Source organism: Molossus molossus, unplaced genomic scaffold, assembly GCF_014108415.1.
Source record: "Molossus molossus isolate mMolMol1 unplaced genomic scaffold, mMolMol1.p scaffold_m16_p_15, whole genome shotgun sequence".
NCBI classification, from domain to species: Eukaryota; Metazoa; Chordata; class Mammalia; order Chiroptera; family Molossidae; genus Molossus; species Molossus molossus.
The window spans coordinates 44,352,947-44,616,846 of NW_023425350.1; the positions used below are offsets into that span (position 1 = coordinate 44,352,947).

General features: G+C 39.7%; 3 protein-coding genes and 2 pseudogenes across 20 annotated transcripts; 1 reads left to right on the top strand and 4 right to left on the bottom strand.

Moving 5' to 3' along the window:
• Positions 1–47,565: 47,565 nt before the first annotated feature.
• Positions 47,566–72,567, bottom strand: FAM161A (FAM161 centrosomal protein A). Of its 4 annotated transcripts, none has more exons than XM_036263248.1 (7): positions 72,348–72,567; positions 63,978–64,213; positions 60,763–61,929; positions 60,242–60,409; positions 57,844–57,943; positions 48,435–48,589; positions 47,566–47,971 (listed from the first exon to the last, which is right to left on the bottom strand). In XM_036263248.1, exons 1-7 carry the CDS (start codon positions 72,549–72,551, stop codon positions 47,833–47,835), a joined length of 2,169 nt encoding a protein of 722 aa, XP_036119141.1. In that variant the 5' UTR covers positions 72,552–72,567; the 3' UTR covers positions 47,566–47,832. The 4 variants fall into 4 exon arrangements, with proteins under 4 accessions (XP_036119141.1, XP_036119143.1, XP_036119142.1 ...); XM_036263250.1 differs by lacking the exon at positions 72,348–72,567 and adding an exon at positions 70,246–70,277; XM_036263249.1 differs by lacking the exon at positions 60,242–60,409.
• Positions 65,813–66,306, bottom strand: LOC118630974 (annotated as a pseudogene).
• Positions 72,568–81,479: 8,912 nt separating the features above from the next.
• Positions 81,480–100,505, bottom strand: CCT4 (chaperonin containing TCP1 subunit 4). The gene is made up of 14 exons (XM_036263263.1): positions 100,252–100,505; positions 94,381–94,433; positions 92,619–92,708; positions 90,885–90,993; positions 89,099–89,241; positions 87,882–88,003; positions 87,405–87,537; positions 86,517–86,656; positions 84,940–85,036; positions 84,747–84,857; positions 84,523–84,653; positions 84,151–84,385; positions 81,976–82,089; positions 81,480–81,752 (listed from the first exon to the last, which is right to left on the bottom strand). Exons 1-14 carry the CDS (start codon positions 100,376–100,378, stop codon positions 81,738–81,740), a joined length of 1,620 nt encoding a protein of 539 aa, XP_036119156.1. The 5' UTR covers positions 100,379–100,505; the 3' UTR covers positions 81,480–81,737.
• Positions 100,506–109,917: 9,412 nt separating this feature from the next.
• On the top strand, positions 109,918–222,878 carry COMMD1 (copper metabolism domain containing 1). 15 transcript variants are annotated; one of them, XM_036263428.1, is made up of 6 exons: positions 110,046–110,102; positions 116,014–116,248; positions 130,826–130,923; positions 132,192–132,251; positions 145,694–145,975; positions 217,115–217,331. In XM_036263428.1, the coding sequence occupies exons 5-6, from the start codon at positions 145,712–145,714 to the stop codon at positions 217,220–217,222; spliced, it is 372 nt and encodes a 123-aa protein (XP_036119321.1). In that variant the 5' UTR covers positions 110,046–110,102; positions 116,014–116,248; positions 130,826–130,923; positions 132,192–132,251; positions 145,694–145,711; the 3' UTR covers positions 217,223–217,331. The 15 variants fall into 15 exon arrangements, 11 of the variants coding, with proteins under 11 accessions (XP_036119315.1, XP_036119314.1, XP_036119316.1 ...); XR_004959728.1 differs by lacking the exons at positions 116,014–116,248; positions 130,826–130,923; positions 132,192–132,251 and adding exons at positions 217,836–217,996; positions 218,424–218,480 and having other exon boundaries at positions 109,918–110,102; positions 217,115–217,247; XR_004959727.1 differs by lacking the exons at positions 116,014–116,248; positions 130,826–130,923; positions 132,192–132,251 and adding exons at positions 217,840–217,996; positions 218,424–218,480 and having other exon boundaries at positions 109,918–110,102; positions 217,115–217,247.
• LOC118631077 lies at positions 133,030–134,194 on the bottom strand (annotated as a pseudogene).
• Positions 222,879–263,900: the final 41,022 nt, after the last annotated feature.

Here is a 263,900-nt window from a genome sequence, read left to right on the forward strand (position 1 = left end):
TTTATGATGATTAATTTATATCTTTGCTGTAAAAGTCCAGAGTGGAGAAGAGTAACCAAGTTTTGGAAGAGTAAAACCTCCAGGGGAGGCCTGGAAACCCGGCAAGGCTTCCAGATCACATGGTGAATGATGTTCAAAGGAAAAAATTAAGAGTATGTTCATCTATGACACTTCAGACTTAAGTCCCTGTTTTTCTTAAATACAAATTGCATAATTAAACAATGGAAACTCTAGTAGATTATATTAACCCACTGACTACTACTTACTACAATTTAAAACATTAATTTCTGAATATCAAATTAATAGTAAATTTGTAGATTTACTGTTTTATTCTTGGAATATTATTTTAAATGAAATAAAAAAATTTTATTTCAAAAAGAAAATGCAAAAAGAGTTTGAATAAAATTACACATATTTTAAGAAAGCGATCGAGTTTAACATTGTAAGTAATTGGATGTTTATTTAGGTACATTAGAAAATATAGATAAAAAGAAAGGGAAACTATTAAACGCACTATCCAGGGTTAACTGCTGTTAATATTTTAGTGTTATTTTTCTTTTTCATATCGTATATCTTACAAATACAGAATCATTAAACAGTATATTCAATAGATACCAACCTGTGACTTTATCTAGGGGTTAGGACTATGAAAGACTTATCCTTTGTTAGATATTTCTTATCATTTGGATTATTACTATCTATGTAAGAAAGGCCCAAACCTGTAGCTAAATTTACGACAGTTTCTGGGAAGCAAAATCTCAAAGGATTGAGGAAGTGAGAGAGAGAAACATCAGTGAGAAACATCAACATAGATCAGCCCCACCGAGGCAATCCAGGCATGTGCCCCGACTGGCATCAAACCAGTGACCTCTTGGTGCATGGGTCGATGCTCAATGACTTAGCCATACTGGCAAAACACAATTTTTTTCAATCCCCTTTCTGCTGTTTGCTTTTACAACACTGGCAGCCAGTGTTAGTTGGTCTAAACTTGAACATATTAATAATTACATCACTTATAAATGACATAAGTACACTAACAAAAAGAAATTTTAAAATGGACACACATATGAAAAAACACCATGAACCAACATGCGCTGTATATGATGAGTAACTCATTTCACGTATCTAAAGATTAAATGTTAAAAGAATGGAAGAAGAGCCTGGCCAGTGTGGACCCATGGACCCAGAGGTTGCCAGTTTGATTCCCAGTCAGGGTACATACCTGGGTTTCAGGCTCAATCAATCCCCATTGGGGGTGTGTGGGAGACAGTCAATTGATGTTTCTCTCTCATCGATGTTTCTGTCTCCCTCTTTCTAAAAATCAATAAAAACATATTAAAAAAAAAAGAAAAAAAAGAATGGAAGAAGATATACTTTGAAAACTCTAACCAAAAGAAAACTGGAATAGCTATATCTATATAACACAAGATGGACTTCAGAATAAAGAAAATGACCTGGAATTAAAGGAAGCATTTTATAACAATAAAGGAGTCTGTTCATTAAGGGGACATAAAATTATAATTATTTATACACTTAACCAAGCAAATCTGTCAGAAATGAAAGAAGAAATCCACAAATCCACAGTTGTAGTTGGAAACATCATTACTTCCTCTCTTGGTAATAAAGTAGTGAACAGAAAGTCAACAAGGACATAGAAGATAATGATACGGTAGATTTTAACTGTATCAGCTAGATTTAATTGACATTTATAAAACACCCTACCCCCAAAACAGAATACATGTTCTTTTCAAGTACACAGCAAAGATTTAGTAAGATAGACTATATCCTGGGTTATAAGCCTTAACAAATTTTAAAGAATGAAAAGTAATACAAAGTATGTCCTTTGACCATAATTGAATTACATTGGAAATCAGTAGCTGAAAGATAATAAGAAAATCTCAAAGTACTTGGAAATTAAATAGTGTACTTTTATTTTTTTACATATGTTTTTATTGATTTTTTTAGAGCGAGAGGACGGGAGAAAGATAGAAACATCCATATAAGAGAGAAACATCAATCGGCTACCTCCTGTATGCCCTCTACTGGGGATTGAGCCCGAAACCCAGACATATGCCCTGACCTGGAATCGAAGTGGGACCTCTCAGTCCATGGGACGATGCTCAATCCACTGAGCCACACTAGCTGGGCTAAATAGTGTATTTAAAAAAAAAAAATTTTTTTTTTCTTTATTGATTTGAGAGAGGAAAGGAAAAGGAGAGAGAGAAACATCGATTAGCTGCCTACTGCATGCTCCGCACTGGGAATTGGGGCTACAACTGGGCATGTGCCTTGACCAGGAATCAAACTGGTGACCTCTTGGTGCATGAATCAACACTCAACCACTGAGCCACACTGGCCGGGCTAAACAGTATACTTTTTTTTAATCTTCTCCCAAGGACATTTTTCCATTTATCTTCAAATAGAGTGGGAGAGAGAGAAACATCGTCATGAGAGAGACCTACCAACTGGTTGTCTCCCACGTGACCCCAACCAGGGCCAGGGATGAACTGCATCTGAGGTACGTGCCCTTGACTGGAATGGAACCTGAGACTCTGGTCTGTGGGCCGACACCAACACTCTAACCACTGACTCAAACTGGCCAGGGCTAAACAGTGTACTTATAATAATCCAAGGGTCAAAGAGAAAATCTCAAAGGAATTAGAAAATACTTTGAAGTGAAAAAGGCAAAAACAGTATATCAACATTTGTGAGATGCAGATAAAGCAGCACCTAGAGGAAATTTTACATAATTAAAATGCATATATTAGAAACAGAGGAGGGTTTGAAATCAATTACCTCTCTTTTCATCTTAAGGAAACTAGAAAAAGAAGAGCAAAAATAAACCCAAATCAAGCAGAAGGAAGGAAATTATAAAGATACTAGCATACAAATCAAATAGAAAACAAAACTATAGAAAATAATCCAAAAGTTGCTTCTTCGAAACAATAAAATTGATAAAACTTTAGCAAGACCGACAAAAAAACAAAACAAAAAACAAAGCAATAAAGATGACACATATTACCAATATCAACACTGAAAGAGGAGATATCACTATAGACCTTATAGACATTAAAAGGAAAATAGAATAATATGGACAACTCTCCACACATATACTTAACAAGTTAGATGAAATGGCCCAATTCCTTGAAAACCAAAAATTACCAAAACTCACTCAAGATAAAAATAGAGAGGGAACAAGCCTAATTCACTTTATAAGGCCAACGTTCTCATGATACTAAAACCAAAGACATTACAAGTAAACTACAGATCAGTGTTCCTCAGGAACACAGGAAAACCTTTAACAAAATTTTTGAAAATTGAATCCAGTATAAAAAAAATAACACATCCTGACCAAGTGGAATTTTATGCAAGCCTGGTTCAATATTAGAAAATTTATGTAATCTACCAGCTTAACTCTTTAAAGAAAAAAACCCACATGACTATATTATCGATTCAGGAAAAGAATTAGAAAAGTATTGAGTCATGATAAAAACACAGTCCTGGCTGGGTGGCTCAGTTGGTTGGACCATACACCAAAAATGTGGTTTCCATTCCCTGTCAGGGTATATACCTTGGTTTCGAATTCAATCTCTGGTTGGGGCACATACAGGAGGCAACAAATTGATCTCTCTCTCTCTCTCTCTCTCCCACACACACTAAAAATCAATAAAACATATCCTTGGGTGAGGACAGCAAATCAAATCACAAAACTCTCAGCAAACTAAGGGTAGATGGGACTTTCCTCAATATGATAAAGGCATCTAAAAAAACCCACAGCCAACATCATACTTAATGATGAAGCACTGAATGCTTCCCCCTAAAATCAAGAACAAGGCAAAGCTATCTCACTACTCCAACTCAACATCATACTGGAAGTCCAAGACAGTGGAAGCAAGAAAAAGAAAAAGTATACAGATTGGAAAGGAAGAAATAAAACCTTCCCTTTTGCAGATGATGTGATTGTCTACAAAGAAAACTCCAAGGAATCTAAAAACAAAAAACAAAAAAAAACCCTAAACTAATAAGTGAGTTTGGTAAGGTTGCAGGATACAAGGTCAGCATCCCCAAATCAGTTGTATTTCTGTATAGTACTAATAAGTTGAAAAGCAAAAGTTAAAAAATAGTATAATAGCTCCAAAAATGAAATACTTAAGTATAAACTTATCAAAACATAATCTCTGCTCTAAAGTGGCAACTATTTTAATTTCTCTGAGTTCCCCTATATAAATAGTTTTAGGGCCATTGAATATTTATGTTTTTATTTATATTGCATTTACATTTTTCATATACATCTTCTTTGTATTGATAGAGTCATATTTATTTTTTAAAGACTCCCCAATATTCTATCATATTTATATACAGTGGAACCTCAGTTCTCAAACTTAATTAGTTCCCAAAGGCTGTTCAAGAAATGATTTGTTTGAAAACAGAATAACTTTTTCCCATTAAAAATAATGGAAATTAAATTAATCTGTTCCAGACCCACAAATAATTCCCTGTTTTAACCTTTCTTATTTTAGTACATGTCTAATGTATAGTTTAATCTATAAATAAACACTTTTTAAATTTATGGAACCACCCACTACTAGCCTTAAATCACTGTCAGCACTCATTCCAGGGGTGGCTTTCAGGTCAGCATGCAGCATCATCACTTTTTCACATGTCACTGTCTCCCAAGCACAGTCACCGGCTGCTTTTCGTTTATCCAAATCAACAACAGTTTTCCCACTTTTTTAGTTGCCTGTGATCATTTTTCTTTCACACTCTTAGCAACATTAGCACTCTTTTTTTTTTTTAAATCCTCACCTGAGGATATTTTTCCATTTATCTTCAGACAGAGTGGAAGGGAGAGAGAGAGAGTGAAACATCCATGTGAGACACATGGTGCCCTTGACTGGAACCAAACCTTCGACTCTTTGAGCAATACTTGTGTTAGTTGCTTAGAATGCATTGTTCTTAGTATTTTGTTAAAAGCACACTTACTATTTCTTCCTTTCTGTCTATTTTGAACACTGTATTGTTCACTCTTCTTCAGTTTGCATTGATCATGAGTAATATAACCCTGGCCATGAAGTATTCCAGAATCCTATTGGCAGAAGTCCACATAGGAGGCATGGCAGCTGGAGGAAAATTCACCCAATAGGCATAGCCTCCAAAAAAGGCTAGCAGTCCAAATAGAAAATTCCAAGAGAATCAGCAAATATGATTCCCATCTGAGGGACAGGGTTAGTGTAAAAGAAGGGATTTTGAGACAGACAGTTTATAGGTTTAGGATCAGGGCAAAAACAATGATAAAGAGGTTCATTTTGGTGACATAGGCCAAACCTCCGGACTGCAGGCCGACGCTCTAACTGCTGAGCCAAACCGGCCAGGGCAATTTTGGTGACATAGGAAGCAGCTAGTCACTGAAAAACAATGAGAAAAAAGCAAATCTGCAGGGAAAGTATTGGCAAGATTTACAAAGCTAGGGTTCAAGGTCAGACTCCAGTCCCAGCAGGGAGCTGAATTTGAAAACCAATAATCAGTACTGAAGTTTAGTCAGATAGACTGGCCACACCTTGAAGGAAAACTGCAGACTCGTTTAATAATATGCCCAGGGCTAATTGCCAGGATGTAAAGGACTCTTCTCAATTCCTCTCACTTGTGCAGAGACAGCAGCTCACCTCAAGGATCAACTCAGGGGCTTGAGAAGGTTTCAGTCATAAAATATGCCATGAACAAGGAAATGCCTCCATAATATGAATGTTATTTACAGTCAAACTGTAATGTAAAATTATGTTTTTGAGATTTCTTGTTGAAAATCAATACTGTCAGAACAGTCAGGATTCAGGAAACAGATGGTACCATCAAACTGGGTAATTGAGGATAGTTTAATAAATAAGTCATTTATAAAGGCAAGGTTTAGAAAAAACAAGGAGGGATGTTGTAGTACCCCATGGCTAGTAATAGCAGGGAACTATTTCCACCAGTAAGCTATAAAGGGGAAGGAATGGTGGCTGAACCCTTGAGGGAGACCCATGTTATGAGGGCCACCTGGCAGGAGTGGTAATTTTAGCACAGAACAGCCAACCTATGGCTATGTGGCAGCCAGGGAGCCAGGGAAATAAACATCCCTTCCTCACTCCCTTGTCAATTTCCTACTGTACCAGCCCCCCTCCACATTCTCTGAACACAACTGGAAGTCAGAGTGCAAAGTGATATAGTTCATATAGGTCAGCCTCTGAGGGCACAGAGTAAGCTAGAGAATGAATCTGAAGGGAAAAATAAATTATCTATGGTGTATAGTTTCTCATTAAATCTTATCGAAGCCTCACTTTCCAGGACTGACTGTTTTGGCATTTTCATCCTTTTTTGCCTCTGTCATCACATCTTAGATTGTAGACTTACCTTTCTTTTGGGCATATGGCCCTCTGTCCACTAAACTCATACCCACTGTGGAAGAGTCAACGTTTGATAACATCTGAGCCACTGATCTGTCACTTGCTTCAATCAAAGCCACAGCTGCCTCAGAAAAGGAAATTTGGTTGGGGGGGGGGGGCAAAACCTGTAACTGCAGTTTCTCCTACTTCCTTAAGCATGGTTGCTGGTAATTTAGGTGAAGGTATAGGCAGTCCTATAAAGGCCTGTGAGGAAACAATCCTAGTTCTAGGAGGCAACCTTTCCCCAACTGGAGAAAGTAAGCATGTAGTAAACCTATCTGAGGGGATGATTATCACTCAGCCTTATTCTGCCCAACTTGGTAGGGGCTTCATTCAAATTTCCAGTGGAACATAACTATCAGAATAATTAAAACTGGTCAAATGGAAGGGATACTCCTCATTGGCAGCTTTCTGCTGCTTAAAAAAAAATAAAGTTTTTTGATTGATTTCAGAGAGAGGAAGGGAGAGAGAGAAACATTGATTTATTCCACTTATTTATGCATTCATTGGTTGTTTCTTGCATGTGCCCTAATCAGGGATTGAACCTAAAACCTTGACATATCGGGACGACACTTTAGCCAACTGAGCTACCCGGCCAGGGCTCTGCTACTTTTACGACATTTACCTTCTTGCTTTTTCAGTTTTGCCTCTGGCGGAGTAAGAGATGTGGTCCTTTTTTGCAAGATAAATTTTGGTGTAGAGAGTTGGTCTGTAAAGAACAAGCTAAATGTGTTACTAATACATTTAAACTGCCTTCCACCAATGCATTCTTTCATTAACATTAAAACCCAGTGGTTGTTATGATTGTGGAACAAGTAATATAAGTGTGATTTAACTTTTTTATAGCCTATGTGTACATTTTCAATGAACAGGATGTAGAGCTTTTGTAATTATTTTTCTTTTTTCTATATTATTTTTTGTTCTGTTATATTTATTGAAATGTAAACATAAAGGTCAACAATTGATGTTGAATAAGACTAAGAAAATTCTGAGATGTATCTAATACCTCTTGAACATGTTGAGTTGTTGGAATAGATTTTTAAGAATTTTGAAGTATAAAGATGAATTTATATTTCAAAGACAGACTAGAAAGAGATAATATCCGTATTTCTAGTGATTTTAAGTTCCTGGGTGGGTTTTCACAGTGCTTAGGAAAAGAATACATTTCTTAAATCATAAAGATTTACAGTACTAGTTAGTGAGTGAAAATATTTTCATCTTTTAGTTTCTGTACATGTATTTTAAATAAACTGTCCCTACTTGATTAGTCATATTTGGAATCAAAAGTGTTTGACAGCTCATTGCTAGACAATAAATTTAGATCTAGCAGGCTTGAAAAATGGTATTCGTGAGAGATGTGGTGGGTTTTAAAATATGTCCCAAAATTTTGGAAGTTTTTTTCTTTAAGAGGTGGAGACTAATTCTGCTCCTTTGAGTATAGTCTGGATGTAGTGACTCACTTCTAGCAAATAGAATTAGCAGAAGTGATGGTGTACCACTTCTAACTAATAAAAGGTATTGGGACTTACTTCTTCCTTGCTTTCTCAAGTCACTTGCTCTGGGAGAACCCAGCTGCCAAATTTAGACTAGAATGATACATTCAGAAGAAATTATTTATCTGTAGACCAAAAAACAGCAACACCACCCTTTTCATGCTGAGCATTTAACTTCTTTCCCTTTTCTGCACTAGCAAAGGAGCAAATGGGCATTTGATTTGCCGATGTTAATGTGAAGTATTTTAAAACTTCTTTTTATATTTTCTCCACATATTAATAAAAATATTTAAACCTAATAGCAGTTATTATAATTTTTAAAGCATTAAATATTATGTCTTTACTTAGGTGATTTTAAATTATAGTTTCCCTGCACACTCAAATATTTAGCACAAATAGCTCCATGGAGATGACAAAATGCAGTTCAAACACAAGTCAATTCCTTTCTTCTCCAGTGTGTGTGATCTGTTTCCATGGAAATTTCATGTTGACCAGGGACTGTAAAAATACTATATGCAAACATATCTCAGAAGCAAACCTTTTTGGAGAATAATCACAATTTAATTTGAGTCACTCCATTAAAATTGTTCAAATAATAGAAAAGAAAACTGTATTCTTCTTTGGCAGAGACCATTCTGCAATTTCCCTTAGCTCAATATATTAGCCTAATAGAGTTAGAGATTATAGGGACTTTAATTTGCCTTTTGATGAGCGTAAAATTAAATCTTAACAATTTAGGTGAATTTATTCATTCAAAAAAGATTAAGAACTTAGTATGTATGAGCAAGGTATTGTTGGAGTGCTGAAAGGAATACAAAGGTGTACACCAACACAATAATGGTATAAAAGTCGACAATGGCTCTGGGAGTGCAGAGAAGCGAAGGGATGTTTTTGGTTGGGAAGATCAAGGAAATTTTCTTGGATGAAATGGCAGTTGTACTGGGTCTGAAATCATGAGAAAGTGAGGAGGGAGTCTTCCTGGTGAGGGAAATCATCTGAGCAAAGGCATAGAGGTGGGAAAGCAGAGGGTGTGTTTGGGGAATAGTGAGAAGTCTTAGCTGGATGAGATGTAAGGGAAACCAGAGGGAGAGAAAATGAAAAGGTAAGCTGTAGCTAGGTTTTGTAAAGCCTTGAATGCCATACTAATTTTTTTTTTTTAATCATCACCTGAGGATATTTTTCTGTTTATCTTCAGATAGAGTGGGAGGGAGGGAGAGAGAGAGAGAGAGAAATATCTATGTGAGAGGGACACATCAATTGGTTGCTTCCCACACGACCCCAACCAGAGCCGGGGACGAACTGCAACCGAGGTACATGTCCTTGACTGGAATCAAACTCCAGACTCTTTGGTTCACAGGCTGATGCTCTAACAGCTGAGCCAAACTGTCCAGGGCTACCTGCTAATTTAAATGTTATGCATAACAGCAGCAGTGTTCAGTTAGGTGATAATTCTCTGGAATGTCGACAATTGAATATTGGGTGATGAGAAAGCAAGGGAAGGGAATAACTTGAAAGAAGTAAGAAAGCAGTAAAGTAGCCTGAAGAACTAGCAGACTTGAAGAATGGTATATTTGAGAGACATGGTGGGTTTAAAATATGTGCACAAAATTTTGAAGTTCTTTTCTTTAAGAGGTGGAGACTAATTCTGCTCCTTTGAGTGTAGGCTGGATTTAGTGACTCACTTCTACAACACAGAGTAAGCAGAAGTGATGGTGTACCACTTCTAAGACTAGCTAATAAAAGGCATTGGGCTTCCTTCTTTCTTGCTCTGAGGGAACTCAACTGCCACACTGTGAAGAAACTCAAACTTGGAAGTGGATTCTTCAGCCCCAGGTTGAGTTCTGAATGACATCTTGATTGCATTGTCATGGGAGACTTTGAGTCAGAACGACCATCAACTAAGCTGATCTTATGTTCTAAAGACACTGTGAGACAAATGTTTGTTTTAATCGGCTAAATTTTGAGGTAATTTGTTATGCAGTAATAGCTAATGCAGGAGGTGTGGGATAGGATAGTTGCAAACATGTTTAGGAGTTGAGAAGGAGCCAATGGAGACTGAGAGAGTGTAGATCCCACAGGAGAAGGGAAATCATGGTTAGGTCAAATTCTGGAGGACGTTTGTAGAGGAGGGGATAGTCAGAAAAGGGTAGAAAAGTTATTTTTGGAAAGAAAGAGTGAGGATTAGAAAATAATTTCATATTGGAAGGGTAAAAGGTGAAATCAAGCCTGATGCCCTTGATTACTGCAGCAAAGGTCACGTCACCAGCTGAGATGGAGTCTCTGGGATCGGGAGCTCCAGGAGAGTAAGTAAAATTGGAAGAATTGTGAGATAAGGTTAAGCAAAGAACATAATTCTCTCCAGCTATGCTTAGCACCCTGGGGAATAAGCTGAGAAAGCAGACAGTGGAGTTTACTAAGGATTGGGGATTGATAAGGCAGATATGAGAGATCAAGTGGGCAAAGGATTCTGAGGTGCTGGTGTAATTACAGTGGCTGGGTATGAAGTCTAGACTGGGTACAAGGGCACATGAAACATTAATGGAGTTAATGAACTGAGAATATGAAAGGGCAGGTCTTCTATGGCAATGATCATCTGTACCACACATTTCACATTTTATTGTAAACTACCTTCTATTATCATGTAACGTTTTAGGGAGTATGCCTGGGTACCCTGGTCAGATCACAAACTCAGGGTAGTGACCATGGTTTACACATTTTGTACTCCCTTAGCAACTAGAACATTGCTTCATAGGGACTCATATATTTGTTGAATCAATGGATAAAATCATTCTAGCATTCTTTGTGTTTTCTACTGAGTTTTTTCTTCCTTCACAATAAACATCTGATTGAGGCTAAAGATGTGCTCCTTTTAGATAGTTGAGTGTGTTCCATCATTGTCCCTAAAGAGTCAAGATTTCTGGATGCTTTTTAGATCCATTATATAATTATGAAAAGAAGGACAATACCTTATTGGCTAAAAATAATAAGCCTAATTATGCCTATGTGAAACAACCTTGAAATAAACCTTGGATGATTTCTCTTCAATCTGACAAAAATCAGAATATAAGTTAAAAGGTTTGGAGGAAAAAAATAGCCTAGAATGCTTCTGGAAAATCAGGGGGAACAGAGGTCTCCATTTAGAAGAATCTCGCTGAAGCTTACATCTGGAGTGAGAGCTCTGAGAAGAGCGTCTGGTTTTCCAAGATTACCAGTACAAACGGCTCCTTAGCCTAAGTGGACATTTATGTATTCTTTACCTGGTGCACTCTCCTTTCATTGTTTTCCTGGGAGCAGCAGGCCTTGTTCAAGTCTGACAAAATTGTTAATAAAAAATTGAAAATAGGCTTTTCAACCGCTAAAGAGAGTCACTGATTGCAATAATATATAGGTGGTTCTTCACATTTTTACCACCTGCCATTCTATGTCCTTTACAGTCACACCCCAACCCACATTTCCCTCAGTTCAGGTTTTTATGTATCAGTTAATAATATTATGAAATATTATGTGGTGATACATCCAAGAGTTTCAGTTCAGTTTTGACAGTCACTGCCTTTGTTGATGAGTTTGTTTCTATAATTATTTGAATATTTTATTGCATTTTGCCTTTCTCATTAAAATGAAGGAAAACAAACATGAAAGTGCTGATCCCAGTGATAACAAGTTTAAGTTTCATACACTTAGTGCAATTAAGACAAAGATGAAAATCACTTAACCATCTAAAAGGAACAGACTTTGCCCTGGCTTGTGTAGCTCAGTAGTTACAGCATCAGCCCACACACCGAAGAGTTGTGGGTTCAGTTTTTGGTCAGCAAGGTGCATGTGGAGGCAACCAATTGATGTGTCTCTCTCACATGGATGTTTTTTTCTCTGTCTCTGTTTCTCTCTCTCTCCCTTTCTACCCTTCCCTCTCTTCCGCTCTCTCAAAAAAAAAAAAAAAAAAAAAAAATTCAATGGAAAAAAATATCCTCGGGTGAGGATTAACAAAAATAAATAAATAAAAGGAAGAGAGTTTAGCCATAATCAGATGCTCATTGTAAAGAAAAAGAAACCAATGAAAGAACACATTTAAAGTGCTAGTACTAAATTACTGAAAGTTGTGTCTGAAATTGAGGTGTAATTAGGGATTTTATAATAATTCTTAAGTCTTATATCATGTTAGTTGTGCTTTCAGCTAGTCAAATATATTTGAAAACATGTTATGTTAGAAAAAGAGAAACGGCCTATATTGTATTGTGCTCCAGGAGGCCAGATAGAGGTGCCACAGGGGCCAGTGGCCAGAGCTGCAGGCCTCCCACGCTTATATCAGTTTCCACCAAAATGAAGTTCCTTTTCTGCTTTACATTCTGGATTCTGAAAAGGATTCTTTGAGAGTTCCCATATAACAGAAGTTTGAAAATCACTGCCTTACCCTGATACAGTGTTTATACAAGAGTATGTAGTGGTTCGGCCTTTTGAAGGGACTATTTGGCAATATCTGTTAAAATCTAAATATTTGTACTGTTTGACTCAGCAGTTTTACCTCTAGCAATTGATCTTATACAAATAATCATTCAAAGGCACAAATATTTACAGGATATTTATTGCAGCATGGTTGATAATAGCAGAAGAGTGAAAACAATGCAAACACCTATAAACATAGAATTGGTTAGCATAATGATATTCATGTGTTGGGATACTTAAAAGAATGAGATGGAAAGATATTAAAGTATAATGTTAAGTGGGAAAAAACAAGTTATAAAACAGTGTGATTCCATTTGTAGGTCAATAAATAAAAGAAAACCATTGCCTTTGATGTATGCAAATAGATAACTGTTACTTCTTTAAATTATTACTAAAATTCATAGGTTTAATTGTTTTAGTTTATATATTGAATGGCATGATCTTTTTTATTTACATTGATTATCTTTATTCAACTTTGGGTTTTATCATAATTGCTTTATCTGAGCATCAAATTTCTTGTTCTGAAAAAGTAATCAGTTAAACTTATAGTAGTGATGGGTTTTAGAAAGTTAAAAAAAATAACTTATAAAGATTTTATGTAATTTTACATGTTAAGAAGATAATCAGTCTGGCTGACATGGCTCATTGAATTGAGCATCATCCCATGGACTGAGAGGTCCTGGTTTGATTCCTGGTCAGGGCATTTACCCAGTAGGGGGCATGCAGGAGGCAGCCAATAGATGTTTCTCTCCCACATTGATGTTTCTATCTCTCTCTCTCTCTTCTTCTCTCTAAAAAAATAAATAAAAACTTTTTAAGCCCTGGCCAGTTTGGCTCATCAGTTAGAGCGTCGGCCTGTGGTCCAGAGAGACCGGGGTTTGGTTCCTGCTAAGGGCACGTACCTCTGTTTCAGTTTGTCCCCAGCCCTGGTTGGGTCGTGCAGGAGGCAGCCACTCAATGTGTCCCTTTCACATCGATGTTTCTCTCTCTCTCTCTCCCTCCCACTCTATCTGAACAAAAAAATGGAAAAATGTCCTTGAGTGAGGATAAAAAATAAACAAACTTTTTATTTTTACTGTTTTTTTTAATCTTTATTGTTGTATGTATTACAGATGTTCCTCATTTTTCCCCCATTGACCCCCTCCTCCCCTGTCCCGCCCCCCTCCCACCTTTTCCCATACTATTGTCTGTGTCCATTGGTTATGCATATAAGTTCTTTGGTTTATTTCTTTCTACCCCCCAACCCCTTTCCCTTTGAGGTTTGTCAGTCTAGCAATGAATTTGTACTTCTTAATCTCTTCACCTTTTTCACCCATTCCTCCAACCTCCCTCCCATCTGGCAACCAACAAAATGTATCTATGAGAATGTTTTTGTTCTGCCTGTTCATTTTGTTTGTAGATTCCATTGTCGATATATATTCATTGCCATTTTGTTTGTTCATATATTTTATCTTTTTCTTCAAAAAGACCCTTCATCATTTCATATAATAACGGTTTGGTGGTGATGAACTCCTTTAACTTTTTCTTGTCTGGGAAAGTCTTTATATGGCCATCAATTCTAAATGACAGCTTTGCAGGATAGAGTAATCTTGGTTGTAGGTTCTTGCTTTTCATCACTCTGAATATTTCTTGCCACTCCCTTCTGGCCTGCAAAGTTTCTTTTGAGAAATCAGCTGACAGCCTTATGGGAACTCCCCTGTAGGTAACTAGCTGGCTTTCTCTTGCTGCTTTTAAGATTCTCTCTTTGTCTTGAACCTTTTGCATTTTGATGATGATGTGTCTTGGTGTGGGTTTCTTGGGGTTCATCTTGTTTAGGACTCTCTGTGCTTCCTGGACTTGTATGTCTGTTTCCTTCACCAAGTTAGGAAAGTTTTCTGCCATTATTGTTTCAAACAGGTTTTCAATTTCTTGTTCTCGCTCTTCTCCTTCTGGTACCCCCAAGAGGCGAATATTGGCACGCTTGAAGTTGTCCCAGAGGCTCCTTACACTATCCTCATTTTTTTGGATTCCTTTTTCTTTTTGCTGTTCTGATTGGGCGTTTTTTGCTTCCTTATATTCCAAATCGATGGTTTGCTTCTTGGATTTGCGTACTCTATAATTGAATCTTTGTAAATTATTCTTTATTTCAGTTAAAGCCTCCTTCGTTTCTAACTGTGCATCCATCATTCTGACTGGTCCTTTTTTATGCTCTTGAGGCCCTCACTAAGTTCATTGAGCATCCTTATAAGTAGTATTTTGAACTCAGCATCTGTTAGGTTGCTTATCTCTATTTCGCTTAGTTCTTTTCTTGGGGTGTCTTGTTCTTTCATTTGGGACCTGTTTCTTTGTCTCCTCATTTTGGCTGCCTCCCTGTGTTTGTTTCTGTGTATTACTTAAGGAGAGGTATGAGGCTAGTTGAGACCAGATGCTGCTTATTTGAAAGAATTTAGGAAAAACCTGAAGCAGGATCCAAGCCAGGCCAATCCTATGGTGAAGCAACTGGGAACAGCTTGGGTGGGCCTGAAAGTTGGGTGGGGCGGGGTTACCAGTGTGAGCCAGGTTGCTGGAGTCCCAGATATGGCTTCTGTCTGCCGCCCCAGGGAAGGGCTCACCAAAGGAACAAAGGCCTCTGATAGCACGTTTGTCCCGGAGAAAGCCCCCTCTCCAGCCCTCGCTCCAGTGCCAAACAGCTCAGTTCTTCCCTGTGTGTCTCTGGCACCCCTCGAGCTGCCTCCCCTCCAAGCTTAGAGGGAGAGAGTCCGATAAGTCCGTGCGCGGGCCCTTTAAGGAGCTGCCTGGGGTTCCAGCAGCTTCAGCTTCCCTGAGCCTCAGTTCCTGTTCGTTTTTCCAGCCAGAAGTTATGGGGACTTCTCGTCCTGGCACTGGAACCCTAAGCGGGGCACCTGGTGTGGGACGGGGACCCCTCAGTCCTCAGGAAGGACCTTCCCAGCCGAGGTGTCCTCCTGATTTTTATCCACCACACGTGGGTGTGGGACCAGCCCATCTCACTGCTGCCCCTCGCGCCTCCGCCCCTCCGCCCCTCCGCCCCTCCGCCCCTCCGCCCCTCCGCCCCTCCGCCCCTCCGCCCCTCCGCCCCTCCGCCCCTCCGCCCCTCCGCCCCTCCGCCCCTCCTACCAGTCTGGATGTGGCTGCTGCTTTAATCCCGTAGTTGTAGAACTTCCATCCAGCTCGATTTCAGGCAGTTTTGAATGATGGTTGTTCTGTAGTTTAGTTGTAACTTTGATGTGGTTGTGGGAGGACGCGATACCGCGTTTACCTACACCACCATCTTGACCGGAAGTCCAAAAAAACTTTTTAAAAATAAGAAGATAATCAGCAGTAACTTAGGCTTATGAAATTTAGTCACATGGTGTGACAAAAAAGTTTGGTCCCTCAAACCCTCACAACCACAATAACTTTATCACATTCAAGAGAATAATCATTTCTGCATGTTAGTGCAATAGGGATTTTCATGATTTAATTTTAGAGATCTGTTCTCTTTATTTTTCAGTCATTAGTTGAGTAGGCCAAAGATAAAAGATTTTGTTTATAACCAACATGTCACAAGGAGTTGTGAAATCATGACGGTTAGTGCTGTATGATTGCTAAGGATTTTTACACTTTTATTTTGAAGCATGGAAGATTAAAAGTGGATGTCACAATAGAGGACTCCTTTCCTCCAGTTGATCTCAGCCTCAGTACCTCCAATAAATCCACAGAAAAGGAGGTGTTCAGCAAACTGAGTGTTTCTATAGACATGTGAGGCAGAAAATATGAGGGTAAATTTACAAATCAATTACACCATTAGTACCACAGATAAGAACAGAGAAATGAAAATTATATATTTCTTAAGTCTCATACCAAATCCTAACAGTGTATTTTAAGCACTTTAAAGACATTCCACTAGAATGCATCATGGTTTTACTTCCCTCCTTCTAATTAGAAAAATTCCTGTCTCACACTAAGTATTATTGATTTCGAGAGATTACAATGGTGAGACCATGGAAAGCACAAGGAATACTCGTCATCTGGGAAGCAACTTAAAGCAATGATGTGCAAGAGAGCTCAGGAAAATTTACAATGTCATAGATGAAGGAACAGGCTTTACTCGCAAACTTATAAGCCAAGAGTCTGCAAGAGAAGGCACAGGGGACACAGTGGGGCCAGGGTGCTCTGTTGGACATGTCATAAGTGAACATTCCAGCAAAGGGACATCCTCTCCCCTTTTACTTTCTCTTTTTCAAAACCAACGTGGTGAACATTCTTGTCAGTGGGGTCCATACAGACTATTTGGTATCAGGCTGGCTGGGTTTAGATGTCAACTGTCAGGAGTTACCTAAGAGAAGCAGATTCCTGTATGTGGACTCCTTGGGTGTCCATGGGAAGTTGCAGCCCCATCTGCCGAGAGGCAGAAAGCCACCAGTGCCATGGGAAGCCAAATTTAGAAGAAATCGGGGGGGCTGTTGGTCACAGCTGGTTCATTGTTTAGGCAACCCTGAGTAATCTGCTGGGGTCATTTACAGACAATCCTGTCTGCTTTATCACTGGCACTGGTCAGTAGCATCATCTTTTTTTATTTTTATTTTTATTTTTTTAATCTTCACCCAAGGACATTTTTTTTTCCATTTTTTTGTTCAGATAGAGTGGGAAGGAGAGAGAGAAACATCGACGTAAAAGGGACACATAGAGTGGCTGCCACCTGCATGACCAATCAGGGCCGGGGACAAACTGCAACCGAAGTACGTGCCCTGAGCGGGAACCGAACCCGGGTCTCTCTGGACCACAGGCTGACGCTCTAACCGCTGAGCCAAATCGGCCAGGGCGCATCATCTTTTTTATATAAAAATTTTATATACAATTTAGGGCTCTGTTTTTATTGAACTTTTTTAAATGCCTGCTTCTGCCATAATTTTTTTTGCAATTTTTAGACCTTTTGTAGGCCTTCCATTTCATGTAATTTCAACAAAATTTAAATATTTTAAAAGTTGGCATTTTGTTAAGAATTTTAAATATTCAGTGCCCTTCTTTCTAGCTTTGGCTAGAATAGTTCTTTTTGGAGTTACTCATTGCCACCTGCTGGAGAAGAACAGAAGTTCAATTGAACACTTATTTCATTCAGTTAACAGACCTGTTACCACTTCTCCTCAGCCATGGAAATCATATCATCTCCTCAAAGGAGGTGTTCCTTATTGCCCCAGGTGAAGGCAGAGGAATGTGTGTGTTGGGGACTCGGGGATAAGAAGGTTCTCTGACCTTTCCATTTCTGAGTTGTGTCCTGAGACCTGCATCAGTCTCTTCACCCCAGGGGATGCGAAGTGTGGGAGTGGGCAACATGGTGAGCTGGGATAACAGGTTGGTACACCTACTGGTTCTGAGCTGGGATAACAGCAGGTGAATTCATCTACTGGTCCTGAGAGCCAAGAGAAGTGCCTGTGGTGATAATACTGGCTGCTTCAATATTTACCCTTAATGGGAGCAGAGCAGTTTGAATATGTGTCTATACTCTGTGGACATGTTAGGTTTACTTATGTAGGCTAATGTTAAAGAACCCGGGGAATAAAAATTACAGAAAGTTATTTTCAAGCCTGTTCTTGTAGATATAATGTTAGGTTTATAAGCAAGAGATTGGAAAACTCATTCACTATAGACCACTAAAATATTTCATGGCTCCATGAAAATATTTAAATTGTTTGTTTTAATGTTACTTGGAGAAGTTATTTTTCAAATCTGTCAACTTCCTCACTGAGGTCCACTGTCCCCTGGACCTCTCTCACCCCATCATCCTGACAGTTTCTGCCTCCAGTCTTGCCAGCCTCCAATTCATTCTCTCACTGCAACTAAAATGATCATTATAAACTGCAGATCTGAGCATACCATTGACCTTTTAAAAAATATTTTAATGGTTTTTGAAGTCCAGACTTTTCAATAAGCTTAGGGGCCACTCACGGGCAGGCTGTGCCTCTTCTTCTCTTTTTAAATCTAGTTTCATTTAATTTTTTTAAAGAGAGAAGAAGGGAGAGGGAGAGAGAGAAACATCGATGTGAGAGTGAAACATGGATTGGCTGCCTCTTACATCCCCCCCACCCCGACCAGGGATCAAGCCTGCAATCCAGGCACATGCCCTGATGAGGAATTAAAGTGGCAACACTTTGATGCATGGGACGATGCCCAACCAACTAAGCCACACCGGCCAGGGCACATGCCTCTTCTTTTAAACCTTCCCTGTTACTCTCTGTTCTTGCCATGTTAAACTACTCCATTTCCAAAGCACTATTCTTTCTCTCACTTCTGGGACTTTACACACACATACACATACACACACACACACACACACACACACAGCAGTCTCTTTGTTTGAGCAACTAATTGACTATTACCATTGTTTAGGCTTCAGCTTCCTTTCACAAGGGATGCCTGTAGTTCTGAAGGCTGGTGGGTCTCTGCTCTACCTTCTGCCCCCTGCCAGCTCCAGCTATCGATGAGAAACCATCACACTATCTGTGAGAAACCATGTCCTTGTCACATTGCCTTTACATTGCAGGCTTCCTGAGGGCAGAGACTGGGCCTTGTTTACTTTTGTATCTCCTAGTGCCTAGTACTGTGCCTAGAGTATAATAGATGTTCAATAAATGTTGCATGAGTAAATAAAATAACATATTTGAAGCATTTTTAATTTTCAAGAAAAAATATGTATGCTGTCAATTGTATAGACTAAATCAGAATAAAAGTCTCTCCTTGGCCGGGTAGCTCAGTTGATTAGAATGTCGTCTAGATACACCAAGGTTGTGGGTTTGTTCCCCAGTCAGGGCATATACAAGAATCAACTAATGAATGCATAAATAAGTGGAACAACAAATTTCTCTCTCTTCCTCTCTCTCAAATCAATGAAACATTTTTTTAAAAGACTAAAAGTCTCTTTCTTTAAAACTAGGATTTTTTATAAAAGAGAAATTCACAATTTACTCTCACAATTTTATTTTTAAAAGTAATAATAATAGAAGGAATAAAATGTTCCCTTGAATCCATTATAAGTAAAATAAGATTCATGAGAATCATTCAAATTTTTCTTAGTTCTAAGACCTGACTTTCTCAATAGAATATATTACTCTAATTATGAGATTTTTTTTTACAAGAGTAAAATACTATTATTAAAAGTAGGTGTGACTTTACACATGGATTAAATTTGACCATATTCAAATAAATCCCACTAAATAAATGAGATTATTCTTTTTCACGAAAGAAGCCGTGAGAATACTTTATTTGAATAAAGTCATAGGATACTTTTTTTAAGAGGGCAAAAAGAAGGGCAAGTTTAAATTACGGGCTTCTAAGCCAAATTTCAAAGAGGCTTACTAGTGTTAAAATGACCTTACTGTTAACAATGCCTTCTGTCCCTTTATTGTAGGGGTTCCCAAGCACACCAAAGGCTGCGGGGCTTCAGCTCTAGCTGTCGAAGCTGAACACCACTCTGCTCCTTGGCATTTGGCAAAGACCTTGAGGTCACAGCCTAGTTCTGTGATGGGGAGATAATGACTCCAAGTGATGAACGGTAAGGATTTTATATTCTGTCTGAAAATCATGATGGGATCTCTTGGTAAAAGATTAAAATGATTTGTTCTCACGTATTACTTCACCTCCTTACACTGATTATTGACTTAATTTTGTGGGAGTTTATTGATGGAGGACAATCAAACACACTTATGAATGAATCACAAATATTATTACACAGATTCCTTGGAAAATATAATTCTATTATCATATATGAAAATAAAGTCATTGTCTTGCTTAGTTTTCCAGAAATAAACATATATTCCAAAGAGGGGAAAGGACAAAATCAGAAGAAAAAATGAAAAGATAACTCCTGATATTCCCCTGGTAGGAACTTTCCTCCAACTACAAGAACATTAGTGTAGTAGCCGAATGATTGTCCCCAAAGGTATCAGGTCTAATCCCTGGAACCTATAAATATTTCCTTATTTGGAAAAGGGGTCTTTGCAGATGTGATTTTTTTTATTTTTTTATCCTTACCCGAGGACATTTTTGCATTTATCTTCAGATAGAGCAGGAGGGAGAGAGGGAGGAAGAGAGAGAGAGAATCATCAATGTGAGAGACACATGGAGTAGTTGCCACCCACAAGACCCCAACCGGGGCAGGGACAAACTACAACTGAGATATGTGCCCCTAGTGGGAACTGAACCCGGGACTCTCTGGTCCGCAGGTCGATGCTCTAACTGCTGGGCCAAACCGGCCAGGGCTGATTTTTTCAGATTTCTTTTCAGAAAGAGATTATCATGGATTACCCAGTGGGCCCTAAATGCCATCACATACATCCTTATAAGAGAGAGGCAGAGATTTGACAGACATAGAGGAGAAAGTGAGGTGAAGACAGAGGCAGCGACTGACAGAATGTCGCCACAAGCAAGGAGTGCTAGCAGCCACCAGAAGTGGAAGAGGCAGGGAATGGATTCTCCCCTAGATCCTGCAAAGGGAGAAGTCCCTGCTGGCACCTTGAATTTGGCCCAGTGATACTGATTTTGTGCTTTTGTCTTCCAGAACTGCGAAATAATAAATTTTTGTTTTAAACCATCCAGTTTGTACCCTGGCCGGTTTGGCTCAGCGGTTAGAGCATCGGCCTGCGGTCCGGAGAGACCCGGGTTCAGTTCCCGCTAAGGGCATGTACCTCGGTTGCAGTTTGTCCCCTGCCCTGGTTGGGTTGTGCGGGTGGCAGCCACTCGATGTGTCCCTTTCATGTCGATGTTTCTCTCTCTCTCTCCCTCTCTCTCCCTCCCACTCTTTCTGAACAAAAAATGGAAGAATGTCCTCGGCTGAGGATAAAATAATGATAATAATAATAATAATAAATTAAGAAACAAAACAACAAACAAAAACTTGTATAATTTGCATTTTCTTCACACTCTTTGTGAATTGTATTAAACTGTATCAAAATATATAATATGTATACCTCAAATTTAACTTTCAACCAGAATAAAAATGCTGATATATTCTTTGGGTAAAATCTGTTAATCCTTAAAATTTTCTGTAAAATGAATTGTTTATTATAGCATGTTTCCTTAAAACAAAAGCACTACATTTGATTTCAGGACAGCTAGGCTTGAGTGCCAATTCTTCCAGCTATTAGTTGGTGACTGTGGGAGACATAGTACTGATACACTCTCACCTTCCTTCCTCCCAGTAGCACACCAGTCTTGCTCAGGCATCTACCTTGTCCCGTACGGCCCCAATACTTTAGGAGCAGCCCACTCCATCCTCAGTGCCATGAGTAATCCCCTCTCCTTTCCCAATGGTTGATTAGGAATGGGTATTAGTCAGTATACTTAGGATTTCCATTCTTAGTGACCCAAAACATTCTAACTAATAATTCTAAGTATTTTTTATTTATAATGGCTCAAAATATATCAAGAATTATTCTTTTGAAGGAGCCAGTACTTCTTAAGTAAGTGCATGTTGGAGTTCTCTTTAAAAACTCACATTATTTTTTTAGTCCCAGTTTAAGAATCTGGTATTACAGTGAGCAGGCTTCAGATGTGACAGTGACCAGAGTTGTCCTCAATTATTCTATCACTGTCATTGTGAAATGTTCATTTTACATACCTGGGGAATGAGAAAATTAACCATGCCTTAATATCTGATAAAGACTAACAGTCTTGAAGATTCAATACTAATTCTCAGATAGTATTTATAAGTAAATCTAGGAAAAAATTTTATGAGTAATTGATATTGAAAAGTTTAAATCATATGTATGTATTTTTCACATGAAAGCTATTTGCCTACCACGTTTTTTGAAAGAATCAAATCTCAACCCTAAATAGGCACAGCAGTCTTGAGAAAGAAGAACCAAGTTGGAGGAATCATGCTACCTGATATCAAACTATACTACAAGACCATACATAGTAATCAAAACAGCCTGATACTGGCATAAAAACAGATATATAGATCAATGGAACAGAATAGAGAGTCCAGAAAAAAACCCACACTTTTATGGTCAATTAAAATTTCACAAAGGAGGCAAGAACATACAATGAGGTAAAGATAGTCTATTCAATAATGGTGTTGGGAAAATTGGACAGATACATGCAAAAAATGAAAATGGACCACCAATTTACACCATACACAAGAATAAACTTAAAGTGGATTAAATACTTAAATGTAAGACCCAAAACCATAAAAACCATAGGAGAAAACATAGGCAGTAAAATCTCAGACATTTCTTGTAATAATATTTTTTCTGATGTATCTCCTCGGGCAAGGGAAACAAACAAAAAAATAAACAAATGGGACTACTTCAAACAAAAACGTTTTTGCACAGCAAAGAAAACCATCAACAAAATGAAAAGACAACACACTGAATAGGAGAACATATTCACCAATGATACATCTGATAAGGGGTTAATATCCAAAATTTATATCCAAAATTTATACAACTGAGCATCAAAAGAACAAGCAATCCAATTAAAAAATGGGCAAAGATCAAAAAATTAAAAATTGAATTGTCATTTGACCCACTGATCCCACTTCTAGGAATATACCCTATGAAGCCTGAAACACCAATTAGAAAGAATATATGTACCCCTGTGTTCATAGCAGCACTATTTACAATAGCTAAGATCTGGAAACAGCCCAAGTGTCCATCAGTAGACGAATGGATAAAAAAGCAGTGGTACATATACACAATGGAGTACTATGCACCTGTAAGAAAGAGAAAGAAAGATCTCTTATGCTTTGAGAAGACATGGAGGGACCTGGAGAGTATTATCCTAAGTGAAACAAGCCAAGCAGAGAAAGACAAATATCACATGATCTCACTTATTTGTGGAATATATTGAACATAACAGTCTGAGAAACAGGGTAGACCTAGAGACATGGAAGTAGGGTACAGACTGACAATCCTCAGAAGAGGGGGAGAGGGAGAGAAGAGATAAACCACAGAACTTATATGCACGTACGCATAACCAATGCACATGAAAAACAAAGCTGGGGTGGGGGGGGGATGGGGAGAAGGGTGTCAATGGGGAAAAAAGGAGAAACATCTGTAACAAAAATAAATTAATAAATATAATGTATGTAGGGGAAAAAAAATGGGCAAAGGACCTGAATAGATACTTCTTCAAAGAGGATATACAGATGGCCAATAGACATACGAAAAGATGCTCAACATCACTAATCATCAGAAAAATGCAAATTAAAACTACAATGAGATATCACCTCACACCTGTCAGAATTGCTATTATCAATAAATCAACAAATAGCAAGTGATAGCTAGGATGTGGAGAAAAGGGAAACTTCATGCACTGTTGGTGGGAATTCAGATTTGTGCAGCCACTGTGGAAAGCAGTATGGAAGTTATCTCAAAAAATTAAAAATGGAACTTGATTTTGACTCAGCAATTCCACTTCTGGGAATATATCTGAAGAAACTTGAAACACTGATTAGAAAGAATATATGTACCCCTATGTTCATTGGTTATTAACAATAGCCGAGATTTGGAAGCAGCCCAAGTGCCCATCAGTAGATGAATGGATAAAAAAGCTATGGTACCTTTACACATTAGAATTCTACTTGGCTGCAAAAAGAAGGAAATTTTACCATTTGCAACAGTGTGGATGGACCTAGAGAGTATTATGATAAGTGAAATAAGCCAGTCAGAGGAAGACAAGTACCATATGATTTCACTTATATGTGGAATCTAATGAATAAAATAAACTATCAAGACTCGAAGATATAGAGAACAGACTGACAGCTGTTAGAGGGTTGGGGGACTGGATGAAAAAGGTGGGAAGATTAAGAAAAAAATACCTCATAGGCACAGACAACAGTTGTATAGTGATTACCAGAGGGAAAGGGGGATGGGGAGGTAGGAGAGGGTCAAAGGGGATAAATGGTGATGAAAGAAAACTTGACTTTGAGTGGTGAACACCAATACAATATGCAGATGATGTATTATAGAACTGTACACCTGAAATCTATATAATTTTATTAACCAATGTCACTCCAATAAATTTAATAACAACTAAAACAAACAAAAAAAACAAAGCTCACATTTGTCAGATGAAATTGCTGCCTAAATTATCTAAGATGATTTTCACATTCTTTTGTGAAAATCAAATTATGTAAGGTTGGCCCTAGCCAGTTTGGCTCAGCGGTTAGAGTGTAGGCCTGCGGTCCTGAGAGACCCGGGTTCGGTTCCCGCTTAGGGCATGTACCTCGGTTGCAGTTTGTCCCCGGCCCTGGTCGGTTGTGCGGGTGGCAGCCGCTCGATGTGTCCCTTCATGTCGATGTTTCTCTCTCTCTCTCTTCCTCTCTCTCCCTCTCACTCTACCTGAACAAAAAATGGAAAAATGTCCTCGGGTGAGGATAAAAAAAAAAAAAAAAATTATGTAAGGTTGTAGAATTAATTTAGAAACGACAATGGCGAGTTCTTTCTTCCAGGAGAGCTTGCTAATTCAAGTTGAAGCATTAACCATTCTCCTGAAAGCACTCAAGTTAATGAGGTAATGAAAGCCCAGAGAACAAAAATGAAGCAAAGCAAGTTAGTTCTTGAAATGAAACTCTTAGCACCCCAACTTGAGAAAAATAAAGAAGCAGGAAGGAAATTAGAATAAGAAAAAAATGACAGCCTATGAGGTATTTATGAAAGTATTTTTGTTTAGCTTTTTTAACTAGATGCATTATATAGTTTATACTATGGTTTTCAAATAGTAAAATATGTGTCTGTTTTCTCACTGCTTGAAAACGTAACAGGGAAACCGAACTCCCCTTGCCCGTAGCTGACATGTACAGGATTGGAAACCCAGATGCCAGCGTGGCCAGTCCCAGAGAGGGCTGTCCAAGGTGAGGGACGCATGGCCACAAAAGGTTCAGCTGCCTTGGGACTCTACAGGTGAAGTGCAGGTCCAGCACAGCCAGGACATTCCAGATATATAGAAAAACACTGTCTTGGTTTGAGTTCCCCCAAAAGCAGACTCTGAGACTAGGATTTGGGTGCAAGTGTTTATTTGGGAGTGATTCCAGGGAGCCTGATGAAGAAGTGGAGCAGTGATGTGGCTGCTGCCATTTGGCAGTCACTGAAAAGGAGGCGAGGGAACATTGCCTTATCTTTTCAAAATAAGCATTTTGAGGTTTCAGTTTATTAAAGTAAACTTATTTATTTATTTTAATCCTCATCAGAGAACATCTTTCCATTTTTTGTTCAGATAGAGTGGGGGAGAGAGAGAGAGAGAGAGAGAGAGAGAGAGAGAGAGAGAGAGAAACATCAATGTGAAAGGAACACATCGAGTGGTTGCCACCCGCACAACCCAACCAGGGCCGGGGACAAACTGCAACCAAGGTACGCGCCCTTAGCGGGAACCGAACCCGGGCCTCTCTGGACCCAGGCTGACACTCTAACCGCTGAGCCAGGGCTAAAGTAAGCTTATTTACAGCTTTTTAGTAATTGTTTACAGACAATGGACGATTTTTTAAAAGTATGCTCTGCACCTGGATTTAAAGTAGGCTTTGTTTCTTTCTTTTAGGCATAGACATGATAATATTATTATATGTGGAATGCATGACAAGAATCAGTTCAGGAAAACTTGGAGTGGGGAAGGTAAATCATTACTCCGGGGGAAGGAAAGGGACAAAACTATTCAAATGAGGTGCAAATAGCACAGCACAGCAGGACAGAATGGAGGAGGGTGACGGTAATACCTGATCTCGAGCTAATTGTAAACAAGCAATGTAATGTTGACTTCCTTTTAAATAGGAATTTTAAAATAGCTTGATCTTCTAGTTCTTTTGTAAGGTCTACGGTAACTCCTGTATCCTGTCACTAAATTGTGTTAAAGTCGTGAAAAGCTTCCCAGGGCTACAGAGATTAGTTAAACTTGTTACTGTGATGAATCTACAGGCTGTTGCCTTTCCATGGGTTCCTTCTCAACTCTATGTTTAGAGCCCTGTCCCAAAGGTAGATGTTTTACTTACCTCTGCCTTTGAGTGATAATTCTTTTTTATTTATTTTTTCTTTATTGACTTTAGAGAGAGAGAGAAACATCGATGAGAGAGAACATGGATTGGCCACCTCCTGCATGCCCCCAACTGGGGATCAGGCCCACAACCTGGGCATGTGCCCTGACTGGGAATCGAACCCGCGACTTCTCGGTGCATAGGTCAACGGTCAACCCCTGAGCCACACCAGCTGGGCTGAGTGATAATTCTTATAAGTAAATGATAAAATATGAAGATGGATATAAAATGATGACACATATGAAGCGATGACCCCAATCACATTGCAGAGTGCATATGGAATGCTCTTCCCTGTCTGTGTTTATCACTCTTCCTAGAAACACTCTTTGACACCACTGTCACTTCAGGACCTCCCTGGCTGCTCCTTCTCAGTGTCCTCTGCGGGCCCCTCTACCTGTCACTGACCTCAACACCAGAGTGGCCCAGGACTCAGTCTTCTGACCTTTTCTTTCTATATACACATTCTCTATATGTACATAAATATTATATAGATATCAAAGACTTCCAACTTGAGAATATTTAGCCCAGACCTCTGTTCTGAAGTCCAGACTTATATATTCAACTGCTAATTCAAAATCTCTCCTTGGATTTCTCCAATAAGCATCTCAAACTCTGCATATCCAAACCAGAGCTTTGATTCTCACCCACCCAATTTTAGTTTGGATTCCTCCAAGACTGGAGTCTGAGACAAGGACCCAGAGTAGAAGTTAACTTGGGGAGTGGGGAAAATAGGTGAATTGTTTACAAAGATGGCTTAAACTTTCTTTCCTTCCTATACACTTTCCCCTCTGCAAAGTAACTTTGATGTCCCTCCCCATCAAGAAGTGGGATTCATCTTTTCACCCTTTTCATCTGGTCTGGCATCATGACTTGCTTTAGTCAAAAGAATGCAGCAGAAGTGGCACTGTGAGACTTCGGACCCAGGCCTCATGATGCTCTGTGGCCGCCCTGAGACTGCCACGCGAGGAGTCCCCATCCTGCCTCGTGGGAGAATGAGGGCAGGAGGAGCAGATGAGCCATCCCATCTGAAGCCTCTTAAACCAACCAGCTGACTGCTAGCTTCTACCATCTATCAGCAGAGGTCATCTTAAACCACCCAGACCCAGTCAAGCTGCCAGACTATTATAGCCACTAAGTGACCGCAGGCAAGGCCAGCAGAAGAATCCAGGCCAAATTGCTGACCCACAGAGTCAAGAGCAAAAATAACAGTTGTATTAAGCCACTAAATTTTGGGGCAGTTTGTTATGCAACAAAAGCTAACTTATATAGGAGGTTATCCCAGGAAGTACAAGAGAAGAAATAGGGGAAGTAAAAAAGAGAAAGGAAAAAAATTAATAAAGGATGGTTTAAGGAGCAGGTTAATAGTGTGGGCAATTGATGCTTAATCCTGCTGGATACCATCTAAGGCATCTTGTAGAAGGCATCTCAGAATTGTTCTACCCAGGAAGAGAGCAGCTGGTTATTTATCCAATCATTCCCTCCTCATTCCTCACTGTCGTGGAGAAATCCCCAAGACAGAAATAGAGGGATGAGGGCAGATCTGCCACCAAGCTGCAAGTAAACTCAGGAGCAGACCAAGGGGCAGCGGGACAGGGTATCAATAGCCTCTGCTAACTCCCCACACCCTTATCTTCCCAAATCTTGCTCAATTCAGTAAGTGGCAACTCCATCTTCCTGTTGCTCAATCTAGAAACTTCATCCTTGGACTCATCAAATTATTTCACACTCCACACTAAAGTCCTTTTAATGTTACTTTAAAAATACATCCAGAATCTGGATATTTATCATTTTCTCCTCCACTGCAACTCTGGTCCAAGCCACCATCATCTCTCACTTGAATTATTGCAACCACCCCCTCACTGGCCTCCTATGTAACAGCCAGAGTAACCATTTAAAACACAAGTCCCTCTTCAGTTCTCAACCCTCCCAGGGGCCCTCATTACATTTAAAATAAAATACGAAGTCTTTACTATGGCCTAGAAGGCTCCATGGGACCTGGACCCTGCTATTTGTCTGCCTTACATCTTACAGCTCTCCTCGTCTCTTACAGCTCTGGCCTCAGTGGTTTTCCTGTCGTTCTTCGAAACCCCAGGCTCACTCCCACCTCAGGGCCACTGCGTTTGCCATTCCTCTACCTGGGATGCCTTTCCCAGATATTCACATACCTACAGTCCTAACTTTCTTTACTCCTTTGCTCAAGTGTACCCTGTCAGGTAGACAAATTCTTCCCAGTCACTCCTTACCCCTTTATCTTGCTCTGTTTTTATTAATCCACTAACATAATTTTTATACTGCTAATCTCTCCCCACTCAAATGTAGTTCCACTAGGGTAGGGACTCTTATTTTGCCTATGTATTCTCAGTACCTAGATTAAGTTCTTGTTTACTGAATGAATTAGTATGTATTGTGGAGCATTCTGATTATTTTGTATGAATTATTTATATGCTAGCTCTCTGGTTGCAATAAAAGAATCAAAAGCCTCCAGTAAAAACATTCCATACTTGAAAGAAAAATATTTAAATTGTAAAGTTGGTAGTGAATACTCCTGTGTAATGCTCATATGTAGATCAAAGTAACAATATTAGGAAAAAAGTAATTCTTAGAGACATACCATTGAGATGTTTACTGAAACATATTGTGCTTGATAATTATAGATCTATTCATTAATCATTCACTAAAGAATACAGGTTGGGCCCTGGCCGGTTTGGCTAAGCGGTTAGAGCGCCCGCCTGCGGTCCTGAGAGACCCGGGTTCGGTTCCCGCTAAGGGCACGTACCTCGGTTGCAGTTTGTCCCCAGCCCTGGTCGGTTGTGCGGGTGGCAGCCACTCGATGTGTCCCTTTCGCATCGATGTTTCTCTCTCTCTCTCTGTTCCTCTCTCTCCCTCCCACTCTACCTGAACAGAAAATGGAAAAATGTCCTCGGGGGAGGATTAAAAAAAAAAGAATACAGGTTGGGCCCTGGCCGGTTTGGCTCAGTGGTTGGAGCAACGGCCTGCGGTCCAGAGAGACCTGGGTTCGGTTCCCACTAAAGGCGCGTACCTCAGTTGCAGTTTGTCCCCAGCCCTGGCTGGTTGTGCAGGTGGCGGCCACTCGATGTGTCCCTTTCACATCAATGTTTCTCTCTCTCGCTCTCTGTTCCTCTCTCTCCCGCCCACTCTACCTGAACTAAAAATGGAAAAATGTCCTTGGGTAAGGATAAAAAAAAAAAGAATACAAGTTTGCCCTGGTTGGTTTGGCTCAGTGGTTAAAGTGTTGTCCTGCAGACTGAAGGCACAAGGGTTTGATTCACCATCAAGGGCTCAAACCTGGGTTGCAGGTTTGATCCTTGGCCTGGGTCAGGGTCGTACACAAGACAACCAATCAATGTGTCTCTCTCACATCAATGTTTCCCTCTCTTTCCCACTCTATCTAAAAACTAATGGAAAAATATCCTCAGGTGAGGGGAAGGAAGGAAGGAAGCTTCGAAGGAAGGAAGGAAGGAAGCTTCGAAGGAAGGAAGCTTCGAAGGAAGGAAGGAAGGAAGGAAGGAAGGAAGGAAGGAAGGAAGGAAGGAAGGAAGGAAGGAAGGAAGGAATTCCTTCCTACATTCTTGGCTCTGGGCCAGCCCTGGGGATACAAAGTTGAAAGAAAAGTCCTGCCTTCAACAATACAACATCACAATTAGAGGTTCTGAGTTGGCTATGTGTATGATGCTTGACAGTCAGGGCTGCCAACTATCAAGGTAAGGTCAAAGGTGCCGGAAAGATCCTGGAGAGAGTGACAGGAGGGAAGATGCACAGACCCCTGGACTCAAGCAGGGGGAGAAAGGGGCACTCCAGCTACAGGGACAAGGGGTACAAAGTTTGTGCAGGCCGTGCAGTAGCTCAGGACAGCTGGAGTGTCATCTGCCAGTGAGAAAAATGTGTTGAGAAATGGCTACTGAATTAAAACTGTTGTTTTTTTTAATCCTCACTCGAAGACATTTTTGCATTTATCTTCAGATAGAGTAGGAGGGAGAAAGGAGGGAAGAAAGAGAGACAAACATCAATGTGAGAGAAACACATCGAGTGGCTGCCACCCACACGACCCCAACTGGGGCCGGGGATCACACCTGCAACCAAGGTAGGTGCCCTTGACCGGGAATCAAACCCGAGACTCTTTTGTCCTCTGGCCAACATTCTAACCGCTGAGCCAAACTGGCCTGGGTGAAACTGTTGGCTTAAAGTCTAAACAATTTTCTCTGAGTTCCTAGGTTCCTGATAACTTGCACTTTGAACTCTTTTGCCCCTGATCATCAGTTGCGTTAGATCTTTTGACTGCTTTCTGCTCATCCCTGAACTACAGAATGCCTTAATTAAAGGTGGAATTTACTTTCATTTTCTGGTTTTCCTCTCTCTTTCCTCCTTGATTATTATCTCTTTCACTCATCTTTGTAAGACTTGGATCCTCCTAGTTAGTTGTGATGTCAGTTCTAAATACATAGTTAGCCCTGGCCAGTTTGGCTCAGCAGTTGGAGTGTCGGCCTGTGGACCAGAATCCTGGGTTTGGTTCCTGCTAGAGGCACGTACCAAAAAAAACCAAAAACCATCCTCTATTTTAAGGAATACTCTTTTGGGGTGATTGAAACGCTTGCTGTATATGAATCGAAATGTAGCAGCATAACACTGTAATACAGTTATATTTGGATAACGGTTGTCACAATTATTTTCTGTACCTCTGCTTCTCTTCCCTTTCTCCATATCTCATTAGAATCAAGAAGCTTAAAAGAACATTTGGCCATCTCTAACTCATATGTCACTAACATGCCCTTCCCTCTTCTATTTGAAGCTTGTCCATTGGCCACTCTGAGGAGTATCAGCTCCCTGTTTGTCCAATCTGGTCACCATCTGTGGATGTACAGCTATTCCTTGATGTCCAAGCATCCACAAGGAAGTAGCTGTGTCCCATCAGATGAGCCTGGGGCAGGGAGGAGCAATCCTACATAGGCCTGATGTCCCCACGCCTTCAATACAGTCAAGATTTTCCTTTCTTTTAGGGATACAAGTGGGATTGTTCTCTGGTAAGTCACACCAGGCTCTGGAAGGACCTTTCTTAGAGAGATTCCATACAGTTACAAAGTTATGTGGGAAAACATCTAAAAACCATGCCAGCATGCTGCTTCACAATGCACCTGGAGAGCAGAAAGGAACCTGCCTGTTGGATCAGCCTCAGGGTGGGGACGGGTTATGACTCCTGTCCTGATGGCCAATTTTTCTGCCTAAGGAGAGCACACACAAGGGGTCAGAGGCTCTCCTCTCTGAAGCCAAGTGTTCACCTTCTGAAAGGTGTGTATGTGCGAGGTAAGGAGCTACACCTACTCAGATATTTGAAGATGAAAAGATCTTACTGCAGAGGATGGGAATATCTGAGCATTATTAATATATTTTGTGTAGAGAAGGTATAGCAACTAAATAATCCTTTGACTGGTCTCTAGGTCTTATGCTGTCCTGAAATTCCACCATACTATTTGTTTAAAAAGGGAGGGGGGGTTGAATTAGGCTTAACTCAGGAATTCTGGCAAATGTATATAGCTTACCTCCTCACTGGAAACACACACACACACACACACACACACACACACACACACACCCCTCCTGAAAAGATTTTAAAAGTTCTTTTCTGAGCAAAGAAGAGCAGGCCCCAGGCCCCGCTCTCTTGGCTACACAAAGGCAAGGATGTCAAGTCTGATTCTCCTTCGGTTCTTCTCTCCCTTATTTCCCAAAATCCCCTCTTTAACCAATCCCTATTTTCTGTCCCCTTTCCTCTCTACACCCTCCTTTATCCAGGGCAAACCAACCCTCCAAACCAAAATAATGGAACTCCTAACCTCTTCTTTCTTGCATCTTGCGAATTTTGCATCCTTGGGCTTCTGCTGAAAAATCAGTGTCTTCTCCTAAACCCTAACCCCATTTCTGATTGCTCCAGAGATGAACGGCCAACTCAGGCCTTGCTTGCTTCTCCTGCCCCGAACTCTTGAGCTCTGGATCATAGGATGCCAGTGAGACTTCCATCCCACGCTGGCTTTCTCCCAGAGCATAAGATCAAACACACCTCCACACCTAAGGATGCAATTCTTTCGAAGACCTACATCGGACCTACACAAAAAAGTATGATTCTTATTAAGACATAGTCTCACCTCATTATCTTATATTCACCCTCCCCACTGCCTAGGTCACATTGTAAACACTCTGATCTTGACTGACAGCAAAGTCATCCCTTCATTTCTTGCTCAAATCTCCAAGTACCACCTGTACACCAAGGTGGGCTGGACACAGTGGTGGATGGGGAGTTCTGGTTTACCCTGGCCTCCACCCTGTCCCACTGTAAACTCAGTGTATCAGCACATATCAGTTTGGTGATGTGTGTACTCAAGTGACTTAGAACAAGTGGCTCTTCATTCTCTTCCCTGAGTGCCCTGGTGACCACATTCTTACAATCACTCTTCACTCTAGCCATACTGAAGGCCCGAGCAAGAGAGGATGTGGGGGCCTAGACCAGTCATTTCCAAAGTTGGACACAATCACAGGTAGGAAGGGTGCAAGGTGCCCCATCTGGTGTGAAAAGAAACTACTACTAGAAAATGTCTACTAACTTTGTTTAAAAAAGAAATAAAGCTTTACTAAAATGTAATATGTGGATTGCCACTAGATGCTCACTGGTCCGGTCCTCAGACAGTCAAGTGCCACCCTGGGACTGTGCCTTTCACTTTTGTTCACATGGACCTTGTAGCCATGTATCTTGGGTTGTGTGTGCTCTGTTAGGTAGTTTCACAGCTTTCTAAAACCAATCCTCACAAGATGGACAGGTGGCTTTAAAAGAAAATCCTGCAAAGAAACATCTGACTGAGGATATAGCCTTAACATAAGCACAGGAAAACAAGAAAATACCAGAGTGCTTCTCCTGCACCTGGTACGACCTCTTAATCAAACACATAAAAAAAGAAAAACTGTGGGAGTGGGAAGGAGGGGGTCAATGGGGATAAAAGGGGTACATTTGTAATACTTTCAACAATTTTAAAAAAAGCAAAACCATGGTGTTCTGATTAGTCTTACTTGGAATAAGCCAAAAAATTTTAAAATTATCAAGAAGACTATTAAAACAAGAATTTATGCAAATAGGAAAAAATGGCGGCGGAGTGAACGGAGCTACACAGACCGTCTCCCAGAACCAAACTGGAATTACAACTATAACACAGACAAATCGACGGGAAAAACCAACAGAAAAGCAGCTTGCGAGGACCATACAACGCGGGACACTGACTCCATCCCGGTAGGCTTGCGAAGGCGCGAGACGGGGCTGGGAGCCCACGGTCGGCAGCTCGGCAGCGGCCTTAGATATAAGCGGCGCCCGCGGGTTACACTCCCAGGCGGCCCCACAGCGCAGCCGGGACAGAGGCTGAAACAGCCACAGCCACTCACCTTGGGCTCCGGCGGAGGGAGGGCGGACTGGACTGGAGCTGTGTCGGGACACTCGGGGTTTGGAGGTGCTCAGAGCTTTGGCTGAGTGCAGCCACCCAGGACGGTGGTCACATTGCTCCTTCCCAGGGCTCTGAGAGAGGCAGCAGCCCCTCCCTCGGAGATCCAACCCCACCCTGTGGGCCATTGAAGTGCTAATTGAGGCTCACTAACAACCAGCATCTGCCCCACCCTCGTGAAAGCCCCTTGGCTGAGCACCAGAGGGAGTTTTTCAATCAACTGACAACCCAAAACTCATCAATTAACCTAGACTGCTAGCCTCCAGGCAAAAAGCTAGAGGATAACAGTACGTTTCCTGGGCTGGCAACTTTAACCAGGAAAGTAAGACTTGACAGTGGTGTTCAACGCGGGTCCTCCCTCGCTCATCTAAACACAGGAGAGGGAGCCACAAACAGCAGAACACCAACACCCACAGGGAGAACTTGACAGGCTCCAAAGCCCACAGTGATAGCTAAAATGGTGAAACACAGAAACAGAAGCCAAATGAAAGAGCAAGACACCTCCACCGAAGATGAGATCAATGTGGAGCAATTAGGCATGTTAACAGAGCTAGAATTCAGAGCCATGATCTTGAGGAAGCTGAACAGCATGAGTAAGGACATAGAGACACTGAAAATAAGCCAAATGGAAATTAAAAACCAACAAGAAGTGATAAAAAATGACATATCCGAAATGAAAAACACATTGGAAGGTTTAAAAAGCAGAGTAGGGGAAGCTGAGGACCGGATCAGTGAATTAGAAGACAGGGTAGAAAAAATCAACCAATCAGAAAAACAAAAGGAAAAAACTATTAAAAAACAGGAAGACAGCTTAAGAGAACTATGGGACAACTGGAAACGTAATAATATTCGCATTATAGGAGTCCCCGAAGAAGAAGAAAAGGAGCAAGGGATAGAGAATATATTCAAAAAAATAGTGACAGAAAACTTCCCTAATTTGGTGAAAGAAGAAGGCATTCAAGTTCAAGAAGCACAGAGAGTCCCAAGTAAGAGGAACCCAAACAGGCCCACACCAAGACACATAGTAATTAAAATGCCACAAATTAAAGACAAAGAGAGAATCCTAAAAGCAGCAAGAGATAAGCAGCAGGTTACCTACAAAGGGAACCCCATAAGGCTCTCAGCTGACTTCTCACAAGAAACACTACAGGCCAGAAGAGAATGGCATGAAGTAATCAAGGTCATGAAAAACAAGAATCTGAATCCAAGACTACTCTACCCAGCAAGGCTATCATTCAAAATAGAAGATCAAATAAAGAGCTTCCCAGACAAAAAAAAGCTAAGGGAATACATTAGCACCAAACCAGCACTGCAAGAAATGTTAAAAGGACTGCTGTAATTAGCAGTAGAAATGGGAAGAAAAATAGAACCACACTAAACAAAAATGGCAATAAATAAGTACATATCAATAATCACCTTAAACGTAAATGGATTGAATGCTCCCATAAAGAGACACAGAGTAGCTGATTGGATAAGAAAGCATGACTCATCTATATGTTGTTTACAAGAGACCCACCTCTCAACAAAAGACTCACATAGGTTGAAAGTGAAGGGATGGAAAAAAATTTTCCAAGCAAATGGAAAGCAAAAAAAAGCTGGGGTAGCAATTCTCATATCTGATAAAATAGATTTCAAAATGAAGACCATAACTAGAGACAAAGACGGCCACTACATAATATTGAAAGGATCTATCCAACAGGAAGATATAACCTTGATAAACATATATGCACCCAATATAGGAGCACCAAAATATATTAAAAATCTTCTGGAGGACTTCCAAGGAGAAATCGACAACAATACAATCATAGCAGGGGACTTCAACACCCCGTTGACAGCACTGGATAGATCCTCTAGGCAAAAAATTAGCAAGGAAACAGAGACTCTCAATGAAGCACTAGACCAAATGGATTTAATAGATATCTACAGAGAATTACACCCCAAAACTACAGAATACACATTCTTCTCAAGTGCACATGGGACATTCTCAAAGATAGACCACATGATAGGACACAAACTAAATCTCTACAAGTTCAAGAAGATTGAAATCATATCAAGCATCTTCTCAGATCACAATGGCATGAAACTAGAAATCAATTGCAACAAGAACATGCAAAGACATTTCAACACATGGAGGCTAAATAGCATGTTATTAAACAATGAATGGGTCACCGAGGAGATCAAGGAAGAAATTAAAAACTTCCTGGAAACCAATGAAAATGAACACACAACAACACAAAATCTATGGGATGCAGCGAAAGCAGTTCTGAGAGGGAAGTTCATAGCACTACAGGCCTACCTCAAAAAACAAGAAAAATTTCTAATTGACTGTCTAACCTCACAACTTAAAGAATTAGAAAGCAAACAAAAAGAAAACCCCAGAGCAAGTAGAAGGAAGGAAATAGTAAAGATCAGAGCAGAAATAAATGACATAGAGACCAAAAAAACAATTCAAAGGATCAATGAAACAAAGAGCTGGTTTTTTCGAAAAGATAAACAAGATAGATGGACCCTTAGCTAGACTCACCAAGAAACAAAGAGAGAGAACCCAAATACACAAAATCAGAAATGAAAGAGGAGAAGTAACAACCAACACCACGGAAATACAAAAGATCGTTAACAACTACTATGAACAACTATATGGCAACAAATTCGACAATCTCAGCGAAATGGACAAATTTCTAGAAACACACAGTCTCCCTAAACTATTCCCGGAAGAGATAGAAAACTTGAACAGACCAATAACAACTAAGGAAATTGAAGAGGTAATCAAGACTCTCCCAGCAAACAAAAGCCCAGGCCCAGATGGTTTCACGGGGGAGTTTTACCGAACATTCAAAAAAGAACTAACACCCATTCTCCTCAAACTATTTCAAAAAATTCAAGAAGAAGGAAGACTTCCAAACACGTTCTATGAGGCCAGCATAATTCTAATTCCAAAACCAGAAAAAGACACTACGAAGAAAGAAAACTACAGGCCAATATCCCTGATGAACATAGACGCCAAAATCCTGAACAAAATACTAGCAAATCGGATCCAGAAATACATCAAAAAAATTATTCACCATGACCAAGTGGGATTCATTCCAGGGATGCAAGGCTGGTACAATATTCGCAAATCAATAAACGTGATACACCACATAAACAAAATGAAGAATAAAAACCACATGATCATATCAATAGATGCTGAAAAAGCATTCGACAAAATCCAGCATCCATTTCTGATAAAAACGCTCAGCAATGTAGGAATAGAGGGATCATATCTCAACATAATAAAGGCCATATATGAAAGACCTACAGCCAACATCATACTCAATGGACAGAAACTAAAAACATTCCCATTAAGAACAGGAACAAGACAGGGATGTCCACTTTCGCCACTCTTATTTAACATTGTACTGGAAGTCTTAGCCACAGCAATCAGACATGAAGAAAAAATAAAAGGGATCCAAATTGGAAAGGAGGAAGTGAAACTGTCATTATTTGCAGATGACATGATATTGTACATAGAAAACCCTAAAGACTCCATCAAAAATCTATTAGACTTAATAAATGAATTTGGCAAAGTAGCAGGATACAAAATTAACGTCAAGAAATCGACGGCATTCTTGTACATCAATGATGAACTCACAGAAAGAGAAACTGAAAAAACAATCCCATTTACCATCGCTCCAAAAAAATTACGATACCTAGGAATAAACTTAACCAAAGAAGTAAAGGACCTATTTGCAGAAAACTACAGGTCATTGAAAAAAGAAATAGAGGAAGATATAAAAAAGTGGAAGCACATACCCTGTTCATGGATTGGAAGAATTAACATAATTAAAATGTCCATACTACCCAAAGCAATCTATAGATTCAATGCAATCCCTATCAAAATACCAACAACATATTTCATAGAACTAGAACAAATACTTCAAAAGTTCATATGGAACCAAAAAAGACCCCGAATAGCCACAGCAATCTTGAAAAAGAAGAACAAAGTTGGAGGGATCACAATACCAGATATCAGGTTATACTACAAAGTGACTGTAACCAAAACAGCCTGGTACTGGCACAAGAACAGGCATATAGACCAGTGGAACAGAACTGAAAACCCAGAAATGGACCCAAGGCAATACGCTCAATTAATATTTGACAAAGGTGGCAAGAGCATACAGTGGAGTAAAGACAGCCTCTTTAATAAATGGTGTTGGGAAAATTGGACAGCTACATGCAAAAAAATGAAACTAGACCATCAACTTACACCATACACAAAAATAAACTCAAAATGGATAAAAGACTTAAATGTGACCCGTGAATCCATAAAAATTCTAGAAGAAAATGTAGGCAACAAAATTTCGGACATCATACGGAGCAGAATTTTCACTGATACATCACCTAAGGCAACAGAAATAAAGGAGAAAATGAACACATGGGACTACATCAAACTAAAAAGCTTCTGCACAGCAAAAGAAACAATCATCAAAATGGAAAGGCAACCCACTGTATGGGAGAACATCATTGCCAATGATGTATCAGATAAGGGGTTAATTTCCAATATATACAGAGTGCTCATACAACTCCACAAAAGGAAGACAAAGAACCCAATTAAAAAATGGGCAGAGGAGTTGAATAGACACCTCTCCAAACAGGACATACAAATGGCCAAGAGACATATGAAGAAATGCTCAACATCACTAATCATCAGAGAGATGCAAATTAAAACAACAATGAGGTATCACCTCACACCTGTCAGAATGGCCGCCATCAACAAATCATCAAACAACAAGTGTTGGCGAGGGTGTGGAGAAAAGGGGACTCTAATACACTGCTGGTGGGAATGCAGACTGGTGCAGCCGCTATGGAAAACAATATGGTGCTACCTCAAAAAATTAAAAATTGAACTTCCATTTGACCCAGTGATCCCACTGCTGGGAATATACCCTAAGAAGCCTGAAACACCAATCAGGAAGAATATATGTACCCCCATGTTCATAGCAGCACTATTTATAATAGCTAAGATCTGGAAACAGCCCAAGTGTCCACCAGTAGACGAATGGATCAAAAAGCTGTGGTACATATACACAATGGAATACTATGCAGCGGTAAGAAAGAAAGATCTCGCCCTGGCTGGTTTGGCTCAGCGGTTAGAGCGTCGGCCTGCGGTCCGGAGAGACCCGGGTTCGGTTCCCGCTAAGGGCACGTACTTCGGTTGCAGTTTGTCCCCGGCCCTGGTTGGTCGTGCGGGTGGTAGCCACTCGATGTGTCCCTTCATGTCGATGTTTCTCTCTCTCTCTCTCCCTCCCACTCTATCTGTACAAAAAATGGAAAAATATCCTCGGGTGAGGATTAAAAATAAATAAATAAATAAAAAAAATAAAGAGAGGAGGATTTTTTTAAAAAAAAAAAAAAAAAAGAAAGAAAGATCTCTTATCCTTTGAGACGACATGGAGGGACCTGGAAAGTATTATCCTAAGTGAAAGAAGCCAAGCAGAAAAAGACAAATACCACATGATCTCACTTATATACGGAATATAATGAACATAACAGTCTGAGGAATACAGTAGACCCAGACACATGGAAGTAGGGCACAGACTGACATCCCTCAGAAGAGGGGATGGGGGGGGGGGTGGGAAGAGATTAACCACAGAACTCATATGCATGTATGCATGACCAATGGACATGGACAACTAAGCCGGGGACAGGGTGGAGGGGGGGTGGGGAGGGGGGTGCCAATGGGGTAAAAAGGTAAAATATCTGTAACAAAAAAATAAAAAAATAAAAATAATAATAAAAAAAAAAAAAAAAATTTATGTCCAGCCCTGGCTGCTCTGGCTCAGCAGTTAGAGCGTTGGCCTGTGAACAAGAGAGTCTCGGGTTTGGTTCCCGCTAAGGGCACGTACATCCATCAGTTGCAGTTTGTCCCCGGCCCAGGTTGGGGTCATGTGGGTGGCAACCACTCGATGTGTCTCTCTCACATCAATGTTTCTCTCTCTCTTCCTCCCTCTCTCCCTCCCGCTCTATCTGAAGAAAAATGCAAAAATGTCCTCAGACGAGGATAAAAAATAAAAATAATAAAGAATTTATGTCCATTATTATAATTAATAACAAGCCTCACCATATGTGAATATTGTATACTGAGCACTGAGCCTCTAGAGGTTTCTTTCTCAGCCCGACAGACACTCAAGCCCAGCATTGGAGACACTCAATTTAGTTTTGTAATGTACATAGTATGTCAGCATAGTGGCACACACATATAATAAACACTATATAAAATATAAACATATAACATTAAAATATTTATGAAATATAATATTAAAATAAACACAATAAAAACATTGGAGGTGAATGCTCAGATTTCTTTTTCTCATAGGATACACACTCATAAAATGTTGCATTCCACTGATGTAGATAAGTGGTGATAGTGATTTGGACAGAAATGGGGTGGAAATGCAAAGAAGAGCTCTGATCTTAGAAAAACTGTGGAGAGATTTCCAATAGGACTTGCTTGGATATAGGAGTAAGAGAGAAGCAGGAACCAGGGATGAAAACTTCCAGGATTCCAGCTTGAGCCACTGGGAGGATGGCAGAGCTGCCTAACAGGAAACCAAGAAAACCAGGATTAATTTTGGACATATTGCACTGGCTATGCGTTTGAGTTATTGAACGTAAAGCTCAAAGGAGGGGGGTCTGAGATTGAGATATGGAGTTGAGATTTTTCTTTATTGATTTAAGAGAGAGAGGAAGGGAGAGGGGGAGAGAGATAGAAATAGCAATAAGAGAGAACATCGATTGGCCACCTCCTGCATGCCCCCAGTGGGGATTTAGCCCATAACCTAGGCATGTGTCCTGTGGGAATCGAACCAGCAACCTCTTGGTGCATGGGTCAATGCTCAACCACTGAACCACACCAGCTGGGCTGGATTTGAGATTTTTCAAGTGTAGATGCTATTGTGAAAGGATGGCAACCTATGACCACAAAAGGGGATCAGAGATGGAGCCCTGAGGAGCCCTTAGGAAAAAAAATGGAATAAAAGCTATTGGCAAAGAAAGCAAAATGCCAGGAAAAGAGAAAATATTATAAAAAGAGGAATGCCCTAACCATCTGGGCCCTCCTGAAACTCTACCAAAATAGCAATAAAGGAACAAAACAAATATAAAGCCATAAGAACAAAGAAAGCAAGAGCAGAAACAAGAGTGGATGAATTTATGACCGGTCAGTGTGGCTCAGTGGACTGTGCGTTGTCCCATGGACTGAGAGGTCCAGGTTCGATTCCCCTTCAGGGCACATGCCCAGGTTCCTGGCTTGATCCCCAAGTAGGGGGTGTGCAGGAGGCAGCCAATGGATGTTTCTCATATTGATCTCTCTCCTTTCCTCTCTCTCTCTAAAAAAAAAAAGAAGAAGAAGAACAGGCATATAGATCAATGAAACAGAACAGAGGGCCCAGAAATCAATCCATGCCTCTATGGTCAATTAATATTTGACAAGGGAGGCAAAAGCATACAATGGAGCAAAGACAGTCTATTCAATAAATGGTGCTGGGAAAATTGGACATGTACATGCAAAAAAAAATGAAACTAGACTACCAACTTATACCATACATGAGAATAAATTAAAAATGGATAAAAAACTAAAGTGTAAGTTGCAAAACCATAAAAATCCTAGAAGATGACATAGGCAAAATCTCAGACATCTTTCGTAGCAATATATATATATATTTTTAACATGGCTCTGTAAATGCTTTTTTTTTTATTTTTAAAAATTGTCAATGCTTCTTTTATTTATTTATTAAATTTTTAAAATTAATTTATTTTTGTTACAGATGTTTCTTCTTTTTCCCCCAGTGTAGCAATATTTTTGCCAATATTTCTCCCTGGGCAAGGGAAACAAAAGAAAAAAATAAACAAATGGGACTGCAGCAAGCTAAAAAGCTTCTGCACAGCAAAAGAAACCATCAACCAAATGAAAAGGGAACACACTATATGGGAGAACATATTCCCCAATGATACATCTGATAAGAAATTAATCTCCAAAATATATAAAGAACTTATACAACTCAACACCAAAAGACAAACAGTCCTATTAAAAATGAGTAAAGGGCCCTGGCCAGTTTGGCTTGGCAGTTAGAGCGTCAGCCTGTGGTCCAGAAAGACCTGGGTTCAGTTCCTGCTAAGGGCACGTACCTCGGTTGCAATTTGTCCCTGGCCCTGGTTGGGTCGTGCGGAAGACAGCCACTCGATGTGTCCCTTTCACATCAATATTTCTCTTTCTCTCCCTCCCATTCTATCTGAACAAAAAAATGTAAAAATGTCCTCGGGTGAGGATAAAAATAAAGAAAGAAAGAAAATTTTTTTTTTTTTTTTTTTTTTTTGTTCAGATGGAGCGGGAGGGAGAGAGAGGAACAGAGAGAGAGAGAAACATCGATGTGAAGGAACACATCGAGTGGCTGCCACCCGCACGACCAACCAGGGCCGGGGACAAACTGCAACCGAGGTACGTGCCCTTAGCGGAAACCGAACCCGGGTCTCTCGGGACCGCAGGCCGACGCTCTAACCGCTGAGCCAAACCGGCCAGGGCAAGAAAGAAAATTTTTAAAAAATGGGCAAAGGATCTGAATAGACACTCTCCAAAGAGGACATACAGATGGCCAATAGACATGAAAAAACACTCTGGGCTGGCCCATGTGGCTCAGTGGTTGAACATCAGCCCATGCACCAAGAGGTCACTGATTCGATTCCCAGTCAGGGCACATGCTCAGGTGGTAGGCCAAATCCCCAGTGGGAGGCATGCAGGAGGTGGCCAATCAATGTTCTCTCATCGATGTTTCTATCTCTCTCTCCCTCTACCTTTCTCTTTCTCTAAAATCAATATAGGAAAAAAATTTTTTTAAAGACGAAACACTACGTCACTAATCATCAGAGAGATGCAAATTAAAAGCACAATGAGATATCACCTCACACCTGCCAAAATAGCTACCATCAATAAATCAACAAACTGAATGTTGTCCCATGCACTGAAAGGTTGCTGGTTCAATTCCCTATCAGGGCACATGCACAGGTTGTGGGCTTGATCCCCAGTGAGGGATATGCAGGAGGCAGCTGATCAATATTTCTCTCTCACACCAATGTTTCTCTCTCTCTCCCCCTCTCCCTTCCTCTCTCTCTATACCCTTCTCCCTTCCTCTCTCTCTAAAAATTCAAAAATCTTTTTTAAAAAATCAACAAAAAACAAGTGCTAGCGAGGATATGGAGAAAAGGGAACCCTCGCACACTCTTGGGAGGGAATGTAGACTGGTGCAGCCACTGTGGAAAACAGTATGGAGTTTCCTCAAAAAATAAAAAATGGAACTGCCTTTTTTTGTTTTTTTTTGTTAATCCTCACCTGAGGATATTTTCCCATTACTTTTTAGATAGAGTGGAAAGGAGGGAGAGGGAGAGAAACAAAGAGAGAGAAACATCAATGTGTGAGAGACACATCGATTAGTTGCCTCCTGCACAACCCCGGCTGGGGCCGGGGATCAAACCTGCAACCCAGGTATGTGCCCTTGACTGGGAATCATACCCTCGACCATTCAGGCCATGGGCCTAACTCTAACTGCTGAGCCTAACTGGCCCAGGCTGGAACTGCCTTTGACCTAGTGATCCCAGTTCTGGGGATATATCCTAAGAATCCCAAAATACCAATCAAAAATAATGTATGCTCCTCTATGTTCACATCAGCATTATTTACAATAGCCAAGATCTAGAAATTTGGAAACAGCTCAAGTCAGTAGGTGACTAAATAAAAAGCTGTGGTACATTTACAGTTCACAGTGGAATATTACATGGCTGTAAAAGGGAAAGAACTCTTACCTTTTGTGACAGCATGGATGGGCCTGCAAATTATTATGCTGTGAAATAAGCCAGTCAGAAAAAGACCAATACCGTATGATCTCACTTATATATGGAATCTAATGAATAAAATAAACTGATGAACAAACTAGAACCAGAATCATAGATACATGGTACAGACTGACAGATGTCAGAGGGGAGGTGGGGCAGGACTGGATGAAAGAAGGTGAAGAGATTAGCCAAAGAACATATATGCATACTCCATGGACACAGACAATAACGTAGTTATGGCCAGAGAGGGGAGAGGGCAGAGTCTGGGTGGAAGGGAGCAAGGGAGGGAAAAATGGGGGACATCTGTAATAATGTCAACAATAAAAATAAAGGGAAAAAAAGGTATATCACATACTGACTTGACTTACATATATAGAATGGGACAAAAGTAGGTTTATAATTGCTTGGATGGAAAATCATATAATAATACAAGAGTAAACTCTGTGTTTCACATACTCACAACTATAAACCTACTTTTGCCCAACCCTATATTGTAAAATGATTATAATAACTTTAGTTAACACCCATCATCTCATCAAAAAATGTTTTTCCCTTGTGATAAGAACTTTAGGATCTACTCTCTTTTATCAACTTTCAAATATACCATACAGCTGTGTTAATTATAGTCATCATGTTGTATATTACATCCCTAGTACTTGTTTATCTTATAGCTGGAAGTTTGTACATTTTGACCACCTTCATTCAATTCCTCCATTCCCCATTTCCCCCCTTTTAGTAACAAATAAGACCTTGTGGTCTTTGGCAAGTTCTAAAATGAGTGGAGAGACATTGGCATAGGAATTGTAGCAATGATCATCAATGGTGGATAACAGTACAAAAGATCATTAGACATCATGGACTTCCTAATGGAAGTGCACACTATGACTTATGGAGTATTCTTGCCAAAAACATCATATTTGAATCTGATCAAGCCTAGATCTAACTACTAATTTATAGGAAACACAGAGAACAAAGAAATACATTAAATGACAAAATTCAGAGTGGGATACTCTACAGGACAAAGACTGGTCCCTTCAACAACAATATTGCAAGGAAAAAAGATGTGTTAAAAAGACTTAAGAGACTTATTAACCACATGAAATGTTTGGATCCTGATTCAAATAAACTGTATACAATTTGTTGTTGTTTTTAGTATCAAGAAAAAATATATTGCTCTGGCCAGTTTTGCTCAGCAGTTAGAGCATCAGCCCACAGGGTCTTAGGTTTGATTCTGGCCAAGGGCATGTACCTAGGTTGCAGGAGGTTTTTTTGTTTGTTTTTTTTATCCTTACCCGAGGACATTTTTGCATTTATCTTCAGATAGAGCAGGAGGGACAGAGGGAGGAAGAGAGAGAGAGAGAAACATCAATGAGAGAGAGACACACCAACTGGTCGCCACCCACAGAACCCCAACCAGTGCTGGGGACGAACTGCAAGAGAGGTATGTGCCCTTAGCAGGAACTGAACCCAGGCCTCTCTGGTCTGCGGGCCAACACTCTAATCGTTGAGCCAAACCTGGCCAGGGCTGGGTTGCAGGTTTGATCCTCAGCCCGGGTTGGGCTCATGCGGGAGTCAACCAATTGATGTGTCTCTCTCATATTGATGTTTCTCTCTCTCTCTTTCTCCCTCCCTCCCTCTCTTCCATTCTATCTAAAAATCAATAGAAAAATATCCTCAAGTGAGGATTAACAAAAAAATACACACATACACACACACATATGTATGTATTTTTTTCTTTTCTTGCAATCAAGGTACTATAAATCCATGACTAGAAAGCAGCTTCCAACAAGGCTCAAGCTTCATTTATATTTTTCTCTAATATACATGTTGAAAGGGGGGAAAACAAAACTAAGTCTTCCACTGCTTACTCCCAGACTCTGTCCCAGAGGCAAATTCCATTACCATTTTTTTTACATTACCATCTTTTCAGAGTTGGATATAAGCATGCATATTATTCCTTGACTTTTGACAGTTATATAGCAGATTTTATTATTTTTCTTCTCAATTTTTATCTCCTATTGTGTAATGTCACACACTAAAGAAACCTTTCAGTTGTCAATTTGATGGCTTTCTAAAAAAAAATGTTGATTTTGCATAGAATGATTTGAAACTGCCAGTATTTGGCTCTGTGTTTACAAGATCACTGTCTTCAAAAAGTGGATAACACATTTTTTTCCTAACAAAATAATATGTAAATCACTTTGTATCTCATTTAAATAAAAGTGTATAAAGTTTCTTCAGGAATATCTGTCCCCTGACACTGTCATTTGAATAGCTTAGTTTGCAAAGAGCTTTCCCACACATCTAATCCTTCCTAGAGCCACCCAAGATAGGTACTATTCCCATTTTTAAAGAAAAGAAAACTGAAGATTGCTCCTGAAACCATGTCCTACACTCTCCCCATATAACTGAGAAGGGACAGAATAAAGAGCAAATCCTTAAAAGCAAATGTGGATTGTGTTTCACAGATTCTCAATAAATTGGAAAGGAAATGTTTTTAATCCCATGTGTACTCATTTTGAAGTAAGTATAAGTATGATTAAAAAACATACTCATCTACTTATTCATCTAAACCTTTATTAGGTACCTACCATATGCACGCACAATCTTGTGCAAAATATTAAAGGAATACAAAGATAAATTTTTAAATGGTGCCAAGTTTCAAGGAGTTTACAATCTAATGATAGTGACAAAAAATTCAACACAAACAATAGGAAAGGAATTACAAGTAAACATTTGGCATTGATTGGGAAAAATCATCTTGTTTCTTCATTTAAAACATAAACTTCCAGTTGGAAAACACTGCTATTATATATACACACACACACACACACATACATACATACATACCTTTATTAGTTCATCCTCTTTAAAGGAAATTGTTTTTATAAAAGAAAATGTCTCACCCTATCACATCTTTATGAATCGTTTGAATTCTTACAACAAAAAATTTGCTTAAAGAGGAAAAATTATAGATTCATAAAATCAAATGAACATCATGCACAGAAAGACAAAGTGTGTCTGCAATAATATGTAAAAAGTTGAGCACCACTGGGTCTAGTATTAAAGAGGTAAGTTTGAATTATTATGGAGACTTGCCTTGGACAAGTAATTATGCACAATTTCATCACATTTAAAACACAGTTGATATTTAAGACTATAACTTAGATGCTGTAATTATTTCTATTTGTCACAATACACAAGGTTACAAAATGAGTATAAAAACTTCTAATAATTTATATATCAAAAATAATTTGGAATAATACTAGAAATAAAAAGTGATGATACTGTGGATAATAGTAAACTTTCAGGGCAGAAATGAATATACATTTGTAAGCATCTGTTCTTTTCTATATCTTATTACTTTTTAAAAATGGTTCAGATAAGAAACTTAACTATTAAAACAAGTTTGAGGATTCATTTTTTGAGATGTATTGCAGAGAAAAAGAATGGGCAAATAGTATAATTTAAAAACATTTATTGATTCATGCTTTCCAGAAAAAACTTTTCAAACAAATCACCAAAGACCACTACTTCTCTTTGCTCTCAATTCTAAGCCATTTTTTCCTACCAAAAATAATGATGTAATTGTATATTTTTACAACTAATCAGTTTGTGACAGCTCTGATTCTCAACCGCTTTTAAAAAAATACAAGCCCTGGCCAGTTTGGATCAGTGGTAAAAGCGTCAGCCCGAGGACCAGAGAGGCCTGGGTTCGGTTCCCGCTAAGGGTATGTACCTCGGTTGCAGTTCGTCCCTAGCCCTGGTTGGGGTCATGCAGGTGGCAACCACTTGATGCGTCTCTCTCATATCAATGTTTCTCTCTCTCTTCCCTCTCTGCCTCCTTTCTGAAGATAAATGCAAAAATGTCCTCGGGTGAGGATTAAAAAAAAAAAATACAAGTAAGAGCAAAGTTACAAACAGACCAGGTGTAGCAATTTAAAAAACTGAATAGGCAAAGCCTTACTCTGACCAAATGATTATCAGCTGGATTCGGCCTTTTTGGCTACAGATGACTTTGCTCAAGAGCCCTGCACATATCAGAGGGGTTCCCATCTATGTTCCTAACACAACAAGCAAGGTTGCTAACAGCACAGGCACAGAGAGGGGGCCCTGCTGATTCTGTTTTAGTCTTCAACAGATTTCTCTTCTGCACTCTCTTCATCAGCTTCATTTTTTTCTTTGAAAGAATCCTGGCTGTTGGTTTCAGTAAAATAATTTTCTTCCCCATTCTCTCTTTCTTCTACATTTTCTTCTTCATTAAAGCTGGAGAAAAAAATTTATCAATCTTTCAAAGGAAAAATGATTTGGTTTAAAGGTAAATAAACCCTTTGCAATGTATGTCATCATGAAGTTAGTCTTCCTCAAGTATATGAGCTCCAATTTATCAAGAAAACTCTATGAAATTGCCAACTGGGAAAGTAAATATTCCTCTGAGAACTAATTAATTTCAAAACTTGGTTGACTCTTTAAACTTCATTTGAAAGCATGTTATGTTCATTATTTGTGTCAGTCAGAAACTTAAATTATTCTGCTTAAAAGCAAGATATTTCATCAATGTGTATTATTTTTAATGTATCAAAAATATTAAAATATCAATATGTTTTACAACAGTTCACATTTCATTAGGCAAAAGACCTTTTAAAAATATTATAGAATAGAATTTTTGCTTTCTTGCAGGTAAGAATTTTTTCAGAGATACACCATTCAGACATCTTATATATGTTACCTTTCTTTATCTTCAGTGAAACTTTTCATCGCTTGGTTGCTGAAGGACTCAAATATTTTTCCATTTTGGCCTTTCTTTGAAACAAACTCATCAGATAGTCCTAGTGCTTTTAGGGTGTTAGAATAATGCTTTTCTGCTGCCATTCTTGCATTTTTCTATAGGAAAGACAAACCCTTTTAGATGAGAACAAAAGACTTTAACTTTCCATTTAAAATGCATGGGTTAAAAGCTCCAGTGAAAATTAAATTGGTTGAAAATATGCATCCCCTCTGACCAGCAATTCCATTCCTATGTATATACCCAGAGAAACTCTTACAAGTGTAAAAATGTTCAGAATAGTACTATTTGTAACAACTCAAAACTGGAAACAACCAAATAGCTATCAATAGTAGGATGGATAAATAAACTGTAGCCTATTCATACAATAGAGTAAAATAAAGCAATGAAAATGAATTAACTCAAGCTATACACCACATGATGGATCTCACAAGCATAATAATGAGCAAAAGAAGCAAAACACAAAAGGGTATATATATATGTATATGATTCATTTACAAAAAGCCCCCAAATAGGCAAAACAAAACCATATTTCATAGGGACAAATCATAAGTGGTAAAACTGCAAAGAACAACAAGGAAATGCCTATCTCAAAAGTGAGAATGGTGGTTACCTCTAGGGGAGTGGGGAAGGATTTGGACCCAGGAGAGGCACACAGGGTCTAGGGTGCTGGCAATGCTCTATTTGCTAACCTGGGTAATGACCACATGAATTTTGATCTACAATTATTCTTTACACTGTACCTGTTTTATACACTTTTATGACTGCTTAAGGATATCTGGAAAAATCAGTAAGAAAATAAGTTCGTGTGACAGTTGTCAGAAGGTTCTTTTATGTGCCTACTGTAATTTCTGCTTTTTGTGAACCATATCTCTACTCCATCACAGATCACACAATCATCAGTGTTATCTCTATTCTGTGGATGAAGCAATAGATACAGCAAAAAGAACATGAATTTAGAACTGGGTTCAGATCTCCAGAACATTACTTCTTGGCTTTGGGGCCTGTGGGAGTTATGATGACCCTCTCATACAGAAGAAGCAAGTCAAAAGTTGTCACAGTTCCTGAAACTCAGGCTTTACAGAGCCAGATGACTGGGGTTCATAGTGCCTTGGCTTTAGTACACCTTTAGCTCCTATGAGTGGATATGAACTAGTTTAGGGCCAAGAATTGCCATCTGGATCTCCAACTAAAGCAAAGTGTCTAGGAATGACCCAGCTCCAGTGGTCCCCAGTCTCACCCCCAAATTTAACAAATAAGAAAACCAAGATGCTCCCATCACTCCCACTGAGGTTAATTGGTTTGCTTAAGGTCACAAGAATGGTAAGTGGTAAAATCAAGTCTCTTGATCCTTTCCTGGGTCTTTTCCACTCCACCATGCTTTTGTCTAAATGGTAGGGGTCATCCTGGAGTTTGAAGGTAGCTTAAAGCCTGACTTTAGCAATGCAGTTGTCAGATATTTGCCCAATCCTGGAACCCCAGCTAATGAGGGATCATGGAGTCTAATGTTCCATGGGGGAAATCAAAATAGCAGAGACTGATTACAATGGATTAAAACTATCAGCAGTGCGTTTTCTGACATTCTGGAAAACTGAGGCACTAGAACTGCTGCTAACATACAATCACTGTGAATAACAATACTTTTTAGAGCAGAAAGTAAATAAGCATCCAGAGGCTATGAATACCAACAGACAAGCCTTTGGGGAACTGAAAGGCATGGCAAAGATGAAAACTATGCACCAAAGACTGTAAAGCAGAACAACGAAACCCCCAACCTAACTCTGAATGCACTAAGAACAGTATATTCTGATTTAAGCAAATTAAATAGAAAAAAGATTAAAATACTAATCAAAGTTAGTGATAGTAAACCCTTACCTGAATTTGGTTTAAAACTTAATTTAACATCTATTCAGTTAACAAACTGTGTGATTTCCAAGAAACAGGACAACATGGTTTGTTCTGTACTGGATCATAGGCCTACTGTTAGAGGATAACTCAACAGGAGCAAGACCACAATTAACACTTATGAATGGGTAATGCAAAAAGTTGTGAGTGAATTTATTACATAACAGCTGTTAATTAACACCAACAATCACAGCAAAATAGATGGCAAGAAAAACATACTAATTTCTGTTAACAAAATCAAAGCAATGGTGAGTCACTGCCAGTCATTCTGTATATATAATTACCTTTTAATATTTTATATCGAGGTGAATAGTGTGTAATTGTTCTTAATTGAAACATTTCCCCCTTGCATTTCACTATACAAAAGAATTATAAAGACTGAGATAAAAGGAACAGTTAAAATAACTCTCATTATTAATTTTACTATCAAACACTATTTTAAAAAAAAAGGATTTGTTTCTTCAGGAAACCAAAATAGCAAGTGATAAAAGTTTATCTATCAGACTCTAGATTGAAGGAAAAAAATACTTATTTTTTATAACTATAAGTGTATAGTAATTCATTTATTTAATAATTACTAAATATTTATTTTGTGACCTTGTGGAGGTAGGGGGTAGACAGGAAAAGTATTTTGGGCAAAGGGAACAGCATATTTGAGGGCCAAAAGTGGTAGAAACATCAGCTATGAAACTAACCTGTGTTTTCAACATTTAAAATGTCTTTATGGGTTTAATTTCATACACACCACTTGTTTTCTCTGGTACTTAGAAACAGTGGGAATTCACAGCATGGCAAAATTGCTTGTTAATGCTCAGAATCATCACTAATTTGTCAGGGTAGTGCTCTCAGCCTGGGCTAATCCCAGAAAGAAAATGACAGGTCATTATCCAGCTAATTTGATCAGAACAATTCAGTTTTGGTTCAACAAATATTTATTAACATCTCCTCTGTGCTAGATGTTGTCGTAGGTGCTAGGTGCTGGGAATATAAAGATTTGACCACCACCTTTAAAAGTAACTAGCTGGCCCTGGCCTGTTTGGCTCAGCGGTTAGAGCGTTGGCCTGCGGTCCAGAGAGGCCCAGGTTTAGTTCCCACTAAGGGCATGTACCTCGGTTGCAGTTTGTCCCCAGCCCTGGTTGGTTGTGCGGGTGGCAACCACTCGATGTGTCCCTTTCACGTCGATGTTTCTCTCTCTCTCTTCCTCTCTCTCCCTCCCACTCTATCTGAACAAAAAATGGAAAAATGTCCTCGGGTGAGGATAAAAAAAAAAAAGTAACTAGCTGGCCGGGCCAGTGTGGTTGCTCAGTGGATTGAGCGTTGACCCATGGACTGAGAGGTCCCACTTTGATTCCCAGTCAGGGTGCATGCCTGGGTTGCAGGCACGATCCCCAGTAGAGGGCATGCAGGAGCCAATTGATGTTTCTCTCTCACATCGATATTTCTATCTCTCTCTCCCTTCCTCTCTCTCTAAAAAAAAGTCTAGAAAAACATAAAATAAAGGTAGTTGAAAGGGAAGAGAGATCATTAAGATAATTTCCATACAACCTGGTGGGTGCAAAGAGAGAGGTATGCAAAGGGTAATAAAAGAACACAGAGGAGCTCTGGTCAGTATGGCTCAAAGGGTGGAGTGTCGGCCTGTGGACCAAAGAGTTGTGGGTTCAATTTTGGTCAAGGGCACATACCTCGGTTGCAGTTCGTCCCCGGCCCTGGTTGGGTCATGTGGGAGGCAACCAATCGATGTGTCTCTCACACATTGATGTTTCTGTCTCTGTCTCTCTCTCCCCTTCCCACGCTATCTGAGGATAAATGGAAAAATATCCTTGGGTGAAGATTTAAAAAAAAGAAGAACACATAGGAAAGGGCACCCAATCCAACCAGGGGAAACAATGGAAGTGATTTTATACTAAGACTTGAAAGAGTAGGAGAAGACAGGAAGAGGCTCTAAGGGTGTTCAGAAATAGCATGAATAAAGAAACTAGTAGTCTAGTATGACCTGAGAGTAAAGAGTATATAAGGTGCGACTTCGGAGAAGCAGAGTGGTAGATGAACTAAAGAGGTCAACGGGTCAGATCACAGAGGATTCTGTACACCATATTAAGACTTCTGGGGTTATTTTCTGGGGAAAGCAGGACAGCTTGGTGTTAAGTGTTTGGAAGCAGACTGATTTGGGTTCCAATCCTAGTTCCATTATTTACTAACTATAAATCTTATGAATTACTTACCTTCTTTGAACTTCAGTCTCGTCCTCTGCAATATAGGAATATCAACCTTGTAGCATTTTTTGGAAAAGTCAATGACAAGACCTCTTGATACCATTCATTGAAAATGAGAACGAATGGTTCTGTTGAGTGCATGGTTGCCACTGTTATCAAGGGTTATTACCCAGGGTTAACATTTTCTCAAGGGAAAGGGAATAGCAAAATAAAGATATAACGGGTGGCTTTGCAAAGAACAGGACAGAAAAACAGTCAAACCATTATATTAACTCGGATAGGAAACAAGAGAGGTTTTACCTAGCATTTCACTATCAGGAGTAGAGAAAGTAAGGTCCAAAAATTATTTAGAAAGAAAATTTGTCGGTTCTCTCAGGGACAACTGAATGGGGAGAAAAAGTGGTTTCCAGTCATCTAAATAGTGGCCCAACCAAAACAGGAAATCAAAGAGGAGAATCTAGTTTGAGGCAACATGAATGTAAGATGCCAGTGGGAAATCTGGGTTGATATCCACCAGACAAGAGGATATAAAAACCTGCAGTTGGGAGCTGCAGATAACATCTTTGAGCCCAAGTAAATCACTTTATACTGAGTAATGGAAAACAGCTTCTGATTTCCCCTCCCCTAAAGTTAAAATTGAGATGTTAAAAGAAACCCATCCTTTAAAATAACAAGCACTAGCCTGACTGGTGTGGCTCTGTGGTTGAGCGTCATCTCATGCACCAAGAGATCACCGATTTTATTCCTGGTCAGAGCACAAGCCCAGATTTTGGGCTCGATCCCTAGCTGGGGGCATCAAAAGATAGCTGATCATTGTTTCTCCCTCCTCGATGTTTCTACTTCTTTCCCTCTCCCTTCCTCTCTCTAAAATTAATAAAAACACACACATATATACACACACACATATATATGACAAGCACTATATAAAATTATATCCAAATCTGTAAGTAAAGGGTTCTCATACTTTGGGAGATTATGATATGTAGATTAACCCATAATACATGTCCCTAGTCCTCAATGAGTCATTGACAAGGACAATCCTGTAATGACCTCTGTCCCAGGCACATACTGGCAGAAAGCTCCAAATATAACAGCCTGAAATTCACAATACAGCACTTGTAACTTCCAGCGATTCTGTCTATTGTTAAGCTATGTCACCAATAGGAACCTCTCCCTCATGGGTACTAAGAAGATTATCTGAAATTGACAAAGTTCTCAGTTAAGGAAAACTGAGTATAAATTTAGTTTTTCCAATAAAAAGGACAGAAATCCTTTTAGTAATTGTAGCTAAGACTGAAAATTATAGACTCACTTAAAAAAAACTGATCAGTCTTCCGGTCAAGATGGCGGTGTAGGTAAACGTGGTATTGCGTCCTCCCACAACCAGATCAAAGTTACAACTAAACTACAGAACGATCATCATTCAAAACCACCTGAAATCAAGCTGAATGGAAGTCCTACAACTACGGAATTAAAGCAGCAGCTACATCCAGACTGGTAGGAGGGGCGGAGGCAGACAGGCTGGTCCCACACCCACGTGTGGCGGATAAAAATCAGGAGGACACCTTGGCTGGGAAGGTCCTTCCTGAGGACTGAGGGGTCCCTGTCTCACACCAGGTGCCCCGCTCAGGGTTCCAGTGCCAGGAAGAGAAGTCCCCATAACTTCTGGCTGGAAAAACCAGCAGGAACTGAGGCTCAGGGAAGCTGAGGCGGCTGGAGCCCCAGGCAGCTCCTTAAAGGGCCCGCGCACGGACTTATCGGACTCACTCCTCTAAGCTTGGAGGGGAGGCAGCTCAAGGGGCACCAGAGACATACAGGGAAGAACTGAGCTGTTTGGCACTGGAGCGAGGGGCCTTTCTCTGGGACAAACGTGCTGTCAGAGGCCTTTGTTCCTTTGGTGAGCCCTTCCCTGGAGCGCCAGACAGCCGCCATATCTGGGACTCCAGCAACCTGGCTCACACTGGTAGCCCCGCCCTGCTGACTCCCTGAGGCCCCGCCCCACCCAACTTTCAGGCCCACCCAAGCTGTTGCCACTTGCTTAACCATAGGATTGGCCTGTCTTGGATCCTGCTTCAGGTTTTTCGTAAATTCATTCGAACAAGCAGCATCTGGTCTCAGCTAGCCCCATACTGCTCGTTAAGTAATACACAGAAACACACAGGGAGGCAGCCAAAATGAGGAGACAAAGAAACAGGTCCCAAATGAAAGAACAGAACAAAACCCCAAGAAAAGAACTAAGCGAAATGGAGATAAGCAACTTAACAGATGCTGAGTTCAAAATACTGCTTTTAAGGATGCTCAATGAACTTAGTGAGAACCTCAGTGAACTTAGTGAGGGCCTCAAGAGCATCAAAAAGGACCAGTCAAAAATAATGGATGCACAGTCAGAAATGAAGGAGGCATTAACTGAAATAAAAAGTAATTTACACAGATTCAATAGTAGAGTACGTAAATCCAAGAAGCGAACCATCGATTTGGAATATAAAGAAGCAAAAAACGCCTAGTCAGAACAGCAAAAAGAAAAAAAAATCCAAAAAAATGAGGATAGTGTAAGGAGCCTCTGGGACAACTTCAAGCGTGCCAACATTCGCATCTTGGGAGTGCCAGAAGGAGAAGAGGGAGAACAAGAAATTGAAAACCTGTTTGAAACAATAATGGCATAAAACTTTCCTAACTTGGTGAAGGAAACAGGCATACAAGTCCAGGAAGCACAGAGAGTCCCAAACACAATGAACCCCAAGAGGCCCACACCAAGACACATTATCATCAAAATGCAAAAGGTTCAAGACAAAGAGAGAATCTTAAAAGCAGCAAGAGAAAGGCAGCTAGTTACCTACAAGGGAGTTCCCATAAGGCTGTCAGCTGATTTCTCAAAAGAAACTTTGCAGGCCAGAAGGGAGTGGCAAGAAATATTCAGAGTGATGAAAAGCAAGAACCTACAACCAAGATTACTCTATCCTGCAAAGCTGTCATTTAGAATTGATGGACATATAAAGAGTTTCCCAGACAAGAAAAAGTTAAAGGAGTTCATCACCACCAAACCGTTATTATATGAAATGGTGAAGGGTCTTTTTGAAGAAAAAGATAAAATATATGAACAAACAAAATGGCAATGAATACATATCTATCAACAATGGAATCTATAAAAAAAAAATGAACAGGTAGAACAGAAACATTCTCATAGATACAGAGAACATTTTGTTGGTTGCCAGATGGGAGGGGGTTGGGGGAATGGGTGAAAAAGGTGAAGGGATTAAGAAGTACAAATTCATTGCTGGACTGACAAACTTCAAAGGGAAAGGGGTTGGGGGGGTGGGGTGGGAAGAAATAAACCAAAGAACTTATATGCATAACCAATGAACACAGACAATAGTGTGGGAAAAGGCGGGAGGGGGGCGGAAGTGGGGAGGAGGGGGTCAATGGGGGAAAAATGAGGAACATCTGTAATACATTCTACATTCAACAATAAAAATTTAAAAAAAACCTGATCAACAAAATGAGAAGGCAACCTACTGAATAGGAAAAAATATTTGCAAATCATATACCTGATAAGGGATTAATATCCAAAATATATAAAGTACTCATACAAGTCAATAGCAAAAAAAAAAAAAAAAACCCAAATAATCTAATTTAAAAGTTTCAAAGGGCTGAATAGGCATTTTTCCAAAGAAGATATTCAAATGGCCAACAGTTACATGAAAAGGTTTTCAACATGAGTAATTATAGGTAAATGCAAGTCATTAGGTGATATTTCACAATGAGATATCTCACACTGGTTAAAATGGCTATGAAAAAGACAAGAGATAAATGCTGATGAGGATGTGGAGAAAAGGGAACCCTTGTGCACTGTCAGTAGGAATGTAAGTAAGTACAATCACTATGGTAAATAGTATAGAGGTTCCTCAAAAAATTAAATATGATCCAGCAATCTGACTTCTGGATATATATCTAAAGAAAACAAAATCGCCATCTGAAAGAGACATACCCCACATTCATTGCAGCATTATTTACAATAGCCAAAAAAGGAAACAACTAAGAGGCCATTGAAAGATGAATGGATAAAGAAAATATGGTATATATACACAGTGGAATACTAGTCATCCGTAAAAAGAGGGAAATCCTGCCATTTGCAACAAAATGGGTGGACTTTGAAGACATTATACTAAGTGAAATAAGTCAGACAGAAAGACAAATACTGTATGATCTCACTTATATGTGGAATCTAAAATTTTTAAAAAACTCATAAAAAAAAGAGATCAGATTTGTGGTTACCAGCAGGAACTGGATGAAGGTGGTCAAAAGGTACAAATTTCGCCCTGGCCAGTTTTCTCAGTGGTTAGAGCATCAGCCCGAAGACCAAAGAGTCCAGGGTTCGGTTCCTGCTAAAGGCATGTGCCTCAGTTGCAGTTTGTCCCCGGCCCTGGCTGGGGTCGTGTGGATGGTGACCACTCGATGTGTCTCTCTCACATCGATGTTTTTCTCTCTTCCTCCCTCTCTCCCTCCTGCTCTATCTGAAGATAAATGCAAAAAAGTCCTCTGGTGAGGATTAAAAAAAAAAAAGGTACAAATTTCCAGTAATAAGATAAATAAGTACTAGGGATGTAATATACAACATGATAACTATATATGGAGTATTTGAAAAGCTGCTGAGAGAGTAAATCCTAAAAGTTCTTACAAGAAAAAAATTGGGGGGGGGGGTAAGTATATGAGGTGATGGATATTAATTAAACTTACTGTGGTAATCTTTTGCAATTTATGTGTGTCAAGTCATTATGCCATATACCTTAAACTTACCCAGTGCTGTATGTTAGTTATATCTCAATTAAAAACAAAAACAAAAACAAAACCACTAGCAGAAATAAATCTGATTCAATTAGCCATTTTGTTTCATTTTTTAATTCTTCAAAGATCTTTAAATCATATCATGAAGCCTTAACTTAATATTTAGTCAAGCTGGTACTGAAAAAAGATCAACCATTAAAAACAGGTTGTGAAACTATTATTTTGAAAATGATTAGATTAGCAGCATGTTCTTTATCAAGCTACGTGCCTCATCAACAAGATTCAATGCTCTGATTTTGGCAAAATTACTTACTTGACTGATTTGATGAAGCTGTCACAGAAACTGTCTAATACATTATACAGCACATAAGAAAAACGGACTATAAATTAAGAGCCAAAGATGTTTAAAAAACAACAACTGACAATAGCTCTTAAATTCCAACAAACACAACCTGAGCAACTCTTTCAAATAGTAGTGGCCTGTATTTTAATTTTTCTTCTCTTTCTTCTAGTTCTTGTCGGTATTCTCTCATCCTTTCCTTTTCACTCTTTCTAAAATCAAATAAAAGGAGTGGAATTTTAAAAAGAAATAAGAACTTGCATATATAACAGTTAGCTTAGATGACAAATCAGAAATTAAATTATGAGCACAATTTACAATTTACCACAATTCCTTTTCTAGACTGGTAAATTATTATGGAGTGCAGAATAAAAATTCCAGATTCTGAGAGCACATATTTTATATCCTGGGAGAAGTCTTTGTACTTTGAAGGTTTTAAGACCTTCAAGACTTAATGTATTAAGGGGCTTCAAAGTGGTCAGAAAAGATGAATGCCCTCTTATCTCATATATAAGTGTATAAAACCAAAATAAATTGGTCCAAAATAGGTATCTTCTCTTTAAGGAATTTCTTCCAAAAACAAGACCTTGCTCTTCTTTAGTCCCTTAAATGAGATCTGCTATAGTTTGGTGTCAAAGTTAATTAAATGGGAATAGGTCAGGAGAGAAATGGGGATTATGGGACTATAAAATATAGAGGAATAGGAAGCAAAATACATAAATTCACATAAAGTATACTTATTATTTGGTCGAGATCCTATAATGAATCAAACTGTGCTATTTTCTCTGTGTAAAACACACTAACTCTACCAAGATAATAAGATTTCATGGATTAGAGAAAATAATAATACTATAAAATTGGTATTATAAAAAATCCAGTTTACTTTCTAAGGATGAATAACATATTTCTAAGGAACTTCTTGATCAAGTTCATCATATTAAGCTCTTTCTATGAATGAATTACATTGATAGACTTTATAAGGAATATATATATATAACATACATTATAAAGGAATATAATTATATATTAAAATAAATACTTATAATGAAAAGAAAATATAGATTTTGGGGAGTATTTATAGATCAGATTAAAAATTAATAAATCATATTACTTACCCAGCTTTGGGGGAATTATTTTTCTACTTAAACATGAACATTTTTATGTTTATTTACAACATAAAAATGTTCCTCTGGAACACTGGTTTTCAAACTTTGCAGAATTCCAGTGTTCTGTGAATATTTTTATTTATTTATATTAAAACTGTGACAAAATGCAACACATACCACTAAACATTAATACGTGTTAATTGACACCTCACATAATTGATGTTAACTAACATCAATGTGTTAATTTGTGTTATCAGATTTCATGCAAACCTTAGAACAAAGCTCTTTTACATATCTGTTTATTGAAGAATATTCTGAGATTACATGGCAAGCTGTTAAAAAAGCTTTATCTAGGCCAACCAGTATGGCTCAGTGGTTGAATGTTGACCCATGCACCAAAAGGTCACCGGTTCAATTCCCGGTCAGGGCACATGCCCAGATTGTGGGCCAAACCCCAGTGGGGGGGTGTGCAGGTGGCGGCCAATCGATGTTCTCTCTCATGGATGTTTCTATCTCTCTCTCCCTCTCCCTCTCTCTAAAAATAAAATAAAAAGTAAACAAAAACAAAAACAGCTTTATCTAGCCCTGGTCAGTCTGGTTCAGCAGTTAGAGCGTCGGCCCACGGACCAGAGAGACCTGGGTCTGATTCCCGCTTAGGGTACATACCTCAGTTGCAGTTTGTCTGCGGCCCCGGTTGGGGTTGTGTGGGTGGCAGCCAGTCTATGTGTCTCTCTCACATCAATGTTTCTCTCTTTTCCTGCTTCTCTCCCTCCAGCTCTATCTGAAGATGAATGCAAAAATTTCTTCAGGTAAGGATTTAAAAAAATAAAAAAGCTTTATCTATGCGACTCAAAATTTTTCTCAATATTGTACTGTGCAATAAAAGTAATATAAAGAAAAAGATTAAATGTCGATATAAGATTATATTAGCTGTGGCCACAACATGTTCATCAACATGGCTTCATGGTCCTCACCATCAGGTGAGTATACATGTTGGTTCTCACCATGAGGTGAGTGAGTGAATGTGAGTGTGTGAGTTTGTGTGTGTGTATGTGTGTGTGTTGAGTATAAGTAACTGATAATAACTTGAATCCAGAAACTAAAATACTAATACTCTTTTTTTTTTTTTTCGAAAGGAGAGGGAAAGAGAGATAGAAACATTGATGAGAGAGAACATTGATTGGCCGTCTCCTATATGCCCCACACTGGGGATTTGGCCCACATCCTGGGCATGTGCCCTGACCAGAAATTGAACCAGCAACCTCGACGCTCAACCACTGAGCCACACTGCCTGGGCTCTAATACTCTTCTTAAAATCTGTTCATATATTAGTTATCTATTAATTTTTTTTTTTGTAAAGTTTGAAAACCAATGGTCTGGAGGTTCAGGATTCTTTCATGATACCTGAGAGATTTTATTCTGGATTTAGACACTTGAACTAAACTTTGATGTGAGTCATAAGCCTTAGTCCGGGTTATCAGGAGTTTCTGCAATTCTTTCATTCTTTGCTTCTGCTTAGTTAGGATCCGATTTCTCTCTTCTTCCAACATTTTCTTTTCCTCAAATGATCTCCTGAGGGCAACAAACTAAGGCTTAATTCACTTTAAGCCAATGAGAATGTTGCTTAGCAAAGATTTAACACAGAATAATTCATAGGTTGAAAAAAGGCAAACTTTTGAGAAGGATCTGACTTGTGAAACTGGAAATCAATAGGCTGACTATAACCTTTTCTATTCCCAAGGATTCATAAAATGGAAAATACATTTCTTAGCACACCATCTTGCAAAATATTCTATATTATAGAGTAAAATATATTACCAGGTATAATAATTTCTTCATATTTTCAAATTCACCAACACAAAGTCGTGCGGCATATACTATTTTAGCAACAGTAAGTCAGTCACTGCTGTATCCTAGTTATTTACCTGGTGGCTTGTTCTCTTCCTCTGGAAGATACTGTGGGTATTGGAGGGTTGTAGTTACAAGGCACATGCTTTGCATTTGGACTTCTTACTGGTGACTTGCGCCTTAGAGACTGATGAGGCCAATGCGTTTCTTTTAAATTTTCTTCATCTGATTCATTATTTGCCAAATTTTTCTCTTTTTTAGTGGACGCATGTGAGGCTGCATGAAGATCAGATGGTTTGTAGACTGTTAGGAGTTTTGGACATTTCTGTTCTGAGAGGTGTTTCTGATATTTCTCAGGAAGTTCTTCAAAATCAGCAGTCTGGCTCCTAGAGTTGCTTTTATCCTTCAACTTTTCAGCCTGTACAGGACCCTTGGGTTTCCTCGCAGCAAAACTTCTGTGAGCTGGTCGATAAGGTGCAGGAGATGCATTTGATAAAAGTTCTTGGGCTCTCAGCTGTGTCTTACTGTTTCTGTAGAGTTCTTCTTTTAACTTGTCATTGGTAGCTGAACCATAAGTAGATCGAGGTATAGGTCTGGCTTTAAATCGATTTGTTTTCTTTTTAGATTTAAAAAAGTCTCTTAGCTGCTTATCCTGTATTGCTCGCTTTTGTTCCTCCCTTGCAATAAACTTAAATGGCTTTTGTGAGGCCAAAAGAGCTTCTTTGTTTTTCTCCTTCACAGTTCTCCTCCGTTCTTCATTTTTCTTGACTATATCATGATAACGGGGGAGAAAGACAAACGCGGGAACTGGGTTGGCTCGGAATTTTTTCTTACACTCTGAATCTTCTTCTTGTTTTTTGCGCAGTTTGTGGACCATTTCAATATCTGATTTATATTTCATGTTCTTTTCTTTTTTCTTCTGTTCTCTAATTGTCATTTGAAAAGGCTCAGGTACTGTTATCTTTGACACCCATTGTTTTGGTTTCTTCTTTGTTTTTTCAACTGATAGGAAGGTAACATCTTCATGCTGAATGTAATCTTTAACAGAAAAGTTGGTCCACATGTTGTTGATGAGCTCCTTAGCATAGGTCATCATCCTGTTTTTCTTGGGCAACTCTCTTTCTAAGTTGGGCAACTCATCTTCAGAGGAAGACACAATCAAGGGGGAAGAATAAACTAAGTCAGGTTCTGAAACCGATGTGACTAACGAAATAGTGTGATAGGAGTTCTTTTCTGATACAGACCTAAGTGAGAAGAATAATTAGGTTATACTTTCAGTTGTATGTGATCAAATATAAAAATTAACAATTATATATTTTCTTAGATCAAGGAGTAATCAGGTAGAGGATAGGTGCTGGATATGGCTGGTAAAAATTATCACTTTTATTTAGAATAGAGCTGGAAAATGCCTATAAATTATCTAATCTGACTCCCTCATTTTATGAGGAATATGAATGATCTAAGCTCCTGTGTCTAACCTCTGAATTGAATTCTCCACGTTTTCCATAGTCACCATCTTAAAAATATACATCTGATCATGTCACTCTCCTTCTTGAAACTTTTCTATGATTTGTCATTGTTATGAAATCAAGTATAGATTACAAAGCCCTTTAATATTAGCCCCTGCCTATCTTTCCAGTTTCATTGCTTGCCTCTCCTTATCCCCATCACCATTCTAAGTCACATCCAATCACATGAAGTTCCTCACCTGCCTTTGCACACGTGGTTTGTGGTTTTGGCTGCCTAGAAGGCCACTCCTTGCTTTCTGCATCTGCTACAGCTACACGGCCACCCCGCCTTAAGGCTGAACTCAGATATGACACTTCAGTAGAAAATTCCTGCCTGTGTCCCTCCACTGACAACCAGATATGATCAACTGCTTTTTCCTCTGTCTCCATAACACTGTTATATTGCGAGTTTTGGTTCTCAGCTAGTCTTTGAGATTCTTGAGGGCATCTCGATCGATCGATCAATCAATTGATCGATTTATCAATCTATCTATCTATCTCGAGGGAGGGAGGGAGAGAAAGAGAAGGGGTTGGATAGAAACATCAATGTGAGAGAGAGACATCAATCGGTTGTCTTCTGAACACGCCCCAACTGGGGCCAGGGATCGAACCTGCAATGCAGGTATGTGCTCTTGACTGGTAATCAAACTTACCGGCACCCTAACCACTGAGCAACACTGGCCAGGGCAAGGGCATCTTGATTTTTTTTTTTACATTTAAAAATGGTAAATTTTATGTTATGTATAGGGCATCTTGATTTTGACTCCCTAGTGTCCAGGCAAGGTCTGGCACCCCAGGAGATGCCCAATCAGTGCTGACCAACTGGATGAGTTAAGGGACTTGCCTCAAGTTTCAAAACAAGTGAGTTTATCACAGAAATAGGTCTTGAAATCAAAGATTATTTTGAAAACTTTAATCAGATTTATGTCTTAGTCCTAAACTCTTTGTAGTATATCTTTAATGAGCTCATGTTAATCCACATGTTATAAAGGGCTTTTAAAATTTTAATATTCATCATTTAAAAATGGCCCAGATTAATAGGGTAGACTCAGAAACATGGAAGTAGGGTACAGACTGACAACCCTCAGAAGAGGGGATAGAGGGGGGAGGGAAGAGATAAGCCACAGAACTTATATGCATGTATGCATAACCAATGGACATGGACAACAATGCCAGGGACGGGGCAGGGGGGATGGGGAGGAGGGTGTCAATGGGGTAAAAAAGGAGAAACATCTGTAACAAAAATAAAATTAAAAAAAAATAATAAAATTTTTTTAAATTAAAAAAAATAAAAATGGCCCAGACTAAATATTCTGATACATGTCTACAATTGTATGAATAATAGGTCAGAAAGAAAAGATAAACTGGCCACCAAAAGACCCTAAAAGCAAGAAGCCATCTAGTAGGTTGATGAGCCATTAAACATTTTGAATAAAGTTCCACCTCTGTATATAATTAGAAGTACAAAGGGACATTTGAGGGAAAATATTCTGAAATAGTTTCGTTTTGCACTTTTTTATAAAGATTTCTTAAAATTGACTTTTTGAGAAAGAGGAAGGGAGAGAGGGCAATAAACATCTATATGAGAGCGCAACATTGATCGGCTGCTTCCTGCACATCGCCTACCTGGGATTGAGCCCCAAACCCGGGCATGTGCCCTGACCAGTAATCCCTTCAGTACAGGGGACGATGCCCAACCAAGTCACACCAGCCAGGGCTTGTTCTGCACTTTTAAGTATACATTTTAATTTACAGTCCACAAATAACATTACGTACAAACTTACATGGAAGAGACACTAGAAGCTTCTTCCTTGGTGATCACTGGCTGAACTTTCTTTAAATTTAATTTATTCTGGTACATTTTCTCTAACTTTGCCATAGTTTCCATGTGGGCAGCCTTCAGTTCTTCTAGTTTCCTGAAATATTCTTCATTAGAGTGGTAAATATCAGAAATGTCCACAGAGTCCTCATAGCTTGCATATGTTTGTCCATCCGCCCCGGAAATGATGTTAACATTAGTCTGATAGGAGAAAAAAACCTGTTATATGGTGTTTGGAATTGTAAGATAAACTTGACACTGATTTCTAATGCTGCTTCTTACTTGTGGGCTACATACACATACTAATGGATTATAAGTTACTTGTGAGCTATGTACATTTTCCCCTCAACACTTTATTAAGAATAAGAGAGACCAAGTTGCCAGAAAATAAATGCTATTTAATCCTTTTTATAAGGAATGGTTAGATTCCTGGATCATGTATTAACCCATACACTATAATAGAATAGAACCAAACTATCATTTATAAAGAGCCTCCTTTGAAGTTGTAAGTCATAACTGAGAAGAAGAACAAAGTCCCTCTTTTTTGCAAACCAAGCAACCACAGCCCACACCCTCCCGGAGCTGGGCTGCTACAGTGTGGGCCACAAGGTGTGCCGGTGGAGAGAAGACAGGGGAATGAGTGAAGGAGGGCAGGAGAATGGAGGGAGCAGAGTTCTCACTGGCTCATCAAGAATCCAGGAAGAAACCCTCCTGGATGTATAGGGAAGACCTCATAGGAAGTAGGAGGGTACGGAAGGGAGGGGGTGGGAGGTACTTTCAGAATAGCTGCTCTTAGGGGCAATAAGAGCAATAGCTCTCTTGGGTAACAGGGACTTTGGGAGTAAAAGAGAACAAGAGTAGTATAGTATAATATATTTTTTAAAATATTTTTTCTTTATTGATTTGAGAGAGAGAGAGGAAGGGGAGAGAGAGAGAAACATTGCTGAGAGAGAAGACTGACTGGCTGCCTCCTGCATGACCCCCACTGGGGATCGGGCCCACAACCTGGGTATGTGCCCTGGCCGGGAATCGAACCAGCAACCTCTTGGTGCATGGGTCGATGCTCAACCAGTGAGCCACACCGGCCCGACATAGTAGAGTATTGTAACTGCAGAGTGTATTTATTCTATTTATAGGTCATGCCTGGAAGAGCCTGACTGATCTTTCCCCTAACTCCTTTCATATACCTCTCACTGTTCTTTTAATTGAAGCAACTATAGAGGTAAAACCCCACTTTCTCCATATATATAGAAATTTAATATTTTCTCAGTTGAGAAATAGTTGGTTATTTATGATACCATGCATAAAAGGCTACTGATATGGTTTTTTGTTTTTTTTTTATCCTCACCCGAGGACATTTTCCACTTTTTGTTCAGGTAGAGTGGGAGGGAGAGAGAGGAACAGAGAGAGAGAGAGAAACATCGACGCGAAAGGAACACATCGAGTGGCTGCCACCCACACAACCGACCAGCGCTGGGGACAAACTGCAACCGAGGTATGCGCCCTTAGCGGGAACCGAACCCGGGTCTCTCAGGACCGCAGGCCGACGCTCTAACCGCTGAGCCAAACCGGCCAGGGCTGGTTTGTTTTTTTTTGACAATTGTTTAGTTACTTCATAGTCATAAACTTAACTCTGCAATCCAGCTAGACTTGGAAGGAGTAAAGAAAATATGGAACTCAATGAACTGCAGCAAGCACATGAATATTATAGAACATCCCAAGCAGATGGGGGGAAAGGGGTGGCTCTCCTGAGCTACAGAAGGAATGGTCTAGTAGTTAAGATAAAAAAAGAAGTCAGATTTATGAGAGTTGTCCACAGTCAGCAATGGTGACCTTTTTGCTGGTCTTGCCATTCCTGGACCCAAAGCTCTCCATGGTTGTCACAACATCCATGCCGTCTTTCACCTGGCTGAAGACCACGTGCTTGCCATCCAACCACTCAGTCTTGGCAGTGCAGATGAAAAACTGGGAACCATTTGTGTTGGGTCCAGCATTTGCCATGGACAAGATGCCAGGACCTGTGTGCTTCAGGATGAAATTATCATCAAATTTCTCCCCATAGATGGACTTGCCGCCTGTGCCATTATGGCGTGTGAAGTCACCACCCTGGCACATAAATCTGGAATAATTCTGTGGAAGGAGGAACCTTTATAACCAAATCCTTTCTCCCCAGTGCTCAGAACATGGAAGTTTTCTGACGTCTTTGGAACTTTGTCCACAAACAGCTGGAAGGCAACGTGGCCCAAGGGATCGCCATCGACGGCGATGTCGAAGTACACGATGGGGTTCTCCATGCCTAGGCTCGAGTGGTCCCAGTACGACAGTGTCTGCAAGGCCTGACCATGGTCTTAAATTTAGCCTACTGCTTGAAATATACTCAAAATGAAAAAAGTATATTTGCCTTAGAAAATTATAGACCTAATCTGATAAGACACTAGGAAATAAATCTGAGTAGCTTCTCCCAATGGGAAAATGCAGAACAATCACTTGTATATAAAAGTTATAGATATGGTGTTTTTAAGAATGGGCTAAAACCAGTGTACAGGAGGCCAGTATTGTACTATGTGGGCTAACTTAGAGAAAACAAATAAAGGAAAACACATTATCTTCAGTAGAACTGGTGTGCAGAAATTTATTACCAACAAATCTATGACTCAGAGAACTGCTTTATTGTCATACAACTCAATGAAGAGAATTTTCTGATATCTTCTACTGCTTCTCTATGTGCTCCTTATCATTATCTTAGCTGTGGAAATTAGTACTTTGTTAACTTCCTCATTCATTAAATACTTAGGGACACCCAGCATTCAGCTAGCTGCTTAAAGATACAAATCAGATAAGAACTCCACTTTTGAGAAGCTTCCCACTAGTTTAGGGGAGGACATGTACATAAATAATGGGCAGCAGACTCTAAGACAGAACTCCTGACTCCTGTCCACGAGCTGCTCCCAGCTGAGTAGGGAGACAAAGAGTGACTGTATATCACAGTATCAGTTACCATGAGAGCTCAGAGAAGGAATGCCTAATTCTGACCAGGGGAAAAAGAAGAGGCAGAATTTACAATGGTGAGCCAGATGAAGACATAATGTTAGATGAGGACAAAATATGTCTACTGGGAAAGCAGTGAAAAACAAAGAATGGATTTCTTTGGAAGGCACTGAGCCTCAGAAGGCACAGTGCAAGAACATTCATCATATGATGATGCAACTGGCAGATACTCTGTTCTTGATAAAGAAGCTGAGGCTCGGAGGATTTAAGTTACCTGCATACAGTCACATAGCTGGTAAGTAGTAGAGCTGGGATTCAACCCAAATTCCAAGTGTTAGGCTCCAAAGAAACATCACACTCCTCCCAAGGGCAGGAGGGGATTTTTAGCCACAAAAGGAAGAAACAGGCATGGTGTGCTCAGAGCGAGGTAAATATCTGAGGGCTGGTGAACAGGATATGGAGCACAGTGGAGGATGGGAAACAAGGTGAAAAGGTAAGTCAAGAGATTCAACCAGGCAACAGGAGCTTTGAAGGACGTGAACAGAGGTGCATCATGATCAGTAATGCTCAGAAGGATTATTTTGGTAGCAAAGAGAGTGAAACAAAAGACGAAAAGTTAGCAGCAGTTAATGAGCTATTCCAAAGGTCCAAGTTAGAGATATTAAGGGCAGAATTAAGGAAGGAGCACCAAGGCAGCCGCCTTGGTAGATTTAGGAGGCTGAATCATCAACCCAATAATGGCCTGTATTGTGGGCAACATGTTGAAGATTTGTGTTTGGAGTGCTGCCTGCCTGGGTAGATGCTGCTGCTGCCATTCATCAATATAGGGAATGCGGGGAGGAGAGTGCTTTAGGAGAAGGTAACAAATCTCTCTCTTAGACACACTGAGTTTAAGAGATAGAAGGGCAGCTGAATGTCCAGCAAACAGGTGGGTAAATATATCTGTAGACCTGGTAAGGAGGTTGGGCTGGAGATGAAGATATGAGAGCCACCAGTGCACACAGAAGTGGCAGGTGCATGTGGATGAGGGTGCTTGGGGAGAGTGTGGGCAATAAGACAAAAGCCTGAGGATGAATAAGTTGGCAACACCAATGTTTACATAAACAGTGAGAGGAGAACTAATATGAAGTAGAAAGTGGTCATGAGAAATAAAAATTCCAAGTGATAATGGTATTCAAATGAAGGGAGCTTTTGTTTGGTTTGAAATTGTAAGATAACGAAGGTTTCCTGGGGTGATATTTAAGGTGAGTCAAAGAGGGAAGAATCTGGACGATCAGAGAGAGAGCATGGGAGAAAGAGGGAGAAGGTACTGCAGACAAAGAAAATGTTATTAACAAAAGTGGCAGGGGCATGGTGGAGAGCAAAGTGCATACAGCTGCAGGATAAGAGAGTAGAATGTATAAACCAATTTGGGAAGAAAGCCCAGAAAGGAGGCTCTATTAAGGAAAGGGCTTATTAAACAAACAAACAACAACAAAACAAAACAAAAAACTAACTAAAACAGGGAGGATATTCCAAAGAACCATTTTTAGACAAAAGCATCCATATACTCTCCATTCATTCTTTTAGAACATCCCTTAAAAGCAGGCCTTATAACAATCATTTTCCATTCCAAAACCTGGGAATGAGCAAAAGTTATTTGGTCCTAGAAAAACTGAAAAAGATATTGAAGGATAAGTAGCTTCTGAAGAGATGTGGCTGGTCTGATAATTTATACTTATGCAATGACTTTGAACAGTATAAGTCCCATTTCTGTTTAATACTCTTAACACTAGTCTGAACTTTTCAGATAAATTGATCCCTCAGTGTTTTTTACCTAAAACAGATGAATGATAAATAAGCAAATTCTCACTCTAACTTCATCTTTGTTTTTACACAGAAGAAAATATTTTAGTAGATCAAATAACCTAGACCAAGGACATTATTTTCCAAGAGCCTAAAACAGCACCCTTTCCCTTTAAATGTTGAGCTTTTTGTGGAATGTTGCACATACAGCCACTAGATGAGAGGATAATCTTCTCTAAATTGGCTTGACCCATTTAGATGATAACTCCTTCCAGCACATGTGTTTCATTAGTAACCAGCACTCATAACTATTTGTGGTAATAGTCTATCTAGTATCATCTGCAATTCTGGAATTTTTACTAATTTTTTTTTTTTTTTTGTACTGAAGGGATTTGTAAGGGTGTACTAACATGGGTAAATCCTCCAACAAATAATAAGAGTAAAAAGCAAGTTTCAGAACAATATCTATATATAAAATGCTACCATATATTAAAATATTATGTACATAGGAGACAGGAAAAAGCCCAGAAAAATATATATCAGTTTCAAAACAGTGGCTACCACTGGGGAGGGACGAGGGACCCAGACTTTCTTTTGGGAGATAAAGGGCCTAAGCGTTATTTGTAACATTTGAAACTTTGAAAGGAGAATGTGTTCCTGTATTACTTCCATAATTAACATGCAACTTAAAAAGAAAAGAAAAAGAATGCTTTGTGAATATTAATACTAAATTAAAAACTAAACGATCTCTAATGACTACTTGATCTGTGTGGCACCTGCCTCTCACACTCCCCTAGCAATGCTGCTTACCTTTCCCTTGCTCTTCTACCTGCTCCCAACCCACTCCTCCATAACTCTTTTATTTCTTTAAGAAACCAGAAACCATCAGAGAAAAAGTTTCCTCATCCTCACATCTATACAACCACCCGTTTTTGTGCCACTTTTCTCTTTTCCTCCTGCTTTAAAGACGAAATGTCCCTTCTCTCAGCAGCATTTGACACTTTCCCTCATCATTAAAACCAATAAATAGGGGGCTTCCACACTCTTGTGATAATCCTACCACTATAGCTGGTCCTTAATCTCTTTTGTCTCCTTTTTCCCTACCTGACTGTTAGATTAGGTTTTTAAAAGTTCTATGCAAGGTCCCTTCTTTCTCCGCACTCTCCCTAAGTGACTTTATCCATTCCCATTGTTTCAAAAATGCTGAAATCTCCCAGGTAGACATCTCTAGCCCAGCCCCCCCGGAACTACAGATTCATAGGCTCAAGTGCTTCCTACATATTTCCACTTGGTAATTTCATGGCCATCTCAAAGTTACCGTGTTCAAAACTGAAACCTTGGAGAGGGGCATCCATAAGAGTGTCAACAACAAAAAATCAAAACAAACAAAAATCTGATTACCACCCAGCCTCTACACCCGTTCCTCCCCAAGTTGTCCCCAGTTCAGTAAATGGCACTACCTTCCATGCAGCTGGTCAAACCAGAAACCTGGGAATGAGCATTCTTGATTTCTTCCTCTTCCTTGGCCTTCACATTCATTCTTTAATAGTAATTCCTGTCCAGTCTAGAGAAATCTGTCTACTTCTTGCCATCTCCCCTAGACTCTAGGTCCAGCCACCACCTATGGCTCCTGAATTAATGCAACAGCCTCCTAACCAGTCCCTTACTTCTGCTTTGTCAAACCTGCCAGTCAGTCTCCACAAAGCCATCAGGAAAGGACTGACAGAGACCTACTGTGACAGTTGGTTCTCTAATCAGCCTTGTGTGGTGGGTTTGGTATCTGAGTTTACTATATATTTACAGATGACAAAGTTCAACCAAATTAACCTTTAAGAATCAAGGTGGAAACCCAAGCCAGCTTGGTTCCTGCACTCTTTTCCTTTCCGTGCCTTTTCCCTATCCCAGTGTCCTCTGGCGATCAGGCAGGAAGTGGCAGCTTATCAGGTTTGCTTTTGGATCCTTCAAGTGTGGTAGTCTCAGAACAGTGTCAAATTCATAAGATTAGCTCCCCGCCCCCTTTTTATTCTTAGTAGGCTCCTGTCCCTTTGAAACTAGCTCACTAGATAAATTAATCTCTCCTAAGGTAATAAATTTTCAACACAAATTAACAGTTGAACAAGGCATTCTGGAAGTACACTGCAACCACAAAAATGACTGAGTCGTCTACCACAGCAAGACAAAGAAGAATTTAATCTTTGGGCAGGTTGTTCAAATGACAGTCCTGCTGGCAGTAGTTATTATAATTACTAATTTATACAAACTGTTCTTATAACATAACATCCAAGTGAGACTAGAAAGAAAATTATTACAGTTTTTACAGACAAGGGGACAATATCATCTAGCAAATGGCAGAGAATCAGTCATAATCCAGGACTCCAAATCCTTTTCCTCCATTCAAATCTTCCTCCATCACTTAGTCTCCTTTGTTGGCTACTAAAACTTGTGTTGAGGGGAAGCTTTATCATGAGTGAAACTGGTCCTACGACTCGCACCCTGGTTCGTGTTCAGTGTCTGAGTCTGCCTTAGTCTGGATAATTCCAAGTAGTTTATGTCCGTTGGTGAAATGCTGACCATAAAAGGTATTGCTACAGATTTTGTCATTAACAATTTGAGTGTAGATTAAAGAGATTAGAATTCCAAAATATTCAGTGATTTCTATTAGCCCTAGACCATAATGGTTTTTCTTTTTGTATCTGAGAGGCTTGGAAAAATGGTATTAAGAAACTTTAGCCCTGGCCTGTTTGGCTCAGCAGTTGGAGCTTGGGTCTGTGGACCAGAGAATCCTGGGTTCAGTTCCCGCTAGGGGCACGTACCAAAAAAAAAAAAAAAGAAAAAGAAAGAAACTTTAACTGGGCATAAGGAGGTTTATATATGCAAATTCAAGGTTTCTGTTTTTTAAGGGAATAGCGCAGATGACAGACTCAGCCCTCTAACTGGTAGGCAGGTGTTCACGACACACATGGCACTGAAAAGTGATCAGTGAAAAGATTCTCACACCACCCTGAAGAGCCCTTTAGAAAATAATGGATCCTCAGTAATTTGCTTCTCTAGTTCTTAACTATATGTCTGATCTATCCACTGAACTCTTGATGGTTTTAAACATCACATCTGTTAAGATGCACTAATAACCAAGACCTTAAGGTGACAACAAAACACACCTCTGACAGCACAGTTGATTTCCCTTTAATTTTACCCGTTATCCTCTGTGGGGTAGGTAGATCAGTCTTCCGCGAGTTAAAAAGAAAAGGGAATATCTACTTCTGACAGATGATGGAGCATAAAGAGTAAGGTTCTGTACTTTGCACTCTAGTCTAGAGAATATTTACAACAATCTCTTGGGTGAACATTAAAAGCCTTTTCAACGCCTAGGTTTTGAATGTTGTCCAAGGGGGCAAAAAGAAGGTGGTGGGCCAGGAGTATCGGATAGGGAGAATCTGGACAGGGCGCCGCGTTTGCCAGCCCGCCGCTCAGCCCAGCGGGGACGCCGACCAGCCCTCAGCCTGCACCCAGCCAGAGCCCAGCCCCAGCCCCAGCCCCAGCCCACGTCCCGCCCCTACATTACCTGCGCCGGCGACCGCCGCACCGCCTTCAGCTCCTCTTCCTCTTCCTCCTCCTCTTCCTCCTCCTCCAAGGCCGCCGCCGCCGCAGCCAGTTCGTCTAAGGGGTCCTGGCGTTCGTACAGGGCGCCCCGCGCCCGGGTGTTGGGATTTGCCGGGGTGTGGAGACTGGAGGCCGCCAGCTTCGCCGCTCGGTGCGAGGCGGCCATCACCGCGCCGCCGAGGCCTGAGCGCCCGCGCTGGCCCGGGGCCGGGAAGCTGGTGCGGCCTCAAGCTACTCAGCGTCTCCCTGCTTGGGGCGGGCGGTTACTAGGGGCTCGGTAACTAGGGACGCTACAGGGGCTGCGAGGGGACAAAAGTCACTCATCCTCGCACGCTGCGGAAAACCCAAGGCGGGTGCTTCCTGTACAGTGGGCATCAGTACTGAGTTTCTGCTGGTTAAGAGGGTTGGCGGGCGGAACAAGGCACCGCTTCTCCGGTTTCGCGCCTCACCACCTAATCTCGGACTTTTCACCTTATACTTATGAAACAACTCGTTTTGTGGGAAAAAGAAAACAGCGCATTCATTGAAATGATGTCAGAAGGAGACGACGGTGGCAGAGAAAAGCAGGTAATGTTATTGTGTGGCGATCTGAGAACAGTGACAAGGTTTGCATCAGGCTACCTAACATGGCTCCAACCCATCCCCGCCCACGGAGCCAGAGAAGGGAAAGGAGTGCGGTACATTCTCCTTTAATTGATTTGACAGCTAGTAGAAATCGACCAATCCGAAGGAGGCTGCTAAGTGCGCGTTTTTCTGGATCTGACCAATAAAAGCCCAGAGTTGGGTGGGGCCTGGCCCACCCAGTGAGTGATAGTTCAGGTGTATGCCCCTGGCGTTTGTTTGCTGCTTGGGTTCACCAGCTTTGCAGTGGTAGGTTGGAAGGCACAGCGCCCAACAGTAACCACAGCCATACCCCACCGCCACCTTACCCCATCAACACTTACCATCTGAGAGTTGGGCGCTTCAAATAGCACCTTCATTCTCCACTACGTGACTGTTAGGAGAGACCTAGACTGGAAATAACAGGTGTGGTGAAGTCTCAGCCACCTGCTACCTAAACCCCTACTTCCTGAGGCTTAAGCTGCCGCAACTTTCTTTATCCTTCAGCCTCCTCTGACTCCCTGCCCTACAACCACCATCACCATAAAGTTAAGGTATGCAGCGTGGGCCGTCTAGAACCCATTTCTGAGGTCTGAGCCCTTCTTACCAAGCCTTTCTTGTTCGCAGGTCTCATTGTGAGCATCTGCAAAATCCTCTACTCCTGTCTATCTCCTTCAAGCTGCTCTTGGTTTGAACCTTACAAATATTGGCTGGATTTTGAGCAGAAGCCAGAGTTGGTAGCCCACTGTATGTTATCTACTGCTACCCTAAAACAGCAAACATTATCACTTCACATAGTTTCAGAGGGTCAGAAATTTGGGAGAGCTTAGCTGAATGGTTCAGGCTCAGGATCTCTCACATGGTTGAGTCAAGCTGTTGGTTAGGGCTGCAGTCTTCTCAAGGCTCAACTGACAGTGGGGAATCTGCTTCCAAGCTCTGGTATGTGGATGCTGACAGCCCTCAGTTCTTTCCTAACTAATGGCCAAAGGCCCCTCCATAGAGCTTCTCATGCCTGTTAGAGCAAATGATTCAGGAGGGAGGGAAAGCCAGAGTGTCCAAGACAGAAACCACAATGTTTTATAATCTAATCTTGGAAGTCACATATTGTCACTTGTGCTCTGCACTAGAGACAATATGTTATCACCATATTGTAGACGGACTACACAAGAGCTGTGAATACAAGATAGGAATTATTAGGTGCTACCTGGGAGACTGGCCACCACACCCACTGTGATCATTTCTATTCTCCATTGTACTCTTGCTTCTAGCTAGCAAGAAAGGAAATACAGGATGTGAGGGCGATCTGGCTGTGACATCTGTCACCCCATTGATCGCCAGGGTTGATTAGGCTGATCTGGCTGGCTAGGCGGGTGTCCCCCTCCTCCCTCAACCGATCCATGTTCGTCCCTCCCGAAGAGGACGACCTTCCCCCCAGAGGAGAGGACTGGTCTTCGGTCAAGGGTATACGAGTAGCTGCGCTCCCCTGCTAGAACCTCCAAACAAGCTCTCAAGAAAGGAAATACAAATAAATGAAGGTATAAGAATTGCATGTCTTTAAGTTTGGTGTCCATTTCTTCAGCAATGTGTAATCAAATATTAATCTAATCCAGAGTACTTTTCTAAAAGAAAAAAAAAATTTCATTTCTAGACATTTAATTTGGGTTTCTTTTATCTTCCATTTCTCTTCTGATGTTCATATTTTCTTTTACACCCTTGAGCATATATGGAAAATTTATAAAAGCTGCTTTTAGTCTCTGATAATGCCATAATTTGTCTTTTTTTTGTTTGTTTCTCTTGATTTTTCTCCATTATGAGTCAGTTTCCAGCTTTTTTGCTTGATCAATGATTTTTTTTCAATTTGTTTCTACTGTAAAATATGAATAAAATTTACTACCGTAATCATTTTTAAACATACAGTTCAGTGGTATTAAATACATTCGCATGTTCATGCAACCATCACCACTATCCATCTTCAGCACTTTTCCTTTTGTCAGACGAGATGGGGCGCGTTCAGGGTGGTATGGCCGTAGACTCCTTTTGTAACACTGAAACTCCATACCCATTAAACAATAACTCTCCATTTTCCCCTCCTCCCAGGCCTTGCAACCACCATTCTACTACTGTCACTCTGATTTTGACTAAGTACATATAAGTACATATAAGTACATATAAGTGGAATCATACAGTATTTGTCTTTTATGTGACTGACTTATTTCACTCAGTATAATGTCCTTAAGGTTCATCCATATTGTAGAATGTCACAAATTCCTTCCTTTTTAAGGCTGGATAATATTCAATTATACACACACACACACACACACACATTTTGCTTATCCATTCATCCATCAGTGGACACTTTGGTTGCTTCCATACTTTAGCTATTGTGACTAATGCTACGAGTATGGGTGTACAATATCTGAGACCCTGCTTTAAATTCTGTTGGGTACATACCCAGAAGTGCAATTATTGGGTCATTTGGTAATTCTATTTGTTATTTGTTAATTTTCTAATGAACTACCATACTGTTTTCAACAACAGCTGTACCATTTTACATTCCTAACAGTACACAAGGGTTCCAATTTCTTTACATTCTGGCCAACGCTTTTTTTTACAGTAACCATCCTCATGGGTGTGATGTGGTGCCTCATTTGTATTTCCCTAGTGTTTAGTGATGTCAAGCATCTTTTCATGTATTTACCAGCCACTTGTAGCTCTTCTTTGGAGAAGTCTATTCAAATGTTTTGCCCACTTTTGAATTGGCTGGTTTTTCTTTATTGTTGAGTTTTAGGTGTTCTTTTTTAATCCCTTATCAGACATGGGATTTGAATATCCCTTTCTCGGATATTCTGTTGAGTGCTTATTGATCAGAGCACAAAACTTAAAATTTTCATGAAGTCCAATTTGTCTTTAGTGACATATCCAAGAAATCACTGCTAAACCCAATGTTATGAAGGTTTCATTCTGTTTTCTACGAGTTTTGTTTTAGGTCTTATATTGAGGTTTTTGATCCACTTTATTTTTCACGTAGTGTTAGCCAGGGGCCCCACCTTATTCTTCTGCATGTGGGCATCCAATTTTCCCAGCATCATTTATTGAAGACTGACCTTTCCCCATTGAATGGTCTTGGTTCAGTTGTCAACCAAGTGAACTATATGTGTGAGGGTTTATTTCTGGGCTCTCTATTCTACTGCATTGATCTAAATGTCTGTCTTTATCCCACTGCTAGTTTTGATTACTGTTGCTTTGCAGTAAGTTTTGAGATCAGGAAGTGTGAATCCTTGTTTTGTTTTTTGAAGATATTTTTGGGTATTCAGGTTCCCTTGAGATTCCATGAACGTTAGGATGGGTTTTTCTTTAAAAATTTATTTTTAGAGAGAGAAAGAGGTAGAAACATCGATGAAAGAAAACATTGGTTGGCTGCCTCCTGCATGCCCCCAATGGGAATCAAACCAGCGACCTCTTGGTGCATGGGTTGACACTAAACCACTGAGCCACACCAGCCGAGGGCGTTTTTCTATTTGTGTAAAAAATGTCATTGGGATTTTGATAGGGATTGCACTGAATCTGCACATTACTTTGGATAGTATTGATTTTTTTTTAGTATAATGAATTCTTATTATATTAACCCATTGCAGTTTAAAAAATTATTAATTCATGCATGATTCTGTTTTACTTGACTTCTGAATATTTCAGACCTTGAGGAACTTCCTTTTGTTTCATCTCTCTGTAACAATGGAATATGCTTTGTTTCCTCTTCATCTGCTGTTTCCTTCTCTGGCAAAGCTCATTTGAGCTTCTAATAACTGAACCCTTTTCTAAAACACACGACCAGAGCTGTTGGCTGGGAGAAAACACCTTTCTTCCACTTTTTCTTTGCTTTTAATCTCACTTTATCTTTAATTCACCCATTTTTTTAAAAATTTGATTTTTTTAGGGAGGAAGAGATAGAAACATTGATGACAAACATCCACTGGCCGCCCCCTGCATCACTCCCACTGGGGATTTGGCCCACAACCTGGGCATGTGTCCTGACCGGGAATCGAAATGGCGACCCCTTGGTGCATGGGTCGATGCTCGACCACTGGGCCACACCAGCCGGACTCACTCTTTTTTCTGGCACATTCCTTTAGATTTTGTTAGTGTCTCCCATAGTGAACCTGTGTCATGAATCAATGCCAGTTGTGGTAAAAGTACCCATTATTCAAAAAATCACTCAGTACATTCAGCAAGTGTATTTTAAGCATCTACTAAGTACCAGACATCATTCTTTGCCCTGGGTCATTAGTGGAGCAGAGGCAAATAATCTTTGCTTTCAATACACAGCATGTGTTCCACTGGAAGGAAACAAGAAACAACATTGCTAAATGTAGGTGTAACAAATGAAGTGCCATGAAGAAAAATAAAAGCACAGAGGTATATAAGAAGTGCCTAGGGATTGGGGTAGGATTGTTGTAGTTTAAAATAGGGTAGTTAGGAAAGGCCTGGCTGAGAAGGGGACATCGGAGCCGGAGCTTTAAGGGGAGGGGTAAAGGATAAGCTGAACTCCTATCTGGGGAAGTGTTTCAGGTAGAGGGCACATTAAGAGCAAAAGCCTTGCAACAGGAATGTGCTGGAATACGAGGAGGCAAGTGTAAGAGGGGTGGAGAGTGCAAGAGGAGTACAGTCAAACCTCAGTTCTCAAACTTCTTCCAACTCGAATAACCCATGACCAAGTTGTTCACAGAAGAAATGTCTCAGTTCTCCACCTGACCACCTTTTAGGCTGATACATCAGCCTGACAAAAAGCGTCTCAGGCCAAAGGAAAGAATGCACCAGTATGAGTCAGTTTACAACTAAACCTTGCCTTGTTAACATCTCAGGAAATTGTGCTGTGAATATTTTTGTGGGTTTTCCTTCTTCTATTGCTGGCAAAATGGACCTTTAGCACAATTCTAAAACATAAAGATGCCATCAAGAGTGCTAACGTTGCCCTGGCCGGTTTGGCTCAGCGGTTAGAGCGTCCACCTGCGGTCCGGCAGAGTGCTAACATTGCTAAAGGTGTGAAAGAAACAATGATCACAGGTGATTGAGAGGTAGAAAATGGTTGATTGGATCAATGAAAAGCAGTTAGCCAGTGACAGCATTTTCGAGACAATGTGTGAAAAAGCGAAGATGCTACATGCTGACCTGAAAGACACCTCTGGAACAAATACTGAAAGTGATTTGTTTAAAGCTAGTAGGGGTTGGTTTGACAAATATAAACATGTTTGTTCATAGATTAAACAGACATTAGACACGTACCATATATCAGAAAGGTTAAAACAAGAAATCATTTGGGGATCTGGAACAAATTAAATTTACATTATTTCTGCCCTGGCCAGTTTGGCTCAGTGGTTAGAGCATCGGCCCATGGACCGAAGGGTCACAGGTTTGATTCCCGGTCAAGAGCATGTACCTGGGTTGCAGGTTTAATTCCCAGTCTGGGTCAGGGTTGTGCAGGAGGCAGCCAATCAATGTGTGTCTCTCATATTGATGTTTTTTTTTCTCCCTCCCTTCCACTCTAAAAACCAATGGAAAAATATCCTCAGGTAAGGATTAAAACCCTCCCCCCAAATTACATTATTTCTAATGGGTAAAAATGATTCGGTTTTTGGAATCACTTCTCAAACAGCACTCCGGAATGAATTAAGTTCGAGAACCGAGGTTCCACTGTTATTAGCTGAGGCAGAGATGAGAAGATAGGACAGATCTAAGGCAAGTGGACTGATGAGAGCTTGGCTTTTACTCTCAGTGAAATGAGCTCTATGACATAGTATTGATATATATTTTTCTTTATTGATTTTTAGAGAGAGAGGGAGAAAGAGAAACATCAATGAGAGAAAACATTGGTCACCTCCTGCATGCCCCCAACTAGGGATTGGGCCCACAACCTGGGCTTGTGCCCTGACTAGGAATTGAACCAGCGGCCTCTTGGTGCATGGGTTGACGCTAAACCACTGAGCTAATTTTTTTCAGCAATATTTTGTGATTTTCATTGTGTTAAGTATTCCACCTCCCGAAGTATTTTACTTTTCTTGATGCAGGTACAAGAACAAATTTTGTAATTTCCTTTTCAGATTGTATAGAAATGCAATTGATTTTTATGTGTTGACCTTGCATCCTGTTACATTGCTGAATTCACTGACATTTTTATCTGTGACATGTTTAGGGCTTTCTACATATAAAACACACAGAACCTTGTGCTGAATAACTGGTAGAATTTCCAAATTAATAATTTGGAGTAGAAAAGTATTTTGCTTAAAAGATTTTAGGACATACCTCATTCAATAATTTCACAGCAAGAAAAAGCTTATTTTACAGTGAGCTCCTAATTTAAAAGGGAAGAAACTGAATTACTAAATTTTAGACAATCCAGAAATAAGTATCTAAACATATTATGACCTACCATTTACCAAATTAGTTATTTTAGTTAACTACTGTAGTTGTCAGATATAAAAGAACCTTCAGACTGGTTGGCTGAAATCTCCACAAATGCGATGGAGTCCTACTTGCTTTTATAACACTCCTTGTGAAAAACAAGATTGATGAAGTAATACCAGATTGTGTAGGCTCAATTTATGGTCTACATCAAAGGTCTGGCCTTTATCCAAAGTCAATAGAAGCTACGAGCTTTCATAAAGGGGACTGCCTGACAAATTTTTAAGAAAACTACCAGCTACAGTGTGTACAGAAATAATGGAAGGAGGCTAAAGTGAGGGCAGAGATTACTTTGATTTTACACTGTTCAGGGTGAGAGATGATGCTTGATTAGGGTAGAATCAATTAAAATGTTTAAAGCCACTGAAACAAGACATATTAGTTAAGAATCCCTTTTGTGCCAGGCTGGCGTGGCTCAGTGGTTGAGTGTCAATCTATACACAAAGAGGTCACTGGTTCAATTCCCTGTAAGGGAACATGCTGGGGTTGTGCACTCGATTCCCTGTTGGTGGTGTGCAGGAGGCAGCTATTGGTGTTCATGCCTCTCTCTCTCTCATTGATGTTTCTATCTCTCCCTCTCCCTCCTCTCTCTCTAAAAAAATCAAGCCCTGGCTGGTTTGGCTCAGCGGTTAAAGCATTGGCCTGCGGTCCGGAGAGACTTGGGTTCAGTTCCTGCTAAGGGCATGGTTGGTTTGTCCCTGGCCCTGGTTGGTCATATGGGTGGCAGCCATTTGATGTGTCCCTTTCACGTCAATGTTTCTCTCTCTTTCCCTCTCTCTCCCTCCCACTCTATCTGAACAAAAAAATGGAAAAATGTCCTCACGTGAGAATAAAATAATAAAAATAAAAAATATCAATAAAAGGCATTTAAAAAAAAGCTTTTAAAAGAATTCCCTCTGTATAAAGATGTGGTACATATATGATATGGAATACTACTCAGCCATAAGAAAAGATAAAATACTGCTCTTTGCAACATGGATGGACCTTGAGAATATGCTAACTGAAATAAGCCAGAAAAAGCTAAAATGGGGGACATAAAACAAACTCAGACACAACAGTATGGTTGTTACTAGGAGGAGGTGGGGGAAGTGTAAAGGTGAAAGAGGGCCAAACATATGAGGAGAGATAATTCATTTTGGGTGGTGGGCACACAATGCAATATATAGATCATGTTTCACAGAAATGTATACTTGAAATCTGTATGAGCTTATTAACCAATGTCACCCCAATAAATTTAATCTTTTTTTTGAGACAGAGGGAGAGATAGAAACATCGATCCGCTGCCTCCTGCACACCCCTTACTGGGGGATCAAGCCTCAACTAGGAATCAAACCGGGACCTCTCAGTCCATGGGACAATGCTCAAGCTCCATCCACTGAGCCACTCCAGCCAGGGCCATTAAATTTAATTTAAAAATAAATAATAATAATAATAAAAAAGAATCCCTTTTATATAAATAGGATTTATTACTTATGTGTACTTTTATTTGTATAAGGAATCTCAATGAACACAAGAATGCTTATTCTTGGAAAGGGAGCCTTTCATTTTTCAATTTGTATCTTTCTATACTGTTAACTTATCAAACAGCATACATATTACCTTGACATTTTCATGTAAATGGGGACTTATCAGAGTGATTAGCATATCATATTGGGCATTTTTTTCCCTTCTCAATACTTGTTTTCTAAAATAAAAAAACAACACTTGAAGTACTCAGGATTAAGATCCTAAGGGAGCCAATAGGTAAATGTGAATCCATTTCCCCACCCCTTTCTTATATAGGTTTTCCTTTTTATTTTTAACCCTCACCCGAGGATATTCTATTTATCTTCAGACAAGAGTGTGAAGGAGAAAGAGGGAAAAGGAAGAGAAAGAAACATTGACGTGAGAGAGGCACATCAATTGGTTGCCTCCCACAAGACCCTGACCGGGGATGAACTACAACCAAGGTACGCAGCTTCAACTGGAATCGAAACCAGGACTCTGATCCGTGGGCCGATGCTCTACTACTGAGCCAAACCGGCCAGGGCTTATGTAGGTTTTTCAAGAGTGTCTGAAATAACAGAATATTGGGGAAGAGGGCTGCGGCGCAATAAATTAATCTGCCTTTTGAAACCAAGTATTTAATACTTCCATTAAACGGTGTCGATACAGTTTCAAGTAAATGCAAACTGGAAGACCAGGCTCAGGAATTCATAGAGGAAATAATATTCCAAACAACAAGAAACACCAGTGATCTTCCTTCCACTCCAGCCACACTATTAGTGGGAATGATAGTCAGCCAGTGTTATCCAGATTACCGAGTGTTTACCTGACAAGAGAAAAACTTGAGTTTCAAAACCTATAATAATAGAATTTTAAAGATGAAAGACATTTAAGGCAATTATCCAATCTACCCCTATTGTTACAAGTGAAAAAAGACTGCAAGAGCATAAATTGTTGTCACCTTAATGACTAGTAAACTATTATTTACCCTCCCTCCGGCCCCCAAAATGTCTTCATTTTATAGGAGAAATCAGTCTATACACACTTACCACATCATCAATTTTCAGGATACTCCGGACAGTTTCAGTTGCTAGAGTCAGTGCACTAACTGAAACCAGGAGAGGCTGGACAACCAGTTCCTCCAAAATATTGGAAATACCACCCTGCAAATTAACACAAATTGCTTTTAGTGTTTGTAATTACACACACCATCAACTATACTGTTATCAGTATGACTCAAGGCCTTTTCAAATGTAGTTTTACCTTACTCTAGTCAAGAATAAGATATGCTCACCCTGGCCAGTTTGGCTCAGCAGTTAGAGCGTTGACCTGTGGTCTGGAGAGACCCGGGTTCGATTCCCACTAAGGGCATGTATCTCAGTTGCAGTTTGTCCCCGGCCCTGGTTGGGTCGTGTGGGTGGCAGCCACTCAACGTGTCCCTTTCATGTCGATGTTTCTCTCTCCCTCCCTCCCACTCTATCTGAACAAAAAATGGAAAAATGTCCTTGGGTGAGGATAAAAATAAAAAGAATAAGATATTCTCTACTAAGTAAGCTCTTCTCTACATTATAGATTGGATTTCAACTAAAATTTGGAAAAAATAAATTAGTCTGGACTTTCCCAATCCTACTTCAAAACTCCTTTGTATCCTGCTCTGCCTTTACATCTCTCTCAAATCTCACTTTTAAATCCTTTTTTTTTTGTTTTTGGGTACATGCCCCTAGTGGGAACCAAACCTGAGACTCTCTGGTCCACAGGCCAATGCTGCAACCACTGAGCCAAACTGGCCAGGTCATCACTTTTAAATTTTTATTGCCACTAGTCCCATTCTCCTAAGGATTACTGCTGATAGCACTAACAAACAACCCCATCTCCTGTGTTCCCACCTTAAAACACTGCTTTCATCATCTGAGTAAATGGTGTCCTGGCCAGTGTGGCTCAGAGGTTAGAGCACTGGCCTGAGCACTAAGGGTCATGGGTTCAATTCCTGGTCAAGGGTATGCACCTGGGTTGCAAGTTTGATCCCCAGCCCTAGTTGGGGCACATGCGGGAGGCAACCTATTGATGTTTCTCTCTCACATTGATGTTTCTTTCTCTCTTCCCACTCTCTCCCACTCCCTTCCCTTTCACTCTCTAAAATCAATGGAAAAAAAAAAAAATCCTCAGATGAGGATTAACTAAAACAAACACTTCAATGGCTTCCAACTACTGAAATAGAAAAACCCATACCTGCTCTAATTTTCAAGGGCCTCCTCATTTTAGCTTTAATCTGATCTCTCCAACCTTCAAGTCCACTATATCACCAACATGTATAACCTCTGCTCTAGAAAAAATTTGGAACCTCTTGGTCTCTCTCCCCTATAAACCATTTGCTCTCCCATTTGAAATTTCCTCATACCCTACCAATGAAAGCTGCATCTTCATAATGTGCCTTCCTTTGGAGTTTTGTTATATTAAAAAATATCACCTTGGGTTGTCATTTTTTCCCCATTAAGTATTATTTGTCTCCTCAATAAAAAGGAACAAAATTAAAATATTAATAAAATAGCCTGGCCAATGTGGTTCAGTGGATTGAGCATCGTCCCATGGACTGAGAGGTCCCAGTTAGATTCCTGGTCAGGGCACATGCTTGGATTGCGAGTTCGATACCCAATAGGAGGCATGCAGGAGGCAGCCGATCAATGTTTTTCTCTCTCTCCCTTTCTCTCTTAAAAAGAAAAAAAATCGATATAAATACATTAAAAAAAAATTTTAAATTCATTAATACAAAAGGGGAAATTATTACCGTTCTATGTGTTTACCCTAGTGACTACATTAGGCTGGTGGTCACAACAGCAGCAATGGTTAATATTTATAGTGTTTACTTTATGCCAGGCATCTTTGTAAGAGCTTTCTTGTTAGTAATACATTTAGTCCTCACAACTGGCCTGCAAGGGACCTATTAATTGTCCCTGTTCTTATAATTGAGAAAACTGAAGCACAGACTATGTAATTTCCCAAAAATCAGTTAATAAATTGGCAGAGCTAATGAACAAATACTTTTCACTTAAGGCCCCATTCTTCTTCATTCTCACTCAATGACATACATTAATTACACTGCAGACTTCATACTTAAATCCAATTTTACTTTTAATTACAAAGCTTTTCATTCAATAGACCATTATAAAATTTAAAAAATGTTTATATTAATCAACACTATCTGCAATAATTAAAGATTAAGTTACCTTTCGGACATTAATGCCCGTAGTTTTTTCTCCTTGGGCATGCCTGTTTCTTAGTTCTGTTACTGTAGAAATGGGGTTCAGGCCAGCATTTTCAGCTAATGTAGATGGAATGACTTCCATAGCATCTGCAAAAGCACGAACGCAGTAGGATTCCATACCACTCATCGTTCGTGAATATTCAGTTAACCGTAGTGCCAACTCTATTTCTGGAGCACCACCTCCTGCAATAAGAGCTCTGAAATAACAAAAATATTTTTTTAGCTTATTTTATCCAAGAGAAAATAATTTTAAATAATTTATCATTTATATTTTTAAAATAGTCAAAATACATAAGTTTTAATGTTCTAAACGTTACTTAACAATTTATATTACCTCTTCTTCACTAAACAGCGAATGACACATAGGGCATCATGAATGGAGCGCTCAGCTTCTTCAATAACCAATTTGTTAGATCCACGAACAACAATTGTAACTGTTTTTCCAGGGCTTGTACAGCCTGTAATCTTTAGTAAACAAATTCCAAGTTAGGTATTTGGAATAAGGAGTAAAATAAACAAAAAGCCCAGGCAAATAAAGCTTAATTATAATACTGTTACCTTGAGCAGTTTGCCAGAACCATTTAAATTGACCTCCTCAGCTAACTCAGCCGATCCCAGCATGTCAGCAGTGAACTGGTCAATATGAGCAACTGGTTTGGTTCCAATCGTCTGGGAAAAATAGTCAAGTCCGCAAATTAAAGCATTTGATTATTGGACATTTTCACACATACAGATGTTAAGAATATTTTACCTTACAAATGAATTCAATATCTTCTCTTTCAATATCCTTAACCACCATAATCTTCATTTTGTTCAGGAAATGTAATGCAAGATCACTTAGAGCATCTCTAAAATAAAAAGTCAGTCATTATTTTAATGCCAGGTTAAAAAATTTGCATTCACTCACTTTTTAAGGTTTTCAGTATTTTACTGTTGTTTAAACAACCAATGACTCTAATGTGTAGAGATGATTTCCAATGGATAATATTAAAACATACCCAATGACACTATTTGTAAAACGACTAAGTAAGTATATCTCTGATAATTAAAACTTAGATATTTCTTGATTTAGAATGAAATATGGTTAATTCAAGACCACAAATTGACACTTTACCACAAATGATCTGGAATGATGATCCTGATAACCCTGTGATTCCAGAGGGGGTAATATTACTATTCCTGTGTTACAGATAAGGTAACTGAACACAAGAGCAATTTACTAAAGATTATTAGCTATTAAGTCCAGCGTAGCTCAGATGGTTCGTGCATCGTCCCCATACACCAAGGTTGCGGTTTGATCCCAGGATAGGGCATATACAAGAAGCAACTGATGAATGCATAAATAAGTGGAACAATAATAAATCAGTGTTTTCTCTCTCTCTCTCTAAAATCAATAAATAAATACTTTTAAAAAATAGGAATCTTCCAATCTCAAGATTTTAATCACATTAAAAAAAAAAGATTATTAGCCTGGCTGGTATAGCTCAGTGGTTGAGCATCAATCCATGCACCATGAGGTCACTGGTTCGATTCCTGGTCAGGGCATATGCCCAGATTGTGGGCCAAGTCTCTAGTGGGGGGCATGGAGTAGGCAGCCAATTGATGTTCTCTCTCATCACCATTTCATTCTCTCTCTTCCTTCCTCTCTCTCACTCTAAAAAAAAAAATAAAGAAAAAATAAAAATAATAAAAAGATTACTAGCTATTATATGACTTGGGATGAGAACCAAGTATTCCAACTCTTCATCAAAGTTCTATAGAAAATGAGTAACCACAGTATTTTCCAGTGTAACATATTACTAGAGAACATGAGAATGTGTCTACATATTGGAATAAAACACTGAAAAACAAAGCATTCCATTTACTTAACATTTAGGATCTTGGTGTAGAAAGATTATATATCCCACATGTAAATGATCACAATGGGAAGAGAACCCATTTTTCAGGATTCATCAGAATATTCCGAAATGCAGATTCATTAGCTGTCTAGTGGTTTATCCACTTTAAACGGTTCTTTAAAAGTTGCTAGAGGAGCCCTGGCTGGTTTGGCTCAGCAGTTACAGACCAAAGAGTCTTGGGTTTGATTCCCGGTCAAAGGCACATACCTCGGTTGCAGGTTCAATCCCCAGCTCAAGTTGGGGTCGTGTGGGAGGCAACCGATTGATTTATCTCTCTTACATCGATGTTTCTCTCTCTCCCCCTCCCACTCTATCTAAAAATCAACGGAAAAATATCTTTGATGAGGGTTAAACTAAATAAATAAAAGTTGCTAGAGGAGATCCAAAATCAATTATTATTATGAAGTAAACAAAACAGATAGATGCACACCTTAGAATAGACTTCTGTATGAGAAGAACATTACATCCTGTTTTTTTAATTTGCTTCACTAAATTTAGAATATAGGCTCTCTCCTCTCGCAGCACTCGGTCCATCTGGACGTAGTCAGAAACTACTATCTGATTATCCATCTGTTTAGAAAAGAAACATATTAATAATTTGTATATACGAGTTTTAAAGTGAAAAAGACTTCTAATGAAAATATTATAGTATAAATTCAACCAAAATCACACCAAATATTGTTTATAAATATGCATAAAGAAGGTCAGGAAAGATGAATATACAACAGCCTTAACACAGGTTTTTTATGTTGACCTACACACCTTGTCATGTGTTTCCATGCATATGTGCAAGTACATTTTGATAATGAAAAAATGTAAAATGACTGTTATTTCCTGAATATGCCAATTCTCTTTATACAAATACATTACTGAAGTAATTTCACTTGTGTCCTTGTTACTCTATGGCCTGTTATTTTTTCAGAGTATGGATATTAAATTGGCCTAAAGTTTAATTTATGCAAATGTAGGAAAAAGATCTGCCTGCTACTGTGAAGGTTTCTGTTCTAGAAAGCAAGAAAGGACCTAGAGATTCTACTTACACTATAACTTTTACTTCACACATATCCTTATTGTTATGTCTTCACCTATACAGTAAATCAATGCTCAATTCCAGTGAATAACTAACTGAGGCTCTAGATTTGTCATGTTTTGGCATCTGACAATTTCTACTTCTGCTTCAATTTTACTAATTCTTTTGAGATATATACTTTTTATCACTTCCACCAGTATTTTCTATTTTTATGATAATGATTAAAAGTTGAATTATTAGAAAGTTAAACACATAAATAAAGAACCAATTTTATTTGGTTCTACTTACATCTGTTTTGGGAGCAGATAAGCAAAACTGAATAAGCCCAATCTTAGCCTTTTCGATTCTGGTTATACCAGAATTTGCCACCTTCTGAGTGAGAACCAGCCCTTCCACCAACTCACAGTCATCGATTGTCCCACTAAGAAAAAAGGAAGCAAGGGGATAGTTAACGAGGGGAGGGGGGAACCTGTGAGTTTAGTAGATTTCTAACATTAAAAATCATCAGTCCAATAAAATGTGCTTTAGTCTCACTCACATTTATTAGTGCCCCATTCCTGAACCTCTCTGATCACACTACTGCCCTGCCATCATAAGGGAATACAAATTCTTGAGATTCCCAGATTAATATGAGTTCTCATAAAAATAAAAAAGCAGCTCTATGACTTTCATCTAGACATTTTTCATTTACTTATTTTTGGAAATAGCTTAAGTTTACTTTCAAAATTAATTTTATTCGTTAAAGTTATAAATAGATATGCTTACCCAAGTTTCTTAACTATTTTAATATCTCTAAGATCTACACTAGTAGCCGTGGTTGGGTCAATCACTTTCATCACTGCATTTACACTCATTGGAGAAAGCAGACTTGAATACTGAGAGACAACCTAGAATTTAAAAAAAACAGTCAGTTTCACAACAGAGTAAGTCCTAGTTCTTTACCGATAAATCACTCTCTTTTTTGGATGGGAGAGGGGATGGAGGAGGGAAAGGAAGAATATGTGAGAAAACATTCCATACAAACTGTCTTTTCAACTCAGGCTCAGTCACCAAGGGCACAAACTAAAGATATACATGTTTGCTTTCCCATTTTATTAATAAAGTAGATGGGACTGTCAAGATTACTAATAACTCTATAGGAGATCCAAAACAGAAAATTAATTTTATGTGGAGGTTTACTATCTAAAATGCATTTGTGATCAGATGCTGTATGTGTACCCCTAATAGTGAGGGGGCTGGTAAAAATAGCTAATGGTTAACATTTATTGAGCACTTATATGCCAGGCAGTGGTCTTTGTACTTTACATTCATATACACATTCAACCTTAAGATGAACAAACTGAAATAGTCAAACAGCTTCTTGGTTCAGTGATGGAGCCAGCACTAAACCCAAGCAGTCTAGACTCTATGACCAATGCTTGTAATCATTCAACTATTCTGTCTGTATTATTTCTGGGGACATTCAACAATATTACCTAACTTTCCACTTAACATTAGAAGAAAGTGAAAATACCAGTGTAATGCTGATAAAATGAAAAAGAATGAATGTGTGCATGACACAGGACATGAGAGAAAACAAAAGGTGACACAATTTCCCAAGAAATTTAAAAGAACATCACTGCTTTCAATTTGATTAACTAAGAAAAGCAGCACAGATGTTAAAGTTAAGAGATGAACTATGGATGGGCAACACTGTCCTGGTTCAAATCTCAACTCTACCTCTTATTAGTGGGTCTTGGATGAGTTATTTAACTTCACTAGACCTATTTTCTATCTGTAAAATGGGGGGTACAATTTATCTGAAAGTCTTGAAGGAGCAAATTTTACTTGAATTCAATTATACAAATTACTTTAGTTACCTACTCTCGAGACTTAACATTTATGAACTGTATAGCACCAAACAAAAATCACAGCGCAAGAGTTCTGGTGCTTAACAAACGTTAAGCTGTAATTTTACAACGATCCCTCAGTGCTTGTCTTACCTTTGAGTTCAATGAAGTGGTTGCACTATTTAACAAAGTTTCTCTGTCACTCAGTTCCACAGGTCGAGACATGTCAGTCAAGATCTCAATACCTTTTTCCAAAGCCTTTTGGAATGACTCAGAAATGATAGTTGGGTGAATTCCTGGCATTTGTGAAAATATAGTTACTTAATTATAACAAATAAGCTACATATTTGACACACTTAAAATTTATTCATAAAGCAGTCATAAACTCAAATGAATGTTTCCCATCTCGAACAATTCGCTTAACCCGACAACCTTTCATGCTGATACCTGTATGATCAGTCATGAGTCTCTCAGGTGACAAAGGAGAAAATGCATGAGTATGAGTCAGTTTACCACTATTAACATCTCAGAAAATTGTGTTGTGAATATTCGTGTTTTGTTATTGTTGCTGCTTATCATTAAAATTTTTTACTGGCCCTGGCTGGTTTGGCTCAGCGGTTAGTGCGTCAGCCTGCGGTCCCAAGAGACCTGGGTTCAGTTCCCGCTAAGGGTATGTATCTCGGTTGCAGTTTGTCCCCAGCCCTGCTTGGGTCGTGCGGGTGGCAGCCACTCGATGTGTCCCTTTCACATCAATGTTTCTCTCTCTCTCTCTCTTCCTCTTTCCCCCCCAACTCTATCTGAACAAAAAAATGTAAAAATGTCTCAGGTGAGGATTAAAAAAAAAATTTCTGTACATTTCATTTCCTTTTTGTTAAATTTTCATTTATATTTCACGTCCTTTTTGTTTTTAAAGTGTTTATAGAGCAAACAGTACTTTAGACATGTACTGTATATAAGACAGGTTAAAACAGAAATCATTTTGGGGTCTGGAACAGATTAATTCAATTTACAATATTTCTAATTGGAAAAAATGATTCGGTTTTTGAACAGCCTTCTGGAACGAATTAAGTTCAAGATTGAGGTTCCACTGTATTAACTACAGATTGACTTATTCTTCATTTATAAATAAAATGATTTGCATAACCTTAACTATTAATTATGGCCAATAATTTATTTCCATTTAATTTAGAACAGATCAGTTATACATACGTGCAATATTTAAAAGTGAAACCAAATTTTATACTTTTAAAAACATCCCAAATTTACCTTAGTAGAATAAGTGACTGAAGAATCACAACTCTGATTAAGTACTATTCACTAGAGCAAGAATCCACACTTTCTCAAATCACCTTCACATCTAGAGCCTAAGACTGGTAACACCAAGACCACTTCTTTTTGAAAAGCAAAATTCCATCAAGTTCTATCAAAAAGAAGCTTGGCTAGCTTTGGCCAGTGTGCCTCAGTTGGTTGAAACATAGTCCCATACATTGAAGGGTGGCAGTGGATTCGATTCCCAGCCAGGACATGTTTGGGAGGAAACTGATCAATGTTTCTTTACAACCCCCACCCTAGTCTCTCTAAAAAAAATCAATTAAAAAAAAAAAGCCTGGCTTAAAAGGATATGGGGAATAAATGGTGATGGAAGAAGGCTTGGCTTGGGGTGGTGAACACACAATACAATATACAGATGATGCATTACAGAATTATATACCTATACAACTGTATTAAGCAATGTCACCTCAATAAATATTTTTAAAAAGCTTGGCAAAAAAGAGAAGCAAAAAGAAAAATATTTCTATAATTCATATGATAAACATAGCAATATTTAATTTAAAAATTCCTATTAAAAAGACTATTTCAAATTAAATATTAAGTCAAATATTACTTAATAACTTTTTGCCTTTATTCGGTAATAAAGTATGCTCTATGTTCTACCTACCTTTCTGAAGAAGCTTGGTACAAGAATCTAAGAGAGACCCAGCAATGATGACAACCGATGTGGTGCCATCTCCTGCTTCTATATCTTGTGCTTTAGACAACTCTACCAGCTAAATGAACAGAACATATTAAGTTGTTCAATGAGAAATGAGAGAAACCAATTAACATCTAATTCAAATATAAAACAAATGGCCTTCACATCAGTGTCACAATTTGTTTATTATCAACACTAAGATTTCACATAATTCTTGACATTTGATTTGCTGTCTATCTTTGGCTTCATTTAAAAATGATGACCGCCCTAGCCGGTTTGGCTCAGCGGTTAGAGCGTCGGCCTGCGGCCCACAGACCCAGGTTCGGTTCCCGCTAAGGGCACGTACCTCGGTTGCAGTTTGTCCCCGGCCCTGGTCGGTCGTGCGGTGGCAGCCACTCGATGTGTTCCTTTCACATCGATGTTTCTCTCTCTCTCTCTCTCCCTCCCACTCTACCTGAACAAAAAATGGAAAAATGTCCTCGGGTGAGGATTAAAAAAAAAAAAAAGATGACCAATTGCCCGGCTGGTGTGGCTCAATGGTTGAGGTCGACTCATGTACCAAGGGGTCGCCGGTTCGATTCCTGGTCAGGGCAGATGACCAGGTTGTGAGCCCAATCCCCAGTGGGGGAGGCACGCAGGAGGTGGCCAATCGATGTTCCCTCTCATCGATGTTTCTCTCTCTCTCCCCTTTCCTTTCTCTAAAATCAATACAGAAAAAAATACTAAAAAAATAAAATAAAAGACCAGTATATTTGTGGCATACAAAATTCTACTTATATACTCTGTAAGAAGCTGTATGATAATTTCTGGTTCAGACTATGGATTGTAAATATTTGCTTCCCAGCTACTTAAAAGTTCCTGTCAGAAAGCATAATGTTGTACCACAGGGGTATCCTGTAGCCTTAGAAGCTATGAAGGAAATTTCAGATGAGAGTAGTATCAATTTGGAGTACTTTGCCAAGTTTAGCTGAACTCACCCTGTGTGAGCATAATTTGATTCACTTAAAGTCATCTTTAGCCCGGCTGATGTGGCTCAGTGGACTGAGCGTCATCCCAGGGACTGTGAGGTCCAGGTTCGATTCCCGGTCAGGGCACATGCCCGGGTTGTGGGCTCGATCCCCAGTGGGGGACGTGCAGGAGGCAGCCAATCAATGTCTCTCTCTCACATCAATGTTTCTATATCTCTCTCCCTTCTTCTTTCTCTAAAAAGTCAATAAACACATATTTAAAAATAGTCATCTTTACACAACTAAAAAAAGGACTTTTTAATAGAAATTTCTTTTTGCTGACATGGTGACTTCTCACCTGACACTGGCTGGAATCATCATGATTCTTAGTTGAATTGTAAATTGTTTTAAATAAATGTCATCATAAATTTAGACACATGACTTTGCACACAATTGCAATTATTTTGGTCTTGTCCATCCAACCCTCACTAAACTAGTATTTTATACCATTTCATGTTATTTCCTCCTTCTTCAACTGTATGAGCACATTCCTGAGTACAAGGACAGGGACCTTGCACTGAAGAGCACAATGCTAGCTACAAAATAAACCTAAAAATAAACCTGTTTAGTCTAACAAGAAAAAATGTTCACAATGCTTAAATTATACCATGTGATCAAATAAAGCACATTTAACTGATTACCAAATATCAAACCATACACTTAAAAGAAACAACTCATCTAAAGTTATACTTACCATTCTGGCTGCTGGATGTAACACTTGCATTTGTTTCAGAATGGTGGCACCATCATTTGTAATGGTCACATCGCCTTTCCCATCTTGAATCTGGAAAGTTTTTTTTAAGCTGTGATTTCAAAAGTTGTTTTCTTTACCCAGCATTAATGTGACAACCTAAAAGCTCTACTAATTTTAATACTTCTTGGTAGAGAAGTTAATTATGTTTGCATAGCTTTACAACTGTGCTTAATTTCAAACTTCATATGAATATAAATCATGATACTAATAAAATATGCATAATAGTCCAACTTTACAAGTGAAATAACTGGCTTTGTTCCCGACTATTTTTTGTGAAAAAGAGATGGAATCTAGACACTAGAAAAAGTAGAAAAAAACTACAAAGAATCACTGTCATTCCTTGGTTCATATCAGTAACAATACCACAAATGCCCTCAAAATATAGCACCATGAACATGGTGAATACAATTCTTTTTTAAAAAAATTGAATATTAGCTATTTTTTAAAATAATTTTTAAAAATTCTCAATTACAGTTGACATACACAATTCTTAGTCAACACAAAATGTATTTTTCAATATCCCAAAGAGCAAAAAGCATTATTATCAACAGGTATTAAAATATTCAGAAGGAATAACAATCTGTGCATCATCCAGACAATCCTCTATGTTGTTTCCTCATCTCTCACTTGGAAGTTAACTAGCACTAAATATGAGGATATATTACCTAAAAGTCATTGGACTCCATCTGTTTAATTTTTTTTCTTTCTTTTTTTTTCTTTTTTTCTTTTTTTTATTTTTTTCATCCTCACCCGAGGAAATTTTTCCATTTTTTGTTCAGGTAGAGTGGGAGGGAGAGAGAGGAACAGAGAGAGAGAGAGAAACATCGATGTGTAAGGGACACATCGAGTGGCTGCCACCCGCACAACCGACCAGGGCCGGGGACAAACTGCAACCGAGGTACATGCCCTTAGCGGGAACCGAACCCGGGTCTCTCAGGACCGCAGGCCGACGCTCTAACCGCTGAGCCAAACCGGCCAGGGCTAATTTTTTTTCTTTATTGATGTTAGAGAGAGGAAGGGAAAGGGGGAAAGAGAGAAACATCAATTGGTCGCCTCCTGCATACCCCCCACTGGGGATCTGGCCCAGAACCTGGGCATGTACCCTGGCTGGGAATCGAACCAGCAACCTCTTGGTGCATGGGTCGATGCTCAACCACTGAGCCATACCAGCTGGGATGGAGCCCCTCTGTTTTATGCTGCCAGTCAACAAAGCCAGAAGTAGAGTTGAAATCCCAGACCTATGTCAGGTCACAGAGCTTTATCAATAGGGAACATTAAATCCAAGTCCTTATACCTAGTTTTACCATACTTTCTAACAACACAAAAAAATAGGTAACTACTTTCATTGTTTAAAAAGCATTAAACCAACAACATGTGAATTATAGTTAAGTCCTGGCTCACCCTACCCAAGCAATCTATCACTCTTCTAAACTCTCCAAGTGCTTTTCTAATATTTTTTTACTTTTTAAATAATACATCTTAAGCCTCTATTTGCAGTGTGAGGTCCTGGCCAGGTAGTTCAGTTGATCAGTGTCACATTCGAACTCCGGTTAGGACACGTACAAGAAGCAATCAATGGATGCATAAATAAGTGAAACAACAAATTGATGTGTTTTTCTCTCTATATAAAAAAATCAATAAATAAAAAATCTTGCAGTGTGGACAGTAGCATTCTATAAGTAATGAACAATTTTGTTTTTACCATTTTGTCCATTCCTTTTGGTCCAAGGCTTGTTCTAATAGCATCAGCAACAGCTGCAAAGGAAGAAAAACAAATGAAGACTCTTTAAAGAGCAAAAGTGTTTCTTTTCTCAAATGATCATTCTGTCCTTATTATGATATTGTACAGAACAGTTTACTGTATCCACTAAAGAAAATTCATTGTTTAATAATAAACTGGAGACTTCCGGTCAAGATGGCAGTGTAGGTAAACACGGTATATCGCGTCCTCCCACAACCACATCAAAGTTACAACTAAACTACAGAACAATCATCACTCAAAACCGCCTGAAATCAAGCTGAATGAAGTCCTACAACTACGGAATTAAAGCAGCAGCCACATCCAGACTGGTAGGAGGGGCGGAGGTAGGAGGGGCGGAGGGGCGGAGGCACGAGGGGCAGCAGTGAGATGGGCTGGTCCCACACCCATGCGTGGTGGATAAAAATCAGGAGGACACCTCGGCTGGGATGGTCCTTCCCGAGGAGTGAAGGGTCCCCGTCCCACACCAGGTGCCCCGCTCAGGGTTCTAGTGCCAGGAAGAGAAGTCCCCATAACTTCTGGCTGGAAAAACCAGCAGGAACTGAGGCTCAGGGAAGCTGAAGCCGCTGGAGCCCCAGGCAGCTCCTTAAAGGGCCCGCGCACGGACTTATCGGACTCTCTCCCTCTAAGCTTGGAGGGGAGGCAGCTCGAGGGGCACCAGAGACATACAGGGAAGAACTGAGCTGTTTGGTGCTGGAGAGGGGGCTTTCTCGGGGACAAACGTGCTATCAGAGGCCTTTGTTCCTTTGGTGAGCCCTTCCCTGGGGCGGCAGACAGAAGCCATATCTGGGACTCCAGCAACCTGGCTCACACTGGTAACCCCGCCCTGGTGACTCCCTGAGGCCCCACCCCACCCAACTTTCAGGCCCACCCCAGCTGTTGCCACTTGCTTAACCATAGGATTGGCCTGTCTTGGATCCTGCTTCAGGTTTTTCCTAAATTCTTTCAAACGAGCAGCATCTGGTCTCAGATAGCCCCATACCTCGCATTAGGTAATACACAGAAACAAACACAGGCAGGCAGCCAAAATGAGGAGACAAAGAAACAGGTCCCAAATGAAAAAAAACAGAACAAAACCCTAAGGAAAGAACTAAGAAATGGAGATAAGCAATCTAACAGATGCTGAGTTCAAAATACTGCTTATAAGGATGCTCAATGAACTCAGTGAGAACCTCAGTGAACTTAGTGAGGGCCTCAAGAGCATAAAAAAGGGCCAGTCAGAAATGATGGATGCACAGTCAGAATTGAAGGAGGCATTAACTGAAATAAAGAATAATTTACACAGATTCAATAGTAGAGTACGTAAATCCAAGAAGCAAACCATCGATTTAGAATATAAGGAAGCAAAAAACGCCCAATCAGAACAAGCAAAAAGAAAAGAGAATCCAAAAAAATGAGGATAGTGTAAGGAGCCTCTGGGACAACCACAAGCGTGCCAACTTTTGCATCTTGGGAGTGCCAGCAGGAGAAGAGAGAGAACAAGAAATGGAAAACCTGTTTGAAATAATAATGGCAGAAAACTTTCCTAACTTGGTGAAGGAAAGACATACAAGTCCAGGATGCACAGAGAGTCCCAAATAAGATGAACCCCAAGAGGCCCACACCAAGACACATCATCAGCAAAATGCAAAAGGTTCAAGACAAAGAGAGAATCTTAAAAGCAGCAAGAGAAAGGCAGCTAGTGACCTAGAAGGGAGTTCCCATAAGGCTGTAAGCTGATTTCTCAAAAGAAACTTTGCAGGCCAGAAGGCAGTGGCAAGAAATATTCAGAGTGATGAAAAGCAAGAACCTACAACCAAGATTACTCTATCCTGCAAAGCTGTCATTTAGAATTGATGGTCATATAAAGAGTTTCCCAGACAAGAAAAAGTTAAAGGAGTTCATCACCACCAAACCGTTATTATATGAAATGGTGAAGGGTCTTTTTGAAGAAAAAGATAAAATACATGAACAAATAATAAACTGGAGCCCTGGCCAGTTTGGCTCAGTTTTTAGAGCATCGGCCCGCGGACCAATGAGTTGTGGGTTCGATTCCGGTCAAGGTCACATACCTCGGGTGCGAGTTCACCCTGGGCCCTGGTTGGGGTCATGTGGGAGGCAACTACTCGATGTGTCCCTATCATGTTGATGCTTCTCTATCTCTCCCTCTCCCCCACTTTCTCCCTCCCACTCTATCTGAAGATAAATGGAAAAATATCCTCAGGTGAGGATTAAAATAATAATTAAAAAAACAATAATCTACTGGAAACAGAATAACTTCTTTAATTGTAGGACATACACTTCATGTTTTATTAAGAGTCACTATACAGAAATTTTGAGGATTTATCTAATCTTCCCTTAAATGTCAAAATGATACTATCTAGCTCTGTATGAGAACTGTATTCTTTTAGGGTGGGGAACCTTTTTCCTGCCAAGGGACATATGGATATTTATAACATCATAGGTGGGCCATATAAAACTATCAACTTAAAAATTAGCCTGCCAGAGCCCAGTAGGACCCAGTGATTGAGTATTGACTCATGCACCAACAGGTCACCGGTTCGATTCCCGGTCAGGACAGGTTGTGGGCTAAATCCCCAGTGGGGGGCAGGCAGGAGGTGGCCAATCAATGTTCTCTCTCATCAATGTTTCTATCTTTCTCTCCCGCTCTCTCTAAAATCAATAAAGAAAATAAAATTAGCCTGTTATATTTGGTCAGGCTAATTTGGTGAGGCACGTGATGTTAGCTGGTATTGATTTCTTGGGCCCCAGGTGGCCCGCCGGTAGGACAGGCTAGACATCCTACCATACTATGTAATTAGCTTACTTGTTTGACACCTCCCTCCAAAAAATAAAAAACTCACACATTAACTAAAAAAACGAACACTAAAATCACAGCTTTCAGTATTATCAATATGTTATGAAACATCTATGAATATACAGCCTACCATGCCAAAGTTACTTATTTGTTCATGGGAATGTTTCTTTTTCCTTAGTCCACTTACTATCGTCTAAGAGAAACTGGAATTGATAAACAATACTTGACCCCCTTTCTTTAACAAGGTCTAGATAATTGATTCAATCTTCCCCTTTCTCACATACCATCTCAATCCACATACATAAGGTTGAGATTGTGCACTAACAATGTCTGTGTATCCTACACCTAGCATAATGCGTTCACCTATATTGTGTAAACAATAATACATAAACTTAAATAGTTTAAGAGAAAAACATTGGGTGCAATTTAAAAATTGTTTTTACTGCCCTGGCCAGTTTGGCTCAGCGGCTGAAGCGTCTGCCCGCGGTCCAGAGAGACCCAGGTTTGGTTCCTGCCAAGGGCACATACCTCGGTTGCAATTTGTCCCCGGCCCTGGTTCGGGTCGTGTGGGTGGCCAACCACTCAGTGTGTCTCTCTCACATTGATGCTTCTCTCTCTGTCTTCCTCCCTCTCTGTCTCAAGATTAAATGCAAAAATGTCATTGGGTGAGAATAAAAAAAAAAAATGCCCTTAATGCCCTGGCCAGTTTGGTTCAGCTGTTAGAGCATCACCCAAGGACCAAAGGGTCATAAGTTCAATTCTGGTCAAGGGCCTGTATTTTGGTGGTTTGATCCCCAGCCCTGGTTGGGGTCATGCGGGAGGCAGCCTATAGATGTGTCTCTGTGTTTCTCCCTCCCTCCCATTCTACCTGAAAAATCAATGGAAAAGTGTCCTGTGAGAATTAAAAAAAAAAAAAAAGCCCTTAATTTGCCCTGGCCAGTGTGGCTCAGTTGGTTGGAGCAGCATCTAGTACACCAAAAGGTGGCAGGCTCGATCCTCAGTTGGGGGGAGGCAACTCATCAATGTTTCACTCTCACACTGATGTTTCTCTCTCTCTCTCTACAATCAATTAAGAAAAAAAAAAAGAATGCCATTAATTCATCTATGTAAACACTAAAAAGATCCACACTATCTAAAAAATAAAATATTTTAGACTGCTTACATCTCCCAGTGTCTGAAGATTAATATATACCATGTGGCACACAGTATTGTGTGTTAAATGACTTATACAAAATAGTGTTAGGTGTGTGTCTGTGATTTTTTACACATATAACATCAAAATAAAAACCTGGCCCCTGAATTAAACTAAAACTTTGACATGAAAAGACTAGTAATGCTGTTTTGCTCTGAGCTCTTCTCACATAATCTGTTTTCTCCTTCCTACATTCATACTTCCCTTGTCCATTTTCAATTCTCTGTTCACTATTGTTTCAAAGGTTACCTAAGTAAACCTTCCATGCTGTATCTTCCTTGACTGTTGACAATCTATATTATATGGCTATTCTGACCCTCCACATGGACCCAGAATTTAACATCTTGTTCCTAACGTAATAAATGGAAGCTATCTACCCAATCTTTATTTCCAAGTATATTCTCTCCTGAATTTCCAAATGACTCCATAAATCTCCTCGTCTGGTCATTCTGAGCTCTCCAACTCATTAGGCCCAAATTTTAACCGATTCTCTCTTATTCCACCATCCTTCCTCCAGGGCACAATAAGTACTCACCTAATGTCATCGATAAGTTCTTAGAACTGTGGCAAAATGACATATAACAAAACCAATTTTACCATAGGCTAACTGATAAATACCAACAGTTAAGTTCCTAAGGCATCTTATCAACAATATAAAGAAACAACGTTGAACAAAGACATTATTCGAGGACCTGCTGTACCTATTTCTTTAGCTTCATCACACAGTCACTTCAGACGACCTCAAATATTTCTAAAATTTTATTTTATACCGTGGCTCTTTATATGCTTTCTTATTTAATCCCCATAGCATCCCTACAAGTTAATTATTAACTCATTCAACTGAAAAAATGATCTCCAGCTAGGGAGGCTATGCCAAATCCTTTCCAGGACACCAGGCCCTTCAATATTTGGCCCGACCCCACCCTTCCAATCTCACCTTCATGCTCATTTTCTAAACGGAATAAAATACTCATTGTACTCGATACACACCAGGCAAGATCTCTAAGCCTTTGTTCTCACCTTTCCTTCCAGAATCTATCTGAAACAGATTTCTCTTAATCCTCACAACCTAAAAAGAAGCGAACATTTTCCTCAGTTTTATAGGCAACAAAATCTCGGCTAAAGGTTAACGGTTCCAAAGCCACGAAGTAATTAATGGCCACAGAGCATGAAACGGGTCTAGATTTCCACCATGCGCCAAAGTGTTCTACAAAAGGCAAAAACAACTCCAGCACACAGTCCATGTTTCTTGAACTGCTTGTGTTTGGTTGCAAACGCAGAGAGAGCATAATAAACACAACGTAGCTTTCCACAATTACTCTCCAACAAAACGGGTAAATCTGTTCCCCACAGCCCAATATAAAGGGCCCCGCCCCAACTTAAGCATGAAGAGTTCACCCAATTCGTTTGAACAGTTGTGAGAGGGAAGCTTCCTTAAATGGCATTTTTGTAAGCTCAAGAGAACTTGTAAATATCGTGCGAACATTTTACTAGTGGAACCAATAAGCAGATTAAGCGACAGGGCTTAACTAGCAGAACGCAAGGGACAGCGGCAGGTGGACCTCGGCCGCTTTCTTATGCGTAGCAACCAGGATAAAAATAAATAAATTGGGCGTCTAGGACCTAGAAGGGGGCAAATCCAAAAGCACCCATATTCGGGGTCGAGAATTATCGGCAGAAAATAAGGATGCCTCCACAGAGCTGCTTCTACTTAAGGACAACAGATCTTCTGAAGGAACAGAAAATGAGCCATGCCACGCAAGACCTGGGTGAGAACGCAGAGCACGACCACGTAGGGCCGCGGGTCAGGCCTAGCGAGCGGTACCTTTGGCCGCGGAGATGTTGCTGAAGCGGATCTGGGCCGGCTTATCGCGGTCCTGATAGGCGCTTTTGGAGCGGCCCCCGGCACCACCGGCGGGCGCCCCGCTCCGGGGTGCCACGTTCTCGGGCATGGTGAGCTGGGCTGGTTCTGCGTGGGCTCTAGAAGAATGGATGGACGTGGATGCAGGTCGGCTGTGGAGTAAGACTATACGCCCAACGCCTTCACGAACCTTCCAGAATGCTGCGCCGGCTCCGGAGGAGGCGGGGAGGGGGGCCTTCCTGGAGGCACGGCGCCGGCATGACGTAGCAGGCTGCCCGCCGCGCGCCGGGCGCCGGGCTGTGCCGGGGAGCTCGGGGCTTTCAGGGGATGTTAGCCCCGATGCTGGGGGTCGGGGGTCCGGCCGCGGCGGAGCGGACGCTAGTGAGGTAGAAAGGACAGCCCGCTATTTTAAAGGCGGGCGTTGGGACACCCACCTCATCCACTTCTGGGTCCTCAGTTGTGAGGTCCCTTAACTCGAGGTGTGTTTCGCTCCCAGGCGACTCTCTAGTGCTGTAGCCTGAGCTGGCTTTTATCGGGCTGCGTATTTTTGTACCGTTGGCCCTCGTTTATCGCGGCTAATGAGTTCCAGGCTCTACCGCGATAAATTAATTTCCGCGGAGTAGGATTCTTTATACACAGTCGTCCGTCGCCACTTCGCGCTTCGACTTCCGCGGCTTCGCTCTATCGCGGTTTTTTCAAATATAGTATAGTTTGGTTTAGTATTTGAAAAAACCGCATAGAGGGAAGCCGCGGAAGTCGAAGCGCGAAGTGGCGAGGGACGACTGTATTTTGCTCATTTTTGAAAGAGAATGGGAAGAGAGATTTGGGATGTGTGTATGGTGTCCTTTGCTTGAAGTGTTTGGGGGTTGTCTCCTGTTGATTGATACCGAATGGTAGTAAGTAGATTTAAATAATTACTTCGTTAAATGCTAGAGAATCTTAAGTTTTGGAGCAGTGATTGCCTGCCAAGTCAGGAGTGCCTCAATAATTAGTACAACGCCCTTGTTTTACACCAGTGTTTTCCACATAACATGGCCACTGGCTTTCAGGGAGTCTGAGCATTTTAATAATGATCATTCAGTTCAGTGCTAAACTCTCCACACGTTTTAGCTTTTTTTTTTTTTTTTTATGTGCCCCTAGCGGAACCGAACCCGGGACTCTGGTCCGCAGGTTGATGCTCCAACCACTGAGCCAAATAGGCCAGGGCATGGTTCAGCTCTTAATCCTCAACAATCCTATAAAATAACTTTTCCTTTTGTTCTGCTCTCTCTCCGTTCATCCAAAGCCTGATTATTATACCTTCTTTGTATCAAGAATCTCATAGTCTCCCACCTAAGTGCCACTGCCTTTGAGCCACATCATTATCTATTTGATTATTGTGATAGTCTAGCTTTTGGCTTCCCCTGCTCCTCCAGTTCATTTTCCACACTGCTACCACAAAGGAATTTATTAAAAATTCAAACCTGGTCCAGCGGTGCGGCTCAGTGGTTGAGCATTGACCCATGCACCAAGAGGTCACTGGCTGGATTCCTGGCCAGGGCACATGCCCAGGTTGTGGCCCCAATCCCCAGTGGGGTCATGCAGGAGGCGGCCAATCTGTGTCCTCTCTCATCTATGTTTCTATCTCTCTCCCAATCACTTTCTCTCTAAAAAAAAAAAAATAGATAAAGGAAAAATAATTTTTTAAAATAAATAAATAAAAACTCAAATCTGATGTTATTCCTTCCCTGCTTAAAACCTTCAGTGACTCCTCAACGACCACATATGAAAATCGGCATTATGTGTAAACTATCCATTTCAATGACCCTGGCCTTGTTTATCTTTTCAGGTTTATAACCCTAGGCTTCTGGTTCCACTCTTGCTACTGTAGGGCAGGGAAAGATCTTTTTTTTTCTACCCTCCTAGGTTCTTTACTGCCGCTCTGTAGCAAAAGACATTAACAAGAGAAAAACATACAGATTTATTTTATATACGTTTTATGTGACATGGGAGCCTTGATAAGGAAATGAACACCTGACAAGTGGTTAAACCTGAGCATTTTTATGCTAGATTTGCTGAGTGGAAAGTTGTAGGAAAAAGAGATGGTGTGGTAGGCAGTTAGATGTGAGCAGAGCAAGTTCCATGGGCCAGGTATGGAAGGTCACTAAAATGCCCGGCCGGTGTGGCTCAGTGGTTGAGCCTTGACCCATGCAGAAGGTCACTAGGGTGGAAAGACCAGGATGCCTAGTAAGGTGCAAAACTGGGAAAACAAGGGCCTGGACCGGAGCGTAATGGTTCCTCCCCTAGCATATGGCTGCTCATTCATTTTAGTCCCCTGACCTTTCATATCACTGGTTATGTAGCTCAGACCCTCCCCTGACCTTTCCACCCCTGGTATGTTGCTAGTCACTGGTAGATCCTCTTGGAAGAGGAACAAGGGGCCAAAGAGTGGTCTTGCGCAACTCCCATTCAGGCCCTTGCAGGACCACTCCCTTAAGCTTTAACCCCTAGGGATGACAGCTAGGCCTCAGTTGTATTTCAGCTCCAGGCCCAGAAAAGCAGCAAAACCAGACAAGTGATGCCATGGCTGACATCAGTACCAGCTGCATTGACTAATGACCCCCTGCCCTGGTGCTGGCCAATCAGTGGAGACAATGACCCTGGAAGGATACCTGGAAAGCTGATGAATATTCTATTGAGTTCCTTCTCTGGGACCTCCTCTAAAATCCCCACCCTTGAAAGCCCTTAGGATGGAGGGCCCAGCTCACTCTCCCTCTCAAGTGAGCCAGCGTCTTTTCTGTTCCACTCCCTCCCCCACTAGGTGTATTAGCTTCACCCTTCTCTCTCCTAAGCTCCAAGAGCCCCTTCTTTTACCTCTGTAATTTGTTTCCTGAACCCATTTCTTCTACAGCTCACTTCTATCTCTGTGACTTTCTAAGTAAACTTTTGCTTATAGTGTGAGTCTTGACTCTGAATTCTTTCTTAGCCAGAGCTCAAGTACCAAGGTTGCTGAACTGAGATCTAGTCTGACTTCACCTGTCTAACACCTGGGACCTCTATAACAAAAGACATTAATGAGGAAAACAAATTTATTAACATGTGTCCCTCATGTATACATGCGAGATGCCTAGGGAAAATGAGTAACTCAAAGTAGTGGTTTAGAAGTCCAATTTATGTGCCATCTTCAGCCAAAGAGGAGAGAAAGTTGTCAGGAAGGCCAGTGATGGGGAGATGACCAGGAAATGCAAGGTAAACACAAGTAAGATTTGATGTGCAGATTTAAATTAGTTCCTTTTCCATTGATAAGGGTTTAAAGTTGTCTCCTGGGGATTGGCTTTTGTTCTAGGTAGGCAGAGCAGGTGGGACACCTTTGAAAATTTATGTCCTTTGAAAATTAGGCAAATAGGAGGACAGTGGAGCTTTTCTTGTATCTGCTTCTTAGCTACCTTCAGTTAAAAATAATCCTATATCAGAGTGGCATATTTTAGGGTGGCATACTTTGCTACCCTTCATTTACATATTATTTTCCCTTACCAGAATGTAAGATTTTAGGGCAGACTGTCTTATTCGATTCTGTATCCTCAGGAGCCTAACAGAATGGCCCAAAGCTTTCAAATAATATGTGTTGAGTACAGTAGCTGGTTGAGTGGAGAGTGAAGGAAAATTAAAGTAGAATTTGAAAAGGTGAACTAGAGACAGGGAGCAGGGAGAATTTATTGCAAAACTTTGGGGCCCCTGTGTTTGCACATTTTTTTTGATCTACATTTTAAATTTTAACGTTTTCAGATATGGAAAACCTTATAAAAAACATGTATTGCTGGCCTGGGATCAAACAGCCTGTGAGCCATAAAAAGGTAATTGAATAGGGGAAGGTACCGGTTGTTTAAGGGAACATTACATAAAAACTTATTTGACAACAATGAAAGGGAAACCTGTTTACCAGGAGGGTTGCTTTTAGGTGCTTGTAGTTTCTCTTTGTGCCAGGCTTCAAGGTTTTTTTTTGCTGTTGTCTCACTGTAAACGATCCTTTCAATAGACCTGTGTCCAGGTTTGTTGTCTGTGAAACAGGTTGTGTTTTGAGATTTAATAAAGCTTTGTGCTCTCATCCTCTTGTTTCCAAGGCATCTAAAAATGCAGCTGTGACCAACCTTGAACAGTTACATTGGCAGTAGCAGCCCCTGGTGGCACAGGATGATTTTCTTTTATTGATCACTGTTGGTGTTTTGGAACTTGCTGTAGGCTCAGGCAGGCAGTGATATGGTCACATATTACATGCATTGGAAAGGAGTTAAATGATGATAGTGATGTACAGGATTGCCTTCCTGCTTGAAAGCATAATCTGTTTTCTGTGAGGGTTAATTAGAACTGGGAGTACTGAGAGGGAGTCCTTAGGGCAAGTGGAAAGCTAGGAGTTTTATAAAAAACTTCAGAGGAGGTAAATTAACCCCTAGATGTTGTAAGCTACATTTGGTGTATTTTTGCATTTTGAGGGGAAAGTTTTTTTTAGGCTTCTTTCAGATTCTGAAAGCATCTAATATTATCAAAACATTTAAGAAACACTATATAAGGTGCATAGATTTTCTCAGTCATGTAGAACACATGTTCTTTTTTTTTTTAATTCTCACCCGAGGATACTTTTTTCCATTTATCTTCAGATAGAGTGGGAGAGGAGAGAGAGAGAAATGTCAACGTGCCCTGGCCGGTTTGGCTCAGCGGTTAGAGCGTCCGCCTGTGGTCCGGAGAGACCCGGGTTCGGTTCCCGCTAAGGGCATGTACCTCAGTTGCAGTTTGTCCCCGGCCCTGGTTGGTCGTGCGGGTGGCAGCCACTCGATGTGTCCCTTTCATATCGATGTTTCCCTCTCTCTCTCTTCCTCTCTCTCCCTCCCACTCTGTCTGTACAAAAAATGGAAAAATGTCCTCGAATGAGGATAAAAAAAAAAAGAGAGAGAAACGTCAATGTGACAGAGACACATCGATTGGTTGCCTCCTACAGGATCCCGACCAGGGCCAGAGATCAAACGGCAACCGAGGTATGTGCCCCTGATTGGAATTGAATTCACAACTCTTTGGTCCCTGGGCCAACGCTCTACTGCTGAGCCAAACTGGTCAGGGCTCTTTTAAAGCTTTTCATTAAAAGAAGTTTGATTTTAGGATAACTGTTTATTTTAAGTGTCATTACATAACTTTTTATTATAATAGTATTACATGTACACTGTAAACAATTAGAAAAATCAGGAAACCAGACAGAAGAAAATATAAACCATCCTTATTACTCAGATATATATTCTATAACCACATTGGTGAATTATCTTCCAGACTTTTGCCATGCAGGTTGATAGATTCAACTATACACACCCAAGGAAAATATTAAAATATGGGTGACAAATATTAATATTCCAAATGTATAATATTCCAAATATTAATATTCCATTAATCTTAGAGATTACTGAAGTGACAACCCCCTATAGATAATTGTCAGGAAAATAGGAAGAAATACAAGCAGTCAGTAAATACATATAAAAAAGTATTCACTCTCGCCCTGGCCGGTTTGGCTCAGCGGTTAGAGCGTCGGCCTGCGGTCCTGAGAGACCCCGGTTCGGTTCTCGCTAAGGGCGCGTACCTCGGTTGCAGTTTGTCCCCGGCCCTGGTCGGTTGTGCGGGTGGCAGCCACTCAATGTGTTCCTTTCACATCGATGTTTCTCTCTCTCTCTCTGTTCCTCTCTCTCCCTCCCACTCTACCTGAACAAAAAATGGAAAAATGTCCTCGGGTGAGGATTAAAAAAAAAAAAAGTATTCACTCTCAAATTTTAAGAAACTCAAATTAAAACAAGATAATGTTTATTATATATCAGATGGTAAAAACCATAAAGAGTAATACCAGTCAGTGTTAATAAGGGTAAATAAGTGTTAATAAGTCAGTTGGAAATAAATAAATACAGCCTTTCTGGTGGGAATTTGCAAGTCATGTGCTTAATAGTGCTGTTTCTTTCCATTCACAACCATTTACTCTTTCCATTACATTGCCTGTTCTCTGAAACTCCTGTAGGCACACTGAACACAATGTATAGTTTATCTCTAGGCTTACTTTTATTGGAGCCATAAAAGCATCTCTGAATTTACCATTTAGAAAATTAATTCCTTTAGAGAAAGAAATATCTTATATTTTTTCTGTTATAAAGAATGCCTCTTGCCCTGGCCAGTTTGGCTCAGCAGTTAGAGCATCAGCCCACAGACCAATGAATTGAGGGTTTGATTCTAGTCAAGGACACATACCTTGGTTGCGGTTCGGTCCCAGATCCTGGTTGTGGTTGTGTGGGAGGCAGCCAATCAATGTGTCTCTCTCACATCGATGTTTCTCTCTCCCTCTCTTTCCCACTCTATCTGAAAATCAATACAAAAATATCCTCAGGTGAGGATTAAAACAAAAAAGAATGCCTCTTGACTTTAGGCAAACATTGTATAAACATTAATTAAAGCAGTCTAGATCAGTGATTCTCAACAGCACAACAAGGTGGCACTACTTTGAAAGGGGTATTTCAATTCTCACAATGATGAAGGGGAAGGAATGGCTCAGACTGGATAGGGGCCAGGGATATAAGACATCCTGCCATGCAGGGTATATTCATGTAGATGAAAAATCTACCTGTTTGTTATTGTCTGAGCCTGAAATCTAACTCCATTATATATATAAATACAGTGTATTTTTAGCATAGCTTTAAAGTACACAGAACATTCCTGGTGTGCAATTACTGGGTAAAGTGAGGGAAGAATGTTTTCTGTTCTGAATTTTGCCAACCATTGTTCACATTTCAAAACAACAAATTTGATGTGGCAAGTGGCAACCTCTCTCTCTCGTCACCAATACAGCACACCTGTATTTACATTTTTGGAAGTCACGGGTGGTTCTACATAAAAATGCAGGCATCAGACTACTTCATATGTCTCCTAGTCACCTAGAGTAGTTGTGCCCAAACACAATGAAATACATACATTATAAATTACTTTCCTTTTATTTTTATCCTAAATTATAGTAAGGTCATTATATTGATTTTTTTTTTTTTTTATCCTCACCCGAGGACATTTTTACATTTTTTGTTCAGATAGAGTAGGAGGGAGAGAGAAGACGAGAGAGAGAGAGAGAGAGAGAGAGAGAGAGAGAGAGAACGCGTGAAACATCTATGATAAAGGGACACATCGAGTGCCTGCCTCCCTGCACGACCCAACTAGGGCCCGGGACAAACTGCAACCGAGGTATGTGCTCTTGGCGAGAACTGAACCCTGGTCTCTCTGGACCGCAGGCTGATGCTCTAACCACTGAGAAACCGGCCAGGGCCATTATATTGATTTTTAAATTGAAGTATGTGCATGAAAAGGGGCCACATGCTAATCCAACCTTCGTGGGAGCCTTGCAAACTCAAAGACCTAAAGTAACCACAGAGGATGGACTGAAATCAAATTTTTTTTTACCCTCACCTGAGGACATTCTTCCATATTTTGTTCAGATAGAGTGGGAGGGAGGGAGGGAGAGAGAGAGAAACATCGACGTGAAAGGGACACATTGAGCAGTTGCCACCCGCGCGACCCAACCAGGGCCGGGGACAAACTGCAACCGAGGTATGTGCCCTTAGCGGGAACTGAACCCAGGTCTTTCTGGACCGCAGGCTGACACTCCAACTGCTAAGCCAAAACAGCCAGGGCTAAAATTTTTTTAACTAAAAGCAGTTTATGGCAGGTAGTCATGTCCTAGGCTGGCAACAGTCAATCTTTACCTTAACTGAGCCTGTCTGTTGTCTGTTGCATCTCCAATAACGTATCTTTGGAAAGTCAAAGTAATTTTCCTTTTTCCGGACCCCTCAAAGCACAGGCACCACTCTTCAGAGACCACAAATCCCCTCATTGTTGTTGAGTTAATTGTTGACTGTTAACTATCCTTTACCCACCTATGTAAAAGATGAGTGTGTCAATAATTTTACTTTTCATCCAATCCCAGAAGTTTCCCCTCTTTGCTTTCTCCCACCTCCCTACTCTATCACCAATGAATTTCATGTAATTCACTTACATCTTCTCTTTTGATTGTAATGTATAAAATAAGGTGCAAAAGTGCCATTCTCTGGAGCATTATCTCAATCCATTAAGATTTTGCTTTCCGCCCTGGCCGGTTTGGTTCAGCGGTTAGAGCGTCGGCCTGCGGTCCTGAGAGACCCGGGTTCGGTTCCCGCTAAGGGCATGTACCTCGGTTGCAGTTTGTCCCCGGCCCTGGTCGGTTGTGCGGGTGGCAGCCACTCAATGTGTCCCTTCACGTCGATGTTTCTCTCTCTCTTCCTCTCTCTCCCTCCCACTCTACCTGAACCAAAAAAAAAAAAAAAAAAATACGTAAAAAAAAAAAAGATTTTGCTTTCCCACAATTGTTGACAGTTTTGGCTCAAATAAACTCGCAAACTTCTTCACAGTTTTGAATGTTTCTTACATCGACAGATATAATTCACATACTGTAAAATTCATCCCTTAAACTGTACAATTCAGTAGATTTTATTATATTCACAAAGTTTGCAATCATAACCACTACCTGAAGTTCTAGAACATTTTCATCACCTCCCCCAAAGAAATCCGGTACCCATTAATCCTATTCCCTCTTTCTCCAGCCTTTGGCAACCATTGATCTACTTTCTGTCTGTATGGATTTGCCTATTCTGGATATTTTATTTAAACGAGATCATAAAGTAACTTTTGTGTCTGTCTTTTTTTACTTAGTGTGTTTTAAGGGTTCATTCATGTTGTAGCATGTGTCAGTACCTTATTCCTTCTTCTGTGTGATTAATATATTGAATTTTTGAAATTATATGGGTAGGCAGTTATATTATCTATGCATGTAATTTCAGGACAGTAGGGTGTTGACAAAATATTTGTTATGGAAAGGAGTATTGGAGCAGAGCCACTGACCTAGCTGGAAAGACTAGTCACGTGTATATAAAAAGGCAAGCAATAGCCCTGGCTGGTTTGGTTCAGCGGTTAGAGTGTTGGCCTGCGGTCCAGAGAGACCGGGGTTCGGTTCCGCTAAGGGCACGTAGCTCGGTTGCAGTTTGTCCCCGGCCCTGGTTGGTCGTGCGGGTGGCGACCACTCGATGTGTCCCTTTCACGTCGATGTTTCTCTCTCTCTCTCTCTTCCTCCTACTCTATCTGAACAAAATATTAAAAAAAAAGGCAAGCAATAATCCAGGCAAACACATTATGTTATCAGGGGATGGTTATATTTTCTTGGACAAAGGTGGACAGGTGAGAATTAGGCAGAGATTAGATCTGAGTGATAGATCCTATTCAGTTAGTGGATTGGCAAGGCCTGGAATGAGATGCAGGCATCCGAAAGTTAAACTGCCATTTTTTCAGAATGCTACTCCATCTCAAGTGTTCACCAAAGGTTCTTTCCTTGGAGTGGGCCCTGGAATGAAGAAGGAGATCAACGGAAGCAAAATGATCCTTCTGGAACTGAATGGATAGTTCAGCAGTGGCAACCTAAGGGGACGGGGTTTGCAGAGCAAAGCCAATAGCTACCAACGTGGATCCTTAGGGGAACTTCGCGCCTCCGCCGGGGCTATTTAGGCCCGTCCCGGCTGCCGTGGCGGGCTGCGCTCAGCGGTTGAGGGGCGGGGCCTCTACTGACAATGGCGGGCGAGCTTGAGAGTTGCAAGGCCCTGAGCGGGCTGCTGAGCGGCCTGGCCCAGAAAACTTTCCATGGGCACCCCGGCATCACTGAGGACCTGCTTCGGAGCCAGCTCTATCCGGAGGTGCCACCCGAGGAGTTCCGGCCCTTTCTGGCGAAGATGACGGGGATTCTTAAGGTACTGCTCCTCCCTGCAGCCTCCATCGCGTAGCCCAGCCCCTTATCCGCCTCCCTCAGACTCGTAACCCTCAGTAGCTGAAAAGTCTTTGGTCCTCCGACCTCTACGCCATGGGCTCCACATTTTGCTCCTTCAGAATCGGGGCGCTCGCTGCGTCGTCTCTTCTCACTTTCTTAAGGGTGACCCCTTTCTGTTCAAGCTCCCAGCCCTTCCAGCAGTGCTGACGGGAGACCACGCTGGGCGTTTCTCTAGATACTTCTCTTTTGTGTAGATACCAATTTAGAGTTGCCTCGGAGGATCTGTAGGCTTCACACTTTTAAAAATTAAAAGCGAGTAAGTCGTCAGACTTCCCCGCATGGTGGAAGTGGGGAGCGTTGAAGTGCGCCGGGACAAGGGGTGCACTGGCCGGATCGAACCCTGTCAGGCGGTCCACTCTATGGTTAAGGGAGCATATTTACCAGCTTCAAGTCAAAGGGCGAGCCAGCCTGTCCGATAGAAATGTAGGGAGAGCTAAATGTGTACTTTAAAAGGTTCTAGTGGTCACATTAAAAAAGGAAAAAGAAGCAGGTGACGTTAATTTTAATATTTTATTTAACCCAGTATATCCAAAACACTATCCCCTTTTTTGTTACTCCTCACCCAAGGATATTTTTTCCACTGATTTTTTAGATAGAGAGGAAGGGAGGGAGAGGGAGAGAGAAGCAGAAACCTCAGTGTGAGAGTCACCTCAGTTGGTTGCGGGCACACGCCGGGACTGGGGATCTAACCTGCAGCTCAGGAACGTGCCCTTGGGAGAATGGGACCGCGAGGTGGTTCGAACCGCGCAGCTGAACCAGACCGGGCCACAGTATTCTCTCTTCACATGTAATCGATGTATAATATAAATAAGATATTTTTTTATTTTTTCCACAAAGTCTTTCAAGTATGGTATGTGGTATGTGTTTTATACTTAAAGCACATATCTATTTGGACTAGCCACATTTCAAATGCTCAGTAATCACATGTGCTGATGGCCACTGGTGTTGGACAACACTGGTTTAGACTGAGAACTAGTCATAGGAATGAATCTAGGGCCAAAGTGTAGAGATAAGACTGTAAAATGATTTTTGATTTTTGTGGGCCTCCTGTGTATTAAGAACTGTACTAGATGTTTTACTTTTTTTTTTTGGTGGTACATGCCCCTAGCGGGAACCAAATCCGCAGGCCAACACTCAACCGCTGAGCCAAACTGGCCAGGGTGATGTTTTACATTTTATTTAATTTGTTTCTTGTCAAAGCTTTATATGGTGGACATTCATTTTAAAGATTAGGGAATAGGTCCTGACGGTGTGGCTCAGTGGTTGAGTGTGACCCATGCACCAAGGACACATGCCCGGGTTGTGGGCTCGATCCCCAGTAGGGGGCATGCAGGAGGCGGCCAATCGATGTTCTTTCTCATCGATGTTTCTGTCTCTATCTCCCTCTCCCTTTCTCTAAAATCAATAAAGAGCCCTGGCCAGTTTGGCTCAGCGGTTAGAGCGTCGACCTGCGGTCCTGAGAGACCGGGGTTCGGTTCCCGCTAAGGGCGCGTGCCTCGGCTGCAGTTTGTCCCCGGCCCTGGTCGGTTGTGCGGGTGGCAGCCACTCGATGTGTTCCTTTCACATCGATGTTTCTCTCTCTCTCTCTGTTCCTCTCTCTCCCTCCCACTCTACCTGAACAAAAAATGGAAAAATGTCCTCGGGTGAGGATAAAAACAAAAATAAAATCAATAAAGAAAAAAAAATTTTTTTTTAAAAAAGGGCAATGGAGACCTGTGCCTGTGGGGAGTTGCCCCTACCCACTTGCATATAATCTCCCTTGCCTTTTCAAATAAAATAAAATAAAATAAATAAAATAAAAAATAAAATAAAATAAAATAAAATCACACGTGGTTTAAAAGTCAGTGTTAAAATTTCACCTGCTATACATTTGCACTTGTTATTTGTTTCAAAACTGCTTAGCCCTGGCCGGGTGGTTCACTTGGTTGAAGCTCGGTTGAAGCGTAGTCCCTACACCAAAAGGTTGCAGGTTTGATTCCTGGTCAGGGTACATACCTAGGTTTTGGGTTCCATCCCCAGTTGGGGTATGTAGAGGAGGCAACCAATTGATGTTTCTCTCTCTCTCTCTCGGGGAAAAAAAAAATCCTTGGGTGAGGTTTAAAAAAAAACTGCTTATGCTTTAAAAAGGCATTTCAAAGAACTTATATGTATACATGCATAACCAATGGACACAGACAACAGTGCAGTGAAGGCAGGCATGTGGGGGAGCAGGGAGGAGGGAGTCAATGGGGGAAAAAAGGAGGGACATCTGTAATAAAAAAAAAATTTTTTAAAAGGCAGTTTTGCCCTGGCCGGTTTGGCTCAGTGGTTAGAGCATTGGCCTGTGGTCCGGAGAGACCCGGGTTCAGTTCCTGCTAAGGGCATGTACCTCGGTTGCAGTTTGTCCCCGGCCCTGGTTGGGTTGTGCGGGTGGCAGCCACTCGATGTGTCCCTTTCATGTCGATGTTTCTCTCTCTCTCTCCCACTCTATCGGAACAAAAAATGGAAAAATGTCCTTGGGTGAGGATTAAAAAAAAAAAGTCAGTTTTGTTTTTCTTTTTGAAACTGCCTTTGTTTATTTATAATATTTGAATCCAGAATAAAAACCAAACAACAAAGCAATTATTTCATAAAAGTAAATGGGTTGTCTGTGGAAATATAAGGGATAGTATCTCAGGTGTGATCCTAGACATGCTAAATAAGTTTAGTTGATGTCATAAATAAATAAATAGAGAATGACTTCTATTTCTAGCAAATCTTACTCTTTGAATGGTCAGAAAAGGTTTCCTAGAGAATTTGGTGTGTTACTTGTGTTTTTGAGGTGTTTGGTAGGCGAAGGGGAAGTTGAGGATAAGGAACTGCAGGCCAAGAAGTAAGAACAGCACATGTGTAAGTGTTGTCTTAGGGTCTCCAAACACTGGGGCTACTTCTCTCTAGGTGGCCCCTATTTTGATAGTGTTGTTTTGTTATGAGATAAAAGTTACAGGATACCAACTGGCTGGTGTGGCTCAGTGGATTGTCATCCCATCGACTGAGATCCTGGTTCGATTCCCATTCAGGGCACATGCTGGGGTTGCAGCTCAATCCCCAGTAGGGGGTGTGCAGGAGGCAGCCGGTGGATGTTTCTCTCTCATATTGATGTTTCTATCCCTTCCTCTGTCTCTAAAAAAGAAAAATCAATAAAAACATGTTTAAAAAATAATTGCAGGATACCCAGAGAAGAGATTGCCTGGAAACTCTCCCTTATTTTCTTTTAAATACATTGCTGAATAATATCCAGGTGTCATTCCTCTGCTTGAGGATGGAATACTTCAGTGTTCTGAGCGATTCTAGTTTGAAGAGCTGGCATGGCTCTGTTGGTGGTGGGAATAGAACAGAAGATTTGCCTGTGCTTGGCAGTAGAGCTTCTGCAGAGCTGACTGGTCTGAGGTATCAAGGGAGAAAGCCTTTAATTGTTTGACTTAGGGCTGAAATCATAGGCCCTTGATGACATTTAATTCCAGTCTTTATTTATCTTATAAGCAACACTGAGGGGTGAAACTCTCTCTAACTCTTATGGGAACCTAAAGAGCAAACGTATTTTATTTTTTTCAATTACAATTGACATTTAATATTATGTTAGTTTCAGGTTAGACATTAGATATTACAAAGTGATCTCCCCATAAGTCTAATACCCACCTGACACCATACATAGTTATTACGATATTGTTGACTATATTCCCTCTTCTGTACTTTATATCCCCATGCCTGTTTTGTAACTGCCAATTTGTACTTTTTAATCCCTTCAGCTTTTTCACCCATCCTCCCAACAAACATGCTTTTTTTTTTTTAATCCTCACCCGAGGACATTTTTCCATTTTTTGTTCAGGTAGAGTAAGGAAGAGAGAGAGAGAGAGAAACATCGATGTGAAAGGAACACATTGAGTGGCTGCCACCCGCACGACTGACCAGAGCCGGGGACAAACTGCAACCGAGGTACGTGCCCTTAGCGGGAACCGAACCCGGGTCTCTCAGGACCGCAGGCCGACGCTCTAACCGCTGAGCCAAACCGGCCAGGGCCCAACAAACATGCTTTTTAAACAAAAGAGCTTTGAGCAGAGATATAATGTCCATCTGCAATAAAAGAGAACACACACAAGCATGATTCAAGGATGCTGTAGTATTTGCAAATAGAGGTCTAACTAAGCTGCTGTGGTCAGAAGAGAGGTATTAGTTATTTTTGGCAGGTTTTGTGGAGATGCCATTTTTGTGGCTCTTGAAGGTATAAAATATTTTAGACTAAAATGAGAGGCAGCAATATAGGGTATTCTAGGTTAAGAAAATAGAAGGGGTGGGGCAGAAAAATGTAGAGCAGGTTCAAGAAATGGTGAATAGTCCAATTTGACCATAGCATGATGTTACTGAATATAGAATATTGGTGGAGGTGGCAAGAAGTAAAATAACATTTTATTCCTTTATTCCTGCTCTTAAGCAAAGTATACATTTTTTTATTTTTCAATTTTAAAAAATTGTGGTAAAATGCATATAACACAAAATTTATTATCTTAACCATTTAATTTTTATTTATTTTTTGTTAATCCTCACCAGAAGGTATTTTTCCATTGATTTTTAGATGGAGTGGGAGGGAGGGAGGGAAGGGGGGAGAGAAGGAAAGAAACATTGATGTGAGAGAGACACATTGACTGACTGCCTCCCACACGACCCTGACCAGGGCCAGGGCCCAAACCTGCAACCCATGTATGTGCCCTTGACTGGGAATCGAACCCATGACCCCTCAGTCTGCGGGCTGACTCTCTAACTGATGAGCCAAACTGACTAGGGCCGATCATAAACATTTTATTTTATTTTATCCTCACCCGAGGACATTTTTTCATTTTTTGTTCAGATAGAGCAGGAGGTAGAGAGAGGAAGAGAGAGAGAAACCTCAATGTGAAAGGGACACATCGAGTGGCTGCCACCCATACAACCCCACCAGGGCTGGGGATAAACTGCGGACAAACTACAACCGAGGTACATGCCCTTAGCGGGAACCAAACCCTGGTCTCTCTGGACCGCAGACCGATGCTCTTACCGCTGAGCCAAACCGGCTAGGGCCGATCGTAACCATTTTAAAGTGTACAGTTTAGTGGTATTAAATACATTCATACTCTTTTGCATCCATCACTCCCATCTATATCTATAATTCTTTTTATCTCGTAAAACTGGAACTTTATACCCATTAAACAATAACTTCCATAACTACTCCTCCATAGCCCTTGGCAACCACCATTCTTTCTGTCTCTATGATTTTGACTACCCTAAATATCTCATATAAGTGGAATCATACAGTATTTGTCTTTTTTTGTGACTGACATTTCACTTAGCATAATGTCTTCAGGGTTCATCCATGTTATAGCATATGTCAGAAATATCTTCCTTTAAAAGGCTGAGAATAGTACATTGTGTGTATATACCACATTTTGCTTATTCATTCATCTGTCATTGGACACTTGGGTTGCTCCCATGTTTTAGCTATTGTAAATAATACTGCTGTGAACACAGGAGTGCAGGTGTCTCTTTGAGACCCTACTTTCAGTTATTTTGAGTATATACAGAGGTAGAATTGCTAGGTCATATGGTAACTCTACTTCTAGTTTTTTGAGGAACCACCATACTGTTTTTTTTTAATGACTATACTATTATATATTCCCACTAACAGTGCATAAGGGTTCTGATTCCCCCCACCCCCAAACTTGATATTTTCTTTTCTTTTTTTGTAGTAGTCATCCTCTTGAGTATGAAGGGGACAGGATATATACATTTTTACATATAGATGACATCAGAGGTCAAAACATTGTTTTCTTTTGTCTTTGTAGAGTCTCAGCAATCTTGGAATTCAAACTGCAGGCTAGAAGAAAAGCAGTGAAGAAAATACTAAATAAAAATGCAGGAATCTAAGCAAAGGAAAATGTACTGAGGATAAAAATGGAGTAGTACTTCAATTCTCATTTGGTGGCCGGCCATAACTTTCAGTCATCTATAGAAAATTAAGTTCTGTGAAGAAAGTGAAAATGAAGAGGGACAACAGTGGTAGGAGGAAAAGAATGAAAGGTGTGTAACTCAGCAGGGACTAGGCAGTGGATACACATGTTAACAGGCTCCTTGCTGCAAGCTGCCTGCATTCATTCATAGACTGTGTTTCAGGTTCAGGTGCTTCCAGAGCTTCAGCCTTCCCCTCTAACCTTCACATTGTGTGACCAGGTATAATGCATTGATTGCTGGCATTTGTACTGGTACCTGTTTTCCACTTGGAATGGAGCTCTTCAACCCTACTTGGCTGGGACATTGACCCTCTCTAACTTTGCCTATTGATAACAAAAGGACAAACCTTTCATTTACTTGTGGATAAATGAAGCTGGCCATTCACTTGCTCTAGTTTTATTTATTTTGGTAGTTCCTGAGGGGCAGTGAAATCAATGAATTGAATGTGTTGTGTTTAATTAGGGAGATGATATCCTATATAAATACTCTGTCATTTTTATCTGATTTTTTTGAGCCCACATTTATAATTTCAGTTTCTTGTAGATATATGTTTACATACTTCATGTTTCTTGCTCCTGCTGTTAACCTTGTGGGTATGCTCCTTAATTCCAATTTACTAAAATTCTAGAGAAAGATTTTAACTGTGAAGCTAGATCGCTTTTTGTATACTAAACTTTTGTATTCTCTACTGCCCTCTGTTGGTGATGATTTTATTTTCTCACTGAAATTTTATTAAACAAAATATTTAATGAAAGTTCTGTTGGATTTTGTTTTGTCTATTGTTGATATATTCCTACACACAGCTCTGTAAATCAGAAGTTAACTTATTGCCCTGGCTATTGGGGCTCAGTTGGTTGGAGCATGGTCCCTTACACAGAAAGGTTGTGGATTCTATTCCCAGTCAGAACACATAACTAGGTTCTGGGTTTGATCCCCAGCCCCGGTTGGGGTGCATGCAGGAGGCAACTGATTGATATTTCTCTTTCTCTCCTCCCTTTCCCCTCTCTAAAAATCAATGAACATGTTCTTGGGTGAGGATTAAAAAAAAAAGTTAATTTATCCATTTCTATTTTCACTCATTTGGATTAAAAATATATTTATATAGCCCTGGTCGGTTTGGCTCAGCGGTTAGAGCGTCAGCCTGCAGTCCAGAAAGACCAAGGTTCAGTTCCTGCTAAGGGCATGTACCTCGGTTGCAGTTTGTCCCCAGCCCTGTTTGGGTCGTGCGGGTGGCAGCCACTCAATGTGTCTCTTTCATATTGATGTTTCTCTCTCTCTTCCTCTCTCTCCCTCCCGCTCTATCGGAATAAAAAAATGGAAAAATGTCTTCGGGTGAGGATAAAAATATATACACACACACACACACACATCTATTTATATCCTATTTTAGAAGTCTAGAAATACATAAAACAGCATATGGATTGGTCTTCCTGATCCACTTCTGCCCCCTACAGTCTATTCTCAGCACAGCTACCAGTGACCGCCCCTCCCCCCCCAGGTTTATCTTCTTGTCTTTATACAAATATCTTAGCTTTCTGAATCTTTTTAGGGCTGTATCCTCAAATTTTATTTTTTCCATTTTCTATTTTTTTTTTTTTTTTACTTCTTGATAGATTTCCTCAATGTTCTCTTCTAGCCTTTTTTTTTTCTTTTTTATCCTCACCTGAGGACATTTTTTCATTCAGATAGAGTGGGAGGGAGAGAGAGACACATGGATGTGAAGGGGACACATCGAGTGGTTGCCACCCACACAACCCAACCAGGGCTGGGGACAAACTGCAACCGAGGTACATGCCCTTAGTGGGAACCGAACTGAACTGTGGGTCTCTCTGGACCACAGGCCAACACTCTAACCGCTGAGCCAAACCGGCCAGGGCCTCTTCTAGCCTTTTAATTGAATTTTTTACTTGATTATGTTTATAATTTCCAAGAGTTTTCTTTCTTCCTTCCTTCTTTCTCTCTCTGTCTCTCTGTCTCTGTCTCTGTCTGTCTCTCTCTCTCTCTCTCTCTCTCTCTCTTTCTTTTTAACAATCTGTCCATGTTACTTTATTTATTAATTTTTTCTTTGTGGTACGTGCCCCTAGTGGGAACTGAACCTGGGACTCTGGTCTGCAGACTGATGCTTAACCGCTGAGCTAAACTGGCCAGGGCCCAAGAGTTTTCTTTTGACATAGAAATATACTGTTTATTTTAGCCAATGTAGGGGAAGACCCTCTTAGGGTCTCTGGCCAGGTCTTGAAAATTAAACTCACAATGATTAACAGGAGAAAGTTTTATGTGACACAGAAAATGAAGACCTGAGTATTTTATGCTATGTTTGATGAAGAGTGGACAGTTATCAAGGGATAGAATAGGTTAAAGAGTATGAAGTAATTGTGGTAAACTAGGGGAAACAGTAAGGCCTGTTTGTAAGGTTCTTCTTGGTGACCTTTTGTCTTTGTCCATATGGATGCTCCTTTTTTTTAGGTATAGGGAGTGCACCTCTCACATGAAGGTTTTATGACCTGTTTCAGGAAAAAGGTTTTGGGAGAGGGAAAAGTGACCTTCTTGTTTTGCATTCTTTTCAGCTCCTTCAGTTTAAATATTCAGTATGCAAAAGTGCCATATTTTGGGGTGGCATGTCCTGAACACCATCACCAACAGTCTTTCCTCTCTTTTGTACAATACAAAATATTCCGGCCCAGCCGGTGTAGCTTAGTGGTTGAACATTGACCCATCTACCTAGAAGTCACTGGTTTGATTCCCCATTGGGGCACATGCCCAAGTTTTGGGCCAAATCCCCAGTGGGGGGGCATACAGGAGGCGGCCAATCAGTGTTCTCTCTCATTGATGTTTCTCTCTCTCTTTCCCTCTCTCTCTAAAATCAATAAAGAAAAAAATTAAAAACAACAACAATACCTAATATTCTGTACTTGGCTTTTAAAACTCTTTCCATCTTGACCCTGATTTTATATGCTACTTTTTAGTATTTGGAATTTAAATTTAGTAACTTTGTACTGAGCACTGGTGAAACCTTTTTTTAAGAGGCTTTAAAAAAAAAAAAATGTTTTTATTGATTTTAGAAAGAGGAAGAGAGAAACATCATTTGGCTGCCTCCTGCACGCCCCTTACTGGGGATTGAGCCCAAAACCAGGGCATGTGCTCTGACTGAGAATCCAACCAGTTGACCTTCATTGCATGAGCCGAGTCGTCACTCAACCATTGAGCCACACTGGCTGGGCTTTAAGAGGCTTTTGGGTATGATGTAAATATTGAAGAGGTTAAATTCTGTGGAATGATACCCCACTTAATCTTTTTAATATTTCAGTAGTTTAATGTTTTCCATTCTGTGGAGTATATTTTAATTTTATTATTGATATATATTATTTTAAAAGCAGACTTTGATCCTAGTTTCCAAATAACCTGGAAAATTTTGTGGAAAGTATTTACAGTAAAAGCAGAGGCTTAAAAGTGCATTTTGTATCGTTTACAAAATGACTGGAGTTGACTGCCCATTAATGGTGATTTTTAAAAAGATTGTCAGTGAGTGGTATTAATCTGTTTTGGGATTTGTCTTATGGAATGTAGCCAGTACCTCATTTTTGTGAAAAAGCCAGCTGTGGAAAAGCCAGAATGCTTTTTTTTTTTTTTTGCTTTTTTTTTTTTTATCCTCACCCGAGGACATTTTTCCATTTTTTGTACAGACAGAGTGGGAGGGAGAGAGAGGGAAACATGAGAGAGAGGGAAACATCGATGAGAAAGGGACACATCGAGTGGCTGCCACCCACACGACCAACCAGGGCTGGGGACAAACTGCAACCAAGGTACATGCCCTTAGCGGGAACCGAACCCGGGTCTCTCCAGACCGCAGGCGGACGCTCTAACCGCTGAGCCAAACCGGCCAGGGCCAGAATGCTTTTTAATGTTTAACTTTCTTGTCTTTGTAGTAGAGTTTTTGCATTTATTATATAATATAGAAAGATTTTATTGTATAGGGTACTTTTAAATCTATTATTGGTCTCTCTTTACAAATAAAGAATGATGTGTCCAGCAGTCTCTTTTTGATACTTGACTCAATTTAAGAATGAGTCCTTATACATTTTGGACAGCAAATATTAAGTAATAAAGAAAATAACAAATATTAAGTAAACTGAGTATAAAAAATGGATGCAAAATATCTGGTCTTAGCCCTGGCTAATTTTGCTCAGTGGTTAGAGTGTTGGCCCGCAGACTGTAGAGTCTTGGCTTTGATTCCTGGTCAAGGGCACGTACTTGGGTTGCAGGTTTGATCCCTGGCCCTGGTTGGGGTCGTGCACGAGACAGCCAATCTATGTGTCTGTCTCACATAGATGTCTGTCTGTCTCTCTCCCTCCCTCCCTCCCTCTTCATCCCTTCCACTCTATCTAAAAATTAATGGAAAAATATCCTCTGGTGAGGTTTAACAACAACAAAAATGTGGTCTTAAAATGTTTAGTTTAGGAGACATGAATAGAAGAGACTGAAAACATTTGCCTGAAAACATATGACTTGTCATACTTTCAGGATTCATTTGTCTTCTCTCTAGTATTGTCTTAACTATAAGCAGTAATTCCGTTTTTCTACTTTAGGTGGCAGTAGAATATTGGCTTGCAATATACTGATAAAATACAATAATGTTTAAAATGTTCTTTCTCTTGAATGTTCTAATTCAGAAAACAAAGTTGGCTATTCTACAAGAATTTCTTACCCAAAAGAAGTCTAAATATTTGGTTTGATAATTTGAATTTAGAAATACCATTTCTGGCTCTGTAAACAGATCCCTTTGCTATAGTTCTGTAGTTTTTGTATAAATGAATTTTGCTAATTTCATTGAGCATTTTTGAGAATTTAGATAACTCATGAGATGCACTTTTACTCCTCTGAAGGATGATAAGATATTACCTTTTAATGCCGCTGGACATCACACAATAAAGCAACAATTACAGATTACCAATTGGAGTTTGCACACTGGCCAGTCTACAGACCTATTTTTAAACGAAGCTATTATTTATGAAATCCCTTAATTTTTATTATGTTTCTCCTGAGCATATGTTACTTAAGAAGTAAACAAATCATTTGTCATTTATTTAAAATATGCTTATTCAAATGAACATTTATTGAGTACCTGCTATGTGTCAATTCCTATGCCTGGCACTGGAACATCAATGAACCAAAAAGACTATTTTCCTGCCTCCTGGACTTGACTTTAAAGGGAGGCAGGGGTATCCTGACAGTAAACAAGCATATGTGCATAAAGGGATGGCAGAAAATGTATTCATGTTTATATACTTCTTCCCCTTCACCTCTAATAATTTTTTTGATCTCTCAAAATCAATGACAGACATTTACCTGTGATAATGAATTTTCCATCATTAGTATCTTTGGTTTTCTTATAAGAAAACCAGTAGATTTTACTTACAATCAAGATAATAAGTGTTAATATATTAATTTTATATAAATTTGATGTTTAGGACAGAATCTTGTAGTATATTATTTTTACCATCCAGAATTGCTTAGTATGTAATACATTCTTTGATATAGAGGTATGAAGTAACATTTTTTCTATTGAGAATTCCACACTGGAATATATATATTCCCATACATATATAATATATCTAATTTGCTTTTCTTTATATTTAATTATCTATCCCTAATGTCATTAATTTTTTGTATCCTTTCTGACATTTCAGCTACTTTATAGAAAGGACACTTTCCTTTTTTTTTTTGAGGTTTTTAAAATAACATTTTGTTTTAAGTTAACATATATATAATAGGAAACTGAAAACACACAAAAAAGTCATTCATAATCATAAGCAGTTTACAGTTTGACATGTTCTAGGTCCCCTGTGTGTATCTACACAATGAAGCTTCCATTTCTGTGTAATTAAATTGTACAGTTATGTATCATGCTTTTTCACACATCATAGATATTTACCATTTCAAAGTCCCAAAGCTATTTGAGTATTTTGATAACCAAGAATGTACTACACCAATTCAATCTGGAGGAAAAAAATGTGATCTTGCCTTTCTTGGTGACAAAATTTCATAGGGGACAAAAATAGCAGTAGGCCTCTAGATAAAGACATTGGCAGAGTTACAATTAAAATACCGCATTTCCTTAATGTTCAATTAAAAATGAAACACAAAGCAACAGAGTACGCAAAGCATAATACTTCTAAGATAATTCAATGGTATTTTAAAATATTAGCAAGGAGGCAAGTTTCCACTGACATTCTTAACAGTGTATTCCTATAGCACAGCCAGAAGAGATGCACACACATCAGTGGTTATTATTACGATGTAAATATGAACACATCCACATGCATCCCTTTATCCTTCTTTCTGTCCCTCTGCTGCCAGCCTTAGTGAACAGGTCCTGATGTCCATTTCTGAGATGGTCTAACAATTCCATGTCCACAGTGCCTCTTTTCTATCAATTATAACAAAAAGATATTTACAAATTGATTAATTCACTAGCTCTACTTTTTTAAAAATTATTTTTATTAATTTGTTTTTGTTACAGACATTTCTCCTTTTTCCCCCATTGACACCCTGCTCCCCATCCCCTCTGCCCCATCCCCAGCTTTGTTGTCTATGTCCATCGGTTATGCATACATGCATATAAGTTCTGTGGCTCATCTCTCCCCCCCCCCCCAACAACAACCTCTCTTCTGAGGTTTGTCAGTCTGTACCCTACCTCTATGTCTCTGGGTCAATTTTGTTCATCAGTTTGTTTAGTTCATTATATTCCACAAATAAGTGAGATCTTATGATATTTGTCTTTCTCTGCTTGGCTTGTTTTGCTTAGCATAACACTCTCCAGGTCCCTCCATGTCATCTCAAATGATAAGAGACCTTTCTTTCTTACAGCTGCATAGTATTCCATTGTGTACATGTACCACAGCTTTTTTATCCACTCATCTACTGATGGACACTTGGGTTGTTTCTAGATCTTAGCTATTGTAAATAGTGCTGCTATGAATATAGGGTCACATATATTCTTTCTGATTGGTGTTTCAGGCTTCTTAGGGTATATTCCTAGAAGTGGGATTACTGGGTCAAATGACAGTTCAATTTTTAACTTTTTGAGGTAACACCATAGTGTTTTCCATAGTGGCTGTATCAGTCTGCATTCCCACCAGCAGTGTACTGGAGTCCCCTTTTCTCCACACGCTCGCCAGCACTTGTTTGATGATTTGTTGATGGCAGCCATTCTGACAGGTGTGAGGTGATACCTCATAGTTGTTTTAATTCTATATTTTTTTAAAATCTTCACCAAGGATAAGGTTTTCATTGATTCTAGGGGAAGGGGAGAGGGGAGAAGGGAGAGGGAAAAAGCGATGTGAAAGAGGAGCATCGATCAATTGCCTTCAGTACATACTCTGACTGGGAACGACCCGAAACCTGGGTGTGTGCCCTGATTGGGAATTAAACCCGTGACCCTTTGGTGCTTGGCACAACAGTCTGACCAATTGAGCCACACTGGCCAGGGCACTAGCTCTACTTTTTTTTTTTTCATATATTGTCACCTCAGGACATCTAAAAAGTTAATGTTACAAAATAAAGAACAAATCTTGTCCACAATAAACACCAGGTACTTTACAAAAATGCACATCTATATAGACTTATGGTTATAACCTGAAGCTCTCTTCTAGATAAGGAGATACTAGCAAAGAGTTGTTCCCTTCAGCTTTCCTCTTCTCCCTCCACCATTTCAATGACTAAGTACAGAACTACATCTGGCTCCAAGAGGTAGATTAACAAAGACAAGACAGTTCTTCCTAAATACTAACAAAAGGGCATATATAAAGGGATTATTTTCTACCTCTGCTTTTTTTTTGGTTTGTTTGTTAATCCTCCACCAATTCTTTTAGAGTTGAAGGGAGAGAGAGAGAGACAGAGACAGAGACAGCAATTGGTTGCTTCGCCAACTGACCCAGTTGGAGTCAGGGATTGAACTGCAACCCAGGCATGTGCCCCTGACCAGGAATCAAACTTACAACTCTTCAGTCTGAGAGTTTATGCTCTAACTGCTGAGCCAATCTGGCCAGGGCACTACTTCTACTTTTAATATACTTTGGGCCTTAGCACTTGTTTATTCTTGAATACATAGCAATATATATATTTTTAAAATTTTGTATTGAATTTATTAGGTTGATGTTATATAGGTTTCAGGTGTACAGTTCTATAATACATTTTCTGTATATTTTATTGTGTGTTCACCACCCCAGTACATAGCAACATTAACTAAAATGCACATATGTAGCAATAGCTAGACAATCTGAACTTGTCTAAAGATTCATGGACACAGACCTCTTCTCTCTTTACTTCCTTTTCTCTCCCTACTCCCCATCACCCTGTGAACAGTCAGCACACTCTCCAAGACAAGTTTAACAATTCCATTCCCAAAATACAACCATTCTATGAGTTAACAGAAAAAAAATTCTTAAAGGGTATTACTTTAACTCTCTACTTTTAACATAGGTGTGCACTTTTAAACATGTAGAAAGACTAGATGTTTCAAATAAGGATTTGATTTTGTTTACTATACACATAGAAGCATTGAATAAACTGCACACAGAGGCTATAATCTGAAAGAAAGATACTTTTATTTTTAAGAACTTGTTATTGGAACCCAGCTGGTGTGGCTCAGTTGGTTGAGCATTGTTTTGTGCACCAAGACGCCACGGGTTCAAGTCACCGGTTCAGTTCCCTGTCAGGGCACATGCTTGGGTTGGGGGCTCAATCCCCAGTAGAAGGTGTGCAGGAGGCAACCAATCGATGTTGATGTTCTATCATCCATGTTTCTATCTCTCTCTCTCCCCCCCCTCCCTTCGTCTCTGTGAAATCAATAAAAATATATTTTAAAAAACTTGTTATTGGATACAGCATATGCACTGAAAAGTCTACAGATCAAACTTGTGCAGCCTAATGAATTTTCACAAACTGAACGTACCCATGTAACCAGCACACAGACTAAGAAGACATATACTACCAGCACCCCAGAGCCCCCTTTATTATTCCACATTTTTAAATTTTAATTGAATTCAAGTTTCATTTAGGCAAAATAAGTAAGCTCTAGAGATCTACTGTACAACACTGTACCTGTAAATTTACATAAAACTCACCTCTTTTCTAGTCACTAGGCCATCCCCACTCCCCACTTTCTTCTAATACCATAGTTTTTTTCCTGTTTGTTAACTTTATATAAATAGAATTTACAGTACATGCCCTTTTGTGTCTGGCTTCTTTCACTTAACATTTGGTTTATGAGATTCAGCATTATTGCATAATAGTTGTAGATAATTTATTCTTACTGCTGTAGAGCAGAGGTCACCAAAGTATGACCCATAGGCTAACTCTGGTCCCTGTTTTTTATAGCCAGTGAGCTAAGAATGTTTTTACATTTTTAAATGGTTAAAAAAAGTATTTTTATGACCCATGAAAATTACCTGAAATTCAAATTTTAATACCCATAATAAAATACATGGTTGCTTTTGCTCCACAAGGTCAGAGAAGTAGTTGTAACAGAGACTTGGTAGCTGACAAAGCCTAAAATATTTACTGTCTGGCTCTTTACAGAAAAATTTGCAAATCCCTGCTGAGCACACAAGTGCTTGAATGTATCACAAGATCCTTATCCATTCTACTCTTGATGGTGGATTTGAGAAGTTTCTAGTTTTTGCCTTGTGAAGAGGATACTACTTTCCCTTAAAATTCAGCTATTTTCTTAGTAGGTCTCTTCCATTGAGTAAAGAGCCTATTTTGTGTATTTTAAATATTGTTTTATTGTGATAAGAAAACTTAAAATTTTAAGTATACAATACAGTATTGCTAACTATAGGTTGTACAGCAGCACTCTAGAGCTTATTCATTGTACTTAACTAAAACTTGAACTTGATTTAAATAAACAAATGTGGTATAATTGCAGAGATATATATAGACATCTGGTCAAAGATTGTATATTACCTATGTAGGAGAAGATTAAGATGGGGATACAGATCTGTTTGGAGGTAAACAATTAAGAATCAACTTCATAGACTCAGTATTGACTTTGCTTTGTACGATTTCCAGGTTATCATGTAAATTTGTTCTGAGTGGCTAAAATTGTAGATCTTTTTGGTGAATAACAGTGTAATTTAATATGATCCTAATATTATGTTTTGTGATTAGACTTGGGTAATATGGGAAGCAGCAAATTGTTTTCAAGATATCTAGCCTCAAGAGATTTTGCTAAAGCAGATACTAGGATGTTCTTTCAGGCATTCAGAATATTTAGATTTGAAAGCTGGCTTGATTAGTGGACTTAAAAACAGAAAATACCACTTAAAAATATTCTTTCATTTTAATTTTACCTTATTGTTGACGGTATTACAGATATCTCCCACTTTCTCCCTTTTTGCCCCCTTACACCCAACCTCTGTCCCGCCCCAGGCCTTCCCCATGCTATTGTCTGTGTCTGTGGGTGTGCATATATGCATATATATTCTTTGGTTAATCTCTTTCTGTCCCCACTTCTCCAAGATCTGTTATTCTGTTTCATGTATCCATACCTCTGGACCTGTTTTGTTTGTCAATTTATTTTGTTATTTAGATTCCACTTATAAGTGAAATCATGTGGTATTTATCTTTCTCTAAATGGTTTATTTCGATTAGCATAATAGTTTCCAGGTGCATCCATTGTGTCTCAAAAAATAAGAAATCTTTTTTTTACAGCTGCATACTATTCCATTGTGTAAATGTACCACAGCTTTTTTATCTACTCATCTACTGATGGACACTTGGGCTGTTTCCAGATCTTAGGTATTGTAAATAGTGGTGCTATGAACATAGGGGTGCATATATTCTTTCTGATTGGTGTTTCAGATTTCTTAGGATATATTCCCAGAAGTAGGATCACTGGGTCAAACAGCAGATCCATTTAAAATTTTTGGAGGAACCTCCATACTGTTTTCCACAGTGGCTGTACTATCTGCATTCCCACCAGCAGTATATTAGGGTTCTCTTTTCTCCACATCCCAGCTAGCACTTCTGTTTGTTGATTTATTGATGGTAGTCGTTCTGGCAGGTGTAGTGTTAATTTACATCTCTCTGATGATTAGTGATGTTGAATATTTTTTCATGTGTCTATTGGTTATCTCTGTGTCCTCTTTGGAGAAGGGCTTATTCAGGTCCTTTGCCCATTTTTTAATTGGATTGTTTGTCTTCCTTTTGTTGAGTTTTATGAGTACTTTATATATTTGGAAATTAACCCCTTATCCGATGTATCATTGGCAAATATGTTCTCCCATACAGTGGGTTCCCTTTTCATTTGATGCTGGTTTCTTTTGCTGTGCAGAAGCTTTTAGTTTGATGTAGTCTCATTTGTTAATTTTTTTATTTGTTTCCCTTGCCCTAGGTGATATATTGGTGAAAATACTGCTACATGAGATGTCTGAGATTTTACTGCCTGTTTTCTTTTAGGATTTTTATGGTTTTGTAAGTTACTTTTAAGCCTTTTATCCATTTGAGTTTATTTTTGTGTATAGTATAAGTTCATGGTCTAGTTTCATTTTTTTGCATGTACCTGTCCAATTTTCCCAACACCATTTATTGAATAGACTATCTTTACTCCATTGTATGCTCTTACTTCCTCTGTCAAATATTAATTGGCCGTTTCAGTGTGGGCCAATTTCTGGGGTCTCTGTTCTGTTCCATTGGTCTGTATACCTGCTCTTGTACCAGTACCAGGCTGTTTTGATTACAGTGGCTTTGTAGTATAGTTTGATATCTGGTATTGTGATCCCAACAACTTTGTTTCTTTTTCTCAAGACTGCTGTGGCTATTTGGAGTCCTTTCTGATTCCATATAAACTTTTGTTCTAGCACTGTGAAATATGCTGTTGGTATTTTAATAGGGATTGTGTTGAATCTGTAGATTGCTCTGGGTAGTATGGACATTTTAATGATGTTGATTTTTCCAATGCATGAACACAGTATACCCTTTCACTTTTTTGTGTTTTCCTGTTTTTCCTTTTTCAATGTCCTGTAGTTTTCTGAGTATAGATCTTTTACCTCCTTGGTTAAATTTATTCCCTGGTATATTTGTCGTTGCAATGGTAAATGGGATTTTTTTTTTAGTTTCTCTTTCTGAGGTTTCATTATTGGTGTATAAAAATGCCATCGATTTTCAGGTGTTAATTTTTAGAAAATATCAGTTTTTATAGAATATATGTCAAGATTGTTTTGTCAGTAAGTTATAAACCCTTTTAACAGTCCATCAGGTTAGGAAAAATTATTAATTTTCTTCTGTCTAGGTGGATAAACTGAATTATAGATGATGCAGAATTAGAGTATTAATTTTCATCAGCTAATGAAACAAGTATGCAGTCTTCCTATATTCATTAAACTGTGTGCAAAGTATTGTGTTAAATGGGGGGGGGATAAAATGATTAAGACACTGTATTTCACTAGGAGCCTGTATTTTACTGGGGGAGGTGAACATGTATATAAATGTTTTGAATTAAGAGCAAAATATAAAGCCCAATAAGTGAGTTGTGATTAATTTCAATTATTAGGATATAACAACATTTAAATTGGGTCTAGAAGATAAGATTTCCACAAGCAGAATAAGGGGTTCTAGGTAGAGAACAGCATTAAGACATGTAAATACATGTAAATATGGAAACATGGCCCTGGCTGGTTTGGCGCAGTGGTTGGAGCCTCAGCCCACAGATCAAAGAGCCGCTGGTTTGATTCCTGTCAAGAGCACGTTACTCCGGGTTGCAGTTCGGTCCCTGGTCCTGGTCAGGGTCATGTGGGAGGCAGCCAATTGATGTGTCTCTCTCACATCAATGTTTCTCTTTCTTTCTCTCTCCCTCCCACTATATCTGAAGATAAATGGGAAAGTATCCTTGGGTGAGGATTAAAAAAAAATGGAAATGTGTGTTGAGTTCAAGGACTGGCAGGATCACTTTCAAACATGTGAGATACAAGATGATAAAGGGGACCTGATTGTCAAGAATTATCTACTAAGGCCCTGGCTGGTTTAGCTCAACAGTTAGAGCGTCGGCCCATGGACCAGAGAGTCCTGGGTTCGGTTCCTGCTAAGGGCACACACCTTCATTGCAGTTTGTCCCCAGCCCCAGTGGGGTCATGCAGGTGGCAGCCACTCAATGCGTCTCTCTCACATCGATGTTTCTCTTTCTCTCTTCCGCCCTCTCTCCCTCCTGCTGTATCTGAAGATAAATGCAAAAATGTCCTCAGGTGAGGATTAAAAAAAAAAAAGAATTATCTTCTAAGAAAATTGGAGTTTATCCTGTGGGTAGCAAGGATCCAGTTAAAGGTTTTGATAGCACAAGAGACATAAAATCAGATTTCTATTTAGAAAGAGAACTTCTGGAATAGTTGGAAGCATGAAGTATTTCAGTGTAGTTACCAAACCATGTAACTCTGAAGTGTTTTAGGTAGATAAATTTATTTGTGAGAAGACCACGTAACTCATCCACATTTACCCATTGTAAGCTTAGATTAAATTCCTGGTTTACTTAGCCAAGGATACAAAATCTCTCTCTGATGGGAAGTGCTCACATAATGCAGGAGGCAATATAAACTTATTTCAGTGTAGTGTCTTTTGGCCCCCATTGTTTCTCTGCCTGTAGAACTTAATTTTTGCTGCACATCTGCCCTTTTATACTGACTCACATTGCCATTCAGATTTTAAAACATTTAAAACACCTGACTTGTGTCAATAAGGCTTCCTTTTAATCATTAAGATTGCTTAGAAGGGTCAAAATTAATCAGTTTGCATTCCATCACATCTTGTTACTACTTGGTCAGCTCAGATTTTCAGTAAACAACAAAATAGTCATGTAAGTACAGCAGAAGGTAGCAAAGCAACGGATATGATCCACAAGATGGGAGATTGATCCTAAATTGTAAAGTTTCTTTTTCTACAATACAAAATACTGGTATATTGCCTTTCACTTTTATTTCTTATCCATTTATGAATTTGTATCCATTTAATAGCAAATTCACTTAAAAATTAATGGGTTTAAATCTGGATGGCATAGGCCTGATGAGTTAATGGTTTGTATTAGGCTTTAATTGGGACAAACTAGTAGAATTGCTTTTAGTTTCCATTATGTCTTAGTTTGCTTGGGCTGCCATAACAAAAGACCATAGACTGAGAGACTCGAACAACAGAAACTTATTTCTCACAGTTCTGGAAACCGGGAAGTCTCTAAGATCAAGGTGCCAGCAAGGTAGGTTTCACTCTGAGTCCTTTTCTCTTGGCTTTCAGGCAACTGCCATCTCACTGCACTCACATAATCTGTCCTTTGTGCATGCATTCAGGGAGGGGACAAACTCCCCGGTGTTTCCTTTTGTAAAGGCACTAACACCGTCAGATGGGAGATTAGATCTTCAACACATGAATACCCAGTCCATAACACACTGCAAATTTTTTGCCTTCATGATACCAAATTGTTGTAATACCATGTGTTTGAAGAGAAAAATTAATCTTTATGCTTACTGTTTAGTTTGTATATAAATTTCTTCTTGAGAAATTAATAGCCATCAGAATCTTTTAGCTAATGAGTGACATTTTTCAGATTCACATAATAAAAACTTGTGGAATGCTCTTATTCTGAAATCTACCAAATCCAAATAGTTTTTTACACAGAGAGAGCAAGCAGTAAACAGAACAGGAGCTGGATGTGTATTTAAACTGTGGTGCTGGCTGTTCCTGACTTTTGACTTTCTGAAGAGGTAGGTAACAATGGAAAACAACTCTGTCTTATGCTCCCTTTACAAAATAAATGTCTGGCCCTGGCCAGTTTGGCTCATCAGTTAGAGCATTGGCTCACGGACCAAGGATTTGCTTGTTCGAATCCAGCCAAGTGCATGTACCTCAGATGTGGTTCAGTCCCTGTTGGGGTCTTGTGGGAGGCAACCAGTCGATGTGTCTCTCTCACATCAATGTCTCTCTCTCTCCCCCTCCGTCCCTCCCTCCCTCTTTTTCACTCAGTCTGAAGATAAATGGAAAAATAAATATCCTTGGGTGAGGATTAAAAAGATAAATAAATGTCTGGAAAAATTTTTTTTGATTATGTATGTCTCCTGATATGAAAACATGCATTTAATTTTCTTCATAGTAACTAAGATCATTGAAACACATTACAGTTACCTTTTTAAAAATGTAAATGGACTTAATTTTTTAGGGTATTTTAAGTTCACAGCAAAATTGAGTAGAAAAGTACAGAGTTCTCATATACTCCCTGCTTCCACATATGCACAGCCTCCCTCATTCTCAACATCCTGGTCCAGAGGTACATTTGTTGTAATAGACCTTAGTTTATGTTACGGCTCACTCTTTGTGTTGTACATATTGTGGGTTTTGAAAAAAATGTGCAATGACGTGTATCTAGCATTGTAGTATAATACAGAATGGTTTCAGTGACTTAAAAATACTCTGTGTTTCATCTATTCATCTCTCCTTTCCCCTTCTCCCTTGGCAACCACTGATCTTTTTATTGTCTTTATGTTTTGCCTTTTCCAAAATGTCGTATAATTGGAATCATAGAGTGTGTAGCCTTTTCAGATTAGCTTCTTGCACTTAGTAATATTCATTTAAGGTTCCTCCATGTTTTTTCATGGCTTGATAGCTCATTTCTTTTTAGTACTGAATAATATTCGTTGTCTGGATATACCATAGTTTATCCATTTACCAACCGAGGAACTTCTTGGTTGCTTCCAACTTTTGGCAAATATGAATTAAACTACCGTAAAACATCCATGTGCAGGTTTTTGTGTGAACATAAGTTTTCAACTCATTTGGGTAAATACCAGGGAGCAAAATTGCTGGGTCCTGTGGTAAGGGTATGTTTAGTTTGCGAGGAACCACTAAACTGTCTTCCAAAGAAGTGTTACTATTTTGCATTTCCACCAGCAGTGAATGAGAGTTCATGTTGTTCCACATCCTTGCCAGCATTTGGTGTGTCGGTGTTCTGAGTTTTTTTCATTTCTCTGTACCGCAGGCCGACACTCCAACCGCTGAGCCAAACCGGCCAGGGCTGAGTTTTTTTCATTTCTAATGGGTAGGTACATAGATGTTACTTTTTGATTTGATGATTTATTTATAAAAGTCTTAGGGACTGTTTGGTTGTGTAAAAGTGTTAGTATCTTTCAGAACGTAGACAATATATGTATCCAGGATAGAATCTAATTGCAATTTCCTGTCTTGAATTGTATCTAAATGTTTATATTTTTTTAAAGCATATCTATATGATGATTAGAACTATGATCACAAGTCATATATGAATATATACAAGAGTTAGAAGGGAATTTAAAAAAATGATATGTTGACCTACCTTTTGTTTTTAGTAGAGTTACAATGTTTGTGTTAAGTTCGAATAGTTTACCTTTTAGGATATGTTTTATTATTTATTTATTTACCTAAACTGTTAAGAACATTTTTGTGGCCAGGCTGGTGTGGCTAAGTGGATTGAGCGTCATCCCATGGACTGAGATGTGCTGGTTCGATCCCCAGTAAAGGGTGTGCAGGAGGCAGCTGATCAGTGTATCTCTTTCACATTGAGGTTTCTATCTCTCGCTTCCTTCCTCTCCCTCTAAAAAAATCAATAAAAATATATTTCTTTTAAAAAAAGAAAATTTTTGTGGATTGGTTCTGTTGTATCATGAAGCATTGAAATATCTGAACAAATCAGTATCTGGGCCATGAGGTAGCTGCTTTCTTTTTCACTTTGTTTGGTTGATAGAGCAACTTATCAGTAGATTAAAAAAAACAAACAAAAAACATTTTGCATTACTTAAGTCTTTCCCAGGCACGCACTGGTACAACACAAACTTCTCCTGTTAAATGTAACTAGTCTGGCATCCAAACATCATGCACACTGCGCCCTCCCACACTGTGGCTCTGCTCATTTGTGTGTGATATTTGGAGCATCTAGAGGAGTGTGAATAGTATCCCGAAGAGAAGGAAGGAGAAAACAGCATGAGTGCCTGGCTGGGAGGAAGTTGGCTAAAGTTGTTCAGGGCAAGCCTAAAAAAGTCATTGGTGTAAACCTAAGCATCGTTGATGTTCTTTAGTAGAAACATCTGGTGGAACCTCATTATGGTCTTCATAGGCCTTAAGCTGGCCCATAACCATGTTGAAGATGCAGGTATGTGGTGTGAGCTGATGGTCCTGCACTGTGATGCTGGGCTGGATTTTCTAGAACCAATGGCTATACAACTTCTCTACAATGGCAGCTTTCCCCTGGAATTGCTGTCCTTCCTACGTAAGGCATGACCACCTCAATGTAAATTGCACCTAGTTGGGTTCTTTCACTATCAGGTAACTGGTAGTAATGTTGAATAAAGCTGGATCCACTCTGCTCCCAAATTGGCTTGTCTCCCAATCTGGGGTGTCACCTGGACTCTTTGAGACCAAGGGGTTAGCACTGATGGCAGCAGCAGTGGCTGTAACCCAGTATAGCCTGCCAGGGTGTGTTTTAAATATTTAATATTTGAGTTGATTTTAGTTATAATCCAGACCATTTGTGAAGTCTTTGTGACATGTGTTTTTATTAGATACACATTTACAAAATCTTTTCTTAAACTTAGTCATTTTTTACTGTGTGTTTGAAATATGAAGAAGGGACAGAGATAGAACTGTCAGTCTTATGTTAGCAAACTTCAAAAAGACTATTTGTTAGGCTGACTGATAACAAATGTTTGAAAGGGAACATTGTGTTTATTGAGAAAATAGATTTATTGTTTGACTCTTTTCCTGTCTATTGAAGTAAAATGTTGCCTTATTTAAAAAAAAAAAAGTTGCCTTATTATAGAGGACCTGTTCATTCAAATCAGGGACTCCCAAAGTTTATTCCACAGAATATCAGTCCCTCAAGTTATTATTATTATTTTTAAAAGCATTCAGTGATCAATTAAGATTGAAAAATGCTCCATACTGTATTCCTTTCTTGGAAATGGGCATTAACATATTAAAGACACTAAGGCATTCTGCATAAAGAACCATGTTTAGCCCTGGCCAGTTTTGCTCAGTGGTTAGAGCGTCAGCCTATGGACCAGAGAGTCCTAGGTTTGGTTCTGGCTAAGGGCACGTACTACGGTTGCAGTTTGTCCTTGGCCCTGGTTGGGGTCATGTGGGTGGCAGCTACTCAATGTGTCTTTCTCACATTGATGTTTCTCTCTCTCTCTTCCTCCCCCTCTCCCTCCCCCTCTATCTGAAGATAAATGCCAAAAAACTGTCCTCAGGTGAGGATAAAAAAAAAAAGGACCATCCTTTTAACTTCTTTTTACTCAGGGTTTCTCAAACTTATTTGATCTAACCTCTCCTCTCCCCGCCCACCACATAGCAAAATGATTTTCTGTGGAACATGTGGTCTATAATAGTTAATACTTACTTAATTGTTACTATATGCCAGACACAATTTTAAGTGCTTCACATATATTTATTTGTTAATCTTTGCTATGCCTCCTGTCTCCTCCCCACCCCCCACTCCAGGTACTAGTACCTCACAAACATTGATCCTTGGAATAAGAGGTAGTGTAAGCACAGAAGCTGAGAGGCCAGACTTGGGGCAAGGCTGACTAGATTAGAGTCTCAGTTTGTGATCTTGAGCAAGTAATTTAATCTGTGCTTCAGTTTTTTTAAAAGGTAGAAACAAAATTTTTGAGTTATTATGTGTCAGGGAGTGGGAAATTTTTCTTCCTCTACCTTTAATTCTATGGCTGGACTAGTAAAATTAGCACAAGATCACGTGCCCACTGCCCTCATGTGCTTGGGGGAGTAGGCAGGAGAAGGGCTTCTGGAGAGGTGGCTAGCATGGACTGGCATGCAGGGGTGCAAGACTCGTGGACTTGCCAGCATCCAAGGAAAACCCAGATAATTGATAGCAGAGGTTTATTGTGCCTAGAGTGTTTGCACAAACAGTATGTTTTGTTCTGAATACCTGCTTTCCTCCTGGATGTCTGGAGTTAGGGTATATGCTAGCCAAAAGATGCCTTTCAGACCAGTCTCCTCAAAAAAAATCTTGGGTGTAGAGGATCTAAAATTGGCCACAGAGTGAATGGAAGCTACACAGACCATCTTCCAGGACCAAACTGGAATTACAACTAAAATGAAGACAAATCATTGGGAAAAACCAACAGAAAAGCAGTTGGAGAGAACCTATATAACCAGGGATGGAAAGAGGACACCAAATCGAGCCTGGTAGGATCTGCGGAGGCACATGAGGGCAGGCTGGAAGCCCATGGACAGCAGCTGAGGGCTGTTTTATTTTTGTATTTATTTTTTTATTCCTCTCCTGAGGATATTTCTCTATGTATCATTAGATAGAGTGGGAGCGGGGGAGAGAGAGAGAGAGAGTGGCAGAGAGAAACATCAATGTAATAGAAGCCACATCGACTGGTTGCCTGCCACAGACCCGACCAAGGCCTGGGATGAACTGCAACCGAGGTATGTACCCTTGACTGGAATCGAACCCATGACTCACTGGTCCACAGGCCAACGCTCTAACTGCTGAGCCAAACTGTCCAGGGCTGAGGGTTGTTTTAGCTGTGAGCAGTTCCCTCAGGGTTAAAATCCGAAGCTGCCTCCACAGCATAGAGTGCTGGGACAGAGCACTAAATTAGCTACAGCCACTCACCTTGGGCCCTGGCAGAGGTAGGGCAGATTGGACTGGAACTGTGTGGAGAGACTCGGGAGTGTGGAGAGCTGGGAGGGCACTGGGACTTTTACACTGAATTGCTTCTTATAGGACAATAGCCATCTTACTCAAAGAGCCCCTTCCCAGAGCCCCTGGGAGAAGCAATGGCCCCTCCTCCAAGAATTTAATACCACCCAGCCAGACCAGAGAAATGCAAATTGAGGCTCATTAACAGCTAGAGAAGGCCAGTAGGCATCTGCCCCACCTGCTGGAAATGCTCATACCCTGAACACCTGAGGGATTTTTTCATTCAGTTGAGGGCTACAACTCAAGGCTCATCAAGTAACTGAGACTAATAACCAGCAGGCAAAAGCTAGAGGAAAACTGAACCTTTGATTGGCCTGCAAATCTACCCAGGAAAATAAGACTTGTCAGTGGTGTTTAACGTGGGTTCTCCCACACTCATTCAAACCCAGTAGAGGGAGCCCCAATCAGTGGAACACCAACACCCCTATGGAAAATTTGGCAGGCTCCAAAACCCACTGAGACAGCCAAAATAGTGAAACAAAGAAACAAATCCCAAATGAAAGAACAAGAGAATTCTACAGAAGAAGAGATAAATGAAATGCAATTAAGCAAGTTATCAGAGGTAGAGTTTAGAGTAATGATAATGAGGAAGCTCGACAGTGTGAATAAAGAGCTCAACAGCATGAGTAAAGATATAGAAACAATGAAAGTCAACCAATTGGAAATGAAAAACCACCAATTGGAAATGAAGAATGACATAGTAGAAATAAAGAACACATTTGAAGGAATAATCAGCAGAGTAGAGGAAACTAAGGATCTGGTCACTGAATTATAAGACAGGGGAGAAAAAAATCACCGAATCAGAGAACCAAAAAGAAAAAACAATTAAAAAACGGGAAGACAACTTAAGAGAACTGTGGAACAAAATGAAACATAACAATATCCATATCATTGGAGTTCCAGAAGAAGAAAATGAGCAAGGGTTAGAAAATATATTTAAAGAAATAGTGACAGAAAACTTCCCTAACTTGGTGAAGGAAAAAGGCATACAAGTTCAAAAAGCACAGAGAGCCCAAGTAAGAAGAACCTAAAGAGGCCCACACCAAGACACATAATAATTAAAATACCAAAAATTAAAGACAAGGATAGAATCCTAAAGGCAGCAAGAGTTAAGCAACTGGTTACCTACCAAGGAACCCCCATAAGATAATCAGCTGACTTCTCAACAGAAACACTACAGGCCAGAAGGAAATGGCATGAAGTAATGAAGGTCATAAAAAAACAAGGATCTGAATCCAAGATTACTCTATCCAGCAAGGCTATCATTCAAAATTGGTGAAATAAAGAGCTTCACACACACACACACACACACACACACACACACACAAACAAAAAAAGGCTAAGGGAATATATTAGCATCAAACCAGCACTGCAAGAAATGTTAAAAGGACTGCTGTAATTAGCAGAAGAAATAGGAAGAAAAATATAACCACAATAAACAAAAATGGCAATAAGTAAATAAGTACATATCAATAATAACCTTAAATGTAAATGGATTAAATGCTCCCATTAAAAGACACAGAGCAGCTGATTGGATAAGAAAGCATGACTCATATATATGCTGTTTACAAGAGACCCATTTCACAACAAAAGACTACCATAGGTTGAAAGAGAAGGAATGGAAAAAAATTTTCCAAGCAAATGGAAAGGAACAATGAGCTGGGGTAACAATACTCATATCTGATAAAATAGACTTCAAAATGAAGGCCATAACTAGAGACAAAGAAAACCATTACATAATATTGAAAGGATTTATCCATCTATCCAACAGGAGGATATAACCTTGGTAAACATATATGCACCCAATACAGGACACCAAAATACATTTAAAAACTTCTGAAGAATTTCAAAGGAGAAATGGACAGCAATACAATCATAGCAGGGGACCTCAGCACACCACTGACATCAACTGGATAGATCCTCTAGACAAAAAATTAGCAAGGAAACAGAGACTCTAAATAATGTACTAGATCAAATGGGTTTAATAGCTGTCTACAGAGAATTACACCCCAAAACTGCAGAATTCACATTCTTCTCAAGTGCACATGGGACATTCGCAAAGACAGACCACATGCTAGGACACAAACTAAGTTTTCACAAGTTCAAGAAGATTGAAATCATAAGAAGCATCTTCTCACATCACAGTGGCATGAAACTAAAAATTAATTACAATAAAAACACTCAAAAACATTCAAACACATAGAGGCTAAATAGCATGTTATTAAACAATGAATGGGTTACCAAGGAGATCAAGGAAGAAATTAAAAACTTCCTGGAACCCAATGAAAATGAATACACAACAACATAAAATCTATGGCACATGGTGAAAGCAGTCCTGAGAGGGAAGTTCCTACCACAACAGGCTTACCTCAAGAAACAAGAAAAATCTCGAATTGACTATTTAACCTTACAACTTAAAGAACTAGAAAGCATACAAAAAGAAAAACCCAGAGCAAGTAGAAGGAAAGAAATAGCAAAGGTCAGAATAGAAATAAATGACATAGAGACTAAAAAAACAACTCAAAAGATCAATGAAACGAAGAGCTGTTTCTTTGAAAACATAAACAAGACTGATGGACCCTTAGCCAGACTCGCCAAGAAACAAGGAGAGAGGACCCAAATAAACAAAATCAGAAAGGAAAGAGGAGAAATAACAACTGACACCATAGAACTACAAAGGATTGTTACAAAATACTATGATCTCACTTATTTGTGGAATATAATGACCCAAATAAGCTGATCAACAAAATAGACCCAGAGATATAGAAAGGAGTACGGTTCAGACTGACAAACCTCAGAGGAGGGGTGCGAGGTGGAGGGAAGAGATAAATCAAACAACTTATATGCATAACCAATGGGCATAGACAACAATGCTGTGAGAGTTGGGAGGGATCGGGAGGAGGGTGTCAATGGGGGAAAAAGGAGAAACATCTGTAACAAAAATAAATTAATTTTAAAAAAATTAGCACAAGACCAGATAATAGGAGAAAACTAATTAAATATGTGGACACAGGAGAATAATGAATGATGCGCTCAGAAATGATGAACTAGCCAGCTTTTTATACTTGAAAGAAGAATTATCAGCTTTTTTTTTTTTGCTAATCCTCACCTGAGGGTATTTTTTTTCTATTGATTTTTATAGAGTGGAAGGGAGGGAGAGAAGAAGAGAGGGAGAGAGAGGAAATACATTGATTGGTTGCTTCCCGCACATGCCCCATCCAGGGATTAAACCTGCAAACCAGGTACATTCCCTTGACCGGGAATTGAACCCACGTCCCTTATGTGTGCAGGCCGAAGCTCTAACCAAGGAACCACACCAGCTAGGGCTTATACTTTTTAAACAAAGAAGCAATAAATTTGTGAAGAATTGATAAGACAAAAAAAGTTAGTGATCATAATAAGGAATCTAAGCAGAGTTTGGGTATTCGTTAACGCGGAATCCAAAGTTTAGGCTTTGGTAGTAAATTAGCAAAGAGGCAAAGGTTTGTTTCATACAACTTTTTGGTCCTGGATTCCTTAATGACAAGGGTGACTCTCAGCCTTGAAGCAAGGAGGGTACCTTTCACAGGGGAGATTTATTTCCTGCATTCAAGAAGACATGGGAGGGTCACACACTGACTGCTTGTCAAGTAACTTTAACTCAGAGTAATCAATATACCGTTCTGGGAATTTTGGGGTGGTCTGCCCTGGGCCCCAACATATGAAAATTTTCAAACATAAGAAAAGTAGAGAATAGTGTACTCCTCCCCTTCCGTATCTAGTAGTTTATGATTTGTGATATACATGGGAGAATTTTGTAAAGCATGAAGTTGTTAACTTTAAATAATTTTAGACTTAAAGTTGACCTACAACATTTATTATTTTTTGTTTAAAAAGTTGTTAATATGGTTGTGAGTGCTTTTTAGAGCATGACTTCAAGGGGTTGTGTTAGATGCTGTATTTGATATGTAGACTTTGCTCTCAAAGCTTAGAATCTTTTGGGTGAAATAGACTTGTAAACAATGTAATAATTTTATTACATTGAGATAAGTGTAGTGATAGAGATATTAGGACATTTTTGGAATAAAAAGGGCCCTTACCTTACTGGGATTGGGGAGAATAATATTGGGGAAGCTATGCTTGAACTGAGTCGTCAATGGTAAAAAGAAGTTAATCTGGTGAAGGTGGTGATGGAAGGACATTTCAGTTAGGAAAGCATGAACAGAGGCACACAGAAAGAAGCAACATATTAGGATTGCTAATAGAGGCATTATAAGCAGGTTAGTGCTGTTTGAGTGGCAAGTGTGGGAGGCAGGAAGTTGTAAGATATGAGGGACTAGAAGATAAGCCAGCTCAGCTCTTTACGAACCTGTTGTGTTGAACTTGGACTTGATACTTAGTGGTTCTCAAACTTGTCAGGACCAAAGTCTCCTTTTTATAGTAAATATTTTCTAATGCCCCTTATTGTCCTTAAATGAAATTCATGTATAATTACAATTCACATATAATGAAGTTAACATGCATGCTTTTTAACAAATCAATATGACAAGTGTAATATAAAGGAAAGATATAAGGAGAAGAAAATAATTTGAATTATGTGTTTTAAAGTGTAAATGTTCAAGCATTACTGCATTAGAATGTATAATGAATTAATTAGATACTTGCACCTATATATAGAAGCACTGTGAATATGCAGCAATAAATGTAGACATCTATCTATAGGTGTGTTGTATTCATAGTTCAGTTATTTTAAATGGTATTGCCACTGGTAATGAGATTTTCCAAAATGCATAGCAAACTGTATATAAAATCTGACCAAACCAAATTACAAGTTATATTAGTTGTATTCCTGGAATATTTTATGTTTATATTTAAATTGTGCAAAATATACTTTTTATGAAAAAAGAAAAAAGGTTAATTTTTAGGATCAAGTAACTATGAACAGATTTTTCCACATAATGTTAGATGGGACAGTGCCAAGTCATATGGGACATGGGCTAGTTTGTCCTGTAGGATGTTCTTGAGCTGAGGTTGGCAAACTACATCCCAGAGGCCACATTGCTATTTTTAGTGTTTTAAATATGTTTTTATTGATTTTTTAGAGAGAGAGAAGAAAGGAGAGAGAGATAGAAACATCAGTGGGAGAGAGAGAGAGAGAGACATCAATCAGCTGCCTCCTGCACGCCTCCCACTGGGGATTGAGCTGGAAACCTGAGCCTGTGTCCTGACCAGGAATTGAACTGGGACCTCTCGGTCCATGGGATGACGCTCAGTTCACTGAGCCACACTTGCTGGGCACTCACTGCTATTTTTATATAACCTATGAGCTAAGAATGGTTTTTACATTTTTAAAGAGTTGGACTAAAAATAAAAAAGGAAGAATAGCCCTGGCCGGTTTTGCTCAGCGGTTAGAGCGTCGGCCTGCAGTCCCCAGAGACCCTGGTTCGGTTCCCACTAAGGGCACGTACCTTAGTTGCAGTTTGTCCCCGGCCCTGGTTGGGTTGTGCGGGTGGAAACTACTCGATGTGTCCCTTTCACGTCGATGTTTCTCTCTCTCTCTCTCTCTCCCTCCCACTCTATCTGAACAAAATATCAAAAAATGTCCTCGGGTGAGGATAAAAAAAAAAAAGGAAGAATATGTAAAAGCAATGACAACACCTTTACAGAAATTTCGCCAGCCCATTTTTTGAACATTGTAGGATGATATCTACCATCCCTAGTTCCTGCTTACTAGATGCCAGAAACACTCTGGTCACCATGAAACCAAACATAGCTCCTAAACACTTCTCATGTGCCTTGGGGGAATGGGGCAATGCTACCTTGTCGAGAACCAAAACCCTAGATTATCAGTTTTCAATATTTTATTCTTTTGTGACTTACTTAAGAGATATATGCATGATGTATTTCCATGTAATGTTCTTGTCTTTGTAATTTTCTTTCCCCCCTCCCATTTGAAAAGAGAAAATTGTTAATATAAGAATAACCTTGAAAATCCTCCAATTTATGCTTATAAAAATAAATCTTTACAAACTCCAATACTTTTACTACTACAAATAACATTATTTGTAACTTATACTTCATAGAATGTTTCACAACATGCTAACTAATAAATCACTGCAGCAGGTAAGAGCCAGCTGTTAGAAGGCTTTAAATCAGGAATGACAGGATTCTATTGTTGTTTTAGATAGATTACTTTGACGGAGTATAGAAGATAGGCCTGAGAAGCAACAAGCCTAGTTCAGGTTCAAGTTAGGGAGGGCCTCTATGAGGTAGTAGGGACAGAGCAGAGCGGACGTATTATTAGAGAATTATATATGATATAAATAACAGTAGAACTTGATTATTGAAAAGTTATAGGCATTAATTACTGACCTTTGTTACCCATTAGAATCATTTGGAAAGCTTTAAACAATACCAGTGTGTGGGCTCCACTTTATAATTTCTGAAATGGAGTCTGGGCACAGATATTTTTTAAATGTACCTCATGCTTCTAATGTGCAGGCAGTGTTGAAAACCACTAATTTAAGTTGTGGAGGAGAGGAAAGAATCAAGGAGAGGAAAGAATCAAGGATAAGTAAGAATCAGATTGCTAGTTTATGCTGTATATGGAGGTGGCGTGCCTTGAACAGAGTCTGTTCCATGGTAGCTATTTGAATATTTCTTGAATTCAATGAAAATTGATGACTTTAAACTCAAACCAAAATCATTTCCTCATTTAAGTTTTTTTTTTATCCTCACCCGAGGACATTTTTCCATTTTTTGTTCAGGTAGAGTGGGAGGGAGAGAGAGGAACAGAGAGAGAGAGAGAAACATCGATGTGAAAGGAACACATCGAGTGGCTGCCACCCGTACAACCGACCAGGGCCAGGGACAAACTGCAACCGAGGTATGCGCCCTTAGCGGAACCGAACCCGGGTCTCTCAGGACCGCAGGCCGACGCTCTAACCGCTGAGCCAAACCGGCCAGGGCTCATTTAAGTTTTGATTATTCTTCTTCTTCTTCTTCTTCTTCTTCTTCTTCTTCTTCTTCTTCTTCTTCTTCTTCTTCCTCTTCCTCTTCCTCTTCCTCTTCCTCTTCCTCTTCCTCTTCCTCTTCCTCTTCCTCTTCCTCTTCCTCTCCTCCTTCCCTTCTCCTTCTCCTCCTTCTTCTCCTTCTTCTTTTTCTCCTTCTTCTCCTTCTTCTTCTCCTCCTTCTTCTTCTTCTTCTCCTTCTTCTTCTCCTCCTTCTTCTCCTCCTCCTCCTTCTTCTCCTCCTCCTCCTTCTTCTCCTCCTCCTTCTTCTCCTTCTTCTTCTTCCCCTTCTTCCCCCTTCTTCCCCCTTTCTTCCCCCCTTCTTTCCCCCCTTCTTCCCCCCTTTCTTCTTCCCCTTCTTCTTCCCCTTCTCTCCCTTCTCCCTTCTTCCTCCTCCCTTCTCCTTCTCTCCTCCTCCTCCTCCTTAATAAATTCTGGCTGTTTTTTTTTTTTTTAATTTTTTTTCCCTTTATTGATTTTAGAGAGAGAGGAAGGGAGAGGGAGAAAGAGATAGAAACAGCAGTGAGAGAGAACATCGATTGGCCGTTCCTGCATGTCCCCTGCTGGGGATTTGGCCCACAACCTGGGCATGTGCCCTGACGGGCAATCGAACCAGTGACCTCTTGGTGCATGGGTCGATGCTCTACTACTGAGCCATACTGGCCAGGCAAGTTTTGATTATTCTTAATTTGGATGAACTGACCCCAGTACAAGATATTATTGACTGGAATCTAACCAAAATAACATCTATCACAAGTAAACTTATATTAGAATGGATAATTTTGTATGATTTGAGGAAAAGAATGATACAAATCACCTAAATTGTGATATTGTGAAACAAAGTGCCAGTGGAAATAATTTTACTTAATTTATTGTATATTATATAAATTAATGTTTCTATTGAGTGGCATAGTCAGAAATTTTGGGTCCTCATACCTGCTAAATAGGCAGATATTTAATAAATGTGTATTGAATTGCAATATTGAATATCTTTAATCAGAAAATTATAATATTTATTGTAAAATTTCTCTATATTAACGGAGGAATAAAAGGCAGCATGTGTGTTTTTCAGCCTCAATCCTACTTCCTCTACCTTTATACTGTCTTTCACATTCCTCTGCTCTCACTGCTATTGCCCAAGTTTAGTCAAAACTTAAGGTCCAAATAATAGCAATACAGTTTAAACTATCTTGAACAGTAAATGGAATTTTTTGGTGCCTATAGGTAGAAAGGATGCTGAGATAACATACAGAATTGAAGGAAGTCAGCAGGAACCAGGGGATTACAGAACAGGGATATCACTCCATTGGAACCCACTTTCATCTCTGCTTTGCTTCATTCCTTTTTTTTTGGCAATCAGGTCTTTGTCAAAAGATCAATGATAGCTGTCTGCAACCCCAGCCTTATATCGTTTCGGTACCATGACCTTAAGAGGCAAGACCATTTCTCTTCCTGCTCTAAATTGGGTGATTTATCCAAATCAGTCATTATTCCCAAAGAAAGGATGGTACTGTGATTTGTCTGGTTTGGAGCTCATGCCAACCCCAAAGGCCAGGAAAAGATAAGGACATACCAAAAAAGATGCAGGGGAGAGCTTGTCCTGAGACCAAATCATTCACTGTCATTGTCCTCTCCAAAGCTTTATTGCCCCAGTCCTCTAATGACTTTCCACTTCAGTTTAGCTGCTTACTGCTCTTGGAATAGCAATGGCAATTAAGTTTTAAAAATTTATGGAAAAGCATAAAGTAGTATACAATTTCAGATTAATATTATTATGAATGAGCTATTTGGCTGAAGATAGACTACAAAGCTAAAATAATGGATTCATTTAACAATTTACTTAGTACTTTTTTTTCTTTATTGATTTTTATTATTTTTTAGAGTAGAACAGAAAACCACTTTAATAATAAACTTTTTTTCTTTATTGATATTAGAGAGAGAGAGGAAGGGATAGAAACATTGGTGAAAGAGACACAGTGATCGGCTGCCTCCTGCATACCTCCCACTGGGGATTGGGCCCACCATGTGCCCTAACTGGGATCAAACCAGCGACTTCTTGGTGCATGGGTCAACGCTCAATCACTGAGCCACACCGGCCGGGCCTTAGTACTTCTTATGGACAAGATATTGTACAGTTTTAGTATGTTAAACCAAGCTTGATTATTAGCCACTGTGAAATTATGTCAGATTTCATCAGAGAACTAATTAATTTTATTTAAAAATTTTTATTTTATTATTTCTCCACCATAGTACTGGATATTTAAAAACTAGGTTATAGTTATTAACATAGAATTTGAGTGACATGGAATTTTTAACAATAGCTATTCTGCTATTTGATATTTGTAAAGGGAATATTTTTGTACTTATGAAAAGTTTATTCTCATTACTGTCACTTGATGACCCTTTTGTGAAACTTAATCATTGATTATGAATCACTCAAAATATGATCTGTAGTTAAGAAGCTATCTTTTTCGCCCTGGCCGGTTTGGCTCAGCGGTTAGAGCGTCGGCCTGCGGTCCGGGGAGACCTGGGTTCGGTTCCCGCTGGGGGCGTGTACCTCGGTTGCAGTTTGTCCCCGGCCCTGGTCAGTCGTGTGGGTGGCAGCCACTCGATGTGTTCCTTTCATATCAATGTTTCTCTCTCTCTCTCTCTGTTCCTCTCTCTCCCTCCCACTCTACCTGAACAAAAAATAGAAAATGTCCTCAGGTGAGGATAAAAAAAAAAAAAAAGAAGCTATCTTTTTCTAGTTATCTGCCTAATTCAAATTTATTACTTTTTCTGTCATTATAGTCTATTGCATCTGCAGACATGGATTTCAACCAGCTTGAAGCATTCTTGACTGCTCAAACCAAAAAGCAAGGAGGGATCACATCTGATCAAGCTGCTGTCATTTCTAAATTCTGGAAGAGTCATAAGGCAAAGATTCGAGAGAGCCTGATGAACCAGAGTCGCTGGGACAGTGGGCTTCGGGGCCTGAGCTGGAGAGTTGATGGCAAATCACAGTCAAGGCACTCAGCTCAGATACACACCCCTGTTGCCATAATGGAGCTGGAAATAGGGAAAAGTGGACAGGTGAGTTCAACTTCAATTTCCCATTGTAAACTGGATTTTCCCTCACATCTTAGTAATACATTTAAATTGATTTTATGTAACAGTCTTCTTTGCAGAGATAGTGAGAAAATAGGAAGAGATCCTGTTTCCTAGAATCCCACTTCAGAGATGGAATCATCTAAAAATTTTAATACTCCCAATTTTGTACAGAGTCTAGAAACCAGCTTCAGGGTCTGGCAGTTATCGCAGAAGAACAAAATGGGGCAATAAGGTGATTTTACAGAAGTTGACCACTACTCCATTTTGGTTCAACCTCAGAATTCTTGTCATTTGGTCAGAATCTCCAAGGCAATGATAGAGATGCCAAGTAAAGACCAAGAATTGAGATTGAACAACACAGAACAAAACTATCTCACCTAGTCATCTTTATAGACAGTCAGGTATAGGGGACAATGTATCTTAAGTACTGTTTTTGTTCCTAAAGGCCCTAAGTGTTCTCGCTTTGTTCTTGAGCCCACAGTAATTTTTAATTTGATCTTGATTGTTTACAAAATACTGCTGCTTTTTCTTACAGTTATTATAGCAGATAATTTTAGCATCGACATGGTTTTTCTTGAAGTCATTTGGTTTGTGCTCCAGATGACTGCCAGATCAGACTTTTAATGACCTGGTGCGTATGTCTTTTGGGGGGAAAAAAGCAGCAACTTGTAATTAGGCAGAGAAAACCCAGATCACTGAATTAGCTAACTAGATTTATTTTCAGGTAAATAATGAAATACGTACTTCTGTTACATTCTATAATGGAAATGTATTATTTTCTTCTAATGATGAGAACATTTTTAGCTTGCAGATTTTCTCATATATTCCCTTCTTCAGTTTCTTAGGATTTTTCAGTGTCTGTAGTTCCATAATGACTTTGTTTTTAATTTAAAATATAATTCCTTTAAAAATATATAATTATGCTTTAAAATACATACATTTGGAGGATCTTTTATTCATTTATTGTAAAACAATGCTAATTGCCTTTATTGACCTTGATTTGTCTGACCCTAAAGTCCATTCTCTCTTTTTTATTTTTTTATCCTCACCCGAGGACATTTTTCCATTTTTTATTCAGATAGAGCGGGAAGGAGAGAGAGGAAGAGAGAGAAACATCGATGTGAAAGGGACACATCGAGTGGCTGCCACCCGCACAACCAACCAGGGCCGGGGACAATGTTCAACCAAAGTACATGCCCTTAGCGGGAACCGAACCCGGGTCTCTGTGGACTGCAGGCCGACGCTCTAACTGCTGAGCCAAACTGGCCAGGGCTTTTTTTTTAGTAGTTTTTTTTGTTTTGTTTTTGTTTTTTTAAAGTCCATTCTTTTAACCACTGTGTTATATGGCCTTCCTTCTTTTGTTCTTAGACTAAAAATCTGACAGATTTCAAGGTGTGATAAGTACAGGTAGATATTTCACCAGTAATATTCATTTTTTAAAAAATATATTTTTATTGATTTTATTTTATTTTATTTTTTTAATTTTTTTTTTATCCTCACCCGAGGATATTTTTCCATTTTTTTGTACAGATAGAGTGGGAGGGAGAGAGAGGAAGGGAGAGAGAGTGAGAAACATGGACGTGAAGGGACACATTGAGTGGCTGCCACCCGCACGACCAACCAGGGCCGGGGACAAACTGCAACCGAAGTACGTGCCCTTAGCGGGAACCGAACCCGGGTCTCTCCGGACCGCAGGCGGACGCTCTAACCGCTGAGCCAAACCGGCCAGGGCTATTTTTATTGATTTTAGAGAGAAAGGAAGGGAGAGAGAGAAACATAAATCGCTGCTTCCTGTATATACCCCAACTGGGGATTGAACCCGAAACTCAGGCCATGTGCCCTGACCAGGAATCCAACCGAGACCTCTCAGGCCATGAGACGATGCTCAATCCACTGAGCCACACTGGCTGGGCTAATTTTAAAATATACCTAAAATTTGACTACTTCTCACCATCCCTCAATATGTTCAGATCACCATCATTTCTCTCCTAGATTATAATAACATCATCCTAACTGATAGCTCTGCACCTGCTCTTTAGCTTATTCTCAACACACAGAAGTGTATCAATAGAGTAATTTTGCTAAAGCATAAGTCAGATAATGTATTCATGGTTCTCATCTCACTCTAGTGGCTTTCTGTCTCAATCAGGTATTAATAGTGCTCTCCCTTAGTCTATTTTAGCTAGACCCAATGTTCTCCTTGCTTATTCCTGGAATATGCCAGGCAATACCTCTTTAGGGTCTGTGCATTTGCTGTTCCTCTCCCCTGATTGGTTGGTCTTCCCCCAGTTATCTGCATAGTTACATTTTCCCTTTACTGAGATTTTTTTTTAAATTACCTTCTCAAGGTTTTCACTGACCACCTCTCTAAAGGTTTAGTCCTCCACTTACTGCTTTATTTTTTAAAAACTTTATTGAGCTATAATTTTCTTTTTTTTTTTAATCCTCACCCGAGGACATTTTTCCATTTTTTGTTCAGGTAGAGTGGGAGGGAGAGAGAGGAACAGAGAGAGAGAGAGAGAAACATCGATGTGAAAGGGACACATCGAGTGGCTGCCACCCGCACAACCGACCAGGGCCGGGGACAAACTGCAACCGAGGTACGGGCCCTTAGCGGGAACCGAACCCGGGTCTCTCAGGACCGCAGGCCGACGCTCTAACCGCTGAGCCAAACCGGCCAGGGCGAGCTATAATTTTCATACAGTAAACTGTATCCATTTGAATTGTCTGATGTGATTAGTTTTGGCTGGTTTATACACTTTTGAAACCACTACAGTCAAAAGACAGTGTCTATCATCCCCTAAAAGTTTTCTTGTGTCCCTCTCTTCACCTCAATTCCTTGGCAACCAATGATCTATCTTTTGCTACCATAGATTAATTTTTTTCTGCTTTATTTTTTCTTTGTGTCACTTACTATTACCTAGCTTGCTATATATAGTTGACCCTTGAACAACACGGATTTGAACTGCATGGGTCCACTTTTACATGGATTTTTTTCCCCAGTAAATATACAGTCAGCCCTCCATATCCCTGGGTTTTGCATCTGTGATTGAGAATCCATAGATATGAAGGGCCAACTGTATACATTGTTCTACATCATTTTATACGAAGTACTTGAGCACCCCAGGACTTTGGTATCTACAAGGAGTCCTAGAGCCAATCCTCTGTAAATACTGAGGGACTGTAGTTAAGTTTTTGGTGAGTCAAAAGTTATATGCAGATTTTTGACTGCATGGGGGGGTGGTTGGCAGTTGGTGCTCTTAACACCTGCATTATTCAAGAGTCAACTGTATGGGGCAGGGGCAAGAGGGTATCAGGAGGAGGTTGTCAATGGGGAAAAAGGAGAAACATCTGGAACAAAAATAAAGAGTTAACTGTAGCCCTGGCTGGTTTGGCTCAGTGGTTAGAGTGTTGACCTGTGGACCAAAGAGTTGCGGGTTTGATTCTGGTCAAGGGCATGTACCTTGGTTGCAGTTCGATCCCTAGCCTTGAATGGGGTCATTTGGGAGGCAACCAATCAAGGTGTTTCTCTCACATTGATGTTTCTCTCTCTCTCTCTCCTTCCCTCCCTCCTACTCTATCTGAAAATCATTGGAAAAATATCCTTGAATGAGGATTTAAAATAAAAGTCATCTTTATTTTGTTTTACTTATTTTATTTTATTTTCTTATCCTTACCTGAGGACATTTTCCCATTTTTTTGTTCAGGTAGAGTGGGAGGGAGAGAGAGAGGAACAGAGAGAGAGAGAGAGAAACATCGACGTAAAAGGAACACATTGAGTGGCTGCCACCCGCACGACTGACCAGGGCCGGGGACAAACTGCAACTGGGTAAGCGCCCCTAGCAGGAACCAAACCCGGGTCTTTCAGGACCGCAGGTCGACGCTCTAACCGCTGAGCCAAACGGGCCAGGGCTGTTTTACTTATTAATCTCGTCTGTGTTTCACATTAGCATATAAGAGGGGCCAAGACTTTTTGCTGTTTTGATCACTGTTGTATCCTTAAGGTCTAGGATCTAGGATGCTTCCTGGCATATAGTGTTCAGTAAACATTTGTTGAATGAATAAATGAGTCACATAATTTGCTATTTACTAAATATCTACCATGTATGAGGCCCTGAATAGGTGTTGGGGATATATCAGTGAACAATATAGACAAGTCCCTTATCTTATGGAGCTGACAGTAGAAAAAATATAGTCATTAGTGTAAGAACGTACATCAGGGCCCTGGCCAGTTTGCTCAGTGGTCAGAGCGTCGGCCTGCAGTCCAGAGAGACCCGGGTTCGGTTCCTGCTGAGGGCATGTACCTCGGTTGCAATTTGTCCCTGGCCCTGGTTGATCGTGTGGGTGGCAGCCACTCGATGTGTCCCTTTCACATCGATGTTTCTCTCTCTCTCCCTCCCACTGTATCTGAACAAAAATTGGAAAAATGTTCTCGGGTGAGGATAAAAAAAAAAAAAGAACGTACATCAGAGACTGAAGAGTTACCAAAGCTCAGAAGAGGGAATGGCTCTCTTTACTCAGGAAACTGAGGAAGGCAGTTCTGAGGAGGTAACATTTACATTTGATTTCTCTGACGACTTCAACTCTCTTATTTCAAGCTGAGTGTCATGCACTAAGAACAATAAAAAAGTTGATACATGCAGTACAAAAATCTCTAGAGTTTATAAACATAACTCTTGCATATGACACATAGGTGTGACTTTGGCGGTAGTTTAGTACAGGTTCCTGATGATTGTCATTTCTTTTTAATTTTTACCACTTCCTACACATTGGTTTTTCAGTAGCAAGAAGTACATTGGCAGAAAAATTGTTGCAAGCAATAACAAGACTCATTTAGTGCAGTGGGTTCTCAGCATCACTATTTATCAGACGCACCTGAGGAGCTTTAAGAACGAATGGCTGCTCAGACCCCACCTCAGAGTAAGGGGCTCCCACTTTAGTTTGAGCGAGGGAGGCTTCTCTAAGGATGCAGGCTGATCTGGAAGCGCACAATACAGGCAGAGGGATGGACAAAGGCAAGAAGTTGGCCTTGTTAAAAAACTTGGATTTTTATTCCACGTATAATAGGAAATCATTGGAGGGTTTCAAACAAGGAATAAGGCAATGTGATTTATGTTTGCATAGGATTATATTGATTCACATGTGAAGGATGGATTATAATATAGTCAAAAGTGAAGCCATGATACTGAGATCCCAGGAAAGTAATTACTAAGGTTGGAATAGTTTTTTTGCAGTTCTTTTTTACCTCCAAATCTCTGTGTGATACTAGTTAGGTAAAATGGGATCTCAAGATAAAAAACAAAAAAGCCCAAAACTTAATCCTTTATTCTGTTAGCAAGGTTAGGTATCCAAAATGAACAGAGCCTAAATTAATACTCTACTTCAAAATGGAGTTATATTTGAAATGGGACTTTGGACATTCTCCATTCTACATTTCCACTTCTGTTCCACAATTATGAAAATTTTTGTTCTTTTTAAAGTTTATTGTAACTTGTTTCAAAATTTGTTTGTCAAGCCTAGAGATAACTAATAAAAATCAATATTATGCCAAAAGAAAGAAAAAGTGAAGCCAAGAGAACACTTAGAAAGAGCCATCATAGTGGTTCAGGTGAAATAATATTAGCAGGGTAGATGGAGATAATTTTAGCAGTCAAGGTGGGGAGAAGTAAGCAGATAGAAGGAATGTTTTGAATGTAGATGAGTTACTTTGAGATGAATTGGAAAGGGATATGGAAAATGAAAGAGTGAGGAATTGGCGCTAACTCTTTTTGCATTAATGTTAGTATAAATTGGTAATCCTAGTCTTTAACAGTTTTACTGCTAAGTTGACCATCTAATATACAACTTAAGTTTTTTGATAGCTATAATTAGCCCTTCCACTTGGGGAAAAAATAAACCAGAAGAAATTATTTAACATTTGGCAGTTAACGCCCTGGCCAGTTTGGCTCAGCGGTTGGAGTGTTGGGCCTGCGGACCAGAGAGTCCCGGGTTTGGTTCCCAGTAGGGGCACCTACCAAAAAACAAACAAACAACAACAACAAAAACAAACAAAAAACACATTTGGCAGTTAAGAAAATACTGTTTGTGCTGAAGTACTTTTATTTTTAAACTCCCAATTTATGAAGAGATGCATTTGAGATTATTGAGTTTAAATTTTTCCTAGTAGGCTTAAAAAAATCTTTCTTATGATATGCCCTTTTCTATATGTATATTATACTTCAATAAAAAGATTTAAAGAGGGAGAGAAAGATATGAGTGTTTTTGCAAACTTGTTGACTCTCTGAGAACAGGACTTTGGCACTGCTGAAGTCCTTAGCTTCTGACTAGTAACCTGCCAACAGGCAGCCCCTGGTTTTGGACTTCTTTCAGATTTTTGCTGTTCCGGCTCTCTGATTCTATTCTTGTGGACAGATGGGGTGATTGAGAGGAAGCCAGGAAACCAAGTTTTAAGAGGACTTGGAAACAATTTTTGAATGTCAGTGCTTTTTGCTAAACTCAGAGTGACAGTGTATCTTGCCCAGCAGTGTTGAAACTGCTTGTGTTTATCTAGTGTTTGTGCACTGGCTGGTTGATTGTGGGCTTCATTCCAGGCCACTGCTCTACTGCCAAGATGCACATAGAAGGCCTCTGGCTCAAATCCATTCTTAGCATTTGCTTTTTATTGTGAAAAATATATATAACATAAAATTTACCATTTAATCATTTTCAAGTGTCAGGTCAGTTGTATTAAGTACATTCACAATGTTATGTAAACATAATCATTCTCTATTTCCAGAACTTTTTCATTATCCCAAATAGGAACTCTGTATCCATTAAACAGTAACTCCTCATTCCCACCTCTCTCTGGCTCCTGGTAACTGCTGTCTACTTTATGTATCTGTGTATTTACCTATTCTAGGTACCTCATATAAGTGGAATCCTACAATATTTGCCCTATTGTGTGTGGTTTATTTTGTGTAGCAGTGTCTTAGGATTTATCCATGTTGTAGTATGTGTCAGAGTTTTATTCCTTTTAAAGGCTGAATCATATTCCAGTGTGTGTATCTGCCACGTTTTATTTTTCCATTAATATGTTGATGGACATTTGAGTTGTTTTGTACCTTTTGACAATTGTGAATAATGTTACAATATACACAGATGTACACATATCAGTTTGAGTACCTGTTTTTCATTCTTTTGCTTGTATACCTAGGAGTGGAATTGCTGGATCATATGTTAATTCTGTTTAACTTTTTGAGACACTGCCAAATGATTTTCCACAGTGGCTGTGTTATTTTACATTCTTTCTGACAGTGCACAAAGGTTCCAATTTCTGCACATTCTCATCAACATTTGTTATTTTCTGGATGTATGTGTGTGTATAAATTGCCATCCTAATGGATATGAAGTGGTATCTCATTGTGAATTTGAATTATATTCCCTAATGATTAGTGATGTTGAGCATCTTTTCATGTGTGCTTACTGGCCTTTTGAAACCTTCTTTGGAGAAATATTTATTCAAGTCCTTTGCCTATTTTTTAATCTGGTTGTTTTTTGTTGTTATTGTTCAGTTGTAGGAGTTTTTAATATATGCTGGATAGCAGTCTCTTATCAGATATTCTCTCACATCCTGTGGGTTTTCTTTTCACTCTAGATAATATCCTTTAATGCATAAAAGTTTATATTTTGCTATAGTCCAATATATGCATTTTTTCTTTTGTGTCATGTGCTTTTGGTGTCATATCCAAGAAATTATTGCCAAATCCAGTGTCATGACCTTTTCCCCCTATATATTCTTTAAAAAAAAATATTTTTATTGATTTTTTTGTTTTTTTCAGAGAGAGAGAGAGAGATGAAGGGAGAGAGAGAAACATCGATATGAAAGAGAAACATTGATTAGCTGCCTCCCTCACACCCCCTACTGGGGATTGAGCCTGCAACCCAGGCATGTGCCCTGACTGGGAATTGAACCAGGACCTCTCAGTCCATGAGATGATCCTCAATCCACTGAGTCACACCTGCCAGGCATTCCCTATATTTTCTTCTAAAAGTTGTATAGTTTCTAAGAGTTTTATGGTTTTAGCTCTTAACATTTAGGTCTTTAATTCATATTGAGTTCATTTTTGTGTATGGTGTAAGACCATTCTTAGCACTTTTGTATGGATTTTTTTTTTTGGTACGTGCCCCTAGCAGGAACTGAACCTAGGACTCTGTGGTCCGCAGGCTGACGCTCCAACCACTGAGCCAAACCAGCCGGGTTTTTTTTTTTGAATCCTCACCTGAGGATATTCTTTCATTTTTATGTTCAGATAGAGTGGAAAAGAGAGAGAGGGATTGAGGGAGAGAGAAACATTAATGTGAGAGAGACACATCGATGTGAGAGAGACACATCGATTGGTTGCCTCCCACACAACCCCAACCAGGGGTTGAACTGCAACTGAGGTATGTGCCCTTGACCAGAATCGAACCTGTGACTCATTGGTCTGCAGGGTGACGCTCTAACCACTGAGCAAAACGGGCCAGGGCTGTATGGACGCTCTAACCACTGAGCAAACGGGCAGGGCTGTATGGATTTTTAAAAATAACTCTCAATTGGGAAAACAGAAAGTGGGACTTTTGAACTTGAAGTTAAGTTTCAGGTTTATCTTGATTTTAAACTTTATAATAGCTTTGTGTATAATAAAGAGGGCTCAGTAGTATCAAGATGCAGGTGACAATAATGATGAGTGGTAGTCATTAGGAACTAGCTCAGATTAACTGCCAAATAAGCTCAACTTTCTTTTTATTGCCAGGGTTATTAACCTAAGTAGATTAGAGGAAGTCAGAAATACAGGAAGTATTTTAATAAATTATTTGTGGATTTAATAAGTCCTGTGGATACATTAGAGAAACATGAATTATGCTGATAAAGCTAGTGAGAGTGGTGACATTTAAACAGTATTGATCACAAATGAGTTTGACCTGTCATCCTGTGATACTTCCTCCTCATACACTCCCCTTAATCTAGGGGAAGCAGCCTCACCTTCTAAGAATGCAATTTAAGGCTTCTGTACTGTATCACCTACTTATATCGTATAGTTCAACCATGTGGGACTGTATTTTTCATACATGCATATTCTTTCCTGTTGCTACTTGGAATATTCTTGATTCATCCTCATTAAAAAAAACACACAACTTATTTTAGAGTGGGAGGAAGTGGGGGGAGAGAGAGAAAGACAGAAAGAAACATCAGTTGGTTGCCTTCCACACGTGTCCTGGCTGAGGATCAAACCCTAAACCTAAGTATGTGCCCTGACTGGGAATCAAACTTGTGACCTTCCAGTGCATGGACAACTCTCCAACCAACTAAGCCACACTGGCCAGGGCTATCCCCATTTAAAAAAGAAAAAAATGTTTTTATTGAATTTTTAGAGAGAGAGAGAAAAACATCGGTGTGAGAGAGCCACATAGATCAGCTTCCTCTTGCATGTCCCCTACTAGGAATCAAGCCTGAAACCCGGGCATGTGTCCTGACCAGGAATCGAACTGAGACCTCTCAGTCCATAGGATGAAGCCCAGTCCACTGAGCCACACCAGTCAGGCAGCACCCCCATTTTTACTTGCTAAAATCTTGTCTCTTTTTTCAGAGTCCATATTACTGCCATGAATTTCTCCCCAGTTATCTCAGCTGGATCTGATCATCTAAATACTCAGGATATTTTGAACTTTTCTATAACATTTGATACAACTTAGATTAAAACAAAATTTTTTTCTTTATTGATTTTAGAGAGAGAGGAAGGGAGAGAGAGAAACATTGATGAGAGAGAACATCAATGCATGGCTGACTTCTCTCAGCACTGGCCCCCACCCTGCTCTATTTAACTAGAATAGTTCATAAGATGGCATCTATATAAGATTTTATTGAAATTTTATTTGAAGAAAGGTATCTATATTTAACTTTGGAAATAAATGGCTTAGCTAATGTTGTTATGTCAGAAATGTAAATATGGAGTGGTATTGCCAAAGAAATGAAATATTTTACCCTTCCTATCATATTACATAGTACATTGTAGTAGTTCATTAATTAGTAAATCCTTTGTGGCCAAGATCTTTGGAATGCTACATATGGGATGTAACTTCCATCAATATGTTGAAGGGGTTCAGAACAGGTCTCCTCAGAATGTGCCACTTTGGTATGTGAATTATTTTGAACTGAAGACAATCAAGACCCTGCAGGCTCACAAGAAACTTTTAGCTCTCCCTTCAAGAATTAAAATTGGGCCCAGGTGGTGTGGCTCAGTTGATTGAGCATTATCCCATGCACCAATTGGATCATTACCGGTTTGATTCCTGATCAGGGCATATTTCCAGGTTGCAGGCTCAATCCCCAGTAAGGGGCATGCATGAGGCAGTCCGTCAGTATTTCTCTCTCATTGATGTTTCTGTCTCTCTCTCCCTCTTCCTTCCTCTGTATATAGAAATCAATTAAAGCCCTGGCCAGTTTGGCTCAGCAGTTAGAACATCAGCCCTCGGACCATTGAGTCACGGGTTTGATTCTGGTCAAGGGCATGTACCTTGGTTGCTGTTTGTACCTGGCCCTGGTTGGGTCATTTGGGAGGCAACCAGTCGATGTGGCTCTATCACTTCAATGCTTCTCTCTGTCTCTCTCCCTCCCTCCCTCCCTCTCACTCTATCTGATGATAAATGGAAAAATGTCCTCTGATGAGGAATAAAAAAATATATATATATATAAAATAAATAAATAAAAATCAATTAAAAATATTAAAAACAATATAAATTGAGGGACTTGCCCATAATAAGAGTTATCACCAGAAATAACTTTTTGTGATCTGTCTATAAGGCAGGGCAAACTTCTAATTAATGAACATCTGATCTTATTGTCCTGAGGATTACCTTCCTCCCCTCTGAAGAAGGTGCCTTACTTCATCCTTAGCTCAGAAAGTTGTATATACCTCATTTTCCCTTTCTGTCTCTGAACCTCTTTTGTATGTGGGGTCTCTGACTCTCTTATATATGTAGAGTTCCTATATGTATGTATGTAATTAAATTCATTTATTTTCTGTTGTTAATATCATCTGTCTATGTAGTTTAATTATTAGTCTAGCTGAAAGAACCTAGAGGAAAGTTCTTCTTTCCCCACACTATAAAAATGTGAGATGATTGCTGTGAGAGGTGCTATTTTTTAGTTTTACTCTTATTCATATTTGGATTACAATTTAATTTTATGGATTTCCAACAGGGACTGATTCAGAGAGATGACCTTTGGTGATGGTGTTTTACACTGGAGTCACGATGATCCCCAGAAGTGCCTCAAAGTTTATCAAGGGAGGGGAAAGGTGGAGCTTAGGTATAGAGGGCTCTGGCTTCAGCATCTACTTCAGTCAATGCACATGCAATTTTATCTATTTAATTTGTGGGGTTCCACAAAATATTTAGTTTGAAAGAGGATTCTGGGGCTAAAATTTGAAACAACCAGATTAATAGGAAGACCTAGGAGTTAGGAAACCTACAGTCCAGTTCTGACTATCCCATTAACTAATTTTGGAGCATTTGGGACATGTTTCTTTGTCTCCTCATTTTGGCTGCCTCCCTGTGTATGTATTAGGTAGAGCTCCCAGGCTTGGTAGGGTTGCCTATTGTTGTAGGTGTCCTGTAGGGTCCAGTGGCATAACCTCTCTGATAATCCCAGTTGGGAACTTGAGGTGCACCCTTCATGCGGACTCTATACCTTTCCGTTGTAACTGAGTCTTGATTTCTGTTGGCATGTCAATGGGAGAGATTTACTCAAGGTGATCAGCTGCAAGGACTGGCTATGACAACTGACCACCGACCACCGACCTCTGACCACCTTAGAGAATCAGCTGTGCAGGGACCCACCACACAAAGCAAGACTTACTTCAACGGGGCTCTGGTACCCACTGAGTCCGCCCCTTAAGATTGTCGCTTGTGGAGGTGGTTGGGTGGTGGTGCTTCACTGTGGTCTGAAGCTGTCCATGGGGTGTGCTGGCTCTGGGACCTCCTGGAAGGCATAAGCTAAGTAAGGTCAGCCACTGCCTGTGTTCTATGCAGGGTCACCAGAAATAAGCTTCAAAGCTATCTGCAGACAGCTGCTTTTTGTGCTGAGCTTGATGGTGCCCAGGCAAGGCCAAGCTGTGAACCATGGCACTGGAACCCTGAGCTAGGGGGTCTGGTATGGGACTGGGACTCCTTGCTCCTCAGGGAGAACGTTCATAGCCAAGGTATCCCTCCTGATTTTTATCCACCACATGTGGGTGTGGAACCAGCTCTTCCGCACCTCCGCCCATTCTACTAGTCTTGATATGGCTTCTTTAATTTTGTAATTGTAGGCCTTCCATTCAGCTTGATTTCAGGTGGTTCTAGATGGTTGTTCTGTAGTTTAGCTGTAATTTTGATATGGTTGTGGGAGGAGGTGAATACCATGTTTACCTACACTGCCATCTTGACTGGAAGTCTCCCTCAGTTTTTAAAACCACTATCTGAAAACAATTCTATGAGGTAGACAGAGTTAGTTCTACTTTACATATGAAAAACAGAGAAAGATATATTAAAACTACTTGCCTAATGCTACAAAGAACAGAACAAAACTCCAGGAGAAGAACTAAATAAAATGGAGATAACAATCTAACAGATGCAGCATTCAAAACACTGGTTATAAGGATGCTCTAGGTATTTGCTGAGGACCTCAAGAGCATAAAAAAGGATCAGTCAGAAATGAAAGATGCACTATCTGAAATAAAGAATAATTTATAGGGAATCGATAGTAGAGCAGGTGAAACAAAGACGCAAACCATTAATTTGGAAAATAAGGAAGCAAAAAACACCCATTCAGAACAGCAAAATGAAAAAAGAATCCAAAAAATGAGGATCGTGTAAAGAGCCTCTGGGACAACGTCAAGCGTACCAATATTTGCATCATGGGGGTGCCAGAAGAAGAGAGAGAACAAGAAATTGAAAACCTATTTGAAAAAATAATGACAGAAAACTTCCTTAACTTGGTGAAGGAAACAGACATACAAGTCCAGGAAGCACAGAGAGTCCCAAACAAGATGAACCCTTAGAGGCCCACACAAAGACACATCATCATCAAAATGCAAAAGGTTAACAAGAGCTTTAACTGGTCCAAGGGCTGGAGAAAGCTGATGTTCCAGCCCAGCAGTCAGGCAGGGGGAAAACAGTCCTTACTTCTTTTTTTTTTTTTACTCTGTTCAGGTCCTTGATGGATTGGATGGTGCCCACCCACATTGAGAAGGGCAATCTTCTTGATGGCATCGACTGATTCAAATGTTAGTCTCATCCAGAAACACCCTCACAGACACACCTAAAAATAATGTTTCTGGGTACCCCATGGCACAGTCAAGTTGACACATAGTTTGAGCATCACAGTATATGGAACACTCAGGAAATGAAAATATGTATTCAGAATAACTTGGGGATGGTTTACAGAAAATATTTATCACATTGTCTTTAGATTATAAAGTATGGCAAGAAAATCAATATATGAGTCATTAGGGAAAATATAACAAATAAATTTTTTCATTATTTTTTTGTTAATCCTCACCCAAGGATATTTTTTCTATTGATTTTTAGATAAAGTGGAAGGGAGGGAGGGAGAGAGAGAGGGAAACATTGATATGAGAGAGAGACATCAATTGGTTGCCTCCCACATGACCTCAACCAAGGCCAGGGATTGAACCTGTGGCCAAGGTACATGCCTTTGACTAGGATTCAAACCCAAGATCCTTTGGTCCATGGACCAACACTCTAACTGCTGAGCCAAACTGGCCAGAGCAAATTTTATTTTTCTTAAATTTACTTCTTTGACCATTTAAAAAAATATATTTTTATGCTTGAAATGGCTACTCACGTCTTCAACAATGCTTTTTAATTATGACCCCTTCAAATTCTTAGCAGTCACTGGGGCCAGGGATCGAACCTGCAACCCAGATACATGCCCTTGACTTGGAATTGAACCCATGACCCTTTGGTGAATGGGCTGATGCTCCAACCACCGAGCCACACTGGCCAGGAAGGTGGTGGTTTCATTTTTTTTTTTTTATCCTCACCCAAGGACTTTTTAAAAAAAAATCTTTATTGTTGAATGTATTACAGATGTTCCTCATTTTTCCCCCCATTGACCCCCTCCTCCCCACTCCCGCCCCCCTCCCACTTTTTCCCACACTATTGTCTGTGTCCATTGGTTATGCATATAAGTTCTTTGGTTTATTTCTTCCCACCCTCCAACCCCCTTTCCCTTTGAGGTTTGTCAGTCTAGCAATGAATTTGTACTTCTTAATCCCTTCACCTTTTTCACCCATTCCCCGAACCCCCCTCCCATCTGGCAACCAACAAAATGTTCTCTATCTACGAGAATGTTTCTGTTCTGCCTGTTCATTTTGTTTGTAGATTCCATTGTCGATAGATATGTATTCATTGCCATTTTGTTTGTTCATATATTTTATCTTTTTCTTCAAAAAGACCCTTCACCATTTCATATAATAACGGTTTGGTGGTGATGAACTCCTTTAACTTTTTCTTGTCTGGGAAACTCTTTATATGTCCATCGATTCTAAATGACAGCTTTGCAGGATAGAGTAATCTTGGTTGTAGGTTCTTGCTTTTCATTACTCTGAATATTTCTTGCCACTCCCTTCTGGCCTGCAAAGTTTCTTTTGAGAAATCAGCTGACAGCCTTATGGGAACTCCCTTGTAACTAGCTGCCTTTCTCTTGCTGCTTTTAAGATTCTCTCTGTCTTGAACCTTTTGCATTTTGATGATGATGTGTCTTGGTGTGGGCCTTTTGGGGTTCATTTTGTTTGGGACTCTCTGTGCTTCCTGGACTTGTATGTCTGTTTCCTTCACCAAGTTAGGAAAGTTTTCTGCCATTATTGTTTCAAACAGGTTTTCGATTTCTTGTTCTCTCTCTTTTCCTTCTGGCACCCCCAAGATGCGAATGTTGGCACGCTTGAAGTTGTCCCAGAGGCTCCTTACACTATCCTCATTTTTTTGGATTCTTTTTTCTTTTTGCTGTTCTGATTGGGCGTTTTTTGCTTCCTTATATTTCAAATTGAAAGTTTGCTTCTTGGATTTACGTACTCTACTGTTAAATCTGTGTAAATTATTCTTTATTTCAGTTAATGCCTCCTTCATTTCTGACTGTGCATCCATCATTTCTGACTGGTCCTTTTTTATGCTCTTGAGGCCCTCACTGAGTTCATTGAGCATCCTTATAAGCAGTTTTTTGAACTCAGCATCTGTTGGGTTGCTTATCTCCATTTCGCTTAGTTCTTTTCTTGGGGTTTTGTTCTGTTCTTTCATTTGGGACCTGTTCCTTTGTCTCCTCATTTTGGCTGCCTCCCTGTGTTTCTTTCTGTGTATTACTTAACGAGAGGTATGGGTCTATCTGAGACCAGATGCTGCTTGTTTGAAAGAATTTAGGAAAACCTGAAGCAGGATTCAAGATAGGCCAATCCTATGGTTAAGCAACTGGCAAGTTGGGTGGGGCGGGGCCTCAGGGAATCACCAGGGTGGAGCTACCAGTGTGAGCCAGGTTGCTGGAGTCCCAGATATGGTGACTGTCTGCCGCCCCAGGGAAGGGCTCACCAAAGGAACAAAGGCCTCTGACAGCACGTTTGTGTCGGAGAAAGCCCACTCTCCAGTCCTCGCTCCAGTGCCAAACAGTTCAGTTCTTCCCTGTATGTCTCTGGTGGCCCTCGAGCTGCCTCCCCTCCAAGCTTAGAGGGAGAGAGTCCGATAAGTCTGTGCACAGGCCCCTGAAGGAGCTGCATTGTAGACTAGCAGCCAGTGTCAAAGAAAAGTAAAAAGGAGTGACCAAACAGGACTTTAGGGACCTTCTCCCATCACCTACTAAAGAAACAATCTGGTGAGAATGGGCTTCTGTTCATTTGTACGTAGGATCTCCAAGAAGCAGGCTCCTGGCCATGAAAAGAATGACCTATTTTTTTTCCTGTATAAACTATTAGAGGCTTTGTCACCACGTTCATTTTAATTTGACCTGTGATACAGACATTGGAGAACTAGGATTATTAGTATTGTTTTTATAGAAGACAAAATTGAGTTCTGGATAAGTCATATAACTTCATTCCATTTCAGCTACCCTTTAGCCCATGCTAAATGTGTAGCTAATTCTGTGCTACACAGACATTCTACCCTGCACTTGGTCTGGATTAAGGAGACAAGACAGGTACTTATATATACAGTTCTGATCAATAAAGTTTATGATTATGTGACCTGAAGGACTGTGGCAAAATGCTAGGCAACTCAAAGTCAAGAGAAATGAGGTAGTAAAAAAAAAAAGAGTTTATCAAATGGTGACTTGAATTGGACATAAAAAGATGGTAGGATTTATCCAGAGTCTCTTGGCTTTGAAAAGAGCTGGGTTTGTTTTTTATTGTGGAATTCATTATATGCTACCACTTTGTGCCTGAAAATTAAAATTAGTGTGGAACTCACCATGAAACATTCACTGTAGAAATTAATCAAAGAGAAGAGTTTGTGGATTCTTACACCTATCATCTATTGGCTTGATTCTCCAATCACATTTCATTTTCTTTACAGTGAATCTTGACAACATGATTCAAAGAATTTAGTAAATGCAATGTTTTTTTTTTGGGGTTTTTTTTTGGTGGTACGTGCCCCTAGCGGGAACCAAACCCAGGGATTCTCTGGTCCACAGGCCGACACTCAACTGCTGAGCCAAACTGGCCAGGGCTGTAAATACAATTTTTGAGAAGAAAAATTTGATGGTTTCCTTTTTTTCCTCCCTCTCTCTCCAATTCATAATATACAAAGCCTTCATAAATGTTTAGCTCTCTACAGTAGCTACAGTCCTGGACTAGGTGAACTAATACGTGACTTACAAAGATGGGCAAGTGAAAGTCCTGTGAAGCAAAGTGTTTGGTCTCTCTGTGCTATTTTTAGATGTAGATTTGAAGTCGTTACTCCCACCACCACCTTTAACTGTGGAAATAAGCCAGAGTTCCTTGCTTGAGATAGACATTAAGAAACATTCCTTCAGTTGCTTTTTTTTTTATTCCTCACCCGAAGATATTTTTCAACTTATAATGGGAAGGAGGGAGAGAGAGAGAGGCAGAGAGAAACATCGATGTAATAGAGCCACATCGATTGGTTGCCTCCCACATGACCCAACCAGGGCCGGGGAAGAACGGCAACCGAGGTATGTGCCCTTGACTGGAATCGAACCTGCGGCTCATCGGTCCGCAGGCCAACGCTCTAATCCCTGAGCCAAACTGGCCAGGGCCATTCATTCAGTTTTATTAGACACCAAAAAGTATTCAGGAGAGAGTTACAATATAAGCTTCCTACAACCAAGTTCTCTATGATCTGGAAGGGAATACAGAAATGAAGAATTTAAGTCTATGTATTGTCAGTACTTTACAGTTTATAAGCACTTTTCTTACATACTCTATTTCATGAGATTCTGAGAATAACTGTACAAACCGCTCAGTTTACGGACTAGAACCTATACCATTTTAAGTCAATTTGAATTAGAAACTAAATCTTACCATTTACTTGAATTGCTAAATTGTATGGCATGGACATTAAATATTAATAATCATACAGGAATGAGAGAAACCATTGTCTAGTGATAAATTTTAGGAGGTTCACAAACTCCTAAATTATTTGGTAAAGTTTGTACATAAGTGCATTTTTCCAGGAAAACAGTTCATAGTTTTTTGTTGTTGTTGTTTATTTTTGTAGGATATATTTTTTTGTTGATCTTCACCTGAGGATATTTTTTCCATTGATTTTTTTAGATAGAGTAGAAGGGAGGGAGGGGGAGAGAGAGAGAGAGAGAAACATCCATATGAGAGAGACACATTGATTGGTTGCCTCCTGCATAACCCCTACTGGGGTAGGGGACCGAACCTGCAACCCAGGTACATGCCCTTGACCGGGAATCTAACCCTTGGGTCTTGCATGGGACAAATAAACATAAACTTCAATTAAAAAAAGATTTTTTTTTTTTTTAATCATCCTCACTCGAGGACATTTTTCCATTCTTTGTTCAGATAGAGTGGGAGGGAGAGAGAGGAACAGAGAGAGAGAGAAACATTGATGTGAAAGGGACACATCGAGTGGTCGCCACCCGCACAACCAACCAGGGCCGGGGACAAACTGCAACCAAGGTACATGCCCTTAGCGGGAACCGAACCTGGGTCTCTCCGGACCGCAGGCCAATGCTCTAACCGCTGAGCCAAACCGGCCAGGGCTAAAAAAAGATTTTTTAAAAAAATTGATGTATAATTGCCATTATTTCATCAGATTTTGAAAGTGATGCTACTCATCTAGAGTGTTTGAAGAACACTTGGAGAATGAGGCCTTGAGATGAGTTCTAAACAATATGTCAAGAGAAAAGAGAGCACTCTGGCCAGAAAGGTGAAAGCATCTAAAATTTCTTCTATCTTATCTAAATAGTAGTGCCCTGAGCTGCTGTCTTCAGCACAAATTCCTGATGGGGTTTACTTTCTTTCTTATGCTAATTATCCATGTCAGTGTTCCAAGAGTCATAATTGGTTTGGATATAGTGGTTACTGGTTACATTATAGGTCTGAATAATTAATTTTTAGATATGATTTAACCAGTAGAATTTTTTCTAGTTAAAGTGGAAATGACAACACATATAGTAGAAATCATGATAGTTTAACCTGAAAATTGAATACTGAGGGCATATAGTATCTACGTATTTTTAGTTTATTTAACAAACATTGTCAAACACTTATCATGGGCCAGAAACTACTGAGACCACAATAGCTGGAAAAACAGACCTGTGTCCTGCTGTCATGGAAGTTTTAAAACAAATTTCAAAAATGTGTCTATAATTTATAAACTCAGTTATATTAGATGTTTCTCTTTAAGAAGATCCCAAATAAGGTCATTGACCTATATTAATAGGACCCCTTCCTAATGATTGTTCTTTTCCTCTATCAGTAGTTCTCCTTGGGATGGGTTGTCTCCCTAGCACATTTGGCAATGTTAGGAAGTAGCTGAGGAGATGCTCCTGGCAACCAAGAGGTAGAAGCCAACGATGCTGTTAAACTTCCTTTGATACATAGGACAGCCTCCACAACAAAGAATTATCAGCCCAAACTGTCACTAGTACCAAATTGAGAAACCTGCCCTAGATGGACATTTCAGAGTAACTGAACAAAGTTGTTGAACAGGCCTTAAGATAGAGGCAGTGCTTACTCACACATTCCAGTACTACAATATTATGCCGCCTATGGTTCTAGTGTTTTCTCATTAGTGGGTTTCAGCCTTTAGTAAAAGAAAAAATTCTCTGGTATACTCATATTCTGCTTTGATTCATTTCAGTCAGTGGTTCTCAACCTTTGTAATGCCATGACCCTTTAATACAGTTCCTCATGTTGTGATGATCCCCAACCATAGAATTGTTTTCATTGCTACTTCATAACTGTAGTTTTGCTACTGTTATGTCTTAGGCGACCCCTGTGAAAGGGTCATTCAACCCCCAAAGGGGTTGTGACCCACAGGTTGTGAACCGCTGATTTAAGTGGATGTGGTTAATGTAGCAGGGAATGATAGCTTGGGTTTGAAGTTTGGAACTATTCTTACATAAACATTACCCAAAATGCAGGGGTACGATCAATATATTCTTCTTATTATTGTCTCATTGTCAATATTTACTGAATAGCATAAATATATCTAACAGGTAAATCTCCAAACATGATGATTGTAGACTGACATACAGGAAGGACTTAGAAAGGAATCAGAGTAGGTGTTTATTCCTAGGTGAATACTCTAGAACAGCGATTTTCAACCTTTTTTCATCTCATGGCACACATAAATGAGTTACTAAAACTCTGTGGTACAACAAAAAATGTATTTTTTGCTGATCTGATAAAAGAAAAAGAAAAAAGTTGTAATTTTGATTCATTCACACTGGAAGGCTATTGTTGTGTTTGGCTGTTGTCATTTTTTTTTAATTGACAGTCTAAGGCAGTGGTTCTCAACCTTCCCAATGCCGTGACCCTTTAATACAATTCCTCATGTTGTGGTGACCCCCAACCATAAAATTATTTTCGTTGCTACTTCATAACTGTAATTTTGCTACTGTTATGAATCTCCATCGGAAATATGTGTTTTCCCATGGTCTTAGGTGACCCCTGTAAAAGGGTTGTTGGACCCCCAAAGGGGTCCTGACCCATAGGTTGAGAACCGTTGGTCTAAGGGAAAAGAGGTCAGTGCCATGACTAAATAGTCAGGTATTGTATGTTTTAAAAATTCTTGTGGTGCATTAGTTGAAAATCACTGCTCTAGAACAGTGCTTCACTAGTTTAATGTGCATATGAAATACCTGTAAGTCTTATTAAAATGTAGGCTCACTATATCTGAAGTGAGGCCCGAGATTCCACATAGATGATAATACAAACTAAGTATGCTTTAAGTATCACTATTCTCTCACCAAAGAGGTTAATTTTTAAAAGGCTTTTCTGCTTTTTACTTTTGTAATTTCACTTTTTAGATACAGAAGTGATAAAACTAATGTTGGAGGATTTGAAAAGCAGAAAAAAAGAGAAGTCTTTAGTACTAATCTCTACCACCCCAATAAAGTTGCTATTACTTAGTATATTTTCTTTGTTATTTTATCCTAAGGGCCTCTAAAAATAAACCCTTAAACACAATTTATGTATTATACAATTTTGTATGTGCTTTTGTTGAGAAAAAGGAAGAAAACACCCCTTCCCCTTTTTCTCCTCACTTTTATTCTCTCTGCTGCATTTTGTTCTGTTTTGAATAGTTCAGTTTGGGGGAAGAATTTATCACTTAGGAAGGGTCTTGCTGAGAAGGATAAAGGATCGTATGCCTTTCTGTAGAGACTTCATTTTGTAAGCTGATTTATGTTATGTGGCAGTTAAATATATATTTCTCATAATTGGGAAATATGAAGCTGAGAAAAATCCAATTAGATTTTCTTTTTCCTTGGAGATGCATTAATGGGTATTCTGGAACTTGACCTCATCAAAGAACACCATTGCTATTTCAAATTGAACTTTCATTCTTAAGGAAATAATTTTTCTTCATTATAATTAGAAGCTTAGTGACTGTGGGATTAAAGTACAAGTACACCTTGATTATTCAGTTACTAAAAATCTGTGGGTGAGTTGAATATTTGTGACAGGGAATCTTATTTTCCATTTGCTTACGTTATTGGTTCAGAAATGCTCTCTAATGTGATTGTAAAGAAATTTACAGATTGCTCTATGCTTTTGATGCAGCTTATTTTATTACCTGCTTACTTTAGATAGGCTCAGTATATCTCCTAATATGCTTCAAGATTAAATGTAATTAGTTTGTACTCTGGAGTTTATGATTATTTTAAAAATTCATTTAACTTAAACCATTTGAGGTCTCTGAAGTTTTAGTGAACCATATATACTTCTGTAATTTCAACTAATAATTTGTAGAAAGCATCCATTTTTTTAAATGGTTGAGTCATTTTATAGAATTTTAAGATATTTTATTGCTGTGCTGAAAAGTGTTACATTATTTCATATTGTATTTTCTTAATTGTCAATCTAAGTCAGTGATTTATTACAAATTTTCTTTTCGTCTTTGGTCTTTGTCTTCTATATTTAAATCTTTTAAGCCTCTTGATAATTTCTTTGACAAATTTCTGAGAGTGATATAGTGTATCCCATTGGTTATTTAGCCCTATTATTCTATTGAGAGTGATTGTTTTACAGATTTTCTTAGGTGTGAAAATCTTAAGAAATGGATTTTTAAGTCTCCTATGGTTATATCATAATTAGTACCATTTGGAATTGATTGAGAGCCACACTATAAATAGTCCAAAAAATTTTAAAGCCACATGTTCAGTAAAGCATATCAATGGTTAGTAAGCTTGTGTACTCTGTCATTTCATTGACGTGATTAGGCTTCATAGCAACTATCAGCATTCTGTGAATATTCCAAAGACTTAGTCATTCACTCAGCTGAGTTCACTCTTTAAAAGACTTATTTATGCTATACACACAATCCTTAGACCTGCCTCATTATATTTCCTTTCTCAGAGAATGTGTCATCCTCTCTCAGTCTGCTTTAGTGGGATGACTCTGTTGCCTACTCAAAAGGAATCTTTTTACCATCCTATTTTTCTTTATTTATTTTATTAGTTGGGATTAATTTCAGCTCTCAGTCATAGAGATTCAAATTAACAAAGGCTTTAAAAAGATAGAAGTTTATTTCTCTTTTATGTGAAAGTCCAGAGATAGGCTTTGTTCCACGCAGTTGTCAGAGTCCCAAACTTTCCCATCAGATCACTCCATGTCCTCATGGCCCAAGAGGCCATTATATCTACATCTCAGACAACAGGATGCAGGAAAGGGTCAAAGAAGAAAGAGACAAAAGTTACATATTTCCTTTTCTTTAAGAAAGATTCTTTGAAGCTGCCACAACAATTTTTCCACTTATTCCCCATTGATTAGAACTTAGAAAATGGCCATACTTAGCTACTAGGGAGGGAGAAACATTGTTTTTATTCTGGGTAGCTAGCTACATATACAATCTACTATGGAAGAAGCTGCAAGCATCAGCACACATCTCTCCAAAATCTTCTACAAGCATTTCATTAACTAGATTTGTTTATGATTTTTAGGTAAAATTTACATACACTGAAGTGCTCAAATCTTAAGTGTTTCATGAGTTTTGAAAAATGCATACACTTGAGTAACCAAATCCCTGGAAGATATAAAATGTTTTCATCACCCCCAAAGTTCCTTCTACCCTTTTCCTAGTTATTCTAGTCCTTAGAAGCAATCACTATTCTTTATAAAAAATAATAGATTAGTTTGCCTACTGTAGAACTTCATTTAAATGGAATCATAGTATGTATTCTTATGTGTAAGGTTTCTTTTACTCAGAATTTTTGAGATTCATCTAGATTGTTGATATTTTCCATTTATTTTCCGATAAAATGGGAGGGAAGGGGAGAAAGCGGGGAGGAGGGGGCACTGATGTGAGAGAGACACACCGATTGGTGGCCTCCCTCATGACCCGATTAGGGCCGGAGAAAACAAACTGCAACCAGGGTATGTGCCCTTGACCCGAATCAAAGCCGAGACTCTTTGGTCTGCTGCTGATGCTCTAACCGCTGAGCCAAACCGACCAGGGCAAAATATATTATATTTTCATTATATTGCATTTGATTATTAATATCCCATTAAGACTTTTATGAAGAATTTTGTTTGAAGATTTTAATTTCTCTTTGAGCCCTGTTTTAACATTTAACATAGATTTTCTTCTTTTTTAAAAATGTTTTTATTAATGTTTTAGAGAGAGAGGAAAGGAGAGAGAGAGAGAATCAGCGATGTAAGTCAGAAACATTGATCAGCTGCCTTCTGCACACCCACTATTAGGGATCAAGCCCACAACCTAGGCATGTGTCCTGACCGGGAATTGAACTGGGACTTCTCAGTTCATGGGACCACACTCAATCCACTGAGCCACACTGGCCAGGCAACATAAATTTTCATATGTTGTATTTTCCTTATCATTCAGTTCAAAATACTTTCTAATTAATCTTGTGATTTTGTTTTGACCCATGGTTTATTTTAAAATATTCTGTTTACATTGGTGGTCACCAGATTGGGGCGTGGGATTAGTAAATGGGTGAAAAAAGTGAAAAGGAATAAGAAGTATAAATTTCCAGTTGTAAAAGTAGTCAGCTGGCCCTGGCCGGTTTGGCTCAGCGGTTGGAGCATCGGCCTGCGGTACAGAGAGACCCGGGTTCGGTTCCCGCTAAGAGTGTGTACCTCGGTTGCAGTTTATCCCCGGCCCTGGTTGGTCCTGCGGGTGGCAACCACTTGATGTGTCCCTTTCATGTCGATGTTTCTGTGTCTCTCTCTCTCTCCCACTTTATCTGAACAAAACATGGAAAAATGTCCTCGGGTGAGGATTAAAAAAATAAGTAAGTAAATAAAAGTAGTCAGCTGTAGTTGAAAAATAAAATTTAAAAATATATTGTGTTTAATTTCCAAATTCTTGGCGTTCTCTAAGCATGTTTATAATACTTACTGATTTAATTCAGTTATGTTCAGAGAACATATTCTATATAAGTTTTTAATAAATCTATTGATATTTGTTGAGTCTTATCCTCTGACTTAGCATTTTATCTACATTGTTAAATAGACCATGTACACTTGAAAAGAACATACTGTCTGGAGATGCTGGGTGTACTATTTCACAAATGTCAATTAGATTATGTTGGTTAATAGCGCTGTTCAAATCGTCTATGTCCATAATGATTTTTTTGCCTAATAATTATTTCATTTACCATGAGAAAGGTGTTAAATTCACAGTCATAGTTGGTGATTTAAAAATATATATTTCTCTCTTTAATTCTCTCACATTTTATTCTTGTAGGTTGAAGTTCTGTATCAGGCACATACACATTTATGATTATATCTTTCTGATGAATTGTCTATTTTATCATTATGAAATGTCACTCTTTATCTCTGGTAGTACTCTGTCTTGGAGTCTATTTTATCTAACAATAATGTAGCCACTCCAGCCTTGTTAGGCTTCCTGCCTAACAAAAGATATCATATATCTTTTTTTAAACATTGTTTTCAACGTGTCTTTATATTTGAAATGCATCTATTGTAAATTTTGTTCATTTATGTTCAGTGTAAGTATTGACATGTTAGATTTTTTAAAATTATTTTACTTATGTATTTATTTATTTATTTTTGGTCAATCCTCACCCGAGGATGTTTTTCCATTGATTTTCCAGCTAGAGTGGAAGAGAGGGAGGGAATGAGAGAGAGAGAGAGAGAGAGACATCAATGTGAGAGACACATTTCGATTGGCTGCCTCCCATATTACCCTGACTGGGGCCAGTGATTGAACCTGCAACCCAGGTACTTGCCCTTGAATGGGAATCGAACCTTTGGTCTTTGGGCCGAGGCTCTAACAGCTGAACCAAACTGGCCAGGGCAACATGTTGGATTTAATGTACTATTTTGTTTTTATCCCATTTGTTCCATCTGAGTTTTAAAAAATTCTTGTTTATGCTTTCTGACTTCTTTTGGACTGACAAATTTTTTAAGAATTCTACTTTAATTTTTCTGTTGGCTGTTTAGCTACATCTCTTTACAAGATTACACTAGTGATTACATTATACATCATTAACTTTTCACTATATACTTAAAATTAAAACTATATCGTTTTGTATAAAATATAACCATAGAATTCTGTTTTAAGTCCTGTCTTTTATGCAATACTTGTCATAGCTTTTTATCTTCATTTGTGATGAATTCTATATTTCACTATTATAACTTTTGCTTTAAATAGTCATGTATTTCTAAGAAATTAATGAGAATAAAGCATAGTTTTATATATGTAATCATAATTTTACCTCTTCCACTGTTCTTTTTTTATTTTAAAGATCTATTTCTCCCATCTAACCATTTTGATTCTCATCAGTTTGAAGAATTTACTTTAGCATTTCTTGTATGAGTTTTCGTAGCTTTTGTTTATCTGAAAATATCTTTATTTCATCTTTGATCTTGGTGGATATTTTTGTTGAATGTGAAATTCTGTTTTTCTTTCAGGATTTTACATACAGAGTGGGAAAAGGTAGGTTTACAGTTGTTCATATGGAAAATAATACATCCATTAGAAATAATACAAGAGTAAACTTTGTTTCATGTGCTCACAACTGTAAACTTACTTTTACCCACCCCTGTGTATTGTTCTACTGTTTTCAGGTCTCCATTGTTTCCAATGTAATGTCAGTTGTCATGTGCATTCTACTGTAATGTGCCAGTTTTCATTGGCTGCTTTCAAGATTTTCTCTTTGCATTTGCCTTTCAGCAGTTTGAATATGATGGGCATGGGTGTGGATTTCTTTGTATATATTCTCTTTGGAATTTATTGTTCTTTTTTGAATTTGTGCATTTATGTCTTCTCCCAAATTTGGGAAACTTTTAGCCATTATTTTCAAGTACTTTTTCTGCCTCAATCCTCCCCACCCTTTTTTCTTATGGAAGTCCAGTTACACATATGTTAGGTATTTTAATATTGTACCACCTTTTCCTCAGGTTCTGTCTCACCTCTCCCCCTTTTGTCAGTTGTTTTTATCTCTGTTCTTTAAACTGTAATATTTCTATCAAACTGTCTTTGAGGTTACTGATTTTTCTATCATCTCCAATCTGCTGTTTTGCCCATTTATTGAACTTTTTCTTCAGATACTATGTTTTTTAGTTTTAGAATTTCATGTGGTTATTGTATAGTTTCTATTTCTCTGCTAAGATAGCCTATCTGTGTATTTGTTTCATGCATTTTTTTCTTTATATCTTTAAGCATAGGTATCATTATAGCTATATCTGTTAATTCCAAAAATTGAGTCATTTCAAGTTGTCCTTTCTTTTGAGTATGTGTCACATTTTCCTGTTTCTTCATATGTCTAATAATTTTATTGCATAATGGACATTATGAATAATGCAGTGTAGATACTATATATTCTGTTATGATCCTCTGAGGAATGTTGATTTTTTTTGTTTGTGTTTTCAGGCAGTTAACTGGTTTAAATCCAATACCAAACTCTCTCCCCTGGGTAACAGCTGTAGTTTTTGTTCAGATCTTTTAGATTCATCTAGGCTGCTTAGAATCTGTCCCATGTGTGCAGAGTTTACTTGTCAGTCAGAAATTTCATTAGAGTTTATATGCATAATATGGGGTTTCTTTTCTGTGTCTTTTTTTTTTTTTTAAGGATTTTCCCTCAATTTCTCAATGTAGGTCAGATTCTGTCCTCTTGGTTTCTCAAGCAAGAAAGACTGCAGATTTTGGATTTAGCTGCCAACCCCGTAATCACTGGAGCCTGCTCTCTGAGAAAAGCTTTTTAAAATTTTAAAAGAGGGTGGAGGGGAACCAAACTGTCTTAGTGACATTCCTAGATGTTGACTTCACAGCAGTTTCTGTCTGTTATTGGTTTTCATTGCTGTACAATAGTTTTGTTCATTTTATTTTGTCCATTTTTTATAATTCTCATTTGGCCTGGCTGGTGTGGCTCAGTGGTTGAGCATCGACTCATGCACCAAGAGGTCGCTGGTTTGATTCCTGGTCAGGGCACAAGCTCAGGTTGTGGGCCCCATCCCCATTGGGGTGGGGTGGGGCATGCAGGAGGCATCCGATTGATGTTTATCTCTCATTGATGTTTCTATCTTTCTCCCTCTCCCTCTCCCTTCCTCTCTTTCTAAAATATCAATAAAGAAAAATATTATAATTCTCATCTGTGGGATGATAGGTTAAATACAAGCTACTCTGCCATTAGTGGAAGTAGAACATTTTCATTTGGTTTGAAGAAAAATAAAAGCCACCTAAAGCTATTTTTGGAAAAGAACATGGAGAAATAGGTTTCAAGCAATGACTTAGGGTTGCACTCCTTGGCCGTTCTAGACACTAGGGATATAGTCTTATTGATGTTCTATATCCACTATTAAAAATTGAAAATAAGAAGGCAACATGACTTATAAGAAAAACCTGAGTGTGAGTCGGGTGTCAAGAGACCTGAATTATCGTTCTAACTCTTGGATTAAGTAGGTGTGTCTCTATAATTCCATTTATGATTAATTTAGCTTTTTACTTCCTTCAAGAACTTGAAAAACAAATGGCTTTGCTTATATCTTCTAGTATTATTTTCTTACTGTTTGGCCTCTCAGTGGATTGGATGATGCCCAAAGTACAACTTCTTTACTTAGTGAACTGATTCAAATGCTAATTTTTCCAACAACACCCTCATAGACGTCCCCCAAAATAATATTTTACCATCTATTTGGGCTTCCCTTAGCCCAGTCAAGTTGACACATAAAATTAATCATCACAGTGGCTTTTTTCTTCCTGTGCTTTATAAATTTTAATTAGCTCTCACATGATCTTCGTTTCCTTGTCTTACGGAAAGTCGATTTTTAGCTTGTTCACACTTTGCCAAGGAGAAAGAGCTGTGAAGTTTGCAGCTTTATCCAGCAATCTCAGTTCCCTCCTTGTCTTGTATGGACCTAAGGCTTTGTCTTCTGTATTGTGTGATCATTAAAATTCATGGATTTTCAGCTCCCTTTGTTTTTGACCCCCTTGCTTTTTTGTGAACTTACCTATGTTTTAAACTTATCTAACATATCTAAATGTCTTTTAAGGGAGATTTTATGTCTTTTTAAGGAAGATTGTCCACCATGTTCTCAGAAACTCAAGTTTCTAGTTACTCTAACTCATACAGTATTATTAAAGTTATTCTGTACTGGATGGATACAAATATATAATTCAAAGGAACACAATCAGCCTTATTACATCAGTATTGGTCACTGTAAAAATATATGTTATTGTTATTTGGTAAGTGGAAGATGAAGCTTGAAATGCTCTCAGGATGCAGAGATTCAAAATATATGAATCAAAACTAATTACAACTCTAGACCACCATGACCCAGAAAATTATGGTAGTGATATTTTGTATGCACTTACTCTAAAGGGAACCTGGAATTTAATTGTTATTTTCATTTCAAATGCTCTTTCAAGAATAATATCATTTAGACGATGACATGATGCTTATTATACTTGTTAATTTGTGTTTAATAAAAGTCCTCTGAGTAAAACTTTTGATAGATTATAGCTCAAGGCAAAAATTAACCTAGATGTTTCTCTGTAATTCAGAAGAGGAGGAACGATATAACTGGAAAACTCTTTGTGATGATCTGAATTCTGTTATGCAGTTTGATTATTATTATTATTTTTTTTAGAGAGAGAGAGGAATGGAGAGAGAGAGAGATAGAGATAGAAACCTCGCCCTGGCCAGTTTGGCTCAGCGGTTAGAGCGTCGGCCTGCGGTCCTGAGAGACCCGGGTTCGGTTCCCGCTAAGGGCACGACCTCGGTTGCAGTTTGTCGCCGGCCCTGGTCGGTTGTGCGGGTGGCAGCCACTCGATGTGTTCCTTTCACATCGATGTTTCTCTCTCTCCCTCTGTTCCTCTCTCTCCCTCCCACTCTACCTGAACAAAATATGGAAAAATGTCCTCGGGTGAGGATTAAAAAAAAAAAAAAAAAAAAAAGAGATAGAAACCTCAATGTGAGAGAGCTACATCTATTGGCTGCCTCCTGCACGCCCCCCACTGGCGATCGAGCCCAAAACCTGGGCATGAGCCATGACCAGTAATTGAAATGGGATTTTTTAGTCCATGGGACGTCGCTCAATCCACTGAGCTACACTGGCTGGGCTGCAGTTTGATTATTAAATTAGAATAGATAAGCTATGAAAGAAAATGAGACTAAAAGAGAGAAATAAGAATGGGAAGTAGCCAGTCACCATGGAAGGAGTATGTGACAAACCCAGTGGGTTGGTGCAGTGTGGGTCTTTCCATTTACCACTCTAGAAGTGTATCTGAATTAATAAGTGCTATTTCCCAGTCAATTTGGCTGATAATAGCAGCAATAACACTGGCATTACTCGGACTTACTTCCAATTAAGTTAATGGTTCTTGTCCCCATTTTTGTTGTTGTTTGTTTTGTCAATCCTCACCTGAGGATAGTTTTTCCATTGATTTTTTTAGAGAGAGTGGAAGAGAGGGAGGGAGGGAGGGAGGGAGAGAGAGAGAGAGAGAGAGAGAGAGAGAGAGAAACCTGTATGTGAGAGAAACACATTGATTGGTTGCCCACTGCATGTGCTCCAACTGGGGTGGGGATTGAACCTGCAACCCAGGTACGTGCTCTTGACCAGGAATCAAACATGTGACCCTTAGGTGGGTGGGGTGGGTTGATACTGTAACCACTGAGCCAAACCAGCCAGGGTGCCCCTTTTTTTTTTCCTTTATTGATTTTAGAGACAGAAGAAAGGGGGGGGGGGGAGAGAGAGAGAAACATCAATGAGAGAGAACATCGATTGGCTGCCTCCTGCATGCCCCCCCCCCCCACTGGGGATCAGGCCCACAACCTGAGCATGTGTCCTGATCGAGAATCGAATCGGCGACCTCTTGTTGCATGGGTCGACACTCAACACTGAGCCACACCAACCGGACCCATTTTTTTTTTTTTTTTAAATAAAGTTTGAATTGCCGGCCTGTGTGGCTCAGTAGTTGAGCATCGACCCACGTACCAAGAGGTCACCAGTTTGATTCCTGGTCAGGGCACATGCCCAGGTTGTGGGCCAAATTCCCAGTGGGGGCATGCATGAGGTGGCCAATCAATGTTCTCTCTCATCGATGTTTCTATCTCTCTCTCCCTTCCTCTCACTCTAAAATCAATCAATCAATCAACCAAGTTGGAGAGGGGAGAACTAGATTCTTTAATTATTTATTTCTAATTTCACAATTTTTCCTGAAATGACCAACAGAAAAGAAACTTCTTACCTCATCTTTTTTCTTTTCTTTATTAGTGTGCTTTAACTCTTATTATGATCTTTTATAGCATTTCTGTACTTATACTACAGTTGAAAGAGGAGAAGAGGGCAAAACATCTGCATGACAGTGATTATGGAAATGCATACATTTCAAGGGACAATTAGGGGAAATTTTGACTACAGCTGCTTCAGTCCTCTGGCTGATCAGGGATGCAAATCACGACCAAATTTATACAAATATGATGGGCTGTTTGTTATTGCTAAAGTCCTAGGCTCAAGTTTTAATATTCATATGTGGAGTAAAGGATGGAAATAGATGTTCATGAGTACTTAAAATTAGATTCCTATATGAAAAATTAGAAAAAAATATTTTATTTGTGTAACCCATTCAAGACATTTTTCTGTTTTCTCACTTGACCTTCAGTAATCCCACATGGCAGGTATCTTTATCCCCAAGATACATAGAGGGGTGTAACTTCAGTTCACTGATGGTAACACTTGTACTGGAATTAATTTCCATTGATTCTTAGTCCCATGTTCTATATAGGATGCTGATTACTGTCTCAATTCCCAACTAATAAAGAAATATACTGATCACAGTGTAGCCACCAAATCAAAGTCATTTGGTTTATGGTCCCAGTTAACCGAGAAAGGACAAACACATAGGTCAATGTAATAGAATACAGAGTCCAGACGTAGACTTACATGTATCCGGTCAGTTGATTTCAGCAAAGGTGCAAAGGTGATTCAATGGAGAAAGAGTAGTCTTTTCAAGAAATGGGAGCAAAGAAATATTTGGAATTAAAAGCAACTCTCAGATCCCGCCAGTGTGGATTGAGTATCGCTCCATGGACTGAGAGGTCCCAGTTCAATTCCCAGTCAGGGCACGTATCTGGGTTATAGGCTCATTCCCCAGTAGGGGGAGTGCAGGAGGCAGCAGATGGATTGATGTTTCTCCATTGATGTGTCTATCTTTCTCTCTCCATTCCTTTCTCTCTAAAAAATTAATAAAAACATTTTTTTAAAAGGTGGTAGTAGTAATGATGATGATATGATGAACAGCCACCTTCACAGCAACCAATATCCCCTCTAAGAAATTAACCCTTAAAAAGTAACTCTCAGAAGTTACTTCAAAGATAATGGTTTCCTCTAAGGGGAAGATCAGAGAATGCAATTGGGAAGGAGGATGCAGGAGTTTCAAAGATACTGATTTTGTCTTAATTCTTCAGGTGGGTTATTGAACACCAAGTGTTGTTATTATTCTTTAAACCCTACTATATATTGCATATATTCTTAAATACATGACTAAATTCATTAAGAAATACAATAAAAGTTGATTAACTTTGAAAAGATACTAAAGACATTTTGAAAAATGGGAGTACCACTGTCAAAACCAATCAGTCCAACCTTATTAAATCATTTTTGTCTAGCACTGTAATATTTGTAATGTAGGTAAACATGGCAATGTATAACAAAGGGCAGATATTTTATTTTTAAGACACTCTCAAATATGAATTTATTTAGCCTTTACATCCTGAGAGATAGACATAATCATTTCCACATTTTACACAGGAGGAAGCCGAGATTCAGGAAAATGAAATAAGTTACTAAAGGTCAGGAAGTGAACACTCTTGTCAGTAATAAAAATCCATACTCTTTTCACATATCTTTTCATATCTCTTGGAGTTCTAACTTCGCAGAAACTAATCCCACAGCCCAATGGAAGAAAAGGTTCAGAAAGAGATCTTTGAAATCTGTTTAAAAAAAACAAACATAGCCCTGGCCGGTTTGGCTCAGCGGTTAGAGCATCCGCCTGCGGTCCGGAGAGACCCGGGTTCGGTTCCCGCTAAGGGCATGTGCCTCGGTTGCAGTTTGTCCCCGGCCCTGGTTGGTCGTGCGGGTGGCGGCCACTCGATGTGTCCCTTTCACGTCGATGTTTCCCTCTCTCTCTTCCTCTCTCTCCCTCCCACTCTATCTGTGCAAAAAATGGAAGAATGTCCTCGGATGAGGGGAAAAAAAAACAAAAACCAAACATATAAGTAAATTGATGTTCCTAAAAAAAAGAAATTTTAAAAATTTTAGTCACCAAAAAACAAAAGGAAACAAAAAAGCTGAACATAGTGAGAAAAATATCCTGTTTTGGATACCTGATCATAATTAAGTATTTTGGAGACTGCCTTAGAAATGAAGAATGTTTTTGCTCTTTCACATTCAACTACAAATAGAAAGCCTTCTGCAATCTTAAGGATTAAGTGTCTGAGCTCATTATCTTGAATAAATGAAGGTTGATAAATATCTCCTGTATAAGAATTTGTCATACCTTTTCAAGATTTCAAGTGCTGAATGGCTATCTTTAAAACTAAGTTTGTCTATTTTTCGAACCATGGGCTCGCACCGAGGGATCATGGCAGACAGGTTATTCATTTTATCTCTGCTCTGCTTTTCGGTGTGTCCGTGAGCTTCTCTGAAGGACTTTATCTTTACTTGTTCAACATCTTTCATTTGGTATGGATCTAAATTGCTTCCTTTTCACTTTCTTAGAAACTCTGTCACATGTGGGCTGAAAGATCAATAGGTGTGGGTTTTGTCCATGGGCTCATGGTCGGAAACCATGGAAGCAACGCACTAGCTGTTTTCTATCAACACTTTACCTCTCACCGTGGCCTCCTCTTCCGCTGCCATCACAAGAGCCCCAGAGCTGGAAGCGTGGAGAGCCCGGGATCTGCCCACTGTGTGCCCAGGTGGCCACCCAGGAGTGGGGGAGGGGGTGTCAGGGCACCCGAGGGGCTCTGCATGGTGTCACAGCAGCCAGCACCTACTCACCACCTGCTGGAGCTACCCTTGGGTCTGACAAAGGACAGATATTTTATATTAATGACTTTTTTTTTTACTTTTCCATGTATTGAATCAAGTTTTAATGTGATTTTAGCCCTATGTGTCTTAGTACTCTGTAGAACAACAACAGAGGCAGATAAGGGAGATGTGACAGTTTTCATTGAGACAGCCAGAATAATTTAACAATCTGATAGTAAGTGATAATGAGAGGGGAACCCTTATTGATTAAGGCCAGACAGTTTATTTGACTTGAGGAAATAACTAGAGCTCAGGGAGTGGTGGGAGTAGAAACTCAGGCCTGCCATAGAAGGGGAAGTGGTGGGTGGGAATGGAGGGAAGGGCAAAGATTTCAAAATGAATGGAAATTAATAATAATACCTGTTGCTGGTGCCTGAAGAACAAACCTTTACTGGTTATATTTCTGGCAGACTTGTGACAAGAAGTTTTCAAGGGAGAATAAATGTTAGTTTTCTGTTTTGCTTTAAGAAAGGGATAACTTCCGGTTTGACTTTGTCTTCTCATTGTCACCCGCTTTGCTAACATTATCACTTGTGGCTGAAATACAAGCTGTTGAGTTTAGCCCAATGGTTGCTCCTGATTACTCCTGAGATTAGGATTCTCTCTGGCACCAGTAATTTAGGTCTACCAAATGTGTTAATCGTGTTAAATCTGCCTTGGCTAGTTTGGCATAGCGGTTAGAGCATTGGCCTGCAGACCTAAGGGTCACAAGTTTGATTCCCAGTCAAGGGCACATACCTGAGTTGCAGGTTGGATCCCTGGCTTTGGTTGGGGGTTGTGTGAGAGGCAACCAATCAATGTGTCTCTCTCACATGGATATTTCTCTCCCTCTTTTTCTTTCCATCCCTACCCCCTCCTTTCCACTTTCAAAAATCAGTGGAAAAATATCCTTGGATGAGGATAACAAAAATTAAGATAAAAAATAAAATTGTTAAAAGAAATTGTGTTAAATCTTATACTTAAAGGATGTGCTCTTGCAATACTGCAATCTTCAGTGCTGATGCTAACCTCCAAGAGTTAGTGCAGATCTCATGGTTAAAGGCACAGTCCCCAACTGACTACCCTCACTTTAGACTCTGGTTGCATGTTTGGGGGTCTCAGAACACTCACATTTCTGATCAACTGGATACAAATATAGGGGTTCCCACCCCCATATCAGGTTTTGATAATTAGCTTCAACAATTCATAGAACTCAGGAGAGCACTGTACTAATGATTACAGTTCAATTATAAAGGATATAAATCAGGACCAGTCAAATGAAGAGACATGTTCAGCCTGTGTGTGGCTCAGTGAATTGAGTGTCATCCCATGGACTGAGAGGTCCTGGTTTGATTCCCAGTCAGGATGCATGCATGCCGGTGTTGCAGGCTCAGTCCCCAACAGGGAATGTGCAGGAAGGAAGCAGTCGATTGATGTTTCGCCCTCACGTCGATGTTTCTATCTCTCTCCCCTGTCCTCTCTCTCTAAAAAATCAATTAAAAAAAAAAAAAAATGAAGAGACACATAGGTTGAAGTCTAGGAGGGTTCCAAGCACAGAGCTTCCATGCCTTCTCCCCTCTGAATAGGAATGTATCACCCTCCAGCACATTGATGTGTTCCTCAGTCAGGAAGCTCCACTGAGTCTCTGTGTCCCGAGTTTTATTTTATTTAATTTTATTTTTTTATCCTTACTTGAGGACATTTTTGCATTTATCTTCAACTAGAGTGGGGTGGGGGGGGGTGGGCATCGCCTGGTTGCCACCCACACGACCCCAACCAGGGGTGGGGACAAACTGCAACCGAGGTACGTGCCCTCTGTAGGAACTGAACCTGGGACTCTCTGGTCTGATGCTCTAACCGTTGAGCAAAACTGGCCAGGGCTGTGTTGCAAGTTTTATTGGGTTGCATTGTCTCTGAGAAGCAGTGTCAAATTGTCTTCTCTATTATCATTTTCTCAGCCCAGGGAAAACTAAGTAAAAAAGCATTGCCTTCCACTCTCACTGAGTCTTTGAAGCTTCTAGTAAGGGAACTATATTTACTGTTTCTTCCTTCCCTCTGAGTTATTAAGGCCTGGATTGCAAAATGATGATACAGTTTTTTGTTGTTGTTAATCCTCACCCGAGGATATTTTTCCATTGATTTCAGATAGAGTGGAAGGGAGGGAGGTGGAGAGAAAGAGAGAGAGAAACACCGATGTGAGAGAGACACTGATTGGTTGCCGACCCAGACTGGGAATTGAACCTGCAACCCAGGTATGTGCCCTTGACTGGGAATCAAAGCCATGATTCAGTCCATGGGCTGACACTCTAACCACTGATCTAAACCAGCCAGGGCAATGATTACATAGATTTTTAGCTGGCAGATGTTCTATTTGGTGCACATTAAAAAATCTTTTTACCCTAGCCTGTGTGGACAGTGGTTGAGAATCAGCCTATGTACCAGACGTTTGCCTGTTCGATTCCCAGTCAGTACACATGCATGGGTTTTGGACTTGATCCCCACTATGGGGTGTGCAGGAGGCAGCCAATCAATATTTATGTTTCTCTCTCGTTGATGCTTCTATCTCTCCCTCTCCCTTCTTCTCTAAAATCAATAAAAACATATTAAAAACATTTTTAATTACATGCCAGTGTTTAAAAAAACTGGAGCATTTATGTTAACGTAAAATTTCTAGCTTGTCTTAAAATCAAAACATCACTGGGCCTGTGTTTCTATAGAGCAGTTTTTGGCTGAAGTAGAATAGTGGCCATCCCCTTTAAAAGGCAATTTAGAAATCTCTACAGTTTTTCACAGTCCTTACCTCCCGTCTCCCTATCTCCATCCTACAACTTGATCTTAAAGTAATCTCTGAATTAATGGAACTCAGAATGGAACCGGTGACCTCTTGGTGCATGGGACAATAGTCAATCCCCTGGCCACACCAGCCAGGCTCCTAGCCCCTTCTTTTTTTTAATCCTCACCTGAGGACATTTTTCCATTTTTCACTCAGATAGAGCGGGAAGGAGAGAGAGGAAGAGAGAGAAACATCGATGTGAAAGGGACACATCGAGTGGCTGCCACCAACACGACCCAACCAGGGCCGGGGACAAACTGCAGCCAAGGTACATGCCCTTAGCGGGAACCGAACCCGGGTCTCTCTGGACCGCAGGCTGACGCTCTAACCGCTGAGCCAAACCGGCCAGGGCTCCTAGCCCCTTCTTTTTTTTGCACTCTTCTTTTTTTTTTTTTGTATCCTCACCCGAGGATATTTTTCCATTTTTTGTTCAGATAGAGTGGGAGGGAGAGAGAGGAAGAGAGAGAGAGAGAGAAACATCGATGTGAAAGAGACACATTAAGCGGCTGCCACCCGCACGACCAACCAGGGCTGGGGACAAACTGCAACCAAGCTATGCGCCCTTAGTGAGAACTGAACCCGGGTCTCTCTGGACTGCAGGCCGACGCTCTAACCACTGAGCCAAACCGGCCAGGGCTCCTAGCCCCCCCCCCCCTTCTTAAAGGCAGGTTACTCTTCTTTATATCCACATACACATTAGCCTGATGCCTATAAAAGTAGTGGGTGTTCCACAAATGTTTGTTAATTTCAATTGGATTTATTTGGGCAGAATTGAAATATTTGACAACTAGTTGGAAAATGAAGACATTTAAGGGGACCATGAGGATTAAAGGTTGGTGACTGGAAGGATAGTGATGCTCTTTGGAGGAATGGAGAATAAAGGGTGAGCAGCAAATTTGAGAGAGAAGATGGATAATATATGTATATTCAGTGATTTCTGTGTGCCCAAGTCTTTACATATCTTATCTTATTGCTAAGGAACTACTCTTATCTGCATTTTAGAGAAGAAAACAGGCTCAGAGAATTTAAACAAGACCTAGTGTTATTACTTTAATGTTTCTAGTGGCTAGCTAGCACAGTGTGTGGACATGGTAGTTGCTCAGAAACAAACCATTTTCCCTTCAAACTGCATTCCTGGAGCCCTCATTTTAAAAGAAATATTTCCAAAGCAAAATTCTGTTTGCTATGCCTTTGTCAGATATTAACAGAAAAAAAAACAAAAACCTTAATGAACCAGAAATCACTGAGAATTGATACATAAGGCTTTTATGCAGCATTTAAGTAAGTAGGGAGTGTAGGGAGAGGTAAAATGTGAAGTACCGAAAAATAATACCTGTCTGAATATAATCTTTCCAAAAAGTCTGAAGTAGGCACCCCAAGCAGTTCTACTTCTGGAAAACAGAAATGGTTTTGCACCTGCAAGATTTGTTCTTGCAGAAATGGCCGGCATTTTTGTATTATTTGCTCTAGTATCTGCCTATCATATAAAGAATATGTTTCTGAAGACTGTCCTCAAAGAATGCCAGGATGGCCCAGCTGGTGTGGCTTAGTGGTTGAACATTGACCCATGGACCAAGACGTCTCCGGTTTGATTCCTGGTCAGGGCTTATGCCGGGGTTCAGGCTCTGTCTCCAGTGGGGGGTGTGCAAGAGGCAGCCAATTGATGTTTTTCCTCTCATCAATGTTTCTATCTTTTTCCCTATCCCTTTTTATCTCTCTAAAAATAAATAAAAACATATTTTTTTAAAAAAGAATGCCAGGATGAAGATGAATAGAGAGCTTTGCTCTTTCTCTCTGTCTCTTTTTTTAAAATCTTCTCTCAAGGATAGTTTTACATTTATCTTCAGACAGAGTGGGAGGGAGAGAGAGAAAGAAACATCAATGTATGAGGGACACATCGATTGGTTGCCACCTGCATGACCCCAACTGGGGCTGGGGACTAGCTGTAATTGAGGTACGTGCCCTTGGTCAGAATCGAACCTGGGACTCTGGTCTGCAGGCTGATGCTCTAATCGCTGAGCCAAACCGGCTGGGGCAAGAGCTGTGCTCTCAATTCTGTCCCTAATGCCTACTACAGTTGGTTGTAAATAAGTGTGCTTTGATTAAGTGAATAACCTGTTCACTGGTATATGTTAATTGGTGCCTAAGATGTACATTTGGATTGCATTGTGATCAGGAAAGAAGTTGGATACACTGCCCTGATAGCAGTATCAGTAGAAGTTGTATATAACTGACTTTGAGCAGAGGAACAGGTTATGAGCCCAACTCTCCTTAAACCATCACTAAATGGGATCAAGAACACCCTTCTCAAGTAAATTGTATTTATTTATTTATTTATTTATTTATTTATTTATTTATTTATTTATTTATTTTTGTTAATCTTCACCCGAGGACATTTTTCTATTGATTTTTAGATAGAGTGGAAGAGAGGGAGGGAAGGAGAGAAACAAAGATGTGAGAGAGACACATTGATTGGTTGACTCCTGCACAACCCCAACAGGGGCTAGGAATCAAACCTGGAACCTAGGTATGTGCCCTTGACCTGGAATTGAACCCATTACCCTTTGGTCCACAGATCAATGCTCTAACTGCTGAGCCAAACCATCCAGGGCTCAAATAGCTTTTATTTATTAAGCTCCTTTTTAAGAATTACAAAAGAATACTTGCTCATAAAACTAGTGGAAAAAAATATGTAAATCTTTAATAAGATATCCCCCAGTTTTACCAATGGTCATATTTTTTTTACCTCGTCTTCTTTGCAAATATAAACATAATTATACTTACAAGGTTTTAAGGAGTGGTTGGATGTTTTTACTAAAATTGGACTATATGATACATATACTCTGACAACTTGTTTTACCACTAAATAGATTATGGGCAACTCTCCAGGTCAGTAGATATAGGCATAAATTATTATTTTTTGAAGAACTGCATAATATTCCACATCCCAGTTAATAAATATTCTATTTATTGTGCACTCAAGATGTTTCCACTTTGCTTCTTTTTTGTTGTTGAAAGTATTAGAGATGTCCCCCTATTTTCCCCATTGACCACCTCCTTCCTGCTCCCACCCGCCACCTGCTTTCCCCAACCTAATGTCTGTGTCCATTGGTTGTGCATATGCATATAAGTTCTTTGGTTGATCTCTTCCCACCCCTCCCACCCCCATTCCTCTGAGGTTTGTTAGTTTGTTCCCTACTTCCATGACTCTGAATCTCTTTTGGTTGACAGCTCATTTTGTTCATTATATTCCATAAATAAATGAGATCATCTGGTACTTTTCTTTCTCTGACTGGCTTATTTTGCTTAGCATAATACTCTCCAGGTCCCTCCATGTCACCTCAAAGGGTAAGAGATCTTTCTTTCTTACAGCTGCATAGTATTCCATTGTGTACATGTACCACAGCTTTTTTATTCACTCATCTACTGAAGGGCACTTGGGTTGTTTCTAGATCTTAGCTATTGTAAATAGTGCTATGGTAAATAATGAACATAGGGGTGCATATATTCTTTCTGATTGGTGTTTCAGGTTTCTTAGGATATATTCCTAGAAGTGGGATCACTGGGTCAAATGGCAGTTCCATTTTTAATTTTTTGAGGAAACACCATATTGTTTTCCATAGTGGCTGCCCAGTCTGCATTCCCGCTAGCAGTGTACTAGAGTCTACTTTTTTCTACACCCTTGCCCCACTTGTTGTTTGATGATTTGTTGATGGTAGCCATTCTGGCAAGTATGAGGTGATATATCATAGTCGTTTTAATTTGCATTTTTCTGGTGATTAGAGATGTTGAGCATTTTTTCATATGTCTCCTGACCATTTGTATTTCCTGTTTGGAGAAGTGTCTATTCAGGTTCTCTGTCCATTTTTTATTTGGATTGTTAGTGTTCCTTTTGTTGACTTTTATGAGTATCCTATATATTTTGGATATTAGCCCCTTATCCGATGTATCATTGGCAAATATGTTCTCTAAGAGAGTGGGTTCCTTTTTCATTTTGATGATGGTTTCTTTTGCTATGCAGAAGTTTTTTAGTTTGATGTAGTCCCACGTATTAATTTTTTCCTTTGTTTCTCTTGCCCTGGGTGATGTCTGAGATTTTTCTGCCCACATTTTCTTCTATGAGTTTTATGGTTTCATGGGTTACATTTAAGTCTTTTATCCATTTTGAGTTTATTCTTGTGTATGGTGTAAGTTGGTAGTCTAGTTTCATTTTTTTGCACATAGCTGTTCAATTTTCCCAACACCATTTATTGAAGAGACTATCTTTTCTCCATTGTATGCTCTTGCTCCTTTGTTGAATATCAATTTTGCATACTGTCTTGGGTTGATATCTGTGTTCTCTGATCTGTTCCATTGATCTATATGTCTGTTATTGTGTCAGTACCAGGCTGTTTTGATTATGACAGCTTTATAGTATAATTTGATATCTGGTATTGTGATCCCTCCCACTTTGTTCTTCTTTTTCAAGATTGCTGTGGCTATTAGGGGTCTTTCATGGTTCCATATGAATTTTTGGAGTATTTGTTCTGGATCTGTGAAATATGATGTTGGTACTTTAATTTGGATTGTGTTGAATCTGTAGATTGCTTTGGGTAGTATGGACATTTTTTCTTGCATTTATTTTCAGATAGAGTGGGAGGGAGAGAGGGGGAAAGAGAGAGAGAGAAACATTGACATGAGAGAGACACATTGACTGGTTGCCACCCACATGACCCCAACTGGGGTGGGGACAAACTGCAACCAAAGTACATGCCCTCAGTGGGAACCAAACCTGGGACTCTCTGGCCTGCAGACTGACACTCTAACCACTGAGCAAAACCAGCCAGGGCAAGTATGGACATTTTAATGATATTGATTTTTCCACTCCATGAACATGGTATATGTTTCCACTTTTTAATTCTTCCTCTATTTTGTTTTTCAATGTCCTGTAGTTTTCTGAGAAAAGGTCTTTCACCTTTTTAGTTAAAATGATTCCTAGGTATTTTTTGTTGTTGCAATGGGAAATGGGATTTTTTTTCTTTTTCTGAGTGTTCATTATTGGTGTTTAAGAATGCCATTGATTTCTGAATGTTAATTTTGTATCCTGCTACTTTGCCAAATTCATTTATTAAATCTTGTAGATTGTCAATGGCAGCCAGTCAGTGTTCTCTCTCATTGATGTTTCTATCTCTCTCTAAAATCAATAAAGGAAAAAAGAACATACACACACAAAAACTAATAATAAGTGGAGCTGCACATGGATAAGCCCGGACACCAGGAGGGTGAGATTTCTGACACAGAGAGAGAAATTAAGATTACAGTGCAGCACAAAGTTAATCAGAAAGCTGTGGGCTTGAAAATTCTGCCAAAAATCAGTGCTGTTCCTCAGCTTCAGGGCTACCTCTGTTCTGTGTTTACTCTTACAAATGGGATTTATCCCCATAAACTGGTATTCCAAATTCTTACAAAGAACCTAATTAAATACATGATCTATTAAAAAAATTAAATTAAATGTTCAGTTTTATATCTCAAAAAGGCTCATTTGATCTTTGTGTTAGGTAAAAATATGCTACCATTATTTGTTTTCTAAATGAATTTCTATCTTTAGATGGCAACCATTATTTTTTACACATGTCTTATCTTAGTATTCTTTTAATATATTTTTTTTTATTGATTTTAGAGAAAGAAGAAGGGAGAGTAAGAGGGAGAAACATCAATGAGAGAGAACATTGACTGGCTGCCTCCTTCATACCCCTCACTGGGGATTGGCCCACAACCTGGGCATGTGTCCTGACTGGGAATGGAACTGGTGACCTCTTGGTGCATGGGTCGATGCTCAACCACTGAGCCACACTGGCCGGGCATTAGTAGTATTCTTTTAAGTGGTCTACATAGGCTCTATAGTTGTTGTAACTGGCCTGCATCTAGATTAGACAAGCCAAGATTTATATCTAAAGTTTTTAAAATTTTTATTTTGTAGTCTCTTCCAAGCATAAACTTTAGGTAAATCTGAGGTTGGAAAAATGACATCAGAATGGTTCCATTTATCATTGATAATTAAGACCTTTTGTCTGTACAGTTCAGAGAGCTACAAAAATATTATCTCATAATTCTCAAATGATTCATTGAAGTGGACAGGCAAATACTATTATCCTAACTTATAAATGTAGTTTGTGGTCTTTAAAAGGTTAGAGAGCTGCTTCATATAAGTTAAAAGCAAAAGTAGAGATGAATTTTAAAAACTGGTTTTTAATCTTTTTAGACCACTGTAAGTCCACAATTGCTTTTTTTAGAACTATAACTATTATTATAGTGTGAATTTTTTTCTAGTCAAAAGATAAAAACTTGAAATAATAATTTTAGTGTGTTCCTGGTAGTGCATTTTATGCTGAACTAAACATTTCTGATGGGTGTTTAATAAATAGTTAATGATAATGGTCCTCTTATCAAATATTTAAAAGTTTACAGAGAACAGTAGACACTATCTTTATTATTTATCAACTAAATGTCCTTAGTGTGAACAACATTTTATTATTAAAGGTCCTCCAGGAGTAGATAGTGTATCTAACATTGAAAACTAATTCAGGGTGCAGATTATTAATCTTGTTAACTTTTGGAGAGACACACATCTGTACATGAATGTGTGCTTTTCTTACTTCAAGCATATTTCTTCCTCTCATTTCCTGTTTCAGTTAAGGGCATCTTATAACCCAGGCTGGAAATATCAGTAATCTTCATTACTTTTCTCTCCCTCACCTCTAATCCATTTGTTTACTTACTCCTATATGTCTACAGTATTTTATGTGCCCATTCATTCATTCTCGTGGCCACTGCCCTAAATCAGGTCCTCTTCTCCTGGGCTCTAAACTTTGCCTTTCTAGTCTTTCTCACTGCCTCCTGAAATACATACCTGACCACTGACCTCCTCTCGAATGGCATCCATTATCTAAAGTCCTAATGCCTTATGAAATCTCACCTTAACTGTATTTCATCCTAACTCTCCTTCCATTAGATTAGACTTTTAAACTTTATATCTCTGCACTACTTTTGTACCTTTGTTGTTCCCTCTCCTCTGAAATATCCCTTCCTCTATTTCTTGCTGTAAAAATCCCAGAACAGTTACAATTTCCTTCATGAATCTCTTTAATTCCTCCCATCAGACTTAATATTTCCCTTGTATATATATTCACAGTACCAGAACTAAACCTCTTCAGTTCATTTTTGATATTTTATTTTGAATTGTCAATTATTGTGTATATATATCTCTTCTGTACTTCCATGAGCTTGTTGTGGGTAGAGATTGTATATAGAACACAGTCCTGCCCTAATAACTTTGTGTGTAGTAGTCTTTGCTTCCAACTTTTAGTTGAATTCTATAATTCATTGAGCAGATCAACTGAGAAGTTTTAAGAATTAATTCATCTTCATATTACCCCTAACTAATGACTAGAAAGAATAATTTTGTTTTATAGATGGTAACAGCTCAGGAAAAAGTTTCTGTCTATGTACGTGTCAACAATGTAGAGAGCAATGGAATATTTTAATATATATTTTTATTGATTTTTTTTTTTTTTAGAGAGAGAGAAAGGGAGAGGGAGAGAGAGAAACATCCATCAGCTGCCTCCTGCAGCCCCCTAGTGGTTTGAGCCCGAAACCCAGGCATGTGTCCTACTGGGAATCCAACTGGTGACCTCTTGGTGCATGAGACATTGCTCAATCCACTGAGCCACACCAGCGAGGCTAGAAATGGAATCTTTTGTCCATAGTAAACCATTCTTAAATAATTAAAAATTTAAAGTTCTATATATTCTACTTGAATTCTTTTTTGTGAAATTGTTGTGGGACATTAATCCAGGCTTACAGGATTCAAAACATCTCTTCATTAGTTCCATTCTTTTATCCTTCCTATCAGCCATTCATTCATCATTTAGACATACCTGCTATGTGGCAGGTACAATTTTAGGTGTTAGAGGTACAACTGTAAACAAACATAGTCTGTCTTCTAGATTTAGGAAATAGTCATGTAAAGAAGGCAAATATATACAATACAGTAGTAGATTAAGAATTGTACAAAATGCTAAGAAAACACAGAAAACCTATGTATATGATTGTTAGCTTGGCTAAATTACTTGCTTTGAGTTAAATTTCTATTTAGATTCTTGTGTGTCTTTCACCTTCCTTGCCTACACTAATTTTGTTTAGGGGTTTGTATTTTGTGTTTTAGATTATACAGTGATCTATAATTATTAAATCTAAATAGAATTTATTAAATATAATTTTTGAAGTAAATGTATTATTCATGCTAAATAATATATACTTAGAAAAATCATATGAACATCAAATATTTTAAATTAAAAAATTTTTTTTCTTTATTGATTTTAGAGAGAGAAATAGAAACATCGATGAGAGAGAACATTAACTGGCTGCCTCCTACACCCCCACTGGGGATTTGGCCCACAACCTAGGCATGTGCCCTGACCGGGAATCAAACCGGTGACCTCTTGGTTCATGGGTCAACACTCAACAACTGAGCCACACCAGCCGGGCAAATATTTTAAATTTTAATAAATTTTCAGCATTAGGGGATTATATTTAAAAGACCAATGAAAAACTTTAGAAAATGAATAATCATGTTTTTACTTGTGTGAAACTAAGTCTGTGTATATGTGGTAGTTTGCTTGAATTAAGGTGTGCATATGTGCACATGTACACCATTTTAGTCGAATGAACAATTTGTGTCCGTTGGGTACCACTTAATCTTACATGTTTACTTATCTTAAATGACCTTCATATCTACTTGACTTTAAAAGTTCTCTGTGCTCTGCCTAGGGTAGCTTATTTTTTGCTCTTCCTGAGCTATAGCAAGAGGACATACAGATGATCTATAGACATATGAAGAGATGCTCAACATCACTAATCATCAGAGAAATGCAAATTAAAACCACAATGAGATATCACTTTTCACCTTTCAGAATGGCTATCAATAAATCTACACAAAGCAAATGATGGCGAGAATGTGGAGGATGGAACCCTCATGCATTGTTGGTGGGATTGTAAATTAGTGCATCCACTATGGAAAACAGTGTGCAGATTCCTTAAAAAATTAAAAATAGAACTAGCATATGACCCAGCAGTTCCCTTCTGAGTATTTATCTGAAGAAATCCTTGAGAAGATATATACATACATATATTCATAGCAGCATTATTTAGAATAGCCAAGATATGGAAGCAACTTAAATGTCCATCAATAGACAAATGGATAAAGAGGATATGGTACATATATAGACAATGTATCATATATACCAAATTGTACATATATATATATAATGTACAATTTACTCAGCCATTAAAAATGAAATCTTACCATTTGTAACAACATTGATAGACCTAGAAGGGTATTATGCTAGATGAAATAAGTCAGAGAAAGACAAATACCATATGATTTCACTTATATGTGAAATCTAAAAGACAAAATAAATGAACAAACAAAACGTGAAGAAAGTCATAGATACAGAGAACTAGTTGATAATTGCCAGATGGGAAGGCGGGTGGTAGGGATGGGTGAAAAAGGTGAAAGAGATTAAAAAGTGTGAATACCCAATTCTAAAAATAGTTACAGGTTTGTAAAGTACAGCATAGGGAATATAGTCAATAATGCAATAACTATGTATGGCTTCAGATAAGTATTAGATTTATCAGAGTGATCATTTCATAAGGTATATGAATGTCTAGTCACTATGTTATACTCCTGAAACTAATATAATATTGTATGTCAACTGTAAATGAAAAATAAAATTTTTTCAACAGCCTGTCATTGTCTGCCCTGTGCTGCCAATCGACCTAAGAGAAGTTATTTTCCCCAGTGGTCCCAGTTAATTCGATCAGAGGGAACCCTGAACAAGGGTAGCCCATCAATAGGCTAAACAGGTATTTGTGACATGGTTTGGTGCAACAGTCACAGCTAAGGCAGAGATAATAATTTTGGGATAAAATAGACTCCTCTTAGGACTTCCAACTTTTTAATGTAGAGGAGCTGCCAAATGGTGATGAGCATTATAGCTAAGAGGTCACATGGAGCTTGTGTTAGGCTAATAATTATTGGTCATCTGTTTATTGCAGAATTTTTCTGGAAAGAAGAGACTAGAACCAATAGACAGAAGTAGAGGCACTGTGTGTGTGGGATGTGCGCATGCGTGAGATAGTTTGTGCATATGTAAGAGAAAGATAACATGCCTCAAAGAGTAACAATAGTTCCTGACAGTATCCTGGGCCCTGGGAGGTCCAGACTGGCCTCACATTCCTACAGACCTACTGTACTCATCCCTAACTGTGCTTTTGCTTAAATTGGTCTCCCTACTTTGAGTCTTTCTCCCTTCTTCAAGCAATTCTGAATATTACCACCAGGTTAGTGTTTCTTAAAATCTGCTCTGATCATATAATTTATCTGGCCAAAAACTTTAATGATTCCCTCATTGTCTTCATAATAAAGTTTAAGTTCCTTAAAAATGTGTGCATGACCTTTTCCAACTCTGCTTCTGGGATATTTTTTCTAAAAGAACCAAGTCCATTTAATTTGGTATTTTACTATCACTGGTTATGATGAAAGTCACTAGCTCTGTTCTCTTGGCTATTTGTTTCCAGGAATTTTACTGGAAGTATCAACTGGACTGGAAACCCCCGCATGATTTGTTACAGAATAAAACAGAAATAGTTCTGTGACTTGTCTCTACCTGGTGAATGTGGACGGTGGTATGTACTGGGGCTTGTGCCCCTGGAGGAAGACTTTTATGAGGCCAGCCTTCCACCATCCAGCTTCTTGCTAGCTGACAGGCAGTCTGAAGAGAGCTCTGTCTGATGATGAACCTGACAGTGTGCCAAACTGTCCAGTAACCTTTTCTGAGTTTTAAATTCTAAATGTTTTTATTGATCAGAAAGAAATAGCCCTTTGGAGATCATTTAATTTTTTGCCTTGAAAGCCTTGACCACCAATGCCAACAAAGTTGACTTATAGTGTGGTTGGTTAAACTGGCATTCATTTGGGAATTTTTTTGAAACTTCAAGTTTCATCGGTCCACATTCAGCCTTATCCTCTTATTTTGTGGGAAGGGAAAAGGGAAGAACAGCAACTTATTCCTCTTGGCAGGATATGAAATACAATGATCTCCCTACTCATCATAATGGTTCTCCATTGTCTATAGACTATCTTTTAAAAATCTTAACTCTTTACTCTAGAATTCAGTGTCATCTACACTTTTTCCCTGTGTTCCATTCCTTTTCTAAAAGAATTCTGTTTGGTCAGCCAATCTGGTCTATTTAATCTTCCCCTTTCCCATAACATGCCAGGCATATTTCTACCTCAGTGTCCTTGCACATGTTTGCCTAGCCTGTAATGGCCTCGCTCCTGTGCCTGGCTTGCAAGTCCCCCTTAATTTACTTCCTCAAATCAGAATAATGATAAATTATATATCAGCATCAATAAACACTTTTTAAATAAATTACTTGCTTTTTCAGAAGAAATCTGCACTGTGAATTTATAGTTGCCCCAGGTGGCTATGGGCATTTTAAAAATCAAATCAAATCTCAGAAGTGTCATACAAAAAAATGTGGTTTCTGGAATCTTTTGAAATAACAAAGATCTATCAACATGGAGCCCCCTTTTCTACAAACAATAAGCTAGAGCCGAGAAATGATTATTCCTTTGGATGATTCTTGTACTCACCATTCAGTCCCACCACTCCTCACTTTCTCACCATACTGCCCCAGCCTGCGCTGGCTCTCTGCTTGGCCCCCCGCTCCATGGACAACTAAATTCAAGATGATGGTTATAGAGATACCAAACAAAAATGAGAGGATAGTCTTTGAAGGAGAAAAGAGAGAGATTATCACATCGTGGTCCTTGGTAATCTATGTCTTAACAGCTAAGAGAAGGGACTTGATACTTCCTACCTCCTAATTGATAATAATCAGTGAGAATAACTCATAAAGGACATTTAGTCATGGAGTAGGATACCAAGAAATGAAATACGTTTCAGAAAGGAGTTCTCTGATGTTGCTCAGAGTGGGGAGTAATCACCGAGAAGGTCTATTTGAATCTTTACATCACTTTTTAGGATCCATTTTCTCCAAAGGGTCGAGCCCTTTGGGACAATAGAATGGAAGCAAAGTTTCAGAGCAGCTAATATACAAGAGCAGGGATTCATTTTGGTCTTAAATATAGTTATTTCTGTCTCTCCCTACAAACATTTTTTTTTTTTTTTTTTTTTATCCTCACCTGAGGACATTTTTCCATTTTTTGTACAGATAGAGTGGGAGGGAGAGAGAGGAAGGGAGAGAGAGAGAGAAACATCGACGTGAAGGGACACATCGAGTGGCTGCCACCCGCACGACCAACCAGGGCCGGGGACAAACTGCAACCGAAGTACGTGCCCTTAGCGGGAACCGAACCCGGGTCTCTGCGGACCGCAGGCCGACGCTCTAACCACTGAGCCAAACTGGCCAGGGCTCTCCCTACAAACATTTTGATTAGGCAATAATGGTTGGTATTTGTCCAAGTTTTAATTATTTTCAAGTTATTTTATTATATTGGCTTCATTTAAGGTTTTCCTTTTAAAAACCTACAAAGTGGGATAGGACAGATGAAGAAAGTTAGGCTGTACGTGTTTAAGTGAATTACCCAAGTTCACGTGAATATTAAATGAAAGAATTGGAAGTAGATCCTAGATCTTCGGATTTCTGGTCTTGTGCTCTGTAATTTTATACTGTCTAGGTCTTCATTATCTTCCTATGAATGATCTCATCCTGCTTTTGTATGTGTTCCCAAAGGACAGAGGCAATGACGCTAAGTCCATAGCAAGGAGACAATAATGTAAGAATTGAATTTTAGAACTGGGTCAGCCTCTATCTATAATTTATTCAGTCTTCTTTACCTCCTTGAATAAACTACCTGGGAGGTGGCTGACAGTTTTCTGATGATGTCAAAAGTTTTGATCTACATGTCTAGTATAGATAAAAAATATTAATCTACTGAAATTGCCTAAAATAAAGTGCTTTCATTTATTGTCTTTTTTCTTTTTCTTCTTTTCATTAGAATGTAAGCTCCTCAGGTTTACAGCTGAATCCCTGTGTCTGGAACTATACCTGTCTGGTATAAGACATTCAATCAGTATTTGATGCCTAATTCACTGACTTAGTGTTTTATGATCCTCACATTGAGAACACATTGCCCCAAATAAAATATTAGTTACTTTTCTGGCATCCACTTTGTCTTTTAGATCTGACAAGGGTGGTCATCCCTGTAAAGGAATGTGGACATTGACTCAGAACTGCTTAGAGTTGAAACAGTTATGTTTGAGTGATAAAAGTCTCTGAATCAGGTGGCAAATAAGTTTATCTTTCTATACTTATCTCTCAATGCTGCTTTTACATTAATTCTTTGTAGCCATCAATACTTTCAAGTCCCTTTAGTTCAGAGGTGCCACCTGTCAAGGTTTGCCTGTACCATGAAGTGGGAAAGGTCGTGAAGCATTGGTTTATTAGATTATAGAGTCTGAGATTCTGGACTTCAATAAGGACTCTCCTGCATGCTAAGAGTTTTGTGACAATGTAAGTGAGGGAATTACACAGACACCTTTGAACCAATGCATCAGCAGATCTTCTGTTTCCAAGAACAGAAAGCACAAAAATCTAGATGTTGAAAGGTTAATAAAGGCTTACTGCCCAGTCCTGAGACTGCCAGTTTGTTCATGGTTGAACCTGGTCTTTTTGATTCCTAATAGAATCCATTGGGTGGTCTTGTTGAATAAAAATCTCTGTTATGAAAGGGTAAGAAGGCAAATTGTGTGCTGATCCTTGCAAGGGAGAAAAAGACGATTGAAAGAGCAAAAGCTCTCAAGATCTAACACTCAAAACATTCAGAAATTGATTTACTCTTTGAGACTTGTCATAGCCTGCAGCAATTGGTGCTGTTCCCCAGTATGAGAACTTTTTTGTTTCTTGTGGGCAATGTCAGGCCCCAGGAGTCTTTCACATGACTGTTTATTTGTCACTATTAAGAGCCAAGTACCTGTTTTGAAGAAAACAGAACTGGTAGTTAAGTGTTTAGTAGAACTCATAAAGTGTCAGGGGACAGAATGTGTGTAGTAGTAGAAAGAGAAGCTAACATTTACTGAGTCTGTTTCACACTAGACATAATACCAGGTGCTTGCACAAGTGCTATTTTATTTAGTCTTTATATCAGTCCTATGAGATAAGTTTTATATTTCTGTTTTCTGGATTTGGAAATCGAGACTCATTAAATGACTTTCCCTAGGTCACATAGCTAAGAATAGTGGAGCCAGATCTAAATCCAAACCATCTAACTCTGAAACCAATGACCTTTTGTTTTACCCTCATAATACTGCTTTGGGTTCCTTGGGTAATGAAGGATTGGGCTCACTTCCTGATCTTCCTATCAAGGGAGAAACTGAGTATAAAATGGCAGAATTTACATATTCCTTTCTAACCCTAACCTTCAAAATGTTTTAAATATACTGAACTTTTAAACATAATACTGAGATTTCATAAGTGTTGCAGTGGAGTGAGCTGAGAAGTGGTTTTCTCCCCAAATTAAAGATATTTGCAAAAGTATATACAATAGTCCTCTCTTATCAGCAGTGTTGCTTTCTGCAGTTTCAGTTACCTGAGCTCAACTGCAGCCCTAAAATATTAAATTTCCCCAACCACCCACATCGTCTGCTTCCGCTATCCACCCATCGACATCATCATGGCTTGATGATCCAGGATCAACCATAACAGAAGATTCTACTTCTGACATATCACCAGAAAATCAGTAGTAGCCTAACGCTAGGTCAAAATGCCTACGCCTTTCACCTCACTTCATCTCATCACAGAGGTTTGTTTTTTTTTTTTTAATCCTCACCCGAGGACATTTTTTTCATTTTTTGTTCAGATAGAGTGGGGAGGGGGAGAGAGAGAGAGAAACATTTATGTGAAAGGGACACATCGAGTGGTTGCCACCTGCACAACCCAACCAGGGCTGGGGAAAAACTGCAACCGAGGTACATGCCCTTAGCGGAAACGGAACCCAGGTCTCTCCGGACCGCAGGCCGACGCTCTACCGCTGAGCCAAACCAGCCAGGGCTCATCACAGAGGTATTTTGTCATCTCATGTTATCAAAGGAAGAAGAAGGGTGAACACAGTATAGTAAGATATTTTGAACGAGAGAGACCACATTCACATAACTTTCATTAAAATAAAGGGGTTCAGAACAGGCTTCCCCAAGATGTGCTACTTTGGCATCTGGATCATTTTGAGCTAAAGGCAGTGGAGGCTTTGCAGGCCCAAAAGAAACTTACACAGAATGGGAGCCTTGCCCATAATAAGAGTTGTTACCAGAAATAACTTTTTATGACTTATCTGTAAGGCAGGGCAAGCTTCTAATTACTGAACATCTGATCTTCAGATCATCCTCTGAATGACCTTCCTCTCTTGTGAAGCTCTCAGGTGCCTTACCTTATCCTCAGCTCAGAATATCATACCTCATTTTCTCTTTCTGTCTCTCAATCACTCCTTTATGTGGGGTCTCTAACTCTCTCATGTATGGGGTTCCCATATGTATGTATATAATTAAATGTGTTTATTTTTCTCTTGTTAATCTAATCTGTCTCGTGTAGATTTGATTACTAGACTAGCTGAAAGAATCTAGGAGAGTAGAGGAAAGGTTCTTCTTCCCCAATAACAGTATATTGTATAATTGTTCTATTTTATTATTAGTTATTGTTGTTAATCTCTTAACTGTGACTAATTTATAAATTAAACTTTATCATAGATATATATGTATAGAAAAACCCATATGCCCGACTGGTGTGGCTCAGTGGATTGAGTGTTGTCCCATGGACTGAAAGGTCCCCATTTGATTCCTGGTCAGGGCACATGCCCGGTTTTCAGGCTCAATCCCCAGTAGTGGGCATGCAGGAGGCAGCCGATGGATGTTTCTCTCTCACATCAATGTTTCTATCTCTCTCTTTCTTCCTCTCTGTCTAAAAAAATTAATAAAAACATATTTAAAAAACAAACAAAAAAACCCTCATAATATATAGAGAGTTTGGTACTATCTGTGGTTTCAGGCATCCACTGGGGGGTTCTTGAATGTATCCCCCATGGATAAGGGAAGACTTTTGTATGACTTTTTTGAAATATTTGATAGAGCCATTATATCCTAAGGAACAGAGGCTAATAGTGACCTTCAGGGTATAGCATCTTCATTGTCATCTATTTAGATTTAAACTCAAGGTGGTAAATCCCATTTCTAAAATAATTTGTTTCAATCTAAGTATTTCTTAGAGGAAGTCTCAGATTTAGGTCCTCTATCCTATAAATAACAGAATTAATGGATGTTCTATCTTAGTGTTATGTTATAATATTTTTACTCTTCATCGATGAAAATGAAATAAAGGTGTTACCAGTGGGGTGTCCTCTGTGTCCCCACCTGTTACTGGTGGAAGTGGGCTTCTTGGGGTGCCGCAGGAATAAGAATTTCCCGAGGACCCCACAGGAGGATGAGGTATTATGGAAAGCTTTATTGACCAGGTAACATTAAGGAAAGTTCCTTCCATCTCCCTCTGTCCTGCCATGGAAAAAGTCCCATTTTGCCTTCAGCAGAGCTAGGATTAACGCCACTGCCCAGAGTTTCTGCTCCATATTAACGTCCAGCCCAGTTCAGCGTCTGGCTAGGTTAGCTTGTATTCCCAGCTGCAGTCCATTGCATGTGGGGTCTGCATGGCCATGGGCCATGTGGCTTCTAGGGCCACATGACTATGGAGGTGTACCGTGATTGTGAATCACAGAGCAATCAAGAAACAGGAGTGCCAAGTGGCAAGAGAGAGAGAAAGAATTCTTTGTCTCTGGGGATTTTAAGTAGGAGCTTATCCAATGAGTCCTTCAGGATTTTGTGCTCTTGCAGTGGCTCCACCCCCTCTAGCCAATTTTTTCCCCACGTTAGACTGACAGGTAAGTAGCTTCCCCACATCACCCTGACTTCACTGCACATGTGTCCATCTTCCTCTTTGCTGGACCCGTTCCCCCAGTGATCTGCAGGGAATGGTCTGGTGGTTCCCTGGGGAATTGAAATTGCAGCTTCCTGGTTAAGCTGCCCAGATGGCCATGCTTATAATATCTGGCCTCCTCTTTGCTCATTTCTTATTATTAATATTAGCTAGCTAGTTATGACTGTAACAAAGGCTATGCATTAGAATTTTCTTTTCTCTTTTCAGATTACAGATATAAACCCTAATTTCAGCACAGTTATGAGAACATAATTTTCCATTTGCTTTGCTGGAGGCCCCTCCTCACAGTTTGAAATTTGGGACACAAGATTTTTCTTGTTTGTTTCACTTCATTTCTTTTCTTTTTTTTTTTACCCCAAGGGCTCATTTGACTTTCATTTGAAGTTCTAATTGACAGAGGAGGAAAAACAGAAAAAAACAATGGGATATTTGAGTTAATAACAGAAAAACTCAGATGAAATTAGACTTCAAATCTCAAAAGTGGATTTGTACTTCTGTGCTTAGTAGAATTGGTGCAACTGCTATAATCCTTATGTTTTGTTTTTAATCTCTGACATAGAGGATTGATTTAACACAAATAGAATAATTTTATTGGTGTTTTCTAAGAGAATGTAGGGAATGTTAAAAAACAAAATTCAGCTGAGTAAATTTGAAGAGTTAATTGGCTTTAATTAAGTGATTCATGAATGCCCCAGCATCCCATCAAGCAACTAGAAGGGCTCTACAAAATAGACTTTTATGGGAAGAAGGGTGGGGCTAGGGAGCTAATGATAAAAGAAAAGAAAGGATTATTTTCTGCCAGAACTTTTTTTTGGGGGGGGGGGGGATTGAGAGGGTTTTTATTTATGCAGATTGCCTCTTCTTTCTGTGGGGTATAGAGAGGGCTCATGTGACAGATTACTGGTGTTTGACCCAAAATTCTGATTAAGATTATGTTTCTGGGAGAGTTTAAAGCTACAATTAAATCAGGTATTAAATGATAGGTTTTTAGCAAGAGTGACATCATTTGGGGCCTGTGGTTATTTTTCTTCAATAGGAGGATATTATACTAAAACAATAGACTGGAAATGCTCTTCATACCAACCCCATTGCCCTCTTGGTATGGGCAAGGGAATTATGGAAATGAAGTATAAATGGCATTTTAACTGTGGTCTTCCTGATTTGTCAGTGTTATTGTGAATATTTTATCTCTCAATTTGACTATAAGAAAATTGCTTGAGCCCTGGCCGATTTGGTTCAGCGGTTAGAGCGTCGGCCTGCGGTACAGAGAAAATTGCTTGATTTGGGTATTCTCTTCTTTCTTCGGATTGACAGTAATGGGTTGACAGGAAGGACAGAGTTTGCACCTGAGACCCTGCCCCTGCTTTTAGTCAGAATACTCATCATCAATCCTCTAAACAGGTTCACATGCTTGGCAGCACTAGGCTGGAGTCTTCTTTGTGCTTGGTGGTTTTGTCATACTCTTCCACCCCCACTGCACTGGCCACTCTCTGCCAGAGCTCCCCAGGAAGGGACACACTCACTGCAGCACCTCTGGTATTCTTTCACTAGCCAGTGCTTGTGTACTTCTTAGGCTAGTACATGCAGCAGCAGGATAACTAGAGGCAGCCAATAGGAGCACCCAGGAAGCAGATGTTGCTGCTAGTTTCCGGCTGGCAATGAAGTATTTTGACCAGATTAGATTGCTAGAGGTAGCATATACTGTCAGAGTGAAGTACTTTTTCCCTTTGGGAAAGTAAATAGAGATGCTGCTTAATCAACCAATATCATTTTACGTTGCTGAGTATGAGATACTGTAGGTAAATCAAAAACGTATAAAATACATTTTTACCCACTCCCAAAAAACTGTTAAGTTGCTTTAGATACGTTATCTTATTAAATCTTCTCAGAGACCTTACCAGTTAAATGTGTTAAATCAGTATTTCACAGATTAGGAAACTAAAACCTAGACAATCTCACAGCTCAAAGTGGTGGAGTATTTATTTAGATTTGAATTTCAGTTTGTATGATATCAAAGCCTGTATTCACTAATCACTGGGGATAGGAACTAGTGAATAGATTAGGCATGTGCACACACATGGAATCTAATCATGAGGAAACATCAGACAAACCCATTCTGTGAAATAACTGGCTTGTGTTGTTCAAAAGTATTCAGATCAAGGAACACAAGAAAGGCTGACTGAGAAACTTTTCCAGATTAAAGAAGACTAAAGATACCTCTAGATGTAATCAATGTGTGATTATTGATTTGATTTGGGAGCAGGAAAAAACTTTATAAAGGACATTATTGAGGCGTTTGGTAACATTTGAATATTGGATTATATGACATGACTATATAAGAGAATATCCTTGTCTTTAGGAAGTACACACTAACATTTTTAGGGATAAATGAGCATGACATCTACTTATTCACAAGTGGTTGTGTGGTAGAAAAAAAGAATGACAAAGCAAAGGAGGCAAATTTTGAACAATTGAACAAATGGTGAATCTGGAGAAAGTGTGGGAGAGTAATATTTTTTGTATACTTGAAATGATGTAACAAAAAATTTTAAGTGCCTTATATTCTACAAATTTGCTTAAAATTCATCAGGAACTAGCAAACCCCAGCTGAGGCATGGTTAAAACCCCGCTCAGCCAGGAGTTAAGGACCACATTCCTTCTCCCTCCATTGGCAAAGGATTTGCCAAACCATGTTGAGGAGATAAACTGCAATTTCACAGAGGAACTATATGTCACAGTGTCAACTTGTTTTTCTTATACCTCCATTAGGGAACATACATCACTTTTGTTCAAAATAGTTGTTTTTACTATTTTTGTCTCATTTCTCTTTTGTTTTGTTAATCCTCATCCAAGGATATTTTTTCCATTGATTTTTTTTTTTTTTTAATCCTCACTCGAGGATATTTTTCCACTTATTTTCAGACAGAGTGGGAGGGAGGAAGGGAGAGAGAGAGAGAAACATTGATGTGAGAAAGACACATCATTTGGCTGCTTCCCACACGACCCCGACCAGGGCCAGGGACTGAACTGCAACCGAGGTACATGCCCTTGACTGGGAATCAAACCTGCAACCTTTTGGTGAGTGGGCCAACACTCTAACCATTGAGCAACACTGCCCAGGGCTGTCCCATTTCTTTTGATGCCTCTTTGGTAGTTCATAGTTCTGTTTTATTGACATAATCTTGGATAGAGTGACAAATGTGTTCTTTTTCACAAAAGAATATACAACAAAGTAAACTAAGCATTGTTTATTTTTACTAATTATTTGTTTGCTTATTTTTATTTATAACAGTATACATGCTGCCTGTACTCTCTATGTTTTAAATGAGGCAATTATGTTCAACTAAACTATGCTATTTTGGGCATCTCTGCCTTCACTCCACCTTTTTATTCCTGTTTACCCTTGGCATGGCCGGAGACTAGGTGTGGGCCACATATGAAGGATATTAAAGGTTTAAATTAATAATTTAATGTATTTATCTTTTTTGCATCCCCAAAGTTCTTATAAATGCTGATGTGATTTTTCTCAAGTTGAATAATTTTGTGTTCTTGGATTAGACAACAAGATAGAATTGGGAATTCCTTCTGATTATTGATGGAAAGAATCCCAGGTTTAAGCAAAGTATTTTTGGTCTGCTGACTGTGATTTGGGTTAATGGGAGAAAGAGTCTCATTTAGGGAGCTCCACACATTAGTCCATAGAAAAGCAAAGATAAACTGCCTCCAACTCTCCTTGTGATAAGGACAAGAAGCTATATATAAAACTGAATCCTCCCCGTCTCTCCCTCCCCTGAACACACAGAAAGAGAGGAAATAAAAGTTCATCTTGGCTCAGGATAAGAACTTAGTCTCTTTATGATATGCTTCTCTGCCTGGGTCACATGCACATATGAACCTAGCTGTGCTGTCACCTCATTACACCTGAAATAAAGCTGAAAACCTTTCTGTGCAACCAGGATGTATTTATTGCCTATCCAAGTGTTTTTATAGGACACCTTAGATTGACTTCCGGTAATCCATACGGTCAATGCTCATTTGTCCTTTCAGTCTTTGTTAAAGTTAGCTGAACCTAGTTAACTTTCACATGTGGGTGCTTAGTGACTGTTAATGATGATGTTTATGTTACATGTGAATGTGAATCAGAATTGTGAAATGGTTAAGGACTCAGACTCTGAAGCCAGACAGAGCTGTGTTTAAAACTGGCTCTGGCCTTACACAATTTGATCATCTTTCCTCACTTTTGTCACCTGTAAAATGGGACAAAATTATCCTCACCAACATGAAATGATGCATGTAAAGTACTTAGTGTAATGCCTGGAATTTTTTATGTGGTCAATAAATATTAGCCATTGTTAGTTATCATTGCTATTAATATTGTCATTATTGTACTTTCTGTATCTCTCTGAATTTGCTTATGCCTTCAGATTTGTCTCACTTTTCCAACAATTCTCCTACTCCTGTCTTCCAGACTGACTTTTTAAAACTTGTGGCATTTCATTTTCCCCAGAGTCTAGAGATGCTCCTTGCATCCCCTTCAACCTTTTCTATTCCGACTGCTGCTCCCAAACTCCACTGAGTGAATGGTGGCCAAATAAGAAGGTGTGTTCTCCATTTAGGACCTGACTACCTGCTCTATCTTCTGCAAAGGACTGAACTTTTAATCTCTAGTTTCTAGGTTTGTGGGCTCTTTTCCTGCATAAATTGGATTAGAAGAAGAACCCATAAAACCCATTGCATTTTCTGACAAAGTCTTCCTCCTGAATATAGCTGAAAAGATCTGCTTTGGGTCAAATTGACAAGGTCTGTCACTTCTACAGTTGTTGAAAGAAGCTTGTCCCTAACTTGGACTCTTTCTAGTTCACAGGGCTGTTCTAAGAATCAGATGAGGTCATGCCTGTGAGTGTTTTCTAAACTATAAAGCACCCGATTAATGTGACGGATGATTATTTCATGTGAACAAAGGCCCAGCAACTTAAGTGATGTTAGAATTCAACCCTATATAATAAAGATGCAATCTCCTCTCCTCTGCCACCTCCAGAAGTTTGTAATAAGTTACTTGAGCTAGAAAGGCTAGTGACTAACTTCATGCAGTGACTACAAATCTTTTTTCCTTCCCTCTTTGCCATATTCTATCACAGGATGGTGTGTCAGACCCAGAGTCAGTGTTCAGGGCTGGACGCTCTATACACTGAGCCAAACCGGCCAGGGCTCCTGTCTTTTTATTGGGTATATTAAGATGTTTCCCCCATCTTAATCTGTAGATTATCAAGAACGCTTTAGAAACCAAGTGCCATTGCATACTCCGTTCCTGCCTGACCCAATGGTATTGCCTAAACAAGCAACTCTGGATGAGTTTTGTTTTGTTTTTAATTCTCTGTTTCTGTTTCTGTCATGTAAATACATTTTAGTTTGTTTGTCAAAGTTGTTTGCAAATGATCTTGCTCTGGAATATACCCCGTCAGGAATGAGGAGGGGCCCCAGTTTGAACTTCAAACTAAAATTAGCAACACACTTTTTATAAAGTGCTAGAGTTTTGCCATTTGGTTTCTCTAAGATTTAAGTGAAATTTCTCCCTCCTTCAGTGTGATTTGCCTTTTCAGCTGTTCGGCAGTTGTTCCTTTGGTTCTTTCTTTGTCCATTTTCACATGGGAACTAGTTCTATTGAGCCAAAAGCTAGTATGATTTCCTTTGGATCCAACAAGAGCACCTAAAAATAGTATTCTACCCGAATATTTTTGAGCCAAAGTTTTTCAAATACAGAGAATCTTAATAGCTAAATATTAAATCCTGCTGAAAATGAAAAGTCATAAAATGAACTGAAGCACAATGTTTTCGAAAACATAGAAAACAGCCAATGATCTAATTGTGTTGAGCTTTTCGTGTTTATATAATAACATGGCTCCATTTTCTTTTCCTTTGTTGGGTGTTTCTAAAATATCTTTGTAAATGCTTAAGTCCTGGTGTTTATGTAAATCAGGCATTTTTTATTAATTCTCATTTTACTCTACTACATGTACTGCACTAATCATGTTCGAAAGTGTCCAAACTCAGAGTCAGATGTGAGTAGTTAGCTGGCGATAGATTAAATAAAAGACCTGGGAATTCTGGGCTTCACATAATTGGGGCTAGTCTGTGGGTTTCCTTTGTTTTTTTTTTTTTTAGTGGTAAAATGAAGATTGATGGTACCTCTACCTTCACTATCCACTGGCCTGTAATGGGGATCAGAATATATGTCAGGCTACTTTGAAGTCGCTGGGGGGAAAAGAATAGTGTAGTCTTGGCTTAGCAGTACATCATTCAGCCAACAAAAGAACCACTCATTCTTGCAAGGTCAAAACTATTTCCTCACTTTCAGAAACAAGTCATGGTTGCCTGGGCCAAATTCATGTTCCTTTTGACCACACACTGGCAGTACAGGCATGTGTAGTTTTTTTCTAAATCAAGGCTCTAGCTTTTTTCCATTTGAGAAATCTTTTTTTTTTTCTTTTTCTTACCCGAGGATATTTTTCCATTGATTTTCAGATAGAGTGAGAGAGAAGGAGGGAGGGAGGGAGAGAGAGAGAGAAAGAGAGAGGGAAAGAAAGTAAAGTGTAAGAGAGAGACATCAGTTGCCGCATGATCCCAACCAGGGCCACTGGGGGTTGAACCACAACCTAGGTACGTGCCCTTGACCAGAATCGAGCCCGTGACTCTTTGGTCCATGGGCCGAAACTCTAACCACAGAGCCAAACAGGCCAGGGGCCAGCTAAGAAATCTTAAACCCAAAGAATCTCAGGGTCCTGTTCTTGGCATACTTCCACTTTCTCAGAAATTAAAACAACTCTGAGTGGACAGTGTTCTTCAATCTTGATGCCTTGGCTCACAGGCCCTGCATCTGCAGTTAAAAATGAAAGCACAGCCCTGGCCAGTTTGGCTCAGCTGTTAGAGCGTCGGCCTGCGGTCCGGAGAGACCCGGGTTCGGTTCCCGCTAAGGGCACGTACTTCGGTTGCAGTTTGTCCCCGGCCATGGTTGGTCGTGCGGGTGGCAGCCACTGGATGTGTCCCTTTCACATCGATGTTTCTCTCTCTCTCTCCCTTCCTCTCTCTCCCTCCCACTCTATCTGTACAAAAAATGGAAAAATGTCCTCAGGTGAGGATAAAAAAAAAAAAAAAAAAAAATGAAAGCACAGCCTTGGCCGGTTTGGCTTAGCGGTTAGAGCATCGGCCTGCGTTCCAGAGAGACTCGGGTTCGGTTCCCACTAAGGGCACGTACCTCGGTTGCAGTTTGTCCCTGGCCCTGGTTGGGTCGTGCCGGTGGCAACCACTCGATGTGTCCCTTTCACGTGGATGTTTCTCTCTCTCTCTCCCTCCCACTCTATCTGAACAAAAAATGGAAAAATGTCCTCGGGTGAGGATTAAAAATATTCTAATACTCTCTGTGTAAGATTTCCTAGATTTTCCTGGTGTCTGGCAACTTCTGTGATCAGATGATGAGAAAGGCATGGAGAGTATGAATCAGGGATTTGAGTTACTTAATATACTTCACCTATGGATCTGTGCATCTGATATGGATTATGGGGTAAGGAGAAGGATTTGTCTTTGGTACTTTCCTAGTTCTTTTATATTTTGTGCCCTATCTATACCTATTAGTGGTAGGTACCCTGTGTTTTAAGGCAGGCTACTGGGTTCATTCTTCCTGAAAGAAAATAAATCTCCTGATTTAAGTAATTGAAAGATGTTGTCCGGCCAGTGTGGCTCAGTGGATTGATTGTCCATTCCATGGACTGTGGTCCCAGTTCAATTCCCAGTCAGGGCACATGCCCGGGTTGAGGCTCGATCCTCAGTAGGGAGCATGCGAGAGGCAGCCGATTGATGTTTCTCTGTCACATTGATGTTTCTCTCTCTCTCTCTCTCTACAAAATCAATACAAATGTATTTAAAAACAAAAAAGAAGAAAGGTGTTACCTTTTTGTAATACCTCTCTTGAGAGTATGTATGTTTTAAAGACATCTAGGCTGAGAACAGTAGTCCTGGTTACTAAAGGAAAATAAATATTTAGAATAAGAAGGTCGTTTTGACTTAAATTGCATTATATGGGTATGATTTTCAAAAGTAGTTGTGCGAAGTCATGATTAGTTTTTCCCAATAGCTCTAATCTCCTTTTCTGTAAAATGTCTTGCTGAGCTGCTATGATTTAGTCTGATTAACCAGTTTAAATTTCGTATTCTTTTTACATTTTGTGGGAATAACTTAAAAGATGGACCAAAAAAGGAGGAAGAAGTGAAGCAGCATAGACATAGATCATAGGACTTTGAATAATTAAGACTCGATGTTATTTTATTTTAAAATTTTGCCACTTTATAATAAAATGTATGTGCCATTGATAAAGTTGAAGTTAGTTGCCTTAGCTTTGTTCAGCGTAACTTAACATCAGTGGTAGGTCTGAAACTTCCTAGATACCCAACGTCTCCTTTCTCCCTTGAGTTTCTAGTTAACTGATTAAAAGTGTATTTTTTCATAGATTTTGTGCTTTAATAGAATTAGAATTTGGGGGAGTGGGAGCATTTGAATATTTTTAAAGCACTTTAATTCCTGTTGTCAGGTTGTTCTCACAAAATCTCCAGAAAACTCAGTAATTGTTGTTTAGTAATGGTTAATGCTTTTATACTACACTTGTAGGTAATACCCTGTCTTTTTCTAGGAGATTGTGGGAATATGTCAAGACACTTCCTTTAGAAGCTGGTCTGGCTCTGAAAGCACCTATATGTACTGAGGCATTGCTATTTTCATTTACTAGAGTGCATTCTCTTAATTCTTGGAGACCCAATCGAAGTCCCACACTGTTCTTAGAACATTATGGACCCCTATTGAGTTTTGGGGTGAGTCATTTTAATTTAGTTGCTCAGTCATTAAGTTGCAGTCTTAGAGCTCCAAAAGAGTCTAATTTTAGTCTTTTTTCATCCTCAGTGGGATGATTTGCTTTGTGATTTACAGTATAATTCTTTTCCTCTTTTGGAAAATTGGATTACCCTGCTCTTTACACAGTAGATGTACAACTTGTCAGGTATTATATTTGAAATGGGGATTTTCTTGGGATAAAAATGGCCCGAGTAAGGACCATTGGTTGTCATATGTATTGTTAAAATTTTTTGTTGAATGATTTTTAAAATGATTATAAATCACAGGTTTTCTTTTTTGAAGTATTGTTTTAAACTACAGCTAAGCTATTCATTTTTTTTTTTTTACTTTAATCTTATATTTGTAATTTAAATTACTTTGTTCTGAACAGTTAAAAAACCAAAACACACTCTATTACCATGATTCTAGGTTGTGAACATATTGGTACATTGACTGTACATCACTAAAACATAATCACAAAAGTCAAAGCAGTCAGTACTTAGGAGTCTAGAGGACCAAGGGCTGAACCAACCGAAAGCTCCCAGGAAAGCTCCCATTTGCTGCCAGGCCTGCCCCATGGTGGAGTCCAGTGAACATCCCTCAGAGCAGGCTGCACTGGGTGTAAGTGATCACTGATTTGGGAACATGTCAGTTTTCTTGATAGCCAGAGGTCTAACCCTCCTTGTTGGTCTTTTTCTTCAAGACAGGAAAGAGATAGAGGGGAGGTGACACTTTATAATGCCATTTACTGCACTCACCCTTACACACACAGCCAATCAGGAGCTGAGAGGGCAAGCTGGGTGCCGTAGAGCACGGTTTAGCTGTCCTCACTGTCCATTGTTTTAAATGTAGGATATGAGAACAGGTTGTAGATAGAGATGAGGCCATATTTCTGGTATCAAGACCTTTGATGCAAATTCTTAATGAAATCTCACCTTCCACAGCTGTTATTGCTATTGTTATTGTTCTTTACTTAATCACAGTGCTACTGTGCAAGATTTCTGTATCACGTGATAAGAGAAAAAATATATTGGTTCTGGAGTATCTTGTTATTTACACTTGGAGGGCAGCCATACTGCCAACTTAGGCCTGATGAAAAGCCTTGCTTTGCTTATCTTTGGAGTTTGTATTGGATGAATATGTACTTTGGCAGTCTGAAGAAACTCATCTTTATGTTTATACTGAAGTAGTGATTGAGGCCAGAAAGTAAAGTGAGAAATGAAGAAATAATATCCCCACATAGCAAATATTGGAAATGGCAGAGGAGAAAGAGTTGGGGGTTGGGGAATAAATATCCTGACCTCTCTCTCTTCTTGCCTGAACCTAACTAAGCCAGAAAATAAGGGACTGACACAATCTTAAAGACCAGCTTCAAAGGGTATAGAACAAGGCAGAGAAGAGTGGAGAATAGATATCAAAGGACAAGTGGAGAATAATTGGCACAGTTTTCAGGGAACTATAAAATTTTAATTTTGGTAAATGGTTCTTTAGGAAGGAACTTGGAAGATCCTTTGCCACAGAGAAGCTATGTTGAGGTCTCCTGAAGGAGTTAGGGAACAGTATCAATGATAATTCTGAGAAAGCCACAAGACGTATGGGAATGAGTGGTGAACACAGGCTTACTTATGAAGATGTTTTGAACTTCTCTGGTGGGCAATGTTCAAAGCTACTGGGTATCTTATTTATTATATAATTGCTCTTCAAGAAGTCATTCCCAGTTTTGTTTGACCTTTACTGTATGTTCTTATTCTCTCTCCAGTTGTTAAACACAGAAGATGCAGAGTAGCAGAGCTGCAGGCCAGAGGGTTAAGTAAGTTTATGAAATGACAGCCCAAACAGGGGGATAGGCCTTATGGCTAAAGTTTTTGCTCAGCTAAGAGTCCCTTTGTGTCAATAAATAAAACTAAAGGACAGTAAGAAGCTAGGGAAATTCCTTAGCAAGTGGAATGGAGAAACTGAGACAGATAGCTGATTCAAATTGGCCCCATTCAGGTGACTCACCTGTCTCCTCCCTTGTACGACCACTCCCTTAAGCATTGAGCCTTCAGGACAGTGGGGTTCTGATCAGCATTAGATAATCGTAGGAATAAAGCTTTGGGTCTGTTGAACACAGAGATAACATCTAGATAACAGAGATAAGAAACTAGAGATAACATCTAGGCCTCAGTTGTGTTTCAGCTCCAGGCCCAGAAAAGCAGCAAAACCAGACTAAGCGATGCCATGGCTGACTTCAGGACCAGATGCAATGACTAATGAATCCTAACGCGGACCAGTCAGTAGAGAGAGACCAAGACCCTGATCCTATATGCTCATTTTGATAAATCAGCATATTAAAGGACACAGCTGGAAAGCTAATGAATATTATATTGAGATTCTCCCCTGAGACTTCCCTAAAATTCTCCACCTTTAGAGAATAGATAAAAACTCTTAAGACAAAAAGACCCCCAATGGTGCGAGCTCGCTCTCTCTCTCTCTCTCTCTCTCTCTCTCTCTCTCTCTCTCAAGCACGCCTGTGCCTTACCTCCCTCCCCCTTCTTTCGGGTGTGTATCTTTGCATTCTTTCTCCTAAGCTCCAAGGGCCCTTCTTTTGCCTCTGTAACTTGTTTCCTGAGTCCACGCAGGATTTTCTTTCTGAAAGGCCAAGGCAGCACTCTGAGCAGCCCTCTCCACTTTTCTCTTCGAGTGTGCTTTCACTTTGCTAAATAAACTTCATACCTTAGAGTTCTTGGTTCTGAATTCTTTCTTTGCCAAACCCAAGAACTGAAAAGCCACATCGCCGATAACAAAACCAAAAGAAAAACTTTAGGAATAAGCCTTATGGAATCTGGCCAGCTATATGTGGCCGTCTTGAGTCAATATCAGTTTAGCAGGATCCTAAGGCACCCTTTCCCACTCTCACCCTCCATCCCCCAACTTTAGCATTTTTAAGGAAACCACAGTATGTTAGAACTTGCCAAAGTTGTATTGGGAATAAAGCATTGTAAAAATTTTGCATGGAAAATAATAATAAGCTAGAGAATAGGTCGTAGGATTTCTATTTTATGTTCAATTTATTCTAAATGGTTCTACATAGGTATTCAATAAGTTATAGTTCTTTATTTTCTATTTTTAACATTTTATCACTGTAGTATTGTTTTACCAAAGAATGCTCAGAGTATGCTAATGGGCCCAGATAAGGAAATCATCTAAATGGACATCCTACACAAAGAGGTTACTTCGTGTTTAGATGGGGAAAACCAAACACTTGCTCAATAAACAGCCTTCAGTTATCATATAAATTAATAATCAGTTATTCTATCTGACCCTGCTAGGAAATGAGTTTCAGCTAAAGTATTAAAGAGTTAGGCTTGACAAATAACAGTTTCCTTGTTAGAATGTTAGAGTGGCTACCTGGTAAAGAAGTTCCTTAGGAACCTATGAGATGTCCATCTCTGGAAGTTATTAAAGCTAAATTGATTGATTTTTTTGGTTTGGATAGGGTGGCCTCTTAAGGATCTCTTCTTAGAATTTTATAGCTTTTGCCCTGGCTGGTGTGGTTCAGTGGTTAGAGCATTGAAGGGTCTTGGGTTTGATTCCCAGGGCATGTACTCATGTTGCAGGTTGGATCAGGGTGCATGGGGGAGGGAACGAATCGGTATGTCTCTCTCATGTTGATGTTTCTCTCTCTCTCCCTCCTTCCCTTTCTTCCGCTCTCTCTAAAAATCAGTGGAAAAAATATCCTTGGGTGAGGATTAACAATAACAAAAAAGAATTTTATAGTTGTTACACTTGGAGAGACTTTTTGAATATTTTGCCTCTGCTTTTTTCCTGATTACTGTACTCCGTGTGATCACAAATGCAGTCTTAATTATTATGTGCTTGCTTATTTGTCTGCTAACCAGTTTCTGACTTTACCCCATGCTGTATCTACACTCTAATGAAAAGAGACAGATTCTAACTCTTTACTCAGATATTTAAATACCAGAATTTAGTCTTGTCGTCTCTCATTATTATGATCATTTAGGTCCAGATCAGGGTGGAGGACTTTGAAAAAAAAAAAAAAAATGAAGTGTTTCAAATTGCTCAGTACTTTCTACCTTTGGCTTAATCAGCATCACCTGAGTTTCTAAAGATATTTTCAAATACATTAGATGCACTTTTGATAGGGTACTCCAATCAAATGTGAAATTTAAAAAGAAGCCCCAGGCCTGGCCGGTGTTGCTCAGTGGTTGAGCGTCGACCCATGCGCTAAGAGGTTACCAGTTCGATTCCTGCTCAGGGCACATGTCCTGGTTGTGGGCCCGATCCCTAGTGGGGGGCATGAAGGAGGTGGCCAATCAATGTTCTCTCTCATCAATGTTTCTATCTCTCTCTCTCTCTCCCTTCCTCTCTCTCTGAAATCAATAAAGAACAAAAAATGTTTTAAAAAGAAAAAAAGCCCCAGGTGTTAAACCTCAGTTTAAAGGCTCTTGAATTCCTCATAAGATATTGATAGCATAACCAGATGAAGCTAGGCATTGATAATACTGTTTCAAGTAAACTGTTTCTTCAAAAGTCATGTATGGTTATATGTGTCTTTCTAAAACTTTAGTGTACATTATTTCAAGGGGTAAGAAGTGAAGGTTGGGAGAACACAGAAAATATTTAACTTTTGACTTTCTTTATCTAGCCTGCTATTTCTCTTTAGTATTTGAATTCCTTTAAAAACAAACTGAGCTTGCCCTGGCCGGTTTGGCTCAGCGGTTAGAGCGTCAGCCTGCGGTCCACAGAGGGTTCGGTTCCCGCTAAGGGCATGTACCTCGGTTGCAGTTTGTCCCCGGCCCTGGTTGGGTCGTGTGGGTGGCGGCCACTCGATGTGTCCCTTTCACATCGATGTTTCTCTCTCTTCCTCTCTCTCCTTCCCGCTCTGTCTGAGTAAAAAATGGAAAAATGTCCTCGGGTGAGGATGAAAAAAAAAACAAACCAAAAAAAACAACTGAGCTTCATTAATACTTAAGAGGGCTAATAAAAAAAATAATGTGAGTACTGCCGGTATTCTCAGTGGTTAGAGCATCAGCCTGTGCACCAAAGGGTTTTGGGTTTGATTTTGGGTCAACAGTGCATACCTGGGTTGCAGGCTTGATCCCTAGCCCTAGTCAGGGCTTGGGCAGGAAGCAACCAATCCATGTGTCTTTCTCATATCAATGTTTCTCTCTCTCTCCTTTATTTTTATTTTATTTTATTTTTTTTTATCCTCACCCGAGGACATTTTTCCATTTTTTGTACAGATAGAGTGGGAGGGAGAGAGAGGAAGAGAGAGAGAGGGAAACATCGATGTGAAAGGGACACATCGAGTGGCTGCCACCCGCACGACCAACCAGGGCCGGGGACAAACTGCAACTGAGGTACGAGCCCTTAGCGGGAACCGAACCCGGGTCTCTCCAGACCGCAGGCGGACTCTCCAACCACTGAGCCAAACCGGCCAGGGCTTTCTCTCTCTCTCTCTCTATCTCTCCCCCTCTCCTGCTCTCTCCTTCCCTTCCTCCTTCCCTTCCACACTCTCTACAAATCAATGGAAAAAAATATCTTTAGATGAGGATTTTAAAAAATAATAATGTGACTACTAATACCTACAACAAATTTATGACCTTGTTGAGAAAAGATCCTGGCTATTATACTGGATATCAGGTTATACTACAAAGCCATAGTAATCAAAACAGACTGGTACTGCCATAAGAACAGGCACATAGATCAATGGGATAGAACAGAGAACCCAGAAATTGACCCAAGTCATTATGCTCAATTAATATTTGACAAAGATGGCAAGAGCATACAATGGAGTAAAGACAGCCTCTTCAATAAATGGTGTTGGGAAAATTGGACAGCTACATGAAAAAAAATTGAAGCTAGACCACCATCTTACCCCAAACACAAGAATAAACTCGAAATGGATAAAAGACTTAAATGTGACCAATGAATCCATAAAAATCCTAGACGAAAATGCAGGCAACAAAACTTCAGACATCATACGCAGTAGAATTTTCACTAATACAATGCCTAAGGCAATAGAAACAAAGGTAAAAATGAACACATGGGACTACATCAAACTAAAAAGCTTCGGCACAGCAAAGGAAACAAGCATCAAAATGGAAAGGGAACCCACTCTATGGGACAGCATAATTGCCAATGATACATCAGATAAGGGGTTAATTTCCAAAATATATAGAGTACTCATACAACTCATCAAAAGGAAGACAAAGAACCCAATTAAAAAATGGGCAGAGGACCTAAATAGACACCTCTCCAAACAGAATATACAAATGACCAAGAGACATATGAAAAAGTGCTCAACATCACTAACCATCAGAGAGATGCACATTAAAACAACTATGAGGTATCACCTCACACCTGTCAGAATGGCCACCATCAACAAATCATCAAACAACAAGTGTTGGTGAGGGTGTGGAGAAAAGGGGACTCTAGTACACTGCTGGTGGGAATGCAGACTGGTGCAGCCACTATAGAAAACAATATGGTGTTTCCTTAAAAAATTAAAAATGGAACTGCCATTTGACCCAGTGATCCCTCTTGTAGGAATATACCTTAAGAAGCCTGAAACACCAATCAGAAAGAATATATGTACCCCTGTGTTTGTAGCAGCACTATTTACAATCGCTAAGATTTGGAAACAGCCCAAGTGTCCATCAATAAATGAGTGGATAAAAAAAGCCGTGGTACATGTACACAATGGAATACTATGCAGCTATAAGAAAGAAAGATCTCTTATCTTTTGAGATGTCATAGAAGGACCTGGAGAGTATTATCCTAAGCAAAACAAGCCAACCAGAGAAAGACAAATATCACATAATCTCACTTATCTGTGGAATATAATGAACAAAACAAGCTAAGGAACAAAATAGACCCAGAGACATGGAAGTGGGTGCAGACTGACAAACCTCAGAAGAGGTAGATGTGGGAGAGGGGAGAGATAAACCACAGAACTTTTACACATGTATGTGTAAACAAGGACATAGACAACAATGCCGGTGGGGGCGGGGGGGAGGTTGGGGGTGGGATTGGGAAGAGGGTGTCAATGAGGGGAAAAAAAGAGAAACATCTGTAACAAAAATTAATTAATTTAAAAAAACAACCTGCAACATAGATTTTGCAAGAAGCACATTTTAATAAAGGCAAAATATTCTAAAAAAAAAAAAAAGATCCTGGCTATTTATTAATAAACTCTGCTTAGGTATTCCTGTTTCTGTGATCATTGTCCTTGATAATGTCCTCTCATATAAATGGAAAACAGGTGATTTATCATTGTAACAAACTTTCTGTCACTGAGGTGAAACAGGGATTACGTAATATTTTCTATCGATTTCCTAAATATGTATGTTAGACTCTGCTAATTATTAGTTTCTAGACCATTGTTTCAAAAGCCAAATGTTAAAAAATGTTTTAAAGTCAAGCTAAAGATCTCGGTAAAACTGAATGAAGAATAAGAGGCTTTCAAATGTGAGGCCTGTTCTTAATTTAGCCACCTGAACTTCCTAATTTGCTATAAATTTGCTCCTCCTAAAGCTCAAACTTCCTTCTTTTTTTTTTTTAAACTGGTTTTTGCTTTCAAGTAAATGAAAACCTGGCAGTTTCTAAGTTCACATATGAGACTATACCCCTCTCCAATCCAAATACAGGTTGGAGGAGAAAGTTCCCTGTTGTCAGGGAAAGCTGCCTTTCCTCCCTTTGGGAGGCTTTCATGGGAGAGGCCCCTTATTTTCCTTTGCATTTGTTTTTCCTGGGGGTGTAAAGTGCCATCAGTCTAGGATTCAGCACAGCTGCTTAGCAACAGCAAAGGTACTTTGTCAAAATCAACTCCTGAAGGTTCTTCTAGCTCAGTGGTTCTCAACCTTCCTAATGCCATGGCCCTTTAATACAGTTCCTCTGTTGTGGTGACCCCCAACCATAAAATTATTTTTGTTGCTACTTCATAACTGTAATTTTGCTACTGTTATGTCTTAGGCGACCCCCGTGAAAGGGTCATTCGACCCCCGAAGGGGTCGCGACCCACAGGTTGAGAACACTGTTCTAGCTGATGACAGAGTGACTGCCTCCCTCTGGAGAGGCTTGTAGTCTTTTACCTGCCACTTTGGGGATGGGGTGGGAAATGCCATAGTATGTTCAGAGGAAAATGTGGAGAAGAGTATTGATCTAGCGGCTGTGCCATCAACAGAGAGACCACAATAAGCATGTCATTTAACGTGCCTGGAGCCTTGATTCCATTATCTAAAAAACAAGGCAATTGGATTATACGATTTCTAAACATTCATACTACTGCAAAAACTACATGATTATTGTTCTTAAGAATCTTGAACATAGTTACTCTTGGATATATATACTTTGCCCTTATCTATCAAGACAGTGTACACCTAGAATTTGTTTTGTGCTCATGAAATTTCTGTCACCATACTTAAGAGGCCTTTGTCTTTGATATCGATTTAATCTAGAGCTGATTGACTGCTACTAACAATGATTAAAGGGGATGTATTTGAGGGAGATCTTGGGAGAGCCTGCTTGCAGCACATAAGAAAGCCCTAGAAATATTTACAGCTGTTTCAAGATCCAATTATCTTTCAATTATCTGATGGATGTTTCCCAAACAACTTGGTCATCACTTGTCACAGTTTCTAGTATAACCACTAAATCCAAGTTAGCCCAATTCCCAGGGCAACACAGAGCCAATCCAAATCCTCCTTCCATTTTATGCTTCAGGGTGCTGTGGAGACAACATGGACTTTGGAGTTCACAATCTGTCTCTGCCTTTTTCTGGTTTTGTGACACAGGTTAACCTCTCTGTGTCCCAGATCATCTTCTATAAAACAGCAATACTTAGAACTTACGTAAAAATTATCATGGGATCAAAAGTGATGACAGATGAGAAGAGCTTCTCATGCGCCTCATGAGAGCACCTGACGTTTACATACCTCTTAACCATTTATGAAACACCTCGGAGAAATAGTTTCATTTAGGGCATTTTGTTGGGTTTGCTGTGCTGGGTAAAATATCATCTAGGTATACAGAGGCTTGAGTCAGGCTTGCTGGGCAAGGGCTCTTGGCCTTTGCAGCTGGGTCACCCCAGATCCAGAGCCTTGGCTATCTTGAGGGTCTCTTCTAGCTAAAACACCCTTTTATGTTTTCCAGGAATCTGAATTTCTGTGCTTGGAATTTGATGAGGCCAAGGTCAACCAAGTTCTGAAGATGCTCTCAGAGGTAGAAGAAAGTATCAGCACACTGATGCAGCCAGCCTAGTGAAGGTGAAGTTGTTGAAGCAAAGGTGTTTATGATCCCTCCCCACTGACCTGTTTTTTTTTTTTTTAAATATTATTCACCCATTAGTATTAAATCCTCAAATTCAAATCTTGCCTGCCTCTGCTTGTTGGGACTTATTTTTTTCCATTTATTCTTATAGTTATTCTACTGCAAAGGTTCTTATAGTTCAGCACGTAGAGGCACTTGTAACAGCATTTCTTTACAAAGGAGGCGTCCAGGACCCTATCTCCAGAGACTTGGATTCAGGTGGACCGGACTGGGATCAACTTTAGAAACCCTTGTTATGGTGGTTTGTTCCTGGGTAGGATTTTAGGCATATATACATGATAAATTATACAAGAATTAGAAAACATTTTACTCATACAAATACACGGCTGACCACAAATACACGGCTGACCAAATACAGTGTATCTTGAGCTGCGGCCTAGAGATTTGCTGACCTTAGTCAGTAAAACCAGAGATGCTTCTGGAACTAATTCAGGTATTTGAGTTAGTTCTTCCCAAATCTGGGGGGTCTGGTTTGATCTGAGCTACTGAGAAACATGGGCTTAAACTGGCCTCATCACAAAGGGACTCCCTCACTTGCCTCAAGCCAGGGTTGTCGGATGAGAAGAACGTCCATGGAGGTGATGTGAGGTTTTCACGTCAGAAAATTTTACTTGAGTCGTCAAATAAAACCTCTTTAAGAAAATTTCTTCAAGAAAACGAGTGTAAAAACTGGATCCTAGTAGAGAAGTTACACAAAACACTAAGGTTAGTTTAAGAGGAAGAAGCTGTCAACCAGTATATTAAGGTGATGGTCCTTGTTGAACAGGTTTTGTCATCTGATATGATAAAATTTAGAAACCTCAGTTGCCTTTGGGCTGTAATGTGTTAAAAAAAAAAAAAATGTAGTTCTCTTGGTCATATATCAGTTCTAATGAATTTATTCCAGGGCAGGAATAAGTCCTCTTCTGTTAAGCATTTTCTTCTAAATTAGTTTGGAGACATTTTAGGAGTTCTTCCAACACCCAAGCTGAAAATGTTGACTTCTTCCCTGATTAAAACCATCCCAGCAGTTAGCAAACAATAACCAGAAGGTTTTAAAAGTAGCCCCTGTGAACCCTTCAGAAAACATCTTGAAATAGTAGGGTAGTGTGGTTTGGCCAAAGAACTATTAAAACTTGCTCTCTGTTCCCAGGGCTACTTTCACGTGATCCAGAAGAATTAGATAGTGTCTCCTGCTGTAAAATGGAGGTAAACAGTATTTCATTAGATAATGAGATTCCAGGTGTCATTTAAAGGAAGAACTGTAGCTACCACATTGGTATCAACCTACATTCCAATGAAAGTTTGTGGAAGCCTAAAGGAACAGTCCATGGGCCCATAGGGAAAGCTCTGTTTAGATCATCCTCTGAAAGTAGTAGCCATAGAACTGGACATGGGCTTTTTTATTATATCCCCAAACCATGGGTCGCTGGAAAAACTGTCAAAGTACTCTGAGTTTTTCATCATCATCATGATCAAAGAAACTGGTTGTTGAAGGTTAATTGTAAGCACTTTTGAATGCAAGTGGTTTTGGACGGTGTGTTAGCGTGCATTTTATATTTACTGGTGATTTTTAAATTTCTGATTACCAGAGGAGTATATGTTAAGTATAGTCTATTATGAAAATACAGAGCATTAAGACTTAAGTTAAATGACTCATCAACCTAATCTAGAGAGGTAACAGAAAGAAGGCTAAGACTGGGACAGGGGTTGACTTTCCCTGAATAAATTCGTGGAAGTGGAGCATACTGATTTCAAGACTGATAAACACTGCCAGATTTGCTCCAGAAAGCGTGTATCAGTTTATATTCCCTCTAAGAAAGTATGAGAATAAAATACTCCCCTTCTTGCCTAATTGGATAGTATCTGTTTTTGTATTTTCTGGGACTAACTTACTTTTGTAAATTTTTGCAAAGGACACTTACTGAAACCAGGACATCTCCCTGGGGAAAGGACCAGGGAAGGTGCAAACTGGCATAAGGGTCCCAGCAGACCCCACTAGGTTTCCTATCTCTGTAATCTTAGGTTAAAACCACTTTATTTTGAGTTCAGGAAATATGGGGCAAAGTAAAAATAATCTTCAACCTGAATTAGGCCTTGTATAAATTGTCCCTGCTTGAGCAATAAGCACTCTAACTTGTCTGTTTAGAAACAGTCCCAGGCAAGCCAAAAGTTTCAGACAGAAACTCCAGACTTCAGTAGTTTCACGTTGATAAGAAGCAAAGGATTGGCCTGATCCTCAGGCTGGCTTTCCTTGGAAGCTCTGGTTCTTATCAACTTCATCAGTGAAGGTTTAAATTCCACCATTATATCCTCCCATTTCCTTTATATAATTCTCTCTTCCTCCAGTCTTATTTTAATGATGATTCAAAAAGAATGATAGCATCTTAAAATGTAGTGTAAGTTATTCTCACTTAAATGCAAGAAGGCGGTGAAAAGTCAAGGATGACATTGAGTATCTGAAATCTTAAATAGGTGCCATTTTGTCAAGCTATTAGTTACTGAAGTTCTTTTTTTTTTTTAATCCTCACCCGAAGATATCTTTCCCAGTAATTTCTAAAGAGAGTGGAAAGGAGAAAGGGGGTAGGGAGAGAGAGAGAAATATTGATGTGTGAGAGAAACATCAATGTGAGAGAGATATATCGATTGGTTGCCTCCCCCACACGCCTCAACCAGGGCAGGGGATCATCAAACCTGCAACCCAGGTACATGCTCTTGTCCAGGAATTGAACCCGAGACCTATTGGTCCTCAACTGGCACTCTAACCACTGATCCACACTGGCCAACGCCTGAATTTCTTATTTTAGATCTGAGTGAAATTTTGGAATACAGAATATAAATAGAAATTAAATGAAAATAAATGCTGAACAGAGTGTTAGCAAATCTTTTTTCCTGAAGTGCACAATAAATATACAGTAGATAGAGAAGGAAGCCTTCTAGAGTTGGCTCAAGAAATGAGTGGATATTTTCCTAAAAGAACAGGATATTGGAAGGGATGGGCCTTTATGGGACAGCTGCCATCTTATGATTCTTAGATGTTCAACTTTGCAGTCAAGGTTTTCAAATATTTTAGATGGTAAATTATCCAGCAGAGGGGAAAGCCCAAATAGAACATAATTAGTTTGAGCTTAATTCTAATTGCACAGTATATAGTTTTTACCTCAATATTTGAGAAATAGCAATTTTTATCTAAGTATAGTGAATTCTCCCTTATCTGAGGTTGGCCATAATGGTCTCTTATAGCATCACAATTATAGGCAGCACTGAGCTAGCCGTTGTGCCCGTGTCTGCTTCTTGTCAGATAGTGGTGCCAACTGATACAAGTTACAAGTTCACTATATATATTCTCAGAGTAAAAGACTAAACCTATACATGAACAGACAGCAAAATATGGGTATTTACATCATTTACTCACCAAGGACTGTAATTAGGCCTTTTGTTTCTTTTTTACCTACTCTTGGCTAGTTTTCTGTTTGCTGCTGGTATTAGGGTTTCAAGTTTTGCTATTCACTGGGTGCAGGCAGGGAGAAATGGAAAGGGGGATAATAAGGATTGGATAGCACAAGTAGAATAAGAAATTAAACTTAGTTTAAAAGAACTTTAGGCTGAAAGGTGAAAGTAGTTAAAATCTTTAATGCTGTTATTATACTCTTTTTATATTAAAAATAAAAATAAATTTGGGGATTTTATGTGATTCAGATTCTGGATATTTTTAGAACCATGACAAAGATTTGGCACTGATCTCAGAATGACTGATTTGCAGGCTTTTGCTAGAAGCTATTTTATGTAAAAATGGGGAAACATCTGGACAGCACAAGGCCATGGTCAGAAAGAAACCTCAGGGTATACTATTTTCCAGCTCTATGTTCTACCTGCCAGACCCCCTAAAAGAATAATATGTGCTTGTAAAAAATACCAATGTCCTTGCTCATTGTGTTTAGACGATGACAGTTCCTACAGTGATTTTGTACACACATGTGACCTTGAGGGCGGGTTGGCCCATTTTTACTTACGACCTGCATTCATGTTAAATCTGTCTCTGGTCAGAGGCTGCTGATGCTTTTTGTAGAGCCTGATGCTGTTCCTGATGGCCTTGGTCTCCCTATCCGTTCAATGTCACCCATCTCTGGGTGCCATGTGCAAGCTAAATCTGCTGTCAGATAGGGCTTCCTGGCTATGCCCAGTACCCAGGTAGGCAGCAGTTTACCATTATCCTAGCTAGACAGCCATGACTTAAGCTTGCTAAATACAGCATAACTCTTGGCCATTAATTCATTGTAACAATGTTTATAGTAAAGTCTGTAGCAGCTGCTTCCTCACTATTATGATTTTCTCAACATGGTCTATTCACTGTGCTATAAAACAGACATCACATTTATTTTTTATATTTTAATTATAAAAGTAATACATGCTCATTAAAGATGATTAATTATTGCCCTGGCTGGTTTGGCTCAGTGGTTAGAGCGACGGCCTGCGGTCCAGAGAGGCCCGGGTTCGGTTCCGCTAGGGGCGCGTACCTCGGTTGCAGTTTGTCCCCGGCCCTGGTTGGTCGTGTGGGTGGCAGACACTCGATGTGTCTCTTTCACATCAATGTTTCTCTCTCTCTTCCTCTATCTCCCTCCCACTCTATCTGAACAAAAAATGGAAAGATGTCCTCGGGTGAGGATAAAAAAAAAAAAAGATTAATTGTTTAATTTTTAAATCAGTACAGAATTGTATGGAGTAAAAATGAGTCTCCCTTGCCTTCTGCTTGGAAAAAAAAAGATCTCTTTTCAGAAGTAGTTGCTATTAACAGTTTGGTGTGTTTCCTTCCAGATACTTTCTATACACATAGAAATAACTCTGTGTGTGTGTGTGTGTGTGTGTGTGTGTGTGTATTTATATGGTTATATAAGTTCAGGTATATTTTCAAATGATCATTTTAGTGGTTCTCAACTTTTGGATGATACTTTATGTCTTAAAACATCCAGTAAAAGCTACAGATTCTGTTTCCCAGAAGAAAAACAAAAACAAAAAGCAAGGCAATCTATGACCACCTCTTCCCTCTCCTTATGGGACCAGGGACAACCTAGGAAACAGCAACACTTTATAATCTGGACAGATTTGAAGGGTATTATTATTCATAGCAGAAACTTATGAACCAGAATACTCAGGGTGCTCTTAGTGGGATTTTCTGGTGAACAGAGTTTATCACAAAATCTTTTTTTATCATAAAACCTTGGGTTAAAAACTTTACAAAAAGTTTAGGGTCACTTTCCTACGTAATAACCCAGGGATTCCGCAAGACTCCAGCCTCATCTCTTTGTGTCTGCTAAACTTTCACAGCTGCCATCAGAGCACCTACAGCATTTTCATTTTCGTGTTCCTCCTTGTCTGCCATCTGTTTCCCCCAGGGCTGTGAATCCTTAAGGGCAGGGACCTTATCTCACACATCTTTGTCTCCTCCCCACCCCCCACCTGCAAATGTCTCTACCATTGTGCATGTGATGAGCATCAGAGGTATGATGGTTAAATTGAGTATTAATTAAATCCTTGGTTCCCATTTAAGTGGGGGAAAAAGAAAGCCTTTAATCTAGATTTCTATCACAGCTCTTCACAGGGTCCTGGCTGTGTGACCTCAGGCAAGTTTAGTTTTCTCATCTGAAAAAAGGGATGATAAATCTAATTCACAGGGGTAAGTACTAAGTAAACAGGATTTAGGAGATCATCTAACAGACATTTTTTAGAGACCTTAGGGCTCTTCAACTTGGGTTAAATCCTGGCTCCTTTATTTACCAGCTGTGCAACCTAGGACAACTTATTTAACATCTCTCTGCTTCAGTTTCTTCAGCTATAAAAATATATATATATATATAATTTGATAATACAGTAGTATTACATACCTCAGTAGGATATTGAGGAAATAAAATGAGTTAACATGTGGGAAATAATATCTGCATGGAGTCAGCCATCTAGAAATGTTTGCTGTGGCTGTTGTTATCATCATTACTACCGCTGTTAGGAACTGTCTTCTCAGGAAGCTGAAACCAGTAGCCATGAAGCAGTTAACAAGCAATGCAAGTCAGCAGCCAAATAGAGTGCTAAACTGAATGGTGCAAACTACAATTGCTGAGGGAGCTTCAGCAAAGAGAAAGGTCAGAAGGGGCAGGAGTCAGCAGGAAGTTTTAAACCAAAACTTCTTTTTTTCTTTTTCAGTTAAAAAAAATAATTTATTTTCCAATTACAGTTGACATACAATATTATACTAGTTTCAAGTGTACAACATAGTGATTAGACATTAATATACCTTATGAAGCGATCATCCTGATAAAGAAGTCTAGTTTATCTGACACCATACATATTTATTACAATATTTTAAGCCAAAGCTCTTAAAATCAGGTGAACTTGTGAAGGGTAGATTTTTGGATCTGGAGGTAGAAAGGGAACATTTCCAGAAATGAGTGGGGTCATACCTCTTCATGGACGGGGCCTCTCTTTTCTTTTGATGGATGTTTACAAACCCAGATAATATCCGGCTAATCATCTGGGGCTCAAGGCCTTGGTGATGCGTTGTTATAAACGGAGAGCTGGGAAAAGTTGTGTTCCCATGGAAGACAATCAAACAAAGCTAAACATAGCCGGAGTCAGAGAACCTATGACTGCTAACAGACGTGGAACTGTGCAACTGAACAAACCCCAAGGCTCCCTCCCTCCCTGGGGAGTTGAGGCCAGAAACAGTTTCTGTAGCTCCCCTGTCAGAGCTGTGGGCCCATTCTGGCCTGACTGGGAAGGAAGCTGAGGTTTGCTGTTCTTACCTGTCTCCTGAAATGAATTCCCAGGGTCTAGGGTCTGGAAAGGCAACGGAAAGTGAGAAGAACATATAAAAAGAAACTGTGGCCCTGGCCGGTTTGGCTCAGCGGTTAGAGCGTCGGCCTGCGGTCCTGAGAGACCCGGGTTCGGTTCCCGCTAAGGGCGCATACCTCGGTTGCAGTTTGTCCCCGGCCCTGGTAGGTCGTGCGGGTGGCAGCCACTCGATGAGTTCCTTTCACATCGATGTTTCTCTCTCTCTCTCTGTTCCTCTCTCTCCCTCCCACTCTACCTGAACAAAAAATGGAAAAATGTCCTCGGGTGAGGATAAAAAATAAAAATAAAAATAAAAAGAAACTGTGGCTTGTTAGCCCATGAAATTCATGTTCACATACCCAAGCAGTTTGCAGAAAGGAATCAGGGCTCTTAAAAAAAAAAAAGAATCCACCCAGCCAGTGTGGCTCAGTGTTTGAGCATCAGCCCATGTACCAAGAGGTCACCGGTTTGATTCCTGGTCAGGGCACATGCCCAGGTTGTGGGCCAAATCTCTACTGGGGGGCATGCAGGAGGTAGCCAATTGATGTTCTATCTCAACGATGTTTCTATCTCTCTCTCCCTCTCCCTTCCTCTCTCGCGCAAATCAATAAAGAAAAAAAAATTTTTAATCCCCTCCTACTTTTTTGTTCTTGTTATTTCTCACCTGAGGATATTTTTTTCCATTGATTTTTAGAGAGAGTGGAAGAGAAGGAGGGAGGGAGGGAGAAAAAGAGAGAGACATTAATGTGAGAGAGACATATCAATTGGTTACCTCCCGCACATGCCCCAACCAGAAGCTGGGGATGGAACCTGCAACCCAGGTGCATGCCCTTGACCGGTAATCGAACCTGTGACACTTTGGTGCTTGGGCCAATGCTCTAACCATTGGCCAGGGCTCCCCTCCTACTTTTTTCCTCAAAACAGAGTTCAGTGTGGAAGACTTAAAAGGGGGGAAGGCTGTTACTCTATGCACAACTAAAGAGTTGTGCCTAAAGGGTCTGTATTAGCTATCAATCAATATCATCCAAAGAATGGCACAAGAAGGCAGACTGGCCAGGTAATGGTTTAGTCTTCCCTGGAGCCCCAGTCTGACCTGGATTGACTGGCCAGGGTGGGGGCTAGAAGTGAGGTGCCAGATGTTTTGGGCACAGAGGAACCAATTGACTTTCGACCTCGTAGACCAAGGAAGTGCCTTCTCCCTGATCCCCTCTGAACTCGAAGAAAGCAAATCACTTCAGAAGTTACTGTAAGATGATTTATTAAACCATACATGTAGTGGGGGTACACTATCCATCAAATGGCTACATCCTTTCCCCCACTTTCAGGAAGAAAGTACAGTAAAAAACAGTAAGTAAGTAAATAATAACTAACCAGATAATCAGAATCCAGGAGCATCTAGTGGGAGACTTAACAGACCCACCCAATTGCCTTACTGAGACAGGTAGAAAAGCAGATTCTTCTCTTCATCAAAGCATATGCTTGTAATTTTAATAAATGGGCAAGGATAATGTAACAGTTAAACAGTTTCTTTCCATCTCCTTGTACACATAGGGAGCAGTTATTAAAAGGCAAAGGGAATTTGATTCTGAAGGTCTCTAAAGAGCTGGAGACAGCTCCTTACTGAGGACCTGACCCTAGGAGAGTCAACTTGCAGCCCCCGTGGGCAAGCAGCCTTCGAACCATTGCTGGGGGGGCAAGACCCAGCAAGTCCCTGTTGTCTTGTGAGCTCTGCCAGAGGTGGTTGCTGAGTAACCACGGAGCCATTCTTTGTAGATCAAACGCCACACCTAGTTTTGCACCTGGAAATTTAGCCAATTAACTGTGTGCATGGCTTGTTAAGAAGCTGGTTTGAGGAGACAAGTAGTGATTAAATTCTTGTATTTCCTTTCATTCTTTTATCTTACCCTTGTTTTGGAGAAGGACTGTGAAGATTGCTGATGACTTGTTCCATTTTTCATTCTTGTATTGCCAGGTGTTAAATCACCCAGTTAGTTAGAATTAAGTACATGCTTCTTCTATCTAAGCCAAAGTATTTTGAAAGATTAAAAATTTTTCAAATATCAAAAGTATCACTGTAGTCACAGGGAAAAAATCAGAACTTTTTACTTTCATAGTATTCTTGTTTTGAATTATAAATACAGATAAAAGAGGAAAATCATTATTTTTTCAGGGACCATTAATCAGGCCTGATATCCCACAAAATTTCCAGAGTGCCCCGAGAGAGAAGTGTAGGGCTGCCCCAGAGACCCAGGCTACTGGAGAAGGAGGGAGTGTATTCCACTAATAAGTGAGTGCCTCCCATTCCAGGAACTCAGAACTCTGACCCAGGCATTTTGGGTGGAAGCTTCTGGACATTTCTGTCTTCAACAGGTGGTTTTGTTTTGGTTTTAACTTTACACAAATAATACATGGATACATTGTCCTTGAAAAACATTTAAACCTTACAATTAAGGCTGAAGTCCCCTGTTACTAATACTGTCCATCTTGCTTCCTGCTTCTTCTTCCCCAGCAGTAACCTCTGTGATCACTTCGATTGTGTCTCTTTCCAGGTTTTTAAATGATTTTTACCAACTCACATATATGCCCATAATTACCCTATTGTTTTCTGTATTACTGTAGCAAATGTACAATCATTCTGTATTGTCTTGCCAATTTCTTTTCCCTTAACAATATATCTTGAGACTTTTCCAAATTAGAACTGCAGAGACCAACAACCCAACAAACTAGTATAGAGAATACTTCGGAGTGGAAACATCTGAGCTATAGAAGATACTGAAAGAAATATCATCTGAACAGAATAGAGCTTTACTAGAGTCAGCGGCTAGCACTGTCTCCCCTCACCCCTCATGTCTCAAGCCAGGAGGCACTGACCGTGGGCACTGGGACAATCCCCCAAAAATGTAGATTCTTAGGTTGTTATCAGTTTTTCCTCATTGCAAACAATGCTGCAGTGAACATCCTTGCACATGCCTCCCTGTATACATGTGTACATTTGTCTTAGAAAACAGAAATTGCTATATCATGGGTTATGTGCTTTTTAGATTCTAGACTCTGGAGAATAGACTATGGAGTGTGAAATGTTTAATAACCAGTCTTCAAAAAAGGGGATAGGGGTTGATTTGTGGCATTTGTCCATTTCCACTGTGATTTCTCTCACCATGGCCAATTTCAAACTACTAATGTGACCTTACTGAAATGAACTTGGAGTTGAGAAGAGGTTCACACTACCAGCTCTTGAAAGCTGATGTGAATTGGCTCCAGCACAGAGCCCAGAATCCCTTAAACTCAGAATGTAAATAGATATTGGCAAATAGCCTCTAAGGTAGCCCAGCCAACTTACACTTTCACAGTCAGTGTATGAAAGTATATTGATAACATCACACTTTTTTGCCCATTTAATGAGTTAAAAATGGTTTCTCCTCTTGCCTGGCATTTTCCCAATCATCAGTGAGGTTGAGCATCTTTTCATGTCTCTGCTGTTTTTATTCCCTCTTCTGTGAAGTGGTCCATAGCCTTTGCCTGTTTTTCTTTTCGAGTTATTCTTCTTTTTCTTATTGATTTGTAGGAGCCCTTGATGTAGTCTGGAAACATTGTCCATCAAGGAGTTTTCAGTCTTTTCTAGAGAATGAAATTGGAGGAATATTCCCAAATTTTATTGAACACCTGCTATATAAACATATCCATCAAGGACTGGGACGAGAGAGAAAAGTACACATTGTATACATCAAACTTTATGCGTACTTGTTTAACATTGTGGTAGAGTCAGTTGAACACACACATGAATACCAGTAATACTATAAAAAGGTTAATTATTGTGGAAAAAATACATTGCATTTTGGCTCAGTCAGCTTGTCATTTTTTAAACTAATGTCTTAAACTTTTTTTAAAAATATGTTTTCATTGATGTTTTAGAGAGACAGAGAGAGAGAGAGGAAGGGAGAGAGAGATAGAAACATCGATGTGAGAAACATGGATCTGCTGCCTCCTGCACGCCCCCTACTAGGGATCGAGCCTACAACCTGGGCATGTGCCCCAACCGAGAATCTAACAGGGACCTCTCAGTCCATGGGATGACACTCAATCCACTGAGCCACATGAGCTGGGTTTATTTGTCATTTTATTCACAAGCATCTTATTGATCCTCAGTTCTGTTGTGGTTACTTAGGTCACTGGACTCTTATTTTTGAGGGAATACATACACCAGCCCTTCCTGGTCTCAGTAAAGTCTCTTATGAGTCTTTCTATGAGGCCTCATCCTCCATCTGCTTCTCACTGTTGGCCCTGATCTAAAGGTAGAGTGCTTTTCTCCCCAGGCTTTTTTCCCTAAAAATGACTGGCTGCTACCAGCTGGCTCTCCTCTGGGATGAATTAGGAATTAACAATTCTTCTCTGGGGCGGACTCTTCCCAGAACCCCTCAAATGCACACGGCCTGTTCTTACAAAGCAGGGCTGTGTAGGAGGAAACACAATAGCGATGACATCTTAGATGGGAGTAGTTATCTGCAAAATGCAATTTTGACTGCTTTCAATGTGCTATTCAGAGAGATTTCATACTTGAAGCAGACATCAGAAGTTTTAAATTGATGCTGAAATAGCACCAGGTGATAGTACAGATGTTAGGGAGAGCAACAACCGAGTCCCCGATTCCCTGGCATCCTTACCCTTCCTCCTGCCTCCCACCACCATGCCCAGTACTGGTTTTACTGAATTCTGAGAGAAGATCTTGATTCTCTGAATTTGCACTAAACTGGAAACAGTAGCTTTGACAATATGTTAGAGCAGCAAGTAGTTCTTAACCAGGGATGGATATCAGAATTCCCCAGGGAGTATCTAATCAACATGACAAACCTGATGAAGCAGAGTCTGGGAGGAGGACAGGCACATATATTTGACAAAAGTTCTGGAATGATTCTGGTATGCCCTCACGAGTAGGAACCACTACTCTAGTGCTGTTCTGTGACAAGATTGGTACCGAAATTCAGCGTAAATGTTTAGAAACATTTATGGCAATTTCATAGAATATGTCTGTTGAATGAATGTAATAAAGTTGAGCTTGTGTTGTATATATCTTATTTTGTATTTTCCAGAATTATGCATCTTACAAAATTATCAGGCTATGATAGATTGGAAATTTTAAAAAACAATTCCTTCCACACAGTTTTAGAAGCACTGTCCTAGGGTAGTTTAGCTGTGTCCAAGTCAGACAAGCACAACTAAAAATTCTCTGGTTTAGTAGCTTTGTGATCTTAGGTGACTAAGTCTCAGTAGCCTCTTCTGCTGGGTCGTTGGGAGATTAGAGATAAGGAATGTATCTAAAGCACCTAGTGCCCTGGCCGGTTTGGCTCAGTGATTAGAGCGTCAGCCCGCGGACCAAAGAGTTGTGGGTTCCATTCCAGTCAAGGGCACATGCCTTGGTTGCAGTTCGTCTCCAGCCCTGGTACAGGTCATGCAGGAGGCAACCAGTCGATGTGTCCCTCTCACGTCAATGTTTCTCTCTCCCCCTCCCACTCTATCTGAAGAAAAATAGAAAAATATCCTTGGGTGAGGAATAAAATAATAATAACAATAATAATGATAATAATAATAATAATAATAATAATAATAATGCATCAAGCACAGTGCCTGATGTTAATATAAGTTATTGGAAGTCCATCATGGAACAGTTTCTAACAAAACTATATTCCATTTGGTTGTTGAACACACAGAATCATGGAACATGGTGAGTGAATCTTTTTATTTAGGCTCATACATGATATTCGAACCAACTTAGAGTGCATGGCATGACAGAAATTTAGATGGCCTCTGTAAGCTGATCAACAATGAGTAAGGGGGCTTAGTGGCCATGGCACTTACAGGACCAACCTCTGGTTAACAAACCTCCCGTCAGCCTCTTCTTCCTGCCTTCTCTTTCACCTTCCCTCTTCCCCACAGTCCTCGTCTCTTGCTTCCCCCAAAGATCCTAACTGCTTTTTATTTCTTAAAAGCATAGTCATTTTCTATTCCTGGTAAGGAGGATAGGGGATAGACATTTCTGCCTGTGGTCTGGCCTCCTATTGAAGCATTAAAAATAACCATGCACCCATATGTTCATAGCAGTGTTATTTATGATAGCCAAGATTTGGAAGCAGCCCAAGTCCCCATCAGTAGATGAGTGGATAAAAAAAGCTGTGTTACATTTGCACAATTGAGTACTATGCAGCTATAAAAATGAAGGATCTCTTACCCTTTGAGACAACATGGAGGGACCTGGAGAGTATTATGCTAAGTGAAATAAGCCAGTCAGAGAAAGATAACATATCACATGATCTCACTTATATGTGGAATCTAATGAACAAAATAAACTAATAAACAAAATAGGTCCAGAGGTATGGATGCATAGAACAGATTGGCTGACTCAGAGTGGAGGAGGGGAAGGGGGACAGGAAAAGATTAACCAAAGAACTTATATACATATAAGCATAGCCCATGAACACAGACAATTGTATGGTGAAGGCCTGGGGTGGGCCAGGGGCTGGGTGGAGGGGGGCAAAGTGGGGTTGGAAATGTTGGACATCTGTATTACTGCTTTTTTAAATATTTAAAAATTTTTGTTTTGAATCCTAACCCAAGGGTGTTTTTTCATTTATTTTCAGACAGAGTGAGAGGGAAGGAGAGAAAGGGGGAGAGAGAGAGACAAACATTGATGTGAGAGAGACACACCTATTGATTGTGTCCCACATGACCTCAACCAGGGCCAGGGATGAATCACAACCAAGGTATGTGTCCTTGACCGGAATTGAACCCGAGACTCTTTGGTCTGTGGGCCGATGCTCTAACCACTGAGAAAAACTGGCCAAAGCACTGTTAACAATTTTTTAAAAAGCTATGGTACATTTACACAATGGAATACTACTCGGCCATAAAAAAAAAAAAAGAAGGAACTCTTACCTTTGTGACAGCATGGATGGACTTGGAGAGTATTAAACAAAGTTAAACAAGCCAGTCATAGAAAGCCAAATACCATATAATTTCACTTATATGTGGAATCCAATGAACAAAATAAGCAAAATAGAAACAGGCTCATAGATACAGAAAGACTGACAGCTGTCAGAGGGGAGGGGGATTAGAGAGCTGGGTGATAAAGGTGAAGGGATTAAGCAAAAAAAAAAAAAAAACCCACAAAAAAACAATACCTCATAGACACAGACAGCAGTAGGGTGATGACCAGGGGGAAAGTGGGGTGGGGGGAGGTAGAAGAGAGTAAAAGGGGGATAAATGGTGATGGAAGGAGACTTGACTTTGGGTGGTGAACACACAATACAATATACAGGTGATGTATTATAGAACTGTATACCTGAAAACAACATAATTTTATTAACCAATGTCACCCTAATAAATTCAATTAAAAAAAAGTAACCAGACAAGTCATACTGGGCCAATTAACCTCTTTGCATCACTCCTATGTCCTTATTGTGCTGAGAATCTGTTCCTTCTTTTGACATATATTACAAAAAGCCCTTTTCCCTTACCTTCATCTTAAAAGCACCATTATGATTATTACTGGGAGCGGTGCTGTGTGACAGTGAAATACAGGTACTCTGGAACCTGCAACTTTGGATTGAAATCTGACCCTGCTACTTGTTAGTTGTGAGGCTTAGGAAAAATGTATTTTAAAAAAATTTATCATAATTACTATTAGAAGCAACAGTAGCAAGGCTATTTATTCTAGTGGGTAATGGATTTGAGCCTTTGGCCTAACTTGAATATTCAGAATGGAGTGAAAGGCTTTAACAGGCCATCTTTTCTTCCAGGAGCCACAGTGTTTTTTGGGTAACAAAACAGGTCACTGGTTTGGTTTAACTATAATTCAGAACTTCTCTGATTAGGGTTTTTAAATTTAAGACAATGTGATTTTAACATCCTCTGTCCCCAGTATTTCCTGTAAATCAGAATTTAGGACTAGAGTCTTGATTAAGATAAAAAATTTTGGCAAGAATATTTCATAGTTTTCTTTAAGCTAAATTCCTACACAGATTTATTTCTAGTCATTAACTAGTTAGGTATTTATCTCCTCCTGTTTCCTCTGTTTACCTCCACCGACTTGGTCACCCTTCAGGTCTCAGCTTAGACAACCCTCTCTCAGGGAAATCACCCCTGACCCTCCACATCTAGTATGTGGGCTTCTTTCCAGAGTTTCACCAGAGAGGATTGTAATTGCCTATTTGTATATCTGGATCCCCCACCAATCATTGAGGTACTTGTAGCCCACCTCCCTTTGCCCCATCTCCCCCTGCCTTTCTTCTTGGTATCTGCCCATCCTTCCGTCCTCAGCTTAGATGGTACACCCTCTAGGTCAGCTTTCCTTATTATACAGAACCATATTCTCTGTGCTTTTCTTTCGTAGCATTTATCACATTATTTCTGGATTTTCTTTTTCATGAATGTCTATTTCATTTACTAGACTATAAACTCCTTGGAGGTAGAGTCCATCTTTGCATTTGCTTAGCGCTGTATCCTCAGCACCTAGCATGGGATTTGGCTCCTTGTAGCACTTACTAAATATTTTGATTATTGATGTTTGTGGCTTTAGTATGTAGCTGGTACATCAGGGCCTCCACAAGATTTTGTTGCACAGGTATGTACACAAGTCTTTCATGGTATGAGAAAGAAAGGCAGGAAAATAGGCGTGCAATGGGGCCAACAGATGGAAAAATAGGTTTCTATCACTTGTGAACTAGTCTTGCCAAAAGTGTTTATCTTTAATCAAGTCTCTAGACCTAACTTCCAGTTTACAGGAAATAGAGATAGAAGAATATTTCATAACACCATGAGGAAGCAATCAAAGACAGAAATTGCAAAACATTCTGTAAGACAACTGTAAGAAACTGTACGGAGTTTTTTGTTTGTGGTTTTTGGATGGCGGATGGGTCAGGTTTATTGAGATATAATTTACATAGAGTAAAATTCAAAAATTTTAAATTTACATAGTGTAATATATGATTGACAAACAAATACAATTGAGTACCTCTCATCACAATCAATATGTAGAACATTTCAATCATCCTCAGAATTCTCCCATGTCTCTTTGAAGTTAGCTCCTCCTCCTACCCCCAGTCCCTGGCACCACAGATCTGTTCTCCATCCCTCTAGTTTTGCCTTTTCCAGAACATCATATAAATGCCTTTTGAGTCTGGCTTCTTTAACTTAGCATAATAGTTTCTTAGGGTTGCCATAACAAAGTACCATAACTAGGTGGCTTACACAACAGAAATTTATTATCTCACAGTTCTGGATGCTAGAAGTCCAGACTTAAGTTGTCAGAAGGGCCATGCTCTCTGGATGGCTCTAGGGGAAAATCTTTTCATGCCTTTATCTCAGTGTCTCCAGCAATCCTTGACATTCCATATTTTACAGCTACACAACTCCAATCTCTGCCTCTGTCATTGCATAGCATTCTCCCAGTATCCTGCCTCTGTCCTTGCATGGGTTCTCCCTGTGTGTCTCTTATAAGGACACACCACTCATATTGGAGTAAGAGCCCACCCTATTCCAGTATGACCTCATTTTAACTAATTATACCTGCAATGACCCATCTCTTCTTCTTTTTTTTAAATAGTGAAATCACTAGCATTTGTTCAGTGCTTATAACATGTCAGGCACTTAAGCTATTTCTTTTATTTTGTGCAATGACCACGTTAAGTAAATATTATTATTATCTCCATTTTATATATGAGAAAACTGAGGCTTGGAGAGGTTAGTGGTGGCCCATTGACATACAGCTAGGAGTCCTAGAATCGGGCAGTTGATTACATGCAGTGGTCCAGGGCCTGGTGTACCTTGTGTCCAGAAAGGATGGACCCTGTTCTCTTTCCTTACCAGCAATGACCCTATCTCTAAATAAGGTCACATTTTGAGGTGTTAGGGGGTTAGGACTTTATTTTGGGGGGAGGAGGCATAATTGAACCTGTGATATGTAGCATAATGCATTTGAGATTCATCCTTTTAAAAAAAAATTTTTATTGATTTTTTAGAGAGAGAGGAAGGGAGAGGTAGAGAATTACTGGCTGCCTCCTGTACACTCCCTACTGGTGATCGAGCCTACAACCCAGGCATGTACCCTCTTAACTGCTGAGCCAAACCAGGAGGGCCAGGCATGTACCCTGACCAGGAATTGAACCAGGACCTCTCAGTCCATGGGACCATGCTCAGTCCACTGAGCCACACTCTCTAGGCATCATACAACTTTTCATTCCCATCAGCAATATATGAGAGTTCCAGTCCTGTACATTTCACCAACAGTTGATGTGAGCTTTTCTGGTTATAGTCATTTCAATGCATATGTAGTGGTATCTCATTGTGATTTTAATTTGCATTTTCCTAATGACTCATGTTCAGCATCTTTCCACATGCTTATTTGCCATTTGTACATCTTTAGATTACTTGGTTTCTTATTATTGAGTTTTGTGAGTTCTTCATGTATTCTGGACACAAGTCATTTATTAGATGTATTTTAAAAATATTTTCTCGCAGTGTGTGGCTTGTTTTTTATTTTTCTTAACAGTGTCTTTCAGGGAGCAGAAACTTGTAATTTTGATGAAATCCAGTTTATTTTTATGGATTGACTTGCAGAATAGCAGAGTAAGGAGCTCAGCAGATCTCCTCAGCAAACAATTTGGTAAAAATTATTATTTTTTTTAAGTCTCTAGGAATTGGCATAAGGGCATACTGCAAATAAAGAAAGATTCATTCAAGAAAATCCACTATATCTCCTGAAGATAGGGCTCCTCCCCAGAGTTCCCAACCTGATACCACAATTTAACCCTAGGAGGGGCAGGCTGCCGGTGTTCTCACCCCTCTCCCACAATGCCTGTTTGCAAAAGCTCTAGAGTAGGCAAACATAGCAGGGAGGACCGGGTCTCCCTTCTCCCACTGGGCCTTCATTCATGGAAACTGGATCACTTATACGTTGCTGTAGTGAATGTAAAATGGTACAGCCATTTTGAGAATCAGTTTGGCAGTTTCTTAAAAACCTAAACATATAACTACCATACAACCCAGCAATTGCAGTCCTGGGCATTTATCCCAGAGAAATAAAGACATATGTTTAAGTCAAAACCTGAGCACATATGTTTATAGCAGCTTTATTTGTAATAGCTAAAAACTAGAAACAACCCAAATGTCCTTCAATAGGTGAATGTTTAAACAAACCGGAACATCCATATGATGGAATACCCGTCAGAAATAAAAAGAAACTAACTATTGAGCATGCCAACAACCTGGCTGAATCTCCAGGGAATTATTCAAAGGGGGGAAAAACAATCCCAAAAGGTTATATACTGTATTATTTCACTCATATAAACATTCTTGAAATGACAAAATTGCAGAAGTGAAGAATAGATGAGTTGCCTGGGGTAAGGAGGGGTAGGAGCAGGAGGGAAGTGGGTGTGGCTATAAAAGGGCACTGGTGGGGTACTTGTGGTGATGGAGAAGGTCTGTATCTTCACTGTATCAATGTCAGTATCATAGCTGTGATATTGTACTAAAGTTTTGCACAGTATTACCGTGGGGAACACTGAGTAAAGGATACTAATACATTCTCTGTATTAGTTCTTACAGCTATATGTAAAGCTACAATTATCTCACAATAAAAAGCTTACTTTTAAAAAATTGGAAAGGATTTAAAAAACCTTTTTTTCCAAATAAGATATAAAGATAGCTAATAAACACATGAAAAGATGCCTAACATCATGAGTCATTAGGGAAATGCAAGTGAAAACCACAATGAGATAGGATAGCTATAACCAAAAGCCAGACAATAACACGTGTTGGGGAGGACACAGAGAAATCAGAACTCTTGTACATTGCTGATGGGAATAAAATGGTGCAGTTGCTTTCACAAACAGTTTGGCAGTTCTTCAAAATAATAAACCACATGACCTAGTAATTCTATTCCTAGGTATATACCCAAGAGAAATGAAAATATACGTTCACCAAAAACTATTTTTCAGCAATAAAAAGGAATAACTAATACATACCACAACATGGATGAAACTTGAAAACATTCTAAGTAAAAGAAACCAGTTACAAAAGACCACATATTACATTTACAATTTATTTTCAATTATATTTGTATGAAATGTCCAGAATAGGCAAATCTCAAGACAAAGTAGATAGGTAGTTTCTTGGGGCCAACCTGTGTGACTACTAATGGGTACAGGATTTCTTTGGGAGAGGATTAAAATGTCTAAAATTAAATTGTGGTAATGGTTGCAACAACCTTGTGAGTTTACTAAAGAATACTGACTTTTACCCTTTATGTGGATAAATAGTATGGTAGATGAATTATATCTCAATATAGATTTAAAAGAGAGAAAGAGTCAAGCTTGAATCCAAGCTATCTCTTTCTTTAATACTTTTTAAAAAACTTTATTTGGAAAAAATTTCAAAGAAAGTTGCCAGACTTACCAATTGCTGACATTTTTGCCTGTTTTTAAGGTTAAATTCCATCAGCTTTGATCTGATATATTCATTGGCTTTTTTTGTAGGTCTGGATCTCAAATTGCATTGCTTACTATTCCCCAGTACTTCTTAATAGGGACATCTGACAATGCTTGGAGACCTTTGGGGAGTGGCTGCTACTGGCATCCGGTGAGCAGAGCATGAGATGCTGCTAAACGTTCTACAATGCACAGGGCAGCACTCCCAACCAACACTCACCTGAACCAAAATCCTAATAGTGCCAATGTTGAGAAACCTACTGTACTCTGTTAGTGTGTTTATAAAAAATGGGAAATATTATATTCTGGTTAAACACGATGGGAATTTTACTCAAATTAGGATTTGGGAGCATGGAGTGTGTGTATTTCATACGGTTTATTTACTAGTTGGTCTTTCAGTTGGTTCTCCCATCCTACACATTTGCCTGTTGCCTGAGAGGGCAGAAGCCAGAAATAAAGTACTAGAGCATCTCAGCAGTGCTATAACTGAATGGGCACTTAGTATTTAGAAAAGAGGATAGGGCAGCAGCTGGGAAGTCAGATGGAGCATTAATATATAGCCTAGGAGGAGAGTAAAGTCTGTGGCTTGTGAGATCTGGTCCCAGTTTGAGGTCATTTCACATGTTACTTCTTTTTTTTTTTTTTTAGGGAGGAAGAGAGACAGAGACAGAGAGAAACATCAATGTGATAGAGCCACATCGACTGGTTGTCTCCCGCACAACCTGACTAGGGCCAGGAATGAACCGCAACTAAACTTTGTGCCCTTGACTGGAATCGAGCCCACCACTCATTGGGCCGAGGGCCAACGCTCTGTCCACTGAGCCAAACTGGCCAGGGCACATGTTACTTTCTTTCTTTTTTTTTTGGTACACACTCCTAGCGGGAACCGAACCCGGGACTCTCTGGTCCACAGGCCAGTGCTCCAACCACTGAGCCAAACTGGCCAGGGCCCATGTTACTTCTTGCTAGTGTGTTTTTTCCATGAATTTGGAAGCACTGTGGCCATTCCTGGAGGCCTAGTGATTGAAAGGGTTACATGCTAGGCTATCTCTTTTTATTTATTTATTTATATTTTTAAAAATATTGTACTTAATTTATTGGGGTGTGGTTAATAAAACTATATGGGTTTCAGGTGTGCACTTCTATAATACATCATCTGTATATTATGTGTTCACCACCCAAAGTCAAGTCTCCTTTCATCACCATTTAGTGCCATTTATTTATTTATTTATCCTCACCCAAGGATATTTTTCTATTGATTTTTAGATAGAATGGAAGGGAGAGAGGGAGAGAGAGAGAAACACTGATGTGAGAGAAACACATCAATTTGTTGTCTCCCACATGACCCTGACTGAGGCAGGGGATCGAACCTGCAACCCAGGTGTGTGCCCTTGACCAGGAATCAAACCCATGACCCTTTGAGCCAAGGGCTGATGGTATTACAGCTGAGCCAAACCAGCCAGGACCCATTTTATTTATTTTTTTTATAACTATGTTTCTCTGTTCTCTCCCACCCCAAGCTTTTTCTTCTTAAAGAAGACCTTTTTCTTATAATACACGTTTGGTGGTAACAAACTCCTTTAACATTTTCTTGTTGGGGAAGCTCTTTATTTCTCCTTCAATTTTAAATGATAGTCTTGCTAGGTAAAGTAGTCTTAGTTGTAGGTCCTTGCTTTTTATAACTTGGAATATTTCATGCCAGTCCCTTCTGACCTGTAATGTTTCTGTTGAGAAATCAACTGACAGTCTTATGGGAACTCCCTTGTAGGTAACTAACTGCCTTTTTTTGCTGCTTTTAAGATTCTCTCTTTGTCTTTAACTTTTGACGTTTTAATTATGATGTTCTTGGTGTGGGCCTCTTTGGATTCATCTTGTTTGGGATTTTCTGTGCTTCCTGGACTTGTGTGTCTTTTTTCTTCACCAGGTTAGGAAAGTTTTCAGTAATTATTTCTTCAAATGGGGTTTTGATTTTTTGCTGTCTCTTTTCTCATTCTGGTACCCCTATGATGCAGTTGTTTTTATGCTTCATGTTGTTCCAAAGGTCCCTTAAACTATCTTTACTTTTTAAAAAATTGTTTTTTTCATTTTGCTGCTCTAATTGGGTGTTTTCTGCTACCTAATCTTCCAAATTGCTGATTCAATTCTCTCTTTCATCCAACCTACTGTTTATTCCTTCTAGTGTATCCTTCATTTCAGATATTACATTCTTAATTTCTAATTGGTTCTTTTTTATGGTTTGTATATCATTTTTTATGCTTGGTATCTCTTTGTTGATGTTCTCACTAAGTTCCATGTATCCATTTTCTTTTAACCCTATATCTGGTAAATTGCTTGCCTTCATTTCATTGAGCTCATTTTCTAGAGATTTCTCCTGTTCTTTCATTTGGGGCATGTTTCTTTGTCTCCTGTTTTTTGGCTGTCTCTTTGCATTTGTTTCTATGAATTAGGTAGATCTGCTATAACTACCAGTCTTGATAGGGTGGCCTTATGTAGTAGGTGTCCTGTGGGACCCAGTGGTACAGTCCCCTTGATCACTTGAGCTGGGTGCTCCAGGAATGTCCCTTGTGTGGGTTATGTGGGCCCTCCTGTTGCACTTGCTTTTTTTTTAATTAAAAAAAATATATATATTTTTTTTTTATTGATTTTAGTTAGAGAGGAAGAGAGAGGGAGAGAGAGATAGAAACATTGATGAGAGAGAACATTGATTGGCTGCCTCCTGCATGCCTCCCACTGGGGATTGGGCCCACAGCCTGGGCATGTGCCCTGACCGAGAATCAAACTGGCAACCTCTTGGTGCACAGGATGATGCTCAACCACTGAGCCACACCAGCCGGGCTATAATTGCTTTTTGATTCTTATTGGCCCATTTGTGTGTGGGGTCAGCTCTCAGGCTGAGTGACTGATGATCGACCCTGACCACAGTGTACAAACTGCTGTGCAGGTGCTAACCACACAAAGCAGAATTTGCCTCAGCAGGGTGTGGTGCCTGTCAAGAGCTCCCTTTGTATATGCTACTTGTGAAGCTAATTGGATCCTGCTCTGATGTTGTCTGAAGCTGGCCACTGGATGTGTTGGTTCTGGGACCTCTTCAGAGAGATTCTGGTGCAGGCCAATGTCAGACACTGCCTGTGACTGGCCCTGGGCAACCTGTTTGAAGCTATAAAGTGATCCATAGTTTATGGCTGCCTCTGTTGGGCCTGAGTGTGCATGGGAAGGACCAAGCTGTGCATCAAGGCCAGCTTTTACTAGCACTGGGACCAGGGGCAGGTCAAAAAAAGTCCCAAGGCACCCTGAAATCCATCTTGGCCTGCCATCATTTGCTGGCTGCCTGATAAGCTCAGTTCCTGAAAGAGCCTTTGGTGGGACTGGAGTTGCATGAGGTAGATTTTCAGTAAGTTACCAGGTAGGAGGGAGTGGTGTTCACCAGACTGATACAGATTCAAACTCATTGCTGGTGCTGGGTCTGAGGCAATTCAGTAAATGTGCCAGAGTATACCAAGGCTAGCTGCCACCTGTCAGGTGCCCACCGACCTTTGTGGTGATGTAGGGGCTCAGAATCGTCAGGGTGAGGCCAGAAGAGTTTGTCAGGCCCAAACAGATCAAAATTTGAGTGTGTGAAGGGAGGGCTCTGCACCAGTCTGTCGTGTGAGGAAAAAACAGCCCCTGTCCTAGAGCCACACAACTTAGTCTGTCCAAGATTCTTCCAGGAGCCCTAGCTCAGCAAAGAGGGGCCACAAGGATATCTCTACATGCAACTAGCCAAAGCTTTTCAGTGAATATACCCCTCCCAGTTTCACATGCTGGGCCTGTGCAGGATTCTGTGATCTCCAGAAAAGATGAGAATCACAAAGGAGATCTTGGTTCTTCTGAAAGTCCTTTGCATCGGAAGTTGAAGCTTTCACCCACCATTAGTTATATGTGCTGAGATGGGTCTTGGTGGGTGTAGGTGTTGGTTATGAACTCCTGAATCTTTTCTTTCTGCATATATATAACATTTTATTTCCCAGGACATCTGAAGAAAGTATCCTGCTCAGAGAGGGTACTCACAATTTCAGTAAATAGTTGAATCGATATTATATACCAGGCACTATATGAGGAGTATTAGTGGAAAAGAGAGACAAGGTCCCTAACCTCGGGTAGCATATATTAACACGAGTACTTTAATATATATTTATTCATCAGTTGATGTTTCTCTCTAAGAAACTGGCTTTATCACATCTTTGCTCATTATCATCAGAAAGATTTCAAGATCAATAATGTTTGTCCATGGAGCAACAGAGGGCCAACTGTTGAATTTTCTAGAAGGGTTAGTAGCCATCAGCTGGAGTCTTACACTATTGGAAAATCTTTCTTAAGATGCTTATTTAAGTGGATAAGCCACTAAACACTCAATAATTGAACCAAATAGTGAAATAGAAAATATGTAAATATTGAATTGTATATGTACAAATTGAACATAAAACTTTGAAGATAGCATATGGGAAATCCAAATGATGGCTTTCTAAAAGAGTAGTTGCATTTGAGTATTAGAAGCTAAGAACAATCTTGAAAGCAAAATATAATTATTGTGGATGATAAATACTAATTTGGCTATACTTATTTTTCTGCTCCTTTTAACTAGTTTTATTTTATTTTCCTTTTTTGTTGTTTTATTCTATGTGGGAAAATATTTTAATTTTTAAATTTCTTCAAAGTGTTTTTTGGAGTAGGGTGGGGTATAAATAAATGCTTTTAAAAAAATAAAAAATAAGACCAGAGTGTAGACAATAGGTATCCCCTGTGGTGAAGGTCAGAAAGGGCAGGGGTGGAGAAAACATGCCAGGAAGGACAGAAATTCCCCTGGGAGCACTATGCCTTTGTGAGTTCCCGAACGAAATGTTCTGTCATTCCAGACAAAACTGACCTTTGTCTAAAGAGTTATTTTTTTTGTAAAGCCAAATATTTTTGATACATCAAGGCCCCCTACTCCTTAGATAACTGACAGTCAGTTGAACTGTGCAGTAACATGGTTTTCATCTGTACTCACAACTATCAGTAAATGGGACTTAATGCCCCAGGCTGGATACAGTAGAACCTGAGAAAAGTGAGAGAACCGAACTTGGGTAATAATCTAGGAATCAACTTTAACAGAATCTACTAGAAGGGAATAGGGTACTCTCTCAGGTTGAAAATCAGTCCCATATTGCCACAGGGGGGCCTTTGTTAGCTTTGTCCTATTTCTTTGCAAAACACAGGCAGAACCTGAACCCCTTTTTGGAGACCCAAAGAATACATGTCATTTCCTTTACCTGGAGTTTCAAACAGCTGACTTTGAGCCTCTGCTGGATCCAGACGATGTTTTCCTTCCCTAACCCTTCCACAGAGTTGTTGGGTTTTTTTGTTGTTGTTGTTTTATTTTGTTTTTACCCTCTGGGTGCCACAGAGATTTCCCTGACACATGTTTCTGTTAGGGGCTGAGGGTTTTTGAAGAAACACACATCATTACTAGTCAGGCCGTAGGGTTTATTGTGATGACTTTGGAGGAACGGGCTTCCTTTCATGCTCTAGTCTTACCTCTCCAGTCTCTTGCATGCAGGAGCTAAGTCTCTCCCACACTCAAAGAGCCTAACTTGGAGCCAGACATACAAGATGTTTAAGGCTTTTCAAAAGAAAGTATGTACACATTTATCAGAATGGCTAAAACATAATTAGTGGTAACACCAAATTTTGGCAAAGGTGTGGGAAAACTGAATCACATGTACATTGTTGGCGAGAATGTAAACCGGTGGGTGCAGCCTCTTTGGAAACAGTTTGGCAGTTTCTTACAAACCTAAACACTCACTTATCACATGACCCAGCAATTGCACACCTTGGATATTTATCCTAGAGTAATTATAACCTTTGCTCACTCACACACACATACACAACTTGTACATGAATGTTTATAGCAGTTTTATTCATAATAGCCAAAATGCAGAAATATCTCAGATGTCCTTCAACAGGTGAATGGTTAAAGAAACTCTGGTACTTCTATATCATAGATTACTATACAGCAATAGAAAGGAATGAACTATTGATTCACCGAACAACTTGGATGGGATTCAAATTATGCTGAGTCAAAAAACAAAAAACAAAAAAAAAACCCAGCCCATCCAAAAAATACACACTGTACAATTCAATTCATATAACATTTTTAAAATAACAAAATTGCAGAAATGGAAAACAGATTAGTGGATACCAGGGATTAGGGATGTAGGAAGAAGGGGCAGGATGGAGACGGGTGTGGTTATAAAAGGCACCAAGAGTGATCTTTGTGCTTATGTAACTATTCTGTATCTTGACTGTCATGGTGGATGTACTAATCTAACCATGTGATTAAATTGTACAAACACACACAAATGAGTACAAGTTAAACTAAAGAATTAATCTGAATAAAATTGGTGGGTTGTATTAATGTCAACATTCTGATTGTAATATTGTTTTTCAAGCTGTTAGCATTGGGGGAAACTGGATAAATAGTACCTGGATCTCACCCAGCCAGTATAGCTCAGTGGTTGAGCGTTGACCCATGTACCAAGAGGTCACTGGTTTGATTCCTGGTCAAGGCACATGCCTACGTTGTGGTCCTGATCCCTAGTCGGGGGCATGTAGGAGGCGGCCAATCTATGTTATTTCTTCTCATTGATGTTTCCATTTCTCTCCCTCTCCCTTCCTCTCTCTCTAAAATTAATAAAGAAAGAAAAAAAAATTAAAAAAAACAACAACCCGAAAACAGTACATGGATCTCTCTGTATATCTCATAACTGCATGTAAATCTACAGTTAATTAAAATTTCAACAGCCATTCATGATAAAAACTCAGCAAACTAGGAATAGAGGGGAACTTCCTCAATTTGACAAAGAGCACCTACAAAAGACCTATAGCTAACATCATAATTAACAGTGAGAGTCTGAATGCTGAAGAAGGCCACGGCCAGTTTGGCTCAGTGATTAGAGGGTTGGCCTGCAGTCCAGAGAGACCCGGGTTCAGTTCCCACTAAGGGCATGTACCTCGGTTGCAGTTTGTCCCCAGCCCTGGTTGGTCGTGCAGGTAGCAGCCACTCGATATGTCCCTTTCACATTGATGTTTCTCTCTCTCTTTCTTCCTCCCACTCTATCTGAGCAAAAAAATTGAAAAATGTCCTCGAGTGAGGATAAAAAAAAAAAAAGGTAATTTGAATGCTGACCAAGGCAAGGATGTTCTCTGTCACTACTTCTATCGAACATTGTATTGAAATTCCTAACTAGTGCATTATGACAGGAAAAGGAAATAAAACATATATAGATTAGGAAGGATGAAATAGAACTCTATTCACAGATGACATGAAAATCCCAAAGAACCAACAAAAAACCCCCCTGGAACTAATAAGTGAGTATAGCAAAGTCATAGGATACAAAGTTAATATACAAAAGTCAATAGTTTTCCTTTATACCAGCAACGAACTATTGGAATTTGAAACTTCAAAAAGCAGTTCCATTTACAATAGCACCCAATAAATGAAATACTTAGGTATAAGGCTAACAAAATATGTGCAAGACCTATATGGGGAAATTAGAAAACACTTAGGAAAAGAAAACAATGAAAATCTAGATAAATGGAAATATATTCTATGTTCATGGATTGGAAGACTCAATATTATTAAGATGTCAGTTCTTTCCAACTTAATCTGTAAATTCAATATAATCAAAATAAAAGTCTCAGCAAGCTATTTTGTAGATAACAAACTGATTCTAAAGTTTATATGTAAAGGCAAAGGACCTAGAATAGCCGACATGATACTGAAGAAAATGAACAAAATTGGAATACTCACATTATCCAATTTCAAAATAAGGCTTCCATAATCAAGATAACATGGTATTGATGAAAGAATAGACACATAGATGTCTATGAAATAGAATAGAGAATCCAGAAATAGATCCACACAAATATAACCAATTTATCTTTAGCAATAGGACAAAAGTGATTCAATGGAGAAAGGGTAGTCTTTTCAATAAATTGTTATTGAACAAATGGTGATGGATGTTTCTATGCAAAGAAACAGACCTAGACACAAACCTACACCTTCTATAAAAAGTAACTAAAAATGGATCAAAGACTTAAATATAAAATACAAAATTATTGTAAATAATTTTTGTAAATAATAAGTAAAGTGTAAATGGAATCTCTTATTACATTTTTAAAGGCATTAGCTGTTGCTATTATGCATTTTTTTAACTTATGGACATACAATTCATATACCCTAAAATGCATCCTTTAAAGCATGAAATTCAGTGGTTTTTAGTATAGTCACAGCTATGCAACTATCACCACTAATTTCAGAACACTTTCATTGCCTCAAAAGAAACCTCATATTCATTAGTAATCATTCCTCGTTCTTTCCTCCCCTGTCCTCTAGAAACTACTAATCTACTTTCTGTTTCTGTTGATTTGCCTATTCTTGATATTTCATGTAAGTAGAATCATACAATATGTATTTTTGTGTCTGGCATCTTTCACCTACCATGTTTTCAGGATTCATTCATTCATTGTAGCATGTACCAGGACTTCGTTCTTTTCTGTGGATGAATAATATTTCATTATCTAGATATGCCACCTTTTGTTTATTCATTCATCAACTGATGGACCTCTCAGTTGTTTCCATATTTTGCCTATTATGAACAATGCTGCTATGAACATTTATGAACAAGGTTTTTTTGAACAAATGTTTTTACTTTCCTTGAGTATGTACCTACGAGTGGAATTTTTGGGTCATAACTTTTTCAAGGACTGACACAGTTTTCCAAGATGCTGTACCATTTTACCAGCAGTGTATGAACGTTCTGATTCCACTGCATCCTCACTAACACGTCATTGTCTGTCTTTTTTTATTATAGCCATCCAAGTGGGTGTGCAGTGATAGCTCATTGTGGTTTTGATTTTCTATTTCTCATTGACTCAGTTTCAGTAGCTTTTGTTTTTCTAGAAACTTTTCCATTTCATCTGTGTCACCTAACTTGTTGGCATACAATTGTTCATACTTTTCTCTTATAGTCTTCTTTATTTTTGTAAGGTTGACAGGAATTTGAGTCTTCTCTCCTTTTATCTTTGTCTGTCTAGCTGAATGCTTATCAATTTTGTTGATATTTCAAAGAACCAGCTTTTGGTTTATTAATTTTCTCTATTGTTTTTTCCTGTTCTCTATTTCATTTATTTCCTCCCCAATCTCCCCCCCCCCTCCTCCGTCGACTTGCTTTGGATTTAGTTTGCTCTCCTTTTTCTAGTTACTTCAGATAAAAAGTTAGGTTATTAAGATTTTTCTTCTTTTAAAATATAAGCATGTATAGCTTCTTTGTATATTTTTTGCATCTTCATGTGAATCTATAATTTCAAAATAAAAACTTGCCCTGGTCGGTTTGGCTCAGCGGTTAGAGCGTCAGCCTGCGGTCCAGAGAGACCTGGGTTCGGTTCCCACTAAGGGCACGTACCTCGGTTGCAGTTTGTCCCCAGCCCTGGTTGGGTCGTGTGGATGGCAACCACTCTCTGTGTCCCTTTCACGTCGATGTTTCTCTCTCTCTCTCTCTCTCTCTCTCTCTCTTCCTCCCACTCTATCTGAACAAAAAATGTCCTCGGGTGAGGATAAAAAAGCAAAACAAAACTTAAGAAGAAGGTATGTACTATGCTATGCCAGGGAGCTGTGTCTGTGTCTATGACTCAGCTATTGTATTTACCCTCAAGCTTAGTGTCATGGAGAAATACAAATAGAATGATTTGGAAGATGAGGAGATGGCTGCCTGCTACAGAGATGAGAAGAAGCACTTAAGGTTATGCAAGAAACCCTGAAAGCACAATTGAGGCCTTACATGCATTGAAGAGTGATGCTTTCGTTGTGGGAGTTCCATACTCACAGAGGCCAGTCCCTAAGGAGGCTGTTACCTACGTCTCCTCACATCTTTAGAGACTATAGCTGAAGCCATTTGGAACATGGATGGAACCACACTCTGATGAAGGCTAATGGTCCTAGCTGAAGGCTTTTCTTTGCAGCTCAAAATGCTCAAAGATGCCCCCATCTCCTACCAAGTCACTCAAAGTGTTCAAAATGTACAGATTGACTTCCTTCAGTGAAAATAGTTAAGAATGATGTTAAATAGAAAGGAAAGCCTATGAAATTTGTTGGGGTTGCTAATACTGAAAACATTTCTTTTAACTTTAATTTTGAAATAATTTTAGACTCATCAAAAAGTTACAAAAACAGTAGAACGAATTCCCATATACTCTTTACCCATCTTTCTCAACACTGCCAAACATTAATAACTAGCATTGGGTTTCCAACACTTGTTTAATGTTTATTTTTAACATTTGTTGTTGTTTTTTTTTCCTTTTAGTAGATAACACATTCTTTTAGTTTATAAAGAAAAATAATATGAAGAGGTACCCAGGTGAAAAACCTTGTTCTCACCACTGCCATTTCTACTGCACCTCCCTCACTTCTCACAAACTCTCACAGGTGGCCACCTGTATTTTTCTTTATGCAAACATAAACAATATTTTCATACATTCCCCTCTTCTCCTCTTTCCCACCCCTGTCCAAAAGCTAGCATCCTGTGCATACTGGACCTTGCATTTATCATTTAACAATATAGCTTAGAAACATTTCCAAATCAGAACATCGTTTTTTTTGTTTGTTTGTTTGTTTTTAAGGGACATTGGTATTTATCCCGTCTCAGCCCCACTGCTTTCAGCATCACCTGAGACATTGCCCATGCTATCTCTGTCTCTCCTGTCTAACCTCGATTGTTTAAATCCCAGATTCCCCAAGCATGGTTCATTCTCTGTGCTGACAACCTCAGGGCATATATGGACCCCAGACAGTATGACTGGAGCAAAGCCACCCATTCTCTGAGCCATCAGGAACCACAGGGACACATTCAGAAGCAACGGCAACAGTGTGATGATTGCCTTAGCATGAGCAACACCCGGAAGAGACCACTCTGGGCCAAGGAGAAGAGATGATCTGGAGCAAGGCCTTGTTGCCAAGCAGCCCCAGAGGGGATGAAATTAACGCAGTCTGTTTTTCATGTAACTGCATCTCAAATGAAAGCTGAGGCCAGAGTTGATCCCATGCAAAATTAATAATTACTGCATGATTCTTCCTTTTATATGCCTGTTGCCAAAAGACTGGGGCCTAAAGAAAACAGTATATCCTTTTCTTAAAGGCACGGGGTGGGTGGGGGGTTAAGAAAACAAATAAATTCAGATCCTGTGTTTTTTCACTTGAGTCTTAAGGCAGGAAATAAGGCATTTCTATCTGTTGAATCTGCCCAGTGGGAAACCTGCTTTAAAAGCCAGATCCCAAGTAGACAAGATAATATGCACCAAAGAGCCGAGGGAGGATATTTTTCTTAGAGGTGAGAGACAGCTTTGGATCATTCAAGTCCCTTTTAGTCTCCTTTTTAGAACATTTACAATGTAATTTTCCCCATTAGTGTGTTCAGAGAGGGTAAACTGTCATAAAAATAAAAATAGCCCTACAGCCTACAGCCTACCCACTCTCCCTAACCTCACACTAAAAAGCTAAAGATGAGCACAGCTTGATATGCTCAGTAACCTTTGCTTTTCAAGAGCTTATCAATATTTAAAAGGAAAAAATGACATAGAAAAGAAGATTCTACTCCTACCCTGCGTCAACTGCATTGATTTGGGTAAATTAACTGTGTGGTTAAAAGAGAGCTATGGCCTTCTCACCAAGAGAACCTTTTCGATTATATTTTGTGGTTATGCAGTAAAATGTAACTCAAAACAAAGCATTTTAATATTTATTTATTTATTTTTGTTAATCCTCACCCAAGGATATTTTTTTCTATTGATTTTATTTTTTTTTTAGAGACAGTGGAAGGGAGGGAGGGGGAAAGAGAGAGAGAAATATTGATGTGTCTACATCGACTGGTTGCCACCTGTCCATACCCTGACCAGGACTGAGGATCGAACTTGAAACCCAGGTATGTGCCCTTGACCAGGAATTGAACAGGTGACCCTCTGGTGCTCAGGCCGACGCCCTAACCACTGAGACATGCCCGCTAAGGCAAAACAAAGCATTTTTAGCTAAAGACAGTATTTGATCTGAGAAGGAACACTTGCCTGCCCGATGGGAGGTTGGGCCCAGACTTCATTCTGGGGAAGGTAGTTACCAGGTTGTCCTCCTCACTTAGCGTTCATGCAGTGTATTTACTGGCACTGAGGCAGGACAATCCCTCACTCCCCTTCTGCCACCCCACTACCCTTGCCTCACACTAGGCCAATTTGAGCAAATGTCCTCTTGGCCAACTTGTCTTTGTGAAGCAATGAGTGTTTGCTGATAGAGTTGAGCAGAATGTACTAGTACAGGGAGAAAACCAGATAGCAAAGAGTGCACTTGAGTTTTGTAAACCTCTATCAGTCAGGGTCTCAGCAGGAAACAGATGGTACGTTCATATGGAGTGTTTTGAGAACTGTTTAATGAAGGGATTGTTTGCAGAGGTTGGTGGGGAAACCACAAAGGGTTGATGTTACTTTGGGCTGGTAGTCATTACTAGGTGTAGACCTGAAGTGAGAGAATCAGGAGATGGTGGGGTGATATGGAGAGGGATGCCTTGTAAGAATGTAGCCTTCAGTGGTGGTGTGATTATCCCAATATCATTTGCATCCTTCCTTCTGATCTCTAGCTAGGGTTCCCCACTTGGCTGAACCCCACTACAGGTGAGAGGACAAAGAAACCCCTGAAGGTAGTCACTATAGATCAGCCTTCCAGGGCATGGAGCACCCCCTAGCCTATGGGGGTGTGACCTTTGGGCTAGCCCCTAGTCCTGGCCCAATCAGTGGCCAACCCTGGACAGGGAACAGCTTGGTGCTATGTCTCTGAGCAGGAAGCTCTAGGTGGGGCAGGTTCCCCTCTGTAGGTGACAGTTGGTGTGGCAGAACCCATAGCTGACATCCCTTGTGCCCCCTAGATGATAAGCACCTGGAGGTCAGGGACCAGGGTATTGCATTGGTTTTCTAGTAGCATGTGGCATCATTTCTTTTAAGTCAGCCACTCAGTTGATACTTAATGAATTAGACTGCATAAAATAACTCCTATGTAACAATTATCTACCTCTACCACATCCATTCTTGGGCATCTTTTAAAACACAAAGACATTTGACATTTATTGAGAGAGACTTTGTTGATCCACAGGCAGACAAGCCAACCTGGATGAGGCTGACGAAAAGACATGCTGGCAAAGTGTGCATCCTGTTGGGGACAATGGTTTCCTTTTCCCTGAAATGCCCCTCAGCTCTATGTGGCCAAGCCAGGGCTAGGCTCGATTCCTTGCACTAAGAAACCTCTCACTACCGTGAGCAAGAGAGCAAATGAGGCACTGCCTTCCTGCTGTGGTAACCCTCTAATGCCGTTTCAGGGATATGAACTTACTGACATTGTAGTGAAACTGACACCATTGATACTTCCCAGAGCAAAGCTGGCCTTTCTGATGTTACATGTAGGACTCCATATTGTATATCCCAGAGATGTTTTCTTCCTGGGTGGATCCGAGGGATAGAACTCCTTTGGCTAAAAACTCTGGGTATGGCTATAGTAAAAGCAGCTAGCAGAACCATTTGTAGGCTCTTCTACACTCCTGGCCTAGGACCTCGGAGGCAAAAAGCAACTGTTTCCTTGCAGGGAAATGGGCACTTTCGGCATGGTATATATCTTTCAGACCAAACTGTCAAGTCCTTGGGAGACTCATTCATCCAAAGACTCAGCTGGACAGCAACTTGAAGGTTTTTCACAAACAGCAGGATTTGACCCATGGGGAAGGTTTTAATTAACTTCACCTGAGAAGTTATCAAAGACTTTCCAGCTGTTTTGGAATGTTCTGTTCCACACTGTAGAGGTTAAAACTTCCCCTTTCTGGGGAAAATGGTTCCCCCAAGTCACATGGCTTCACTCATTCTCCAGTGTCAATTTGTCTCTCTTTCCCCCCTTGAACTGATCTCCCATCTCACCAAGTCAAGAAAAATGCATTCATTGCATTCCCTATGCATGTTGCTGCCTTGCACAGAAGTTCACCTTTAAATCAAACCAGCAACCTACAAACTGTGGACGAAAAGGGGCCACATACTAACCTGACAAGCTCAGGTAAGGCCTATGTGGCAGCCTTGTAAACTCAGACCTAAAGTAACCACAAAGGATAGTCTGAAATGAAAACTTTTTAACTAAAAGCAGTTTATGGCAGGTAGTCATGTCCTAGGCTGGCATCTTCACTGACAAAGGTCAATCTTTACCTTAACTGAGCCTGTCTATTGTGTTTTGCATCTATGATAACATATCATTGGAATGTCAAAGAATTTTCCTTTCTCCGAACCCCTCAAAGCACAGGCACCACTCTTTGGAGACCACAAATCCCTCGTTGTTATTGAGTTAATTGTTGACTGTTAACTATCCTGTACCCACCTAAGGTAAAAGATGGATATGTTTATCATTCTACTTTTCATCAAATCCCAGAGGTCCCTCCACCCTTTGCTGAGTCCCACCTCCTTAATCTATCACCAGTGGATTTCATGTAACTCACTTGCATCTTCTCTTTTGATTGTAATGTATAAAGTGCAAAACTACCATTCTTTGGAGCATTATCTCAATCCATTGAGATTTTGCTTCCCGACAATTGTCGTCAGTTTTGGCTCAAATAAACACAAAAATGTTTCACAGGTTTGAATGTTTCTTACGTTGACAAAACCAAAACAAAAGAGAACAAAAGGAAGGAAAGTAGAATTGGCTTCCTTTGAGCCCTGCCTGGTTTCATCTGGCACAACCTGATTCTAGGCCGTTGCTGGTCACACTGCAAAAAGCCTGATTCATTTGAACTCTTCCCATCTGCCTACTCTTTCATGAAAAAACATCTTAAAATGTATGTTTTTGGATTCTAAAAATGATAAATACCATTTGGAAAAGAGAATATACTCTTTTCACCCCTACTACATTTTAAGAATGCTTTTCCAGGGTGAATTTCTAAAACCAGGCTTGACTCTTCCTTCATAGGGGTTTTCAGAGGAGCAGATGAGTAAAACCCTCCATCTCTGATCCTTGATGACATCATGGTACCTGTGGCCACTGAGAGTATTTCCGCCCCAGTGCCTTTGCTTTCATGCAGATGATCCCAGCTGTCTAGATGTTCATTTAAACCAGAGTTTCCTGATAAAAGTATAGAGGGAGAGTCAGGAAATAGCATTGGACTGCTATTCCATTATAACATTTTGAGTCCAGGCTTTGCCAGTAAGTAACTGTTACCTTATGAGAGTTTTTCCACCTCTCTGTGTGTTTTTTATCATTTGTGAAATATTAGTTGATTTGATTATTTTTAAGGTTCTATAAATTGCCCTGAGTCATAATTTAGGAACAAAATGTTAATTTGATTAATCTACTTTCTGTCTCCACCATGGTTCTTACCCTTTCCACTCAAGTTTACTGTTTTCTCATTGCCCATCCTTACCGTCCCTCCACATAGTAAGGAGTGAAATGTTCTCCCTTCCAACCATTCATGCCAGTGAACAAATGTATTTCACTTCTTTGTCATTTTCCTGTTCTTTCTCTCTGCTCTTTCTGATGTCTTCCCAGTCTTTTATCCCAAATGAGGCCTCACAAAAGCAGGTTTGCATCTCTGACCTATGGCTTTAACTGACATATTCAATTAATTAGCAAGTCTTTATTTGGCACCTACAAAGAACAGCTCAGCTCTATTAAAGAGGTAAAATAGGTGTAAGACATGTTCTCAGTCTTCCAGGAGACAAGACTTCTGAGGCTGCAAATCCTAGTTGCCTCCTGCTCTGTGCTGACCCCCGTGTAGCCAATACCCATAACCATCCCTCTGTGCTGAAACGTTCTCCTCTCTGGGCTCTGCATCTCCATACATGATTTTCTCTCTTCCTCTCTCACTTCGTCCTGGTTTCCTTTTGCCAGCTCCTCCCTCAGGTCCACTGACTAAATCGGGTCCTCAGGAGCTTCGTTCTAGGCTCTCTTCTCCTCTCAGTCTGTCTTCATTCCCTTTTCAACTATTCCCATAACTTAGTTACCATCTATTCGCAGATAATTCCCTCAAATCTTCAGACATACTAATATGTCTGGAGCAGGACCTGTGATTGTATTAATGTATTTGTAGTAAAACATGGGATACATAAAAACTGTAACTCCCGTCTCGTGGGTTTCAGTCGGATTTTGCCAAGTTAGTTTTAGTGCCACCTTATGTGATAACTTTCCATTTTCAGAGCTTTATGGACTTCAGAATTGCAGAGAAGATGATGGACTCGTGTGAGGAGTGTGGCCTTTGTCAGTCCAGAGAGGGAAACAAAAATAAAGAAAAGGAAAACTCCGCCCAGCTGGTGTGGCTCAGTGGTTGAGCATCGACCCATGTACCAAGAGGTTCGATTCCCAGTCAGAGCACATGCCCAGGTTATGGGCCTGATCCCCAGTGGGGGGCATGCAGGAGGCAGCCAATCAATGTTCTCTCTCATTGATGTTTCTATTTCTCTCTCCCTCTTGCTTCCTCTCTGTAAAATCAATAAAGAAAAAATTTTTTTTTAAAAAAGGAAACTTTCGCATTTTCCTTTCCACAGAATGACTAACATTCATAAGATTTGAGGTCTCTACTTGTAGAATGAGGAGTACCAGCCCTGGCCAGTTTGGCTCAGCGGTTAGAGCGTCGGCCTGCGGTCCAGAGAGACCCAGGTTCGGTTCCCGCTAAGGGCACGTACTTCGGTTGCAGTTTGTCCCCGGCCCTGGTTGGTCGTGCAGGTGGCAGCCACTCGATGTGTCCCTTCACGTCGATGTTTCTCTCTCTCTCTCTCTCTCTCTCTCTCTCTCTCTCTCCCTCCCACTCTATCTGTACAAAAAATGAAAAAATATCCTTGAGTGAGGATAAAAAAAAAAAAAAAAAAGAAAAAGAATGAGGAGTACCAAACTCTTGTAAACAGTTTTTCTTGTTAAAATTATATATATGTATGTATGTATGTATAAAATTATACCACATTTCCCTCCCCACTACAATAGTGACAATCTCAGATTCCGGCACTGTACTCTACCTGGAATTTCTCACTTAGCTGAAATGTTTGGGCTTTCTGTAATACAGTCTCTGTACTTCCCGAATGTGCACACAAACATTCATGTGTATGGCTTTAATTCTTGGGTATTTTACTAGATATATAACAATGAACAAATTAACTCCCCAGCTCTTCTCAATGATGACTACTTTCATACCCTAGCATAAACACGTCCTATGAGTTGGCCCTAGAGCCAGATTAGTAACAGAGCTCGAGGATGTTCAAGGGGTTGTGGGTGGGGGACAGAGCAGCATCATGGAAAGGCTGGATAAAATGCAATTTTAGTATTTTCAGTGAGACAGAGAAAAAAATTCATGCAAATATGTCTACCTCCCCGTCCCTCTTTTGGTTTTATAAAACCTTTCTTTGTCCAAATCTCAATTTTGGATTAAACCCTTGTTGACTGTGTCTGTTTAAGTACTAAATAAAGGCTTATTTGTTTGACCTGCCGTATCCATAATTGCTCTAACTGCTCATTTTGACTTCCTATTGTGTAGACTGTTCTAGGAAGCTTGGCAGGAAGCACCCTATGAAAATGTGGAATTGAACAACTTAATGTGTGTCATTTGGGAAGTTCAGCAGATGCCAGGGCTTAGCAGGCTGCGGGTTTATTCAAGACTAATCCTGTGGATTTTCATTCTTGTGGGCATTATGTCCCTTAGGTCTGAGGGCTTGGGTCTCACCCAAACTCAGTCCATACAAGCATCACCCAGCTGTGTCACTCTTAAAAACCAGGATAATTGCGGATACTTGGAAGCTCTCCTGTCACTTCTTCCTCAGGAAGTAGAAGGGTAGTGAGATCATTGGGTTTCAGAGGTGGTTCTGGTAAAAGCTGACATGTTTTCTCAGGACATAAGTGTGGACTCCAAGTCAGTTTCTAGGAGACCTGAATTGAGCTAGGGATTGCTCATGCAACATCCATCCTCCCTATAGTGGATGACATGTCTTGCCACCTAGATCCCTCCCTCTAAGACTGAAGCACTTATTTCCCAATCTACTGGAGATGTTAACAGCAACTGTCAGCTGAGTTCCTCTCTGAGATTTCTCCTCTGCCAATAGTTATGCTCCTTTCCAAAGAGCAACCCACATCTAATGTCTGATTAATGCAAAAGTAAAAAGGCTCTGCTCTCTCACACTGATTTAGGACAACTCTGAGCTATCCTAGCACCAGAGCTCTCTGAAAAAATCAGCTAAAGCTTTTATTGTGACTGCATTGCAGTTCAATTATCTATCCAGTCCTGTTTGCTGAATTTCCCCCAGGTGTTGTTGCTGAGAGTACTCCCCAATAAAACTCCTACCTGCAAACCTTTGTCTCAGGCTGGGGAAACCCTACCTGCAACACTCCCTTTATCCTGGTTGGCACTGCACTGGCTGTGTTTGGGGTCCACACCTTCTTCAGGAGTAAACCATAATTGGTTTAAGTCAGTCAGGTGGTCTCATTTATTTAGCCAGCGATTGTCTTAGGAAGGGTCATGTGACCCCATCCCAGATAATGAGATGGGAAGGGAAATCTGGTAGGGAACTGGAGGAAAAGTTTCCTGCATCATAAAAAGAAACAAGGGAAAAAAGTATCCTTTTTCTGCTAGTTAGCCCTGAATGAAAACCCTGAAATAGCTGTAAAAAGGGACAGAGATGGGAAGAAGATGGAGCAAAGAGAATAGCAGAGAGATCAAACTGAAGCAGAGCCCACCCCGCCTATGATCATTTTGTCCTCTGCAATGAATCTTCTTTGACAGCACAGAAGGGATTTGTCACACAAGTACTTAATGATGGAGTTAGGTCTACAGTCTCTGATCTTTTTTACCAGTTCCAACTGCCCACTCTTTGGAGGTCTGTACTTTTTGAAATGTTTGAGTGTCAGGATTCTTTTTTGAAAGTTTCCTGGTGACCCAAATTCCATTTTTTTCTGATTTTTGATGATCATTCATTTGACTTTGGTTGGTCAATTAAACTCTACCTCCACTTTCTATGGCATTATGGGCACAGAGTTTATAGAATTAATGTTATGCAATAAAGTGTACAGGCAGCTGAGGGTCGAGGGAGAGTGACTCCTAAAGGATGCTGACTCTGGAAAACCATGTTCTGGGATAGTTTTAGATGAGGAAAGAAAGAAATGGTGATGAAAAGGCTTACAAATTATAGAGGAACAAGGGCTTGAACCTAATGTTTGGCCCAGAATAGGATATTTATTTTTAGAAAAATGCATTCTCTCCTTAGTGTAGTTTATTTTTAAATGTCAGTTCATAGCTGCCCCAGAGTTTGGTGCAGAAGAAATTGCCTGGCATGGTCACGGAACTGATGGTGGGAGCCTACTGCTTTCTTCCATTTGCCAGTAGTCTCCTCTGTCTACAGACTGTTGCTTCCTTTTCTATTTTTGCTAGTTGAGGTCTAATTTATAAACAATAAAATGCACAAGTTCAAAGTACAAAATGTGATAAGTTTTGACAATGGTATGCTCTTATGTAACCATCATTCTAGCCAACAGATGGAACATTTCTCTCATCTCAAAAAGTTCCTTCATTCCTCTTTCCAGTTAATTCTGTCCTTATCCTCAAAGCAACTAAAACTGTAGACTAGTTTTAACCTGTTCTTGAACTTCATGTATATTTTTTTGTGTATGACTTATTTCACTCAACATGTTTTGAGATACATCCATGTTATTACATATCCTGCTTCCCTTTTAAGACTATCATGGGGTCCATTTCTCTCTGATTCTGCTGACTGTTATGTTTAAATGAGGAGGCCCTGCCCATCCTGGTGATGGTTTTACTGTGAGACAGCTTGCCAAGTGAGTATCGTAAGTCACTGGGCCCTAAAGACCAAGCAATTGGCTCCTCCCAGGGATAGCCAATTGATCTTTCATGGTGATGATGATGATGATGTCTGAACTCTTTGGAATGAGGTTAGAATAACAGTTCTTCCAGTGAAATCCCAGGACAAATCCCCATAATTCTTTGGCAAGATACCACTTATACTTCATCCCAGTGAGGACTTGGTCCCACTGCCATGGTCAAGGCAGAAACAAACATTTATTAAGCACCAAGTGTCTACAGGCACTTGGTCATAAATGACCTCATTTCCCCTTCCTGGGAACTCTTTGAGATAGGTGTTACTATACCCATGAGGACTCTTTGGGCTTATTCCTAGAGTGGGATTTGAACCTGGGTTTGTAGACTTTCATACTATGACTTTTCACCAGCAGCAGCCACGACCTAGGTCCATATGTCTGTCTGAGGTGGCTCATGCTTATCTCCAGATGAACATTAGACCTCACAGTCATAACCACAACTAGATTGCTGCAGGGCTAGAGAGGACCAGGAGCTAGAGGTACTTCCTTTCTCAATAAGAGCCAACTAGAGTTGGCAGATAAGTCTTCATTTTCAAAAGTATTCTGTTCTTCTTAGCTGGACAGCTTTGACCTTTGGTAAAGGCCAACAGATCTTTGCTATGCCCCTTGGAAATCAATTCTTTTTAACAGTTGTGTTTACAACTGAGATGGTTTCCAGACCCAGGGAAGCTTTACAAAGGATGATGCTAGCAAAGAGGCATTAGGTTCTCTAATAGGCTTATGGCCTGATAATCATATTAATGGCATTGTCTGAGGCTTGATGCTGCAATTATGGGCGTCTCCTCTTGAATGTAATTTTGCAGTTTGATAATAATTAGGGGTATGATTTTGCATTTTTCCTTAATGAAAGTTCCATTCACCAAACAATATGATGACCCTAATAGACATTACTGTTCCTTTCAAATTGCTGACCTTATCCCCACCCCAATGTCATATACAAGCTGAACTTTACTAACCTGGAAATTCTGAATTCTTCTAGCATCAAGACTCTGTGGGATATGGAGCAAATACCCTCAGAATCATTTTATTGGTTTCTAGTATCAGCATCTGATGATAAGGTTTTATGTTTTTCTGCTGTTGCAAAGTCAAAGTAAACTTGGGGGTGCGGGTGGGGGTGGGGGTGGGGAAGGGTTTGCTTTAAGAGCCATTTAATTTTTAACCTATAACTCAGTTGTTCAACATTCATGATATTATCTCTAGTATCAGGTGTTTGGCCTCCAGAAAGCTCCTTTATGGCCTTTTTCTCATTTGCAAGTTCCCAAAGATTTGGACTGGAATTCTAAGAATTCCAGTGCCAAGTTTCTACCTTTCCATTAGTAATTAGTATTTTAACCATTGACAGAGGTGGCTGTTTTTTTCTGTAGTTTTCATGGCCCCACCTGGGACTGACTAACAGACTAATAAAACACTGCAATCTTTCTGGAGCAACCTAAGTCCATAGCATATTTGAGATTGGGGATTTGTGCTGCTGATGCTACCAATGTGGCCCAGTGGCATGCTCAGAGCTTTTCCAGGCCTTTGGTGAAGGGAAGAGGGAGGTACAAGGCTGAGGCACCAACCAGGCCATAGGACTGGCCACCAAGGAAGAAGACTGCCATTCTGAACCATGTCCGAAGGCCTGCAGGGGCTGGCTCCAACACAACCAAGGAGGTGGAAACTGGCTCTTGGGCTCTGGTGTGGCAGCTCCATGGGACCTGTATCTGAATGGTGGGTTGGTGGGTGCTCCTGGACAATGAAGTAGAGGCAGTAAAAAACAAAGGAGGCAGGTGTGAGAGTTGGCTCAGGGCTTTGGCTCTGTGGACATACAGGTACCTTAGGCTGGCCAGGAGCAATGAGGCAAACAGCAGAAGGAGGACCATCCAGGACTGCTTGCTCAAAAGCCTGCAGCCTGGCTGGGCAAAAATACCAGGTGTGTGCTGGCACCAAAGATGGCACAGAAAACTTGCTGAAGATCAACTTCTGTTTCTTCACCAGGAAAACAGGTGACAAAGAAAGACCGAAACATGAGAGGCCCAGGGCATAGAAAGTAGGATTCATTGTATAACTCAGGCTGCCCAACTGCCTGTTGGGGGGGGGGGGGGTTGGGAGGAGGAAGGGCTTATAGCAGTGACCACAGGCTGAGAAGCAGGGTGCCAAGAGAGAAATTTGTGACCTCAAAACTTTCTGTAGACCTATGGCAGACTGTCAGATCGAGTCTCTGCAGCCACAAAGGAATGGGCATATTTGCAAATAGTATCCTTAGGATAAGTGAGCAGTCTGGGTACCTTCCATCCTACCATCTCCAGGAAGCCTCCCAACTCTGGCTTATTGTTCCCTTTTCTGATCTCAGAGCCCTTATTTTCTGCACCTTACAATTTAGCACTTAATCAGACACAGCTATGCATTCCTCTCTAATGGTTTTGGGTGTGTTTGTCCGCTCTCTGGGGCAAGGTTACAGCTTCCTCTGGAGCAGGGATTCAGAATCTTTTTGTGAGGGCTTCTGGGAGAGATGTGGGTGTATGTGGTGGGGTTCTGAACAAGGGAAATCACTCATATTCCAATAGCACTTTACAGTTTAGGAAGTGTTTTACTTATGTTATCTCCCCTACTCTTTATAAGTGCTCTGAGAGGTGGTTTTAGCATCCTCACTTTACCGACACTGACACTGAGACAGGAGAGGGCAACAACCAGTCTGAAGAAGAGAGAAGGTGAATGTAGTAGAGGTGAGATAAGCCTGGGACTCCTGATGGACAACTATGGTCCCATAGGGGCTCATTTGGACAACAAAGTCCTCAGTGGAGAAGAGGGGGGTTGAAGGGGAGGCTCCCACTGCCTTTCCCTGATGGAAATCTTGGGGAGAAGAAGGATGTGAGCGTGTGTGGCCCTGGTTTGCAGAGCTACTGGGTCAGTCTTCATAAAGAGACAATCGGGGCAATATCAACTGTGCCACTCATTTCTATTTCCACTGTCTTTCCCTAACAGAGCCTCTATCCAGCCATCATACTACCAATGCTCTGCTCTTTTGGCACCTGACTTCCCCACCTCTTCTCACTCCTCCCATCCAAATCTTACCTATGGGCCTCTAGGACTGCAGACATCAAAAAGCAAACAGAATTGAAGGGCAGTACATTGATGCATGCATCTGTCCATCCATTCATCCATCCTTAAGTTCTGCTTAAAATGAAATTCTGACCATCTTTGCTTTCCCTGCAGCAGTAGGAGATGAGGATGCTCACTCTTTCACTTCGGTGTCCCCTTGGGCCCCAAGGTGGGATGAATCTTCTTTCCCTGATCTTCTACCTCTTTCAAACACCCTGTTCCTTTGAGGAGGCTGCCACCTAGCCATATTCCCTCTCCCCTTCCTGGTGGTTCCTATCTTCCCTCCTCCTGGTCACTTCTTCTTTCTTACTTTCTTATGACTTGAGCTCACAGCTCCGTGGCCTTCACAGCATAACCTCAATTCCTGCCCACATCCTGGATAGCTTCACTGTCCACACAGCTGATCCACCCACTCCCTGCCTCTGAACCCCTTGATCTCATATTCCCCAATGACTTTCTCCTCTACTCTTCCCCATCACATCCTGGCTTGTCATGGCCCTAAATTGCTCCTGAACCACTCTTTTTTATTTTAAAGTAACAAAAAGGGTGGAATTTAATTTTTATTTACAAGACTGAACCACTCATTTAAGCATCCAGATCTCTCACCCAAGTTCCTCTCCTTTCAGCATGACTGAGCCTTGCCCCCATTGACCCCTCCACCCATTGATTTCTGTCCTTTCTCTCTGATCATACATCATGTCAACATCACTTTTGCCAAGGTTTCCAGTTTGCTCCTTTTCCCTAGCAATTCCCTCACCTGAGCCTGCACCAGAGGAGATAGCTAAGCTCTGCCAAAGGAAACTACATAGGAGGTCTAATGGGCACCTTACAAGTTCAAGCCACTAATCAAGTGGGTTGCTGTGCTGCGTTGCCATTTGGCATGTTCTCCGGTCATCTCAGCCTTTCCATCTTCTGCAATGACCGTGTCAAGCCTCTACTCTCTTCAAATCTCTCATTTCTCCTTGCTCCACCTCCAGCTCTTGTATGTCATGGAGTAAGAGGAAGTTATCAGGTGGAAGGAGTCAGCATTCTACACCAAACCTACTAGGCTTAATCCTTATTCCCCCTTCTCCCTCCTGTTATAATAGAGGAGGTGGTCTCCTGCACGATGTTAGTCTTTCCACCCGTACTCTGGTTGCATTCCCTTCCATCATCACAAGAACCTTTATTGTCCATTGATCTCTTCCATTGTACCTCCATCTTTCTCTTCTCTATAGGATCCTCTCCATCTGCACTTAAACATGCTCAATTTATTCCATCCTAAAAATATAAAATAAAAAAATATAAACTAAAATAAACTCACCGCTGACATAATATCCTTCTCCAGTTATTTCTCTCTCTGATCCTTCAGTCAAACCATTTATGAGTTGCTTGTACTCAGTGCCTTCCATTTCTTCACCTCTCACTCACTCCTTAATGTTCTCCAGTCTATCTCCCACCCCTTTACTCCACCAGTCACTGTTCTGTAAGAGTCCCAGTGACACCAAGGTCACTCATTCCAGTGGAGGGTATTCAGTCATTTTCCTTGGGTCTCTCATCCATTTTGAATGTTGTTGACTACTTTCTCTTTCTTATAACCATTCTTTCCCTGGGCTCTGTGACCCAATCTTCCGAAGTTCCTAGTTTTTCTCCTGCCTCTCTGGCTGCTCCTCCACCCTCTCTACCAGATAGTTACCTCTGTCTAGTCTTTAGGTAAAGGTTCTTCAAGGCTCAGTCCTAGGCCCTCTTCTGGTTGAACTCTATACTCTCCTAAGAGACCAGATGGTTTTATAACCACTTCTACACCAGCTACTCCAGCCCCAGCCTCTCCTCAGAGCACCAGACCTACAACCAACCACCTAATGAATATCTCCATTTGGACATCTCACAGGCACTTCAAACCCACCTTGACCAAATGTGAACCTTGGGAAGGTTTTCTCAACCTTTCACCCTGAGGGTTCCCCAACTCAGAAAATTGTACCACCATTCATCTGGTTGAAGAAGCAGAAACCTGGGAATTTGCCTTGATTCCTCCCTATCTAAGTAGTCATCAGCTCTTGTTGGTGTCTACTTCTCTCCATTTGCTCCATTCCTTAGACAAACAGCCCATTTCATTTATAGCAACAGCTTAACTGTTCCTTTACCTTGCTCTTCCCCGTCCCCTAATCCTTATTCATATTGCAGTCAGAGTGATCTTACTGAGTATTATATAGACCCTTCATGATCTATCTCTCCAACTTCCCCCTCAAACACATCCCCCTTTGTAGCCTGAAACAGCCAGAAACTATGTTCCACTTTTCTCTTTACCTGACTAAATCCTACTCACCCTTCAGAGCTCAACTCAAATGTCACCTCCTTTTGCACTCCCCAGACAAATGTGACCTTATGCTCCCTTTTGGCCCATATCGCAACTGTAATTATATAATTGATAGTGCATTTAATTGTTAAGCCCTTCTCTTTCTAACCAGACTGTGAGCTCCATGAAGGAAAACTTTGTCTACCATGTTCACCACTCCAGTGCCTAGCCCTGTGCTATGCACCTAGTAGATGATCAACACATATTTGTTAAATATATGAATAATAGCCCTGGCCGGTTTGGCTCAGCAGTTAGTGTTGGGCCTCGGACCAAAGGGCTGCAGGTTCGATTCCAGTCAAGGGCACGTACCTGGGTTGTAGGTTTTATTCCCAGACCTAGTTGGGTGCAGGAGGCAAACAATCAATGTGTCTCTCACATCAATTTTTTCTCTCTCTCCCTCCCTCCCTTCCACTCTAATTTTTTTTTTCTTTATTGATGTTAGAGAGAGAGAGAGGAAGGGAGGGAGAGGTAGAAACATTGATGAGAGAGAACATCGATTGGCCGCCTCGTGCATGCCCCCACTGGGGATGGGCCCACAAACTGGGCATGTGACCTAACCAGGAATCAAACCAGCGACCTCTTGGTGCATGGGTCAATGCTCAACCACTGAGCCACACCAGCTGGGCTCTTCCACTCTATCTAGAAAAATCAATGGGAAAATATCCTCAGGTGAGGATTAACAAGCAAACAATATATATGTATATGAATAGATCTTTATCTAATGATATGGATTTAGGCCCCAACCCAAAAGTAGAGATTATAGCCAAGTGGGTGTGGAATTTAATCCCCAAAGACAGTGTAACTGTTACAGATACACTCCCAGCTGCATTAAATAATAGCTCGATGGAGAGAATACCCTTATTTTTAAAATTTCAGGGCCTGCTCAGTTTTTGGCAGCTGCAAAGGACACAAGCTAATTTCCTTATTAGCTACCAGCTGACATTGTAGCAGTTCCTTAACTAAAAACCCCTTGAAAAGTATGTCTGTGGATAGTGGGGATGCATTGAAAGGGAAGATACATATGCATAGAAACAATATACCAATCTGATAGCACAGAAAAATCTTCAGATGTTATTGTTGTCCAATCACAGCAATTAAAGAACAAAAGCTTAAAGATACTTTAAACCAAGGAACATGGACTCAGGGTTAATTATTTTGACACAAAATGAAGGACATAGGTTTCATTTGTTTATTAATTTATACTTTCTGTGGAGTTTTTAAAGATTTTCTAATTTCTATATTTATTTAAAATGTTTTATTAGCTTTCTAAATTATGAAAGTTAATATAACTGGAAAAATACAAAATCCAAAGTCAAAAATACAAAATTCAAAGGGTATAAAATTCATTTCCCTTCCTCCAACACCCCTATCCCACCCCTAGGGTTACTGTGGTTAACAGTGTGCATCCTTCCAGATGTTTTTCTATGAATATGCAAAAATCTAGCTTGTTTGTTGGATATTATGTATTCTTAGGAGAATCATGTGATCAACATAAAAGCAAAAAGGTCTGAAGGCTGCAAATTTTAAAACTTTCCTAGATCTGACTGACGGGATTCTAGTGGAATTCTAGCCCACCTGGCTCAGGGCACCCAGCAGCAACTCAGCAACTCCTTTCCCGCTGAGTTTAAGACTAAGTGGGCTGAGCTCTTAAGTGTCTGCTACGCCTACAGTAACAATTCTTTCCCCTTGGGCTAACTCCGCCTCAGAAAGGCTTCTAAAAATGCAAATATCGAGATATAAAGACCAAAGGAGGTGAGCTGCCTTTCAGGTGCGCCTGGGGCCAGGCTTGCCTCTCCGCAGAGCTCATCTGTGACAAGCTGGCTGCGCTGGGCCTTTTAAACCAGGGCAACCTCTCCTTCCGCTCGCTCTGCCCTAACCTGGGACCCCCAATATTGTGTCCATAGCGACTCAGATTCAACTTAGAATGCAGTGCTCTGGCGAGCCCGCGGGGAAGCTGGGCTAAGAGGG

Bases quoted from the DNA above. Each gene is read 5' to 3' on its own strand.
- FAM161A (XM_036263248.1), bottom strand. From the start codon at position 72,551: ATGGCCGCCTCGCACCGAGCGGCGAAGCTGGCGGCCTCCAGTCTCCAC. The intron at 57,944-60,241 runs GTATCATGAAAG...ATTTGATTTTAG, and splicing joins TCCAGAATAAAATCTCTCAG to AAAGAGTGAAAAGGAAAGGA. The intron at 47,972-48,434 runs GTAACATATATA...TTTTTTCTCCAG, and splicing joins TTCACTGAAGATAAAGAAAG to CTTTAATGAAGAAGAAAATG.
- CCT4 (XM_036263263.1), bottom strand. From the start codon at position 100,378: ATGCCCGAGAACGTGGCACCCCGGAGCGGGGCGCCCGCCGGTGGTGCC. The intron at 85,037-86,516 runs GTGTGCATCTAT...TTTTTATTTTAG, and splicing joins ATACAGAAGTCTATTCTAAG to AGATGCTCTAAGTGATCTTG. The intron at 82,090-84,150 runs GTAACTTAATCT...GTTAATTTGCAG, and splicing joins CGGGCATTAATGTCCGAAAG to GGTGGTATTTCCAATATTTT.
- COMMD1 (XM_036263422.1), top strand. From the start codon at position 109,926: ATGGCGGGCGAGCTTGAGAGTTGCAAGGCCCTGAGCGGGCTGCTGAGC. The intron at 110,103-145,693 runs GTACTGCTCCTC...CTGTCATTATAG, and splicing joins AGATGACGGGGATTCTTAAG to TCTATTGCATCTGCAGACAT. The intron at 145,976-217,114 runs GTGAGTTCAACT...TATGTTTTCCAG, and splicing joins AAATAGGGAAAAGTGGACAG to GAATCTGAATTTCTGTGCTT.